This window comes from Schistosoma haematobium, chromosome 1, assembly GCF_000699445.3.
Source record: "Schistosoma haematobium chromosome 1, whole genome shotgun sequence".
Taxonomy (NCBI): Eukaryota; Metazoa; Platyhelminthes; class Trematoda; order Strigeidida; family Schistosomatidae; genus Schistosoma; species Schistosoma haematobium.
In genome coordinates this window covers 63,086,859-63,367,978 of record NC_067196.1, presented here as the reverse complement: position 1 = coordinate 63,367,978, position 281,120 = coordinate 63,086,859, and the positions used below count along the sequence as shown (strand labels likewise).

At 36.7% G+C, this 281,120-nt stretch overlaps 8 protein-coding genes across 17 annotated transcripts; 4 read left to right on the top strand and 4 right to left on the bottom strand.

Moving 5' to 3' along the window:
- Positions 1-18,604: 18,604 nt before the first annotated feature.
- MS3_00010187 (uncharacterized protein) lies at positions 18,605-38,762 on the top strand. 4 transcript variants are annotated; one of them, XM_051218550.1, is made up of 9 exons: positions 18,605-18,673; positions 21,173-21,270; positions 22,114-22,290; positions 26,353-26,715; positions 27,240-27,719; positions 34,626-34,816; positions 34,918-35,216; positions 35,898-36,041; positions 38,618-38,762. In XM_051218550.1, exons 3-9 carry the CDS (start codon positions 22,117-22,119, stop codon positions 38,671-38,673), a joined length of 1,707 nt encoding a protein of 568 aa, XP_051074778.1. In that variant the 5' UTR covers positions 18,605-18,673; positions 21,173-21,270; positions 22,114-22,116; the 3' UTR covers positions 38,674-38,762. The 4 variants fall into 4 exon arrangements, with proteins under 4 accessions (XP_051074778.1, XP_051074777.1, XP_051074779.1 ...); XM_051218551.1 differs by having other exon boundaries at positions 18,605-18,710; XM_051218553.1 differs by lacking the exon at positions 21,173-21,270.
- On the bottom strand, positions 38,677-55,212 carry MS3_00001827 (uncharacterized protein). 3 transcript variants are annotated; one of them, XM_035733629.2, is made up of 6 exons: positions 55,166-55,212; positions 54,972-55,131; positions 46,043-46,276; positions 45,150-45,573; positions 43,296-43,539; positions 38,677-39,068 (listed from the first exon to the last, which is right to left on the bottom strand). In XM_035733629.2, the coding sequence occupies exons 2-6, from the start codon at positions 54,984-54,986 to the stop codon at positions 38,831-38,833; spliced, it is 1,155 nt and encodes a 384-aa protein (XP_035587751.1). In that variant the 5' UTR covers positions 54,987-55,131; positions 55,166-55,212; the 3' UTR covers positions 38,677-38,830. The 3 variants fall into 3 exon arrangements, with proteins under 3 accessions (XP_035587751.1, XP_051074776.1, XP_051074775.1); XM_051209330.1 differs by lacking the exons at positions 43,296-43,539; positions 45,150-45,573; positions 46,043-46,276; positions 54,972-55,131; positions 55,166-55,212 and adding an exon at positions 40,980-42,442; XM_051209329.1 differs by lacking the exons at positions 38,677-39,068; positions 54,972-55,131; positions 55,166-55,212 and having other exon boundaries at positions 42,646-45,573; positions 46,043-51,366.
- A 19,138-nt stretch (positions 55,213-74,350) lies between these two features.
- On the top strand, positions 74,351-105,843 carry PPP2R5D_2 (Serine/threonine-protein phosphatase 2A 56 kDa regulatory subunit delta isoform; the record flags this gene model as incomplete). The annotated part of the gene is made up of 12 exons (XM_051218549.1): positions 74,351-74,401; positions 80,111-80,351; positions 81,615-81,931; positions 84,173-84,396; positions 85,422-85,481; positions 87,115-87,277; positions 90,693-90,866; positions 91,768-91,892; positions 93,105-93,206; positions 96,836-97,498; positions 103,709-103,757; positions 105,685-105,843. 12 exons carry the CDS (start codon positions 74,351-74,353, stop codon positions 105,841-105,843), a joined length of 2,328 nt encoding a protein of 775 aa, XP_051074774.1.
- A 5,467-nt stretch (positions 105,844-111,310) lies between these two features.
- MS3_00010185 (uncharacterized protein) lies at positions 111,311-116,298 on the bottom strand. 2 transcript variants are annotated; one of them, XM_051218547.1, is made up of 4 exons: positions 116,251-116,298; positions 115,990-116,217; positions 114,182-114,514; positions 111,311-112,831 (listed from the first exon to the last, which is right to left on the bottom strand). In XM_051218547.1, exons 1-4 carry the CDS (start codon positions 116,264-116,266, stop codon positions 111,939-111,941), a joined length of 1,470 nt encoding a protein of 489 aa, XP_051074773.1. In that variant the 5' UTR covers positions 116,267-116,298; the 3' UTR covers positions 111,311-111,938. The 2 variants fall into 2 exon arrangements, with proteins under 2 accessions (XP_051074773.1, XP_051074772.1); XM_051218548.1 differs by having other exon boundaries at positions 115,994-116,217.
- Positions 116,299-123,960: 7,662 nt separating this feature from the next.
- On the top strand, positions 123,961-131,873 carry UNC97_1 (LIM domain-containing protein unc-97). Of its 2 annotated transcripts, none has more exons than XM_051209328.1 (8): positions 123,961-124,102; positions 124,139-124,246; positions 124,281-124,326; positions 124,362-124,423; positions 124,465-124,585; positions 128,572-128,820; positions 130,031-130,303; positions 131,572-131,873. In XM_051209328.1, exons 1-5 carry the CDS (start codon positions 124,011-124,013, stop codon positions 124,505-124,507), a joined length of 351 nt encoding a protein of 116 aa, XP_051074770.1. In that variant the 5' UTR covers positions 123,961-124,010; the 3' UTR covers positions 124,508-124,585; positions 128,572-128,820; positions 130,031-130,303; positions 131,572-131,873. The 2 variants fall into 2 exon arrangements, with proteins under 2 accessions (XP_051074770.1, XP_051074771.1); XM_051209327.1 differs by having other exon boundaries at positions 124,362-124,428; positions 131,572-131,855.
- On the bottom strand, positions 131,843-155,177 carry CHD3_1 (choline dehydrogenase 3; the record flags this gene model as incomplete). Of its 3 annotated transcripts, XM_051209324.1 has the most annotated exons (18): positions 131,843-132,209; positions 132,298-132,604; positions 132,779-133,045; positions 134,025-134,390; positions 136,450-136,666; positions 137,658-137,845; positions 138,485-138,691; positions 141,176-141,369; positions 142,212-142,410; positions 142,962-143,517; positions 146,521-147,759; positions 150,749-151,653; positions 151,761-152,066; positions 154,309-154,592; positions 154,629-154,863; positions 154,896-154,943; positions 154,981-155,075; positions 155,128-155,160. In XM_051209324.1, coding segments are annotated over 18 exons (5,892 nt in total), but the record flags the coding sequence as incomplete, so codon positions are not given. The 3 variants fall into 3 exon arrangements, with proteins under 3 accessions (XP_051074768.1, XP_051074767.1, XP_051074769.1); XM_051209326.1 differs by having other exon boundaries at positions 154,629-154,943; positions 155,128-155,177; XM_051209325.1 differs by lacking the exons at positions 131,843-132,209; positions 132,298-132,604; positions 132,779-133,045; ... (9 more) ...; positions 154,981-155,075; positions 155,128-155,160 and adding an exon at positions 139,972-141,142 and having other exon boundaries at positions 141,176-147,872.
- Positions 155,178-173,033: 17,856 nt separating this feature from the next.
- Positions 173,034-219,929, top strand: MS3_00001823 (uncharacterized protein). The gene is made up of 4 exons (XM_051209323.1): positions 173,034-173,120; positions 173,163-173,264; positions 179,702-183,436; positions 219,444-219,929. The coding sequence occupies exon 3, from the start codon at positions 181,626-181,628 to the stop codon at positions 183,231-183,233; it is 1,608 nt and encodes a 535-aa protein (XP_051074766.1). The 5' UTR covers positions 173,034-173,120; positions 173,163-173,264; positions 179,702-181,625; the 3' UTR covers positions 183,234-183,436; positions 219,444-219,929.
- On the bottom strand, positions 184,683-240,884 carry MS3_00001822 (uncharacterized protein). Its single transcript, XM_051209322.1, has 23 exons — positions 240,810-240,884; positions 239,248-239,419; positions 236,483-236,676; positions 235,515-235,634; positions 234,263-234,381; positions 233,226-233,382; positions 230,850-231,089; positions 227,440-227,488; positions 225,030-225,472; positions 223,981-224,349; positions 219,466-219,599; positions 217,579-217,930; positions 216,487-216,636; positions 212,693-213,096; positions 209,455-209,620; positions 208,436-208,674; positions 206,766-207,049; positions 200,730-200,818; positions 189,948-190,107; positions 188,926-189,128; positions 187,077-187,145; positions 186,174-186,239; positions 184,683-184,935 (listed from the first exon to the last, which is right to left on the bottom strand). Exons 3-23 carry the CDS (start codon positions 236,660-236,662, stop codon positions 184,846-184,848), a joined length of 4,083 nt encoding a protein of 1,360 aa, XP_051074765.1. The 5' UTR covers positions 236,663-236,676; positions 239,248-239,419; positions 240,810-240,884; the 3' UTR covers positions 184,683-184,845.
- Between the last annotated feature and the right edge of the window lie 40,236 nt (positions 240,885-281,120).

The window sequence follows — 281,120 nt, the reverse complement described above, 5'->3', positions numbered from 1 at the left end:
CAGCATTTGACAACTCTTAAGGAGTAGAAGTTGTGTCTACAGTCCGTTCTGCTATGTTATATCTCCAGTTTTTGGGTGTTACCTCTTAGGTTAGTGTTGGAACTAAGCTTAAGTAGGTGTTTAAGGGGATGTCCAGAAGTGTCAAGGATACTGTAAGCCATCAGAAGGCCACCTGTAAAGCGCCTATAGTCTAATGGTTAAAGGTTTAGTGATTGAAGGCGCTTTTCATAAGGCTTGAATTTGAGTCCCTGAACTGGCTTCATGGCTCACCTTTGGATACCCTCTAGAGTGTCCTTATCCTTTAGGAGTGAGGGAGAAAATACTGTTTCCGTACTCTAAATGCGGACGAATAGAACTGTTGGAAAGTATGTGGAAAGTTCTTCCATCGGACTGACCGAAAATGCGCTCTAACACAACCAGTGCAAGGTTTGCTCGAAAGGCATTTATGTAGCAGTTAGCGTAAGACTTTAAATCGTACGGCACCAGTACTCCCACATCTTTTTCGACTCGGGATACTACTAGAGAGGAGTTTCTTATGTTGTAGATTTTGGGAACCATTTGAGGAACAGACTACTTTGTAGTACATAAGGGCGTGTGCAGTAAGAAATCCCAATCAACATTCACATCATGTTGAGGGTGAACATCCCAATCCACCTTTTGTAAATAATCCTGTAAAGCTGACACATTCAACCGTTTGAAATTCCAGCGCCTGTTGTTGGTGGGATGTCTTAGCTCAGTTTTGCTGATAAAACTGAAAGCTATGACGGCGTGATCGATTTTCCTCAGGGGAACCACGATTGAGAGGTTGTCAACTAGGAATTCTTCCTTTGTAAATATCCAGTCTAAGTGCGACGGCGTCTGACTGTTTCTTCAACGAGTTGCCAAATTCACAATTTCGAATAATCCCAAATTTTCAATGAAGTTGATGAACAAAGCTTCAGTTGAGTTTTCATCTCTAATATACGTATGTTCCGCGAAATTTACTGTAGGAAGATTGAAGTCCTCTAGAATCAGGATATGGGCGAATCCGAGACACGTGGAGCGGGGTAATCCTTCCAGTATAAGATTGTCGTACTCGATGTTAGCGGTAGGCTTCCTGTAGATGACTCCAACTAGACACCTAGAGGTGGTAGACAATCCTACTGAGCACCATACGGATTCATCAGGATTCATAAACTTTTCGTGCCTCTATGTAACCCTCGTGCTATTGATAGAAGAAACCAGACACGTAGTGAATAGGTCTTTATTTAGATATTCGCGCAGTCACAGTGGAGCGTGAGATTATTTGTTCAGACAACCAAGACCTCTCAACATTCAATATAAGATAATAGGAAATATAGCGCCTATACAAAATAAGGAAGTGAATGAATACTTGAACTATACTGTTTTGACATATGCTTAGTTGTTTGAGGTGAACTCTTAACCAATCAACCTAAGCTGTTACAAACTCTTGGCTGTGCACTTGATGTACATCCTGGCATGATCGTAAGTATAAGGCTACTCCATCCCGGATTCGGTTTTTCTGTCATTGCGAAACAAAGACATCCTGGGTATTGCTAGTTCCTGGTCCGTAAATTGAGAAGATATCCAATTTTCAGATATTCCTATCAGATGAGTCCACGTACCTCATCCATTTTATTTGGTAAACTCGCGGCGTTCATGTACAGGCAGTTTATGTTTTCAATTTGGAACGCGTAAGATTCCCCTTCCTGTTTGTTTGTATGAGCCTAACGTGAATGGACAGGTACCCTACCTACACAAGGTTTTCCGAGTTGACAGCCCGCGTCATTTACACGTTTTATTATGATCAATACAGTCCGCAAGTGGAATGGTCAGCTCCAACTTGATTTTGTGCTTGATCCTAGCGTCATATGGCCTATACGGATGCATATGGATTCCAGTCGGCAACCGACGTCTGTCGGTACGAAATACTTCCAGAGTTGCAGCCGTCATGTGGGAGGATAGGAAAGTTATCCTCATTAGCCGGAGTCTGGGATATGCTTTAAGTATTTGAAGTTTGACAACGGTTTAACCAATAACATCTTCTGATATGAATCCTGCCCATCTAGTGAAATCAAAGGTCAGAAGCGAGGAGGTTCGAAGATATATTGGATAGGCTATCAAGATATCAAGAATCAACTGATCTAAACTGGCTAGTGATTGCAGGGGGGGTTGAGAACGGCGTTCTCACTCGCGATCTGGTGCCGATGCATGACCGAGCGTCTTCAGCTAATTGATTCAATTAAAACTAATGTGGTCAGAATCCAGTGTCAAAGATTACAGAAGTGTTGATTTCGGGCATTTATTTACAGCTACATCACCCTTTCTTATGTTTAAGTGGTCCGAATGGTTGCGAACGGAATAGAAGAAGCTTTTGCTTAATGTGATTCGATACTAATAGATTGCCAACTCATAGCCATCAGTTGGTGAAAATGCAATATGGGCTTGAGGCTTATGCATTTGGTCCCTATCTAGTACGCTAAGCTGCAATTTTGGACAGGTCAAATTGTGCCATCAAGCTCTAGTGTCTGTATCCAGTTTGTAATTACTAGCTAAGAGGAGAGTAGGAACATCGAAGCCACATAGTAGTAATATAGCATTATTTCGATTTCAAAATATAAACTTCATAAACAAGTGAACCAAGTAGACGAAACAATATCAAAAGTTCTAAATATTTTCTGTCATGTAATCATAAAAAAACCGGCTTGGGAAGCCAGATCCCTTTACTCTGTCCCAGCAGCATGGTTTCAGGAAGGGTTACTCTTGCTGACTGCGTGGATAGATGGACAAAGCATCCTCGATCACAAGGTGAAGGTTGCTATCATTTACCTTGATTTCTCAAAAGCTTTTGACAGGGTCAACAATATGTGTCTTATCAATAAGCTCAAACGATTGGGTATCAAATCACCTTTAATTAATCGGCTCGCTTCATATCTAAAAATTGACATTTTAAGGCCAGGACTAACTTCACTTTCTCTCAGTTTATGAAATGTCCTAAAGGGGTCCTCCAGGATTCGCCACCAGAACCTCATCTTCTCTTGATTTATATAAACGATCTTCCACAACAGGTATCATCAGAAGTATTGCTTTCTGCTGATGGTATGAAAATTTGGAGAGAGAACAAACTGGCACTTCAGGAGGATCTGACTCGACTTCAGAGTTGGGCAGACGACAACGGACTTACCATTAACACTTAAAAGTGTAGAGAAGTTCATCTGAGACATGTTGCAGACTACAGTTGCAACTTACTAAACTCCTCTCTAGTAGTACTCTGAGTCGAAAAAGATTTAGAAGTGCTGGTGCCCTATGATTTAAAGTCTTACGCTAACTGCGACAATAATGCCTTCCGAGCAAACCTTGCACTGGTAATGTTGAAGCGCATTTTCGGCCAGTCCGATGGAATGACTTGTAGAATTATGGTCTACTGTGATATTAGTACTGCTCTAATAATAGACCTAATAATAAAATTATAGGCTTATCATGATATAACTGCCTAATCTATAAGAAGCTACATCATCGTCTACACCAACGCACTGTATCTTAACAATTACCAATATATGATGGAGAACAAGGTTAGGCTAGAGAAGGAACAATATGTTTAATATGCATAGAAGATATGAGGTAACATCCAGTACGGACCACGCCTGCATGGCCGAGCCATGCCATTCGATCAACCCCAAATTCATTCCATACATTCTTTCCGCCTTCTCCATTGTTAGGTATTTCTCCGCGTTAAATATTGAATATCCATTTTTTGAGTTGTATCGTGTTCAGTTTTATGGATTTTGTGGTTACGGTCCAATGACACTACAAGCTTTCTACTCTTCCCAACCTTCTACTACCGAACATTCCACTTTTCATCGGTGTTATATACTACTTATTTCGATATAAATAGCATGAACTACAGTATTTATGTAGACATGCATGATTTAATTTCTGAGACAAGCATATCCGATATACTAAAGGTGGAAAGAATAAAACGAGACTTCAACCGCAAAGTACTTAAGACTGACTCAGTCATTGACCGCAGTTCCCGATGCCAAATCTTAAGAATAACACCCCTTTGGAAGGGAAGGCTTAAGTCTAATTTGATTCTCTACTTCAAAGTACTCAAAAGCCTTACTTATTCAACATGCAAGATAGTTCTTGCTAGAGATTCACATGAATAAGAACTTCGAAACAAAGTATATACCGTCAAAGTTGAGAAATACAGATCAAAAACTCGGGAAAACTTCTTCCTCATCAAGTATGCAATAATATGGAACAGTCTTCCCTCCGAAATACGCATGGCAGGTGAATTACATACATTTGTAAAACTGCTTGATCAAGCCCCCACTTGCACTGATCTAGCACTTACGAACACATCTGCGCCTCACTCAGACATCGTAGGCTCTCTACGCGTCTAGACCAAAATGGACTTCAGTTTGCCTCATATTTCCTACTTTGCAGTTGTATTACTTACATTTTCTACCCTATTTCTTCACTTGAAGTAGACAGGTAACTCACTGGACCTATCGATACTGTTCAACTAAACTCGGCCGCTAAGGAACACTCACTACCCCCCTAAAAATTCAAGAGAACCGCACAAACCATTGTCTACTAGCATTGGTCTTGCAACTATGGAGCCTGTTCCCAATCAACTGGGTAGGACAACACAAAATAACATCAGCACCAAGTTAGTGTGGGTTTCTTCCTGTTTGTTCTTTATTAGCTTTTTACTCTTCTGCATACTATGTTGACTAGCAATTAATATTATTTCTCCACTCGTTACCTTATCTACAACTCGTATACTTGTGTACTTTACGCCTGCTTTAATAAACAACTATCCTACATTATACCCTTCTCAGTGCTCATACTCTAATTGGCAAACTATACCTTATACTATAGTCAACAAAAACACTGCATCGATGCCTTACCGACAGTCCATAGCTTGTAACTGCCTGATAAGCTTGTAAAATGGTACTTATAAAAATAGTGTTTTCCAACAGGATGTGAAACACAGATGATAGTGTGAGGTATGACATATATCCAAAAATAAGCTTCAATGAGCCTAACATCACAAAAGGAGGGAGGGTAAAGTTACTGATCAGCAAGCATTGATGGTGGGGGCAATGACTTCAATCCACCCATATTTGTGGGGCAGAACATTTCTTATGTATCAGGCTCTTTATGATTGAGAATAAGACAGTCAATATGAGATATAGATTGTCTTCCTAGGCTCACCATTCAGACTCATGTTCCCAGTTTTATGCTGGACTAGCTATTCTATTGGGGCAACCTATAACATTTTAACTCGGGCTTTTGCACTAGGATTGTGTGGCTGACATCGGATGGACAAAAAATAAAAGATGTTAGATGATAAAACATATAGTCATTAGTATTCTTAACACTTCACCCTCTATACACACACTCCCTTCTAATAAACCGCTTTCTTTGTACCAACCTTGACTTCCCATCCTTCATGTGAGCTTACTCCAACTTGTTAAACGACACAACTCATTGTTCTTTATTACCACATTCTCTAATATGGAGCCTCTGACTTCATTTCACTCTAACAAGAGACAATATGAATTTATTTTAATTTATTATACCTCTGTCCGTCCTACTACACTATGTTAAGCAACGTTTGGCGTTCATATCCAATTGCCTTGCTACTCCTCTATTTCTCTTTTTTTCTTCTTGAGAAATTTGCTCTGAGGGCACAGTTAGGAAACTTCTGACGTCTGGAACAAACTTGACGTATGCGTCTCCTCAAGGTCATGGTTTACAACAGGCGCTCTACGAGTCTACTTTATAACAACTACAAACTTAATAAGTTTGGAAGCATTTTGTGAACCAACAAATGTTGTAATTTGTAGATCATACTTGTAAAAACGGCGTGTACCTGCTCATGTAAAAATGTATTATTACTATTATGACTATTGAAATGATTGACCATATTTTTCACAATTGGATAATATACTCATTCGGACCAGGACAACTTTACATTGGTTTTTAGGTGAATTATACATCGTCTAGGCAACCCAAAGAGTACAGCTGAATTCTGTGGCACAACCACGCAGGTACTCATGACCCTGCAGAACTATTCTCACCACTTATAGACATACAGATGATACGATGGTATATTATTTCCTATCTTCGTCCGCGCCAATCAATTGTGCATGGCATGGACGGGCCGATTTTGACCTATCCGACTTACATGACAGTCAGACTTAGTGTTAGAAGTGTTTACATGTATTATGTCTCAATGATAATGATTTTTGAAAACGATGAAAAACAACCAGCAGCTGCCTCTTGAGTCATCTTAAAGGCAAACTAATGGAGAATCTGTTGTGACAAAATAACTGAAGTCAATCAACCCCGATAATTTGCTTCACTGTTTGCATAGTATAATCAAATGCAAAAGGGGAATGTGTATTCACGAGTGATGAATGTTCAGTTCCACGTAAATGTTTGGTTTTCAGAACCTACTGATAGTCCATATTTCTTTCGGAATCAGCCGTCATTGCGATGGTTCACTGTTTGGGTTTGTGGCAAGTAATTAGGACGATTTTGTCTGATGCTTTCATCCAACGTTACGACTGTCATAATCTCACATCCAGAAAAATGATTATTTCCGCAAGCATAACCTGCTCACACTGCTCACCTTGATCTAAGATTCTTCATTCCTTTGTGACTAGCCACTTCAGATGTGGTGTTTTTGATCAATATTTCTCATTGAGTTATTCAGGGAGAGATCGTCTACTAGCATAGTATAAAAAACGAACATAACACTGATACATCAAAATTGAAAGACCTGAGAGGAGCGGGTAACTTATTACTTAAGACTACTACTATTTTTGTACTTATTTAAAAGAAAAGGTGGAGCGGTACGGAAGAAAACTTTCCTTTATTTACTTGGATACATTCACACAAAATATTTAATAAACCGAAATTCTAGTAGGTGTGTGATTAAATTTCAGACCCAAAAGACAACTGCGGACATTCCTGTCTGAATGATCGATTTAGTCCATCTTACCGTTTCAGTCACCTGTGGAGAATTATCGTCGTTACATGTTGATTCTGTAATTATATAGTCAGCTAAACGGTCTACTAGAGCGTATGGTGGTTCATTATCTGGATAATCCAGGTTTAGCCTGACAGTACTTACTGTATCGATGTTTCCCTGAAATCCTCACGTTTTCCTGAGGTAAATTTGTATGAACTTTCGAACTGAGGGCTAAACAGCACTTTTCTTTGTCACACCTTGTTCAGACATGCGTTAACTTCTGAGATCCCCTGGTGTATAAGTAGCTCGCGACTATTTACGAGTATTATTCCCTTTAATTTTGAACATCTAGTAACGTAGTTAATCCACCTTATTTGCTATGTCAAGCTCTTTACTTTCAGTACAAGGATTGATGAACTCGCCTGGCTGTTTTCGAGTTCTGCCAAACACTGGTTCTGCTTCTGAACATTTTGAATCAGGTTTAACAGCTGTCTTTATACCCAAAACAACCAGTGGCATGAATTCCGCCCACTAGATGTGGTTGGAGTGTGATATTATGGCGGCTTTTAAATGACGATGGTAATGTTTTACCAACCCATAAGCCTGAGGACTATATGCTGTGCAATGTATTCTGTTGGTGCCAAGAAGTTAAGTTGTTGAATAGCTGAGATCCATATTCGGTTCCTCTATCAGCCGTTATTGTAATAGGTGTGCTAAAAATGGTCACCCAGTTCTGAGTGAAAGCCTTTGCCACTGTTTCAGCTGTCGTGTTGGTTAACGATATGGCTATCGGAACTTTTCTGACGACTAACTGTTAATTGTGCACAGGCTCAACACTGTCTTACCTGCTTGTTTACACCTTTTTGTAAATGTAGCCATATGAGGGAGGGTGGTGTTACATGATGTTGGGGAGATAACTTTAATCCACCCATGTTTGTGGGGCAGAATATTACTTTAAATTACGGCTTATTATGGACTAGTGTAATTTCACTAACCAATGGTATTGGTGCTAACTTATTATGCAAGGTACCACTTTAAGTTGTGTTGTACCGCTGAACTAGCTTCACTTCCTACCTAGTTATCCTATAACAAGCCAAACTAGACAATTCTCTATAAACAAAGCCTGATCATGACCCTACAAAATCTTTAAAAATAAAAAAATGAGCTGAAATAGCTTCGGCAGAAATGGGGGACAGCTCGCGTAAACTTACCAGAAAACTTGATGTGAGTCTGAGACGAGCTGTCCTAACCATTCTATAATGAGCAAGTCAATAAGGATGGACTTAACGTAGACTTCTGTTTGACTACATGCGTTAGTTTAATCCTGAATCCGACAACTTGGACTAATCCACTAAACCCCATTGTTCCAAAAACACAATTCAGTGGGCCATTTAAAGGCTAGCTTGCTATTAAGCACCATCTCCTTTAATATGTCCTACGTCACATCCATTTCACTCAAAGATTGCTCTTATTTCATTCATTTTCTATACAGTAACTCAAAAGATATGAAATTAACAATTCTCGAGATAACTTGGGGTTGCCTTGGAAGTGATGATGTTAGATATACTGGTCTGTTAAGTCTCGGAACTCAGTTAGCCCGCACACTGGTGAAGCCGATTCATTTCGAAATGTATCACACCTGATCTGTATCATGACGCGGATTAGTATGCGTATATTCAGTTACTAGTTCAGGGAATTCGTGAATCATAACTAAATATTTTGAGTTGCCAGTATTTGCGTTATTATGCTTCCATAGTTACTGCCATACCTGCCATGATCTGTCGGAATATATTCTGACGATGAATTTTTCCGCAATTAATAAGCATGCAAATTATCGTGTCAACTTTATTTCTTTATACTGGTCGGAGTCATGAATCAGTCTAAGTTAAACCCCGAACCACTGAGTGGCTGTATTGTTCCAACATTAGCGACGTCTAACGAGGGAAATGAACTCACGGCCATCGGTCTTACGCGCAAACGCTTGACATCTAGGTCGTTGAGCCGGCATCCAATGGTGTCGATGTTTGATATTGTCTGGCGTTACGAGATGTGGTCCCGAGGACTTCTTTGTGGAGAGTTTATCGGGTGTCACATGCACAAGTAAATGGTGTCAGTGACCAGCATCTTTTGATTTTCAAACTTCACGACACCGGTACTTGATTTTCGCTTACTACTGACGCTCTCAAACCTTGTTCGTTGATGTTGCGCAATATAGGAGACCTCAAGTTTGTATTCGCACCCGAATCGGTTAGAGAGGTAGAGTGGGTACTGTGATCTGCATTGGTTGACGTGTGTTTTTCACCCATACTGGTACGTTCTAAGGCCTATGACTGGTTGTTACTTTCAAAGCTGAGCGAAAAAGTTGTGCAGGGGTCATGTTATGACGACTAACAGCTTTATGTTACATGATATTTAAAATTAGGGCAGAGGCATTGGCTGATTTCGCTTCTAAATATTTTTGAACCTAATACTGGGAATATTAGTCCAACGTGGAGAATTTGTTAAACCTATAGTCACTTTTACAGAACTGTCAGTCTTATCTAGTTGCCAGAGGTTTATATTTGGACATTCTAAGTCTCTTTGTATGCTCTTCATGTGAGAGGAAGACTCTAGGTTGAACAATATTACCCTGCAAGTGCGGCTACTATGCTGTTTTTTCTTTTGGTCTTGGTACTCAGAACACGAGAAAATAGAGGCGGTTTCTCCTTATAAAAAGAGTTGACGTCTATGCCGAGAGGTTGCTTAGACATTATTTAGTGTCCGCATTTGTTTCTAAGACATAAGCATAGGTACTAATCCCGTTGAAAGGTTGTGGGATGTCTTGTAGTATTTCGACAGTGGGTTGAGATCAGACAGGAAATGAGTTAACCAAGATACTCCTTTTAAAATTAAAGCATTGCATTACATCACCAAGTTTCCGATTTTTTCTGACTACATGCGGTAAGATTCAAATAAGCTAATCCAAACAATTTTGAACTGAGACTAAACTGACGAAAGTTGTTTTCACTCACAAAGAGCCACAATAATTTACTCGGATATTAAGAACAGCAATATTGTCTGACGCGGTATTGTGAAACCAACTGGCATAATCTTCTCAGTAGCTAAGGTCATAAATAGAGTGATTAGTGAGTCTGTAGAACTATGGTCTACTTCGTCATTGATACTGCTCTAATAATAGATCTAATACTAAAAGTGTGGATTTGTCATGATATGTCTGCCTAATCTATAAAATCTTACATGGAAGTTAGATAATATTTTACACTGACTCGTCGTATCATGGCAATTACCAACACATGATGGATCACACATTTAAGCTCGAAACAGAACAAAATCTTAGATGTGAATATAAGGAATAAGATACCGAAGTGAGACCGCGCCCAAAAAACGGAGCCATTCCATATTATCGAACTGAATTAACGATCCTGCATGCCAAAAGACCGTGTGCAGTATGTCATCTTGCTCAACTGACAAGTCAGACTACTATAGAAAAAAACTTGTCTTTTTTGTCACTTCTACTCGGTGTTCTGTTCGTTTTGTGGTTAGGACCCACAACCTCAATTCCCTGATTCCATAGTCTATTATGTTGTACCATTATATGAGTGTGATGGAAAGCAAGGTATAACGAATAAAACGTCATGTTCGTATTTCACATAATAATTGAGAATCTAACGATTTTCACTTTTTATGAGGTGATTGTTAAAGAAATACAGAAATTAGGAGATGGAAACCCCTGAAAAATAAGTGATTGTGTGGTTGGAACTAAAAGATCGATAGATCATCTTTAAGGTAATGCATTATATGATTCCAGTTCTTGGTCGTTGCAAATTGTATCGATAAATTACCGCCATTCACATTTCACATACACCTTATGTAATTCTGATGATAGCTCAGTCGTTATTGCGTTTAACGTTAATTATCCATGAACTACAATCACAATTACATTAGTTCCGTTACGCGATTTTTCGGAAACCAAATCGAAATCATTCTTATGTTTACAAAAACGATCATAAGGCAAGATTCTGCGATTACGAAAAGCCGATTACACTGTACTAATTACATAGTTAAGAATAATAAGTAGTAACAGCCGTATGGCCTGCAGTTCAGGCTGCACTAAATTGTACTGACTCGAAATAATGAAAATGTAATTCGATACTTGATGAGGTTATTACAGTCTTTCCGTGCACGTAACACGTAGCATTATGTGGACATGATTATTGGGACATATGCATCATATCCATTCCACTGAAGGTGTTAAATAAAAACACAGTCATCCTATGGTACGAATTTTTTTACATCTTATACAGGAACATGTGTAGCATGCACTAAGCTGTGTATCCTTCACGCATGAAATCATAAGGATACGTTTAACCGTATAATTACAAAACCTTATTACCTGAGCTAAGGCTAAGTCGTACTGGCATTCATCGATAAGCAATCTCTGTTATCATATTATATGCCACTTTGTTAACAGTGAATTCAATTAAATGATCATTGTACTCTTTTTCGGTGCCTGTAAACTCACTTCCTACGCAATATAACTCAGTCAATACTGAAAACAATGTTGCTTGACCTCGAAATGTTTTTTACCAAAACTTAATAAGACTAAGTTTCGGTTGTAATTAATGTGCATTATTTTGACGCAAGTTGAAATTTATGTACTGGTATCAGCTCATTGTTGCGGAAAAAGTATTTCTATTGATGAGATCAAATAGACTGACACAGATCTATTCTCATCAAGCCCTGAGGATTATGCAACATAATCATTTGAGAATAATAATCATAATGTGATTATTGCTCACATATTATTAATACATTTTTATTGTTCATAGGAGCCGATATCATCTAATGAACACTGACCTGCTTAATAATCGTACGTGCGAACTTTACAAGGTCTGAGTTAGTCGATACATGCATTATAGACTACCTGAATGATATAATTACAAGACATGACGATAGGCTCCTTGTACCAGTCCAATACTTAGACTTTAAGAAACCTTTTGATAATGTTCCACATAAGAGGCTTCTCGTCAAATAAAATTCTTTCAACATCAGTGATCCAATATATTCATTGTTTGCTTCGTTCCTAATAAAACGCAAACGAATAGTAAAGTACAACGACTATCGTCACCAAGATCAATAGCTAGTGGAGTTATTCAGTGGAGTGTGTTAGGTCCAACCTTGTTTCTTATGTATATAAACGAAACATGTAGCGTCATAAAATTTGGGAGATCATAATAAAACACTGATCATCTAAAACTAGTATACTACTTCAAGCCGGAAGCTCTTAGTGTTTTTATCACCTCTAAACTACATATAACCTGATCAGTAACTTACAACTTACGCCACTAGCTAGCTCTATTGTAGTGTAATATACTAAATGAATATCTTACCCTATTTTTGATGTCCCTTTTTTAATTTGATGCCAGGCACTAGGTTGCTTAATTAGAGCAGCAAGTTCAACGTAAGACTAGAACCGTGAGTTCGAGTAGAAAGCTTAGAAAATCAGTCCAGTATTATTGATTGACTGTCTTATCCTCACACATAAGCAATCTGAAACAAGTAAAACGTTCTGCCCCACAAACATGGACAGATTGAAGTCATTTCCTCATCATTAATGCTTACTGCTTAGTAACTCTACCCTCCCTCTTTTTGTGATGCAAAGCTCATTAAGGTTTATTTCTGGACGAAATATTACATCCTAGAAATTTTGTTGGTTGATACAGGAAGTCCCGATGTCGTTCAGGTCTTGATGACACAGACTGTACCAGATATTAGTGAAAGCAAAACACGGCGAGTGAGCTCTTTTACTGTTATACCTTACAGATTAGGCATTTGGAGTATAGATGAAATCTATTGACCTATGAGTTTCCAGTATGAGTTTTCAAAACGGTGGCATATGACTCATGTCATATAGGCAGATGTGGCGCCGGCTGAAATGTAAAGAACAAGAGACTGTACAAACTACATTACAACATGTATAGTAGACGATTTACTTCAAAATAAGATCAAGTCCTGATCAAGAAAGTTTTAAAATTTTGTTACATCCAGCTTGTTTTACCATCCGAAAGACACGCCGATCTGGAGATAGTGTTATCAGAAAAGTAGCCTGAGTATGGGTTGCTAGGACTTACTAACGCGTTAGATTTAGTGTAACTTATCATGAGGCAGCCAGATACAACTAGTGGGATTATTCTTGTTCTGTTGTTAATCTTTACTCGCGATGATGAACTTAGCCCACTTAAGTGACTTCCATACTAAAAAGTGATTATGTGATCATCATATAAGAGCACACATATCAGCCATAACTAGCATAATAAAGTAGGAAATATAAAAGACCACACCTAAAATCTCGATCAAAGACTAACAAACATGCTGTGGTGCAATAGGGAAATATTTATGGGTTAGACACTAGAGCTGTGCAGCTGGCTGATGGAGCCGTTTCTATCGTGGAAGGTTACGAGCAGAAAACACAGAGTCGTCATGAGATAGATAGTCAGATAAAACACACTTTGAAACAAAAAGAAAATGCTAGCATACCGCCGTCAATATTGCCACAGCATAAGCGGTGGAACTTCAAACGTTTATTCGGAATAAATATATCAATTCGAAACGTGTTGTTCGAAGAAAATACGGGAATTGGCCAGTGCAAACAGCAATAATTAAAATAACCCATAGTGTCATTGAATAAGAAGAAGAGAATTCAGTGAAGAAAATTTCCTTTTCGACGAAATCATTTAGTTAGGCTGTACATCCGTATATAATGATCGCTTTGTGCGGCCTATGTAACATGCCCCACATGGGCAAGTAAATTTATAAATACACATTGAAGTGGCCCAAAGCGAAAGTTTGTCCTTAACACACCCCAGAATGGTAGGTCGGCTAGAGAAGATGATTCGAAGCTTGGCTGCGTGGAATGTTTTATTTTTTCCGCACTTTTATTATCATCTATATTTCTAAATTATTATTTTGCACTTTAAACTCTAATTATTTATTATTATTACCTTTTACAAGTTTTCTTGATTATCATTCAGCTTATTATTATGACCTTTGTTGTTTTGTCGTTTTTCTTCATATCTGTCAATTGGACTATTATCTGACCCATAAATTTTGTTCTTCCTTACCCCTTGATTATTACGTTAACCTCATTTGTTATTTATTGTCGAATCCATTTTTGTGATGCAATCCTTTCTATCCTTCTATAGACATACATTTTCCATATAACTGTATATACGGATGTACAGCCTAACTAAATGATTTCGTCGAAAAGAAAATTTTCTTCACTGAATTCTCTTTTTCTTTCGCAGAAAGCAATGAAGCAGGCTTAACAAAAGTTTTAATGTACCTATCACATTGCGTATCTGTACCCATGGAATTCCGATATAATGACGGAGAAGTGTGTTACTTGAGTAATAGAGGACCAAAATAAAGCAGAAGCCACGACAGACGATTTTGAAACGCTCTACAATGACAAGAATCCTTTAGATTCAGTACTAGCTCAATAAGCACTATCAGCAGAACACCATATAAATCCACCGGCATATATGGTACCCAAACCAAAATCTTATGGAATTTACAAAATTATTTGGTTCATACATGCTGCACTCTTAAAGAGTCCTTTTGTCTAAAAAAGTGAAGTGGAAGCTTCTTATCTCAATCACTATCCGTGCTCCCACAGTAACAATGGTTACGAGTGAAATAATTTGTGAATATCACCGCGACTATCTACTCATAAACTCCACTCTATAGGAATCGTAGCATGTTTATCCCTGAGAAAAGTTATAATTTATAACTCATAAATAGCCTCAGAAAACAAAAATCTCGCAATTAGAGACAACTATCAGGCAAAGTAGGACTGCTAGATTACAGTGCCACACTCTCCACAGCAGGGAACAATCTGAGAACCACACAGTGGTAATCCGTGACTCTTCCCGTCCTCACTCTACAAACCACAAACTATGTTGTGTCCTGAGGATTCGTCCATGACTTAAAGTACCCAGAAAAAGGCCAACAACTTGCCTACTCGACGTGAATTCGACCTACAACTACAAACGAAAGAAACAAAGTTATCTGGGTATGAAAAAGTCAGCATAACTGGACGAAGTACAGTGCAAGACACTGAGAAAACCTTCAAATGTATTCTTTACCTACTCATCACGAGAATCATGATGTAGCTCTGCCGGAGTGAATCACACACAAATTGGTAAGATGAGACTACCACGTCATTAACACAAGACCAACACTACTCCCATCAAACTACAGACTGATTAGCCACATCAATGTTGTGGTCAAACTATCGGAAAGAATGATCAAAACGACCATGACGACTCTTGTGGAGTCAACAACTTCCTAACTAATGGACAATTTGTTTTCGGGACATTATAGTGGACAGTTGTAATCTTGATAGCAAAGTAGAGATAAATGGGATCTTCTGATGGTTGAAAGTCAGTGGATGTTCCCATCAAAAACCATCATTCATATGTTCTATAATAGTGAATATTAAATTATGGTTAACCTCTGAGATCTAATAATGGACAAAAATTATGCATATGTATATTCCTCTTACTATAAGGTTCATTTTAACCTATAGATTATTATTGTACGATTTACTGTTCTTAAGTTATACTCTGTTTATTAATTACTGTATCCCACGTTCACAGCCACTTCTGGCTTTACTGTATATAGATGTTATTTCCTATTTTATGGTGCGTTGCGGTCTGTTTGGTTGATATATAAACCCAGTATTTCTGAAATAAATGATTCTCATAGTAGAAGCTGTATTAGTGTTCTGGACTCAACTGGAACGGCTAGGCGAGCAAGGGACCAACAAGGACGCCAGACTGATCAGACTTCTCGAACGTCAGTGGTTAGTATAGTACAGGAGTCGTATTTCGGTTAGTGAATAAATCACATGATAACTAGCCGGGCTTAAATGCATGACACACTGGAGTACTGAAAGCGTCATTTGTAGGTCCATAGTGATGTAAGGAAGTTTCAGTCACATGAATCGAAATCTGCAAATACAACAGAAATTGAATCAATTAATGCAGTGACAGCGAATTCAGTGGATTCATAAGCGAAAGCAGATAACGCAAATGATGTGTAGTGGCATTGGACAATAACCACACAATCCCCAAAACTGAACACGATACAACTCAAAAAATGGATATTCAATATTTAACGCGGAGAAATACCTAACAATGGAGAAGGCGGAAAGAATGTATGGAATGAATTTGGGGTTGATCGAATGGCATGGCTCGGCCATGCAGGCGTGGTCCGTACTGGATGTTACCTCATATCTTCTATGCATATTAAACATATTGTTCCTTCTCTAGCCTAACCTTGTTCTCCATCATATATTGGTAATTGTTAAGATACAGTGCGTTGGTGTAGACGATGATGTAGCTTCTTATAGATTAGGCAGTTATATCATGATAAGCCTATAATTTTATTATTAGGTCTATTATTAGAGCAGTACTAATATCACAGTAGACCATAATTCTACAGATGTACAGTTTGGATTCACGTAGATGTTGGTAACATAAACATATTTGCACTTATGGAGATGTTTTGGATGGCATCTTAAGGTTGGACAGTCGATGACGTCATTTCAAATCTTGAAACACGCAGAAATAGATCGGCGCCAGTTCACGTTTACAAACATAGCTATACCGCCGCCACACCTCTTTCTATTGTCTGATCAGTCCCGAAAATAAATTTTGAAATCACGTGGTGATATTAAACAATCGTCCTGTAAATCATTTAAGCAAGATTCTTGAATTGTGATGATACTACAATTACGGTACATATTTTGACAGAGTATGAACTGAAGGTAGTTCACCTTGTTAACTAGTGATCGGCAGTTAGAATTTAAAAGCTCGTGGATCGACATAGGATTATCGTTCATTCATTTTAACGCATATTGACAACCACCGTAATGTTTTTATTGTACTTCTTCGTAACATGTGCAACGAAATGCTGTAGGCTTCTCATAAACGCGCCTGTATAGATTATCGATTAATATACAAACCGAAGTGTTAGAAAAAAATGTAAAAACAGATAATAAGATGACAGGAACAAGTGGCCTAGATACTCAAACAGGCCGCTGTGCTGATGCTCGTCCACTACAAGGTGACGTAGACCTTCTGGTTATCTAGTCCGGATTGTGACTGTTGTCTACTGACGTGTGTCTGCGTGGAAACTCGACAGAGGAACAGAAGTGATCGCAATGTCGGGAGGAACTTATAACTTTATTGTCGTGTAGCAATGATCTAGGAGCAATAATGAATCTCGGCATCAAGACCGTGGCTCATTGCTTCGTGAGCACAGCCAGAATGTTTGAAAACTTATGGGGATTGAGATAAATATTCACTAAGTTGGATACAAATATGCTCTTCATAGTATACACAACTTTTATGAGAGTCAAAACAGGGGACTGTATTCATGCCAATAGATCCAGTTTATAAGTTGACTCGGACATCCTTGAGACAGCATGGAGGACAACTACAATTCCGGAATTCTGAGGCTTACCATGCAGAGCGGTCCGGGAAGTTAAATCTTCTTACCTCGTCTTGCCGTAGACCGGTGTGTTCCGTTTTGGATTATAGGATTATAAGAAGTGAATTCGAACCTCTTCTTTCCCACTAGATATATCAGAGGACATGGTAGGTGTGTTCACAAATTCAAGAACAAGCAAAATGTCTGGGATGTGCAGTTTCTCACTAAGTAATCAACTTTGGATCTACTATCGAAAACAGTGGTATTGTAGCGGTAAATAAATCCCCAAAATAAATAGCACTAAGTTTTCGACATTGGATGCTGACCATATGTTTTAGTGGACTCACCTAGCTGAAGGCGCTCGGTCAGGCATCCGCACCAGATCACGTGTGGTAACGCCGTGCTCAACATCAACCGCAATCGCTAGCCAGATTAGATCAGAGAATTCCGATATATTGGTCATCGCCAAATATACTCTTCCGATCTCCTCGACTCTGTCTTTTGATTTCTCTGGGTGGGAACGAAATACATTAGGTGTTACTGGTAGAAGCGTTGTTCAAACACTGAATACCTGTGACATCATCAGTATATACACCTTCAACTGACTCAATCAGGAGAATACTAGTCGGTCATAGAAGTATTCTAAAAAATAGGCGACACAGGTCTTTGGACCTCTGCCTTTAATCCGACTCGCGGACTACTCACAACCGTTTTCTGTGTTTAGTCAAGATTGAGTTCGGAAAATCTCCCACAAAATATTTGCATAGATATGTCTCTCTCGAAACGTTTCCAAAGAAGGATGTCTGTGACGGTACTAGGAGTAGAAGATGGACGATTTCCCTCAGGTACTCTGAGATTATTGCCATGTGTTACTCTTCATTAGCTTATGCTACGATTAACCAGCAATTTTCTGCTTTACATTCCGAAGAAACACCTTATGAACTAATCTTCTTTGAAACAAGAACGTTCTATTACTATCCAGAAGAAGATCTCATGAAACAAGCAGTTCCATATCACGACAGAACGGCCTTCCGGTGATTCCAGCTTTCTAATGGTTATTTAGCTTAGATCGGTTCGATATTTCAACAGGATACGTTACTATCGCGGAAAAATTTGAGGCTTGAAGCTATACCGTATTTCAAGGTCAAACCAGCGAACGCTAATGAACTGATTGTGACAAGTTCTTTTGAGGCGGGTTCATATTTCTTAGTTTATGTCTCCAAATCAGGTATATAGATAATAATAAGTAATTACAGATCCAACTAAGATATATTACGGTTTATTTTATTTGCCCGAAAATTTATCTAAAACTCACTTCTTGTTTTTAGAAACTGGTTAACATTTGTAAGCGACCAGTTGTTAGCTTTCAAGAACTAAAATTGTGATTACATGGTGTAAGGTTTCTCTGTGTTAAAACTTCGCCTTGAATCTTTATCCTTCGGTCTTCAGTAGTATATACTACGTAATAATTATTACGTTTTTGAACCATTTTTCCAAAATTTTCCATAGCGGCTTCCTCGAAATATACAAAGTTTTCCCCAAAATAGTGAGACTAGTACATTTCGTAACAAGCTTTCATGCTTGACTAACTTGCTTATTGCGAGGGTGGATTGGACAGCAGCCCTAGATAACGGTCTGTCTGTCGACGTGATATTCATAGATTTTAGCAAAGCGTTTGACAAGGTTTCACACGTAGGTCTTATGCAGAAGCTCACGAGCTTCGGAATAATAGGTACTGTGCATGAGTGGATAGGAAATTTCTTATGTGACCTCAGACAGAGAGTGAGAGTCAACGGAACGCTATCCGATTGGAAGCCGGTCAAAAGTGGTGTACCCCAAGGCACCATCTTAGGCCCTCTGCTCTCCCTTCTTTACGTTAATGAGTTACTGCTGTTACTTAGTTCGTCGACATTATTGTTTGCGGATGATGTAAAAATCTGGAGAGCAATAAAAAGTGAGGCTGATCATCTGGATCTTCAAGCTGACTTAGACGATTTAGTTAGATGGGCTCGAGAGTGGAGCTTAGAAATCAATGCTAGGAAGAGTGTGCTAATGCACATTGGTCACGGTTAGCAGTACGACTTCGCCTTCGGACTTTGGGTTTGTTGCTTTTAGTCTTACCGCTCATCAACCAACCTGTCTGACATGGTAGGACCTTGAGGAACAGTTGTTCCAGCCAGTATAGCTTGATTGATTCATCATGATAGGCAAGCCCGACCACCATGTCGAGGTAGCAACAATGGTCGGGGCCCTTACACTTGGTGTAGCTCATATCTAAGTACTTGGTACATAAGTTAATTTACTCCTTAATTTAAATGTTTTGGAAAAGTTTACGCTGAAAGCGAAATGAATAGTATTCATATTTAGCAAAAATGAGAAAAGTTTTACTCTTAAAATAGTAATAAGTGCCAACAATACGTGTACATTGTTCAGAAAGTAAAATGACGAAAATTATTACTGGCTCTCACACAAAATTTCCCTTTAAATGTGAAGTGATAGAGATGACAAATCGCAACTTCTTGTCGGCTCATCCATAGGCTACTTCAAATTACTGTAATCCATCACGTGCATTTAATCTGAAAAACGACTAAATCGTGTATAAAGTATTTAAAACTTTTTATAAAGGGTATCAAACAGCTTATTAGATGTAGCTCTTGTGTAAATACAAATTCAGACACTTCTTATACTTTCCAATCCAAAGACAACTTCTGTATCGATTGATATCTAGGTGTTTCCACTGTGCTCCTATATTAAGAAAGGTTTTAAAGAGTACTTCATTTCGCCAAGAGATATACTCCAGCGTTCTAATTTTGTATGGGTTTTCACTAGAAATATATATCTTTTCTTAAGAATTACAATTAACTTGTACTTGATTGTCCCATAGACATATAGGTCTCAACCGAGATCATATGTTATTTTAGTATGCATAAACATAATTTCGTTAGTTGATGAGTAGAAATGTCCATTTCGGACTCTCATACAACTAGGTGTCTACATCTAGGATTATTTATTGTTTTCATTCATATTTTGTTTCCTGCAACCTTTACGAAGCGTGATAGATTTAACCAATGTATTCAGAGATAGAATGGAAATTTCCAGACTGTAGCCTGCTTTTTTCTTCAGGGTTGTGAATGTTGATATCTTCCAGTAGAATTCGGACATTAAAAATATGTTGATGGAATAACTCATTTATCATGGAGGAGGATTAATGATAAATGGGTTTCGGATTCTCAAAATAAATTAGCAGAATACTAATCAATGAACAAAATGGAATGATACGAAGTGTACAATTGATGTCGACTCTCGATAGTGAAACTCACGAATGAACTGATATCGGAAGACGCGACAGCTGTTCAGTAAAACAGTTTTTATATGTAATAAGATAACACAAAATCGACATAATTTATTGTAATTAATGACTAGACTATCGATTTCATTGGTTGTTCGCTCTCCAATAAACCAAGACGTTGTCTATCATATCGCCTTTACAAAATAGTGTAGGATTCTTTTGTGGTAGTAGTAAGACGGTAATGCTGTTTACTTGTTTCGTATGTTCTTCGATCTTCATTGTTTTTTCTGTTTTGTTTACCATCCACAGCTACGACATTAACATAAACATAGACGTCCCTTTATCATTGCTTGATTGATAATCCGACATAAATTTTGGATTTCACTTTCTACTCTCTTTAGGCTTGGAATTTGTCTCATAATTTGAATTGTCACGATGTGCGCACTAAAATTACCGTCCTGCTGTTACTGAGTGTCAGTGGTTTTGGTTCGTTCATTTGGTACGTGGCGGCTAATCGCCCGAATTTTCTGTAAACTGAGCGTTGAGAAATATTTAAAGATTGGACAGTTAAAGTTCAATAATTTTCTGAAAATTAAGGCTAATGGGCTTCAACTAGATCTGAATCACCGGGGACTTCAAACTTCATTGGCTCAATTGTAACGTTGCTTGTAATTACTGTATTATTGGATGAATTGAAATTTTCTGTGATAAGTTGTCTTTGAACTGGATTTTATTCTGGATAAAGGATTTGTTGGTGGAGTTAAGATCTCAATTTATTTAAAAATATTTTGATAGCACTGACTGAATGAATATTGATTTCCACTCATTCACTGTAATAGACATTTTAACAGTAGATTTTTATCCTCAACCTCACTGTTATAAAGGGGGATTCGATAATTTGATGAACAGTAAATAGAATGCAATAATATGAAATGACAAATTGATATCTGATCATGGTACCGAATTACTGACCGAAATCCCCAAATGGACGTATATCAGAAAACAAGACAGTAAAATAGGGTTTTCATGTATTTATAAATATGTAGCTCTAGGTTCTTTTCACTTCAGTATCGCCTCATCAATTTTTTCTCATGATAAATAGTACCGGCTATGCTCGTTTATACTTCTGTAATCATAAAAAGTTTCGTCTAGGATAAGCGTATGATCATATTTTAGAAATTTGATTGATTCTCTTAGAATCGAGTGTCGGTACAGTATGTAATTATAGACTTGGGATTCTGAAGTATACAAGTTTCTCCATTTTCAACTACTTTTAAAGAAATCTTGTGTGTGTATTGCATTTTTTGATCCGTATACATTGTGATATACTTAACTTTTGCAGATCATGAATCAATATATTATACCATTGGCACATAACGACCCAAGACTTTTTTCTCATGTCTCACAAGCCTTTTCCTTGGTTGATCTTGGCAAGCGTTTACTGGATGCCGCAAAAAACGGAGATGTCGAGGAAGTCAAGAATTTAATAAATAATGGAGCACCGTTTACTACTGACTGGGTAAGTTATTTGGCTTGTTCACAAAGTCATGATTGGTGTTCTTTTTGTGCTTATGAGGTATAGCAACTTGAACCGATGCATATATGCGCCTGATCCTACGTTGTAGCTGACTGACTGAAAGTTGTAATTGAACAGTAGAACTATGTATTTCTAGCATTTATGCATGTTCCGTGACATGGGCTTCTATAAATTAAAACGTCAGGCTTGGTTTATTCAGCACCTAACATCCTAATATACTTACTTCTGTTGCTTCTCGTGGATCATAAGCTGTTGATCAGGAGTCTCTAAACTATTCTATCTTGAGCTCCTTTCCAATTGTTGAAAGGTGCTATCAATTATTTTGATGTCTACCTCCAATTCCCAGCACCATATGTTCTTTGGTCTCTCTCTTTTCTTTTTTATTTGAGAATTCCAAGCCAGGGCTTGATTTCTGATGCAGTTCGATGATTCTCGCAATGTATATCCTATCCACCTCCAACATTTTTTCCTAATTTTCTCTTCAGCTGGAAGCTGGTTTGTTCTCTCCCACAGAAGGCTGTTGCTGATGGTATCTGGTCAATGGATGTTGAGTATCTTGCGCAGACAGTTGTTTATAAATACTTGTACCTTTTTGATGCTGGTTGAAGTAGTTCTCCGCGTTTCAGCTCCGTACAGTAGAACTGTCTTGACGTTTCTTATTGAAGATTCTGACTTGGATGTCGACTTACAGACAGCTGTTTTGATTTCCATATGTTCTTCAGTTGTAGGAATGCTGTCCTTACTTGGTTATCCTTGCTTTTACGTCTGCATCGGATTATCCTTGTTTATCGATGATGCTACCCAGATATGTAAAAGTTCTGACCTCTTCCAGAGCTTCTCCATCAAGTGAGATTAGGTTGGTGTTCTCTGTGTTGTATTTGAGAATCTTGTTTTTCCCTTTGTGTATGTTGAAGCCTACTGCTGCACAGGCTGCCACTAAACTGGCTGTATTCACCTGCATTTGTTGGTCTTTATGGAATAGAAGAGCTAGGTTATCTGCGAAAGGGGGAGAGGAAACAGCCTTATCTGACTCAGGTCCTCACTTGGAATGGATCTGTTAGTTGTCCTCTGTACACGAATCTTCAGTGTATTTCGTCGTATGAACCCCGTATGACGGTTACAATCTTCTTAGGTACACCGTAGTGTCGAACAAGATGCTTTAAGGTTCTGCCATCTGTACTGTCCAATACTTTCTCACAGTCAAGGAAGTTGATGTATAGTGACGAGGTTCATCCAACCGATTGTTCAACAATATTCCGTATTGTAGCGATTTAATTGACACACGATCTATCCCTACGGAATCCATCCTGTTTATCTCGAAGTTGGGCACCTGCTGAATTTTCCTTTCAGCTCAACAACACTGTGTTGAAAACTTTTCCTGGGACTGGTCAGTGGTTTAATGCCTCTATGGTTCTCACGTTTACTAAGATCTCCTTTCTTTAGTATTTTAATGAAGTATCCTTCTATCTAGTCTGTCGATACTTGTTTTTGTTGTGACTTTAAGTTCGGCTGGTTATCACGTGATTTACCCGCCGATCGAAATACAATCTTCACACTGTGCTAAACCAATGACGTTCGACCAGTGTGAGCAGCCTAGAGTCCTTATTGGTCCCTTGCTCGCCTAGCCGTTCCAGTTGAGTCCAGAACACTAATACAGCTTCTACTATGAGAATCATTTATTTCAGAAATACTGGGTTTATATATCAACCAAACAGACCGCAACGCACCATAAAATAGGAAATAACATCTATATACAATAAAGCCAGAAGTGGCTGTGAACGTGGGATACAGTAATTAATAAACAGAGTATAACTTAAGAACAGTAAATCGTACAATAATAATCTATAGGTTAAAATGAAGCTTATAATAAGATGAACATAAATATATACAATCTAATTACTGAATAGTTATACCATAAGGATGTATAGATAATATTAGTCCATTATGGGTCTCAGAAGTTACTCGTAATTTAATCTTCGCTAGGATATAACAGTTTTTCATCCTAAATCTTTCCAAAGAGAATATGGAGCATCTTCGTAGTTACTTCTAAGTCTAAATTAAGTGCCTCAGCTGGTATGCCATCTGGTCCTTCTGCTTTGCCATCCTTGATTTGTCTCATAACCAGGCCGATCTCCTTGATTGTTGGTGCGGTAACATCTGCAGGTAGGTCTGTAGATACTCCTTCGATGTCCAGTGTGCTCAGCTGACCCGGTCTGCCGGAGAACTCTTCAAAATCCCCTAGCAACCTTTTCCTTCGTTCTTTGATCTGTGGTTGGTTTGCCTCTTTTGTTCTTGGCTGGTCGCTTTAGTGTACCATATTTTCCTGATAGCTTTGTTGTTCCGTATAGTTGTTTTAAATTTCCATCTCTTGCAGCTTTTTCTGCTGTCATTGCTAGGTCTTCCATGTATTTCCGTTTATCGGCCCTAATCCTCCTCTTCAGTCATTTGTTTTCCTCTGTGTATTCGGCCTTTACTTTGGCTTTCTCTGCTTTTGTTCAGCTGTTGTTGATCGGTGTGTTGTTCTTCCATTCTCGAATCTTGCTCAGAGAATCAACAGAGATGCACTCTTTATGCTGATGCTTCTACCTCCTCAATCTATTTGCCATCCCTATCTAGTACCCTATTCCCAATTCCGCCATTGCTTAGTGGGTGCAATACACGAGCAATGCTTCGGAGACACCTATGGTTGAATACTGGTAACCCACGAATATTCTATATTGCTAATGGCAGTTTTTCACACCCATAAACTGTTTCACAGTAAACTTGTTCTTTGGTTGGTAGATGGATATCTCACGTACTCCACAAGTGGCTCATGTTGGCAAAAGCAAACTGAGCTTTCTGAATCTGTGCCAAGGTTTTTTCATAAACCAGCCCGCAAGGACTGATGAAATTTTTAAGATAAGTGGGGCAGTTGACACACCCAGCTACTTCACACTCAATCATAAATTTAGGCGATAACACAAACGAGTTTTAAAGCAGCATTTTGCATTTGGAGAGAGAGCCGAATCTCAAACAAACTTCCATTTTTACTTAAGTTGGTCGGAAGATTGCATTTTGTCAGCGTCTTCAGCAAACAGAACTATATCGTCAACAAGCGAATCGCCTGGTTAAAGATAAACCCCTGAAAAGTCAGGCGATTAAAGTGTTATCTCTAAAATGGGAAAAGTAAACAGCCCTGACGAACACCATTTAAAGTCACCAATTCGGACAACAGTTCGCCATAACCTCGTGTGTACAGACTTCTGAGGAGTCCCATACTGGAAAGAAATAGCTACCCATTACTCCGTTGTTTCGATGGTCCTCTGGCTATATAAATTACAAAGTGATCATTTCCCTCAAAACCTTATATTCTACTCATTTTGTTGATTTTCTCATCGTGCTAATATAAATTTGTTAGAACGCGCGGACGAATATCTACACTAGATTCCCCCCAAATGTTTATTCTACAGGAATTCAAAACAACTCAGACCAAGAGTACGTGATTAGCCTGACTAGAATTTAAATATATTTCCACACAAAAAACCTACAACAATCCAGTAATAATAAGGATAAGAGAATATATAGCGCATTTAACGCCTGTCAGAAAACCTACAAGTCTGACGAAGCAAACAGCCAATCATTATCGCCTTTCCACAGACATCAAAATTAATCGTCCTGATTTATCAAATTGTCAGATAAGGTTCTGGGGATAACCACAAGTGAATTCTCTATGGGTTCTCAAAAACACAAAATTTATACACGGTTCTCGATCCGTATGTTTTATATAAAAAGGCTTACTTTTTGATTCAGATGATAAAATCTATTTGTATTTATCATTGTTATTTCTCAAGACTGGGAATGGTATTTCATAGTATCAAGTTGTTAGCATATATAAAACTAAAATAACCCATTGTGTCATTGAATAAAAATAAAGAGGATTCAGCAAAGAAAACCCAACTATAAATACGAATGTACGGCGTAAACAAATGATTTCGCCGGAAAGAGAATTTTCTTCGTTTAATTCTCTTTTTTGTGCTTGCTATAATTTTCATTACTTCTTTATAGTTGGGAATATCTCCTCTCCATTTCGCTGCTATGAATGGACATCTTAGTTCATGTGAAGCGCTCCTACGTGCTGGTATTAGCAGGGACGCTCGGACTAAAGTTGATCGTACTCCTCTCCATTTAGCTGCTCAAGAGGGTCACGCAGATATTGTGGAGCTTCTGTTACGTAATGGAGCGGATCTTAGTGCTAAGGATATGTTACGTATGACAGCACTACACTGGGCAGCCGAAAGAGGTCATACACCTGTTGTTCAAATGTTGATGCGTTTTGGAGCTGACGCACATCTCCAGAACAAATTCGAAATGACTCCTTTAGATATAGCTGAATGTAAGCAACACGATGATGCTCGGGATGCTATGTTAGTAAGTCACATACGTATCTGTCTTTTCTGAAACTATGCAAAGTTTATATTCGGTTTTTACATTGTCAATTAGGAGACATTTTGGTAAATATTATAGTTCAAATATCGTGATTTCATTTACATGTCACTGATTATTATACTAACAGGAAGTACATGTTACTAAAAGATTGATCTGAATTGCAAAACACCCGTGCAAATCGTAATGTTCCACTGTGATAACTCTGGAATAAGCTCGTCACATTCTAGGCGGTAAGTTGGTGAATTTTGTAGACTAACACACCTAATGATTTTGTATCAGTTAATAAGCTGAATGCCACATTGACATTAGTAGATGAACTCAAGTGTAGGATTATTATCCTTTCTAGAAGATAACAGGATAGTTGTCTGTAACTAGAAAGAATCTAAAGCATACAATTTACTTTAAGTTACTTTATCTTCTATAAATGGATGATAACCTATACCGCACAAAAATGGTATATTGTTCATCTCAACATTTTTTTTCATCAACTTTCGAAATCTCTACAGAATACTCAGTATGATTTAGTATCGTCAGTCGGTCGTATGGCTGCCACGAATGGGGATATAGTAGGTGCTAACGCATACATCTTAACGGAAGAAGAGACGTTAGTTCCAGCTGCTCCTCCAGCTGATGAAGTGACTGTCACCGCGACAACGGTTGAGGAGTCTTCCAACATACAAGACTCTGATATCTCCGAAACATTCTCAAATGGTGGTGATGCTTCTAATGAAGATGAAAAAATTACAACTCTTACGAAAGTAAAAAGTGGTCACAGTGGTTCTAATAAACGAATATGGAAAACTGAATTAAGTGAAAATACAAATGTCAATCTTCATGGTGAAAATTCGGAAGCCCAAACCACTCCTTATTCATTATCACAGTCAACACAGGCAGATAATACAAATTCTATTCCGAATATTAAAAATAAACCAAATTTATCTGGTGATATTTTATTGCCTTTGGATGAAGATTGTCCAAGAGATGTTGTAAGCTGTGTGATCTTTATTTTCACCTTTAAATTTTCGCTGAAATGCTTGCTTTTTATATTGTACTACTACCACTACTATCTGCTTAGTAAACCATGAAGGTAATAGTCCCTCTCTAGTCTATCATGGTATTCGAATAGCCGTGAAAATAGTATTATTATCTATCAATCATTTAAACCAAAAGGTTGTGAAGGACCATTGGGTTTTGGTGGTCTGCTGAATTGACAGGAACTCGGAAACTCATCACATCAGGTTCAAAACGCGGTAACCAAAGACGACTTAAACGTTGACAGACATATAGTGTACGCAATAATCGTGAGTTGTGATAGGTGATGAAAGCAAGAGATGGAACAGTTCTGGCGACAGGAAACACAAGATAATTTTTCAAACCAGTCCGAGAAACATTTTAAAAAGTCAAGTATTGATGGAATTATCCCCGAAAGAGACGGGACCGTAATCTACTCTCCCCTCTAGAAGGTTGATAAAATGACCAGGATACTGCGATTAACAGTTTGCTTGCTATTTACACTGTATTTATATACTATTCCTAGATAAATGGGTGATCGACACGAGCCACCAACACCTACCGATATCGGGAAGACCCTCTAATCTGAATCGAGAGGGGTTGGGGGAACCTGGTGGACGAAGTCTGGATATCCTTTAAGATGGTGGCCAAATTTTGGCAAAAGTCTGAAGAGTGGACATAATCCCATCTAAGTTGTCTTGATGACTGGTCTTTCCAGTGTATAAAAGAGGACTGAGATTTTGTGGTAACCATTGGGGTATTTGTTTGACCAATATATTGTGTTGAGTTTTATTCTCAATAATCGTTTAGTGCTTGACTAGGGCTCGTGTATGACAAATTCGGGAAAACTGGGCTGGTTACACGTCTAGGCGTGTATGTGTGGATCACACACCTCTTCTTTAGTTTCTAGAACAGGCCTACTTACCGACACCTTGTCATAACAGTATGTTCTGACTTGAAGATGGTGTCCCACTCCGTAGACCTACATGTTTTGTAGTGATTTCTGTCATAGAAAGACTTGCTAAAGAAGTTTATCGTCTACTTAAAGGATTTCTACCAGAACACTATTAGTGAGATCAGAGATTGTATCGAACTATCATCAGAATTGGTAACTTCAAATGGTGTTCATCAAGGTTGCACAACCCCATTTTTATTTAACTTCATCATAGGAAATCTCTGAAAGAGATAACGCTTTATTTGTCTGACTTTTCTGGGATCGATCTCCTAACAAATGATTCACTAGTGGACTCCAACTACACAGATGATGTAGTTCTTTTTAGTGCAGATACTGACAACTTGCAGTTTCTCCGTCGTCCTGGATAACAATATAAGCGCGTTTAAGATGTATTTCTCCCTGTAAGTCCAAAGTGTTGCTTTGACACCTAGGCTGAGAATGTTGAACACTTCATTTATCTTGAAAGTCTTATCAGTCTAGGTGGTTTAAATGCAGGACACTAGGTAAAGATGGTAAATCTTTATCGACTTGGGTGGTTGTGGCTTTTGGTATGTATGTTGAACCACCGTCTGCCACGACAAACAATGTTCGTTGATGTAGGATTAGTTTGAAAGGAAGTTAGCGGCCCCCAAAGCAGGACAGAATCAATCTCTGCAGTCATTGTTTGTTGGACGGAACCGGTGTCATTAGGCGCAAATTACTCGATATGATCGGTGTAATAACCGTAATCAGTGGTTATGAGCATTGGCTGATATGGCTTAGTACTGATCACAATGGTGCAGACTCATTCCCTTTATTTTCCCCTCAGTCTTATTTTTCTACACTATTTCATACTTTTTATTCACCCAATCTATCCACTTTGGAATTATATTCTCTAATGTTTAATCTGTCTTACCTATTGATACTACTATTATTTCGCTATTCATCGTATTTTCATATCGTTTTGGTGATTTAGTTTGAGAACCTTGGGTAGTGCACATTCGTATCGGGCTCTATGTTAATGATAACTGGCCTGGTAGTAGGTTGTATGAAGTGTAGTGTGTAGTGGTCCAGACAGCTGTATCAATCCTTGCTCCACACTGGAATACGTTCACCATATTCTTCATCATTATAGGTGGCAGTAAATCTCGAGCTAAATTCACTTCGTCACCAACATCACTCCATTGTTAGTTTCTTAGTACAAAACCTTGTGATTTCGTTTAATGAGGCCTCACTTCTTCACAGAGTTGTGTTGGTGTTCAAATAAAAAGTTTGATATCTGTAAGGTTTGTGTTTTAATGGATGCAGAACGATAGCTTATTAGCTTAGCACTGTAATTCGAATCAGTGTCTCGCTAGTGTCACCTCGACTTCAATAGCTGCGTCATCCATAGCTCTCACAATAGTGGTGGTTATACCTTGGTTCAAAAATGTGTCATTAGGATCTGATTTGGGTACAGTAACGGTTTTCAACCCTAAAAACGGAAAATAAGAGTGACAGCTTGTAATTTGTTTCCAAACTTTCATTGATCTAGTAAACTGAACAAGTTTTCGACCCCTATACAAATTTTAATGTGGTTTTGATGTCTGACATTGCTTATACAAGTTGTCAATAGGATGCTCTTTCTACTGATTTTCTTGACAGATTTTTACTCCAGTTAGTCTTCATACTCAATATTTGAAAGTCACTATCACTACCCAGAGAAAACCCGACCATTGTTGCTACCTTGACGTGGTGGTCGGGCTTGCCTATCATGATGAAGCAACCGAGCTATACTGACTGGAACAACTGTTCCTCAAGGTCCTACCATGTCAGACAGGTTGGTTGATGAGCGGTAAGACTAAAAGCAACAAACCCAAAGTCCGAAGGCGAAGTCGTACTGCTAACTGTACAGAGGTGTGACAGCAGTAAGGTGTTTCCTTTAGACAACCAGCATGACAGCGATGCTGCCTTCCCACAAGGAGGGGTGGGGTTAGAAAAGGTCGACCCTAAAAATGCACACCTCGCCTTATCACACGAACATCCGTCTCCAGTAGTAATGTCTCAACAAGTATGGAGCTAATACGATGATTACCCATAATAAGATCGTGTGTGACCGACCTCAAGCAGTTGTCCCTTGGGCACTGCGGTCACGCTCTCGGGTCACTAAGACTACCTCTAACCCAATCTCATATTTCAGGTACCTACAGAAGAACTCTTCCACGGAGTGGGCAACCGGGAAGTGATAACCGCCCTCATACCTCTAACGGCACTCAAGACCACTGTATTCATAATCAACCTCCGTATTCACTTCCTATTATTCCTCCTACATCGGCTTTCACCTCTAAACTTCCTTTTTCGGCTTCCTCTTCAAGTGTCACCATAGCCAACGATTCTAATGCTCAAAACACTGTCCCAGGTCTACTGAAACCCCGCTCCAAACTACACATTGGAGCCTTCAACGTACGCACCCTGTGTCAAATCGGTCAACAGGCTTCCTTGGCTAGAACCCTAGAATCTCCTACCATTGATGTATGTTGTGTCTCCGAAACACATACAGAATCCTAGTTTGGTCATTCACTTCACCTCACCTCGCCAAAACGGAGAGCCGATGAGATACACCCTCCATGTATCTGGCGACCCGATGGCCAGCTCTCGTGGACTGGCAGGTGTAGGCATAGCACTAAGCATGAGGGCGGAATAAGCACTGTTAGAGTGGATCCCCGTTAACAGTCGTTTATGTGCTGTTCGGCTAAATGGCTCCGTAAGAACTCGGAAGGATAGGGACACACGTCGTTGCCTTTTTGTCGTTTCTCCCTACGCTCCCACCGACTGCAGCTCAGATGAAGTGAAAGATGAATCTTACAGAAAGCTATATGAACTTCTTCAGAAAGCTAAACGTTCAGACATAGTACTCGTAGCAGGTGACTTTAATGCCTAGATAGGTAGTTTAAACCAAACAGAAAGGCATTTAGGTGGGTATTTCAGTATTCCGGCTCAGCAAACAGATAATGGTGATCGTCTGCAGCAACTGTGCTCAGACAATCGTTTATTTTTAGCAAACACAAATTTTGAGCATAAGGAGAGACATCGTCTAACATGGCGACCTCCTGCACCAAACCAACGATGGACTCAAATAGACTATATTGACATCAGTGTTCGTTGGAGAGGCTGGATAGAAGATTGTTGCTCATTCTGGAATACCTGCTTGGACTCCGACCATCCTCTAATACGGGCACGCATCTGCTTGCACCTCACTGGACGCGGAAAATCCACAGTAAAAAGACCCATTAGAATTGAATTGAGTAATGAGAAAACAAAAAGTAGGTTCCAGGAACAACTGAGGTCACAATTAGGTAGTTCTGAAAACGAGACTGACCCATATGTTGCTTGGAAAGATATCAAAGCAGCTGTGGAAACAGCAGTGACATCTGTTAGTGATTTAAACCAAAGGGTTACAAAGAACCAATGGATTTCCTCTAGGTCTGTTGCACTGATGGATTCTCGTAAACTCGTTCCATCAGGCTCTGAACACGATGAAGAACGAAAACAAATCAGATCTAGGTTAAACAAAAGTCTAAGGAACGACTGTGGGCAGTGGTGGGCAACGAAAGCAAAAGAGACGGAAAAGGCAGCGATTGTAGGTAACGCAAGACAGCTTTTCGGACTAATAAAAGAAACTCAAATTAAGAAGTCAAGTGTAAGTGAGACTAATTCAGAAAAATACGACACTTATCTGCTCCCAGTCCAGAAGTTTAGGACGATGGGCAGAACATTTTAAGGAGCGATTCAGCTGGTCTTCAGCTACTCTACAACTACCCACCATTCCCAGACAGTCTGAATGGAACATTGAAGCAGGTCCCCCAACTCTAGCAGAAGTTCAAAAGGCTATAGTTGATCTGAAACGAGGAAGGGCAGCTGGTCCAGATGGATTGGCTCCAGATGTCTTTAAGGATGGCGGTCCAATTTTAGCGATTAAGTTGACTAATATTTTAGCTAAGATCTGGGAGTTAGACGTTATTCCATCTGACTGGTCACAATAACTTATCGTCCCAACATATAAGAAAGGGTCAAAATCACCCTGTGACAACCATAGAGGGATTAGTTTAACTAATATAGTATCTAAAATACTAGCCTCGATAATTATCAGACGCTTAACTAAGACTCGTGAACTGGAAACACGAGAGAATCAAGCTGGCTTCAGACCTGGTCGTCGCTGCATCGACCACATATTCACCATTCGTCAAGTTCTAGAACATAGGCATACTTATCGACGTCCGACAATGGTGGTCTTTCTTGACTTAAAAGCAACATTTGATTCGGTAGACCGCGAGATTCAGTGGCAGTGTCTGTCATTGAAAGGCGTACCCCAGAAGTACATAAACCTTGTAAAGGCTCTTTACTCGAACACTACCAGTCGAGTCAGAGCTTATGGAGAACTGTCATCTGCTTTTACAACCTCAAGTGATGTCCGTCAATGCTGTCCACTTTCTCCATTTTTGTTTAACTTCATCACAGACCTATTAATGGAAATAACATTCTCGGGTATTGATCTCCTTCCAGGAGGTCCACTTATCGACTTAGAATACGTGGATGACATAGTCCTGTTTGGTGAAGACGCTGATAAAATACAGAGTCTTTTGGTAGCACTGAGGAACAATGCCAGAATGTTTGGAATGCGCTTCTCTCCCTCTAAATGCAAGTTGTTGCTTCAGGACTGGTCTACATCAACACCTGAACTAAGGATAGGGAGTGAAGTAGTCGGACGCGTCGACAACTTCACTTATCTTGGAAGTCTGATCAGCCCTAATGGGTTGGTGTCTGACGAAATCTCAGCACGGATTCGAAAAGCTCGCTTGGCTTTTGCCAACTTACGTCACCTATGCTACATCACCTATACTGTGCGGCAGTCCGTTCTGTTTTAATTTACGGCAGCGAAACATGGCCATTAAGAGTAGAAGACACTGGTAAGCTACTAGTATTTGACCACAGATGCCTCAGAAATATTACTGGCGTCTGCTGGGATCACCGGGTAAGTAATAGTGAGGTTCGACACAGGGTATTAGGGAATAATGGTAAATCAGTTGATGAGGTTGTGAATCTTCATCGACTGAGATGGTTGGGCCACGTGTTACGTATGCCCGAACACCGATTACCACGACGTGCAATGCTAACCGGTGTTGGAGATGGTTGGAAGAAAGTTAGGGGCGGCCAAACCAAAACGTAGCATCAGTGCTTGAAGTCACTAACTTGTAGTCCGAGCCATGTTGGTAGATGCAGACTACTTGGTTGGGGTCCGCGTGACTATCGTAACCAATGGTTGGAGACTCTTGGTGACATGGCTCAGAATCGATCACAATGGCGTCGGTGTATACACTCTCTATCTTCCCTTAAACTAAGAGATTAAAATTGCTTCATATCTTTCTTTCTACGAACTAATTATTTCTTCCTGTACTATATCCTTATTGCAATCTTTCTTTTATATATTACCACCTCTGAATTAACTACTTTTATGAATCCGGTGTCCATCTTGTTGTGTTAATGAGGTATGGCAACTTGGACCGATGCATATATGTGCCTGGTCCTACGTTGTAGCTGACTGACCCAAAGAAAAAATTGACGTCAAGGTTTTCATTCCCTCATTGTTAGTTATAGACCGTAAATCGGTGAGCGTCTGTTAGTGCTTGAGCTCTTTGCATGGATTTTATATTGTTTTGTGTAGTCATATATAATTTATAATCGGTAATGGATAATTGTGTTAGTAGCCAGTAGTGGGGTGGGTATTTGTGTTCACTATTTCGAAAGTGTACGGTGTTCAAAATATACTTGACTCATATTTTCATTGGACAAAGTAAAATTAAGGAAGTGTCCTACTCTTTCATGTAGTGTGTAGTTTATTATTTGAGAATCATGACATCCAACTTTTTCGTACAATTTTCAAATAAATAAATATAATTTTCATTATCAGATGATAGTTGAAACTCCGGATGGTGAAACGCTTTATGTTCATCATCAGTCTAATGAAGACGGTTCCAGTGGTCTAGTCATTTTGAATGACACAGGTGAACAGGTGAATAATCCAACTTTGATGGCACAAGTAATGGACGCGTTAGTCGCTTTGCCAGAAAATGTAATCAATGAAACTTTAAATGCAGATAAGTAAGTGACACAGTTTTAAAGTATCAAGAAGCTTCAAATTTATTGGAGATTTACATTAATCTATTGAACTTAATTATGGTTTACAATTTTCCACTTGTTAGCTCTAACGTAAATATTGAATCGGAGTTAGATGCTTCATCACTTCAACGCTTGGAAAAGAGTCCAAATAACAGAAACCTGAGGTCAGAATTCAACAAGACAATCGTTAATAATGATAGGTTTTTTCAAACTAGCACTAATGGGTGTCAAACAGGAGGTCGACGACTAAGCCCTACGCATACTATAGATAATGAAGATGATGACGAAGATCTTGACAACGATGAGTCAGAATCATTAGTAGCTCACTTAGCTGCATTTGCCAACCAGCCTGAATCCCAACAAACAACTATCTGTGTAGAAGGTAAGCGGAACGCTTGTGAGAATTTGCGAGATTTTGGTTTTGTCAGGGTTTACGATAATCACTTTATTCCTGAATTTCTTACACTGTAAAAATGAGTTCTATTTTCATTCTCATATTAAGGTTGTTCTAGTGTAAAACCTCTACTTATCACATTCTTATTCTGTGCTGCAAGTGCCCCCAAAACTAGTTTTCTCAGTTGCAGTTCCTAACGGATTAATCTGTTTGAAGTACGATGAGAATATGATTCTTTCAAAAAAACTTAGCGTTGGATTGCCTCATATTTATCACCTTTTAAAGAGTGTTATGACCTTGGCTTTCTTGTTCATCCTTTAATTGGTCACTAAAGGAAATATACCAGACTCCAGATATAATTTTTTAGCCCGAGTACACTAAACTTATTAAACCTAAGTAGTGTGAATAGTTTGAGACGTCCTATGAAACAAAAAGTTGTTGCATTCGCTTCTCCCTTAACCTTTAGGAAGTTGGTTATAGATGTTTATTGCTTGAATTTTGTGAAAGTAAAATGAATAGCTGAAACATTTTATACTTTGGTAAGAAATACGGGGACTTAAACTATTTCCGATGAAAATGAAATCTAATTACATAGAGAGAATTTTTACAAACTTACACTTCAATTCTTATGAAACACATCTCACTGGATGCTTTGTTTTAATGTAAAAGGAATGGGATCTGGTGCTTCAACCCATGACTTAATAATGTGGTGCTTGTACAATGGAATATTTATTCGTGGCTATGCAGATGAACCAACCTTTATCATCGAATTCGTTTACCAGGGTGAGGCATACACCCTTTCGGCGTCATATGGTAAGTTTTTAAGCTGCTTAATGGTCATGCGACTACTTTTATAGTTTGACATTCGAAGAATTAATTTTGTAAGTTCTTGTAAACTCCTATCACACACACAGTACTCCCGGAAATCTAATTCTTTTTTGTGTGGAAACAAGCCTTACTGATGATAAAGTTCCACACTACCTAGTGGATTGCTATCTTAGTTTATTCATCTATAATGGTAAAAGTACGCTACTTCCATCTATTCGGTCGCCAGCACAAAATCCAGTTTACCTACTTTGGCTTTCTGCATAGTATAATTAGCTCTCATACAGCTAAAGCCTGGCTCAAAGCTGATTAAAATAGACGCATCCCCCGATAGTCGTTGCAAAAACAAATTGAACCCTTTTTAAAGATAGGAACAACTCATTGCAGTGTTGGAACACTAATTACCAGATTTTTGTAGACAACTCAGTTAGTTCCTCAACCACAAAGTCGCCAACATCTTTAAGATGGACCGGAGGTAAGTCGTCTGGTTCTGGTCATTTGTAGAGCTTCAAAGTTGGAGTTCCTTGCAGAGTTCTGCCTTATTAGATGGATTAGTCGTAACATACCATGAAGGGTAAAACAGTGTGATCGATGTCGCCGGAGCAGCAGACCAATTGTACTTCTCCTCGAAAAACTGCCCATCGTTCAAGACGCCGGTGGATGTTAATGATTGACATCTCGTCAGCTTTACAGATTGTTTCAGTCACACCAGACCTCTTGCTGCCAGTGACTAAGATGAGTTGAAAGAGCTTCCGGCAGTGACCGGAAGTAATTACTGTCTCCAACTCATTGATACGCTCCAACCACCAGGCTTCTATGACCTTACACAAGCTTTGCACGACTTCATTACGTAACAGTCTTCATTTATGGTCAAACTCACGGTCACCCGGAGTAGACCAACGTGCTTCAATGAGTTGTAAGAAGCCTGTAGAAACCCTGTGCTTGTAGGCAGGACGTTTTGCAAAGCCGCAAGTGAATTTACTAGCCTTCTTCATGGCGTCATGCAGTTTCAGCCAACACACATCTATACTTTTCGGTTGGTTGATAGCTAGCCTTGAACTCAGCTCGGTTTGATATTTTGTTGCAACAGGAGCTGCAATCAATTTATTGACATCGATCCGTTTAGGACGATGAATTTGTTGGCCACTGAAATGTAAGGTAAGATTAGTGCAAACAAGGACATGATCCGAGTCCAGATAGGTACTCCAAAAGGAGTGACAGTTTTGTACACAACCACGCCAGCGGTAGTTAAACGCGATGTGATGGGAAGACGCCAGGTAGAACATCAAGGACAACTGTGCTGAAAGTTAGTGTTAGTCAGAAACAGGTCGTAGTCTGCGCAAATTTGCAATAAACAGTAACCGTTATCTGACATGCAACTATCAAGTCCCTATCGACCACCTAAACAACTCTGTTCTGTGTCTAGACGCCCGACCTGAGCATTCAAGTCTCTTGGCTAGTACTACAATATCCGTCGAGAGCATCTTCTGTTGAAGAACAGTTAACTGGTAGTAAAACTCATCCTTGGTCTCATCCGGGCTGCAATCTGTCAGAGTGTAGGTGGAGATGATGAAAAGACATCGTTCCGCACACCTATTTTTTTCTTACTTTGATGGAGCTTTCTAATCTAACAGCATATAATCGACTGTTAATGGGGATCCAATCGATCAGTGCTGCCTCAGCTCTAGCGCTTAGTGCGACACCAACGCCAGCTAAACTGGATGGAGATGCCACAGCGCCCCCGGACAAACGCACGTGAAACAAGGTTTTCGAAGTAACAGATGGAGAGAGAATTTGTAGGACTTCATTAGTCTTGAGCACGGGTCTCGGACAGAAAACAGACATCGATAATGAGACATTCTAAAGACATAGCCACTCCTATCTGTTGTCCGACCTGCATTAGTGTGCAAACGTTGAAGGAAGCCAGTTCGAATGGTATACGTGGTTTCAGTATTTGCATTCGGTGGTAGCATTCAACTTTCGACCAGTCAGTAACTCGATATCGTTTAGATAGTAAAGAGTTTCTGTATACGTTAGGAAGTATTACGTATAAAGTAGGTATGCAAAATATATCCATAGGATTTATTATTAGTAGAACTTATGCGATTTGGGACGTTTATAACCTTTCGCCTCAATAAACTTAGGACATCAAAGAACATTCGAATCAAAGTATCACGTTGTTTTGTGAGAATTAGCTATTTAGTTTACGTACTGGGTTCAGCTGTGCATAGAAGTTATTTATCAGCAGGATATTGGCCAAAGTATTTTTGCGAACTACATACACTGGGTAAGTAGCCTCACAGATTAGTATCATGTATTGGTCTAGTCGTATTTAGCATTACACCAACCGATTCTTATTTTAGTGCAGCACGGTCAAATTAGCTAGCGACTCAGCATGCTTAATACATTTCAACCGCTTAAATCAATGTTTCGCAAGGATTGTTTGTGTACGAAGGTTAAGTGTACTTTTCATACTATTTACACAGTATTTAAAGTATACATGAATATACAAGTAAGCAGATTATATTCTAACACTTATGATCTGCAATTAACTTTATCTTTAGATTCACAATCTGGTACTATCAATTTCTATCATGTGGAGACTAACCAGAAGTTATAAGAACACCAGAACATAAATTTATTTCAGTTTTATTCTGTACATATGTCTATTGCATTTTTATCGAAAACATAAAAACCTTCTTTACTTAATAATAAGTTTTAAAAAATCGAAAATAAATGCACGAACCAAAGAAAAAAATAAGGGCAAAGTTGTTTGTTCAACTAGTTCTTAAGGTCATTGGATTTAAAAGAATATGTTGTTTGATGATATTTGGTAAAGGTAATTGATCAACCCATGTTACAAACGAAAGTGCATTTTCATTTATCAGCGAATTATACTTATCAGTCATCTGGCAAATTAATATAAAACGGTACTGTAAAATTCGACGGATTGCACGTATCCCTAGAAGTCTTAAGTTTAGTGGTGCATTCAGATGGCATCGTATATATTCTAAGCTATGAAATTCAAAGTAAAACAAACCAATAGTATTAGTTACTGCGTAAGATTGTATACACTAACGTATCATGAATCTGCTAACAATACTTCACTTTCTTTAATATCTAGTATAGGTTTTAAACTTAGTGTGTTAGAAAATCCATATAAGTTTTGACCACAGCACTTTTTTCAAATCAATAGTAAAAGATTAGCTAGCTGACCAGCAGATGAACTGCTCGAATTTATCGATGAATTAACTGAAAAAAAACTGGGTGAATATTAAGAAAAGGAGAAAGTAAAACTGAATGGCAAAAACTTAATAAGTGGTGTGGAATAAGTGAGTTTACAACAACAATTTTGTTTAAAACAATTAGTCCCTTTGATAAATTTCAATAATGTAATGAGAAGACGAAGATTATCAGAACTATGTGATATATTAGCGCAATACATTTCGAACAATCTGGTCACACATATACTTGTTAAGAGCATTTATATATAAAAATAAAAGGTCAACTAGACAGGAAACGGGGTAAGAGGAGATAAGGATAATGATAAGAGTAATAATAATAATAATGTGAACACAATTTGAAACCTAATCACTCTGGATAATAAGTCAATATTACCAGGGTAGGTTTAAGGTAAGAACAAACTGTTTTTGAACACATAAAGGGGGTTTGAATTTTCGTATGGCTAAGGCTTCAATGAACCTTAGTATACGCCCTTTTACACTTTTATACAGCACTACAAAAGCTGAATTTAGATCAATCTTGTGACCTGTTTCAATTATATGTTTAGCAATAGAGGATGATGGATGTTTATCCTCTGCTCTTATCGGTTCACTTGATTGTATTTGTTTCTGAAGCCATTTGGGTACATGTTCACTCACCCTAATGTTGAGATCACGATTACTCCTCCCTATGTATGTGTGACCACACACACATTTAAATTGGTAAACACAGTGGGATGTGACGCAATCGTTTCCATGTACTTTAGGTTTTGAATGAAGCATGCACCTTGTTCTTTCTTTGATGATGACCTTTGCTGCGCAATAGGTTTTATTGATGACTGATTTAAGTCGTTGTTTCAGTAAAAGGCTATTTGAATCACCTCTGAATGGTAAGGTGATGTAGACAGGCTTTTTCTCTACCGAGGCTACAGTAGGTCTCGCTGAACCATGGACTTTCCATCTATTTATGAATTTCAGAGGATAGCCATTTTCTATTAACGTTTTATTTAACAACTTTACATCATCATCAATGGCGTCATTGGTACAAATACGGTCGAGTCTGTTGAAAAGACACCTTATCAAACCACGTTTGTATTGCACAGGGCAATAACTATAATAACTAAGATATTGACCTGTCCACGTTGGTTTTCTAAAAATAGATCGCTTTACTGAACCATCTTCTCGTCTACTCAGGAGTATATCTAGGAAGGGAAGCTGATCGTTTTTCTCTTCTTCACATGAGAGACTAATATGGTTTTGGAGAGTGTTGAGTTTATTTAATAAACCGTACATATCCTCTTTTTCTCACAAACAACTAAGATATCGTCCACATATCTCTTATAAAGTGACATGTTCCCGATTAATTCATCAGTCTGATTTTCAACATGTGTCATGAACACATCTGCTAGTAATGGTCCTAGCGGACTACCCATAGCAACTCCATCAATCTGACGAAAGTATTCACCTTCAAAAGTGAACTGAACTTTGTCAGTACATAGTAATAGTAAATCTTTAAGAAGTTTTACAGGTACACGTGATTGAAAATTGTTTTCAGATATGTAATCACATAATATATCAATCGTTTTTCTTAAAGGTACATTTGTAAACAAGGAATTTACATCAAATGAACACATTGTCTTTTCCTTGATATTAATGTCATCTAAATGATCAACCAGTTCAAAAGAATCCTTTAGAGAATACTTACATAGATGTCTTCGAATAGGATCCAACAACTTTGCTAACCATTTAGCCAGATTATGTGTAGGTGATCTGCACATTGATAGAATTGGACGTAAAGGAACATCAGGTTTGTGAATTTTAGGCAGTCCATATAAATGAGGGTACTCGGAACCCATAGGTTTTAGAAAGTTAAATTCCTCTTTATTAATAATATTCATGAGTAGCAATTTTTCTAGGTTTGAATTTACTCTTCTTTCTAGTTTGCTGATACCTCCAAATTCAACATCAGGCATAAATTTACTGTCATCACTAAGGATAGATAACATCTTACTTTTATATTCACATTTATTCATGATAACTACGCCTGATCCTTTATCAGGTTTTAACAAGACAATATCAGAGTTTGATCGTAGTTCTTTTAATGATTTAAAGTGCTGAGAAGTTAATATGCTTCTCTGCTTCGGGCCAACACTATGAAATTGGTGTGCTATATCCACTAGTTTAGCTTTACACCAGCTTTGATTATTTGAAGACGTAGGGGTTAGAGTACTCAGTTGATCATATAGATTTTCAAACTGGGCATTTATTTCCAATTCAGACATTTGCGTTATAGGGACGGAGAAATTAAAACCAAGAGAAAGAGCTTCCTTTTCATTAGCAGATAATACAATGGAGGATAAATTAGTGACATACTTTTCAGGATTTACTGGGAATAAATTAACTTGATTAGTAATAATACAAGATTTTTCGAGCTTATTACTAATCCTTTCCTTTGTTTTCGAAATGACATTACTGCAAAAGTTGGTGAATTTAATATGGCAGACTATAGATATTTCATTTAATATAGGCAATGCTTGAGTGTGTAATTCAATTAAATTGATCAGTTTGTCTTGGCACTTATCTATATATGATTTCGACAATCGAATAAGATTTGAAATATTTGGTTGTAATTTACTTGAACGTAAATTCTTGTATAGTTGATTTGGGAATATGTGACTCGTCAAACAAGATTTGTAGAAGTTCAGTTTCACGCGTTCCGATACAATTTTACATTTAAGGTTGACAAGTTCATCTAACCTTTTGATAGTATGTGCAGGGAGTCTTCTTTTAAGAAATTTAAAACAATTAGTCCCTTTGATAAATTTCAATAATGCAATGAGAAGACGAAGATTATCAGAACTATGTGATATATTAGCGCAATACATTTCGAACAATCTGGTCACACATATACTTGTTAAGAGCATTTATATATAAAAATAAAAGGTCAACTAGACAGGAAACGGGGTAAGAGGAGATAAGGATAATGATAAGAGTAATAATAATAATAATGTGAACACAATTTGAAACCTAATCACTCTGGATAATAAGTCAATATTACCAGGGTAGGTTTAAGGTAAGAACAAACTGTTTTTGAACACATAAAGGGGGTTTGAATTTTCGTATGGCTAAGGCTTCAATGAACCTTAGTATACGCCCTTTTACACTTTTATACAGCACTACAAAAGCTGAATTTAGATCAATCTTGTGACCTGTTTCAATTATATGTTTAGCAATAGAGGATGATGGATGTTTATCCTCTGCTCTTATCGGTTCACTTGATTGTATTTGTTTCTGAAGCCATTTGGGTACATGTTCACTCACCCTAATGTTGAGATCACGATTACTCCTCCCTATGTATGTGTGACCACACACACATTTAAATTGGTAAACACAGTGGGATGTGACGCAATCGTTTCCATGTACTTTAGGTTTTGAATGAAGCATGCACCTTGTTCTTTCTTTGATGATGACCTTTGCTGCGCAATAGGTTTTATTGATGACTGATTTAAGTCGTTGTTTCAGTAAAAGGCTATTTGAATCACCTCTGAATGGTAAGGTGATGTAGACAGGCTTTTTCTCTACCGAGGCTACAGTAGGTCTCGCTGAACCATGGACTTTGTTACCTATAACACAAATATAATCTACATTTGCATCCCAGCGAATAAACAGTAAGATTTCCCCTCTCACTAGTATTAAATTCGAATCAGGTTGCTGAATTCAGTCAGTCGAGCATAAAGTTGGTCACTTTATTAATTGTTTAAAATAGATGGCATGTGGATCCAGGATGAGCTTTTCATCCTGTTGTTTCTTTATGTAGATTATTCCTAAAATGTTTTGAAGAATCTCCTGTAACTTGGTAGTCAGTGGTTGGATAGTTTTCTCTATTTTACCGTACACAGTTTCATCAAGCGTTTGTAATTAAACTTTACTTCCCATCTTAAGGCCATAGAGTGTTTAGATTAAAACATCAATTACACCCACTAAATTACCTTCAGAAAAAGTTAGCACCCAGTAAACTTACATGTTATTCAAGTATTGGTTTTTCGAGTCTTCTGGATTTGACTGAGTTATACTATCAATTAAAAGGCATCCATGTAACTGGCCTAAGATGAGCAATTGACAAATCAATATTTCAAGTTTATTCATTATGGATCCAATGTTGTTTGAATAAAAAACACATGACAGCAAAGGTCTAAGAAGCCTTTCTCCCAAAACATTTGTGTTGCATGTTAATTGTTCATTCTGCATAGAACTGTCTCCAGTTGCTTTTATGAATAAAGAATATCAAATTAATTTTCACTGCAATGGATAAGAGATTTTGAATAGGAATTTACAAATTTTAATTTACCTCCGTGTGCTACAAATATTTTTTTAGCAATCCAACTTTATTACTCCTTACGCCATAATATCCTACATTTTGCGATAGCCAGATTTACTAAGTTACTTTGTTTCTTAGCATAATTTCCAGTATATCCAACCAGTACTAACAATATGGTCTGCAAATTAATATTATAATCTCGTAAAACTGCTCTTCTATTTTTGAATTTTATATCAAGTAAAGTAGTGAAACTTACTAACCAAAACTCTAGTTCCCTAATCGTGACTTTGTTTCGCGAAATTCGCATAGAAGGCCTAAATGTGGTTATTTGAGCATCTGGCAGTTTGATGGGAATAGCTTGTGGCTTTGTATATGTACGTCATGCATTAAGTTCACAAGCAAAACATCCACTGCTAGATTAGAATTCACCTGACAGTTCTCTGGTTACAGCTAAATCTGATAGCACTGTACTTACTCCTCACTATTTGGAGTTCAGGCGAGTTGAAGGTCACCCAGTTATTTTAACAGGTGACTTAATTACATACATAGACGCTAACTTTAAGCATAAGGAGAAACACATGTCAACTCAACAGTGGGCAGAGAGATTATATGAATGTTGTTACTAATCTAGAGGATCAATAAACTATTGGTACTTCTTCCAGACTACGTGCTTGAACTTTGTTCATGGTCTTGTTTCATTAGATATCGAACTATTGAGACTGGAAAGTCTCTCTCAGCCTATATCAAAGATTGATATGTGGTAAATGGAGGTAAGATGTGATTGGTCACTGGGCATGAACTGACACACAGTTTTCTTACTATTAAAAATAAGTGGTATCTTTACCATCACTGATTTTCACTCTGGAATCACTAAGTATAGACTGCGTGTAATTGTGTTAAATAAACTATTGGCTTACACTCTGGTAATCTATTTCTTGCCGTGAATCGTATATTTGGTAAAACGTAGTCCCAGTCTGTATAGCTTTAAATCTCAATCCTGGTTATATTAATGTGTTATAGTAGTATAACGTACCGAAAGGAAATATTTTTGTTCACCCGTCATAATAAGACATACACAAGGATAAATTAAAGAGGTATATCATGGGTCATGGATTAAATTTCCAACCCTTTACAGTCCAGTACTATATTCAGTCAGCATTGAAACAACAGTAATGTTTAACAAAGGAAATACGAGGATTTCAAATGCTGACTTTAGATCAAGAGCACTAAGGTTGCGGTGGTAAATCAGATAGTATTGTAAACTTGACTGAAGCGACCTGAGTATATTTTACTCATACCCAGTTACTACATTCTCCAGAAACGTTTATATTTTAATACTCTATGCTTTCGTTCACCTACATTGGTCGCTACTTTTGGTGCTCCAATATTGTTGACATTATTTTTAGTATCTTACTCGTTGAGTATCTCACAGTGTGCTAAAAAGAGCGGGTACATAGAGATCACAAGTTTGTACATGCACCTACATTAATCTACCCGCTTGATTATAGGCCGAAAACTTGGAATCACCTTACTTGAGAAATGCTGTAATAAACTTACTGTACGTTAAACGCAGAAGATTTGCTTTTATCCACAGTTGTAATACAGAGATGATACGCTCACTATTATCTGACTTAATGCGTCCCAGTAGCTGATCAACAGTGAATAACACCTGACTTCCTTCATCATTTTCAAATAAGGGTTCTGAATGTAAAAGTCCCATACTACTCATGCTGCGTGTATGACTGTTCATACGCAAGTCAACTGGTAAAAGAGCACTGCAAAGGCACAGATGTGAAAGAAGACTTTCTAAGCAGTTGCAAGCCCCGTGAGCGCGACAGAGCAATTGTGTTATAGCTGTTAATCCAATGACGTTGGAATGAAATAGACTAGCCGGTTCTAATTTGTCAATTAGTTGTTTCGTTGCACCACATAAACCTTCGTTGCAAAGGAGGATCAATGGTGTGTCTCCAGTAATGTGATGCTGAATTAAATAAACAATGTAAACAAAATGCACAAATGAATACCAAATGTTCTTTTATTTAAAAAAATACTAGAACGAAACGTGGATTAGATTGTTAAGGACGTTTAATCTATTCTACATACAACTTGTGATACTTTGGTTACATTGGGGCGAACCCAACAAGATTCACATGTGTCAACAAAGACTGATCGAAATGTAGTCTTCAATATCGATAACGAGATAACTCAGACCTTACAAATGATAAAAAAGCTACATGCTTAGGACCTTTGCGGTGACATTTCGTATTTTGATAATATTTGATTTTACTAGAAACATTTATAGATTAAGCCGCAACTTGTATTTCGTTAGTGAAGGTCAGATGTACTCTTTGGATAAACAGCTAACAACATATAGTATTAAATTATTAATTGATTTGAATTTTTCGGTTTTAATAATAAGGTAACAATAAAAATACTAACTGCAAACTTACACTAGCAGACATATCCAAACCACAGTCAAGGAGTATCTTGAGGCCAAGCCCATATGTTTTAGACACGAGAAAGCAAACGAGTGAACCAATTTCCTCGCATTTGTTGAAGTCCTTTAGGACAACGCCATCATTTACATAGCTCTTCAGAAGAGACAATGGGCATTCTGAACTTTTTATATTTGCAAATAGAGCACTAAAGTTCATCCTGAGTTCATTGTTGAATAAGACTGTAAACTGAATAAATAACAGTTATGAATTAAAGATATTTAGTTTACCAATAAAAATAGGCAGTATCCTAAGTTTATGTATGTTAAGTGTGGGAGCTAGGTAACGGCAGTCATAACTATGGTAAAAAATAGTAATAATAGTGGCATTATTGAAGATGTCCGGAACAATACAGAATTCTCAGTGGGAAAAAAGAGGATATACTAGGTCCAGAATCATTTCTTAGTATTCTATACATAAAAATCAGATCACGTCTTAAACTGCGATAAGACAGAGTAGAGAGGCCTAGCTTTTCAAGCCGCTCTTTGTGTGGTAAACCACGGAGTTCTGAAATTGCACAGGTAGCTTCCCTTTGTACTTTTTCCAGGATATCCGAGTCACTTCTTAAAATGGGCTTGTAGCCTGAACGCAGCTCTCAAGCTTTGTTCTCACTAAGGTTGTGTATACTGTAGTGAACATGGTAGAATTTAACTTGGTGAATATCCGTCTTAAAGCCCATAGGGTTATCTTAGTAAACGTCGAACATCCCGGCCTATCCAGGGATGGCCGTGCTTTTTTTCTTTGGGACTGTCAAGGGTATATATGATTGAGTTAACCGATTGTATAACTGCCTGAAATGAGTCACCAGGACTTAAGTTGGCTTGGGAGGAAGTCGTCTACTACACATTCTGGGCTGCAATATACTACACCTAATCCAATATCTTGCCGTCTACACTTCAGCCTGCAACGCACCAGTTCACATGTCCCTGAATCATGTGTTACTGTCTCAAAAGCTCGTATGGTTAAGGTACTTTTCGTGTACAGGATAGCCCCACCTCCCCTACGGTTTAATCTATCAGTCGTACTGGATAAAAAACAGTCAAGTGAATTTGATTACCGAACACTTCTAACATTGACCATGTTTCTGAGACAACAACAATATCCGGTTTTCTATAACCACGATTGCCTTGAGCTCCGTCATTTTACTTAGTAGGCTGCGAGCATTTGTGTAGCACACCTTTAATTCTGTGGAGAACTTTTCATGACCACCCAGGGTGGTTTGGGGATCGTTTTGCTCCGAACTTTTACAATTTGAAAACCCCTAAGTTTCGGCGTCGCTCATTTATTTCTACTTCCGCAACTCGTCTCTTAATACGGTCAACCAGGCTGAGATCCTTACGGACGTATATTACGGATCCAATCAATTTGCGTGAGTTTCCCGGTATCAGGTTTCTTTCTTCAACCGTAGTAAAGGTAACCTTCAAGAGGCAGCTTTTCTGAGGACTTTCAGAATCCACCTTTTGTCCTATTCTATAAAGCTTACACATGCCGACTCCTGAAACTGTTCCTGGGGATAGCTTGTTTATTAAGGACTTAATATGACTGAGGTCGTGCTCAAATCTAGCCTTTGGTTCCTTTTCGGAAGATTCTCTTAACTTATGAAAAATGATTGACCTCTCAGAGAGGTCCGTCATAACATGCTGTGGAAGTTTAGTCCCTGAAACCGTTTCTTCCCTGCAATCTGATTCCAATTTAGCATCAAACGCAGAGGTCAAATTCTGTCTTCTTACTTTTCTTTTCCCGATTGTGACTGTGAGCCAATCATTTACCTTATTTTGCCTCTTGAACATATCCTCTACACCGCCCAGACCTGGCTCCCCGATAGTTTGCTCAGCGTCGATATGTGAATCCGGAACTGATATCGTAGATTCATATACCTTTCAGGGACTCCCTTATTACGTACTAATCTCCCCATTTTGTGGAAAACTTTGTCTGTTTTGGGGAAGCCACTATAGAAAATTATGGAAAAATGGCACAAAAACCCAATGTCCTAATTTTGCGGAAATGGCCTAAAAACCCCAAAATCTCCCCAGATGTGGAAAAATTCCCCGAAATTTTGAGTTTTTCCACAATATTTCCCAAAAATTTCGGATTTTTCTCCAATATTACCGCTAAGCTTTGAAGATTTTCCCAGAAGTTTACTACACTTTGGGTAAATCTGTCTATATTTATTTATGAAACAGCAAACTTTTCCGCAACTTCGGTGAAATTATCTGAAATGCCTCGCTTTAACGCGATGCATCTCAACAATTTTCCACAGACATCAAGGAAAAGCCTGTCGATAATAACGACATAAAAGTTTATTCTCATCACAATCTACCAATTCTGAGTAAATGAACAAACTTCGATGGCCTTCCCCAAAGTTTGGGGAAAAACCCCAAAATCTGCATTGCGCAGTTTTCCAGACAAACACTTCATCACCAATGCATTTTTAAACCTTTGAAGATGAAATTACAATTAATAAATATTATTATTATTAATATCATGAACTTTGGTCACGAATACAAAACCGATGTTGAGGTTTTGTTGTAGTACGTCAAACAAACACGAGACAATGAGTTGTCGGCTTTAAATCACTTTTTCAAAATTCTCACGCCATGCAGGTGGGTTATTTTTACTGTCTACAATTACGCTTAATGCTTTTGTTCAGTTTGACTAATTGTTTCTTTTAGACTAATAATTAAGAGCTTCATAAAAGTGCTAAAAGACGGGCTAAAGCCAATAGAGATTTAAAGTTGATGGGCTGTCCCAAATCAACCTTTTACAAGGGTTGAGGAAGTTAAAAGCTGAGTTTGATAAAAATTATCTGTTAACGACCACTGACTGAGAACCACAGTTCAGTTGTTGTCGGAGTTAGGACCGCCATAGATACACAACGATGTAGTAGTATCGTCCCGCAATCAGCCACTGTCTCATGTACTTACGTCCAATGTACAGCCATTACAGCCAACGGTATAGTCAATGTTTCTTCGGATCGCAAAATATAGGTAGTGTCTGGATTTGTATTTACACAAGAGCTAGCAAACACTAATTTTAAGCATAAGGAGAGACATCGTCTAACATGGCGACCTCCTGCACCAAACCAACGATGGACTCAAATAGACTATATTGACATCAGTGTTCGTTGGAGAGGCTGGATAGAAGATTGTTGCTCATTCTGGAATACCTGCTTGGACTCCGACCATCCTCTAATACGGGCACGCATCTGCTTGCACCTCACTGGACGCGGAAAATCCACAGTAAAAAGACCCATTAGAATTGAATTGAGTAATGAGAAAACAAAAAGTAGGTTCCAGGAACAACTGAGGTCACAATTAGGTAGTTCTGAAAACGAGACTGACCCATATGTTGCTTGGAAAGATATCAAAGCAGCTGTGGAAACAGCAGTGACATCTGTTAGTGATTTAAACCAAAGGGTTACAAAGAACCAATGGATTTCCTCTAGGTCTGTTGCACTGATGGATTCTCGTAAACTCGTTCCATCAGGCTCTGAACACGATGAAGAACGAAAACAAATCAGATCTAGGTTAAACAAAAGTCTAAGGAACGACTGTGGGCAGTGGTGGGCAACGAAAGCAAAAGAGACGGAAAAGGCAGCGATTGTAGGTAACGCAAGACAGCTTTTCGGACTAATAAAAGAAACTCAAATTAAGAAGTCAAGTGTAAGTGAGACTAATTCAGAAAAATACGACACTTATCTGCTCCCAGTCCAGAAGTTTAGGACGATGGGCAGAACATTTTAAGGAGCGATTCAGCTGGTCTTCAGCTACTCTACAACTACCCACCATTCCCAGACAGTCTGAATGGAACATTGAAGCAGGTCCCCCAACTCTAGCAGAAGTTCAAAAGGCTATAGTTGATCTGAAACGAGGAAGGGCAGCTGGTCCAGATGGATTGGCTCTAGACATCTTTAAGAATGGTGGTCCAATTTTAGCGATTAGGTTAACTAATATTTTACCTAAAATCTGGAAGTTCGATGTAAGCCCATCTGACTGGTCACAATCACTGATTATCCCAATGTATACTAATCAGTTGCACCAACTAAAATGGGTGGGCACGGTTCAGACCTGAAACTTAGTGACTGAAAGTTGAACGTCTTAATCACCACGCCGTCATTTTACACACTATAAAGTACATCGAGATGAGCACTACAATTTCGTTCCAATGTAAGTCTGGTTGGGATTGGTGTAAATAACCACCTTAAACGCTAGTCTCAAAACAAACACAGAAGCTGAGACACCCATATTTTAATTGTGATGTAAACGGAAACTGAACAAATAGTATAGAAGGGTTAAAATAATACTGACTCCTTGCAATAATAGCTCCCAGACCCATGGAACTATAGGCCCACACTTACAGGGTGATTTTGAAAAATATTAAGGCGAAACAAAGGACTTCCCTGAACTAAGATTTTTCTGAATAGATTAGATTGAGACAATCATTGGTGTATGGTTAGGATCCTAACGCAAAATATATTTGTTCATGGTTAATTTCTATGGACAATCGTGTTCCAACATGAGAACATTTATGATTTTAGGACACGTTTTACAGGTCCTGGTAGGATGCCCCCAAATGCCCTGGTACGACCGAGAGTGGAGAGAGTCCTCTCTCCCTCTCGAAATGCTCTCACATGGCCACGCGTATATAGCCTCTGCCAGGGAAGTCCTACTCACTGCCTTCTCGTGGCAACTCTGTTGTTTACGAAATTGAGAGGACGAAAAGCGAACGTCCGGCGCTTTAACCGGGTTGGTGGACATGGAGCGTACACCTATTTATTTATTTATTTGAACATATAAATATTGGTACAAGAGAGTGCCAATATATATGCGCCACACAAAACAATGGGAATTTAAAGAGAAGGAAAAAGAAAAATGGTAAGGAGCGTAAAAAAAGAGAACAATAACGAAGAGATTGGATTAAGGTAGTGTAATAATAATAATAGTAATAATGGGGGAACGGAAAGGTACAATCAGAAGAAATCTTTCAGTTAAGGAAGATACAACCACTTTTTACAAAGAAAGTAAAAGAAGGTTGCAGCAGGATCGCCACTGGCTTCTATTCTGAGCCATATCTGATAACGTCTCTAGCCACTGTGTAGCACCATCTCTCGGACCCCAGTCAGGGAGTCGTGAAGGACCAACACAATCCAGTCCTTTGCAGCTTTCTTTCATGCCACGACACCATGTCGTATACTGACCACCTCTCCGCTTTTTCCAACCAGTCCCAGCGTCGGCAAATAATGCACGACGTGGAATTCTCTGGGACGATATTCATAGAACATGTCCAAGCCATCGAAGTCGGTGTTTCAAGATGGTGACACCGATTGCCTTATCATCTCTGTGCTCGAACACACGATGCCGAACCTCTGCATTACTAACATGGTACACCTATGGGAGTTGGAAAATCCTGATTCCAAACCAATTGTGCACATGGGCTCCAGTATCCTAACGGAACAAATGGCGTATGAACCAATTATTGGCCACCGGCTACCATGGGACTGCATCTCCTTACGTTGCTCCACTGCCTCCTCGATCAGACCTTCAGGTCGAAGGCTCCTGGTGTAGCCCCCTAAGAAAACCACCCGGGTAGTATCACATAACATTCTCGTCTACTGAATTCTCGGGTATTGATCTCCTTCCAGGAGGTCCACTTATCGACTTAGAATACGTGGATGACATAGTCCTGTTTGGTGAAGACGCTGATAAAATACAGAGTCTTTTGGTAGCACTGAGGAACAATGCCAGAATGTTTGGAATGCGCTTCTCTCCCTCTAAATGCAAGTTGTTGCTTCAGGACTGGTCTGCATCAACACCTGAACTAAGGATAGGGAGTGAAGTAGTCGGACGCGTCGACAACTTCACTTATCTTGGAAGTCTGATCAGCCCTAATGGGTTGGTGTCTGACGAAATCTCAGCACGGATTCGAAAAGCTCGCTTGGCTTTTGCCAACTTACGTCACCTATGCTACATCACCTATACTGTGCGGCAGTCCGTTCTGTTTTAATTTACGGCAGCGAAACATGGCCATTAAGAGTAGAAGACACTGGTAAGCTACTAGTATTTGACCACAGATGCCTCAGAAATATTGCTGGCGTCTGCTGGGATCACCGGGTAAGTAATAGTGAGGTTCGACACAGGGTATTAGGGAATAATGGTAAATCAGTTGATGAGGTTGTGAATCTTCATCGACTGAGATGGTTGGGCCACGTGTTACGTATGCCCGAACACCGATTACCACGACGTGCAATGCTAACCGGTGTTGGAGATGGTTGGAAGAAAGTTAGGGGCGGCCAAACCAAAACGTAGCATCAGTGCTTGAAGTCACTAACTTGTAGTCCGAGCCATGTTGGTAGATGCAGACTACTTGGTTGGGGTCCGCGTGACTATCGTAACCAATGGTTGGAGACTCTTGGTGACATGGCTCAGAATCGATCACAATGGCGTCGGTGTATACACTCTCTATCTTCCCTTAAACTAAGAGATTAAAATTGCTTCATATCTTTCTTTCTACGAACTAATTATTTCTTCCTGTACTATATCCTTATTGCAATCTTTCTTTTATATATTACCACCTCTGAATTAACTACTTTTATGAATCCGGTGTCCATCTTGTTGTGTTAATGAGGTATGGCAACTTGGACCGATGCATATATGTGCCTGGTCCTACGTTGTAGCTGACTAACTGAGTATCACAGCTCTCACACATATCAAATGAAATGTGTGGCGCATATGTATTTGGTGCCTCGCTGTAGCAATATCTATGTGTTGAAATAAAAATGGTGCCTCGTGGTAGGATTCAACAAGAACACCGACATTTCATCCAATAATAAACTTCAGGACTTCATAATTGGTGTTACGCCTACAAGTGAGAGTTTGCAGAAACTGAATATATGTTTAAGACCTGTAGTGAGTATTTAGAAATCATGGCGATGCCAAGCAGTCAGACGAACAGGTATATGCTTGATTGTCTCGTAAATAAACCATAAGCCCAGAATCTAGAAATCCAATGTTGATGAATAAGAAGTTTCGTTTGACTAAATACCCCAATTTGAAGTAAAACGACTTGGAAGACTATATGCTATCCAGTCAGTTGAGTGAATTTCAATGTAGAGTATTGCACCCAGACGTTGACTCGCCAAGCAGCTAGCCAATCACTCATCACGATTGCCAGCATACCAGAATGCGTCTAACATGTGAGAACTGAGTTAGTGATGCGCTTCTCCGAACTCTCTCAAAATGAGTGCTTAAAACGCTTAACTATCTCCTTCTTATCTCAGAAAGAACTCAGGCTGAACATATATTGACGTTCTGCACCTTAAATAATGATTGCAGAGTTCTCCTTATTATTCAGTCTTCAGTAATAAGGATAGTAGGTTGATGAACCTGTATTAATCCTGACGCATTGCTTTTCAGTGAAGGTCCAGCTTCTCCTTGAAAGTATTCACTGATGGGGCTGATACCACTTGTTCGGGTAAGGCGTTCCAATGATTGACTACTCGATGAGAAAAACAGGATCCCACTTTAAGTTTATTAGATCGTGGTTTATGAACCTTCTTGCTATGACCTCGGAGATTATTAGTGCTGGAGGGAGCAAAAAGATAAGACATATTAACACCCAAATCATAATTAAAGATACGAAATGCCAGTATGAGGTCACCTCGTGTCCTACGATACGACAAGGGGAAAAGATTTAGGCGTTTTAAGCGCTCATCGTAAGGGAGTCTAGAAAGACCCTTCACTAATTTCGTTCCCACACGCTGGACATGTTCAAGGGAGTTAGTATCCTTTACCAGACATGGGCTAGCTGCTTGGATACAGTACTCTAAGTGTGGTCTTACATAGGTGGGACATAAAATTCGAAACGTTTCCTCGTCAAAAGATTTGAACGCTCGGCGAAGTGACCATAACGCACGAAAACCTTTGACAGCGGCTGCTTTGCAATGCGTAGTTGTTTTTAAATCATGACTTAATACTACTCCTAAGTCTTTATGCTCTTGAACGCATGGAAGAGGTTTACCCTCAATAGTGTACCGGTAACTAGTACCGTGGCCGATGTGCATTAGCACACTCTTCCTAGCATTGATTTCTAAGCCCCACTCTCGAGCCCATCTAACTAAATCGTCTAAGTCAGCTTGAAGATCCAGATGATCAGCCTCACTTTTTATTGCTCTCCAGATTTTTACATCATCCGCAAACAATAATGTCGACGAACTAAGTAACAGCAGTAACTCATTAACGTAAAGAAGGGAGAGCAGAGGGCCTAAGATGGTGCCTTGGGGTACACCACTTTTGACCGGCTTCCAATCGGATAGCGTTCCGTTGACTCTCACTCTCTGTCTGAGGTCACATAAGAAATTTCCTATCCACTCATGCACAGTACCTATTATTCCGAAGCTCGTGAGCTTCTGCATAAGACCTACGTGTGAAACCTTGTCAAACGCTTTGCTAAAATCTATGAATATCACGTCGACAGACAGACCGTTATCTAGGGCTGCTGTCCAATCCACCCTCGCAATAAGCAAGTTAGTCAAGCATGAAAGCTTGTTACGAAATGTACTAGTCTCACTATTTTGGGGGAAAACTTTGTATATTTCGAGGAAGCCGCTATGGAAAATTTTGGAAAAATGGTTCAAAAACGTAATAATTATTACGTAGTATATACTACTGAAGACCGAAGGATAAAGATTCAAGGCGAAGTTTTAACACAGAGAAACCTTACACCATGTAATCACAATTTTAGTTCTTGAAAGCTAACAACTGGTCGCTTACAAATGTTAACCAGTTTCTAAAAACAAGAAGTGAGTTTTAGATAAATTTTCGGGCAAATAAAATAAACCGTAATATATCTTAGTTGGATCTGTAATTACTTATTATTATCTATATACCTGATTTGGAGACATAAACTAAGAAATATGAACCCGCCTCAAAAGAACTTGTCACAATCAGTTCATTAGCGTTCGCTGGTTTGACCTTGAAATACGGTATAGCTTCAAGCCTCAAATTTTTCCGCGATAGTAACGTATCCTGTTGAAATATCGAACCGATCTAAGCTAAATAACCATTAGAAAGCTGGAATCACCGGAAGGCCGTTCTGTCGTGATATGGAACTGCTTGTTTCATGAGATCTTCTTCTGGATAGTAATAGAACGTTCTTGTTTCAAAGAAGATTAGTTCATAAGGTGTTTCTTCGGAATGTAAAGCAGGAAATTGCTGGTTAATCGTAGCATAAGCTAATGAAGAGTAACACATGGCAATAATCTCAGAGTACCTGAGGGAAATCGTCCATCTTCTACTCCTAGTACCGTCACAGACATCCTTCTTTGGAAACGTTTCGAGAGAGACATATCTATGCAAATATTTTGTGGGAGATTTTCCGAACTCAATCTTGACTAAACACAGAAAACGGTTGTGAGTAGTCCGCGAGTCGGATTTAAGGCAGAGGTCCAAAGACCTGTGTCGCCTATTTTTTAGAATACTTCTATGACCGACTAGTATTCTCCTGATTGAGTCAGTTGAAGGTGTATATACTGATGATGTCACAGGTATTCAGTGTTTGAACAACGCTTCTACCAGTAACACCTAATGTATTTCGTTCCCACCCAGAGAAATCAAAAGACAGAGTCGAGGAGATCGGAAGAGTATATTTGGCGATGACCAATATATCGGAATTCTCTGATCTAATCTGGCTAGCGATTGCGGTTGATGTTGAGCACGGCGTTACCACACGTGATCTGGTGCGGATGCCTGACCGAGCGCCTTCAGCTAGGTGAGTCCACTAAAACATATGGTCAGCATCCAATGTCGAAAACTTAGTGCTATTTATTTTGGGGATTTATTTACCGCTACAGATCACTCCCCCTAGTGGGGCAGTGACGACCCTAAGACGTGGCCAGCCAGAAGTTTAAACCCAACGAGTTTGTCGTTGGTAAACACTCTTCTGATAGCTTACTAAGTTTAGCAGCGTCTGGTCGTCTTTCCCTACTATATGGGACCGAGGTACAACATAGTAAAAAAGACAAAGTTACAACGAAATTTTCGACTCCTCGTAAACTGCATCGTTCTTTTCCAGCCGTCCTGGAAAAGAAAAAAGAAAGTGTAAGTGCATGTCGAAATACACTCGTATGTGTGTAAAAACACAATATCGGCGAAACAAAATGGAAAATAAACTCAAGCACACGTAATAGCGTTAAAAAATGTTTAAGTAAAAAAATATAAATATATAAGCATATTAAAATTTTGTAAAAAAAAATTATATATCGTAAAAAGAAAGATCGAGATAATATAAAATGTCGAGTAGTGCCTTACGTGCAGTAGTCGTTTAAATGTTCTGGAAATCTCACCCTTCTTCCAGAACGCGTCGTTTTACGTTTATTTTCAGATACATTCAGAGTATCATCGCTAGTGTTGGTTGTCGGTTGAGGAATTATGAGTGTAGGAGTCGTGTTGTGCGATTGTACCGAAGGAAAATCGACGTGAATAGGATTTCCTTATAAATACGCTGCTTTTAAGCGATCGACGCCGATGCTATCGTTTGTTCCGTTCTTGTCGACTATATAGTACTTAGATTCACGTTGAAGAACTTTGAAGGGTCCTTCGTATGCTGATTCGAATGGTCGTCGATGGGAGTCTCGACGAACGAAAACGTGTGTACTATATCGTAAGTCAGGTTGAACGAAAACATCGGTTGATTGTGGTCGAGCGGAAGCAGGTTTAACTGACCGCATTGCGTTTGTATGCCTGTTCGTGTAGGAGGTTAGATCCATGTTCATTGAAGAGGATGAAGGATCCACGAATTCTCCTGGAAGTCGAAGTGTCGTTCCATAAACGAGTTGAGCCTCAGTGTATCCAATGTCAGCTTTCACTGCATTGCGGATACCTAGTAAGACGAGTGGAAGAGCGTCGGTCCATTGTGAAACGTTTGCAGCTGATAGTGAAGCTTTTAGTTGTCGGTGAAAACGTTCTACCAACCCGTTTGCTTGTGGGTGGTAGGCGGTCGTTCGGAAGCGATTGATTCCTAAAAGTGTGGTCAGCCGACGGAAAAGATCAGATTCAAACTGACGTCCGCGGTCTGTAGTGATGGTTGAAGGGCAACCGAAGTTTGCTGCCCATCGTTCGACGAAGGTGCGGGCCACTGTTTCAGCAGTGATGTCCTTAATAGATACTGCTTCTGGCCATCGAGTGAAACGGTCTACACAGGTTAAGAGATAAGAGTATCCATTTGAATCTGGTAAAGGTCCTACCAAATCCAAATGAACATGGTCGAAACGAGCATCTGGAGTTTTAAACGAGCCTAGGGGACATTTATTGTGTCTGATAACCTTAGATTTTTGGCAGCTTACACAGGAGCGTGCCCACTCCCTCACGTCTTTATTCATTCCAGGCCAGCAAAACCTTTCTGCTATAAGCTTGATGGTTGCACGAACACCTGGATGCGAAAGTTTGTGCAATGTGTTGAAGACATTGCGTCGATAATGTTTCGGCACGATTGGTCGATCCCTACCTGTAGATGTGTCACAAAGTAAGGTTTCTTTACCTGTTCCCATCTGTTTGATGCGTAGTTTAAGTGTTGTGGACGATAACTCGTGCTGAAGATCAGTGTCTTCTTTTTGAAGCTCGACGAGTTTAAGAAGGTCGATTCCTTGGAAACTGTTCAAGGAAGTTATGCGACATAAGGCGTCTGCAACTACATTGTTTGCTCCAGAGATGTGTTGAATATCTGAAGTAGACTGCGAAATGTAGTCCAGTTGTCGAGACTCACGGGGAGAGTACTTGTCAGAAGGAGAGCTTAACGAGAAAGTGAGCGGTTTATGGTCCGTGAAAAGAGTGAATTCACGGCCTTCGATATAGTGTTGAAAATGCCGTACAGCACAATACATAGCTAGGAGTTCCCTACCGAATGTGCTGTACCTCGATTCGGTGTCTAGCAACCTTCTAGAGAAAAATGCCAAGGGCTGCCAGGAGTTGGCAATCCATTGTTGTAAGACGCCACCGATTGCTGAGTCGGATGCGTCTACTGCGATGCTAATGGGTGCTCGGGTGTCCTGATGTGCGAGCATTGTTGCTTTAGCAATCAGTTCCTTAACTGTGGAGAATGCTTTTCGTGCGGTGTCGTCCAAATTAATGGATTTCGCATTTCCACGAAGTTGGTCGGTCAGAGGTTTCATAAGTAATGCGCATTTCGGTATGAAACGTCTATAGAAACTTACGAGGCCGCTGAACGTGCGTAATTGCTTGACGGTGGTCGGTTCTGGGTAATCCAGAATGGCCGCCACTTTGGTCCTAAGAGGTCGAATGCCTTGAGCATCGATAGTGTGTCCCAGAAAGTCTAATGAGTCGGTTCCGAATTGGCATTTCTGAGCGTTTACAGTAATGCCATGTTTTTGTAGTCGTTCGAAAACAAGATCCAGATGCTTGAGATGTGTTTCTCTGTCCGGACTTGCGATTAGACAGTCATCAACATACGCGTGTACGAAGTTGAGACCTCGAAAAACGTCGTCTATGAATCTTTGGAATGTTTGAGCAGCATTCCTTAGACCGAAAGGCATTCGCAAAAATTCATAGAGTCCGAAAGGAGTTATGATAGCTGTTTTCGGTATGTCGTCAGTAGCCATAGGGATTTGGTTATACGCTTTAACCAAGTCGATTTTCGTAAAGACAGTTGTACCTTTCAAGGTAGCTGTCAAATCGTGAATGTGAGGCAACGGGTAACGATCGGGAATGGTTTTCGCGTTCAATCGCCGATAGTCACCAGTTGAACGCCAATCGTTGCTGTCCTTTTTAGGGACCATGTGCAACGGAGATGCATATGGGCTACTTGACGGTCGTATGATTCCTAAGTCTATCATATGGTCGAACTCGTTTTTCGCTAACCTTAGCTTTTCAGGAGCTAGTCGTCGTGCTTTAGAGAACACAGGTGGTCCTGTAGTCGTGATGTGATGTGTAACGTTGCTGGTTACACACGGTAGTTTCGGTTGAGTTTGTTGTATCCCAGGGTACTTATCGAGTAGTGGTTGATAGAGTGGGTCTATCATATGTTTAACTGTGACTGGGGATACTCTACAACCAGTAAAAGAAGTTACGCAAACGGACAAATTAGTGTTTCCGTCTACTAGCCTCCGTTTGCGCGTGTCGATGATCAGATTGTGGTGTTGTAGAAGGTCCATACCAATGATTGGCATAGAAATATCTGCAACAACGAAAATCCAGTGGATGGGTTTGCGTAAACCCACGTTAGGGTAAACGTACCGTTTGCCATACGTAGCGATCGGTTTTCCGTTTGCCGCCTGTAAGTTTAGGGTCGATTCGTGAAGCCGGTCGTTAGGATTTGCTGGGAGAACGCTAACTTCTGCGCCAGTGTCGACGAGGTAGCGAACTCTCGTTGTCACATCTGTGACGAATAACAGACGGCTTTGTTCGCCGGCTACGGTTGCCGTTAACGCGTGCCGGCTTGGAAGTTTCCCGAGTTGTTTATCGAGTCATTCGGTTTCGTGTTGTGAAAATTGCAGGGTTTTCTGCAATTTCTGGAAAACTTTCCATACTGATTATGATACCAGCACCAGTCGGGGTTATCTGTCTCTCGTGGTCTAGAGACAGATGGCTTACGTGAAATGCTTCTACGTGGAGTGCGCGATCTCTTACGGTCGGTACGAAGACTAAGATAAGGCGTGAGTGTGTGACATAAGTCGGTTATATCATTCTGAGTCGTGTGAGGCTTTTCTTTGACTGAAAATACCTTGGTAGTATGTTTCGTAATTTCTAGAATGCGGTCGGCAGATGCAGCTAGTTCGTCTAAGGCGTTGTTCTGGAACGAGACCAGAACTGCTTGCACCTGTTGGGGAAGTTTTGACAAGAAAAGTTGTTTGAATAGACCTTCGTCGAAAGTTCTTGGGCCTATAACCTCTCTCATCCGTTGCAACATGTCCGTCGCAGAACCGTGTTGCAGGTCGATGTTATTGAAGAGTTGATCTAACCTTTGTCGATCGGTTAGGTCTCCTCGTTTAAGAATCGAGCGTTTTAATATTTCGTAAGGATCGGAAACATCACTAGTAAACATACTAGGTGTTACGTACCTGTTGAATTCGCGCGGTAGTGCCTTGACTACTGCGAGGAATTGTGCACGTGTGTCGATCACGCCGTGCTCGGAGAAGTCGGCTTCTGCGTAGCAAAACCAGGCTTCGATGTTGTCGGGCCAGAAAGGCATCAGTTGAAACGAAGGTGGGGACAAAGTCTTAAGCCTGAGTACTTTAGGTGTCTGTTCAGTCATGATGAAGTATGAAGTACAATAATGAACGAGGGGAAAATATATATATATCCAAGAAAAAACACGAAAAAAATCACAATGTTTAAAAAAAATAAAAAATAAGGCAATGATATATAAAAATCCCAAAAAGGAACAGACTCACAGTTGCAATAAGGTGTACCAGATCACGTCGGTCTCACCAATGATGATGTCACAGGTATTCAGTGTTTGAACAACGCTTCTACCAGTAACACCTAATGTATTTCGTTCCCACCCAGAGAAATCAAAAGACAGAGTCGAGGAGATCGGAAGAGTATATTTGGCGATGACCAATATATCGGAATTCTCTGATCTAATCTGGCTAGCGATTGCGGTTGATGTTGAGCACGGCGTTACCACACGTGATCTGGTGCGGATGCCTGACCGAGCGCCTTCAGCTAGGTGAGTCCACTAAAACATATGGTCAGCATCCAATGTCGAAAACTTAGTGCTATTTATTTTGGGGATTTATTTACCGCTACAATACCACTGTTTTCGATAGTAGATCCAAAGTTGATTACTTAGTGAGAAACTGCACATCCCAGACATTTTGCTTGTTCTTGAATTTGTGAACACACCTACCATGTCCTCTGATATATCTAGTGGGAAAGAAGAGGTTCGAATTCACTTCTTATAATCCTATAATCCAAAACGGAACACACCGGTCTACGGCAAGACGAGGTAAGAAGATTTAACTTCCCGGACCGCTCTGCATGGTAAGCCTCAGAATTCCGGAATTGTAGTTGTCCTCCATGCTGTCTCAAGGATGTCCGAGTCAACTTATAAACTGGATCTATTGGCATGAATACAGTCCCCTGTTTTGACTCTCATAAAAGTTGTGTATACTATGAAGAGCATATTTGTATCCAACTTAGTGAATATTTATCTCAATCCCCATAAGTTTTCAAACATTCTGGCTGTGCTCACGAAGCAATGAGCCACGGTCTTGATGCCGAGATTCATTATTGCTCCTAGATCATTGCTACACGACAATAAAGTTATAAGTTCCTCCCGACATTGCGATCACTTCTGTTCCTCTGTCGAGTTTCCACGCAGACACACGTCAGTAGACAACAGTCACAATCCGGACTAGATAACCAGAAGGTCTACGTCACCTTGTAGTGGACGAGCATCAGCACAGCGGCCTGTTTGAGTATCCAGGCCACTTGTTCCTGTCATCTTATTATCTGTTTTTACATTTTTTTCTAACACTTCGGTTTGTCTATTAATCGATAATCTATACAGGCGCGTTTATGAGAAGCCTACAGCATTTCGTTGCACATGTTACGAAAAAGTACAATAAAAACATTACGGTGGTTGTCAATATGCGTTAAAATGAATGAACGATAATCCTATGTCGATCCACGAGCTTTTAAATTCTAACTGCCGATCACTAGTTAACAAGGTGAACTACCTTCAGTTCATACTCTGTCAAAATATGTACCGTAATTGTAGTATCATCACAATTCAAGAATCTTGCTTAAATGATTTACAGGACGATTGTTTAATATCACCACGTGATTTCAAAATTTATTTTCGGGACTGATCAAACAATAGAAAGAGGTGTGGCGGCGGTATAGCTATGTTTGTAAACGTGAACTGGCGCCGATCTATTTCTGCGTGTTTCAAGATTTGAAATGACGTCATCGACTGTCCAACCTTAAGATGCCATTCAAAACATCTTCATAAGTGCAAATATATTTAACAATATATATTTCTGCATGTGCAGGTACACACCATATTTACAGCCACGATGTATAAATTACAACATTTGTTGGTTGACAAAATGCTTCCAAACTTATCAAGTTTGTAGTTGTTATAAAGTAGACTCGTAGAGCCCCTGCTGTAAGCCATGACCTTGAGGAGACGCATACGTCAAGTTTGTTCCAGACGTCAGACGTTTCCTAGCTGTGCCCTCAGAGCAAATTTCTCAAGAAGAAAAAAAGAGAAATAGAGGAGTAGCAAGGCAATTGGATATGAACGCCAAACGTTGCTTAACATAGTGTAGTAGGACGGACAGAGGTATAATAAATTAAAATAAATTCATATTGTCTCTTGTTAGAGTGAAATGAAGTCAGAGGCTCCATATTAGAGAATGTGGTAATAAAGAACAATGAGTTGTGTCGTTTAACAAGTTGGAGTAAGCTCACATGAAGGATGGGAAGTCAAGGTTGGTACAAGGAAAGCGGTTTATTAGAAGGGAGTGTGTATATAGAGGGTGAAGTGTTAAGAAAGAGTACACTCTTACATCAATTCGAGAAGGTCAAATATAGGAATTACTCAGGAGAAAATATTAAAAATCTGAAAAACATATCTCGTACGGCTGACTGGGAATTATTTACAGATGACTCACTGGAAAACGCTACAGATGTTATCAGTTGTTACCTTAAATTCCTTTTCTGATATTTGTTGTCCCACTGTAACCATTTTTGTAAGTTTGATTGACTTACATCTTCACAACTAAACCGATTATTGAGGGTAAAACACACTATGTACATGGAGAAAAATTCTATTGAAGTTCATAATCTAAATGTTCTAATAAGTCCAGAGATAAGACGTCTCAACCCTATGTTTACTCAAAAAACTCCTGTCTTGTAAAAACTCTCTCAGTATATGAAAACAATTTAAATAACCTATAAGTGATGGGAACATTAGAAGCGATAACCAGCTGAAATTTTGTTACTCAAAGAAGTCTTTTGTACGTCAGTCATCTGATATATGCTCCCTATATCCACAGTTTTGAAGAATAGTTGTGTTCCTTGTTTCACTAAAACCGATGTCCAAAAATGTCTCTAGTCATGTATTTCATCTCGATGTTTAGGACCTGATGATATTGATGATGTCACAGGTATTCAGTGTTTGAACAACGCTTCTACCAGTAACACCTAATGTATTTCGTTCCCACCCAGAGAAATCAAAAGACAGAGTCGAGGAGATCGGAAGAGTATATTTGGCGATGACCAATATATCGGAATTCTCTGATCTAATCTGGCTAGCGATTGCGGTTGATGTTGAGCACGGCGTTACCACACGTGATCTGGTGCGGATGCCTGACCGAGCGCCTTCAGCTAGGTGAGTCCACTAAAACATATGGTCAGCATCCAATGTCGAAAACTTAGTGCTATTTATTTTGGGGATTTATTTACCGCTACAGATCACTCCCCCTAGTGGGGCAGTGACGACCCTAAGACGTGGCCAGCCAGAAGTTTAAACCCAACGAGTTTGTCGTTGGTAAACACTCTTCTGATAGCTTACTAAGTTTAGCAGCGTCTGGTCGTCTTTCCCTACTATATGGGACCGAGGTACAACATAGTAAAAAAAGACAAAGTTACAACGAAATTTTCGACTCCTCGTAAACTGCATCGTTCTTTTCCAGCCGTCCTGGAAAAGAAAAAAGAAAGTGTAAGTGCATGTCGAAATACACTCGTATGTGTGTAAAAACACAATATCGGCGAAACAAAATGGAAAATAAACTCAAGCACACGTAATAGCGTTAAAAAATGTTTAAGTAAAAAAATATAAATATATAAGCATATTAAAATTTTGTAAAAAAAAATTATATATCGTAAAAAGAAAGATCGAGATAATATAAAATGTCGAGTAGTGCCTTACGTGCAGTAGTCGTTTAAATGTTCTGGAAATCTCACCCTTCTTCCAGAACGCGTCGTTTTACGTTTATTTTCAGATACATTCAGAGTATCATCGCTAGTGTTGGTTGTCGGTTGAGGAATTATGAGTGTAGGAGTCGTGTTGTGCGATTGTACCGAAGGAAAATCGACGTGAATAGGATTTCCTTCTAAATACGCTGCTTTTAAGCGATCGACGCCGATGCTATCGTTTGTTCCGTTCTTGTCGACTATATAGTACTTAGATTCACGTTGAAGAACTTTGAAGGGTCCTTCGTATGCTGATTCGAATGGTCGTCGATGGGAGTCTCGACGAACGAAAACGTGTGTACTATATCGTAAGTCAGGTTGAACGAAAACATCGGTTGATTGTGGTCGAGCGGAAGCAGGTTTAACTGACCGCATTGCGTTTGTATGCCTGTTCGTGTAGGAGGTTAGATCCATGTTCATTGAAGAGGATGAAGGATCCACGAATTCTCCTGGAAGTCGAAGTGTCGTTCCATAAACGAGTTGAGCCTCAGTGTATCCAATGTCAGCTTTCACTGCATTGCGGATACCTAGTAAGACGAGTGGAAGAGCGTCGGTCCATTGTGAAACGTTTGCAGCTGATAGTGAAGCTTTTAGTTGTCGGTGAAAACGTTCTACCAACCCGTTTGCTTGTGGGTGGTAGGCGGTCGTTCGGAAGCGATTGATTCCTAAAAGTGTGGTCAGCCGACGGAAAAGATCAGATTCAAACTGACGTCCGCGGTCTGTAGTGATGGTTGAAGGGCAACCGAAGTTTGCTGCCCATCGTTCGACGAAGGTGCGGGCCACTGTTTCAGCAGTGATGTCCTTAATAGATACTGCTTCTGGCCATCGAGTGAAACGGTCTACACAGGTTAAGAGATAAGAGTATCCATTTGAATCTGGTAAAGGTCCTACCAAATCCAAATGAACATGGTCGAAACGAGCATCTGGAGTTTTAAACGAGCCTAGGGACATTTATTGTGTCTGATAACCTTAGATTTTTGGCAGCTTACACAGGAGCGTGCCCACTCCCTCACGTCTTTATTCATTCCAGGCCAGCAAAACCTTTCTGCTATAAGCTTGATGGTTGCACGAACACCTGGATGCGAAAGTTTGTGCAATGTGTTGAAGACATTGCGTCGATAATGTTTCGGCACGATTGGTCGATCCCTACCTGTAGATGTGTCACAAAGTAAGGTTTCTTTACCTGTTCCCATCTGTTTGATGCGTAGTTTAAGTGTTGTGGACGATAACTCGTGCTGAAGATCAGTGTCTTCTTTTTGAAGCTCGACGAGTTTAAGAAGGTCGATTCCTTGGAAACTGTTCAAGGAAGTTATGCGACATAAGGCGTCTGCAACTACATTGTTTGCTCCAGAGATGTGTTGAATATCTGAAGTAGACTGCGAAATGTAGTCCAGTTGTCGAGACTCACGGGGAGAGTACTTGTCAGAAGGAGAGCTTAACGAGAAAGTGAGCGGTTTATGGTCCGTGAAAAGAGTGAATTCACGGCCTTCGATATAGTGTTGAAAATGCCGTACAGCACAATACATAGCTAGGAGTTCCCTACCGAATGTGCTGTACCTCGATTCGGTGTCTAGCAACCTTCTAGAGAAAATGCCAAGGGCTGCCAGGAGTTGGCAATCCATTGTTGTAAGACGCCACCGATTGCTGAGTCGGATGCGTCTACTGCGATGCTAATGGGTGCTCGGGTGTCCTGATGTGCGAGCATTGTTGCTTTAGCAATCAGTTCCTTAACTGTGGAGAATGCTTTTCGTGCGGTGTCGTCCAAATTAATGGATTTCGCATTTCCACGAAGTTGGTCGGTCAGAGGTTTCATAAGTAATGCGCATTTCGGTATGAAACGTCTATAGAAACTTACGAGGCCGCTGAACGTGCGTAATTGCTTGACGGTGGTCGGTTCTGGGTAATCCAGAATGGCCGCCACTTTGGTCCTAAGAGGTCGAATGCCTTGAGCATCGATAGTGTGTCCCAGAAAGTCTAATGAGTCGGTTCCGAATTGGCATTTCTGAGCGTTTACAGTAATGCCATGTTTTTGTAGTCGTTCGAAAACAAGATCCAGATGCTTGAGATGTGTTTCTCTGTCCGGACTTGCGATTAGACAGTCATCAACATACGCGTGTACGAAGTTGAGACCTCGAAAACGTCGTCTATGAATCTTTGGAATGTTTGAGCAGCATTCCTTAGACCGAAAGGCATTCGCAAAAATTCATAGAGTCCGAAAGGAGTTATGATAGCTGTTTTCGGTATGTCGTCAGTAGCCATAGGGATTTGGTTATACGCTTTAACCAAGTCGATTTTCGTAAAGACAGTTGTACCTTTCAAGGTAGCTGTCAAATCGTGAATGTGAGGCAACGGGTAACGATCGGGAATGGTTTTCGCGTTCAATCGCCGATAGTCACCAGTTGAACGCCAATCGTTGCTGTCCTTTTTAGGGACCATGTGCAACGGAGATGCATATGGGCTACTTGACGGTCGTATGATTCCTAAGTCTATCATATGGTCGAACTCGTTTTTCGCTAACCTTAGCTTTTCAGGAGCTAGTCGTCGTGCTTTAGAGAACACAGGTGGTCCTGTAGTCGTGATGTGATGTGTAACGTTGCTGGTTACACACGGTAGTTTCGGTTGAGTTTGTTGTATCCCAGGGTACTTATCGAGTAGTGGTTGATAGAGTGGGTCTATCATATGTTTAACTGTGACTGGGGATACTCTACAACCAGTAAAGAAGTTACGCAAACGGACAAATTAGTGTTTCCGTCTACTAGCCTCCGTTTGCGCGTGTCGATGATCAGATTGTGGTGTTGTAGAAGGTCCATACCAATGATTGGCATAGAAATATCTGCAACAACGAAAATCCAGTGGATGGGTTTGCGTAAACCCACGTTAGGTAAACGTACCGTTTGCCATACGTAGCGATCGGTTTTCCGTTTGCCGCCTGTAAGTTTAGGGTCGATTCGTGAAGTCGGTCGTTAGGATTTGCTGGGAGAACGCTAACTTCTGCGCCAGTGTCGACGAGGTAGCGAACTCTCGTTGTCACATCTGTGACGAATAACAGACGGCTTTGTTCGCCGGCTACGGTTGCCGTTAACGCGTGCCGGCTTGGAAGTTTCCCGAGTTGTTTATCGAGTCATTCGGTTTCGTGTTGTGAAAATTGCAGGGTTTTCTGCAATTTCTGGAAAACTTTCCATACTGATTATGATACCAGCACCAGTCGGGGTTATCTGTCTCTCGTGGTCTAGAGACAGATGGCTTACGTGAAATGCTTCTACGTGGAGTGCGCGATCTCTTACGGTCGGTACGAAGACTAAGATAAGGCGTGAGTGTGTGACATAAGTCGGTTATATCATTCTGAGTCGTGTGAGGCTTTTCTTTGACTGAAAATACCTTGGTAGTATGTTTCGTAATTTCTAGAATGCGGTCGGCAGATGCAGCTAGTTCGTCTAAGGCGTTGTTCTGGAACGAGACCAGAACTGCTTGCACCTGTTGGGGAAGTTTTGACAAGAAAAGTTGTTTGAATAGACCTTCGTCGAAAGTTCTTGGGCCTATAACCTCTCTCATCCGTTGCAACATGTCCGTCGCAGAACCGTGTTGCAGGTCGATGTTATTGAAGAGTTGATCTAACCTTTGTCGATCGGTTAGGTCTCCTCGTTTAAGAATCGAGCGTTTTAATATTTCGTAAGGATCGGAAACATCACTAGTAAACATACTAGGTGTTACGTACCTGTTGAATTCGCGCGGTAGTGCCTTGACTACTGCGAGGAATTGTGCACGTGTGTCGATCACGCCGTGCTCGGAGAAGTCGGCTTCTGCGTAGCAAAACCAGGCTTCGATGTTGTCGGGCCAGAAAGGCATCAGTTGAAACGAAGGTGGGGACAAAGTCTTAAGCCTGAGTACTTTAGGTGTCTGTTCAGTCATGATGAAGTATGAAGTACAATAATGAACGAGGGGAAAATATATATATATCCAAGAAAAAACACGAAAAAAATCACAATGTTTAAAAAAAATAAAAAATAAGGCAATGATATATAAAAATCCCAAAAAGGAACAGACTCACAGTTGCAATAAGGTGTACCAGATCACGTCGGTCTCACCAATGATGATGTCACAGGTATTCAGTGTTTGAACAACGCTTCTACCAGTAACACCTAATGTATTTCGTTCCCACCCAGAGAAATCAAAAGACAGAGTCGAGGAGATCGGAAGAGTATATTTGGCGATGACCAATATATCGGAATTCTCTGATCTAATCTGGCTAGCGATTGCGGTTGATGTTGAGCACGGCGTTACCACACGTGATCTGGTGCGGATGCCTGACCGAGCGCCTTCAGCTAGGTGAGTCCACTAAAACATATGGTCAGCATCCAATGTCGAAAACTTAGTGCTATTTATTTTGGGGATTTATTTACCGCTACAATATCCTAAAACTTCTTTTTAAGAAGTTTACTGATGTTCTTTGTTGTCCATTTACGAGTATCTTTAACAGATCCTTCTCAACTAGTCTCATACCGAAAACGTGGAGAAAGATTGATATAATCTCTACACCTAAGAAAAAATCTGGTGATAAAAATGTAAAATTTAGACCCATAGCAATAACTTCACCTTTCCTCAAAACAATGGAAAAATTATTCTATTATTATTATTTGTGAAATATGCGGATGATCTCAGTGTATGCACGCAGATTTCTCGCTATATACATCTCATAGAAATGAATGATTTGTTGTCTCGTATTGAATGTTGGTCTGTTGTTAATGGTCTCAGACATTATCCATCTGAACGTCAAGCTGTTAGATTTAGCATGAGACATGAACGGCATCTAAACACCATTTTGAGATCCTATAAAGCTTGTGCCATTGGAGACTCTTTGATAAACACAGTTTCGAAGGTCAATTATCTTGGTGTTGATCATTCTTTCCGATAGTTTGACCACAACATTGATGTGGCTAATCAGTCTGTAGTTTGATGGGAGTAGTGTTGGTCTTGTGTTAATGACGTGGTAGTCTCATCTTACCAATTTGTGTGTGATTCACTCCGGCAGAGCTACATCATGATTCTCGTGATGAGTAGGTAAAGAATACATTTGAAGGTTTTCTCAGTGTCTTGCACTGTACTTCGTCCAGTTATGCTGACTTTTTCATACCCAGATAACTTTGTTTCTTTCGTTTGTAGTTGTAGGTCGAATTCACGTCGAGTAGGCAAGTTGTTGGCCTTTTTCTGGGTACTTTAAGTCATGGACGAATCCTCAGGACACAACATAGTTTGTGGTTTGTAGAGTGAGGACGGGAAGAGTCACGGATTACCACTGTGTGGTTCTCAGATTGTTCCCTGCTGTGGAGAGTGTGGCACTGTAATCTAGCAGTCCTACTTTGCCTGATAGTTGTCTCTAATTGCGAGATTTTTGTTTTCTGAGGCTATTTATGAGTTATAAATTATAACTTTTCTCAGGGATAAACATGCTACGATTCCTATAGAGTGGAGTTTATGAGTAGATAGTCGCGGTGATATTCACAAATTATTTCACTCGTAACCATTGTTACTGTGGGAGCACGGATAGTGATTGAGATAAGAAGCTTCCACTTCACTTTTTTAGACAAAAGGACTCTTTAAGAGTGCAGCATGTATGAACCAAATAATTTTGTAAATTCCATAAGATTTTGGTTTGGGTACCATATATGCCGGTGGATTTATATGGTGTTCTGCTGATAGTGCTTATTGAGCTAGTACTGAATCTAAAGGATTCTTGTCATTGTAGAGCGTTTCAAAATCGTCTGTCGTGGCTTCTGCTTTATTTTGGTCCTCTATTACTCAAGTAACACACTTCTCCGTCATTATATCGGAATTCCATGGGTACAGATACGCAATGTGATAGGTACATTAAAACTTTTGTTAAGCCTGCTTCATTGCTTTCTGCGAAAGAAAAAGAGAATTCAGTGAAGAAAATTTTCTTTTCGACGAAATCATTTAGTTAGGCTGTACATCCGTATATACAGTTATATGGAAAATGTATGTCTATAGAAGGATAGAAAGGATTGCATCACAAAAAATGGATTCGACAATAAATAACAAATGAGGTTAACGTAATAATCAAGGGGTAAGGAAGAACAAAATTTATGGGTCAGATAATAGTCCAATTGACAGATATGAAGAAAAACGACAAAACAACAAAGGTCATAATAATAAGCTGAATGATAATCAAGAAAACTTGTAAAAGGTAATAATAATAAATAATTAGAGTTTAAAGTGCAAAATAATAATTTAGAAATATAGATGATAATAAAAGTGCGGAAAAAAATAAAACATTCCACGCAGCCAAGCTTCGAATCATCTTCTCTAGCCGACCTACCATTCTGGGGTGTGTTAAGGACAAACTTTCGCTTTGGGCCACTTCAATGTGTATTTATAAATTTACTTGCCCATGTGGGGCATGTTACATAGGCCGCACAAAGCGATCATTATATACGGATGTACAGCCTAACTAAATGATTTCGTCGAAAAGGAAATTTTCTTCACTGAATTCTCTTCTTCTTATTCAATGACACTATGGGTTATTTTAATTATTGCTGTTTGCACTGGCCAATTCCCGTATTTTCTTCGAACAACACGTTTCGAATTGATATATTTATTCCGAATAAACGTTTGAAGTTCCACCGCTTATGCTGTGGCAATATTGACGGCGGTATGCTAGCATTTTCTTTTTTGTTTCAAAGTGTGTTTTATCTGACTATCTATCTCATGACGACTCTGTGTTTTCTGCTCGTAACCTTCCACGATAGAAACGGCTCCATCAGCCAGCTGCACAGCTCTAGTGTCTAACCCATAAATATTTCCCTATTGCACCACAGCATGTTTGTTAGTCTTTGATCGAGATTTTAGGTGTGGTCTTTTATATTTCCTACTTTATTATGCTAGTTATGGCTGATATGTGTGCTCTTATATGATGATCACATAATCACTTTTTAGTATGGAAGTCACTTAAGTGGGCTAAGTTCATCATCGCGAGTAAAGATTAACAACAGAACAAGAATAATCCCACTAGTTGTATCTGACTGCCTCATGATAAGTTACACTAAATCTAACGCGTTAGTAAGTCCTAGCAACCCATACTCAGGCTACTTTTCTGATAACACTATCTCCAGATCGGCGTGTCTTTCGGATGGTAAAACAAGCTGGATGTAACAAAATTTTAAAACTTTCTTGATCAGGACTTGATCTTATTTTGAAGTAAATCGTCTACTATACATGTTGTAATGTAGTTTGTACAGTCTCTTGTTCTTTACATTTCAGCCGGCGCCACATCTGCCTATATGACATGAGTCATATGCCACCGTTTTGAAAACTCATACTGGAAACTCATAGGTCAATAGATTTCATCTATACTCCAAATGCCTAATCTGTAAGGTATAACAGTAAAAGAGCTCACTCGCCGTGTTTTGCTTTCACTAATATCTGGTACAGTCTGTGTCATCAAGACCTGAACGACATCGGGACTTCCTGTATCAACCAACAAAATTTCTAGGATGTAATATTTCGTCCAGAAATAAACCTTAATGAGCTTTGCATCACAAAAAGAGGGAGGGTAGAGTTACTAAGCAGTAAGCATTAATGATGAGGAAATGACTTCAATCTGTCCATGTTTGTGGGGCAGAACGTTTTACTTGTTTCAGATTGCTTATGTGTGAGGATAAGACAGTCAATCAATAATACTGGACTGATTTTCTAAGCTTTCTACTCGAACTCACGGTTCTAGTCTTACGTTGAACTTGCTGCTCTAATTAAGCAACCTAGTGCCTGGCATCAAATTAAAAAGGGACATCAAAAATAGGGTAAGATATTCATTTAGTATATTACACTACAATAGAGCTAGCTAGTGGCGTAAGTTGTAAGTTACTGATCAGGTTATATGTAGTTTAGAGGTGATAAAAACACTAAGAGCTTCCGGCTTGAAGTAGTATACTAGTTTTAGATGATCAGTGTTTTATTATGATCTCCCAAATTTTATGACGCTACATGTTTCGTTTATATACATAAGAAACAAGGTTGGACCTAACACACTCCACTGAATAACTCCACTAGCTATTGATCTTGGTGACGATAGTCGTTGTACTTTACTATTCGTTTGCGTTTTATTAGGAACGAAGCAAACAATGAATATATTGGATCACTGATGTTGAAAGAATTTTATTTGACGAGAAGCCTCTTATGTGGAACATTATCAAAAGGTTTCTTAAAGTCTAAGTATTGGACTGGTACAAGGAGCCTATCGTCATGTCTTGTAATTATATCATTCAGGTAGTCTATAATGCATGTATCGACTAACTCAGACCTTGTAAAGTTCGCACGTACGATTATTAAGCAGGTCAGTGTTCATTAGATGATATCGGCTCCTATGAACAATAAAAATGTATTAATAATATGTGAGCAATAATCACATTATGATTATTATTCTCAAATGATTATGTTGCATAATCCTCAGGGCTTGATGAGAATAGATCTGTGTCAGTCTATTTGATCTCATCAATAGAAATACTTTTTCCGCAACAATGAGCTGATACCAGTACATAAATTTCAACTTGCGTCAAAATAATGCACATTAATTACAACCGAAACTTAGTCTTATTAAGTTTTGGTAAAAAACATTTCGAGGTCAAGCAACATTGTTTTCAGTATTGACTGAGTTATATTGCGTAGGAAGTGAGTTTACAGGCACCGAAAAAGAGTACAATGATCATTTAATTGAATTCACTGTTAACAAAGTGGCATATAATATGATAACAGAGATTGCTTATCGATGAATGCCAGTACGACTTAGCCTTAGCTCAGGTAATAAGGTTTTGTAATTATACGGTTAAACGTATCCTTATGATTTCATGCGTGAAGGATACACAGCTTAGTGCATGCTACACATGTTCCTGTATAAGATGTAAAAAATTCGTACCATAGGATGACTGTGTTTTTATTTAACACCTTCAGTGGAATGGATATGATGCATATGTCCCAATAATCATGTCCACATAATGCTACGTGTTACGTGCACGGAAAGACTGTAATAACCTCATCAAGTATCGAATTACATTTTCATTATTTCGAGTCAGTACAATTTAGTGCAGCCTGAACTGCAGGCCATACGGCTGTTACTACTTATTATTCTTAACTATGTAATTAGTACGGTGTAATCGGCTTTTCGTAATCGCAGAATCTTGCCTTATGATCGTTTTTGTAAACATAAGAATGATTTCGATTTGGTTTCCGAAAAATCGCGTAACGGAACTAATGTAATTGTGATTGTAGTTCATGGATAATTAACGTTAAACGCAATAACGACTGAGCTATCATCAGAATTACATAAGGTGTATGTGAAATGTGAATGGCGGTAATTTATCGATACAATTTGCAACGACCAAGAACTGGAATCATATAATGCATTACCTTAAAGATGATCTATCGATCTTTTAGTTCCAACCACACAATCACTTATTTTTCAGGGGTTTCCATCTCCTAATTTCTGTATTTCTTTAACAATCACCCTATAAAAAGTGAAAATCGTTAGATTCTCAATTATTATGTGAAATACGAACATGACGTTTTATTCGTTATACCTTGCTTTCCATCACACTCATATAATGGTACAACATAATAGACTATGGAATCAGGGAATTGAGGTTGTGGGTCCTAACCACAAAACGAACAGAACACCGAGTAGAAGTGACAAAAAAGACAAGTTTTTTTCTATAGTAGTCTGACTTGTCAGTTGAGCAAGATGACATACTGCACACGGTCCTTTGGCATGATAATCTGTCGATTATATTATCTCTTTCATTGAATTCTTGTGGGTTTATTGAAACAACATATGTCTCTTTATGACTTAGTGTTATATTGAAATCCACGTTTGTTCGGTAGTTAGTGATATTTACCAGTTGGATTTTTGTATTTCTTCTCCCATAGAAATATAGGCTTCGATATAAGGATCGCGTGCTGTGGATGACGTCAACAGTGGTTTAAATGTTTCTTTTTAGAAATCAGCCCTTTCAAAGATAAAGACACTGCTTACGGTAAAATGGTATGTATGTCATTGTTGAAATAACTTATCTACAACACTTTGCAGAATTCATACACTGTGCAGCTAAAATAAAATACTCTAAAATTTTCATGCAGAACAGTTTCAGACAGAGACGATGTTATTCAAGCTCTATAACATTTTTGTATATATGGTTTCACAGCCTCATTGTTTAAGCACAATTTATAACTACATCATTCAAAATATTGTTTGAATCGTTATGTTTTGGTCAATTGACCTTTGCTAGGGTGAACAAATAACGCGTTTTTTCAAAAATAAACTCAGATGAAAAGAAATGAGAAAAGTTATTTGAAACCTAAACAGGATGTAAAAAAGGTGAAATTAAGCCTTCTTGTAGTCACAATTGTGTCTTTCTTCTGTAATCAGGTCTTAAAAATTCAGATAAGTTTAAATTTGTTAACATTTTTGTACGTATGGCAAAATGGAATCATCAATGTCTTTGAGATTGTTATCAGGGAAGAACATAGGATTTAACGTGTCACCGACATAATCGTGTACAAGTTCGTTAATAGTTATGAGACGCAGGTCAACAGGGAAAGGGTCATCTCATTTGATTGTTTGGCGCGGTTAGTGAGATTTCCTGATCTAAATCATTGTTGTTAAAGAAACATCATTTCAGTCATATTGTAAACAAAGAGGCTTTCAGAAGTTTAAGTCAACTGAAATTCTGATTTTATTGTCATTGTTTTCACTTTGTTACTGCATTCCTCGCAACTGTTTTGTGCTTTTCTATTACCTATTAATTGGTTTATTCCTAATTCAAATGCCACTGAGGCAGTTAATTGCCGCTTTTTTACGCGTCGACATTCGCATAGAATATTGACAGTCCTTAGTGTTAGCTCATAAAAGGTAAAATTAGGACGGAGCAGTTAAGCGTAATTGCAAAATTAACATTTACTTGATTTATATATATATATATATGATTATACGCTATGAGGTCAGTCCTTCTGACCACTTCGTTTTTTATTTTTACACTTTATTATTGTTTATGCTTAGTCGTACTTACCTAGTTTTACAATCTGACCGAAGGTATTCCGTTTTTAAACTCTCAATCCTTTTCAGTACTCACATTTCATGTTGATCTAAATCAGTGTCTGTAACATCAGTGATTAGCAGTAAACTCATCTATTTATTAAACCTGGCAACTATAAACTTTTTGTTCTTCAAATAGGTCTTCACCATCGATATATCTTATCTAGTCCCGATACAGTATGCTACCCTTGATTATACTATTAATTTCCCTCTTATTTTTTAAACAATTTCATCTGACTGTTATAAGGTTGTGTGACTACTTGAAATTATAAATAGATATTTACAGTACAACGTTTGTTGTGACACTCTGAAAGATCTAAAAATGAGTAAATTGGTGTTTATTATTTTTCAAATTGTGATCAACTGTGAATTCATAAGGTCCTTACTTTTATTTGCAGTCTTTACCAGGTCATATTCTCAGACCTATATTAACTTGCTAAATATATTATAAACAAAAAAGCATCGTCAAGTCAACATTACCTTAAATGTAGTCGGTATTTTGGCTTGTCCTGTTATGGTCCATACCTTAATGTACAGCAGAAGACAAACACAAACGAGGGGCCCATAATTTGTTTTCCTTGAATCATCAAAGTGAACGACGTTAAATTATTGCATTATATATGCATCTCATTATCTTTCGTATAGTCTCATAAGAAAAGGGGAATAATTAGTTATGTTTATCCGTCCATTCAGGGAGTGATTTAATAATTAATAGAGAAAGACGAATTATGAAATATTGCAAGAAATCATGAGAGCAGTTGGAAAAGAGGGGTCAGGACAGAACAGGTTGTAGATTCATGGTTGGTGACCTATGCTTCACAAATAGTAACGGGTATAGTTTGGTAACTAACTAATCATAATCGTAGCTAGTAAATGTTCTGATAAATTTTATTAGAACAACTCAGATTAATTAGTATTGAAATAGTTCATTTCAAACAACATAGCTTTTACTTTTCCATATATAGAGGTTCTATAATCTAAACTACCACTTGACATAGTTTAAGTGAAGTCGTCTCTCCATGACTTGGTTTGTGAGTAAACAACAATAAAGTGTTTTGCTTTCGTCGTTTTAAGTTAGCAGCTGTTTCACTGTCCATTTTATTCATCCAGGCCTACTCATGTTATTCATTGAGTAATTGGGGTCCTGTTTATATATTAAGGTTATGGATTTTAAAACTACTGGGTTTACTTTATGTAAACGGATGAGTGTACATTATTTCTTATGGTTAAAATTAAGGTAATTGTTCCTAAGTATTACATTCTCGTTCTTATCTCTAAAAACTCTCTGTTATTCGGTGCGTAAAGACATAAACACTTTCACCTTTTAGAATTTAAACAACATTGTGTATTCACGGATTAATTACTCAGTGTGTCAGCTTTATGCGATAGGTTCTTAACCGTTTAAACGTTTTTCATTATGAATTTCAAAACAGTAGTTTGGTAAAGGCATTGAGTTTATTGAGAAAATGGACTTGAAACATTGGGAGATACTGAGCAAAAATAAACAAGCAGGTTGTTCCAGTCCATTACCGTACACAAAGTAAATACCCTGAAGTCTAGATAGTAAACCATACCATGTAAAATCGATCAAATCGGAACTAAGAGGAAATACAAATTAAAGAAACCGAATATCAGTATGATAACGTTAATGCTACTTAACATATACCATCAGGCTTGAATTTAACGGTCAAGTGACAAAATTCCTCGGAGGAATTCGACTGTGTTGATCTCTGCTTTATACGGACCCAGTAGTAATTATCAATGAGGAACCTCAAACTGCAGTACAATGTCTGCCAAAATGGCCCAATTTTAGTTATTTTCAGTATGATTATGAATTATTTGTCATTTAACCTGTTGGATGAAGAATCGTCTAATATATAACACTCAAACCATCTTCTTCTACTTACCGAAAGTCCCCATCTATTCAAAATGTGTGGTGAGCAAAATATGCGATCTAGGCTTGAATAAACAAACATAACTTAATAAATATATTTTTTGTTATATTCCAATGAGTAGAAAAGTTGTATTTCTGACTTTTCTTAGCCTAATGTAAGCCACTTCTTCAGAGTAAACAAATAACCGAATTAAATTAACACAATTTTAAGTAGTACAAAGAAAACAATGCAGAATATTTTTGGTACAATCAAAATCATAATAGATCTAAATATATCAGCGTCAAGTTATTCTTTGTCAAGGTGAATTTGTATGGCCCGTCACTGTATTAATTTTGGTGTCACAGTGTGGGTAGGAAAAAAATATGCATTTGTAAAATCAAGTAGTGGGGTTGAATTTAGGTGTGTGGGTGTATATTTCTGTAGATTATATGGAAAACAAATAAGATCAGATGTCGTTGTTTGGACAAGTATTCCAGGTAAGGTAAATATTCAGGCCTTCTTTCCTATTGAGAGTAGTGGGTTCAGCGTTATGTCAAACGATTCGTCTACTCACCTCTCTTTATAGTTAGAAAATACTCTTAATTATTTTGATATTTTTAGTGTCAGTTTTAATACTTGAGATCATGAACCAATTGAGGCTAGACCACCATGAAAACCCTGGACGCACTGGACGGCCATTTCGTCCTATTGTTAGATTCCTCTGCAGTGCACATCCATGATCTGGCCTCGCAAGATTCGAACCCAGGACCTATCAGTCTCGTGCGCGAACGCTTAACCTCTAGACCATTGAGCTGGCCGACATCCAACGGTGTTAATGTCTAACTTCAACTAGTCCACAAAATTGAGCGACACATTCACCATTGTCTTCAATGAGTTACCACCTCACAAAAGACCTGGTTGAACTCCACTGGTCACTGCTTCTCAATAAAACTCCAGGAAATACCTCTTAAAACCAGTCGCTAGTGAGCATATGCTGATTAATATGAGAAGGGATTTTTATGGGTGATATAGTAAATTTAATAGTTGAGATCATAAGTCAATTGAAGCTATGTGGTGCGTGCTACTTATATTGACATAAGTAGTATATGATGTTAGTTGTGAATAGAAGGTATGACAGCAGAGAGACAAGAGTATCGAACAGTAAAGAATGGAAACAAAATGCAATTTGTATGGAAATGCAAGAACAATGAAGTCTGGGTCATTTTGAGACTATTGGTGGACATTTTGCAAATTAAGCATTTACTTAATGATTGTTAGATTTTATTAACAAGTCCTGTAATTTTATGTTGAGTGCATACGATTGTCCTCACTGGTGTTCTTATTAACTACGGCTAGACCACCATTTTTAACATCAATTTGCTGATTATTGAGAACAGTGTGTATTATTATTGCTGATCTAACCTGTAAAGTTTCTAAGTCTACAGGATTATTGGGAGGTCCTTTTGTGTAACTTTTGTTATACTTAGCATAAGTTGTGATCTCATACGAAGACTCCCCAACGTAGAACGCATCATAATCGACACTACTTTGTTTGGAAGTGAACGGGATCGTATCTTTTATTCTGTCTAGAGCATTTCTTAGAGTGTTAGTTGTCCTACAGAAAGTTTTAATTTTATACGTTTTCAATATGCGTTGTAATGTTTCTCTCACATATGCTTGTCTAAATATCTAAGCAGCATACTGAAGCCACAACGTAATCAATACTGCTACCAAATACCATGAATTAAATAAATATGAAGAGAGTAAGATTTCGAACTTTAATAATAAGAAGGATATTGATTCGGATGTCGTAATGTGGAAAATTATCAAGGTCTGAAAAATTAAGAAGTCAGTATTAGTAAGGAAAATGGTAAATCTAATCAGAAATTATCTAAGTACGTAGGCTGAATGAACTTCAAGATGAAAATAGTAACGTTCATATGAATTCGACAGCAAAGAAAACCCGTCATGTATGTATTTTTTAACTATGCTTTGTGGCAGTTTTGCTTTCCATTATGCTATTTAACTGACTGTTTAGCAACTACCCCACGATTTGAAATGGGTCTTCAATATTATTTACGTACTGTTTGTCTGTAGAAATAATCTAACAAAATAAATTTACTTTATTCTTTCGAGAATCATTTCATGCCTTTTTATTTAAATATACTAATAAATTATGATTTATGTCTGTGTATCTAGAATTAGTTAGCATTTGTGAACAATTTTACTTTAGATCCCACTCTTGGGGTGCATTATTTTGACGAAAAAATTCAAAATATTTTTAATAATTATTCATTTTTGTCAGTGTGGAGCCTTCCCTTTATAAAACAACCCATGTAAAGTTGATGAACTAGATGTGAATGTGAAGACAGAATACTAGATTGTTCACATAATGGACAAGGTAAAGGTTAAATTCAACCAACATGTTAATGTTTAGTGTTGATAACGACTGATACCTTGTGCATTTTGGAACTGAATCGGTTAGAAGGTTAATAATGAAAAAAACTAACATAATTCACATTAGTTTCGTAACATGCTAAACTGCAGTCATATAATTCATCGATTCGAATAAACGTCAGTGTACTTGAATAAGTCAGATGTTGAACTGTGGTGAAAATAAGCTATAATACAAGCGTTTGAAAATAATTATCAGAACTGCACATAATGTTAACACATTTTAGTCCTTTTTATTCGTTACCACCCAAATTAAAAGTTAACCTTGACTTTATTCAAAACTGCTTGCTTCGGATTATGAACACTGATCGTTTCGACGCGGTTCTCATGCTAAATCAGTAATAAAAAATGATATCAAACGTGGTGAAACGTGTGACGTCATCTACTTCTATCAGTGTTATGTGCGAAGCTGGAAAATCTGACTTAAACAAGTAAAGCGATAAACTAGTATTCATATATCAAGTAAAACCAAATGCTGGTTAGTTTGGGTGTTACTAACTGAAGGTAATCATTTGGTACCTTTTGTTTTGAAATCATATAAGAGACCTAAAATTTGGAAAATTCATTGTAGATTTTTAAGGTTCAAGCATGTAATGAGTTCGTTAGTCTTAAATAATAAAAAAAGCAAATGACTTTGAAGCTAATGTTTTTACTTCTGTTTTAGGGTGAGAACTATCGTGATGACTCAATAACAGGTTTCCCACATGCACCAAGTCCTGTGCCTGAATTCTCTAGAGCGGCATCCAGTTTATCCCCAGTTTCACTTGGAAGAAAATTCCGGCAGAATGATGTTAAACGGCAAGATATCGATCGAATAGCTACAGCTCCACAGCCACCAAGGCAATTATCATCTCGATTCGTAAATGTGTCACATGATGAATTGAAAGCGCTACCTTTATTAGTTGGTGAGCTTTTTATAATTTGCACGCACAATCTATTGATATGTTGACTCCACACTTGTCTCTTGGTTATAGTGAACACGAATAAGAATCAGAATAATGTTATTTATGGGCTGACTACATCTAAAAAGATTCATATATGTATCTAGTGAAATATGTTGAAAGCCATCAAAACTTGTGGAGAAATAGTGACAAATCATAATTAATATGTTTTTGTCATATCTCAATGAGTAGAAAGTTTGTATTCCTAATGTTTTGTGACTTAATATGGGCCACCTCTTCAGAGTAAATAAACAATCGAAATAAATGTGTGTTGATTTATTTCGGTTATTTATTTGCCCTGAGTAAGTGGCTTACATAAAGTTACGAAACGCCAGAAATACAACTTTTCTACTCATTGGGATATGATAAAAAGTTGTTTGTTATTAACTTTCTACCCAATACGTAGTTTATTTGGAAATATCAATTCAACCTTGTCATTGATAGCTATAGTTACAACTCATATTCACAGAAATAATTCCGTTATGTAGGCAGTCATTTTGTTTATGTTTCGCACATGTTTTTAATTAGAATTTCTTCTTATACCTTCTGACTAATAATTGACCAACCTTCCTCGAAAATCTCTTAAGCAGTTATGAACAACTTTACAATGTAAGTGACCATAAAATATTTTTAAATTACTACTTCCAGAAGAATTAAGATTTTGTGCATGTGTTGGATTCATATATTCATTTCTTAATACACAATGTTAGTAATAATATATTCGGGGGCTAATTACGTTGAGATAAATGTGATATTTCGTTACTTTTGGGGAAATACCATATATGTCTATGCCAAACTAAAATTCAAAAGACATTTTTTACCAAACTGAATTTTATTCATTGACTCAATAGTCAGATTCAATCATAAAAGGAAGTAGGGAAATTCTAAAAGGTTAAACAGTGGCTATCCTTATTCCAATTTTTATTAAGATTTGACTTCAAGAAGTAAACACTCCAATGTTTACATAAAAGTCATTTTGGCTTTAATTTTATGAATCACTTATAAAAACCTATTGAAAACCAGGCCTCTTTACTCGTCATTGATTTGGTGGGGCTAATATTTGACTTAACACTCAAATATTTCTCGTTGGAAGGTAGGGTTTACAAAATAACTTTCATTTACGAAACTGTCACAGTAAAATATCACAAATAGAATTTTTATTTTTACTATTCATTCAACCAAATCTATATTTCATTTTCTTTTTAATGAATTTCTTATTAAATCTAGAGACACCATCTGGTGAACGAGAAACATTACTGTTGAGCAAATTAAGAATGTGTTCAACTCTATTCGATTTCACTGATAATACTGCACAATTAAAGTCGAAAGAAATAAAAAGACTAACATTGTTAGAACTCGCTGAGTTTATTTCAATAAATTCTAGTTCACTCACTGAACCGGTTTATGTCGGTATTATAAACCTAGTAAAACTAAATGCTTTCCGTGCAATCGCAACAATATATACAAATACGGAAATGTCAGACTATGCTGATAATGATGATGAACAGATTTCTAATTTGGAACCATCCTGGCCACATCTTCAGGTAAGTAATTTCATTAACTTATTGAATGCATCATAGTGGAGTAACTTATTTTAAACGATCCAAAAATGAATTATATCACACGAAAGTTTTATTGTTACATAAATCATGTAATTCCTTCACCACAATGATTATTCTGGAATAAGACTGAAATGAACTTAAACATTTGGATGAATTATCATTGGATCGACTAATTCTCTTTATCCGAATACGTATAATTAAAATAAAATAAAATTTTCTTTATATTTAATAGAGAGAATAAGTTAAAAACAATGTTCGTTGATAATACAAAATAATACTAAAATTCAAGTTGTATGTAAAATGGAATTAGTATAATGCTTCAATGCAAATTGAAATTCCTGTAGTGATTTCTCTTTAAAATTTGTAAAAAAAATACGAAAGTTATCACTGAGAGCCTTATTTGAATATACTATAAGGCAGAAAGTGATTTGAGGATCAAAGCTACTTTAATTTTCTTTTATATAATTAATATAACACTACCTGGATAAAATTCATTGAGAATGCTACATAAATGACCAAACAAGATATCTGCATTTAACCTGCATGTCATGTAAAAAAAAGACATCATCGAGACTGTTGGGGACGTTAGATCCCCAGAACTCACTTAGGAAAGGACCTAATTTTGTAATTTTATTCAGAAAATTGGAATTTTTTTGTTTTCGCGCCAAAGGCACTCTTGTCACCTTCATGTCGTATTTCCCACTGGAAAATATCTTAAATGCTATTGGTCCGTTGCGTCTTTTAGTATGCTATTTGGTAACGTTCCCCAAAGACGGTTTTGCACTGTATATATATGTCTTGAATTGTGTTTGTTGTTATCGCTCGTTTCTGGCTGTTTTCTAGAATATACTTCCCATTCCAAGCTTGTATTTCTCCCTCTAGTTAGCGGGGCTGGGATGCATCAATAGCTAGCATACTGGTCTTTGGTCACCGAGTCTTGTTCTCGTTTGCCGATTAAATGAACTAGTGATAGCTTCGAACCTAGCAGAGACCAAAAGATTGTTATGAATTTTGTCACTTCATACACATTGCATTTAAATTAATTCTCATGTTTTTCATGCGTAAAGCCTTCCCCTTTTGTTGTCATAAATTTTATTTATCATAAAGGAAGAATGTATTTGTAAAATCTCAGAGAAAGGTTGGACCAGATTACCAGGCGAAACGTTGGATTTACTTCAAATTCTTTCGCTGAGATTTTACAAATATATTCTCCCTCTCTAGTGTCTCACAACAGCTCGGCACCCAAATACTGTGAAACTGTTCGATCAAATTTTGATGAAAGTTTTTATTTATTATTCTGCTGTATTTATCATATTAAAATATTAGTGTTATTATTGTCAACCTTGCATTTAGTTACCACATAGTTCAATCTACCATATCTTACCTAATCTACAACATTCTAAACATTATGTAGTCTTCTACCAAGCATTTGATCTGATTTGTAGTTATAGTGTTTCTTCCTCTCTATATTTACTACATTTATTCTGGTTATTAATCCCGTAAACTCATTTGATCTATAAGCTTAATGAGGTATTTTATTTTACAGAAAATTGTAGTGTGAACATCAGGAATAGAATACAGGTTAACTTGGCTGATGAGTCCTAAACAGGCCGAAGATCGAATCTCGGATCCCATTATTAGCCACAATTCTAACTTCACTTATTCCTAAATTTATATACTGCAAATTCAAAAGAATTATTTGCTTTAAACATCCTTATGCTCTTTGTAACATTAATTAGGATTTTTCAGAATGTATATTCATTCAGTACAAATATTTTTGTATGATAAATATATTTATAAAGTTTCTCAGTTGTTCATCTGGCTGTTTCAGAGTATCATTTAACTCGTCTAAATGACTAACTTTTCGTGTATGATCTAACGAATAACTATACTATACATTTAAATGACTGAATGAACACTAATTTTCGTGTTTTACTTTAAGCAGTTCGAAATTGAATCAGAAACAATGTTCGGTCTACTTAAAAATGATATCAGCTTTACCATAGTATAAGTTAAATATACTGATATATAGCATATGACTACATGAAATATATTAGTTCTAAATGAACACAAACCAATAGAAGACAAGTTGGGTAAATATATTAAAATTTATAAATTAACTTTACTAAAATTTGTTTTGTTATAAACAGATTTCTAATATTTAGTTTGTTTAAAAAGTGTTTTGTACATTGTACATCTCTCTATTTATTTTATTATCTCTAGTTAGTCTACGACCTATTTCTACGCTTTATTAGTTCACCTGATTTTCAAGCTTCAATAGGGAAAAAGTATTTGGACCAACAATTTTTTAAAAATCTTTTGGAATTATTTAAATCTGAAGATCCACGTGAACGAGAACTAGTCAAAATGATACTTCATCGTGCATATGGTAAACTAGTTACTTTGAGACCATTTATTAGACGTTTGATGAATAATATATTTCTTCGGTAAGTTATTAGGAAATGTATCCAATAATAAGATAGTCCATTTCAAAACATTTTTATCGGATACTTTGTTATCATAAATAGATTAATTGTTTTTAATTTACATATTTATTTGAATACTCAATCAATTCATAGTCTCCCTCCAATTTACTTTAAGAACCATTAAAGTTTGATAAAATATTATGGAAGATTTTCAGAGTGAAATAACACTTAACCAGAAGGTAATAGATTATGGCCACATTCTTTTACTAGATAACACAATAAAAATTATTTAATCCCAAAACATAGAACAAGCTGCAAAGGCAGAAAAGTCACAACGTATATAGTGCTTAATTGTTGTCATAATATAAGGACTGATTAAAGTCTCCCGTCAAAAAAAGTAAAATTAAACACAGGTTAAGAACAAATCTAATTCTTATTGACTATGGTACAAAAATCATATCAACCCTTAATGAATTCAAGTTATTCATCATGAACTTACTTAGAAAGTCCACTCTAGATACTGATAGTCTATTAGCATGTTATATTGGGTTTACTTATTAACACTGGTTTGAATCTTGGTTTAAAACACGGAAGTAATTTTATTTCTGAAAGAGGGAGAAAGTTATTAAGATGCAAATCATTTGTTTGAAATTGGAAAACCGAGATAATGAACTAAAAAATGAACTTTCTGACAATATTCCCACCAACATAGGTGAAAATTCAGGATAACTGAGTTGTATATTGAACAGAAGGTACCAGGTTTTGACGGCCAAGAACATTATGGAGTCATTAAAATGAGGTGTTTTCAATCATCATAACCCGTTCAGTATATGATAAAAATACCATTTAAATTATAAAATGCATATCCTTTCGACATTGCAGCGTATTTATTTTGGATAGTTTAATATTTCTGAGAAAATAAACCTTTTGACTTAACGTAATCACTATGAATAGTGCATTATCCCGTAATAAACATACTTTCCATGTAATTAAATATTACAAATAAGGTCATTAATAATTAACAAGCTTAACTTAATGCCTTTCAGATTTGTTTACGAGGAAGAGGGTCATTGTGGAATAGCTGAACTCCTTGAAATACTTGGAAGGTAGGTAATTTGAAGTGAAAAAGTCAGAAGTATTATTTTTTAGACAGGAAACATTCCAGAAAAGAATAGTTCGCTGTATGCTTTAAAATTTTTAGACGTAACATTTCATTTGCTTCTATTCAAAATCGACTGTATTGTATTAAACTCTTACTCGTTTCCCGAGGTAGATTTTTATTTGTGAGCAGAAAAATTTCTTAAAAAAGATTATATTGGTACCTCTTAGTTGATTTCCTATGTCTAACCTCAGAACTGTTTACTTCGTAGACCAAACGTAGGTGAGGATTGCTTCGTGATTATATATAATCAAATATTAGAAACCTATGGGTAATCTTCGCTCTTAATACCCGTGTTTCATACGTATAAATTAAAATAGAGGCCACATTTCAGTGCTGTGAAGAAGAACAGAACGAATTGCTGTACAATATATTTGTCCTTTGCTTAGTAGATGGATATCTCTCCTAGTCACAAGTGACTTAATTTTTTAAGAGCCAAACGAGCTTTCAGGATCTATGTCAAATATCAATCCGCCAAGATTGATTAGGTTTCCAAGATTATTAAGGTGGCTAATCATCTCAAACATTTTGTTTTTTATGTCGAACTCTGGGTGACCAAAACAGTTAGTTATTAGATTTTTATTAGTTTACTTTCTGCTACGTAAAATTACGTTAATAAGAATCAACTTACTATTAAGTAGGTCCTACATATACTTTTAAATCTATGTTTTGATGACCAACATATCATAACAGTTTTAGCATTAATAGTAAGGTCTATGACTCAAATTAGATTTACTTGAATTTAAGTGGATTTTAATGTTGCTTTGGCAGTGGTATTAAATAAACGCCAAAAGTTCGTTATTTTATGGTAGAAGATCATAAATATCAAATAAACATTCGTTTTTGAATTCATTTATATGAGCCTTTCGAATGAAGAAATAATAATACCAGTTCCACAGGAGATAATAATTTTTTATACTGTTGGAAAGGTTCGACCTTATCGATTTATCAACAGCTATGAAACAAAAAAAATTAATATTGCCGTTTTTTAGAACACAAACTTTAGTGGGGTTAAATCGATACACAAAACATTGAAATCATCATCCTTTCTTTTTCTCTTCAATTTCGCCTAGCCATCGTCAATGATGATCACATCAAAGACATATGGTCGATTTTCTCCTCGCTTTAGAAAGGACTAGACAGATTGATTCTTCGCATATTAATCAGCTTCACTGAAGTAATCCAAGTGCATCAACTTTGAATAGTTCTCAATTTTTGAACAACTACAGCATCAAATCGATGCTGAATTCTAGTCTAAAGTTAAACGCTAGTTTTATTTATTGTAAAGCCTATTACATGACTAAGCCTATAAGTTTAAAGTTTTACGAAACTCATTCCAATTTTAATTTTCTGAAAGGGGAATCCCACTTGCAGTCATTTCACTGAACCCATGATATCGTATGAATTTTGTATGGAGACATTTAGTACGACATGATTTTTATAACTTTCAAATGTAATTTAGTTTATCATTTTTTAAAAGACTGCTTAACTCAGTAATGAAAATTATATTTCAATTATAGAACTGATCACCAATTGTTAACTGAAATATGTTTAACAATTATTTGTGTATTTTATTTTAGCATTATAAATGGGTTTCAAACACCATTGAAAGAAGAACATAAACAATTTTTACGTAGAGTTTTACTTCCTTTACACAAGTCACCAACAATGAGTCATTTTCATGCTCAACTAACTTATTGTACAACTGAATTTATTAAAAAAGATTCCAGTTTATTCACAATGGTAAGTATATATTTTAGTGGTAAAAGTCTATTTATTCAATAGTACATATACATTTTGCTATGTTATAACTATTACGTATTCGATAAATTGAAAGAAATAATAAATAACAATGAAATTAAATTAATTCTCACTTAAATTATGATCTAGCTCATGTAAGAAATAATTTTGTGCTTAACTAGTCATATAGCTAATACTGAAGGTCACTTCTGGTCTTTGGCCAAGTGAAAAACGTGAAACTTTTAAGAAAAGTCTCTTTGGAAAAATTATCTAACCTTCAAAAAACTAGATGCTCTGATTTAAAAATAGTGGCAGATGATTTTGATTTTGAAGTGGGTAAACTAAACCAAACCAAAAGGCACATATGCTGGATCTTACGGTATTTCTGCTCAGCACATGGATAACGACGAGTCTTTTGCAACCACCGTGCTCAGATAACCATCTCTTTCTGGCAAATACTAACTTTAAACGTAAGGAAAAACATTGTCTGACGCAATAACACCCACAACTGACTCAAACAGATCAAATTGTCATTAGCCATCGTTGAAGGGGATCGAATGAAAACAGTTACTCATTATGGAGCATATATTCAAGCTGGGATCATGCTTTAGTTCGTGTACATATTTTTTTTGCATCTTACTGGGCGTAGAAAGGCCACAGAAAGGAAACCCCTTAAAGTTCGACTTTATGTTGGAAAGTCAAGAATATTTTTCACGAACAAATAGAGAAGTTAGTGAATCGTGAAAGTGGTGTTCAACCAGAGGTATCTTGCAAAGATATCCGAAAACATGTAGAGACAGCAGTGATATCCACCAGTAGCTCAAAGCAAAAGGTTAGGAAAAGTCAGTGGCTTCCAGCGGTGCCTACAGAACTGACAGGTGCTTTGAAACTCATCTCGTCTGGCTCCGAACACGAAGAGGAGCGGAAGCAGTTTAAACGTGAGCCGACTAAGCGTACGTGATGATCGTGAGTCGCGAAAACAGAAGAGATGGGAGGCGGTGGCGATAGATAACTGTTCGGACTTTTCAAGGAAACGGATATTCAGAACCCTGCTGTTAGTGAAACTGTCTCGGGAAAAGATGAGACTACTACACATTCTCAATCCAGATTGCACTGATGTACAGAACATTTTAAAGTACACCTCAACCGGTCTTCAGACACATCTCAGTTACCCAATAACACCAAGCAACCGGGTGCGAGCCCTCTAAATCATAGTAAGGTTGAAAAGGCTATGGTTAATCTAAGGCAAAGGAGAACAACAGGACCTGATGGATCAACTCGAGATTTTTAAGGACGGTGGTCAAGTTCTTGCAGTTCTATTAACTGAGGTGTCAGCTAAAATTTGGGAACTGGACGTAATTCCATCCGACTGGTCTCGATCGCTGAGTTTATAAGAAAGAACGGAAATCCCCTTGCGACAATCACAGAGGAATCAGTTTAACTAACGTAGTGTCTAAAATATTAGTCTCAATAGTACTCAATCGCCAACATGAAGTTCGTGAAGAGCAGACCCGAGAAAACCAAGCTGATTTCAGAACTGGACATGAATCTCTAAACAAAATATTCAATCCTCGTTAGGTTCTGGAAAATAGACATACTTTCGGACGTCTGACTATAGTTGTTTTCTTTTACCTTAAGATGACATTCGACTTTGTTGGTTGTGAAGTTTTTTAGCAGTATGTTCTTGAAAAGCGTACCAAAGAAGAACATTACCATTATGCAGACTCTCCACGAAGACTGCTGGCTGAGTCAGAGCTTATGGAGAACTGTCATAGGTTACTTCAAGCGTTTTTTGTGAGGATTGTTCACATTCCCCATTCTTATATAACTCTGTCATAGACATTCTTTTAGAAATGTATTGCACAAATATATCACACAATTCTGATAAACTTCGTTTTCTCATTTCATTATCCAGAGTTAGATGAAACTGAAGAATTTCCAACTTGTATTTTATTGTGTAGATAGTACGATAATTATCACTTAATCATATTGTCTGTCATATGCTCTGTCAACAACAGTTATCAACTTTCATATAAACACAATTTATAAACAGAGGCAACTTCGATTTATATAACCCAACATTCCTTGTTATTTATTTATTTGTCTATTTGAACAAATAAATATTGGTACAATAGGGCACCGAATATATATGCGCCATACAAGTCACTTGATTTATGTGTGGGCTGTGATACTGCCCGGGTGCCCAGACCGAAGCAGGTTCTTTGTTATTAAATGTATAAACTTAATATGTAGAACAATTTAGAAAGATATTTTTTAGTAAAAGAAATAATCATAATTAATGGGCTACACTATAACCAATTATGAATTTTATACAAAAGTTTGAATTGAAATATTTCAGTGTTTACTGTGATTTCACTAAAAGTCGGTAGATATTTAATAATTCATCTGTGTATATTCTTTTCATATTATAATTACATTCTATACTAACATGCCCCCAAATGCCCTGGTACGGCCGAGAGTGGGAAAAGTCCGCTCTCCCTCTCGAAATGCTCTCACATGGCCACGCGTATATAGCCTCTGCCAGGGAAGTCCTACTCACTGCCTTCTCGTGGTGGGGGTGATGTTTACGAAATTGAGAGGACGAAAAGCGAACGTCCGGAGCTTTAACCGGGTTGGTAGACATCGAAATTCCACCTAGAAGAGTTGGAAAACCCTGATTCCAAACCAATGGTGCACAAGGGCTCTAGTATCCTGAGGGAAAAAATGGCGTATGAAGCAATCATTGATCACTGGCTACCATGGGACTACATCTTCTTACGTTGCTCCACTGCCTTATGGATCAAACCTTCAGGTCGAAGGCTCTGGGTGTGGCCCCCTAAGAAAACCACCTGTTTCGTTTTGGGCACCCGGTCAGTGCCACAGCCCTCACACATATCAAATGAGATCTGTGTAGCGCATATGTATTTGGTGCCTCCTTCTATCAATATCTATGTGTTAAAATAAAATAAAATCTATATTAACATAATATTTATTACCATATGTCATTACATAAAACTACATTCGTAGTACTATCTAATTTGTAAATCAAAACAAAGAACGTACGATTGTACTCAATAGTAATAAAAAAAAATGAGGGTTTTCTAATATACTAAACTTCATACATATAAAAACCTAGTTTTAAGGTGAATGATACTGTCAATCAAAACAAAATACTTAGGTTTTTAGTTATCAGGACAGTTCCTGTAGAATGGTCAGAGGAAACACTCAGAGATATTAGAACCGTTAAAAAGAAAACATGTCCTGAAAATTAACTATAACAATTGGAATACTTACAAATATGATTTTACTAGTTTTGTTCTTCACAATAACTGCCAATTTGCACACCGGATACAATTGCTAAAACACAGATACTGTTAAAACTTTTATACGTATATATACATAAACTCTTTTTCTTTAGATCGTTCATGATGGTTTACTTCGATTTTGGCCTAGAACAAATTCAATTAAAGAAATGTTATTTCTAAATGAACTAGAAGCTTGCCTTGAATGTACAGGACCAATTGAATTTCAAGCAATCATACCAGAAATATTTCCACGTTTAGCTAAATGTATAGAATCTTTGCATTTTCAAGTAGGTAACCTAATACAAAAAGTACTTTATGTAGAGATTTCTTTTTATAAGATATTGGTTTTTTTTGTACAGTGCATTTATAAATATCATTTTGCACTAATTTACTAATGTGAGAAGTTTTGTGCTTTTTTCACTTGCTTTAGGCTAACATTCAAGTAAACTGCATTTATAGGTAATAGTCTTCAAAACTGGTTAGCGTTTTTTAGCGAGTTAGTTTTCTACGGGGTGGATCTGATGCAGATGTGAAGGCGCGGATCGGGAAAGCAAGAGCAGCACATTTACAACTGAGGAACATCTGGAACTCAAAGCAACTGTCAACCACTACCAAGGTCAGGATTTTCAATACAAATGTCAAGACAGTTCTACTGTATGGGGCAGAAACCTGGAGAACTACGAAAGCCATCATCCAGAAAATACAGGTGTTTATTAACAATTGTCTACGCAAAATACTTCAGATCCATTGGCCGGACACTATTAGCAACAACGTACTGTGGGAGAGAACAAACCAGATCCCAGCGGAGGAAGAAATCAGGAAGAAGCGCTGGAAGTGGATAGGACACACATTGAGGAAAGCACCCAACTGCGTCACAATACAAGCCCTCACATGGAATCCTGAAGGCCAAAGGAAAAGTGGAAGACCAAAGAACACATTACGCCGAGAAATGGAAATAGACATGAGAAAAATGAACAAGAATTGGATGGAACTAGAAAAGAAGGCCCAGGACAGCGTGGGTTAGAGAATGCTGGTCAGCGGCCTATGCTCCATTGGGAGTAACAGGCGTAAGTAAGTAAGTCTCCAAAACTAACATCTTAGACCCAATTATCTATGCGTAAACCTCAATAGCAATACAGTTCGACAGAATAGAGTAATAAATTATCAGCCTTTTTGTTTATTTTATAGGTTTCTGAAAGAGTTCTCATGTTTTGGAATAATGAATATCTACTATCTTTAATGTCAGAGAACATAGACAAAGTATTGCCCATTATTTTTAACTCATTGGCACAATCACGTAATCATTGGAACAAGTAAGTATTGGTATATATAAATAGCCGATAAATTCCAGAAAAACTATAACTGTTATATGAGATATACTGTAATGTTAGTTTCATAGAATTATGTAGAATAAAGACATATGAAGATTCCAATTGTTTTTAAACAACGAAAGCTTTGGAGCACAGTTCCTATTTTCTGTGGTCGCTTACAAATTCTAGATAAAGAACCTGATAATAGATTAAAAGATCCATCGTTCAGTTTCACATTGAGAAAGTTCATTTTAGTTTGTAGAACTTCTTGAGATTGATTACTAAATAGATAATAAATTATACACCGGCCAGCTCTTACTCGTAAATAAAAAAGTCTACTTAACTAGTCTATTTAACACAGACTAGTCTACTGACTACCTCTTAATCTTTAAATAACGCTGAAACCTCAAATTATAGCAAAGCAAACTGTACTATTGGTCGCTAACAAGTGCCAGATTTTGGTTTAGGGCATGTTGATGGCTGACTACAATAATTGATTTTTGAAATTATCTTAATATACACTTAATATACACAAAGGGAATCATCAAGTTTAATGTCAGCAAAATTATTAAATAATTTCCCTTAAAAATATTTAGTACGAATGTTGTTCAGATACAAATGTATTAATTCCGATGAATCTCTCTATAATCAAGTCAACTTATTTTGTTGGCTAAGAGAGTTTATCATATGTTAACTAATCAGCCCTTGATTTTCAGTTAGGTTTATATCTCGGTGCCATGTTATATATCAATCGAAATTACCTGAGGGGTAGGTTTATTGGTTAAAGCACTCATTTTTTTTAACCAAAAAGTCACAGGTTCGAATCTCACCCTACCTACTTCAGTTTGGAAAAATGTACAGTATCAACGACCTTCGTGGAACAGTGTGGAACAAAGCAGATTATATAAACTTTTAATTGGTAAACACAATACAAAAGTGACTAGCCAGATCAAATATATATCTGTCCTATAGAAAAAATATCACAACATAATTCAATTGATAATCACCAATAATTCTTGGAATATTAAAGAGGAAGAATGTATTTGTAAAATTCCAGCGAAAGAATTTGAAGTAAATCCAACGCTTCACCTGGCAATCTGGTCCAAGCTTTTTAAAGGAAATATCTTGGAATACTTTAAATTCTAAATGTTTGTTTTTTAGTAACTTCGGTTCAAAATATTAAAAAACACGATTATATTTTTCTTATATTTCTAGAACTGTTCATGGATTAATTTGTAATGTATTAAACTGGGCAATTGAAACCGACCAAAAACTTGTTGAACAATGCTCTTCAAAGTTAATAGAAGAACAGAAAAAGTTAGTATTATAAATCTCTTCAAAATGGTTTGTTTATACATAAATTTTAATAATACAAATCTAATCTTATTGCACTGGTTTTATTTTAGGTAAAATAATCCATTTTAATTTGTCTCTAAACAATTTCATTCATCTAAATGATGTAGCTATTGTTTAAAGAAGTTTTTAGAAGCAAGCGACTATTTGGAAAGATAACATCATTTTATCCATTGAATTTTTATCTCTCAAAATGTCACTTTGATTATCAGATTAACTCAAAACAACTAGGTCTTTACACATCAAAATAGTTCATTTGTTCATTAAATCATATATCCATACGAAAAAGTATTCGAACACTTTAACTATATGATCGGTGAAGACTTTATGGAAATGATAATCGTTCATTCAAAACTAAAAAAATGGAGTTTGAGTTATCAGTTAGATGTTAGAGTATTTATGATGCCAACTCATTTAAAGAAAAAAGTAGCTTTGTGTGAATGAAACAGGTAAACATCTGCTATACTAGGCAATATTGTCAGCTAATTTTCATCTAAAATCAAGAATTCTTTTTTTCAGTTTCTTATTTTGTCATAGAAATGCATTAAACGTTTACTCTGTTATCTCTAATGATAAATATTTCCACTGTTAATATTCTGAAATCGCATTTACATGTTGTATTTGTAACATGATCTAACTAGAGTTAACAATAGAAAAACTGGGGAAATAATTATTTGCTTACTTACGCCTATTACTCCTCGTGGAGGAGTGTAGGCTGCTCACCAGAACTCTCCATCCAACCCTGTCCTGGGCAATCCTTTCCGGCTCTTTTCAGTTGTTATTTATCCATTTCATATCTGCTTCCATTTCCCGATGTAATGTGTTCTTTGACCTTCCTCGTTTTTGCTTCCCTTCAGGATTCCAAGTTACGGCTTGCCTCGTGATGCAGCTTGTTGATTCCCGTAATCTATGTCCTATCCATTTCCATCGTCTTTTCCTAATTTCCTCCTCAACTGGAAGCTGGTTTGTTCTCTTCCACAGAAGGCTGTTGCTGATGGTATCCGGCCAATGGATGTTGAGTATCTTGCGTAGACAGCTATTTATAAATACTTGCACCTTCTTGATGATGGTTGTTGTAGTTCTCCGCGTTTCAGCTCCATACAGTAGAACTGCCTTGACGTTCGTATTGGAGATTCTCACTTAGATATTGGTTGAAAGGTGTTTGAGTTCCATATGTTCTTCAATTGTAGGAATGCGACCCTTGCTTTGCCAATCCTTGCCTTTACGTCTGCATCTGAGCCTCCTTGTTCATCGATGATGCTTCCCAGGTATGTGAAGGATTCTACATCTTCCAGAGTTTCGCCATCAAGAGTGATTGAATTGCTGTTCTCCGCTTTGAATTTGAGGACTTTGGTTTTCCCCTTGTGTATGTTGAGGCCTACTGATGCAGAGACTGCTGCTACAATGGCTGTCTTTATCTGCATTTGTTCGTGTGTATGCGATAGGAGGACTAAGTTATCTGCGAAGTCCAAATCGTCTAATTGATTCTGAGCTGTCTATTGTATGCTGTGTTTTTCCTCAGATGTCGAGGTTTTCATAATCCAGTCGACCACCAGAAGAAATAGGAAGGGAGAGGGTAGACAGCCTTGTCTGACTCCGGTCCTTACTTGGAATGCATCTGTCAGCTGTCTTCCATGCACGACCTTGCACTGTAGTCCATCATATGAGTTCCGGATAATGTTGACAATCTTTGCAGATAGTCCATAGTGTCCAAGAAGTTTCCATAATGTTCTATCTACACTGTTAAATGCTTTTTATAATCAATGAAGTTGATGTATAGTGACGAGTTTTACTCAACTGATTCTTCGATGATGACCAATAATGTCGCAATTTGGTCTGTGCACGACCGATCCTTACGGAATCCAGCCTGTTGACCTCAAAGTTAGGCGTCTACTGCGTCTTTCACTCGGTTCAGCAACACTCTGTTAAATACTTTTCCTGGTACTGACAGTAGTGTGATGACTCTGTAGTTTTCACATTTGCTCAGATCTCCTTTCTTTGGAATCTTGATGAGATGTCCTTCTTTCCACTCCATCGGCACTTGTTCCTCCTCACAAATCTTCTTGGATAGAAGGTGGAGAATGTTTGTAGTTACTTCGATGTCTAACTTCAGTGCTTCAGCTGTTATATTGTCAGGTCATGATGCCTTCCCGCTATTGATTTGACTGATGACCATCCTGATTTCTTCGGTTGTTGGTGGAGTGACATCTATTGGAAGGTCTGTGTGTGCTGCTTCGATGTCCGGTGGATTCAATAGCGATGGTCTATTCAAGAGTTTCTCAAAGTACTCTACCCATCTGTTCCGCTGTTCTTGAATTTCAGTGATTGGCCTACCTTCTTTGTCTCTGATCAGTCTCTCTGGTTTACTATATCTCCCTGCTAGTTTCTTCGTTGTATCATAAGGCTATTTCATATTTCCTGCTCTTACAGCTTTTTCCACCGTCGTTGCTAGATCTTCCATGTATTTCTGCTTGTCGGCTTTAATGCTCTTCTTCACTTGCTTGTTTGCTTCTATTTACTCACCTTGGACCTTCTCTGCTCGTGCTCGGCTGTTGTTAATTGCTGTCTTCTTGTTCTTCCTTTCTTTGATTTTTTCCAGTGTTTCTATAGAGATCCATTCCTTATGATGATGCTTCTTTAGGCCCAGAACCTCTTGACACATTGAAGTCAATGCTTTTTTGATACCTTTCCAGTTGTCCTCCATAGCAGTTTCTTCTTCCTTCAGTAAATTCTGTAAAGCTTGGAACCTGTTGTTGAGAGCTATCTTGAATTCATTGAGTTTGTCAGTATCTCGAAAGAACGCTGTATTGAACCTTTGTAGTGCTAATTGTCCAGTGCTTACTTAGCTTCAGTTTTAAATTGGCCATAACTAAATGGCTTTCAATGTTGCTTTGATGATTCTGGATCCATGAGATTCCCATCCTACAAGTGCATTTCGTGCTTCTTTGGACAGAATTAGAGCAACTGCCTGAGTGTGTCGAGCATTTTCTTCTTCATGACCGGAGTATAGTAGCGTCTCTCCCGTATTTAGCCTTTGTTGTCCAGCTTGGGTCCAATAGATTCCACTGATTTCCAGTACTGCTAATTTATATCTCCTCATTTCCGTCTGACCGGTCTTCCCGGTCTAACCACATTGTCCGGATGTTCCATGTACCTATGGAAATTGTTGCTCTGTTTGTTTGAAGGGGGATAGGCCTCGTGAATTCCGAAGGAACTCGGCTTTCAATAAGAAGCGTCATTACTCTTCTAAATGAAGGCCTTCTAACTCCCAGGACAGAGTTTGAATGGCTTAAAATATTTTTTCTGGTGAGCGTTTTTTAGAGATTTATTTTTCGACATATCATAGTTCTAATAAATATACTCATTATATTCGAATGTTTGCAGTATACTTTTAGTGATCTTTTGATTTAAATGACTTAAATGTTTTCTTAAAATACTAATCATTTAAACTTAAGTTTTAGTTCTTGATGGAATATGAATTCTTCTTTGAATGTTATCGTTTGAAACGTAAGTATGGAAAGTATGTGACTTATTAAGAAGTACTGATCTGCTAGAATTTCATGTTTTTTTCTTTTTAAAAAAACTAAATATAGAAATACTGAACGTTTACAAAAACATCAAGCCTATTGGAATCGTGTAGAGTTAGCTGCTCAGAAAGCTAAACAACCATCTGTAAATTTTCCGGTTAGTGTACGTACACCGTCTATATCTATATCACTCACTGGGATAAGAAATAAATATCCGATTTCTAATGTAGCAAACAACAGAAATTTATCAACTTTGAATGAATTTCCCGCAAAATTATTTACATCATCAACTGATCCTTCGCCTAATATTGTGGATACCACTGGTAGTAGTACTAGTGGTAGCAGTATCAGCAGTAATAATCTTGTAAATAACATTAAATATTGTTCCATGAGTAACCAACCTAGCGAATTTACCAGCGTTACACATTCCAGCTCCTTTACTACTGATTATGCATCATTACCTGGTACTTCAAATACGCTTGGATCTTCATCAGTTGTAACTTCACTCTCAAATATCCCTCCTGAATCGTCAACAGCAATAATAACGAGTGTATCAAGTGTTTTATTAACATCAAATAAATCGAATTCACAAGTAATACAGCGTCAGCAACAAAGTTCTCAAATGCTTAATCCGACTGATAATAATACAAGATCAAACACGACAGTCAATTCTTCGACCAGTGTATATAATTTAAATAAGAAATTATCTTCACCAAAAGCTAGTACGAGGTAAGTTTTGTATTATGAATTTATTCTGAGGGTAAATCAATCATTTTTTTTACTAATATTCTTGAGACCGAGTTATAAAAACACTAGCGGTGAGACTATAATTTATGGATGATGTTTAAGCAGTGCTAAAGTAACCTTGAGAGAACTCACCTGCCTACTAGAGTCAAAAGATTATAAATTAGTGTGAGGAAATAGGATTAAGGTTTACAGTTAGAAGTTAGAGTTATTAATCAGAGCTAGGGTTTTCATCACGAACTGACATTAGCTATAATACCAAAATGATATTTAACCACATAGATGAATGAATTTCGCACCAAACTTCAAGGCCTTTTATCCTAGATCTCATTGGTTCATCCATAAATTATAGTCTCACCGTCACAGAATAGCATGAAGCATCTATCTAATAGTAACTTCTTCATGATGAATTTCTCAGTACGAATGATATTTTATGGCAGAAACCACGGCGGTGAAGAAAATGAAGTGAGTTAAAGTGATTTAAATTGTAGGTAATTCAAATATTTATAGTAATGTGACATCTAGCCAAAAAGCATTGGAAGGTCTCTCCAGAAAGCAACCTACTGTATTTAAAAGACGCTAAATACTATCGAGTGTTGTTAGCAAACTCAGTTAATGTAGTAATATTCGCGGAGTGTTGAACGAAATGTTCAGTTATTTCCAAGGTATACAAACAAAATAACATTGTTATTATTTAAGTATTCTTCAACATAGCTTAATAAAATAATAATAATAATACAATTATAAGAGCAATTACTGTATACAGATATCAATGTCAAGGATGGACTTGATAGTTTCAAATAAAAATGAGTATTGAGTAGAAATTTAATAATAAATATATTTTTTTGGTATATCCCCGTGAGTAGATTTATTTACTCCGAAGAAGTGGCTTACATTAAACCACGAAACGTCAGAAATACAACATTTCTACTTATTGGGATATAACAGGCAGCTACCCACCGAGGACAATGGAAAATGGTTGCAAAATATCGTAGACTGGTTGAGATTAGACATTAACACCGTTGGACACCGGCTCAATGATTTAGAGGTTAAGCGTTCGCACGTAGTATCAGAGGTCCTGGGCTCGAATCCCGCGCACGGGACCATAGATTCTCACTGCTGTGGAGCCCCAAACTAGGATGAAACGGCCGTATAGTGCTTCCTGGTTTTCTATGGTGGTTTAACACTGATCGATCCATGATCTCAGACAAATCTCAACAATCTCTACAACTCTATACTGAAAAATGTATTTATTACTGTATGGTATTAGTCAATCACTATTTTAGGAAATGAAAGACTGACTTCGAATGGAGTTTGTGCAAAATAAGACCTCCATTTTAATCTATGGCTTTGATTTTCCAAACCCAAGTATTTATCATGAGATCATGATCCCATTATGCCTTTGGTTGCCGTGGTATAAAAATTCATCCCAGTTATTGAAACTCTACATGTTAAAAATAAGTTTATTAAAGATTCCCATTGTGAAAATTAGAACAACACATATAAGCGAACAATTGTTTTCAATTAGATCGTCATCAGGCTTTACTCTAATATACATGAATATTTATACGAAAATTTTTAAACCAATCAAGGCAATATGAGTCAATAATCACAATGAAATAGAATAAGTCACTACACATAATAGGTAAAAGTACAAGTTGATAGTACGAAAACAGGTGAACAGATAGTGGTAAGAATAATAAACTACAATAACAAAGCTCTTATCAATAGTTAATCGTTGGAAATAGAAGGTCAAATAAACATGGGTAAATAGACTAGGAATAGTAATCACAAAACATTAAAAATCATTACGTAATAAGATGTGTGTAAATAATTAGATAGTGAAGAATACAAAGAGGCGGATAATGACAAACAAATAATGGATGTGGAAATAAGGTTAACAATAACACAGATAGAATAAAATAAATAAATAATGATAATAATAAAATTTAAAATAAAAAATAAAATAAAAATTGTTAGTTAAGTTATAACTGGTCATGGAAGGGATAGGGGAGTCACGTATTTCTTCTGTACACATAGATTGGGGTTATATGTACGAATTCCAATGGCTTCAGCTATATATAGGAGACGGGAACGGACTCCGTCGGGAAATGATGGAGGTATACGATAGATAACTCGAAATGACTTCAATTTATCTACTGCATGACCGCTATCAATAAGATGTGCTAGTATAGAACTGCGAATAGTTTTTCTCTGACCCTTTATGTACCAAGTTGGTAGATGTTCACTCATTCGTTGGTTAAGTTGCCTGGTAGTACGCCCTATATAGCTATCTCCACAGGAGCAGCTGAATTTGTAAATGCACATGGAAGAGGCCAACTCAGGTAACTTATCCTTCGTTTGAGTAGACATCGCTGGTCGACAAGAGAAGGTCAACGCAAGATTGGCTGCGTAGAATGTCTTGGTGATTACTTTGGTTAACCTATATTTCAGAGTGTCACTAGCCACATCCCCGTTGAATTGCACTTTCATGTATAAAGGTTTCTTACGAACAGTCGAAATCTCCGACTTCTTTATTATATCCTGCATGTATTTCTTAATGAACGCGCTGGGGTAGCCGATCTCGGTCAGTGAGTTGTTGAGAAATTCAAGCTCCTGACTTAGAGTGTCTACTGTACAGATCCTTTTTGCTCTGCTCGTGAGACATCTGACCAAATTTCTCTTGTAACGGATGGGTGTGAAACTGCAGAAGTGAGTATATTGACATGAAGGGGGGTTTCTTCTATACACGCTTCTACTTAATGTGCCGTCACTTCGTCTGCTTAGTGTGACGTCAAGGAAGCTCAGCTTCTTATCATGCTCGCTTTCACCAGTGAAGGTGATCGCTGGGTGAACACTGTTGAATTGGTCTAGGAGTTCCTCCTTACTAGTGTTTTGGTCTACGATAATGAATGTGTCGTCAATGTATCGACAATATAAATCCAGTTTCTTAATAGTCTCATTGAGAGGTCCGTTTTCTAGCTTTGCTAGGAAGAGGTCAGCTAAAATCGGGCCTAGAGGCGAGCCCATGGCTATCCCGTCTATTTGTCTATAGTAAGTATTGTTGAAGACAAAATATACATTCAGAGTGCATCTTAGGAGCAGTTCCCTTAGGCTATCGTTAGGCAGGCCAATGTTGATTTGTTTCTTTGATATTTGCTTGCATATAAAATCAATAGTCTCTATAAGTGGTACGTTGGTGAACAAAGATTCTACATCCAATGAGATCATATTTTTCATACTGACATTAATATTTTCTACTTTGGAGGTGAAGTTGAAGACATCTTTTACACTATTTCTAACAACTGATTTGTGTAAAGGTTCTAGGATTCGTACTAGCCACTTTGCGATTTTGTGGTAAGGAGAATTGTACATATCTAGAACTGGACGTAGAGGAAGACCCGATTTATGTACTTTAGGCAAACCATACAATCGTGGTGTAAATGATCCAGTCGGCTTAATTGAATCGTAAATCTCAGTCGTAATTATTCCCTTTTTCGTTAGATCTTTAAGGAAATTGGCCAATTGTCTTTCTACTTTATTATTAATGTCACAATTACTAGTAATTTTCTGAAATTTGCTAGAATCGCTAAGCATTGTTTCCATTTTTCCCATGTAATCATTTTTGTTCATGAGAACTATACCTCCTCCTTTATCTGGTTTGGTTATGGTCAGGGTTTCATCTTTTCTTAGTTTCATTAAAGAGTCACGGTGCTGCTTGGTTAGTAGGTGATTTGTGGTACCCTTACTATTCTTGTATTGTTGGCAGCTATCAACTAGTGTGGTTTTAAACCGAGCAAGGTCCTCCAATGAGGTAGGAATCAAGTCAGTTGTTTGTGAAAATAAATTCTCAAATTGTACATCAGTATCTAATTGGTTGATTCTATGTCTACTATCACAGAATTTAGGTCCCAGAGATAAAGCTTCTAGCTGTACTACATCTAGTTCAATATTGGAAAAATTATGTACGTACCGTTTCGTGTCGAAGGGAAACTGCTTTTCTGGCTTTTGGTTTTCCAAAGTTTTCGTTAATTTCGTCAACGTTTTCTCAGATCTGTTCTTGGAAATTTTTCCCACATAATCCATAAACATTGACTGAAGCTCTGAAGGAAGGTTTTTAACGGAATATTGTCTCTGAAGAAGATTCCTTTCGAAGTCGCAGATATTCATTTTCAAAGTATCAATTTGATTCGACGCATGTCTTTCAAGTGTTTTTGCATTAGGATAGATTCGGTTACGACGTAAAGACTTCCAATATATTTTAGGATATCTATTAGATTGTATACAATTAATAGCAAACCCCTCTTCATGTCAATATACTCACTTCTGCAGTTTCACACCCATCCGTTACAAGAGAAATTTGGTCAGATGTCTCACGAGCAGAGCAAAAAGGATCTGTACAGTAGACACTCTAAGTCAGGAGCTTGAATTTCTCAACAACTCACTGACCGAGATCGGCTACCCCAGCGCGTTCATTAAGAAATACATGCAGGATATAATAAAGAAGTCGGAGATTTCGACTGTTCGTAAGAAACCTTTATACATGAAAGTGCAATTCAACGGGGATGTGGCTAGTGACACTCTGAAATATAGGTTAACCAAAGTAATCACCAAGACATTCTACGCAGCCAATCTTGCGTTGACCTTCTCTTGTCGACCAGCGATGTCTACTCAAACGAAGGATAAGTTACCTGAGTTGGCCTCTTCCATGTGCATTTACAAATTCAGCTGCTCCTGTGGAGATAGCTATATAGGGCGTACTACCAGGCAACTTAACCAACGAATGAGTGAACATCTACCAACTTGGTACATAAAGGGTCAGAGAAAAACTATTCGCAGTTCTATACTAGCACATCTTATTGATAGCGGTCATGCAGTAGATAAATTGAAGTCATTTCGAGTTATCTATCGTATACCTCCATCATTTCCCGACGGAGTCCGTTCCCGTCTCCTATATATAGCTGAAGCCATTGGAATTCGTACATATAACCCCAATCTATGTGTACAGAAGAAATACGTGACTCCCCTATCCCTTCCATGACCAGTTATAACTTAACTAACAATTTTTATTTTATTTTTTATTTTAAATTTTATTATTATCATTATTTATTTATTTTATTCTATCTGTGTTATTGTTAACCTTATTTCCACATCCATTATTTGTTTGTCATTATCCGCCTCTTTGTATTCTTCACTATCTAATTATTTACACACATCTTATTACGTAATGATTTTTAATGTTTTGTGATTACTATTCCTAGTCTATTTACCCATGTTTATTTGACCTTCTATTTCCAACGATTAACTATTGATAAGAGCTTTGTTATTGTAGTTTATTATTCTTACCACTATCTGTTCACCTGTTTTCGTACTATCAACTTGTACTTTTACCTATTATGTGTAGTGACTTATTCTATTTCATTGTGATTATTGACTCATATTGCCTTGATTGGTTTAAAAATTTTCGTATAAATATTCATGTATATTAGAGTAAAGCCTGATGACGATCTAATTGAAAACAATTGTTCGCTTATATGTGTTGTTCCAAAAATAAGTTTCTTTTTGGTATTCAGTGCAATCGAATCTCTTTAAAAGCTTTGTTGTCCTTATTTTTATTTTTATTCTCATTAGATACTTTTGAGGTTCATCACTGACTGTTTACAATTTTTAACGTTAAAGGACAGATCGGATTAATACTAATACAACCATTTACCATAAGTATTATAAATTTTTTTTTGTTCATCGTAGTTTCCTCTCTATAAAATTAATGAATTTCTCTGGTCAAACGTGTTGTTTTTCACATGACCTGCAATAGAATGCAACATATAATTTACCTAACAATTTATTATTCATGGATCTTTGGGCAATGTATATCCACTGTTAAATGTAGTTATGGTGCTTACCTTGTGCTTAATGTTTGCTAATACGTCTTTACATATCTCTTTATTGGTCCGTTTACTATAAAGTGGAATATCTAGCATAGAATTCGAAATCGGTCAACGTATATAAGGCATTAGGATATGTAAGTTTACTAAGTTTTGGACTCTGATAAATTCATTGTGCGCTGATTACAACAAACAAGTATTCACAATTAATTATGTGACATTGGAAATATTCGTATAATAAATATTAAGGCCAACTGATAATCAAGCTGGATAGTAAAATTATATATCAATTTGTTCCCATGTTTTTCAGTATCACATATACAGCAAGAAAACCTATGAGTTCATTACAAAAACAACCTGTAAGTACTTATTGCCGTTCATTTTTATCTAAGGTTTAATATTTTCTACTGAGAAAATATGATTTGTACTTATACATCTCAAAAGGAACGTAATTTATTCACTAAAATAGTGGTGGGGATAAGGATTAATAGCTTATCAAATGTATAGCGCATTAATGGTAGTTGAGTGTTAAAATTTAATTTGCAGTCAAAAGTTTTCCCAAGACTACTAGTATATATGTATTCTGGAGATGATTACACAGTGTGTGCCAATTTACAAGCATGTTCAGTTTGATGTAAAGAGAAAGAGATGTCTTAAAAGCTAGACAACTCTTCGTTGCTCGCTTGTTATTGATGATTCTTCATTTAATCTCAACCCCTGGTATAAACTAACCTAGTATTACCTAATCGCTTAGCAGTAACTAACATCATGTTTGTATAATTTTTAGTGGTTATCGAATTTGATGTCAAGTCTTTGGTAAGCCTTCAGGATGAGGATTAACTGATAAAAATCTAGCTCCATGGTTTCGTACAAACTCCATCTAATTACCTAACACTAGATTAAATTTATGCTTGCCATCGTTTTTCATATGTATAGTAATTTAGCTACATCAACTGTACGCTGATGCAGTAACTTCTGAAAACTCCGCAACTAATGTTATGCAGTAAGAATAAACCGAATCATATTGACTCGTTATTTTATACCTTCATGAAGTTTTTAAGCTAATAAGAAATGAGTAACGTACACGTTTTTATGAATTAACTTTGTTAATATACACTTTCTTCAATGTGAAAAACTGTCACTTAGAGCATACTTTCTCTAAAATGGCTTAGTTCAACATTTATAAGAATCAAAATAACTTGTAAACTATAAGTATAGTGAAAAAGCGTTTTTGGCATTGTGTGAATTCACTTCCTGGAGATGATTCCTTTAAACAAAATCAACCCAAAAATTATAATTTCTCCGAAACAATGAGGCTGAAATGAAACATCCCTACTCCAGTATTCTTCCTAGCACCAAAACTGTCAAGTATAACGTATCACCCAGTCTAAGTAGTGATTCTTATTAACGATGTGGCGGAGTCTTGTGGAACTAAATGATTACGTCCGTGAAAGTCCAGAACTTCCCAACACCTAATTATTAACAGCAAAATACAGTTGAAAAAATCCTACTAATGATAAATTTTCTGCTTTAACTACTCTATGTCCACATTTCTTGCTGATTTTCAAGATGAGTGTAAATTGTCGGAGTATTATGATAAAGACCAGTTTATATTTATGTATGTTTGATTATTTGGCATATTTCTTTGTTGGAGTTTACAGATATGAACTCCAGTTTTAGATGAGGTTGTTTGGAATCATTTGAAAATATGGTCACTGCACATGAATCATTTCATCAACAGGCGAGGATAAAATTATGAAATTATCCGTCGTTGAAATACAGAAAAAACAGTCGACTCTCAGATAAAAAACTGATATATAATATTCAATTTATGATGACCTTAAATTGCTCTAAAGGTGTCTCTTTTATGATAAATATGTCATATATTGGGAATTTCCTATGTTAACGAGTTCATTAGCTTTGATATTCAATTCACTACTGACCGGCAGCCCAATTATATTTCAGCTGTTTTTAATGCAGCAATCAGAAAACTAGAACGCCTAACTAAGTGTCTTATATATTTTAAATTCACAACCCACGTAATGAATATACATTCCCAGATGGCGACACATCAAAAATAGTAAACCGTCATGCCCACGTAACTAGGGTAATAACTTTTACTCAATATTTAGTAATGACTCACTAGACAACTGACTGTTGTATCTTATCAATGACTTCAGCAGCACTTGTGCTCCTGTTTTTTCAGACATATGCATAAACCTATTCTGAATATATATTTTTTCCCAAATAAAGTCTAACAAATCAATTTAACTTTATTTATTCCAGCTGAGATCGAATACATCCTTAACAGCCAATAAGGATACACTATCTTCATCTGCTGTTTCCTCAAGTCAAATCACTTCTGGTACTAACAGTAGTACAATCAAAACGGAAAGGTCAACAAATTTAAGACGTACAACAACGCTAAGGTCATTAAATACATAACCAACTGCCACTCCAACACAGATAATTTTTAGAAAATGTTCTTCTAAAATAAAACAAATAGGTAAATTAAAGAGAAATATTCTCTTATGTAGACTAATCTTGCCAAACATTAACGATAATAATGTCTGTTTCTTCAAAATAAATGGAAGATAGTTTACTATGGAGATAAATTACACCTGTTAATTCTAAGATCACTTGGAATTTTTTAACTGAATGAAAAAGGAACAAAGTATATTGAATCCCATATTATGACAAAGTTACTTCTTCATATAGAAGATTCTGTGATTTTCTTCTTTTTTTACTCCACGTGTGTTCAAAATATATTTCCGTTGCTTTATCATATGCTTACTTGAGTCATTATTTAGAGAAGTAACACAACTATTAGAAATAAGCCAAAGTGACAGTCAGTCAGCTACAACGTAGGTCCATGTTGCCACACCTCATCAGCACAAGATGATCACCAAATTCATAGAAGTAGTCACTCCAGCGGTAGTAATATATTAAAAAAGATTGTGTACAAAAATATAGAACAGAAAGGAAGATATAAAGCAATTTTAACCTCACAGATTAAGGGAAGACAAAGAGTGTATACACCGACGCCATTGTGATCGATTCTCAGCCATGTCACCAAGAGTCTCCAACCATTGGTTACGATAGTCACGCGGACCCCAACCAAGTAGTCTGCATCTACCAACATGGCTCGGACTACAAGTTAGTGACTTCAAGCACTGATGCTACGTTTTGGTTTGGCCGCCCCTAACTTTCTTCCAACCATCTCCAACACCGGTTAGCATTGCACGTCGTGGTAATCGGTGTTCGGGCATACGTAACACGTGGCCCAACCATCTCAGTCGATGAAGATTCACAACCTCATCAAATGATTTACTATCACCCTCTGATACCCTGCGTTTAACCTCACTATTACTTACCTGGTGATCCCAGCAGATGCGAGCAATATTTCTAAGACACCTGTGATCAAATACTGGTAGCTTACGAGTATCCTCTACTCGTAATGGCTACGTCTCACAGACATAAAGAAGAACACAACGAACTGCCGCACAGTATACTGGTCTCTTAATTCATAGACGGATATCTTGCCTTCTCCATAGGTGACGTAAGCTGGCAGAAGCCAAAGGAGCTTTCTGAATCCGTGCTGAGATTTCGTCAGACACCAACCCATTAGGGCTGATTGGAATTCCAAGATAAGTAAAGTTGTCGACGCATTCGACTACTTCACTCCCTATCCTTAGTTCAGGTGTTGATGCAGACCAGTCCTGAAGCAACAACTTGCATTTAGAGGGAGAGAAGCGCATTCCAAACATTCTAGCATTGTTGCTCAGTGCTACCACAACACTGCATTTTATCAGCGTCTTCACCAAACAGGACTATGTCATCTACGTATTCTAAGTCGATAAGTACACCACCTGGTAGGAGATCGATTCCTGAAAATTCGGTCGACGAGGACGTTATTTCTAGCAGTCGGCTTGTGATGAAATTAAACAAAAATGGAGATAGTGGACAGCCTTGCCTGACACCACTTTAGTTTGTAATGTCAGATGACAGTTCGCTATAACCTCCGACTCGACTGTTTGGGAATGGTGGGTAGTTGTAGAGTAGCTGAAGACCAGCTGAATCGCTCCTTAAAATGTTCTGCCCATCGTCCTAAACTTCTGGACTGGGAGCAGATAAGTGTCGTATTTTTCTGAATTAGTCTCACTTACACTTGACTTCTTAATTTGAGTTTCTTTTATTAGTCCGAAAAGCTGTCTTGCGTTACCTACAATCGCTGCCTTTTCCGTCTCTTTTGCTTTCGTTGCCCACCACTGCCCACAGTCGTTCCTTAGACTTTTGTTTAACCTAGATCTGATTTGTTTTCGTTCTTCATCGTGTTCAGAGCCTGATGGAACGAGTTTACGAGAACCCATCAGTGCAACAGACCTAGAGGAAATCCATTGGTTCTTTGTAACCCTTTGGTTTAAATCACTAACAGATGTCACCGCTGTTTCCACAACTGCTTTGATATCTTTCCAAGCAACATATGGGTCAGTCTCGTTTTCAGAACTACCTAATTGTGACCTCAGTTGTTCCTGGAACCTACTTTTTGTTTTCTCATTACTCAATTCAATTCTAATGGGTCTTTTTACTGTGGATTTTCCGCGTCCAGTGAGGTGCAAGCAGATGCGTGCCCGTATTAGAGGATGGTCGGAGTCCAAGCAGGTATTCCAGAATGAGCAACAATCTTCTATCCAGCCTCTCCAACGAACACTGATGTCAATATAGTCTATTTGAGTCCATCGTTGGTTTCGTGCAAGGGGTCGTAATGTTAGACGATGTCTCATATTATGCTATCTGTTTGCTGAGCCGCAATACTAAGATACCCGCCTAAATGTCGTTCTGTTTGGTTTAAGCTACCTACTTGGACATTAAAGTCGACTGCTACGAGTACTATGTTTGAGAGTCTAGCTTTTTGAAAAGTTCAGAAAGCTTCCCGTAAAATTCATCTTTCACTTCCTCCGGGCTGCAATCAGTCGGAGAGTGGGCAGAACTGACGAAAAGGCAATGACGTGTGTCCCCATCCTTTTGAGTTCTCATGGAGCCGTCTACCCAGGCAGCATATATGCGACTGTTAACAAGGAAACATTCCAAAAGTACTTGCTTTACCATCATACTTAGTGCTATGCCTATACCCGCCAGTCCACGAGAACTAAACGTCGGGTCGCCAGATACACGGAGGTTGCCTCATCGGCTCTCCGTTTTGGCGAGGTGAGGCCAAGTGAATGACCACATTAGGATCCTATATATGTGTTTGGGAAACACGCTACTGCCATCACACCCCTGTACAGTCAGCAGTACAACTTAACCTTCGAACCTTGGGTTTGCTGCTTTTAATGTTAACGTTCCTCAACAGATCTGTCTGGCATGTTAGGACCTTGAGGGACGACTGTGCCAAATATAGCTCGGTAGGTAAGCCCGACCACCAGGTCAATATAGCGGCAAAAGCGTGGAACATCTTCATTTCAACTGCAGAATTCAATATATTCGAGGTTGATTACCGAGTTGTTTATTAATGGCACATAACTTATCCACCTTCATTTAATTTTATAGTGAATATCGAGCCTAACTAAAGCTCGTGAAGGGCAGACTAGAGAAAATCAGGCTGGTTTTCGATCTGGACGTGGTTGTATAGACCAGATATTCACACTACGTCAGGTTCTAGAACACAGACGCACGTTCAGACGCCCCACAATGGTAGTATTTCTCGACCTTAAAGCAGCATTCGACTCTGTTGATCGTAAGGTTCTATGGCAGTGTTTGTCACTGAAAGGAGTACCAAAGAAGTACATTAACCTTATAAAGGCTCTCTACTCGAACACAACTGGTAGAGTGAGAGCTTATGGCGAACTGTCATCAGAATTGATTACCTCAGGTGGTGTTCATCAGGGCTGCCCACTCTCTCCATTCTTGTTCAACTTTGTCGTCGACGTACTTTTAGAGATAACACTTTCCTCGTCTAAATTTCCAGGGGTTGAACTTCTACCAGGAGGTTCACTTGTTGACTTAGAATATGCTGGTGACATAGTTTTATTTGGTGAAGACGCCGACAAAATGCAGTCTTTTGACCACTCTAAGCAACAATGCAAGCATGTTCGGGATGCGATTCTCCCCCTCGAAATGTAAAATGTTGTTTCAGGATTGGGTTGGATTGGCACCCGAACTAATGATAGGGAGGGAAGTAATTGAGCGTATCGGTCGCTTCACTTATCTTGGAAGTCTCATCAGCCCTTGTGGTATGGTGTGTGACGAAATCTCAGCACGGATACAGAAGGCTCGACTAGCTTTTACCAACTTGCGTCATTTATGGCGTAGGCGAGATATCCATCTATCAACCAAAGGACGTGTTTACTGCGTAGCAGTTCGTCCCGTCCTACTTTATGGCAGTGAAACATGGCTGGTAAGAGTAGAGGATATTCGTAGGTTACTAGTATTCGATCATAGGTGTCTTCGAAACATTGCTCGACTATCCTGGAACTATCAAGTAATGCAGTTGTTAGGAAACGGGTACTAGGTAAGGATGGCAAATCAATTGATGAATTAGTGAAACTTCATCAGTTGAGATGGCTGGGACACGTGTTACGCATGCCTAACAACCGACTGCCTCGACGTGCGATGTTCAGTGGTATAGGAGTAGGTTGGAAGAAAGCTAGGGGCGGCCAGACCAAAACATGGCACAAGTCCATGAAGTCACTGACAAGTGGATTGAGTCATGTTGGTAGGTCTAGACTACCTGGTTGGGGACAGCGAGATGATAGCAACCGATGGTTAGAGACCCTGAATGACATGGCTCAAAATCGTTTGCAATGGCGCAGGTGCATCCACTCTTTGTGTTCTCCCAAAGTTTGATTTCCTTATTCCTCCTTGTCTCTTTTTTTTCTCTTCCCAAATTTATTTCACTGGATTATACTCTTTAAATAACATCTTCAAACCCTAATCTTTCCGATTACTGCTTACCACCTCTACCACTACGGGATTTGAATCGACCACTGCATCTGTGCTAATGTGGTGTGGCAACTCGAACTGATGAACGTACGTACGAAGTCCTACGTCGTTACTGACTGATGTTCACACCCGACGAAACAAGCATACTTGATTCCACTGCTAGCCACTATTTATCTTTGCTTATAAAGCCTGTGTATTTATTTATTTAAACACATAAACATTGGTACAATGAGGCACAAGACAAATATGCACCACATAAATCATTCGATTTATATGAGGGCTGGGATACTGCCCGGGTGCTTAAACCGAAGCAAGTGGTCTTCTTGGGGGCGGCACATCCCAAGCCTTTGACCTGACAGTCTAACCCACAAGACAGTGGAGCAACTTATGAAGATGCAGTTCCATGCTAGCAGGCGACCAACAATAGGTTCATATGCTATTTGTTTCCTTGGGATCCTAGAGCCCATGTGCACCATTGGTTTGGAATCAGGGTTTTCCAACTCTCCTAGGTAGACTTTTCGTGTCCACCAACCCGGTTAAAGCGCCAGACATACGCTTTTCGTCCTCTCAATTTCGTAAACAACAGCCCCTCCACGAGAAGGCAGTGAGTAGGACTTCCCTGGCAGTGGTTGTGTGCACGTGGCCATGTGAGAGCATTTCGAGAGGGAGAGCTGACTTTCCCCACTCTCGGACATACCAGGGCATTTGGGGGCTTGTGACATAAGGTAAAATCGAGGAAATCTGCACAGGATGCACATATACCAACAAGAGACTGAGTCCCGGGGTGAAAATCAACTCTGGGATACAGGCACATCCAGCTAACAAATCCCAAATAGGATGAAACACATGTCCTGGATTCCACTGCTGGCCAGTATCCATCTTTGCTCATTTGTTCATAAAGTTGAATTTATCCCATAGTTTTACAGTTTCTAAGATTACGTAAAAGTTTTTGTAGTTTGAAAAAGTAAAGTGACAAGTGAATTCTAGATTTTATTTACAATAATCGAAACGCTGGGCAACAGTAGGATTTATTTTGTAAAGAACCATAAACACTTACAAACAAAGTATAATCAGAAAAGTGAGGACAATATTACTGTTGATATCTACATAAATCTTATATTTGTTCCAAAATGTTTTTATTTAGGAACAACTGTCCTGATCAATTAAATGTAGATATAAATGATACTAAAATTATATTTTAAAGTGAAATAGAAGGTAGTTTTAACTGATTATTTAATAATTCTATTTACATTAACAAATGAATCATAGCCAAATTGCAGTAGATTTTGAACACTGCTAAGAATCAGTTTGAAGGAAGTTTTCTGAATAAACTGACATCTAAAGAACCACTAATATTCGACGAGAATCAAGTAGTTGTTTCACCCTATTTTAAAACTGTTCAGAAGTGCCCATTCGTGACCCCACATGAAATCGATGTCAATATATTCCGCTTTGAGGTAAGCACAATCTTTTTAGACTACTGAACTAGGGTCAAATGGTTTCCCAATTAATTTCAGTTCATAACGAAAGCTATACAGACAACCAATTAAATCGGAAGGCATGTTATTAAAAGAATACGTGTATCTGTGTGCAGGATCTTAATTAAAACAGTAAACGTAATCATCATCTAGAGCTAAAAGTGCAGGTCCTTTACATACTAACCCATATTGATTGTTCCAACTTGTCCGGTGGATTATAATTGGAGGTGCACAAGATACTGATTGAGATAAACGATGTGATAATTCATAGACATTAATTACATCACCTTTATGTAAATCCCATATACAAATATGATGATTTGGTAATAACGGACTAGCGATTGTTGTTTGTAAGACAGGATCAATAACTGGGCAAGGTGGGATGTGAGATGAGACCGACATCAAGGTAGAACCGTCTGAACCATAGTATTCAATCACTGGTTTATTAGGAAAACGATCATCCCACAATTCAATCAGACCACATCGACGACCTACAATCAGACCTAATCGGTCACCAGATGATGTGCCAAAACATTGTAAGCTAGTTACTTCTAAATTTGTATTTGTAGGAATACGTTGTGCGAGCGTAGTCCAATAACCTGCATGATAGTTGATTAACTGAATGTTTTTATGAGGAGTTAAAGATGGTTCAACTAAGGATAGAAAGCCTTTGGAATCAGACACACCCGCCACATACATAAGAGGTTGTCGACCATTTACAGATTTGATACATTTCTTGACAGGATTAAATGATTTCCATATTGAAGCTTCACAACAAGCCGTGAAAATCATCTTATTTCTCCGTCTGGACAACTGATTATAAGTATTTGACACATAAAGGGGAATGCAATAATTGTAGTTGCTTATACATATTTCATTTCTGGTCATAATATTTACAGAACGAGAATTGTGCAGATTACCAGTAGCTGTAGGTGTTAAATATGACGTACAGAAGCGAAAAAGGGAAGGATTAAACGGAACAGACAGTTGCGAAGTTAATGCGTGATTTTCCCCTGGAAATATAAGGATTGAAAAAAAACAGAATTATATCGTTTGTAGACATATAAACAAATTCATCGGAAAAATGTTTTTGGAAATAGTGCCCTTCCCAAGTTGAATTATACTTTCATAAACTGGGCGACACTAATAATAACAGGTGAATAATATAATATGGAAAATTATATGGTAATTTGTCCTATCAATTGAATTATCTATGAATAATTTTATGTTGGAGAAAATAAATTTATGACTGAATTAATACTGTATGGTCTAGGTATTAGATATATATAGTAGAATGTGGTGAAATCACAGCTTATCGGGTACTGGATCATTGCTAGTTGAGAGGTTGAAAAATGTAGATCCTAAGAGTCATGTGAGTTCACTCAACCATGAGTCTTGCAACTGGTACCTTAATTTCCTACAAATCAAGTACAGAACTGTCAGTGAGTCATCAATAATGTAAACTGGCACGAGTATGTGTTCGTCCGTACCATATTAGCACGATGACGTGAAAATAACATGAATATTAAATAAACCGAAATCACATTAGGAATATGGTTTGCAAGGATAGGCAGGAAAGGTATATATGGAAGAATACTAGAATTCAAGCTCGAGAGGAAAGTAAAAAGTGAATGCATCTGAGCCACTGTGAATGATTCTGAAAATAGGGAAATACACAGATTTTAATATATTAAATATTTAACTATCTTCTCTCCTTCAATAGTCTATCCCAACAGCCCAGTCATCTAAAAACCCATTTCTATGTTGTAAATTCACTACACATATCCTATGCTGAATCAGCAAGACTGATTTGATTAACTATAAACACTCTAATTAATGGTCATTAAGGTAGACATATTCATGTATAACTATTCGTTTAACGCCACTAGGTGACCTTAGAGCTTCAAAAGTCCCGGTGCCTGAATCTGGAATATGATTACTAAACTTTGGCGAAGGGTTATAACGAATCTTGCGCATCGACTGAAAACTGAATGGACAAATGGTCAACATCAACATGCTCTGAATATGAACTGCGGGAACTGTCATTTAGATGTTTAAAACATGTTATTAATCTAGCAAAAAAATAGCGTTTATTTGTGACAATTATGTGTCTACATATTCCTACAATGTTAATAGTCAGAACGAGACACAACACCAGTCTATGAAAACGGTGACCTGAGCATTTGAAGGATGCTTTACTAATAAGGTGTAGCAACTTCAGCCGATGCAAATCTATGCCAGGTTCTGTGCTGAGGTTCTGCTTGTCTCTCTAAGAAACAATAATATACACTTCGCTTTTTGATATTTGCATTAAATGCAAGAGATTAAAAAATCATTTGTGTATATTTATTGAGAATAATTACCTGCAATTTTAAGAGTTATCAAGCAACCTCCCGATGCACTCTCAGTTAACAATGCGAGCTCCTTGCCCGGAACATACCAGGAGATATCAATAAAACGAAAGCATCCCAGTTGGGTGGGAAGTATTTTACTTGTTTCAGATAACTCGAATCTCATACTATTTTTATCGACTGATTCGCAAACACCCCAGTTGAAAGTAAACATTGTCAGGGAATTGGAACTGATTGTGTAAAGTGAATTATTATTGGAATACACCAAAGCATTACGGATCTGTCCTTTTACTGGTATCGTTTGCTTACATTTTTTGTTTCTAATATAACAGTGTGGCCATGTATCTGCATAAAAGTAATATGAGTGAGTTATTAAAATACCAAGGCTACATTATTTTAAAAAATGCAATAAAGAAATTACTAATGAAATAGATGCCTTTAAAAGCAAGAGGATATCATCCATAACAGATAAACTCCCCTTTGCTCTTCCTTAACAGCATTATTGAGGTGAATACTTGAGATGTAGTTTGAAGGTTTATCCGCACACTAAATTAAGTACCATACTAGTCGAAGTGACGCATAATAATTCACTATAAATACTGGTCGTCAGTTGTACCACCTAAAACCACGAACAACTAATTAAAGGATTTTTTAGACCAGCAAATAAACCTACATTATCCCACAGTCTAATAAAAGTTAATGATCTCACCTCTCTTGAAAATAAAAATTACACGTAACTAATTTGCAAATAAAATTATGTTAATCCAATCGTAAACAGTAAATGGAGATTTTCAGGGGCAGAAATGTAAGTCAGGCAGACGATTCTGACTATCCTACTAGTGAACAAAGAGCCTCCTTTTGGCAGTTCATACAAGATGACAAGTTTTACTAGCCTTTAATCAAATGTTATTTGCTTGAAATTCAACGTAGTCAAGATATTGAAGCTGGTATGTTAGCAGACATGAACAACGAAATATGTACATCGCCACAGTTAGTATTAACACAATGAGTATATCATTAAGATGAAGAAAAGATAACATAAAATATTCAGTTCGAAACGAAAGGCAAGAAGTGCTGACAATTAAATATATTATCTTAGGCACGTATTATTACGGGCTGTTCCTGTATCAACATTTAGAATTTGCAAATAGAAGGAGCCGTCCCAAACGTCCTTGTATAATTTTCATACGAACATGAATTCTGAGCTAACTCTATTTTATTGATAGCTCATTGAATAGAAAGTTGGATAATGTTGATATCAAAGTTTAATTCCTCGACAACTTATAACTTTTTATTCATGTTCTGCTATTCGCATCAAATAATTCGATGTCATGGACAGTTTCTCAAGTCAGCTTCATATCATTTCAATAACACCTATTAAAAGTGATGGGTGATTGGCACAAACATTCTCAGTATGGCTAAATGTTCTGAGAAATAAATTTATATATTTAAAACCTGACTACTGTATTGTACTTTTTAATCAAGAGGAAAAAACCTAATACAAAAGTGTTACGATACATTAAATTGCATTTACTGACAGATAACTGTTTCTTTCTAGTCTACTTGGACTTCTAAATTCACTAGATTACACAGACTATTCTTATTTATGGTCAATAGTTATATCACGTGATATAATTATCACTAATGACATTAGTGATGAGACATTGAGTCTACAGTTAAATAACAACAAAAACACTCCGCTAAAGGCAGTTAAGCGGTTAAATTGCGGTTCTGCCCGCAGACAAATATTTTAAAATAAATTATGTACATCATAGCAAAATGGCATTGATCATTATAGGATGAATAATAAAATGACGTACATACAGCATCAACAGAGAGTGAATTTGATGTTTCGCGACGACTCAACAATTGAAGAATGTTCAGAAATTTTCTCCTGCGGATAGAAAGCATTTGATCAACTTTACGTTGAATTTCTGAATTGGCAAAGTAGGTATCCACCACCTTTTGCGTAACAAATCCAGGTGTTCCATGATTCTCAATTTTAAAGTAACGCTTTTTCGTATGATCATAATAATAACCAGGTATATCTAATTCTTAAGAAGATAGTTACACTATAGTACCTGAGGGTTTCCACATAATATGTATCGTGGTACCGTCCCAAATGCTTTGTGCGGCAAATGGTTCAAATGGTTCAAATGGTTGTGGACGGAATAGAAGAAGCTTTCGCTTAACAGGCTTCCGTATCTAGTAGCAGGGGATCAACAAATCCTCCAGGCAGGAACCTAGGTATGTTAACAATAAAAAAGGAAAAGAAATTGGTAAATCATAATGTGATTGTGTCCTTGGTCCTTAAGAATAGGTCAAGTTGCCTCTTGAAGGACTCCTGAGAAGTCGCTTGGACTAGCTCTGCCGGCAGCGAATTCCAGAATTCGACAACTCTTAAGGAGTAGAAGTTGTGTCTACATTCCGTCTTGCTATGTTGTGTTTCCAGTTTCTGGGTGTTATCCCTTAGGTTATTATTCGAACTAAGCTTAAGTAGGTGTTTAAGAGGATGTCCAGAAGTGTTAAGAATACTATAAGCCATTAGTAAATCACCTCTAAGACGCCTATATTCTAGTGGGTAAAGGTCTAGTGAACGGAGGCGTTCTTCGTAAGGCTTAGATTTGAGTCCTCGAACTGATTTCGTGGCTCCCCGTTGGATACGCTCCAGGGTGTCCTTATCCTTTTGGAGTGAGGGGGGAGTACTATGTTTCCGTACTCTAAATGGGGACAGATGAAACTATTGAAGATTGTATGGAAAGTTCGTCCGTCAAACTGTCCAAAAATGCGCTTCAATGTTACCAGTGCAAGGTTTGCTCGGAAGGCATTTTTGTCACAGTTAGCGTAAGACTTTAAATCGTAGGGCACCAGGACTCCTAAATCTTTTTCGACTTGGGATACTACTAGAGAGGAGTTTCCTAAGTTGTAACTGTAGTTTGCGACATGTCGCAGATGGACTACTTTACACTTTGAAGTGTTAAAGTTAAGTCCGTTATCGTCTGCCCAACTTTGAAGTCGCGTCAGATCCTCCTGAAGTGCCTGTGTATCGTCTTGGTTGCGTATCTCTCTCCAAAGTTTCACGTCGTCGGCAAAAAGTAATAAGTCTGACGTTACCTGTTGAGGAAGATCATTTATGTAGATCAAGAAGAGAAGAGGCCCTAGTACTGAGCCCTGGGGGACCCCACTAGGACATTCCATAGCCTGAGATAAAGTGAAATTAACCCTAACCTTAAAGTGTCGATTTTTTAGGTATGAAGTAAGCCAATCGATTAGAGGTGGTTTGATACCTAGTCGTTTGAGCTTGTTGATAAGACACAAGTGGTTAACCTTATCAAAAGCTTTTGAGAAATCAAGGTAAATGACGTCAACCTTTCCCTTGCAATCGAGGATGCTTGTCCATTTGTCCACCGCAGTCAGCAGGTTGGTTATACAAGAGTAACCCTTCCTGAAACCATGCTGTTGGGGTGAGAAGAAATTTAAGGACAGTAGATAGTCATTTAAACCGTCGCATATCAGGGACTCCATGAGTTTTGAAGGTAATGACAGAAGAGCCACCGGCCGATAACTTGAAGGTTCATTGCGTCGACCACCTTTGAAAATTGGTGTGATGTAAGCCAACTTCCAGTTTTCCGGTAATTTGCCTCGGCTAAGCGAGTGTGAAAACATCACGCTAAGCGGCGCTGCCAGGATTGAGGCTGCCTCCCTCAGTATGGCAGGATGAACCATATCCGGGCCAGGAGAAGTGTCTAGTCTTAAGTGCTGCAATTTCCGGAACACCAAGTCAGCGCTTAGGTCCACTTCAGAAAGTCCTGTGGAGTTGGAGATGAAACTGTCGTCAATAAAGTTGATGTCAGCCGGTTGAAATGTTTGAGAATAGTGGGCTGCCAGAAGGTTAGCGGCGTCGCCATCGTTGTTGGTCGGGCCGTTAAGACCTAGCAGTTGAGAAACTCCTGTTTTGGCTTGACGAAGAGAGGCTGCATAACGGAATAGGCTTCTAGGGTTAGAGGCGAATTTGTCCATAAGCTTTGTTTGGTACTGAAGCCTGTCTTCTCTTATAGCCTTCGTGCATATGTTCCTGATATGTTTGTATTGCCTATACGCTCCATCGTTATTAGTTCGTTTGTATTCCGCCCAACAGTGCCTTTTGCGGCTTAGCAGGCGAAGGGTACGGTTCTTGATTACTGTAGGTGGCTTGAAGCTTTTGGGAACCGTTTGAGGAACTGAATGGTCTGTAGCACATAAGAGCGTGTGCAGTAAGAAGTCCCAATGACCATCCACATCGATTTGAGGGTGAACATCCCAAACCACCTGTTGTAGATAGTCATGTAGAACTGGCACATTCAGCCGTTTAAAATTCCAACCCAAATTATTGTTGGGATACCTTAGCTTAGTTTCGATGACAAAACTGGAGGCTATGACGGCATGATCGCTTTTTCCCAGAGGAGCCAGGATTGAGAGGTTGTCGACTAGGAATTCTTCGTTAGTGAATACACAGTCTAAGCGCGATGGTGTCTGACTGTTTCTCCAACGAGTTGCCGACCTCACATTTTCATATAAGCCCAAGTTATCGATGAGGTTGAAGAACCGACCTTCAGTTGAGTTGTCGCCTCCTGTGTACGTGTGTTCCGCGAAGTTGACTCTAGGGAGATTAAAGTCCCCTAGAATCAGGATGTGTGTGAAACCGAGACGGATAGAGCGGGATAGTCCTTCCAGCATACGACTATCGTACTCGGTGTCGGCAGTTGGCTTCCTGTAAATGACTCCGACTAGACACCTCGAAGTACTAGACAATCTTACAGAGCACCATATGGATTCCTCAAGATTGTTAAACTCGAGGTTGTGAACCTGGTGCACCTCCAAGCAAGAGCTTATGTATATGGCTACTCCGCCCCCAATTCCTGTTTTTCTGTCGTTGCGGAACAAAGTCATCCCAGGCAATGCTAACTCTTGGTCCGAGAACTGAGAAGATATCCAGGTTTCAGATATTCCTATCAGATGGGCCTTATTAGCGTTGCTAAGTTCACGTAGTTCATCCAGTTTGTTTGGTAGACTCGCGGCGTTCATATATAAGCAGTTTATGCTTTCAATTTGGAACGCGTGAGCTTCGTCCTGTTTTTCTGTATGAACCATATGTGAATGGACAGGTAGCTCACCTATGTGAGGTTTGCCGAGGTGGTAGGCCCTGTCCTTTACACGTTTTTTTTATCGTTTAGACAGTCCACAAGTGGAATGGTCAGCTCCAACTTGCCTTTGTTCATAGTCCTAACTTCGTATGGCCTATCCGGGTGCATGTGGATTCCAGGTGGCAATCGACGTCTATTAGCACGAAATGCTTCCAGAACTGCAGCCGCCATGTGGGAAGATGGGAAGGTTATCTTCATTAGACGGGGTCTAAGATCACCGTCCTTCTTGGCTAGTCTCGTCACATGCTGAGTCAGTATGTGTTTGAGCCTCAAGGACTGTTTGATGAATTTCCATTCCCTGATGTCAGAATTTGATTGAGTAGGGTCTGCATTTTCCGGTATACCTTGGACAATTATGTTTCTTCCGCGGAAAAACTTCTCGCGAGATTCTTTAGGGACGTTTCGTATGATACTGCGCTCAGAGTGCGGTATGTCGGGCAGTATTCTTACGTTACCATCTGATTTCAGCAAGTGGCTTGCTAGCAAGACGTCCTCTACGTCGGTAGCATCCTTAAGTGTTACTCGGAGGAGCCTCGGGTGGTTTAGATGCTTAGAATCCTTTCCTCGAGTGAGCCGGGTGACCGTCAAAGGCTCTATTCTAGGAAGTTCGAGCTTCTTGTTCAATTCACCCCAGAGCATCCTGTCGTTTTTGTCCCGCAGACTGAGAGGAAGATCAAGGTCAGCTTACGGAAGTTAATTGGGTTCAAAATGGTTCAAATGGTTGTGGACGGAATAGAAGAAGCTTTCGCTTGACAGGCTTCCGTATCTAGTAGCAGGGGATCAACAAATCCTCCAGGCAGGAACCTAGGTATGTTAACAATAAAACAGGAAAAGAAATTAATAAATCATAGTGCAATACTATCCTTAGTCCTTGAGAATAGATCAAGTTGCCTCCTAAAGGACTCCTGGGAAGTCGCTTGGACTAGCTCTGCCGGCAGCGAATTCCAGAATTCGACAACTCGTAAGGAGTAGAAGTTGTGTTTACAGTCCGTTCTGCTATGTTGTGTCTCCAGTTTTGGGTGTTACCCCTTAGGTTATTATTCGAACTAAGCTTAAGTAGATGTTTAAGAGGATGTCCAGAAGTGTTAAGGATACTATAAGCCATCAGAAGGTCACATCTAAGACGTCTATACTCTAATGGGTAAAGGTTAAGTGAATGGAGGCGCTCTTCATAAGGTTTAAATTTGAGTCCTCGAACTGATTTCGTGGCTCCCCGTTGGATACGCTCCAGGGTGTCCTTATCCTTTTGGAGTGAGGGGGGAGTACTATGTTTCCGTACTCTAAATGGGGACAGATGAAACTATTGAAGATTGTATGGAAAGTTCGTCCGTCAAACTGTCCAAAAATGCGCTTCAATGTTACCAGTGCAAGGTTTGCTCGGAAGGCATTTTTGTCACAGTTAGCGTAAGACTTTAAATCGTAGGGCACCAGGACTCCTAAATCTTTTTCGACTTGGGATACTACTAGAGAGGAGTTACCTAATTTATAACTGTAGTGTGTGACATGTCGCAGATGGACCACTTTACAATTCATAATTCTGAAACTTTACAAACACGGTCGCGAAAATCCCGTAAATATTATTAAATAAACCAACAACGAATAACTGTGAAATATGTGTGAAATTATCACGGCACGAGTGACAAATGGTTTTCAAAACCTGTTTTTGTGTGATTTGGTTTATCATAATTACCCAATCATACAAGGTAAGCACAGCTATCGACTGGCAAAAACTATTGGAGTACACTTTTCATAGTCAAGGCTAGTGAAATACACTGACATTTGTTGTTCAGTATCTAACTATGTATTCGTGTAATAAGGTTCAAACGCTACTAATTGCATGAAAGATAGAACATTTTAGTGAGCCGTGTGGCAGCTAACTAACATTCATTCCACGCATTATGTAATAATTAGTTAGATTCAGCAACACTACATCGCAGCGAGAAACAAAGTGATATGACTGGAGTTTCAATCAGTAATTTAACACCTGAAAATTTATACGAGAATTCAGATTGTGTAGAAAAATAAGAAAAAGAAATGAAATCTATATAACAAAAGACAGTTAACAATGAAAGTGTACAAGCGAGATCAGCTAACTGGACTTATTCGTAGAACTTTACCCCAAATGCCCTGGTATGTCCGAGAGTGGGGAAAGTCAGCTCTCCCTCTCGAAATGCTCTCACATGGCCACGTGCACACAACCACTGCCAGGGAAGTCCTACTCATTGCCTTCTCGTGGAGGGGCTGTTGTTTACGAAATTGAGAGGACGAAAAGCGTATGTCTGGCGCTTTAACCGGGTTGGTGGACACGAAAAGTCTACCTAGGAGAGTTGGAAAACCCTGATTCCAAACCAATGGTGCACATGGGCTCTAGGATCCCAAGGAAACAAATAGCATATGAACCTATTGTTGGTCGCCTGCTAGCATGGAACTGCATCTTCATAAGTTGCTCCACTGTCTTGTGGGTTAGACTGTCAGGTCAAAGGCTTGGGATGTGCCGCCCCCAAGAAGACCACTTGCTTCGGTTTAAGCACCCGGGCAGTATCACAGCACTCTCACAGATCAATGATAAATAAGACTGGAAAAGTCGCTCTCTCTTCAACGCTCTCTGATACAAATTTCATCCATAATCATATGAAGACACTCGTTTTCGTTGGCGTTGGATTAGTTTTTCTACCACTTAATTGTTCTTCTACAAAAATTACTTTCGACGGATATTGTGGTACTAGACGGAGGCTTGAATGCTCAGGTCGGGCGTCTAGTCACAGAACAGAGTTGTTTAGGTGGTCAATGGACACTTGTTGGTTGGAAGTCAGATAATGGTTCCGGTCTCCTGCAAATTTGCGCAGACTACGATCTGTTTCTGATTAACACTAATTCCTGGCACAGTCAACGCCGATATGCGAATTGGTCGCAGCTTTTGTTGCAAAAAATATCAAACCGAGTTAAGTTTAAGGCCAGCTATCAACCAACCGAAAAGTATGGATGAGCCTTGGCTGAAATCACATGACGCCATGCAGAAAGTGAGTAACTTCACTTGCGGCTTTGCACAACGTCCCGTCTACAAGCACTGGGTCACTACGGGCTTCTTACAACTCAATGAAGCACGTCGGTCTACTTCGGGCGACCGTGAGTTTGACCATAAATAAGACTTTTACGTAATGAAGTTGTACAAAGGTTGTGTAAGTTCATAGAAGCCTGGAGGTTGGAAGCAGTAGTTAATTCCTGTGACTGACACCTCTACATCATTATAATTAAAGTATTCTGATCCAGTGAAATCAGAAGTTGCAAACGAAGTGCTTCGAATATATATTTCCGAAACTATCGTTATGTTTAGAAAAGTTTTGTCTAGACTGGAAAGAAGTTACAGGGGATGCGTAGCACGGTGTATCCACTTGTGATCTGATGCGGACGCGTGTCTGGACACCCTCAACAAGGATGTGTCCAGTATAACTAATGAGGTCAGCATCTAAACCAAAGACTTACAGAACAATTCATTTTGGGATTTATTTACCGCTACACGTCTGTCACACACGCTACACGCGAAATCATCTACACACCAAGCCCTATTTCATTTATACGCCGTTTCCCCGGGTGCTATTTGACCACAAGAATAGCGCAGCATTCCAAACAACGACTGTTAGTGTAGCTTTCAGCACGCTAATCCTTTCTTATCATAACGGTGAGAACGCGGGAATGTTGTGCCACATCTGGTCTCTGAAACAATAGATATTCAATTGTATGGGTAGACTGCAGTCTAATTTAGAACACATATAATAGCATTACCAAAGACTACTGGTGACTGTTCTTTGATTTCTCTCCCGACTCAACGCTTAGTTTGTTAGTTACACGTCCAGATGTGAACACTTTCTCCTGACAAGTTATTAATCAGAATCCACCAAAATTTTAAAAACGCGAGTGACTTTATATCAATACGATCTTGATGCAACGGGAAGATTCATGTATTAATATATTTCAAGGAACCAACGTCCGAATTGTTCACAATTTTTATATAATTGAGAGACTCTCAGACCACTGTTTTCCCATGTTTCCATAATTTCAAACTCTCGTTTGATCCACAAATTCTTCCTATATGCTTTTTTATTCCGGGTTCGCCATTATCACTGTGGAATTGTATAACCCATGACTAAGTTATGCACACATCGAAAACTCTTGATAGTACAGCTGTGTGACCGGACATTTGAAGTATTTTATTATTTAGGTTTTCTGTCACGAATGAATTAAGCATGATAGAGAATCGACCTGATTTGCATCTTCATCACTTTGGTTAAGTGGTCGACGATCAGTAAATATTAGAGCCTTGTTCATTGTTCATTGATCAGTACCCTGACTAAAATATAATTCTCAGGTTCAATTAGGAATATAAGTGGACTAGCGACTACAACGCTTTTTGTATCATTATAGCTCGACCACAAAACATCCATTAAAACCCAGCGAAGCAATGTTTTTATTGGGCTAATAAAACTTTGTTTTTCTTTTAAACTGTGGTTTTAGCCATTATATTTACATTAGCCGGCCTTGCACAATTTTCTAGTAATGCTGCTCTACCACATACATTGAATGGTTCAGTATTTAATCAACATTGAATGTAAAGGACGTTTCTAGGTCATTCTTAACCGCTGTATTCAGGGATTTGGTTGATGGCGATTGTGGAAGCGGGTCACAATGCTAACGCACACCTTGGTGAGAGTCTACCAAACTACCAGGTTGAACTAGACACCTCAGAAGAAAAGTTGAACTCCAATTTCTTTATTTCATGATTCAGCAGTTACGCAGATTCATACGGGTCTACTTGTGTTCGTTGTGGAGATCCCTTCCAATTAAATGAAAAAGTTGTGCAGACGAAAGATAGCAGTTACCACGTGAAGTGTTTTGTGTATGTTTAAATAACGCGTTTTGATTTTTCATAGCTGTGTTCAGTGTTTTCAACCATTCCCGGAAGGCGTTTATTATGAAGTAATTACGTGAGGTACTTCATGCTTTTACCTTAGTTTGATGGCCGGAAATACTGTGAACATGATTTTCACGTTTTATTTGCGCCATGTTGTGGAAAGTGTGGTAGAGTCTTTTTCGGATAATGTCATTTTTCATTAGGATGTTTCATAATTGGCAGGGTGATAAAGGCAATGAATTATAACTGGCATCCTGATTGTTTCCGTTGTCACATATGTGATAAGTGTCTTGCAGATGAGGGTTTTGTCAAATTACATGGGAGGTAATATTTTCTTCAATCTAATTTGCTTCATGGACTCATATATCATTCTCACAATGGTTTTTTAAATTATTTATAACATTGTTTCTAGAACCTGAAAACATGTTGTTATTCATTACAGAAGTTTTCAGCATTCTAAGTGCGTCAAAGTCCTAGTTTGGTGGTTAATACCTCAAAACTGGTTGATGGAAATGTGGTTTATTTAAGTCCATCATCAATTTGATTGTGCGGACCGCCATGTCAAATAATATTTTTCCTTATTCTTGAGGTTGGTGCTAGCTAGATTTGGATCCTTATCTAAGCATAGTTGCAGCAGAAGGTCTTCATAATCTGTTCGCTGAGCAGCAACACCTCAATGTCGTTAATCCCTCCTTTTTTGTTTAAACGACATAATTAGGTACTAAAATCTGCTGCTGTTACTACGTTCGAGCGTTTGGTTGTTTTTTAATAGAACGTAAATCTTTCTGCAGAACTCACCGTTCATTTCATTCAAATTGTGAACAATAGGAACGTAATCAAAGACAATAGACAGGAAACAGTGTGTCCCTATCCCACATGATTCCTACTGTCCCATTTTGTTCAACAGCGTACGAGTGATTTTCTTTTAGAATCCGGTGCGGGAGATTCTGTTCTGCATTTGAACTTAATCCTTCATCTACACCGGATGGGCTTCGGTAACTAGCAGTAGGTTCTTCAGATACACTAAGGGTAAATCTGGCTGGTCTTTATGTCCACAAGGTGAGGTCAAACGAATAATCATCCTTGAACGTTATATTCCTCAAAATGTTTTGTGTTTGTCTCACCAGTTCATTTTTTTCCGAATCTTATCTTAAATGCTTTTCCCTTACCCCTGATACTGTTACCGCATCTATTCTGGGATTCGGTATGACAATTTAATATCTGCTGTGTATGGCAAATTGAGCCGATGTACATACGTACCAGGTTGTGCGTTTCGGCTGACTGACTTAAATGCCGTACACACGTTTCAGAGATGTAAATTGCATCGACAACGCGAGATTCTAGAATCGTAGCTAAAGGAGTCTGTTGTCCTTTCTGATACAGGCTTCAAATATTAAGAGTTCCGACATGTAGTTTGGAGCGTGGTTTCAAATCAGGAGTAACGTTTTGTGATTATAAACCATGAGCATTTGTTGCACTTGTTGAAAAACCTTTGCGACAATCGTTAGTCATGGGGATAGGAGAATTATTAGGAGGTGAGGCAAGAATTCGATCGTGAGCAAAATAATATTGAGTGCTGTTAGAGGTTTGATGGCGTTTGTCACTTGCAGGTTCCCCACACCGTGTAATGATGCTTATTCTTGATGGCCAGTTTACGAACTCAAGTCTGTGTGTTTGAACCCTATTTCGCTCCGTGCTGTGATCCCTCTAATCACAGATCATACATGAGTGATATTAAGTTATGTACACCGCCATAGCTAACTGTTGAGTGATATTTTGGTATCTTTGTATTTAATTATACAGGTCACTGTCCCATTCTAACTACGCCTTACTTACGCCTGTTACCACTCGTGGAGGAGCATAGGCCGCACACCAGCATTCTCCATTCAACTCTATCCTGGGCAATTCTTTTCAATTGTTGTTCTTCCCTTTGATATCTGCTTCCGATTTCCAACTCAATGTGTGACTTGATCTTACTCTTTCCCATTTCCCTTCAACATTCCAAGTTAGCACTTGCTTCTTGATACGGCTTAGTGATTTCCTCAATGTATATCCTTTCCACCTTCAGCGTCTTTCCCTAACTTCGTTTTCAGATCGAAGCTGGTCTGTTCTCTCCCACAGTAGGATGATGCTAGTGGCATCCGGTCAATGGACATTGACTATTTTATTTAGACAATTGTTTAGAAATACTTGTACTATTTTGATGATGCTTGTGGTAGTTCTCCGCGTTTCAGCTCCGTACAGTAGAACTATCCCGACGTTTGTATTAAAGATTCTAACATTGACATTGATCGACAGTTGTTTTGAGTTCCATATGTTCCTCAACTGTAGGAATATGGCCCTTGCTTTGTCAATCTTTGCCTTTACGTTTGCACCAGGTCATTTTTGTTCATCAATGATTCTGCGCCCAGCGCAACGCATAAAAACTTTTGTATCTATCGTTAATGTCTCAATCATTAAGATTTCTTGATCATATCAAAATCAAATAACCTAAAATTACACGATAGTGCTCGCTAGATGGTCCGACCATTTTTCGGTTGTTGTGAGCATACAATAGTGTGCCGTGTACATCTACAACCTCATTTCAAAGATTTTTTGTAGCAAAAATGCCGATGAGGTAGAAAAACGCATATGTACGGTATTGGTAATGAAATTAATAAGAGTTGTCTCAAAACACTTTGTACGAGTGCTAATACCTTACAACAAACTGTTAAAGCTGAGATACATAGTCTTAAAACTACTTAATAATATGTGAAAATTATATTTGGAATAAGAGCTGTAAGTTTTAAACTTCGTCCTACCTTTTCTTTTGTTACATGTTTATTAAATAAAGTATAAGAAGCGCAATATCCTCATCCATCAGAAATCAGAAAAAAATGACTGAAGAGAAGCAAAAATACTTAAAAGGGCCATGATACATAACTTTATTGTAAACAAATAAAATGTCATAAACGTTACTGCACAATTTTCGGAAGATTACGTCAGTACAAAAACTAAATTTAGATGAAATACAGAAGTAGTCAAGTAAAAATAATTAAAGTTGATAACATCTGAGATAAATAGTCTTTTAGAGTGTTAGTAGTTAGTTTGCTGGATGAAACGTCGGTATTATTTAAATTTCAATCGCTGAGATTATTTCAAATATAATATTTACATATGATCTTATGAAGACTAAATAAAATTGGCGGAATTAAGTTCCTCACCTTACCGTAAAATATATCTTCAGGACTAGTCTACTTTGATTTTTAACTTGACAATTGAAAGTAAGATAGTTGAGGTCCACTTCTGTCAGTAAAAGTTAACTTCAAGTATATTTCTCGAGGATTTCTTGTATATTAAGTCTTTGAAATAGGAGCTAAAATTTAGGAAATATCGGTTTAAATATATTCGGTTATAAATGAATCTAAAACATAGTTTGTGTATATTGATATAGAGCACTAGCTGAATATTATGTAAAGTTGTCAATCTTCGATAACATCGGTTATTCGTGTTCAGCTACCGCCTATCACTTCTGGGAGCTGTAGAAATATTTGGAAGCTTGATTACAGAGATGTACAATATTGCATTAGTCCATGAAGTTAATTAGTGTTCTCAGTTGAATGTAAAGATTTTAGCCTTGATAAATCATATAACCATTAGTTACGACTTTGGTTGTTATTACTCAAAACGTATTGCACAGACTCATGTCCCTAAATCGTAAATACAGCATGATTGGATATCTTTAATTTGATGCATTCATTTTCTATTAGGTAGTTATGTTAAAATTTGCCGGTCACTTTTATGAAACGTATTTAACTTACTGAAGCTTAAGCTATTAATTAATATTTCTAACTTCATGAGAAGTGTGACCTGCACCTTAACGTGCGAACTTGTGTGCAATTTCTGTACAGTATTAGGGGACTTATGTACTCAGTTTTCCGTACGGACATACGCATCAATTTGTCTTTCAAGCAAAACAATAGGATATTTTCATAATATGAAAAGTAGGCAGAGTAACGTACTGTGCATAGTTTAAACCACAATTATTGGTCCAATGTAAGACTTCATCACTATTATGTTCGTGACCCTGGTTTGGTGGTTATAATGTTTTTAGATCACCGATAGATTATGATGATGGTTCAGATAATTTTTTCTGGTCAGTTTTTTAACAAGGTTCTTTTCTACGGGATGGGATTGTCAACCATACCTCATCTGGGCTTGAGACCGCCAGTAAACCTACAAGGGCTTAGGCGGAGTTACCGATAGATTGTCGTGTGTTCGTATTTGTTCCGAACTCTCAAACTGTTAAACATGTTCTTTTTTAACATTAGAGCTGTTTGCCATGCGTGTAATGAACATGAAAAAGCGTCTGGTTTGTCTTACATCACATGTCACAAATGTCGAGCTGTTGTGGAAGAAGGACAGCAGTTAAAGTATCGCTCTGAAGTATATCATGCATATCACTTTTCATGTGCATCCTGTGGTTCAGAACTTTCTTCCGATGCCCGAGAAAAGGATGGAGATTTGTACTGTCTTCGTTGTCATGATAAAATGGGAATACCCATATGTGGTGCTTGTAGGTAAGACATACTTTTAAACGAAAGGGTTAACTATAAAACTTATTGTAATAGCTGTTGACGTAAAATGTCTTAAGAAACAGCTAAAAAGAATTTCGATGGAGCCATACGTCGACACGTTGAATATTTAACCTCCATTCTTTTGATCATAGGCTGAAACTCAATTTCGATTCCCAAGATTTAAATGATTTTTTTCTGAAAAAATATGATTAAAAGTTCATATGTCTAGACTAAGTTGTTCAAAACTGGCGATCTATTAATTAAATCATTCGTCTTTCAACAATTGAGTTGCAGGCTCGAATCCTCCTTCACTTACTTCCATTCGGGCGGTTGGCTAGGACATCACTAGTTCTTACGAATTGTGTTTCTAAACCGAGAAATAGCCTATACTTATTGATTTCCACCAAGTTTTATTTAGAAGACTTTAATTGGGGCAGTAGTGAAATACCTGTTTCATTCATGTAGTCCGTAATGTTCATTGCCTAACGTCGGAACAACTGACGAAGAGTTAGATTTCATGTAATATTGTCACAGGACAACATTTTTTCGACAGAGTAATGTCATATATGTTCATGAGAGTTTAATCACTTTGATGATAGGAAACCTTTATCTAGTACTTGTTGCTTTCCTCTGCGTCTTCCACTAAAATCAGTTCGTGATGGTGACAATCTTCAAAGTAACTCAGGATGAGGATATCGGAATTGTTGTGTTTTCTGAGCTAGATGGTTTAGTTATGGAACTTTTACTGTCCTTTCGGACATCTCTTTGAATTAATATCCCCCATTATTTAGTTCAGGATTACTATGTCTTTTGAGAATGTTGAATAGTTAGGACTTCTTAAATTAAATCATAATTTTTTATGCGAAGAGAGCAGTAACTAATAGTTTGAAATTCTAACCACTGAGTTGCTAGTTCAAACCTTATCTTCAGCCCTTCGACGATAAGTGTAGCTTAAAGCCTAATATATGACTCTGTACTTGTTTTAGGATTATTTTAATTTATTCTACATGTCTTAACAACTCACCTGATTACTGATAAACTAAGGTACATAGTAGTAAGTTTATAAAATAATAGGAATCTTTAAAAAAACAGTCGAAAAATTATGAGAATTGAACATTTCGATCCTTAATTCGATGTGATCAAAAGAAATTTCAAACATGACATAACCGTCGTATGTATACGCCTATTTCTTTTTATAATTATGCCATTTCAGACGCCCTATTGAAGAAAGAGTTGTCCATGCTTTAGGAAAAACATGGCATGTGGAACACTTTGTTTGCGCCCGATGTGAAAAACCGTTCTTAGGTTCTCGCCATTATGAGAAGAAAGGGTTGGCATACTGTGAACTACACTATCAGTTGTTGTTTGGAATGCTGTGCTATTCTTGTAATCAAGTAATACCTGGGGAAACAGTGTATGCATTAAATAAGGCTTGGTGTGTAGATCATTTCGGGTGTAGCGTGTGTGACAGACGCCTGAGTCCAAAGTAAGCGAGTTGTTTTTGGCAATATTTGTTCCATTTACTCAGTGTTTGTTTATCTAGATGAAGATTAGATCCTTTGAAGTATATATAGTTCTTATATTGCACTAGTTTATATTGTTCGATGCTGTTCACGTGACACATTATCCAAAGGTAGCTCATGTTTTGAAGTTAGCCATCACTGCCATATACTTGGCGGTCTAAAATGTAGTAGTTATCACCTCTATCCGCTGCAGATGCATCAAAACAACAAGTTATCAATTTTGAGAACTAAGTGGCTTTAGGAGTCTACTTCTGCATGATTTATTTAAACAAATAGTGATTGCATCAAATACTAACCCATAGACTATCAAATGACAACAAATGGTGTATTAAAGTATCAGATCTGGCAATATAGTGGAAAGGAACGATGTGAGAGCTCTCTAAGTACTACTCATTTCAGCAAAACCATGCTTACTAGGTATTCGGTTACCAGAAAAGCGTTTGTTCTCCCTGTGTTACCTACCGAACTGTATTGTTAGTTTCTGTGTTTTGCTAACCTAGTCGATATTTGAGCGTGTTATCGTTATTTGTCAAAACCTGGTTAGTTAGAAAGTCATGATTTTTATAGCGTTTATTCGCACAATGATCAGGTATCCATTTAATGAAAAGAGAACGAACAGTAACCACTGTGGTGTCGATATTATTTATGTGCTAACAAGTACTACTACTCGCGTTACCAGAAAATTTACCACTTTAGTCACCTTCGTAATACAGGAAAAACACGATGACCTTGAATTACAGAAACGGACAATCTGTGAAGAGTATTGTATCACCTTTGAGTAATGTGCCTTCTGCAATAACTGGGATAGAAGTCCAAAAAATCTCATGACAGCTCTAAGTAAGAAAACTGTTCTTTCCTCTAATTGTATAGCACACACTATTTGCACATTTTAGTTGATATTGTCACTCAAGTAATCGACACTTCTACATTACGTGGGAGAACATACATCTAAACATTTCCCTATTATCCAGTAAACCGTTTCCCGAATGTTTCGATAAGAAGTTAAAGCACTTGGTGAATTCTAGTCCTGAGTAGATTAAAACACCAGACCACATAAGTTTTGCGGTGTTGATAGGAAATAACGTTGGCTCAATTCCTGGAGACATAGGCACTACAGTTCTTAAGTATCTGATTAGCGGACCCTTAATCAAATAATTATCATCATACTATTATGATTATATGAGTAACTGCTGCCTTTCATTACATTTGAACCTTCCTTTCTTGTCTACAGAACCAAGTTTTATGAATTTGACTACAAGCCAGTTTGCAAATCCTGTTATGAGTTGTTTCCCGTGGAGTTACGTAAACGTATTGCGAAAATGCACAAAATGGAGGACTAACGCAAAAAACCAAATCCGGTTTTATAATAAATTTGCACCTCCCAACTCACTTTTACTGCGCTTCTATTACTTTACTATCTTTGACTATGTTTTGCATCTTAACTTTTAGTTTGCCTGAAATTGTAAGTGGGTTCATTGCTACACTAATCAACAAAATTAAAATAAAACACAAAAGTACGCATTTATTTTTATGACAAATGTGAACATTGAGAATTAATCACTGAAATATTATGTGACTGAGAAGAGAAAACTATACAAGTTTTTCAAGGGAAAGACCATGTTTAGGGTTGCTGGTTTTCCGTAGTTGGTGTGGCAAGATTTATACACTCCTCTTTAACTTCGGTCTGTTTGGGAGCCTGTACCGATTGAGCGTTTTTGTTGGCAGTAAGCTGTTGTGTAAGTTTCCCAAGAAGGCCTGTATGGCTGAGTTGTAAGCGCTGAGTGACCGGAGGCAATCGAGGCAATAAATTGACCAGTCGGGCAACGTCTTGTTTCATGTCAACTAGGATATCTTCCATAAGTGTTAACACTGAAATAAACGGAATATGTGAAGGGAGAAAAGTGAGGTTGGTGTATCCAGAAAGTCAGACCATCAACAGTTTAATTACGTAACTCACCCTTATGTAGCAATGGTACTAAAGCTTTGTTTCCGGCAAGTGCATCATTGAATAAGTGAAGTTGTCCTGTAGCCAAACATTCAAGTTCTGTAAAACGTCTGTTCAAGCTTTGTATGTGCTCGGACTGGTCTGCTGCTATATTCAGAAGGGCTGCTCGACGAAGTTGCTCTTCGATTATTAGAGCTTGTTCTAAAAGTTTGAAGCGGCGAGCCAAAAAGCGGTTCTTAATTTCCAAAAAGTTGGCTTTCTGAGTCTCATTTTTAAACGGCTCATTTACAATTGCATAGTGAGGATCATTGTGTATATCCTGTATTTAATTTACAAAACGGATATTTTAATAGGCGAAAGACATGGCACGTGGATATATTAACGAATATGATGGGGAACTAACTTCTAGGTTTAATATAACTCAAAATCGGACTACAATTGTTCTTATCATGAATATCTAATACAGCGGTTTTCAAAAAGATTGTACATGTACCTGCCACCTTCCGTATCCATGTTGTACTACACCAGCTAGAAGCCAGTAATCATGACGGCGGTGCCATATTTCAGCCTCTCGATCTTTTATTAACGCACGTTGTTCATTTAACCATATTGTATGGAGTTCGGTAAAACCACCATCAGCAATGTTGAACATAAAACGATGACTAACTCTAGCATTTGTGTTTTGTAAGTGTTCCGCATCCCCATCCTCCTTTTCTACGCATTCTGTTGGAACGCCCGCAGGATCTACATGCGACTCAGGCTAAAAAACAGAAATAAGGAAACATCTTTTACGCGAAAATCATACAGTTGAATGAAACTGCGAAACATTGGGCTACATAGTATGGGTGATAAGTATATTTTAACATATAAAAAAATCTAAACTCTACGCATATAAACGGATACACCATACCAGAGAACTTAAGTTGCTCAGTATGGCTTTTTCACTGTTTCGATTGGACTGCGCATTAATGACTGATATTAGCTAGGAATCTGTACTTAGAGGAAATGTAATAACAAATAACGGGTTCTTCGATTTTTATTAAAATAAATAAACATAGGTACGACAAGACACCAAATAGATATGCGCCACACAAATCATTCGATTTCAGTGAGGGCTGGGATATTGCCCGGGTGCTCAAACCGAAGCAGGTGGTTTTCTCCTGGGGCCACCCAGAGCCTTCGACCTGAAGGTCTGATCCACAAGGCAGTGGAGCAACTTAGGGAGATGCAGTTCCATGATGGCCGGTGATCAACGATTGTTTAATACGCCATTTGCTCCTTCAGGATCCTGGAGCCCATGTGCACCATTGGTTTAAAATCAGGGATTTGCAACTCCACTAGGTGGACTCTCCGTGTCCACCAACCCGGTTAAAGGGCCGGACATTCGCTTTTCGTCCTCTCAATTCCTTAAACAACAGCCCCTCCGCGAGAGTTGACCCTCCCCACTCCCAGCCGTACCAGAGTATTTGGGGGCGGGTACTTCGATAGTCAGTCAATGTTGTGTGGCTTCTAGATGCTACTATGTTTTAACAGTAAGTCCTAACTCGATGGAACCGGAGAAGTAGTTGTATTTGCCTATAGCTTCGTTTTTAATGATCAAAATTTCATAGGCGCCATTAGGAATGCATAAGCAGTTGGACGAAGAACTCTAGAACAGTGAGATTCATATATATATATATATATATATATATATATATATATATATATATATATATATATATATATATATAAAAAGTTACCTTTATATTTGTTGGTGGATCGTCTACCAGCTTATTTTGTCCTGCAGAAATGCGTAATTCATCGATTTCCATGGGATCAGTCATATCACTGGCTTTGGAAGCATCATCTGCTATGCAGGATTCTTCGCCCGTCCCGTTTGCTTTACCGTTTACTGGTTTCTCTTTGGTGAAATTAGCGACATCGTTGATTATAGGCTGTTTGTTATTTGTTTCCTGGAATCCGGGACGATCAGCTGAGTCTCCACCACTCTTTGTACACCCTTCATCAGGATCTTCAGTTTTTGATAACTGGCCATCTATCATTTCAGGTTTTGGTTCTAAGTCGGGCATACTCCAGTGACCGTTAATCTTTTCAAATTCTTGAACCTTTAATACGAGAAATGAAGAAAACCTACATAAATATGAAGGTTGGAAAAACAGGAACATCTAGATTCCACAAACATAGATACCTACTAAAATCGGACGTCGAATGTCTATGAACATACCACTATTGTAATCTGTGATAGTATTAATCGGTAGAATCAGAAGACCTATACATTCAGAAGTTTCAAGTTTTTAATCACAAATGTCTTTTAACTATTGCTTACATGGCGCGCTAAAGCGGTAAGGAACAGTAAGGTTGGGGTAGGATATTAAGAAGATATGCCGAATTAATTTAGGTGGCCAGGTGATGTGAAGAGTGAAGTATGGAAGCAATGACGAGCAATAGAAGCTACTATTTGGAATAATGTTTCACTTAATCCAAGGTTTGTAAAATACTAACATGTAGTTTTGTCTGTTTCGTTCCATGAATAATAATTTCTTGTTTAATGTATAAACCAGTCACATAATTTTCTGCTTCTAAATTACTGTACTTTAAAACTAACATTTACTTTTTTTTTCTACTTGACATTAGTGTGCGCTGTCGCCTTGCAAGTCATATATTTATTCATATATGCTTCAGAATCGGTAGTTTATCTTTCTCTAAGCTTTAACAGCTTGAATATTTTCCCATACTTTCTATCCATCGAATTCATTCTTTCTATCTGAATTGTGTTCTTCAGTGTTTGATCTTCCCCACTATCATTGATACTACATTATTTCCACTATTTTGCTATTCACCTTGTTAATTCCATCTCATGATGTTGATGTATGGTAAGTTAGACTGAAGCAAATTTGTGGCAGGCCCTATGATGGTTGCGATTGAATGAATTATGGAGAATTACACAGTATCACATCCAGAAAAGCCAGATGATATAAGGTGCGTGCAGATTAGTAGCAATTTCAGTACTGTTTTTACGAAAGTCAAAGGATAATTATGTACTAATACTAAAAAGGCATTTGAAAGGTAATCTAACTGTCAATTTGACTATCAGATGAGTTCAAGAGAAAACTAGGAGTGTGATATTTGAAAGATCAATTATTACAATAGTTTACCGACCAAAAGAGTATCACATTAGATGAATAGTGAAGATGTAATAAACAATATGACACATCTGCAGCTGAAAGTAAGTATACACACTTTACCAAATGTGAGAAAAAAATATGCAAATCAGGTACTTGGCTAATGGTTTATCACAAAAGAAATGCAATGTGATCACTGAGTTGAACCTTTCAATAAGAGAATGGACCTTGTGTATGTCATTTTTATTACCACAGGGATGTTATGTAACATGACTTCGGAAATAAACTGTACCATATGAATGGTTAGTACTGAATACATCAGTACATCACTGATTACGATCAAACAACTGATATGCGGATATACCTACACTTAAATAAATGTAAGTAATAGATTATTTCTCTGTCATCGTACTTCCGTCAACTGACCAATCACCCCAGTTAAACATCCGTTTGGTTAGAAATCGGTTCTCAATCCCGTGAGAGTTCATCTAATTGGTCACACTATCTAATTATTCAGTGCATGTGACTCACATTATTATTTTAATAATTAATATGTCTTAGCAAATCAAAATCCAGTCGTATAGTGAGCGAAAAAGTGTTAGTGCTGTTTTGATGAGACGTCGAAAGTTAGAAACATAAATTCGATATACTGAAAAGTAAAAAATACGAGGACGAAATAAAAGTATTGAATAATTTAAAAACTCCGGATTTAGAGAATAACACACGTAACCACCCGAGCCACTGCAACTCACTTTCATACAAATCCCCTAAGTTCATACTTAATACTTTTAAATATCTGATTTGATAAAGTACAGAAACTCAAGTGTTTATTATACTGAGACGACAACATATTAACGAGTTAAAAGTCTACGCCACCACTTCAGAAAGTGACCTAAAGTTTACTGAACAAACTTAGTAGGATCACTTATGAAATGCAAAGCTGAAAGCGAAACCACACCAAGTTAATAACTCGAACTATCAACACAATCATTTCTTAAATTTACAACACTATTTTTAAGCACACAAATGTTGATAAACTTACCTTTTTTCGAACAAGAACCATAATTCCGATACGACTAAGAACATGTTGAGTAGATAATCCTTCTCGGGGAACCCCATCACTGAAACTATCAGAATTCTCTGTTTCAGGTTCACAAAGGTGACGCATAAATAAACAAATATAGGCTCGAAATACACGGTCAGGTTTACATCTTAAATCCCTGACCATCCAAGGTTGATCACTTGGAGGTAGTCCATACCTATATAGTGTTGTTAGAAAATACGTAATAGAAGGTTTAAAGTAGGAAATAAATGAAACATTCAAAATAAAGTAACACAGCTTGTGGAATACCAAACAACTTTCAAGTTCTAAAATAGTGTTGCTACGATGAATTACGATAAGGAAACGCAGTACAATGGATCATAGACAAATTATATATTCAAGCGGTTAACAACTAACATTCACGAAACCAAATACGAGGCATGAACTAAGGGTAATGAATGTCTGTTGAAGTCAGTATTTTTTCAAAAGCCCTCTAAATTTTAAGTCGTGTCAGTAGGTGATATTACACTAAAAATTACATTCGGGCCTGTCGACTGTTTACAACAAATTTTCTACAAACACTAAATATTTAATACCTTTGTCATGGATTTTAGGATAAAACAGTCACAAATAATGAAAGAGGTTTCTGCAATGTGTGAAACGTAGTATCGCCGTTAAGTTTTACGTTTTAATGCATTCCGATCATTTGAAGAGAGCATTTTTTAGTCTGATTGTTCGTACCTACTATTTCGTAAATAGGAAGTTTGTAATAATGAAAATATCCAGCAATAAAAAGCTGAGCTGCATTCTAACTAGCTCAACAAATACATGACTCTTAAAAAAACTGGCCAATAAGTATTCAGAGAGGCAAATGCGGCAGATTTCATAAAATTAGATCAAACACTGTGAAACTAGTTACCCTTTACGAAAATTTCATTAAAAAACTGCCGCTATTTTATTACGACCACTATTATGCGAAACTTAAGTACCTATTTGGTTCTGTAACTATAAATAGAGAGTAAAACAAAGATTCCTTATTAGGCTTTAAGTTATGATCACAGATACACAAAAAGCTAAGGACCTTCGCAAACACATAAAAGTAAGATGGTATTTGCATTTGAGTAACTAAATTAAAAACGAACGACATATATGTAGGGTTTATTCTATATTGGAAAAGCACGAAACATTTTGAAGAAATTTACACTCACCGCATTACTGCATTGAGAAATGAGCGACGCTGACGAGCATTAAAGCCTAGTACTTCAATCTGACCGTTAACACGAGACAGAAGTGGAGGCATTTTACCTTCACGTTCACGCCGAGTGCGACGACTCATAACGGGAACATCGCCGCCGGCTGCACCTGTACGCTCGTCATATTCATCGTCATCTTCATCCTGAATTTCACAGCACATAATTAGCAAGGAAAATATGAAATAATTTCTACATCAAAAACACTGAAGGACGTATTTAAAAACATATGAGTCTTTTCTAGCATCCAGTATCATCGAACGGTATGTCACACTCGCCAACTGGTTAAAATGAGGCACGTGTTCGCGAATACTTACAGAGATGACGATGTTTTCAGCAAAGCATTTTCTCTTGTGGTTAAAATTTTATTTAGTCGAAAACTAGACATTACGCTAATGCTTATCTAAAGCGGTGTTAGTTAGGTATTATACTACCATATAAAACTGTATCCAGCTACTATGACAGCTCATTATTATGGAAATACAGTTTAAGAAGGTAATTTGAACTAACTGATACTTTGCCTTTCCCGAACTGCTCCACCTTTGAGACAGGCAGGGTATTTGCTCATCTATTAAACGGCGATTACATAGAGCGTTTGATTATATTGATTGACGATAGTTTAAAAAGGCCGATGAAAGTGAAAGGAAATGTAGGTTGCTAGTATCTGGTCATATATTTCAGGTAAAGGTTGCGTTTTGATGAGTGTTGGGTTGGATGTTCGCTCAAGCAAGCAAAAGATAACTGAGACTAGCAAATACTTCATAATGAAGAGATAAAAAACTAACTTTGTTAGAAAAGTCACTATCATGATCAGTCATAGCCTGATTCCACTCTTCTTCTTCTTCTTGATTTGTTGAGTAATTAACCTGTTTTCGAACTCTTTTACCTTTTCCAAGAGCTCGAGCTTGATCTTCTTGAGCTTGTTCAAAGTGATGGCGCAACAACTTTTCCCAATACGTTGGATCTGCTGGATCAAGTTCCTGTTTGATAACCTGACAGAAACAATAGGAAGCAGTAATAATGAAATCAAAAATACAAATAACCAATACGAAAACGTGGTACTAAGTTACATCCATTAAGCTGATAATCGCCTACCCACGTGGATATAAATAAACACCAAAAGCATGTTTTGGATACAAACGAAGCTGAAATAAAGGTGACTAAATAGTGCGTACTCTTTAATATGTAAACCAGTGACCAAATAATTCCGTTAGTGATACATTCCGTGATTTAACCAATTTTTAAAATCCCGAACCACATTATATGAATGAAATAATTTGTTTTCTGTGAATGCATCAGTGAGAAAGGAAGTAATATGGCCATTAAAAGCCAATGGGTTGAATTTACTTTTTTGTTTCATAAGATTCGTAAGCTAACGTTTGTTAAAAGTTCCATTCTGCTGCAATTTTAAAGTGAACGGTCAGACAGAAAGGTAAAAACACCTTAAAGCAATAAGCGTTATGTCTTTTGGCCTCTCAATTCTCACGTGATAATATTGTCAATCAGGACACGACCTATACAATCTTAGCACTGTGCCAACCCAATGACGTGTTAACCGGTACAAGCAGCCTACGGTCCTTGTCGGTCCTCCTTACTTAACTGTCTTTTGAGTCTAGAACACAGCTTCTACAGTATGAATCATATATTCCAGGCATACTTGGTTTATATGCAAGCAATCCAGACCACATCACAACATAAAATAGAAAATAATAATTATACAAGATCAAGCCAAAGGTGGCTATAGTTGTGAGATACTATTAATAATAAATTGGGAACAGTTTGAGGATAGCGAATCATAAAACAGTCAATAAGTCAAATGAAAGCTTATAAAAAAAGGAATGAATATACATATAATATAGTTAGTTAACAGTTATCCAATAAAAATATACTTAATAATAGTCCATAAGTAATTCCTAACAGCTACTATTCACTTATTCTTCGTTAGGATATAACAGTTGGGAAGACATCAACTCCAAGTTAATCGTACAAATGAACACTACAATTGTGAAAAACAGGGTGTGTGAACATTCTAGTGAACTACGATAACTAAACTTTAAATTTCTTTTTGATGTATCTTTTGCTAAGACTAATATATCAACAGATCAGAAGTGTGAGAGTTATCTTTAATAATGAAAGCATAAAGAATTTAAGGCCTTTACAAAACCTATGAAAGATAAAAAAATTCACCGTATTTCTATATATATATATATATATATATATATATATATATATATATATATATATATATATATATATATATATATATATATCCATGGAAACGTACTATCGAAATATCGATTTTGCTAAACTCCCGTTAAAATGCTGAAACTATATTTCAGTTTGAATTAGCAGTTCAACAGCATCAGAAAATTTTCTTTTTGAAATAATGAGCACCTACTTAGTAAGCACTTTTCAGTTTGGAAGTTGAATAGTCTGTTTGTGATATTAAACTTCCCACATTCAACATTTGGATCCGGAGGCAGGTTGATTTAACCAAGATATAAACGCTTTGCTAATAATTTGATGCATTTCACAAGCTCAAATTTGATGTCACAGAGTAGTGATGTAAGGTACACTTATCATATGTTTAGTGTATCCAGATATTGACTTCAGTGTATCACGAAACACAGAGCCCAGAATGCAGCATCAGTTGGGATCTTTATTAACAGTTGTATAAATAATATTACATCAGTGGATTCTCACAAACGGAACAATCTACAGTTATTTTTGCTTATATTCCCATGGACAACTAAGTAATTACCTTTAGCAAAACAAAATAAAGTTGGATGAGAAGAATATCAATCAGCTACAACGTAGGACCAGGCACATATATGCATCGGTCCAAGTTGCCACACCTCATTAGCACAAGATGAACGCCAAATTCATAGAAATAATCACTTGAATAGTAGTAATGTATAAAAGAAAGTGTGAATAAGGATATAGTACAGGAAGAAAGAATTAGTACATAGAAAGAAAGATATAAAGCAATTTGAATCTTACGGCTTAAGGGAAAACAAAGAATGTATACACCGACGCCATTGTGGTCGATTCTGAGCCGCGTTACCCAGAGTCTCCAACCATATGTTCTTTTCTCATGAGAAGAATATATTAGGTTAAGGCTAGACGGAAAGGATTGTTCAGGCATTTATTGATAACCTGGTGATCACAGTGTAAATAATGCAAGGTTTGAACCTTTTTGCAGTCAGCAACCTACTTTATTTCGTGCTACATTTCGGGATAATAATTGATGTGACTTGATATCCTCCCAATGAAATACAAACATGAACCCACATATCAGTTACATCGACTGCAGTACTTAACAGATAAGCTATATAAGTGGACGTCGAGCTGTTGATTTCGGTCTACGTAGACCCGATTATAATATATTTTCCATATATGTGAAAATATAACCTGTTTTAAACGAAAAATATATATAATGTCATCTATTAATTATCAAAATGAATAAACTACATTACTTCACGATTTTCATCTTCATCTTCCGATTCATCATCTTCTTCTTCAATAACTCCTTTCTTTTCATAATGAGCAACTTTGAAGGAGGTTAGGTAGTCGTTCATTTCTAAAGCTTTTTCTTCTAACCCCTGCTGGCTACGATCCAATAAACGCTCAATAGCAGCATCATCATAAACGATAGTGTGTTCATCTTCCACTAACGCGGATAAATAACAAAAGTATTAACGAAGTGTAACTATGTGTGAATATAGTATTACGAAAGCTGGTGGTTTAGTTTGAAAAGATTGCTGATTTTAGTAAAATATATGAAAAGTTGCATACAGGATAAGCGTCAGGTTGAGTGGCGTGACCTAGAAACATTGCTAATGGGCGGATGCACTTATATTTTATCTATTAATTCCTGATTTTCTGAATTATTTTATACTTTTTTAATTTTGGAGTTCACTTTTTCTACTCTGTTCATACTCATCCTGTGTTAGCGAGATATAGATAGGGTTAAAGCATGTTCCGTATAGGATTGTGTTGCGGTCTTTCTCGGCCAATCAGCGCTAGCGGATACTAGGAGAAAGCTATAGAATCTTCTGGTGTAAACTATAAATATACCGAAGGTTTTCTTATTGTCATTCCTACTTCCATTCAACCTTGTTTATTTGGAATACAATTGGGTTCCTGTTCAACTGTTTTCTGATTTGGGGACTTGATGAGTGAAGTAGTGTCCAAGATTATTAGCTGGGTCGTAATAAGAGATCATAACATCTTGATAATTCTATCTCGCTGTCCCAATGTGGTGTGCAACATGGACCGATATACATCCATAGCAAGTTCTACGTTGGCTATAATTGATTGATTTCAATAGAGACCACCATCAAGTTGGAGGTGCCATCTTGATTTATTGGCTTCTGAGACATAGCCCCTAACAGCTGCGATATCGAGCGTTACTTATTGAGTCCAAGAGTGAGTGGGAGAGAATGAGAAACAGCTAGTTTACTTGACTTATTCGGATTACTTACTGGTTTATTAGAATAACAGAAAACTTACTGCTTTCCTCCCCTTCCTTGAACAGATCTTCAGTCCCAAATTTAAGAATATCATCCAGTTCTTTTTTGGACATTTGACACGAACCTTTACCGCCTAAACCAGGACGAACAACTAAATGAGTCAGCATCATTTTCTTTTTAGCAACTTGTGTAACACGTTCTTCAACTGTACCACGAGTGACGAACCGATAAATCATAACCTAGATAGACAAATAAAGTTATTTTCACGACTAATGGATCGAAAACAACAGTATACAGTGATCCGACAAGTGGTGAAATAATGTGCCCAAATATATAAACACAGTCTACTGAAAAAGTAAGCGAAAATGTTTCTAAATGTTGAATGATAACGTTGTAACCAACTAAACACGAAACATTGTGCATCAGCAGTTGAAAATGAACCATCATAATACAATTTTATACACATTAAAATCAATTGGTAAATATTTAAATCTACAAACCTTTAGTAAATTTTTAACTTAATACGATATGGGGAGTTTGTGACCCTGATGTTTTATTTCTTATTTAGTCCATCAAATACAAAACGCATATTTGCAGAATTATTTTACCAATTAGATAAAATGAAAAAGTACACTTAGCATACCAATTTCAGTACAAAATATACAAAAACTAGGCGTGGGCTGCAGGTTACTATTAATCCAAAAAATATAACAGAGCTGTAAAGAGAACAGATACAGATTACTAAGTGGAATCTGAGGAGTTTTAAATAGTTTTGAAATAGTAAGCTTACTTTATTGGACTGACCGATACGATGAGCACGAGAAAATGCTTGGATGTCATTATGTGGGTTCCAATCCGAATCATATATGATGACTGTATCTGCGGAAGCTAAATTTATGCCTAGACCTCCTGCCCTGGTGGATAATAAAAACGCGAAGGAAAGAGAATCAGGGGCATTAAAACGATCTATAGCATCTTGACGAAGCTGTCCTGTAACCGCACCATCGATCCTTTCAAATTTATAACCTTCAGAATCTAAGAAGTCCTCTAAGAGGTCTAGCATCTTAGTCATTTGAGAGAAAATCAGCACACGATGTTTTGTTTCATACAGTTTGCGTAGCATTTTGCTCATAAGTTCCAGTTTCCCAGAGCCTTTCCGTAATCCGACACCTTCATAAGCACCATTGGGCATACGCTGTGCCTCCTCAGCCGCAGAAGGAAAAAGGAAAGGGTGATTGCAACACTTCTTGAGGTCCATCATAATATTGATAAGAGAAACTTGAGAACCTCCACTGCGACAGCTCAGAGCCTCGAAGTTACGAGTAAGTATAAATTTATAGTAACGCCTTTTTATATGAAAAGAGAACAATGTGTAATCTATTAATCTCATATATTGTTTCATTATCATCATAAGATAGATTAAATTAACGCTTTTTGGACGTCTGTGTTTTAGTATTTATATCAATTGCCACTGTGCAATAAGATGAGAAAATTAGTAATTTTACCAACAATAGTGCTGCTTTTCGTTCTGGCATGAAGATCATAATATTAGTGACCTGAACTCATCGGCTGTCTAACTTCAATTACAATCAATCCCAGCTTTTCATAGACTAGGATATATAATATTAATACCTACCTAATAAAGTCAATATCGAATAGTCATGCGGTTCGGCTCTGAACACAAAGAGCGAAGACAACCTGGACACAGACTAATAAAATTTTACCTACAGATCGTGAGTAGTGGGGAGCTAAAGCAAAAGCAATGGAAAGGGCGGTGGAGATAGGCAGCAGTGAACAACTTTTTAGACATCAAAGAAAGTTACTAAAAATTCGGTAGTGAGATTATTCTCTAAAAAGATGAAACAGTGATTTATTCAAGACCCAGGAGACTGAGACGATAGGTAGAACAATTAGAGGAACAGTTTAACTACTTTCCAACTACCCTTCAACATAAGTCACCGAAACTTAACAAAGTACGAAAATTTATAACCTAAAGTGAGGGAGACCAGTAGGCCCTAATGGGATAACCAGTGATCTTTAAAGATGCTGGTCCAGTTTTAGGAGTTCCATTAACTGAGATATTAGCTGGAATCTGGGAAAGGCATGTAATCTCATCTGACTGGTCTCGATCACTTACCGTCCCAGTTTTTATGAGGACAGAAATTCCCTTGCGACAATCACAGCGGAATCAGTTTATCTAACGTCTGACTGTAGTTGTGTTTCTTTACCTTAAGATGGCATTTGACTCCGCTGATTGTAATGTTTTGTAGCAGTATGTTATTGAAATACGTACCAAAGTAGAACAATACCATTATGCAGACTCTCCAGGAAGATTGCTGGCTGAGTCAGAGCTTATGGAGAACTGTCATAGGTTACTTTAAGTGTTTCTTGTCAGGGTTGTTCACATTCCCCATTCTTATATAACTCTGTCATAGACATTCTTTTAGAAATAACGCTCACTGTTTAACTTATCAATAACTGATCTTCCAGGAGATTTTATTGTTGACTTATAATACGCAGATGACATAGTCCTGTTTGGTGAAGACGCTGAGAAGATGCAATGCTCTAACCAAACTAAGCAATAATACTAGCATGCTTGTAACGCGTTTTTATCCCTCTAAATGTAAAGTATTACTTTAGGATTGGTCTGCCTCAATACCTGAAGTAATAGTAGAGAGTGAAATAGTAGAGTGCGTTGACCGTTCCACTTATCTTCACAGTCTCATCAATCCCGATGACCTGGTTTTTGACGAAGTATCAGCATGAACCCAGAAAGCCCGATTAGCTTTTGCCAACCTGCGTCATTTGTGGTGTAGAGATATCCGTTTACCAACCAAAGAATGATTCCATTATACAGTAGTTCGCTCCGTTTAACTTTACGGGTGAAAAATGGGCTTTAAAAATACAGGATATTCGCAGGTTACTAGTATTAGATCATAGGTGTTTTCGGACCATTGCTCGTATATTTTAAAACCATCGACTTGGCGATTCTGAGGTTAAACCCAGAGTACAATGTGGGTATGGCAAATCGACTGATGAGGTAGTGAGTTTTTATCAACTGAGCTACTTAGGATATGCATCACGTAGGCCCAACCATCAACTAGACGCGTGATGACGGTTGGTGTACGACTTTGTTGAAAGAGACCAAGATAAGATATGTCATCAGTCCATGAAGACAGTGAGCATTGAACTGAGTCATATACGTGGGTGCAGATTACCTAGTTGGGGTCCGCGTGATTATTGTAACCAATGGTTGAAGACTGAATGATATGGTTTAAAATCGTCCGCAATGCTCCATAACTAACTAATCAAATCGTTGCTTAAGCGTCCACAACGTCAATCTGATCTGATGTGACTGTAGACTATCCCTGTTGCATGTAACCTGACAATTAAAGGACATTATTATCCTTTTATATTAGTGTGAATCTTCTTTTTCTCATTTCGATAAGACACGTAAAACTGATCGGTATGTTTGTGCGTTTCATCTGATGGCTATAATTCCTTTAAATATTGTACTAATCAGATTGTTATTTTTACGTTTAGAAACAGATAAAGCTTAAAGCCAAGTCGTCCTTGATTTGAATCGACCACTGCATCTCTGTGCTAATGTGGTGTGGCAACTCGAACTGACGTACGTACGTACGAAGTTCTACGTTGTTACTGACTGACTGACGTCCTTGTTCTGACTATAGCTTTCACATAAACTCTGGGGTCACCAGTATTGCGTTTACAGCTCTAGTAGAATATCTGTAGGACAAATTAAATCCTACATACCATTCGACTAGAAGTGATGAGACTTCCAATGTAAATGAACTGATCGATCCGGACTAAACACGAAACACCATATTAAGGTTAACTGGAGAGTAATGCTTGCACGGTTACTCAGGTCATTTAGAAGGCTTCGGATTACGTTGGGGTCTTCACGCAACGAAACTTTGTCATTAACGTACTCTAAGTCGAAAAGCAAATCTCTGAATAAATAAATCTATATAAATTTGGATGAATAGCGCATTATCTCGGAAACATTTAAGCATGATTTTAATTAATATAAATCATAACTAAATATATCCCATTTACTGTGGTGGCAGCCCAACAGGTGTAATTAAACCCTATTATAAGAACGTCCATTTGATTGTTCAGCTGTATCACGTTAATGTGAACAAAGGGCTATAAGAGAAATCCAATAGGAAATCTGCAATACAGCTGTAGCTTTCGTAATGAAGTAAGGTTATTCAGGTTGGTAACTACTAAACTCTTGATTTAAAGCCCACATATCACAGAATGCATAAAATGGTAACGAAAAAAAGGATGGGAATGATAAAAAAAACTAAACATACGATGTGACTCACTTTTGCATAGGACTAAGCTCTACTCTGACGATGAATTCACCTTTAGACGGCATATCCTGTAACACATCAGCCTTAAGACGCCTAAGTAAGTGTTGACCAAGCATATCATGAAGTTTCTTTACTTGTTCTTCTTTTGATATATCAGCGAACTCATCTAAGAATCCTTGCATATCGTTGAATTTTTCAGGGGTCATAAAATGTAGTAGGTGGAAAAGTTCTTCTAAATTATTTTGAAGAGGAGTTCCTGTTAACAATAACTTATATCCAATCTTATAGGTTGTCAAGATACGGAAAAACTTTGACTGATTATTTTTTAGTCGATGAGCCTCATCTACGACAAGAACTTCCCAGTCTATGGAGCCTAGTAAAGCTTGGTCAATACTAATTAACTCATAACTTGTTAAAAGTACGTGAAATCTGACTGAAGTGCCGGTTCTCATTTTCATAGCTTTAGCACCACCACGGACAGCACCCTCATCGAATGAGAATTCGTGCTCTCTTATAACTGTTCGTGAGTCTTTATCGCCGATGTAAGAGACTACATAAAGATCTGGAGCCCAAAACTCGAATTCACGCTCCCAGTTAATAATTGTTGAGAGTGGAGCGGCAACAAGGAATGGGCCGCGACAATGACCTTCCTTGTAAAGGGAATAAAGGAAAGCAATTGTTTGGATCGTTTTTCCCAAACCCATTTCATCAGCTAAGATTGTGTCGATTTTGTTACCGAAGGAAAACCTAAGCCAATTGACACCTTCCAATTGGTATTCATGTAACTGTCCATCGGTTTCATCAAGAAAACTTGGTTGAGAAGTGTATTGTTTCTTTAAATCTGTCAAACATTTATCAGGTGGCAGTTTACGAAGTAATTCAGGACTTAAATTTTCAGCAGCCAGCTCTTTTGAAGAACGACGACCAGGTTTGTGTCTTTTGCACAAACTGACAACCGACAATGAACCATCAGGACCTACGGTGCTGCACAAATGTCCCATGAAGACCTTACGCATTGTACGATATTCTTCAATGAATTTATCCATATCAACAACTTCACCGTCTCGTGCTTCCCATGTGCACTCATCATATGGTAAATCACGCCATTTAACTAGATACCAGGTTTGACCTCCTCTACCAGTTCTGTGGTCGATGATCCTTTGTGGTTGTAACCATTCCGGTCTAACACCCCATTTATAGAAGCGTTCTTCTAAATTATGTGGATCCGCAACCTTTTCACGAGCTCGGCCCCTGTAAAGAGAAAAATGAACGCTAAATATATGTAGGTAAATACTTAGATATCACAAATATAATTTGCGAACTATTCTACTGAGGGTTTATGAATATAAGGTTTTAACTTAAAGTTTCCACGGTGTGTAATTCTGACTGTTTCTTTACTCAAACAAATTTACTTAAAACACCGTAAATTTAGTTGAAACTTACAACTGACATAAATGAAAACCCCAACAAATAAATTTTAATTATTAGGATATGGACGAAAATGTATTTAGTGAAATCTAATTAGAATGGTGTGAAAATAAGTTTCGAAGTGTCATATTTAATCTCGAGATTTGAAGACGTACACTGACTTTCTAAAGTTCAAATAGCCTATGCATTAAAAACACCGTGAAAGTTAACGATTTCAAGGGAGGACTAATACATCTGGGGTACTGAGACTAACTGAAAGCCAAAACTTAATTCTACATGCATAGATTAAGGTTTAAGGAAGAACGTATTTGTAAAATCATAGAGAATGATTTTGCATTAAATTCAACGTTTTGCTCGACGATCTGGTCCAAGCTTTTTCGAGGAAATATAATCAAACACCAAAATTACCGAATATAACTAGGTACATGGTTCTTCGGTTAACTGTATACTAAATAGGTCATCCAATCATGTTAAAAATGTTAAAAGTAGGTATTTGCTTTATTGTGTATGAGAAATATGGTGTGTAACGAAAAGTGTGTTAAGATAATATATTATGTGTATTCGTAAGTGGATCTGAGGTGTGAGGAATTTCATTCACTATTTATCGCCTCTGATCGGTGAATTTTCAAAGACAATATACAATTTTAATATATGATATCGACCAAATATGTCACAGTATGCATAAAATGAAGATAAGTAAACAAAATAAATGAAGGAATGTTTATGATATTTCTGCTGTTCCAGTTAATTGCTTAACATATTCAGACAAGACAACTGATTAGAACAGTTGAATGTAATTGTTGTTTTTCAGATAAATGATATATTACGTGGAATAAAGAGTTCAGGTTTACTTATTAATTATTAGTTGCCATGGGACAGCTAATTGTATTCCGTCTCTTCTATTAATACTATTCGGATTTGCCCGTATCTCTAGGGCTTTGGCTGTTAGTCATTCTTTGTAAGAATTAAAACCTTTTTAAAGGATTCTTGTACCATTGAAATCAATTGTATGACTCGAATCTATTAAGCGTAGTGCTATCGCTGATTTGTTTTCGAGTTTTATATCATCTGAGGATTTAAGAATGTGCTTTAAACAAAGTTTGTGTTCCTTCACCCTCACATTCAGTTGTCATGAAGTTTCACTTACATATATAGCGTTACAATCACTACATTTGATTTCATCAACACAATTCCGTTAATCCTCCCTTTGTATTGTCTTTGATTCTTACCAGTTTTGACCTTAGAGTATTGTTTCTTAGAAAGAATACACATATAATTCGAAGATTTAGGATCCTTCTGGAATCCCTTTGCGATATGGGATCACCATCGTGTTAACTCATTGTTTTTGTTCATCTCTTATCTTTTTGGTCCTCTTTCTTAATCATTCTTTTTATCAAATCCCTACAATAATTATTCATCATCAGAGTGGACATAACTAGATTTCTTTCAGTTTCTTTGTGACTTGGTTCAGTGACGAGATTTTGGACTCTAGTTATCAAATTCTTGGCCACTGTCACTTTGGTGGAATGGGAATATACTGACTTGTAATCTTGATATTTCCCAGAATATGTCAGCTTTCGAAATATATTTATTTTTCAACAATCATTACATTTATTTTCAACCAAACAGTCCAGAATAGGTAATTTGTGGCCAGTGGATTTAATCTCCTTAATGAATTTGACTTTGTCAGACATACTGTTGAAGTTTTTAAGCAGTTCGTCTAATCCATCTCGTTTTATAATGGCGAAAATGTCATCTACGTACCCCAACTAGATTTTAGGTGAAAGGGGGCAGTTTGAGATTGCACTTGTTTTCAATGAATGCATGAGTAAGTTAGCAACAATTGGAGAAACCGGTGATCCCATAACCACATCTTCTGTTTGTCTATACAAATCTCCACGAAAATTGGAAAAAGTTGAATGTAAACATAAATCCAGAACTTAAGTATTATCTGAGGGACCTAATGGGCATCGTTGTCCATTACAAATACGTCCTTCCTCCTCATTGTCTTGCATCAATTTGGTGCCCAAATACCATGAAACTATTCATTCAGATCTAGACGAAAGTTCTTACACGGATTAAGGTTATTTTATGGAACGTAAAATGAAGCACTATATCTTACACAATTCAACTTAACAAGAATAAATTACGCAATGCGATACCGGTCTAACCACTCAGTCTTCTGCTTTATGCATATACTGGGCAGGTGTGATTGGGGATGTTTTATATGTACACGGTCAAATATTTGCAGCAATATGAGTGATCTGTTGACAGTTTTAATTGGGAATTCTCATATCACTAAAGATAAAAAGAATGTCTGTTTATAAAGTGAAGCGATGTCTTTAATAATTGAGGGGATTTGCAACAAGTTCAAAATATCGTGCACTTTGTTCGGTTCATTGCAGATAAAATTATTGAATGTCACCCCGTTGTTCGATACTACATGTCCTGTATACGCGTGCTTTATTAGGAAGAAAAATTTACATTCTTAGACTAAAGTACCAATTCCAATTTGCAGATGTAATTTCTTAAGCATGTAATGGACAAAACAAGTGCATGATAAAGAGATACAACCTAGAAATCCACACGGGGTGAAAGCAACGTTAATTTTGTGAGTCATGAGCTTACCATAGACAGATTTGATCCTTGGTTTACCAAAAAACGAAATGAAATCAAGACAAACCCTGGCGTTATTGTTCGAATAAAGCAACTAACAATACAGTTACATTATCATTACTATCAACTTAACTAAAAAGATTATGGTGTGTTACTGAGTAGACTGCATTTTAGTTATTTGGAAATATAAACCCACCTATAGGTGCTTCCATCTTCAGGAAGTGGAGGCTCTTCCATATCATTTTTCTTGAAATAATTTCGCAGCATGATTGGGTGGTGAACATCTATCTGTAGTTCAGTGAGCCATTCAGAGTGCCAGTATGACAAATCTGAGTATTTGACGAAAAATTCTCTCGTGGGACGTCTTACGTGAAGTGGTTTAATTGAAATATGCTGTGGTTGAGTAGATAAAGAGTTATGTTTTTCCACAACAAGCTTTGATTCATTATCCGCTAAAACTTTAACAGCGGTTTTATCCGAGTCTATTGGTACTGAGATGACTGGGTTGACGTTATCTGATTTGGAATCTCGATCAAGAACAGTACAAACATTCCCCGACACAATTTCGGCATTTAACGTATCCTCACTATTTACTTCAGAGACCTGTTCTTGTGAACGCTGATGATAGTGTGTATGGACAAGTTCATCGGTAATTTTAGGAGGTTCAAACCATCTCCATGTGAGTATTCTAGACACCTTGGCTTTCAGTGGTTTACAGCCACAACGTGGACACAGCCAAACTCCTTCAGGAATATTGGCTAGAGGTGGGATTAAACAAGCTATGTGGTAACTAGCTGGACAGTTATCACAACAAATAAGATCACCACCATCTCTACATTCCGTACAAAATTCCTGATGTTCATCTTTTTCAGGAGAGGTTGGATGAACAGCAGACACTATTTTTCCATTCTTGTCAGATGTAACAGCTGGTTCAGATCCACTATCTTCACACTCTTTATTTGCTTTAGAAACGGATGTGATACCTTCCTTCTCACAATGGGGACAAGACCAAGTTCCTTCTGGAGCTTCTTCTAACTCTGGATCTAAGCACACCAAATGATATGCACGTGGACATGTATCACACAACATTATTTCACCTCCCTAATAGAAAGAAAAGATATTCACTTAAAAGGGAATCTAAAAACAGACATTAATTGTGTAAATTAACTGAATTGGGAGCATATAAGATACAGTGTCATCGATCTTACCTGTTGACAAACTTCGCAATAATCCTGATGATCGGTCTCATAACCTTCTTCCTCTCCGATTTTCGTAAAAGTGCGAGCAACAACCAGGGGAAACCGAGCAGTTGTCTTCTGGTGAGTATGGATTACTTTACTAGACAAGAAACTCGAATCGACCAGTTTGGACCCAGGCCCATTCCCACCAGCAGTAGGACGCCTGACTGCCCGTTGCTTGCGACGATCACGTTCTTCATCTTGAGCCAATTCGGCCTCTTCTAATTGTCGTTCGAATTCTTCATCACTTGTGTTATGGCCTCCAACAGACCGCTCCTGTATAGTTTTGTAAATATAAAAATAAAAGGATAAAATATAATATATTGTTGATTTATAATCCCATAAGAGGAATTAATCCTGGCTCAGCGTTGTATGTTAAGCTACCCAGAAGACTACAGTGAAAAAATACAAACCACAGAGGCAATAAGTTAGTAAGAGGGCTGATAGTACTAATCGCAACTTTCATCTTTTACTTTAAACCTGACCAGAAAGTGTATTGATTGTTCGAATCTTCCCACTGATGTTTTAGAGTAAAACTGATCAGACACTTGGGTGGATATGCACCCTCTAAACGCTACCTAAGTATTCCCACTAAACCACGAGCATTTTAAGCATATAAATGTTGGCTAGCAGTGGAATCTCAGACACACGTTTCTTCCTATTTGGAACTCGTCAGCTGGACGTGCCTGCATCCAAGAGTTGGTGTTCACTTCGGATCTCGAACTCAGTACCTTTCTCTTCAAATGACAGAACGTTATCCACTTAGCTAGAGTCGCGAGTCAATAAATTGTGAAATCGAGCTAATTTTAATTCATTTGTATTGGTTGTCTGGACATTTTCCCTGATGTCTAGGGCTACAATTTTGTAAATAATGAGCATCGACCTACTCTTTACATTGTATGAGACAAAAGGAACTGAGTTCACGGAAGATTGTAGTTAAGAAAATTGCATTTAATAAACTCTTATGCATCTTTCTGCTACTAGTTTTGGTGATACTTTTAAGTGTTACAAGTGACACGCCTTGATCACCATAATTTCCACTTGGAAGCTTTTAGCATATATTTCTTAAAGATTGATGGAAAAATTTAACATCTATGTATGTGACATATGTGGTTATAATGGTGAGATATCTACACAACCTTCCGATACAACGCAAACTTTGAAGCTAAGTAAGTAGTTTACAATCCTCTGAGTTTGTTTTATGCATGTAGTCAGTTGCTGCTTTTACATATTATAGTAGGAATGGGACGAATGAAAACAGCTTCATGAAGAGAGTTCATCAAAACCTGAACCGTTTTATCAGATTTAACTGTGTAAACCAATGAAATTGGTTGTTTATTATTATTTAACCATTGGTAAAAAGAGGCACTAAATAGATATGCGCCACATAAATCATTCGATTTATATGAGGGCTGGGATACTGCCCTGGTGCCCAAACCGAAGCAATTGGTCTCTTTGGGGGGCCACAACCCAAGCCTTTGACCTGACAGTCTAACCCACAAGACAGTGAAGCAACTTATGGAGATGCAGTTCCATGGTAGCCGGCGACCAACAATAGGTTCATGTGCTATTTATTTCCTTAGGATCCTAGAGCCCATGTGCACCATTGGTTTGGAATCAGGGTTTTCCAACTCCCTTAGGTGGACTTTCTGTGTCCACCAACCCGGTTAAAGCGCCGGACATTCGGTTTTTGTCCTCTCAATTTCGTAAACAACAGCCCCTCCACGAGAAGGCAGTGAGTAGGACTTCCCTGGCAGTGGTTGTATGCACGTGGCCATGTGAGAGCATTTCGAGAGGGAGAGCTGACTTTCCCCACCCTCGACCGTACCTGGGCATTCGGGGGCTGGTTGTTAGTCTAGATTGGTTCTTATACTCCGTAATAATAAGATACAATGACTTATTCAGTAGGTAAGACTACAGAAATTGATGTGATAAAATAATGGACAAATATTATAAGTTCATGATATCCACTTCATTAATTATATAGGATAAAGTAACCCCAACATGATTGGTACTTTTTACATTTCTGGGTAATATCCAATAACGTTTCCGATCACTTGGTCACATGATTCCAAGAACATTGGATTTAGTGTGCAAACAGATACTAACTATACAGAACAATTTTCCATATGTTTCTCTTAGCTAAATTCGATTATACCAAGCAATGATCGGTATAGCAATAACTAGAGCAGCACACGAAATCGTAACCTGGTAATTCAACCTTGAAACCATTTATATAATGCGTTAAGCTCATAAGACCAACTTAAGGTGGAATAATACTCAGAAAACCAGTGAGTCTACAACACCAATATGAATCATTTTAAATAGTAGATTCCAGTTGCTTTTCATAAAACAAGAAATCCTTGTTGGCAAATTAGTGGAAGCATGACTTTTTTTATTTAAGTCGACACAGTTAAGAAAGACCTTGCTCGAATTATCTGCAAAATTCTTAAATGTGGAACAAAGAATGACTCGAAAGTGTGGGACCTATATGTTTATGAGTAAAGCCTGTACTTACCTCAATTTTTTTACGACCACGTTTTTTCTTTTTCTTGCTTATCCGAATCTTTAGAGGGGGTGTTGCAGCTGGCACCTGAGCAGGTGAAGGAGGAGGGGACTGACTGGCAGCCTCGCTACCCGCTCCAGCAGAAAGTGGAGTAGCGTACCCGGTCGAAGATATTTGAACCATGTGTTTCCCCACAACGCCTTTACGTTTTTTAAATGGTATATTGTGAATACGGATGTCAGAAACTTCGTCCTCCTGGGTTTCTGTGTCAACATCATCGAAATCATCGTCTAAGTCTGAATTTGTCGATAAGCGGGATTGTAATTAGGTACCTTCCTCTCCTTTTGGGATATAAGGATTCATTATGGCGAATTCTTTCCATTTAGCATCTAATACTTTTTGAACATCTTCTTTCGATGCATTTGGGTTTTTATTTGCTATCAGAGGACGAACGTACTGGTCAAATAGTTTTTGGATAGTCCAGTTTTCAAAATCTTCAGTTGAGTAAGTCATCTCTACGTCATCTATCCCTAACTCTTCACACAGTTGATCGACTGTTTTTTCCTTCTAGAACGGTAACGCAATGGCTAAAAACAAACCTTGGAAACACGATCTGAACGTCTTTTCGGTAAGACTAGAGAATCATCCTGCGGAATAAATGAACAATGTAATTCATACACCTACCCTGTGCTTTAACTTTGCACGCTTTTTAGAATCCCTTGCCTCAGTTTTAAGTCTACGTCGCTTACCTCTTTTACCGACAGAAGACTCATCGTAATCTGAAATGGAAATTGGGGCTGAATACACACAAAATAGAAACTAAAAACCCACCTTCCATAGGAAATTGAAATGGTGACCGAGACTAAGAAGCAATACAAAGTATACGATACAGTGTACAATATTCAGTGATCATTAATGACGAATGTATACTGTGGTAAATATTTACTTAATGTGAAAGTTGCAATGCCGAAATGTATCATTGTACATATTATTAAACCTGAAGGTGGAGTGAGAACTCAGTTTACATATGTTCTCAACCGTAAACTCCGGATACGGTAAATGAATTTAAAAAATGAATTGTTGTATGCCTTCGACATAGATACTAACCTCATTAGTTTTACCAGACACAGTTCTAGCTGAGAGTATTCGTGGGGAGATAGTTAAAATGGACTTATTTTGTGATTTGTTTTTGTCATTATTTGTATTTTTTCCATTAATTCTCATAATTTGTACAATTATGATTATTGCTTGTAAAATTGTCGTTCAGAAAACCTGAACTTTGATCTTCCGTGCTGCTTCTCAGTACCCCATGGTATGACATTGATTATCACTCCCAAATACACTGCAGTTTACATATGCTTCTTGTTCTCAATAATACACTGTTACGACAACCAAACTCTAATATATTGGATGTCTATGTCTACAGATCACCGTGTAGCGGTAAATAAATCCCCAAAATAAATAGCTCTAAGTTTTCGACATTGGATGCTGACCATATGTTTTAGTGGACTCATCTAGCTGAAGGCGCTCAGTCATGCTTCCGCACCAGATCACGTGTGGTAACGCCGTGCTCAACATCAACCGCAATCGCTAGCCAGATTAGATCAGAGAATTCCGATATATTGGTTATCGCCAAATACACTCTTCCGATCTCCTCGACTCTGTCTTTTGATTTCTCTGGGTGGGAACGAAATATATTAGGTGTTACTGGTAAAAGCGTTGTCAAACACTGAATACCTGTGACATCATCATTGGTGAGACCGACGTGATCTGGTACACCTAATTGCAACAGTGAGTCTGTTCCTTTTTGGGATTTTTATATATCATTGCCTTATTTTTTATTTTTTTAAACATTGTGATTTTTTTTCGTGTTTTTTCTTGGATATATATATGTATTTTCCCCTCGTTCATTATCGTACTTCATACTTCATCATGACTGAACAGACACCTAAAGTACTCAAGCTTAAGACTTTGTCCCCACCTTCGTTTCAACTGATGCCTTTCTGGCCCGACAACATCGAAGCCTGGTTTTGCTACGCAGAAGCCGACTTCTCCGAGCACGGCGTGATCGACACACGTGCACAATTCCTCGCAGTAGTCAAGGCACTACCGCGCGAATTCAACAGGTACGTAACACCTAGTATGTTTACTAGTGATGTTTCCGATCCTTACGAAATATTAAAACGCTCGATTCTTAAACGAGGAGACCTAACCGATCGACAAAGGTTAGATCAACTCTTCAATAACATCGACCTGCAACACGGTTCTGCGACGGACATGTTGCAACGGATGAGAGAGGTAATAGGCCCAAGAACTTTCGACGAAGGTCTATTCAAACAACTCTTCTTGTCAAAACTTCCCCAACAGGTGCAAGCAGTTCTGGTCTCATTTCAGAACAACACCTTAGACGAGCTAGCTGCATCTGCCGACCGCATTTTAGAAATTACGAAACCTTCTACTACCGAGGTATTTTCAGTCAAAGAAAAACCTCAAACGACTCGGAATGACATAACCGAGTTATGTCATACACTCACGCGTTGTCTTAATCTTCGTACCGACCGTAAGAGATCGCGCACTCCACGTAGAAGCATTTCACGTAAGCGATCTGTCTCTAGACCACGAGAGACAGATAACTCCGACTGGTGCTGGTATCATAACCAGTATGGAAAGTTTTCAGAAATTGCAGAAAACCCTGCAATTTTCACAACACGAAACCGAATGACTCGATAAACAACTCGGGAAACTTCCAAGCCGGCACGCGTTGACGGCAACCGTAGCCGGCGAACATAACCGTCTGTTATACGTCACAGATGTGATAATGAAAGTTCGCTACCCCGTCGATACTGGCGCAGAAGTTAGCGTTCTCCCAGCAAATCCTAACGACCGACTTCACGAATCGGCCCTAAACTTACAGGCGGCAAACGGAAAACCGATCGCTACGTATGGCAAAAGGTACGTTTACCTTAACGTGGGTTTACGCAAACCCATTCACTGGATCTTCGTTGTTGCAGATATTTCTATGCCAATCATTGGTATGGATCTCCTACAACACCATAATCTGGTCATCGATACGCGCAAACGGAGGCTAGTAGACGGAAACACTAATTTGTCCGTTTGCGTAACTTCTTTTACTGGTTGTAGAGTATCCCCAGTCACAGTTAAACATATGATAGACCCACTCTATCAACCACTACTCGATAAGTACCCTGGGATACAACAAACTCAACCGAAACTACCGTGTGTAACCAGCAACGTTACACATCACATCACGACTACAGGACCACCTGTGTTCTCTAAAGCACGACGACTAGCTCCTGAAAAGCTAAGGTTAGCGAAAAACGAGTTCGACCATATGATAGACTTAGGAATCATACGACCGTCAAGTAGCCCATATGCATCTCCGTTGCACATGGTCCCTAAAAAGGACAGCAACGATTGGCGTTCAACTGGTGACTATCGGCGATTGAACGCGAAAACCATTCCCGATCGTTACCCGTTGCCTCACATTCACGATTTGACAGCTACCTTGAAAGGTACAACTGTCTTTACGAAAATCGACTTGGTTAAAGCGTATAACCAAATCCCTATGGCTACTGACGACATACCGAAAACAGCTATCATAACTCCCTTCGGACTCTATGAATTTTTGCGAATACCTTTCGGTCTAAGGAACACTGCTCAAACATTCCAAAGATTCATGGACGACGTTTTTCGAGTTCTCAACTTCGTACATGCGTATGTTGATGACTGTCTAATCGCAAGTCCGGACAGAGAAACACATCTCAAGCATCTGGATCTTGTTTTCGAACGACTACAAAAACATGGCATTACTGTAAACGTTCAGAAATGCCAATTCGGAACCGACTCATTAGACTTTCTGGGACACACTATCGATGCTCAAGGTATCCGACCCCTTAGAACCAAAGTGGCGGCCATTCTGGATTACCCAGAACCGACCACCGTTAGGCAATTACGCACGTTTAACGGCCTCGTAAGTTTCTATAGACGTTTCATACCGAAATGCGCATTACTTATGAAACCTCTGACCGACCAACTTCGTGGAAATGCGAAATCCATTAATTTGGACGACACCGCACGAAAAGCATTCTCCACAGTTAAGGAACTGATTGCTAAAGCCACAATGCTCGCACATCAGGACACCGAAGCACTCATTAGTATCGCAGTAGACGCATCGGACTCGGCAATCGGTGGCGTCTTACAACAATGGATTGGCAACTCCTGGCAACCCTTGGCATTTTTCTCTAGAAGGTTGCTAGACACCGAATCGAGGTACAGCACATTCGGTAGGGAACTCCTAGCTATGTATTGTGCTGTACGGCATTTTCAACACTACATCGAAGGCCGTGAATTCACTCTTTTCACGGACCATAAACCGCTCACTTTCTCGTTAAGCTCTCCTTCTGACAACTACTCTCCCCGTGAGTCTCGACAACTGGACTACACTTCACAGTTTACTTCAGATATTCAACACATCTCTGGAGCAAACAATGTAGTTGCAGACGCCTTATCTCGCATAACTTCCTTGAACAGTTTCCAAGGAATCGACCTTCTTAAACTCGTCGAGCTTCAAAAGAAGACACTGATCTTCAGCACGAGTTATCGTCCACAACACTTAAACTACGCATCAAACAGATGGGAACAGGTAAGGAAACCTTACTTTGTGACACATCTACAGGTAGGGATCGATCAATCGTTCCGAAACATTATCGACGCAATGTCTTCAATACATTGCACAAACTTTCTCATCCAGGCGTTCGTGCAACCATCAAGCTTATAGCAGAACGGTTTTGCTGGCCTGGCATGAATAAAGACGTGAGGGAGTGGGCACGCTCCTGCGTAAGCTGCCAAAAATCTAAGGTTATCAGACACAATAAATGTCCCCTAGGCTCGTTTAAAACTCCCGATGCTCGTTTCGACCATGTTCATCTGGATTTGGTAGGACCTTTACCAGATTCAAATGGATACTCTTACCTCTTAACCTGCGTAGACCGTTTCACTCGATGGCCAGAAGCAGTACCTATCAAGGACATCACTGCTGAAACAGTGGCCCGCACATTCGTCGAACGATGGGTAGCAAACTTTGGCTGCCCTTAAACCATCACTACAGACCGCGGACGTCAGTTCGAATCTGATCTTTTAGGAACCACTCGCTTCCGAACGACTGCCTACCACTCACAAGCAAATGGGTTGGTAGAACGCTTTCACCGACAACTAAAAGCTTCACTATCAGCTGCAAACGTTTCACAGTGGACTGACGCTCTTCCACTCGTCTTACTGGGTATCCGCAATGCAGTGAAAGCTGACATTGGATACACCGCGGCTCAACTCGTTTATGGAACGACACTTCGACTTCCAGGAGAATTCGTGGATCCTTCATCCTTTTCAATGAACATGGATCTAACCTCCTACACGAACAGGCTTACAAACGCAATGCGGTCAGTTAAACCTGCTTCCGCTCGACCACAATCAACCGATGTTTTCGTTCAACCTGACTTACGATATAGTACACACGTTTTCGTTCGTCGAGACTCCCATCGACGACCATTCGAATCAGCATACGAAGGACCCTTCAAAGTTCTTCAACGTGAATCTAAGTACTATATAGTCGACAAGAACGGAACAAACGATAGCATCGGCATCGATCGCTTAAAAGCAGCGTATTTAGAAGGAAATCCTATTCACGTCGATTTTCCTTCGGTACAATCGCACAACACGACTCCTACACTCATAATTCCTCAACCGACAACCAACACTAGCGATGATACTCCGAATGTATCTGAAAATAAACGTAAAACGACGCGTTCTGGAAGAGGAGTAAGATCTCCAGAACATTTAAACGACTACTGCACGTAAGGCACTACTCGACATTTTATATTATCTCGATTTTTCTTTTTACGATATATAATATTTAAAAAAAGACAATTTTAATATGCCTATATATTTATACTTTTATTTAAAAAAAAAACAAAAAACAAAAAAATTATTTTTTTAACGCTATTACGTGTGCTTGAGTTTATTTTCCTTTTTTTTTCCGCCGACATTGTGTTTTTACACACATACGAGTGTATTTCGACATGCACTTACACTTTCTTTTTTCTTTTCCAGGACGGCTGGAAAAGAACGATGCAGTTTACGAGGAGTCGAAAATTTCGTTGTAACTTTGTCTTTTTTTACTATGTTGTACCTCGGTCCAATATAGTAAGGAAAGACGACCAGACGCTGCTACACTTAGTAAGCTATCAGAAGAGTGTTTACCAACGACAAACTCGTTGGGTTTAAACTTCTGGCTGGCCACGTCTTAGGGTCGTCACTGCCCCACTAGGGGGGGAGTGATCTGTAGCGGTAAATAAATCCCCAAAATAAATAGCTCTACGTTTTCGACATTGGATGCTGACCATATGTTTTAGTGGACTCATCTAGCTGAAGGCGCTCAGTCATGCTTCCGCACCAGATCACGTGTGGTAACGCCGTGCTCAACGTCAACCGCAATCGCTAGCCAGATTAGATCAGAGAATTCCGATATATTGGTTATCGCCAAATACACTCTTCCGATCTCCTCGACTCTGTCTTTTGATTTCTCTGGGTGGGAACGAAATATATTAGGTGTTACTGATAAAAGCGTTGTCAAACACTGAATACTTGTGACATCATCAACTGTGATATCCTTATTACATGCATTATCTGTATATACATCTCGGGATATGGCAATTATATTTTTCCCCGTATTTATAGATTTTGTTTTTATTATATCGAGACCCATCCAAATTCATGATAATCAAGTCATCCACACACCGCATCTTATAATTTATGCCATTCTTGCTCGACAGTATCGAGGCCTAGTTCTACTATGCAGAAAGTGATTTATACGAACACAGAAAGACAGATCCAGTTCTTCGCAGTAGAGGAGACACTGCAGTGAGATTTCAAAAAGTAAGTTATAAATAGTATTTCCACTAGTGATGTTTCAGTAAGTTATGGTATTCTGGGAAACGGGGTACTTGAATGTCGTGATTTAACCGATCAATGTGTGTTAGGCCGACTCTTTCACGACATTGAAGTGAGACGGGGCTCGGCAACAAAAGTATCGATATGTGTGTGAAACGTCTTTGCTCAGAAGACTTTCAGTGAATGCATTTTTAGACGGCTTTTTTCACCTGAGCTTCCCCAACAAGTATAATATGTTCTAGGTTCAGCCCCAAATAACACTGTGTGTTGATTAGATGAGGCTCTCAAATAGATTATTTAGGCCACCAGATTTCCTAGTATCGAGGTTGGTCTTGTCAAGCAAAATTCTCAGTCGATTCACAATGATATTGAAGATCAACGTAATAACAATACTCGTTTTCTCACATTTCGTTTCATCAGCTTTCAGTATAATTGCAAATAATCAAGAATTTTTCGGAGACCCTTCACGTAAGAGATCTGTTTCTGAACTGCGAGGGACAGTAAACTCATGTTGGTGCTATCAGCCCAACGCCTTTGGTTTGGTAATCCTTCTAAAAGTTGCAGGGAACCATGAATTTCCCCGGACTTCAAACTTCCCCCAAAATCAAGTCTTCCGAGAAACCCTCCAACTAGTACGCGTTAACCGGAACCGTCGAATATGACTTTTTGCTGTCCGCCACTGACATAATGAAAAGGGTTTGTTTCCTCGTCACCGTCGATGGAAAATTAAGTCTTCCTCTAGTCTTGAAATTATAGACCTTAAATTGAAAAATGACCCCTCACTGACGGTATGAGATATGTTAACTTCGATGTGAGTTTGTGGAGCTTCGTTGTTGATAATCATTGACACAGACCTGCCGCAACACCACCACCACTCGTTGACGCAAGCTAACATAATTTTTTGGCGGATATACTGAATTATCGACCTGTGCTGTTTATTTTCTGTCTGGAGCTTATATCCTGTCATATTTACGCACATGATTGACCTATACTTTCAACAGTCACTTGATAAATATCTTGTATTGTAGTAACCCCAATAGACGTTTCCGTCCGTAACCAGCAATATTAGGCCTCATATCACTTCCACAGGACCACCTCTATTCTCAAAAACACTCCAAATGGCTTTTGTGAAGGCAAGATCAGCTAAAATCGAGTCAAGCGACACAACTAATTTGGGAACTCTCCGATCATCGAATAACCCATAGGGGACTCCCGTGATTTATGGTCACTAGAAAGGATTGCAACGATGAAGTCTAAAGTTATTCTTCGTGGGACTAGCATTTTCACACTACCCTCCTGTTTCTCAATGATAGTCTGCAGTGTTTATTAAACAAAAATATTGAATTGAGTTATCTTATTTGGCAAGTGTACGCCCTGTTTCTGAATCCTTGCACCCACGATCATTGATTTCGGTACTGACTCAGTTAATACATAACAGTAGTTATGTACTCAAATATCTTTTGTATTCGGACGTTTACTCCTCTCACTTAGTTATCATTCATAGTTTAAAATTCCACTTATAAAGAAATACTACCAACGTCTTCTAAACCAACCAACAGACTTAAAGTTGTGACCCCTGGTTCTGACGAATCTATACTTGGTATTGATAAACTTACATCTGAATTCACTGCTTCTTATTCACAAATAAGTAGCTATGCAAAATATCCTCCATACTCTCATGTGTTATCCAGACTTTGTGACTGGTTGATAAAGTGGAGTGTCACCTACCTAGTCTGAAATTCAACACGGTTTAACCAACACTCTGAAGTAGTAAAATTAAAAAAACGGAGTGCAGGGCCGGTGAAATTCCACTGAGCCCTAGTCAAATCGTCCTGCAATTGGGTCATTGAATATCAAACAAATCATCGATCCTCGTCAGGGCCAGGGACAACCAACGTGCATCAGTTAATCGTACGCCATGGACTGGCCCATGCAGCTGTGGTCTTACTTTCGCTTGTATCTACTTAAACTGATATATTTGTGTAATAACGTCCTCTGTGTTGCACAGTCTTCAAAGCATCTATAGTACCTTGATACGTCAATGGGGCAGTCCACGTAAGGTACTGACTGCGAGGTGTGACTTCGACGTTAGCTGGTTCGTCACACCATTCCCGTCTAACTCGAGTAGGCCTCCGATCATTCGACATAGATCATCTACGTTGGTGATCAACAGGAGGCATCCGACACTTTTTGTAAAATTGTGATATTTAAGGGTATTCAAATTATTATACGAACTAGAAATCCCCGAAATAACCCAGTGTAAGTTAGGCAGAACTGCATGAGCACAAACGAACGTATTGTATTTGGAATTCAAAATCAGGCACGCATTAAGTACGAGAGGATTATTAAATCAGACAAAAACCACAGACAAGCACCAAATTATTGATCGTAACGTCAGCTACATAAGGCTATTACAAAATAAATTAGAACCCCTCAAGTATGTACGAACTTCGAATAATGATAGAAAAAACTCGAAAAACCAACTAAAGTTAAATGCATCCCAAAGTTTGTAGCTGAAAAGATGATAAAAAGTTTTGCATTCTTACACTATGGTTGCATATAATCTCTTTGACTGCACTCTTGCAACTTAGCTTATGGACATTTGTCTTCAAGCATGCGGCATGTTGGACATCGACTCTTAGTTTACTTATCTTATTGATATCACATCGATCAGCATGTCCCCTAATGTTTAGAGTTGATTGTTGTTAAGAGGCTAAGGGACTTACTGATTCAGGTAAAAGTATTTACTCCTTGATTTCATGTACAAACGTGAGAGCCGCCTCAGACCTAACACCGTACGAAGGTTTTGTAAGAAAGTGTGACGCAACAGGATGTTTAAGTTACAGGGTACAACCAGCTAACGACAAATAATGGAGTGAATAGTATCAAAACATCTATCATGAGCAAGACGTGAGTCAAAATACGACAAACGTTGACCAGGAGGGCAGAAATCTCTAGGTGAACTGATAAACGCAACTGAAATTTGCAGTTCTAATCCGACTTGTTTGGACAATGAAGCACCTGAATATGAACCACATAATGATACTCAGGCGGCTAAACCAACCTAGTAGATAATAATCCTCCTAGAAATATTATACAAGATGACCTGATTGGACTTGACTTAATTTCATAAATCCACCTTTAGTCACAGAGACACTCTCCACCTCCCATAAAAGCGTGTACAGACTGAATCACCGTCATCGGTCAAATGAATAGATAAAGCACAACTCAGTTTCCTCGTGGCTGTTCCAGCAATCATTAACAGATTCTCCTCCCTGATATCATTTAGGTAGCGAGACCTGAAAAGTACAGAGTATATCAACCTTCGAAGACGCTAAATAATAATTGATATCAAAGTACTAGGAACACTGTTCGCTCACCAAACTCAATCCTCAGAGTCGCAATCTTAATTATTCTGAGAATCAAAATGTACTTCTCTGTACATTACAAAACCGCCCAATAAAAACGAACTTCAAGTATTAAAACCGTCATAGCAACTATCACGTACATACGGCAGATCTTCTACAAGTTTACACTAATGCGGACAAATATAAACCAGGCTATAAGTTTTATTACTAGGGCTACATCATATATGGCGGTAGAATGCACCATCATCCTGTGCAAGATCTTTTTACAGTACAGACACTACTGAAACCTCTGGCAAGCCATCTAACCGAAGTCATTTCAAATCATATGCGGATCCTATTTCTCCCATACAAGTGCAATTAGACCATGCTCCCCTCCATATGCTTGGCTAACAACCTCTCCAAGTAAATTCACTAGAGCACTGAATATATGCCCTTCTAACCCCTGTTATCACAACAAAACCCTTAAAGAACAATCAGCCCCTTCTCTTTTAACTAATATCAAACCCTTGAAGGCTGTAAAGTTCTTTTTAAACAAGATACTTTGTCTTGTTTCAACTTGGTTAGCCATTTGCTCAATATGCGTCATATCAACATCTATGAGATGTGTAATAAACAGACAGATTTAGTCTTGTTTGCATCTCATTATCGACCATCGCTTATTATGAAGACCGAGCCATGAACAACTAACAATATTTCCCGTTTAAGCATATTCCTTGACGCCTATAATCTATGTCGAACAAATAAGCTGCACGAAGCCATCAGGTCAAGGTTGCCGTATGTTTGTCCACTCTTGCATGAACCTACTCTTACGTAATATATCTGGATTCTTCGTGTAGTGTTCTGAAATTTTCTAAATCATCTTAATAATAATAATAATTTATTCTCAAATAACAGTTTGTTACATGAGGCATGCCAGTTTACAGGCAAGATCAAATTGATACAAATGATACAATATCCACTGTAGTAAATTACACAGCTGGGTTGATAATTTATAAGATATGAATGTAGATGGTTTTAATCAATACCACAGTTGGCGGTGAGAGCTTCTAAATGTCGCAACCGTATGTCCCTTTGGAATGTCTAAGGCTTTGAGGATGGTGCAGGATGAAATCTTTCGTTCCATATCACAAAGGGGCTGAAAGAGGGAGCAAGTAAAAGAAAGGACGAGAGGCAGAGTAGTCAATATTCATGAAGGAATGTTTAAGGTATGATTACTCAGTCAAATTTTCTTTTATTAAGGTATTTGTTAAGAAAGAGCATTTTAATAGGTTAAAGAAAATAAGTGTTAACAAGGTGTGAGTGGACATACAACAGACAAATGGAAGCGATTCGGAAAGGAGCTGAGATTATGAGATTATGTGTGGTTATAAGATAAAATATAGTGCTAGAAACAGTATTGTGATATACAATTGGCTATCTTCCTTTTATTATCGAAGCTATTAGACCCCTTTTTTTGTATTATTATTTTTTTCAGGTATTATAAAGTCTTGAGTAGGCTTCGTATATTAGCGAATTGTCTAGTTTGCTTGTAATAGGATTTATGGGTAGGAAGTGAAACCAATTCAACGTTCGTAACACGATTCATTTTTGCCTTTACTTAACCACCAGTATAACCCATCGACAGGGTAAATGGCTATATTGACAGAAACCTCCACGTTAGCTTCATCCCTACCAGTCATAGGCATGGTTTTTAAGGGTACTTCAACATGCAAGAAATCCATTGGTTTTTATACGAGAAAACTGAGCATTCGTTGGGTGCTTCGAGCTTGGAAAATGGAAGGAGTATGTCAGTAGCTCTACCAGATACCGACTATTCCGAAATTGGTCTTTTACAGTAACCTTACTCCTTATACTGGGTACGTTTAAAAGTTCCTCAAATATTGACCATACTATCATCATATGTAGTCTTGTTATAAAAGCCATACCACTACCGCGCGCGCTCCTGAAGGTTGTAACTTTTTTCACGTGGTATTATTTTATTTTCCTATTAGTTTTTCCCTTTAATTAAAAAATTATTAGCGATAAATGATTCTTCACTGACAGGGTTCTATCAACTTGACACCTCATTTTTGGAAATCAACGTCTCACATTAATTTTGCTAGTTTTCACGCTGTCTACCTGTTTTCACCAATCAACATTAATATGTTTACTCTGATCCTAACATAAAACTTTACACGTCTATTAAGTTAAGATATAACTGTCGCTGTTAACCAATTAAACTTTATATTTACATTACTTTCAATAGTGTCCAGGCCATCTAAAAAAAATATAATCTCTCCTGATCCCTATAGCACCTGCAAAAGATCTAAATCAGTCACTAAAGCGAATAATGTGAAACCTTATAAACACACTGATCAATCTGCATCCTACTCTGATCTTTTCTCAGCTACACTAAACGTGCACCGTTTACTTGGACAAGACATATCACTACCTAGTATCTCGCTCGTGGATATAAATAAGAGCAGTCACATACCGTTAGAGTCGACATCATTTGTCAGTCCAAAAAAAGCATCACATATTGTGAGCAGTATTTAGACAGTGCGGCTGACCCCAAACACCCAACAATTTTACAATCGGCCATCCTGAGTAGTGGCCCACGGAGTACATGTAAGCCTGCCTACAATAGCCAGCCCGATGATGTAGATCTTGACTACTCACCCAGACACATACTCCATCCCCCAACTAATTATGCACAAGGTGACCACCCGGTAGACCCTTGCAACAGGTCTGTATGTAACCATATCGACCTTAAGAACTCTGATATCAATTCCAATAATCTCACCACTGATAGATCTAAAAGCAACCAAACCGAACTTAGCCTCGCCCAAACTATCCAGGGCTTATTACCGTACAAATATTTAACCAATGTTCCAGAAAATCCAGATCTTGAAATTATAAAAAACACTGAAAAAGTAATTGACTATATATCATCTGAAGTGTTGAAAGGACTTCAGTGCATGCAGAATGTCATTGTGTATAATATATCTGATAGTGCGAACGTAAAGATTGCTAGAAATACTCTACTACAAGAATGTGGATTGTCGCAATCTTGGTGTGTAACAAGAAGATTACGTAAAGTACACACTAAAGCCTCCTGCCTCATTCTTTTTTAGTTTGGTAGTACCACTGAAGCTAACCACCTCCTCAATAGTCAGTCATTACTGAGGTGTATTCCAACATTTAAAAAGATTAGAATCACCCCTGATAGGACTGCTGTCCAGCGTCGAATCTTCAATGGAACACAAACTAATCAACCCAGCCTACGCAGCTGCGGCAGTTGAAGCGTTTGTCACTGCACAAATCCTAAAACACCATACACTACCCCTCCCGAAAACGGAGGCACGTCGGATGCTGCTATAGTCCTAAGAACAAGGCTGCACATCAAGCAGCTGCAACCACGCATCCTCGGCCCAAACACTCAGCTACCCCAAAATGCCAATCCACTTATGCCTCAATAGTGCCCCAGTATTGTCCTAGCTGCCCCGATAGAAAGCCTGAAAATGATCCTCCCGGGAATTGCGCTAACAGCTACAGACGCTCAGACACTGCCGTACGAAATAATGCTAAACTCTCTGTAAAAAACCACCAGTACTCCAGCATCCCCAACCCAAAATATGCACCTTTTCATAGCAGTAGAATGCCCTACAACGAACATAGTGAACTGACAGTATCTACTCATCCCATCGTGAAACGACACTCGACAAGAACCACACCTACACGTGATACCCGTAAGTCATATAGTGTGAACCTTGCAAACTCCATGAGCCAGCATACAACTACACACATCAGAAACACCTCCCTTGGCAATGATATCAGGAAATCCTTCATTCCTTACCAGAAACATACAACCTCCCCAACTGCCCATAATAGGACTAAAATTGCCCACCGCACACAAGGAAGCCATAACGTTGGTCTACTGGGAAACTCACCTACTGATTCTAGATACCATCTAAGTCAAGCCACCCTATACAACTATTAAATCCCCCTAATTTGACATATACACCATCTCATCCTTCTTTATCTCTCTCCCCCTCAACAGTGCTGCCATGGCTCTCAAAATGTTGAGGGCGACAATCCCACTATTCTGAGACCATCTATATACTCTGACCTGATGAGGAGTGGCACATCTCTCACAACGTCGATAACTGCCCCTAGTCTCAAAAGCTTCTTGACTGAACTTCCTGACCACTCTCCGAACACACTATTTAGGCATTCAACTTCACCTTTCACTTTTGAACACACTTCTTTCACCAAACTAACCTCCAACTACCTTTCTCGCACTAACCCTATTGGTAATAAACTAAACGCTCATCAATATGGAGTCAACACTCCCAATTCTTCATTTTCTCGTGGCAAAACAGACAATCCACTGGGCTTACATCATACCCTTCTACTAGACATACACTCACCGTACCTGGCACTTATGTTAATCAACGCTCGATCTGTACGAAGTAAGGTGACTCACCTACGCGCCCCATTACTTTTAAACAACCCCTCACTTGTTCTGATAACGGGAAGTTGTCTGTCCTCCGATACCACAGAAACATATCTACAAAAAGACACCTATGAGCTCTTCCGCCGTGATCGAGTCAATAAGAAGGGTGGTGGTTGTCTTCTTTATGTATAAAAAATTTCGAGAGCGGAAATCTATAGCGACCACGTCCTCAGCAAACTTCCTGAATCGATATGGCTTACTGTGCACACTCATGAATGTAAAATACTAATCGGACGCATATATCGAGCTCCTAACACTCCTAGTTCAACTGACACTATTATAAGTGAGTCATTTGCTCAGGCTGCCTCGCTTGATCTCACTTACAAAATTGTATGTGTTGGTTTCAACCTTCCCACCATCAACTGGACGACACATTCTGGCCCACTGTGCTTTGAAAGCATACTTAGGTTCTTAGACATACATGGTTGGCAACAACATGTACACCTGTCTACATGAAATCATAACATTCTTGACTTGATATTCTGTCATGATGTCACACCAACATCAATCGTGGTCGACGAAAAGTTTCACAACACCGATCATAAAGTAGTCCTCTGCACCCTTCCGATTCTTGCCACATGCAGCAAATTAAAGACATTAAATACGCGTTTCCAATATAGAGACTATGCGAACGCTGACTGGGAAAACTTTCGATTTCTAATAAAGCACTCTGGCTGGAGCAGTTTCTTTACCAGTGATAACCTCTTAGAAGGATTAGAAATATTCAATACCACCACCAAATCTGCACTAGACGCTACTATACCCACTAAAATTGCTATTAAAACAATTACTCCTTATATAAACCAAAAGACTGGGTCTAAACTGCAAAAACTGAAAAGAATGTACTATATATTAAAAGACTTCAGCGCCCTGCATCAGGTATACTCTGTACTTGACGGAGTACAAAGTCAACGCAACAAGCATAAAACAGGTTAAGGGACGTACTGAGCTCACTGCTGCATCTGAAGTCTAAACCTTACGTCGTCTCCTCGCAAAACGCATAAGAAAGAACGCAGATCACAACATTCACTCCTTACTGCACGACGAAGTGACGTATAGTGACCAAACCGTCATATGTGAACTATTAAGTGAATGGTTTTCCCACAATAAGAATACATCTCATCATCCAGATATTAACATAAAGTGAATCAGCAAAATCTATCTTAGTACCATAAACTTGGACATTAAGAGTGTACATACCGCCATTAAAACCCTTAAGCCAAATGCGAGTTCTGGTGCCGATAACATCCCTTCAATCCTTTATAAAATGTCGGGACCGGGCATACAGACGCTATTGCTCAAAATATACACAGTATCTTTACAGACAGGTACATATCCGGAAACCTGGGAGGTAATGCATGTTCTCCTCAAACACAAATCCGGACCAAGAAACCTGGTCGAAAACTACAGACCCATAAATATCACTCAAGTTACATCACGCATAATGGAAAAAGTGATACAAAATCAACTATCTGATCATCTACTTAAGGAAGATCTGATAGACCCACTACAATACGGCTTCATTAGAACAAGGTCGTGCGCTGCATGTCTGATAGACTTCTTTAACGAGGTTGGTCGCATACGTGACCAGAAGAAACTAGTGGTTATACTATATTTCGATATTAAGAAAGCCTTTGATAAACTGCCCCATAATCTTCTAATGAACAGACTTAAGTCAGTCAGAATTATAAATCTCCTTTTGCAATGGACCAAGTCTTTTCTTACGAACAGATACCAAATAACCAAGATTAACCCCACAACATCTACATTTCGACCAATAACCAGTGGTGTTGTGCAGGGTAGTGTTTTGGGTCCATTGCTCCTTATAATCTACATCAACAATATATACATGTGCTTGAGCACAGGTAAGACCTACCTCTATGCCGATGGCTTAAAAGTCATCTATAAAACTGATATTTGCGATGTACGCAGTACTATGCAAACAATCCAACATGAATTCAATATGGTAGAAGACTGGTGCAAACGCTGGAGGTTAGAGCTTAACACAGAGAAATGCGGCTGATTATGCCTGACGTAGTGTGTTCAGTAAAATAAACGAGGTCAGCAGAACCATCAATTTTGTAAATTTTACAACCATAACAAGTAAACTCTGTTTTTTGGATAAACACCTCTATAGCTAAAGTGAGTTCTTTGCTACAATGTGTTGCAGTACTTGCAGTATTGCTTATGGAAAACGAAGGGTAAAGATACATGCTGGTTGCTTTCGTGTTTTAAAAAATGAGCCCGTCCTCTTGTGGGCCAGGGAATCAAGGAATGTATTAGCTCTAGAATTACTACAGCTATCCATGTACAGTTTGTGAATTAAGGAACTAATACTGATTTGATGAACCATCCATGGTTATACCATTTTAATGTACTGTTGTAAACGAGAATACAGGTAGGGACAACCTATGTATTTTAATACAATATTACAGACTTCTCTGGTTGAATTTTAAAACCATGCGTTCAATACTTCATTTGCGAATTCTCTACCAACTGTCTCAAACTTCATCGTTCCTTCATTGCCATAACAATTACTCTCTGTTTCCGTTCTTCGCAACCTTCTACTACAGAACATCCCACTTTTCATCGGTGTTATATGCTACTTATCCCGACATAAGTAGCATGAACTACAGTATTTATGTAGACATGCATGGTTTAATTTCTGAGACAAGCATATCCGATATACTAAAGGTGGAAAGAATAAAACGAGACTTCAACCGCAAAGTACTTAAGACTGACTCAGTCATTGACCGCAGTTCCCGATGCCAAGAATAACATCCCTTTGGAAGGGAAGGCTTAAGTCTAATTTGATTCTCTACTTCAGACTACTCAAGAACCTTACTCATTCAACATGTGAGATAGTTCTTGCTAGAGATTCACATGAATACGAACTTCGAAACAAAGTATCTACCGTCAAAGTTGAGAAATACAGATCAAAAACTCGGGAAAACTTCTTCCTCATCAAGTATGCAATAATATGGAACAGTCTTCCCTCCGAAATACGCATGGCAGGTGAATTACATACATTTGTAAAACTGCTTGATCAAGCCCCCACTTGCACTGATCTAGCACTCACGAACACATCTACGCCTCACTCAGACATCGTAGGCTCTCTACGCGTCTAGACCAAAATGGACTTCAGTTTGCCTTATTTTTCTTACTTTGAAGTTGTATTAGTTACATTTTCCACCCTATTTCTTCACTTGAAGTAGACAGGTAACTCACTGGACCTATCGATACTGTTCAACTAAACTCGGTCACTAGGGGACACTCCCTACCACCCTAAAAAGTCAAGAGAACCGCACAAACCATTGTCTACTAGCATTGGTCTTGCAACTATGGAGCCTGTTCCCAATCAACTGGGTAGGACAACACAAAATAACATCAGCACCAAGTTAGTGTGAGTTTCTTCCTGTTTGTTCTTTATTAGCTTTTTACTCTTCTGCATACTATGTTGACTAGCAATTAATATTATTTCTCCACTCGTTACCTTATCTACAACTCGTATACTTGTGTACTTTACGCCTGCTTTAATAAACAACCATCCTACGTTACACCCTTCTTAATGCTTATACTCTGATTGGCAAACTATACTTTATACTATAGTCAACAAAAGCACTGCATCGATGCCTTAACCACAGTCCATAGCTTGTAACTGCCCGATAAGCTTGTAAAATGGTACCTATAAAAATAGTGTTTTCCAACAGGATGTGAAACACAGATAATAATAATAATAATAATAATAATTTTATTCTCAAATAACAGTTTGTTACATGAGGCATGCCAGTTTACAGGCAAGATCAAATTGATACAAATGATACAATATCCACTGTAGTAAATTACACAGCTGGGTTGATAATATATAGGATATGAATGTAGATGGTTATAAACAGTACTACAGTTGGCGCGCTTCACGAAAGTTGCGTTGCGAATGTGCAACTGATGGTCAAGGATAGGTCCATTGAAGATGGGAGCTTCTAAATGTCGCAACCGTATGTCCCTTTGGAATGTCTAAGGCTTTGAGGATGGTGCAGGATGAAATCTTTCGTTCCATATCACAAAGGGGCTGAAAGAGGGAGCAAGTAAAAGAAAGGACGAGAGGCAGAGTAGTCAATATTCATGAAGGAATGTTTAAGGTATGATTACTCAGTCAAATTTTCTTTTATTAAGGTATTTGTTAAGAAAGAGCATTTTAATAGGTTAAAGAAAATAAGTGTTAACAAGGTGTGAGTGGACATACAACAGACAAATGGAAGCGATTCGGAAAGGAGCTGAGATTATGAGATTATGTGTGGTTATAAGATAAAATATAGTGCTAGAAACAGTATTGTGATATACAATTGGCTATCTTCCTTTTATTATCGAAGCTATTAGACCCCTTTTTTTGTATTATTATTTTTTCAGGTATTATAAAGTCTTGAGTAGGCTTCGTATATTAGCGAATTGTCTAGTTTGCTTGTAATAGGATTTATGGGTAGGAAGTGAAACCAATTCAACGTTCGTAACACGATTTAATGAGGTATTTTGCGTGATAAATCAGCATCAATACCATAAGTTCGTGACATCCCACTAAATCATAAGGAGCCGTAATTAAACAAAATGTTCTGCCCTACAGACATGGGTGGATTGAATTTACCTCCCCACAGATGATAGTGTGAGGTATGACATATATCCAAAAATAAGCTTACATGAGCCTGATAATGTCACAGGTATTCAGTGTTTGACAACGCTTTTACCAGTAACACCTAATATATTTCGTTCCCACCCAGAGAAATCAAAAGACAGAGTCGAGGAGATCGGAAGAGTGTATTTGGCGATAACCAATATATCGGAATTCTCTGATCTAATCTGGCTAGCGATTGCGGTTGATGTTGAGCACGGCGTTACCACACGTGATCTGGTGCGGAAGCATGACTGAGCGCCTTCAGCTAGATGAGTCCACTAAAACATATGGTCAGCATCCAATGTCGAAAACGTAGAGCTATTTATTTTGGGGATTTATTTACCGCTACAGATCACTCCCCCTAGTGGGGCAGTGACGACCCTAAGACGTGGCCAGCCAGAAGTTTAAACCCAACGAGTTTGTCGTTGGTAAACACTCTTCTGATAGCTTACTAAGTGTAGCAGCGTCTGGTCGTCTTTCCTTACTATATTGGACCGAGGTACAACATAGTAAAAAAAGACAAAGTTACAACGAAATTTTCGACTCCTCGTAAACTGCATCGTTCTTTTCCAGCCGTCCTGGAAAAGAAAAAGAAAGTGTAAGTGCATGTCGAAATACACTCGTATGTGTGTAAAAACACAATGTCGGCGGAAAAAAAGGAAAATAAACTCAAGCACACGTAATAGCGTTAAAAAAATAATTTTTTTGTTTTTTGTTTTTTTTTTAAATAAAAGTATAAATATATAGGCATATTAAAATTGTCTTTTTTTAAATATTATATATCGTAAAAAGAAAAATCGAGATAATATAAAATGTCGAGTAGTGCCTTACGTGCAGTAGTCGTTTAAATGTTCTGGAGATCTTACTCCTCTTCCAGAACGCGTCGTTTTACGTTTATTTTCAGATACATTCGGAGTATCATCGCTAGTGTTGGTTGTCGGTTGAGGAATTATGAGTGTAGGAGTCGTGTTGTGCGATTGTACCGAAGGAAAATCGACGTGAATAGGATTTCCTTCTAAATACGCTGCTTTTAAGCGATCGATGCCGATGCTATCGTTTGTTCCGTTCTTGTCGACTATATAGTACTTAGATTCACGTTGAAGAACTTTGAAGGGTCCTTCGTATGCTGATTCGAATGGTCGTCGATGGGAGTCTCGACGAACGAAAACGTGTGTACTATATCGTAAGTCAGGTTGAACGAAAACATCGGTTGATTGTGGTCGAGCGGAAGCAGGTTTAACTGACCGCATTGCGTTTGTAAGCCTGTTCGTGTAGGAGGTTAGATCCATGTTCATTGAAAAGGATGAAGGATCCACGAATTCTCCTGGAAGTCGAAGTGTCGTTCCATAAACGAGTTGAGCCGCGGTGTATCCAATGTCAGCTTTCACTGCATTGCGGATACCCAGTAAGACGAGTGGAAGAGCGTCAGTCCACTGTGAAACGTTTGCAGCTGATAGTGAAGCTTTTAGTTGTCGGTGAAAGCGTTCTACCAACCCATTTGCTTGTGAGTGGTAGGCAGTCGTTCGGAAGCGAGTGGTTCCTAAAAGATCAGATTCGAACTGACGTCCGCGGTCTGTAGTGATGGTTTAAGGGCAGCCAAAGTTTGCTACCCATCGTTCGACGAATGTGCGGGCCACTGTTTCAGCAGTGATGTCCTTGATAGGTACTGCTTCTGGCCATCGAGTGAAACGGTCTACGCAGGTTAAGAGGTAAGAGTATCCATTTGAATCTGGTAAAGGTCCTACCAAATCCAGATGAACATGGTCGAAACGAGCATCGGGAGTTTTAAACGAGCCTAGGGGACATTTATTGTGTCTGATAACCTTAGATTTTTGGCAGCTTACGCAGGAGCGTGCCCACTCCCTCACGTCTTTATTCATGCCAGGCCAGCAAAACCGTTCTGCTATAAGCTTGATGGTTGCACGAACGCCTGGATGAGAAAGTTTGTGCAATGTATTGAAGACATTGCGTCGATAATGTTTCGGAACGATTGATCGATCCCTACCTGTAGATGTGTCACAAAGTAAGGTTTCCTTACCTGTTCCCATCTGTTTGATGCGTAGTTTAAGTGTTGTGGACGATAACTCGTGCTGAAGATCAGTGTCTTCTTTTGAAGCTCGACGAGTTTAAGAAGGTCGATTCCTTGGAAACTGTTCAAGGAAGTTATGCGAGATAAGGCGTCTGCAACTACATTGTTTGCTCCAGAGATGTGTTGAATATCTGAAGTAAACTGTGAAGTGTAGTCCAGTTGTCGAGACTCACGGGGAGAGTAGTTGTCAGAAGGAGAGCTTAACGAGAAAGTGAGCGGTTTATGGTCCGTGAAAAGAGTGAATTCACGGCCTTCGATGTAGTGTTGGAAATGCCGTACAGCACAATACATAGCTAGGAGTTCCCTACCGAATGTGCTGTACCTCGATTCGGTGTCTAGCAACCTTCTAGAGAAAAATGCCAAGGGTTGCCAGGAGTTGCCAATCCATTGTTGTAAGACGCCACCGATTGCCGAGTCCGATGCGTCTACTGCGATACTAATGAGTGCTTCGGTGTCCTGATGTGCGAGCATTGTGGCTTTAGCAATCAGTTCCTTAACTGTGGAGAATGCTTTTCGTGCGGTGTCGTCCAAATTAATGGATTTCGCATTTCCACGAAGTTGGTCGGTCAGAGGTTTCATAAGTAATGCGCATTTCGGTATGAAACGTCTATAGAAACTTACGAGGCCGTTAAACGTGCGTAATTGCCTAACGGTGGTCGGTTCTGGGTAATCCAGAATGGCCGCCACTTTGGTTCTAAGGGGTCGGATACCTTGAGCATCGATAGTGTGTCCCAGAAAGTCTAATGAGTCGGTTCCGAATTGGCATTTCTGAACGTTTACAGTAATGCCATGTTTTTGTAGTCGTTCGAAAACAAGATCCAGATGCTTGAGATGTGTTTCTCTGTCCGGACTTGCGATTAGACAGTCATCAACATACGCATGTACGAAGTTGAGAACTCGAAAAACGTCGTCCATGAATCTTTGGAATGTTTGAGCAGTGTTCCTTAGACCGAAAGGTATTCGCAAAAATTCATAGAGTCCGAAGGGAGTTATGATAGCTGTTTTCGGTATGTCGTCAGTAGCCATAGGGATTTGGTTATACGCTTTAACCAAGTCGATTTTCGTAAAGACAGTTGTACCTTTCAAGGTAGCTGTCAAATCGTGAATGTGAGGCAACGGGTAACGATCGGGAATGGTTTTCGCGTTCAATCGCCGATAGTCACCAGTTGAACGCCAATCGTTGCTGTCCTTTTTAGGGACCATGTGCAACGGAGATGCATATGGGCTACTTGACGGTCGTATGATTCCTAAGTCTATCATATGGTCGAACTCGTTTTTCGCTAACCTTAGCTTTTCAGGAGCTAGTCGTCGTGCTTTAGAGAACACAGGTGGTCCTGTAGTCGTGATGTGATGTGTAACGTTGCTGGTTACACACGGTAGTTTCGGTTGAGTTTGTTGTATCCCAGGGTACTTATCGAGTAGTGGTTGATAGAGTGGGTCTATCATATGTTTAACTGTGACTGGGGATACTCTACAACCAGTAAAAGAAGTTACGCAAACGGACAAATTAGTGTTTCCGTCTACTAGCCTCCGTTTGCGCGTATCGATGACCAGATTATGGTGTTGTAGGAGATCCATACCAATGATTGGCATAGAAATATCTGCAACAACGAAGATCCAGTGAATGGGTTTGCGTAAACCCACGTTAAGGTAAACGTACCTTTTGCCATACGTAGCGATCGGTTTTCCGTTTGCCGCCTGTAAGTTTAGGGCCGATTCGTGAAGTCGGTCGTTAGGATTTGCTGGGAGAACGCTAACTTCTGCGCCAGTATCGACGGGGTAGCGAACTTTCATTATCACATCTGTGACGTATAACAGACGGTTATGTTCGCCGGCTACGGTTGCCGTCAACGCGTGCCGGCTTGGAAGTTTCCCGAGTTGTTTATCGAGTCATTCGGTTTCGTGTTGTGAAAATTGCAGGGTTTTCTGCAATTTCTGGAAAACTTTCCATACTGGTTATGATACCAGCACCAGTCGGAGTTATCTGTCTCTCGTGGTCTAGAGACAGATCGCTTACGTGAAATGCTTCTACGTGGAGCGCGCGATCTCTTACGGTCGGTACGAAGATTAAGACAACGCGTGAGTGTATGACATAACTCGGTTATGTCATCCCGAGTCGTTTGAGGTTTTTCTTTGACTGAAAATACCTCGGTAGTAGAAGGTTTCGTAATTTCTAAAATGCGGTCGGCAGATGCAGCTAGCTCGTCTAAGGTGTTGTTCTGAAATGAGACCAGAACTGCTTGCACCTGTTGGGGAAGTTTTGACAAGAAGAGTTGTTTGAATAGACCTTCGTCGAAAGTTCTTGGGCCTATTACCTCTCTCATCCGTTGCAACATGTCCGTCGCAGAACCGTGTTGCAGGTCGATGTTATTGAAGAGTTGATCTAACCTTTGTCGATCGGTTAGGTCTCCTCGTTTAAGAATCGAGCGTTTTAATATTTCGTAAGGATCGGAAACATCACTAGTAAACATACTAGGTGTTACGTACCTGTTGAATTCGCGCGGTAGTGCCTTGACCACTGCGAGGAATTGTGCACGTGTGTCGATCACGCCGTGCTCGGAGAAGTCGGCTTCTGCGTAGCAAAACCAGGCTTCGATGTTGTCGGGCCAGAAAGGCATCAGTTGAAACGAAGGTGGGGACAAAGTCTTAAGCTTGAGTACTTTAGGTGTCTGTTCAGTCATGATGAAGTATGAAGTACGATAATGAACGAGGGGAAAATACATATATATATCCAAGAAAAAACACGAAAAAAAATCACAATGTTTAAAAAAATAAAAAATAAGGCAATGATATATAAAAATCCCAAAAAGGAACAGACTCACTGTTGCAATTAGGTGTACCAGATCACGTCGGTCTCACCAATGATGATGTCACAGGTATTCAGTGTTTGACAACGCTTTTACCAGTAACACCTAATATATTTCGTTCCCACCCAGAGAAATCAAAAGACAGAGTCGAGGAGATCGGAAGAGTGTATTTGGCGATAACCAATATATCGGAATTCTCTGATCTAATCTGGCTAGCGATTGCGGTTGATGTTGAGCACGGCGTTACCACACGTGATCTGGTGCGGAAGCATGACTGAGCGCCTTCAGCTAGATGAGTCCACTAAAACATATGGTCAGCATCCAATGTCGAAAACGTAGAGCTATTTATTTTGGGGATTTATTTACCGCTACAAGCCTAACATCACAAAAGGAGGGAGGATGGAGTTTCTGACCGGCAAGCATTGATGGTGAGCGCGATTACTTCAATCCACCCATATTCGTGAGGCAGAACATTTCTTATGTATCAGGCTCTTTATGATTGAGAATAAGACAGTCAATATGTGATATTGATTGTCTTCCTGAGCTCACCATTCAGACTCATGTTCCCAATTTTATGCTGGACTAGCTATTCTATTAAGGCAACCTATAAAATTTTAACTCGGGCTTTTGCACTAGGATTGTGTGGCTGGCATCGGATGGACAAAGAATAAAAGAAAGATGTTAGATGATAAAACATATAGTCATTAGTATTCTTAACACTTCACCCTCTATATACACACTCCCTTCTAATAAACCGCTTTCCTTGTACCAACCTTGACTTCCCTTCCTTCATGTGAGCTTACTCCAACTTGTTAAACGACACAACTCATTGTTCTTTATTGCCACATTCTCTAATATGGAGCCTCTGACTTCATTTCACTCTAACAAGAGACAATATGAATTTATTTTAATTTATTATACCTCTGTCCGTCCTACTACACTATGTTAAGCAACGTTTGGCGTTCATATCCAATTGCCTTGCTACTCCTCTATTTCTCTTTTTTTCTTCTTCAGAAATTTGCTCTGAGGGCACAGTTAGGAAACGTCTGACGTCTGGAACAAACTTGACGTACGTAATATATATTTGATAGGCTATCAATATATCGAGAATCGTCTGATCTAATCTGGCTAGCGATTGCAAGGGTTGTTGAACACGGTGTTCCCACTTGTGATCTGGTGCGGATACATGACCGAGCGCCTTCAGCTAGGTGAGTCCATTAAAACCAATGTGATCAGCATTCAATGTCGAAAACTTACAGAGATATTTATTTTGGGGACTTATTTACCGCTACAAATGTTTTAATACGTATATTTCGTACAATCGTTGATTCAAACAAACGGCCGGAGAAACGGAGCAAAGAAAGCTAAGAGAAGGGAGCAAAGCTAAACGACGCGCAGTGCAGTCAAGTGAGCCAGCTCACTTTAGCCAAGCGTGAATCGATATTTATAGTCGACCAATGTAAGTCACAGACATATGGTGCGTAAGATACGAAATGCACTAAATACCACAACATAAAAACAGAATTAACAAGCGAATAATTGACAGGCTTGAGAACAATGAATAGATTTGTCTAGAGGCTGGAAAAAATTATATGGGCTTAACATAGTATCAGCTCGTACACTATAAATCAGTACACAAATCACATCTCTATTAAACTGCTTAAATGCGACTGTTTTGGATTACAGTAATGGGTCTATAGTAGTCTTACGAGCTTTTCCTATGCGCCGCTTAAAAATTTTGCAGTTTCTACGATACATTGCAGATAACTATAACTGTAGTTGATTTTCAATAGCCATCTTGATTTTACCTTTATAGTAATGGGAGAGATATGGTATTTATTGCTCATCATCATTCGTTGTCAAAACCACAAATATTAAAACTGAACACACGAATATCCAATAGGACCTCGGTTCTGCATCGAAATACCTAATTTCTGCTTTCCGGTAGTCACTCCCTATAACCGTCGGGGACAATGCTGGCTTAACTTTGCCCTTGCTATGAAGGATCTTAAATGATTTTAATTCAAGATGAACATTTAATCTTCAAGTGTTTTTATTCTAACTATACTTACCACTATTTCTAGTATGGTTTTTTGCACTATGTTAGTTATTTTGCCGAGACCTAGTACAACCAATACTGTTATATTTACTGACATTATTAACTTCAGAACCGTGAAATAAGGGTGTATTAGAAGTGATTTGCTGTGCAAGAGGAAGGAAATCTTTAAGTTCATTCTTTTTGTCAACCAACTTAACTCGGACTGACTTGTTTCTTCTTGATGAGAACATCCCAAAACAGGTTCTACAGTTAACCGAAGTATAATGTTCAGTAATTTCCAACGAAACAGAAATATCTAGTAATAACACAATATTATCAACATGAACAAAGTGGTTCAGTAAAAGTAGTCAACAGTTCCAACAGAGACGAATGTATTCAGTTATTCACAGCAACTTCTCGTGTTCTTCCAAAGCCAAATCACTTTTTAATCAGCGCAATAACAATACATTAATTTAATCTTAATCCATTAAGTATCTTGTGCTTCCTGCCATTATAATTTTGATTTTAAAAATTGAACTAGTCGAAATGTTTCGTATTGTAAATATATTAATCTGAGTATTTGTCTGTGTGATCAGTTGTATATATTTGATATCGGAGTTATGTAAACTATAGGAAAATTTTTGTTTTCTTCTATCCTAAACTTTATTTCTCAAGTATATAATGAGTGACTGAAATTCGCTAAAACATTTTAGTTGGAATCACTAGTAGGGTTAGACAGAATAATAACAAGATAGAGGGGTGGAATAAACAAGACAGACACGTACCACTATAATGACATACAGAGTTTATAAGGAAAAACATCAGGAGTATAAAACAAATATCAAAAGAGAAAGAAAGTAATACAACTAAAATACGTTGTGAAGATTTATAACATTTGCTATGACAAAAGAAGAAGCAACATCTCAATTAACTCGAAGCATATTTCACACAATTTATGCGAAGTTTTCACAAGCCCGTGTAAAACTATATGGATGGCGTCATTTAGGATGGTTGGTTTTGTTGGTTGCTGCACTGAATGTTGTTTGCATAGGAGGAAAAAGAAGGGCATTCGGAATATTTGTTGCTGCTCTACACAAAGCTTATAATGACACGAGCATGACGGAATTGAATTGGGTTGGTGACAGTTATGCTGCAGTTGGATTCTTTTTAATGCCTTTCGCTACAACAGCAATAATTCGATGGAATCGACCATATAGATGTACCATGCTTCTAGCCGGTTTATTGATTTTTATAAGTTGTATGACATCAGCAGTGGTGCCTAGTCCAGGGTATCTATTCCTGACTCATACACTAATACATGGCCTTGGATCTACACTTATTTTATGTGGGACAAGTCTTGTAACAGAAGAGTATTTTGACAGATCTCATCGATTTCATGTTTTAGCAACTGCATTTGTTTCCGGTGGACCTTATGGTGTACTAATATTTGGTCCATTGTATTCAAACTTAATACAAAGCTACGGTTGGCAAGTGGCATTTCAACTAAGTGGATTACTTTTCTTACTCGTGACATCTTTAGCCGGGATTGTTTTTATTTCGCGTGATATATTTGAATATAACCAAGCTATTCTGGAGCTTTCTGATTCTTTTGAAGAAAATACCATGAACAAAGCCTTACGAAAGGATCCTTTATTGCTACGTAATTCTCCGAAAGCCAGTGATGGACGTGGATGGGCTTTTTGCTCAGTTGAACATTTGAAAAATAATCCGCAGGTGTTCGTCTGGGGATTTGAACGCTTACTTCATAATCTCGTAATATATGGTTTACTAATGAACATGACAGCTTATGTAAGTCAGGCATTAAATGATCAACTGGTATTGGGTGCCCGAGTTAATTTATACTTTGGTATAGGAGAATCAGTCGTATTTACACTTGGAGCTTTAATTGGTGATCGTATACGAGGTTATTTAGCAGTCGCCTACTTTATTGGAGCACTATTTGCAGCTTTATTTTTGGTTATTATGCAAAATACATATGAAGATTTAAATGTTGTTTATGTACTGGCTGGATTTACTGGTGCTACTGTTGGTGTAGGCAATACATTTCTATATGCTACATCAGAAGAGATAATGATGGTTCATGGATCGATTGCATTTCCTATGACAAAAATGATTGCCGGTATTGGTATGTTGTTAGCACCATTATTCTCTGGTGCAATTATTGATGGATTTGGATATGGTGGATTTTTTATTAGTATGGCAATTTTAGTGTCAATAAGGGCTATTCTCTTAGGTCTCATATGTTATATATTAAATCTCAAGAAGAAATTGATTTTAGCTAGTGAAAAAGAACACATATCTACAAATGATAATCATTTTAATCATTGTTGTCAAAATACTACTAAACAATGCAATGAAAAATTAACAAAAATTAATAATGTAGAATCTGAAATTACAAATGGATTAAATTCAACAGAACATGATTTAGAGAAACGTATTCAAACTTCTTCTGAATGGTATCATGAAAATGATCGCAGAATACCATAAACTTATTTATATAATAAAATTGTATAATTTAAACATTACATTGAAACTTATTGTTGTTAACGAACCCCCCCCCCCAAAAAAAGAAACATAATAATTTTATTTACATTTGATTGAATGAATTTGAATTTCTACTGAAGAAATTGTTTAAAAGCATGCAAAAAATAAATACTTGAATAAATGAACATTAATTGAAACCTTTCAGAGTAAGTAACGTTTATTTATAATGATGATTCTATGATTAAAACAAAAATCATTTCAGGTGATATAATCTTATTACATGATTTTCTTCGAAATACAATAAAACGAATCCCACCAAATTTAAATTTAATGCTTATCGTATATTCAAAAACTAAAGAGTCTTTTTGTGAATAATTCACTCAATAACTTCGTTATCAGGCTATATAGTTCTAGATTCATAATTATATAATATATATTACAACTAGTGAACTTATGCTTCAATGATTGTTTGAATAAATATCTCATATATATATATATATATATATATATATATATATATATATATATATATATATACTTTGCATTATTCTTAACTCTCATTTCATTTGTTATAATCCATATGGATTTCTTATATTAATTATCATGACAATATTCTATAAAGATTTTTAAAGAAATTTTCTTAGATTGTTAGACTATTTTACATTTTTAAGTTAATTATTATAGATTCAAAAAATTGTTTAAAATTGGTACTCACGAAAGTACTAATTTTTTTGAACTTCAAGTTGATAAATTTAGCATTTATTATTGTGCACTAAAACAGATCCTGATTACTACTCAAGTGCAACGAGACCTAGGTGTTGCGAAATCAATTCTCTGTACATGGTGGATGTATGTTGTCAAGGTGTCTAAGACTAAGACGAAAAAGTTGTCCTATGTTCTTTACAACTATCATTTCGTAATATAGCTTGTATCAAATTGAAATAAATGATTTATATTTGATAAAATATGGAGAATTCTTTAGTATTCATAATATTAGAACTGACACTTCTTATATTCTGTTATTTAATTACTACAGTCGACAGATACATTTTCATTTTAAAGTTTTTTTATGTCATGTATCTCTAATGACTATGAATTTTCAATCACAGAAAGCTTCCCGTTACTTTTGATATTGAACTTTTCAAGATTTTCAAGGGTCCTCATAATTAAAGACACTATTTAGAATTTTCTACCATGGGATTAAGTACATCAACACCAACTTCTTATCACCTACACTATGTGGTGTCTTTGTTAAAATCAATGGGTGCTAAAAGTTACAGGGATCTAAAGCTTTGTTCCCATTAGAAAAAGATCTTAGATGGTTAGAAATGGTTATTTCAACTTTCTGAATTATAAGGTGTACGATTACCCACAAAACTACAGTTTTGTTAAGTTATGATTGGGAATTTTGATTTAGAGCAAATCTTATGGTGAGGATTTAATGAAATTACTTTATAAGAAAATAAAAAGAAATCAAAATTTAATCAATAACATATTCTTGCTCTATCTCAATATGTTGTAGTTGAAATAAAAAGATTTTTAAAAAGTTATAAGAGTATGAAAAGTATGCTTATTAGTTAATGTGTTTGACAATGCTGAGTAATTGTAGATGATTTCACAAAACACCTCTCAACAAGACTTGATGATTTATAGTCACATCAGATCGAAGCTGGATTATAGCAATTGACTTCACATTCGATCCAGTCTAAACAACCCGAAAACAGGAGAGAAATGTTTATGAGTAAAACAATGAGAACTTGAAAAAGGGGTGCTAAATATTTTTTAGAGGTACGACGCTTGTTAATATAAAGAAGTAGGTACTTTTTACTGAGTGGATGATATCTATACTATGTATTCAACTAAGTATTTATGTAATGATACATTCATTCTACATGTACAAGATGAGTATCTAATGGTAAATAGTGTATTTCATATGAACGATGTAATACCGTTTAGTGAAGTTCAGGGAAATAGCTTCCAGGCATAAGAACTAACTTGTATCTTAACACGAATGGATGTCCATGTAAGCACTTATACATATTGCTTGCCACTTTTAAACATTATGGAAATACCTGTTAACTTATTTGTCGAAAAAATATGATAGCATGTTGTGAGTACCTTTAGAATATCTCGGCCAAACAAATGATTTTCTTAAATGGGTTCCCATCGTATTACAAAGAATCTAGAATCAACAGAAGACTCCATTTTTCATTTATTATATCTGTACTGTTTTAAGCTTGTTTATTTTAATAAAACATACTATTGTGATGGCTATTCTACTTTGGAATAGTTATTATTATAAAAAGACAGTTTTCAAGAACTGAATCAAATGGAAAGTTAAAAGTTAAAGAGAATTGAATCATAATATTCAGTTATTTATCTACCGAGTATTTTCATTGTTTCAAAACATTAACAGGGATTAAAGTACCTTATGATTTCCATTTGCATACTATGATCAAAACTATCAAGTAGTGTATTTTAGATTTGTATTCCTAGCTTACAGATTAAAATCGGTGAAAGAGGGAAAATTATGGCTAAATGTAACAAATTAATCTCATTAAAAAGTACATTTCCATAATAATATAACTTAAAGATTCAATCTATTACTTGATCAAGAATAATCTATTCTCTAATGAGTAACTGGCTTTGACAGTTGATAATTTTTGACTTTACAGGCAAACAGAGCAACAAGCTTTAACTTCATAATGATAGCTATTCATTAGTTAAACTAAACTGTATCCAGCATGATATATATATACAGGATGAAGATTTGTAACCTCGCATTTAATCCAAGTATAATGCTATAAGTATTTCATCACGAAACGGATACTGTTTACTCCAAAAAAACGTATAATCTGGACAAAGAAATTATATGGAAGCATAAATCTAGTCAATGTTGAAACCAGTCATAATACGTAACAGTCATAGCTATTGTAAACGTACCCTCACGTCTGGATTAGGAGTCCAAGTGAATATAATTGGTTGTTCAGTTCCTGGTTCTAAAATCAGCTGTATGAGAAACAATTTAGAAAATGAAAAAATAAAGTCAAAGTGAATGAGTAATTAAAACCTTCTAAGAAATTCTTAGAATTTCAATAGTTGAGATTATGAGTCAATTGAAACTAGATCACCATGGGAAACCTGAAAGCACTGGACGACCGTTTCGTCCTAATGTACGACTCTTCAACAGTGCGCATCCACGATCCCGCCTCACGGGATTTGAATTCAGGACCCATCGGTCTCGCGTGCGAACGCTTAACCTCTAGACCACTGAGCTGGCATCTAACTTTAACTAATCCATCATTGTCTTCAATGAGTTACTATCTCACAATAGACCCAGTTGAACTCCACTGGTCACTAATTCTTACAAGAAGACATAGCAATACTCAACATGTAACAAAATAATTATTTACTATTCATTAAATTATGTATACGGAAAACTACAGTTATGGAATAGATGCTGAAATTTCTTAATTTCATTGATATAATATTTAGATCTTATAAAGAAAAAAAATACTGTAAATAATCATAGTAAATTAATAAATTGATTATTGAAACAGTATCAATCAAGTATAAATACTTGACTTAAAATAAATAAAAGTAATATATTTGTAATATCCCAATGAATAGAAAAATTAGATTTTCTGACGTTTCGTGACTTAGTGTAAGCCACTTCTTCAGAGAATAATAATAATTTATGATCAATACCAAATTGACCTTTATAACCCAAAATAATTTTCATGTAAAACTAGTTTTTATTCAGAATATATAAAAATTATTCAAGAGTGTTAATTAATGAATTAATTATTGTTAATGATTTTACTGTTAAAGTAATAAAATACTTACCTTTGTTGGACTAACAGTAAATCCAAGAGAGGATAATTCATTTAAATTTTCTATTGTACATTCACCACTCTGTTAGTTTAAACAAAATTTAGATTTAAAAAGTATTATGTTAGCATAGAATTAACAGAAGGTTAGTAATATTAAAAAGGAAAAGAAATTAATGAGAATCAGTTTCAGTCTAAAGATTAGTTTTTCTAACGTTGTATAATTAGGGATTGGTTCTTAGAACACCAGTGTAAAGGGAGTTAGATTATGTTGATACGCTATAGTGGTTATATAGTGAACAGAACGCCAGTGGGGATAATCGAATGTATTTGACTCAACATTACAGGACTTGTTAATAAAATCTAACAATCAAATAGTAAATACGTAATTTGCAAATTGTCCATCAATTGTCTCATAATGACTCAGACTTCATTTTTCCTGCATTTTCATACAAATTGCATTCTGTTCTCATTCTTTACTGTTCGATTCTCTTGTCTCTCTGCTGCCAGACCTTCTGTTCACGAGTAACGTCATATACTACTTACGTCAGTATATGTAGAACACACCACAGTTACAGTAAATTTTATATAAAAAGTTACTAGAAATATCACAGTTTAGTCCATTTCAATTTATAGAAACTCTTTAGTGCATTTCAATATCAAACGAATAGTACTTTTATGAGGTTTTGTAGATAATCATTAGTACCTATGATGAAGTATGTGATAATGTTGTCCTGAGTTACAATAAAAGCTTTGCTTTTATTAGCTCAAAAGGCACAACACTAACAGAACGTTTCTTGAGTAATTTCAAGTATCTAGGTAATAATAAAGTTGTGGGACAGATAATAGAAATCAAATAACAACATCTAGTTTGTATTTAAATAGATTACAACATATTTGTTGGTTCAGTGAGGTCTGGCATTAAAAGTAGTATGGAGAGCCAATCAGAAGTAGCAAAAGGGTCAGTCGATGGGAATCAAAAGTCACCTAAAGATCAAGTGCAGTTAATTGGGTCAATGGGTCGATTTTTTGAGGAAAGAGTGGTACATATATGAATGAGTATTTGTGCAATTCATCCGGTAACCCAATACACATTCTCGCTCACTATTGTGTACTCAATCAAGTAGTCAGTTGAGGGGGGTTAGCATATAGCACACTGTTCATCAGTATCGGATTTCGGACATCGCATATGATAACAAAAAGCACGTCTTATTACGTAAATTTGTTTTCTTGAAAAAGTGATGGTTGAGAATTACAAGAATTCTAGTGGGTTTATCGACACTGAATATTAAAGCTCAAACGTTATCTTAGATTTGCCTTTATTGATAAATAAAGTTATCGATTTATTATTTTAATGAATTAATATGCCAACATCATATTGCTCTGCTGTACACTTAGAGTCATACAAAGTTTCGTTATAAAGTGGGTCTTTTACATGAATGATCGTTTAACATTCTATTTATAATTAAGTTATTGATGTTTGACTAAACGTATTATCATTGCCAGTACAAATATATTCAATTATGTAAACGAGATTTTCATCATGTCAGTCAAATAGATGGATACATCTGAAAAATTTAGAAACAATGTCCATTAGCAGTCAAATAGTCTTTGAATAAAGCTTTTTGACATATTTTGCAGAGTCAAATTATTTATTTGGAACAGAAACTTTCCAGATACCTCAAACCATTTTACTTAAAAAAATAATTTTGTTACATTAAAATACTTTTGCAGTAAGTTCATGAATTTACACCCATTCTAATTGTAATCTGAAAATTCCTTTTTCATAACACAAAACAAACTGTTAACTAGACTAGTAAAATATAATTTGCAGTATACAACTAATAAACAACCAATATACGAACCTTTTTTGTACCACTACTTGAGGAGTGAACATAACCAGCGTATAAAATTCTTCTAGCAGGAGTTTCTTTATGTTTTACTTCTTTTTTAGTAGGTAGGTTATCTGTATCCTCCTTTTCAACTGGTTCTATCTCACTATTTGTATTCGAATCCTCTCTTACTAAAGAGGACTGTTGGCCAGTTATTATTAGATAAGAGGTTGTTTCTAAATTATAGATATAAAAACATCTGATGACTGTTCTGGTTATCAAAAGTTGAGCCGAACAGACAGTATAGGATAAAATCGAAACTATCTGATTTTTCGAAATGTTTCATAATTTTGATGAATGGTAAAATTTACTTTCACTGGTTGTCTTAGTCATTTATGCCCAAAACAAAAACGATATGATTTGCAGAATGCTATGATTTCATTGTATTTTATTATCATCTACTCAGCTAAATACAAAGTACCATTCTTGGTAGTAAAGACTAAATTATTTATTACAGAACAATGAATTATTTGAAGAGCTGCATTCTGCAAGCGATATTTTAAAACATTTACTAATCTTAAACAGATTGTTTATGGATTGCATGACACAATTTATTCCTGAAGTTTACAAAACGTAATGCTGCATTAGGGAACAGTGTATAAGTTTTTCTTAAAAAGACTTTGAATCTGTACAATTAACTTAAATGGTTTAGAGAATTTCTATTTTTATTTAACCATAACGTGTTTTTGAAATAAAATTCGTTAAGATGAATATGGATAGTTCACTCAGGTGAGTCAAAAAACTCTGATACCAAACTAATTGTACACATGGGCTTCAAGGTTCTCAGAAAACTAATTGGCCACATATTTATTTTGGCTATCTGTTGCCATAAAAGTGCATCATACGGAGCCGTTCCATTGTCTTGTGAGCTAAACCCGATGGTCGAAGGCTTATATATAGAGTCCGGGTGCTATCTTACGATGAACAGGTATTGAAAAGAAGTAATTAGATTTTATCGACAAGAAATTTAATAATTATTATTCACGACAACTTACTGGATTCTTTTGTTTCAGTTAAAAATTGTGCACCAAGAAAATCATTTTGTACATTTGTAAAAAGTATATCATTAGTATTGTTCAGTCGGTCACCACCACGGATATACAAGTTATGTTGTTTACATGCTCCAGTAAGAATTAATTTATGTGAGTTATATATCTAATAGTAGAGAATAAAAGTATTTTGAATTTTCAGTACTAATAAAATTAGTCTAATTCATTGTTCTTTTGTACAAACAAAATATAGACATGAACGAAGAATATACTTTTCAAGATGTTTCTATCAAGTTCTATAATTGAAAGTTTAAATTAATTGTTAAAAGAAATAGTTGATTATCAGGTTAATAAATCTTTGAAAAATGGAACACATACTAGTTATATTGTTTTAACAAATTTTAATCTCAGGTTCAGTTTGTCTACAAGTTGATTCCGTTAAATATTATTTGTAAGTCATTTAAACATAAACAGACTAACAAACTTCAAACTGTAAAAACAAGAATAAACGATAATAATCCAGGACGCGCGTTTCGTCCTATTTGGGACTCGTCAGCTGGATGTACCTGCATAGCACAGTTGATGTTCACTCTAGACTCGAACCCAGTACCGTTCGCTTCAAACGCCATCGTGTTATCCGAGTCCTGGAGTGAACATCAACTCTGCGATGCAGGTACATTCAGCTGACGAATCCCAAATGGGACGAAACGTGGGTCCTGCATTCCACTGCTAGCCACTATTCGTCTTTGCTTAAAAATCTTATGGCTTAAGGCTATATCGAGGCCATTAGCACAGGATACACATATGCCAACATGAGACTGATCAACTGCAGTCCTAAATAACAATGGGAAGATACATGTAAAACAACACCAAGTGAAAACATAATAGATGTAAAAATGTGAAGGTTTTAGAATTTCTACATAATTTATGAACTTTTTTATTTCTATTTGGAGTATAATATGAATGAATAATGTCATCTTTCCAAAGTAATGAAAGCCCCCAAATGCCCCGGTACGGCCGAGAGTGGGGAGAGTCCGCTCTCCTTCTCGAAATACTCTCACACGGCCACGCGTATTCAGCCTCTGCCAGGGAAGTCCTACACATTGCCTTCTCATGGCGGAGGTGTTGTTTACGAAAATGGGAGGACGAAAAGCGAATGTCCGGCGCTTTAACCGGATCCCAAACCAATGGTGCACATGGGCTCCAGTATCCTGCGGGAACAAATGGCGTATGAACCAATCGTTGGTCACCGGTTATCATAGGACTGCATCTCCTTACGATGCTCCACTGCCTTGTGGGTTAGACCTTTAGGTCAAAGGCTAGGTGTGTGGCCCCTAAGATAAGTACCTGCTTCGGTCTGGGCACCCAGGCAGTATCGCAGCCCACACACAAATGGCGAACTCTCAATATCTATGGAAACTACTTTTCTTGCTTCGAATAACAATCAAATGATTCATATGATTATTATTAATAATATTATTATTATTACTATTATTATTTACTACGTCACTTATTTACCCTCTTTTATACTTATACAGCGGCTCGTCTTTGGTGGAAATTCGACTGTATCTAAACGTTCTCGAGTCACTGTCCGGTTGAAAATTGTATGTCACCACTGAATATGAGTACTGAAGCAGTTTTTCTGAAATCACGTGCACTATTCGAACTGGCTGCCTTCAACGTTCGCACACTTATGCAGGTTGGACACCAGATAGGGCTGGCTATGTCTTTGGAAAGTCTTAATATCGATGTCTGCTGTCTATCCGAGACCCGTATTCAAGACTCTGGTGAAGTACTACAAATTCGATCTCCATCTGTCGCTTCAAAAAGCTTGTTTTACATGCGCTTATCCGGGGACCCTGTGGCATCTTCGTCTGGTCTCGCTGGCGTTGGTGTCGCACTAAGCGCTAGAGCTGAGGCAGCACTAATCGATTGGATCCCTATTAACAGTCGGTTGTGTGCTGTTAGATTAGAGAGTTCCATCAAAGTGAGAAGAAATCGGCGTGAGAAACGATGTCTTTTCGTCATCTCCGCCTATGCTCCGACAGATTGCAGCCCGGATGCAACCAAGAATGAATTCTACCACCAATTATCTGTTCTTCTCGAGAAAGTGCGTTCGACAGATATTGTAGTACTAGCCGGAGACTTGAATGCTCAGGTCGGGTGTCTAGGCACAGAAGAGAGTCGTTTAGGTGGCCGATGGGGACTTGTCGGTCGCAAGACAGATAACGGGGACCGTCTACTGCAACTGTGCACAGACCACAACCTGTTTCTGGCTAGCACTAACTTTCGGCACAGTCATCGCCGATGTGCCACCTGGCGTCCTCCCTCTGCATCCCAAGCCTGGACTCAGATTGATCACATCGCGATCAGCTACCGCTGGCGTGGTTGTGTACAAGACTGCCGCTCCTTTTGGAGTACCTATCTGGACTCTGACCATGCCTTGGTCTGCGCCAATGTTGCCTTACTTTTCAGTGGACAACGTAGTGACCGCCACCAACGGATTGATGTTAGCAAGCTGGTTGCAACTTCTGTTGCTAGTAAGTATCGAACCGAGCTAGTTTCTAGGCTAGCTACCATTCCACCGACAAGTATAGATGAGCATTGGTTGCAATTGCATGACGCCATGAAAATGACGAGTAAAGCCGCATAAGGCTTCACGAAACGCCCCGATTATAAGCACTGGGTTTCTTCAGGCTCCTTACAACTCATCGAAGCCCGTCGGTCTACTTCGGGTGACCGTGAGTTTGACCACAAACGAGGGATGTTACGTAAGGAAATTGGGCAAAGCTTGCGTAAGGACCGAGAAGCCTGGTGGTCGGAGCGTGCGAAAGAGTTGGAAGCAGCAGCTGCATCTGGTAATTACCGGAAGCTCTTCCAACTCATCCGAGCCACTGGCAGCAAGAAGTCTGGTGTGAGCGAAACAATCTGCGAGGTTGATGGGATGCCAATCACTAACATCCATCGACGTCTTAGACGATGGGCAGAATTTTTCGAAGGGCAGCTCAACCGGCCTGCTGCTCCGGCAAAATCGGTCAGACTGTCCTGCCCTCCATGGCCGGTGACGACTGATCCACCAAATGAGGCGGAAGTCCGCAAGGAACTCCAACTCTTGAAGTGTTACAAATCACCTGGCCCAGATGACTTACCTCCGGCTCTTTTTAAAGATGGTGGTGGCTTTCTGACTAAGGAACTGACGACGTTGTTTACAAAGGTTTGGGAACTAGAGAGTGTACCAACGTGATGGAATGAGTCGATAATTGTCCCTATCTTTAAAAAGGGTTCACGTCGTTCCTGTAACAACTATCGGGGGTTAAGTCTACTTCCGATTGCGTCCAAGCTATTGGCTTCCGTCATACTTCGTAGGTTGTTCAAAACCCGAGAAAGATTGACTCGCGAGGAGCAGGCTGGGTTTCGTTCCGGTCGAGGATGTATTGATCATATCTTCACCCTCCGCCAAATGTTAGAACACCGTCATACTTATCAAAGGCTAACAATCGTAGTATTTCTTGACATTAGGGCCGCCTTCGATTCGTTGGACAGGACTGTTCTCTGGGATTGTCTATTGAAGAAGGATGTGTCTGAGAAGTTTACTAACATCCTAAAAGCCCTATATACAAACACCTCAGGCAGAGTGAGGGCATACAACCACCTCTCTCCATTGTTCCATTCGAGCAGTCGGGTTAGACAGGGTTGCCCAATCTTACCATTTCTCTTCAACTTTGCCATCGATGACATTCTGGAAACAGCTCTGATGAATGTAAGTAATGGTGGTGTGGATCTGTTGCCTGGAGAAAGACTTCTCAACCTTCAGTATGTGGATGATATTGTCTTACTGTGCGATAATGCCCAGGCAATGCAATCTGCACTTAATCAGTTGGCAATCGTTGTCCGTAGGTACGGTATGTGCTTTGCACCTTCGAAGTGCAAAGTACTTCTACAAGACTGGCAGGATTCCAATCCTGTACTCACCCTGGATGGTGAGCAGATAGAAGTAGTCGAGAAGTTCGTGTATCTAGGTAGCTGCATAAGTGCTGGTGGGGGTGTGAGTGATGAGATCAATGCACGTATAGTGAAAGCCAGAGCGGCTTATGCCAATCTGGGCCACCTTTGGCGTCTGGCTGTAAAAAATCGGATATACAACGCGTCGGTGAGAGCAGTTTTGCTCTATGCTTGTGAAACCTAGCCTCTCCGAGTTGAGGACGTTAGACGACTCTCTGTGTTCGATCATCGCTGTCTACGAAGGATTGCTGACATCCAGTGGCAACACCATGTCAGTAATGCAGAGGTTCGGCATCGTGTGTTCGGGCACAGAGATGATAATGCAATTGGTGTCACCATCTTGAAACACCGACTTCGGTGACTTGGACATGTTCTACGAATGTCGTCCCAGAGAATTCCACGTCGTGCATTATTTGCCGAGTCTGGGACTGGTTGGAAGAAGCGGAGAGGTGGTCAGTGTATGACATGGTGTCGTGGCATGAAAGAAAGCTGCAAAGGACTGGATTGTGTTGGTCCTTCACGAATCCCTGGTTGGGGTCCGAGAGATGGTGCTACACAGTGGCTAGAAACGTTATCAGATATGGCTCAGAATAGAAGCCAGTGGCGATCCTGCTGTAACCTTTTACTTTCTTCGTAAAAGTGGTTGTATCTTCCTTAACTGAAAGATTTCTTCTGATTGTACCTTTCCGTTCCCCCATTATTACTATTATTATTATTACACTACCTTAATCCAATCTCTTCGTTATTGTTCTCCTTTTTTTACGCTCCTTACCATTTTTCTTTTTCCTTCTCTTTAAATTCTCATTGTTTTGTGTGATGCATATATATTGCCGCTCTCTTGTGCCAATATTTATGTGTTCAAATAAATAAATAAATAGAGAAATGAAAAGATATTGACTTTTCTTTATGATTGGTCACTTCATTGAGAGTGAAAACGAGGGTGTTTCGCAATTTATAACCCTTTCATATGTACTTCACACATAATTTCATAATTATACAAAACTAATTAGTAGATTATTTATAAGGGTGTAAATCACTTTTACAGAAGAATATTGAAAGTATAAAAACCGATGTTAAATACCAAGAATTTTAATAATAGCAGTATAGTGCTTCCAGGTTTTCCATGGTGGTCTATCAACAATTGACTCATGTCCAGAGATCTAATGAAAAATATTTGAAAATTCCCATTTTGCCATTTGGTAAATAAAGAAGGAACGAATTGAGCGAAGAAATTTCTTTTCAATTAGTTTTTCATCATGGCTCTACACTAATATATATACGTTTTACAATAATAATATAATACTCATCGAGTGGATACGTTACGTAATAATTACATAATGACATTTAAATTAACATTCAGTAATTGGAAGAGAGAGGATTATTAATATTCAAAGTAATCAAGAAGTTGCTATGTTGCGTAATATAAGAAACAAAGAAGGAATAGAATTTTACCGGATGGTCAATAGGATAGTAGTTACGTAAGAATCAAGAGATGAATGTTGAGAAGTTATAAGGCTCAAAAGCGATAGAAACAAAATTACAAATTTTTTTTTCTTTTATTTATTTAAAATTAAAATAAAAATGGAAGAAGCATGAAAAATAGTTCTTCTGACGGAAATGTTATACTGAAGGCCAGGGTAGAGAAAGTGGTTGTACGAATTTCTTTTGGATGCAAAGGTCAGGTTTGTGAACATGGATTGCGATGGCTTCCGCAATGTGCAAAAGGCGCACTCGTAAACCATGTGGTAGATTTGATGGAATATTGTAGATAACCTTAAAAGCTTTATTCACTTCGACTTGATGACCTGTGTCAACCAAGTGAGAGAGAATAGAACTTTTAATCACTTTCACCTGTCCTTTGCTTAGCCATGTTGGATGATGTTCTGTAATGCGGTGACGGACCTGTCGAATTGTACGCCCTATGTAACTGGCTCCACAGGAGCAGTTGAAACGATAGATACACATAGATTTGGCGAATTCTGGCAGTCTGTCTTTAATGGATGTTCTTATTTTCGGGTGGTTGTAGAAGATGACATTTAATTTGGCAGCATTAAATGTTTTTTGTACCGCTCTTCTTAGTTTCTGAGTCATGACTTCTTCAATGGTGTCATTTATGAATTGTAGTTTTATGAATAATACCTTCTTGGGGACAGTGGGTATTTTTGTCCTTGTTTTCTTCTCCGTCATATGTTTTTCGATGAATTTCATTGGGTACCCATTCAGACTGAGTAGGTTCCGAATATTGTTCAATTCATCTTCAATAGTGTCTTCAGAACAGATCATTCTAGCACGATGTGTCAAGATCTTTATTAAGTTCCTTTTGTATCTGATTGGAACTGCACTGTGGAAATGAGTGTATTGACCAGCTGCTGACTTTCTGTGTACTCTTCTTTTTATAGTTCCATCTGTTCTTCTAGTTAGTTGGACATCTAGAAAAGATATGCTATTATTTTGTTCATCTTCTGATGTGAAGTTAATTGATGGGTGAACGTTATTAAATATATTAAGTAGATTGTGCTTATCATTTTCTTTTTCTAATACTATGAAGGTATCATCTATATAGCGATAATAAGTTGGTAAATGGGTAATTGTACTTTTAAGTGGTCCATTTTCCAGTTTTGCAAGGAAAATATTAGCCAGTAGAGGGCCCAATGGAGATCCCATGGCGACTCCATCTAGTTGTCTATAGTATTCATTGTCAAATCTGAATTGGACGTTCATAGTGCATCTAAGAATTAACTGTTTTATCGCGCATGCGGGAATCGGGGTTTCTATGCGTCTCGCCGTTAGTTCATTGCAAATATATTCAACCGTTTCGAGTAGTGGAATATTAGTGAATAATGATGATACGTCAAGTGATATCATGAATTTATTTTTGACTGATAGATTTTTTATGTTCTCCACAAATTCAAAGGAGTCTTTGACACTGTCTGACAATTTCTTTGTGTAATGGTTGAAGAATTTGTACCAACCATTTTGCTAAATTATGATACGCTGAGTTATTCATATCTAATACTGGTCTAAGGGGCAAGCCACTTTTGTGTATTTTCGGTAGGCCATATAGTCTTGGTGTAATTGTTCCTGTAGGTTTCAACATTTCGAACATCTTTTCTGAAATAAAACCTCGTTGTTTAATTTCTTTCAGTGAATCAGTTAGTTGTTTTTCGATCTTGTCTGCTATGTCGTTTTTCACAGCCAGTTTCTGAAATTTGCTTTTATCATTTAGAAGGGCTTTCATTTTGTTTATGTAGTCATTTTTATCCATGAGTACTATCCCATGTCCTTTGTCCGGTTTCGAGATTAATAAATTGTCATTAGTTTTAAGTTTCCTTAGAGCTTCTGTATGTTTTTTCGTCAAAATCCCTTTCGTGTTATGTCTATGATTTACGTATTTAAAACAACAGTCGACTAGTGTTGATTTGAATCTTTCGACATTATCTTTTGATGAAGTTACTAGTTCTGACGTTTGAGCATAAAGATTTTCGAATTGAATTTCAACGTCCATTTTATTGACTGTTTTCTTAAAGTCACAAAACTTAGGGCCTAGTGATAACGCTTCTAACGCGGTTTTGTCCAGCATAACACTAGAGAAATTGTGTACGTACTGATCTGGATTAGATGGAAATTTCATTTCTGGAATTTGTTTATCTAGATTTTTCTTAAGTTTCATTCTTTTCTTTTCTTTTCTTGAGTTAACAACCATCTCGACATAGTTCAGATATTGTTCCCTTAAATTATCAGGGAGGTCTTCTACAGCGTAAATTCTCTCATTGATATTTTTTACCATCTCGGTAATGTATGAGTTTAGAGAATCGATTTGGTTAAGAGCGAAGCGTTTGAGAGTCCTTCCATTTGGTCGAACTCGAGCGCGACGTAAAGATTTCCAATATAATTTTGGATACAAGTTGGTTTCTATACATTCCTTTATAAAATCAACATTTGTCATCGCCTCACTGAGCCTTGCGCTATACTTTAGATACTCATTGAGAACCTTTAACGCAAATGTTTGCCCAGAACGTTTCAATATAGTGAAAATTCCCATTTTGCCATTTGGTAAATAAAGAAGGAACGAATTGAGCGAAGAAATTTCTTTTCAATTAGATTCAAATCAACACTAGTCGACTGTTGTTTTAAATACGTAAATCATAGACATAACACGAAAGGGATTTTGACGAAAAAACATACAGAAGCTCTAAGGAAACTTAAAACTAATGACAATTTATTAATCTCGAAACCGGACAAAGGACATGGGATAGTACTCATGGATAAAAATGACTACATAAACAAAATGAAAGCCCTTCTAAATGATAAAAGCAAATTTCAGAAACTGGCTGTGAAAAACGACATAGCAGACAAGATCGAAAAACAACTAACTGATTCACTGAAAGAAATTAAACAACGAGGTTTTATTTCAGAAAAGATGTTCGAAATGTTGAAACCTACAGGAACAATTACACCAAGACTATATGGCCTACCGAAAATACACAAAAGTGGCTTGCCCCTTAGACCAGTATTAGATATGAATAACTCAGCGTATCATAATTTAGCAAAATGGTTGGTACAAATTCTTCAACCATTACACAAAGAAATTGTCAGACATAGTGTCAAAGACTCCTTTGAATTTGTGGAGAACATAAAAAATCTATCAGTCAAAAATAAATTCATGATATCACTTGACGTATCATCATTATTCACTAATATTCCACTACTCGAAACGGTTGAATATATTTGCAATGAACTAACGGCGAGACGCATAGAAACCCCGATTCCCGCATGCGCGATAAAACAGTTAATTCTTAGATGCACTATGAACGTCCAATTCAGATTTGACAATGAATACTATAGACAACTAGATGGAGTCGCCATGGGATCTCCATTGGGCCCTCTACTGGCTAATATTTTCCTTGCAAAACTGGAAAATGGACCACTTAAAAGTACAATTACCCATTTACCAACTTATTATCGCTATATAGATGATACCTTCATAGTATTAGAAAAAGAAAATGATAAGCACAATCTACTTAATATATTTAATAACGTTCACCCATCAATTAACTTCACATCAGAAGATGAACAAAATAATAGCATATCTTTTCTAGATGTCCAACTAACTAGAAGAACAGATGGAACTATAAAAGAAGAGTACACAGAAAGTCAGCAGCTGGTCAATACACTCATTTCCACAGTGCAGTTCCAATCAGATACAAAAGGAACTTAATAAAGATCTTGACACATCGTGCTAGAATGATCTGTTCTGAAGACACTATTGAAGATGAATTGAACAATATTCGGAACCTACTCAGTCTGAATGGGTACCCAATGAAATTCATCGAAAAACATATGACGGAGAAGAAAACAAGGACAAAAATACCCACTGTCCCCAAGAAGGTATTATTCATAAAACTACAATTCATAAATGACACCATTGAAGAAGTCATGACTCAGAAACTAAGAAGAGCGGTACAAAAAACATTTAATGCTGCCAAATTAAATGTCATCTTCTACAACCACCCGAAAATAAGAACATCCATTAAAGACAGACTGCCAGAATTCGCCAAATCTATGTGTATCTATCGTTTCAACTGCTCCTGTGGAGCCAGTTACATAGGGCGTACAATTCGACAGGTCCGTCACCGCATTACAGAACATCATCCAACATGGCTAAGCAAAGGACAGGTGAAAGTGATTAAAAGTTCTATTCTCTCTCACTTGGTTGACACAGGTCATCAAGTCGAAGTGAATAAAGCTTTTAAGGTTATCTACAATATTCCATCAAATCTACCACATGGTTTACGAGTGCGCCTTTTGCACATTGCGGAAGCCATCGCAATCCATGTTCACAAACCTGACCTTTGCATCCAAAAGAAATTCGTACAACCACTTTCTCTACCCTGGCCTTCAGTATAACATTTCCGTCAGAAGAACTATTTTTCATGCTTCTTCCATTTTTATTTTAATTTTAAATAAATAAAAGAAAAAAAAATTTGTAATTTTGTTTCTATCGCTTTTGAGCCTTATAACTTCTCAACATTCATCTCTTGATTCTTACGTAACTACTATCCTATTGACCATCCGGTAAAATTCTATTCCTTCTTTGTTTCTTATATTACGCAACATAGCAACTTCTTGATTACTTTGAATATTAATAATCCTCTCTCTTCCAATTACTGAATGTTAATTTAAATGTCATTATGTAATTATTACGTAACGTATCCACTCGATGAGTATTATATTATTATTGTAAAACGTATATATATTAGTGTAGAGCCATGATGAAAAACTAATTGAAAAATATTTGGTCATTACCGCGGGACAAATAGCATGACACTGGTTTCTGTTTAATGATGAATTTTTTTATTTGACTTAATCTTGTAAAGGATCAGTTACTGCTAGGAAAATACAGTGGTATTGTGTCTGCTCTAGACAATCAAGCTATTGTAGTTGTCACTCTGAGATTACGGGTTGCTGGATGGATGTAGATAAACTTTCATGACGAGTTTCAACAGCAAGAATAAAAGTGAATCCTGGAGCTTTCTCGTTGATTAATGTTATTCATCTAACACTAAGAAATGTATCAGAAAATAAAACATATGTTAAGATACGTTAAGTAGTATTCCTAATAGCTATCATTGTACCAATGAAGATAATAGGAATGAAGTGTTATGATTAAACAGCGCTTCTTTATTATTTCTGTGAACTTAAAAAATGCACTGTGAGAAACGTATAATAATGTAAACATAGAGATTACCATTGTCAAGATATAAATTAATCAACAAAAAGGTTTACTTGTGAATGAAGTGTTATCAAATAAGTTTGCTGGTATGCTTCACTATCGTGGTCAGGTGAAAATGTGATAGAAACGACCTGTTTATCACCTATATTTTAAAATATAAAAAGGTAAACAGAATCGATTATTTGACATTGAGTAGTTTGAAAGAGCTATGTCTTCTGGTTAGTCATTTTAAGTACCTAACACAAAAATGTATTTAGTCATGATAAATAATCATTCTATTAATCTGCCGTTCTCCAGATCATAATCGATAGATGCAAATAGCTACTTAGAGCCAATAAGTAACATTCTTCACTAAATGATAAAGTGGTGGTGCAAAACAAGTTATTCAGTGATTTCCTCATCTATTCAGAAAAAGAATACCGTGGAATGATTATATTCACGAGCCGATCTAAGCTAGATCACCATTGAAAACCGGAAAGCACTGGACGGTCGTTTTGTCCTAGTATAAAACTCCTCGGCAGTGCGCATGCAAGACCGGGGATCTTGGGTCCGAGTCCCGCGTGCGGTGGATGCGCGCTTCAGAAAATACATTTTTGTCCTACAATAAATAAATAAATTATATCATACTTTTCGGAAAGCAAGTTTAGAAAAAATGTATTTTTTGATTATTGATACTTGGGTAAAATGAATATATTACATAAAAGATGTAAATCATTTAAAGTGTTTGCTAAAGTGTTGCGTTGTTCATGTTCATGAAAGTGGTACTGTTGATAGGGTTTATGTTTGGTGTTTCGGTGGAAATAAACAGATCTTGTTGTTGAATTTATTTGAGACCCATGAAATCGGACTGTAAAAAAGGAAATCAGTCTTATTGATCAGCTCGCCTCAATTGTCTATTTAATAACAATGATCTTTAACTAACCAATCACATGACAAATGTAAGATTACAGCTGAGAGTAACACTAAGTTATGATTAGTCCGGAATATAAGTTCTCATGCTTGCTTGTTTGATAGCCAGAGTATAGAATGATTCAGTAAGCAGGAAGCCTTTAATTATACAGTTCAAATTAAGGAATAAATCGCACACAAGTTAGTGAAATCCTGACCACATGTCAACAGAATTAAGAATTTACAATATGGGTACAGCCACACCAGAAGTGGAAGAGGATTGAGTGAAAATTCCGTAATAAGTTGGTAGCGATAAAACATACAATAATAATTTTCTCAAAAGCTCACAAGTAGGGGAAATGTGAAAGTATAATAGTTTGAGTATTTAATAATTATACGACCAACATGTCAGTCAGTCAGCTACAACGTAGGACCATCATTTCCTCATAGCCTACGTCTAACCTCACTATTACTTACCCGATGATCCCAGCAGATGCCAGCAATAAGTCTAAGGCATCTGTGGTCAAATACTGGTAGCTTACGAATATCTTCAACTCTTAATGGCCACTTTTTGCAGCCGTAAAGTAAAACAGCACGAACTGCCGTGCAGTATACTCGTCCTTTTATTGATAGACGAATATCTCGAGTTCACCATAGGTGATGTAAGTCGGCAAAAGCCAAACGAGCTCTTCGAATTCATGCTGAGATTTCGTCAGACACCAACCCATTAGGGCAGTTCCAAAAGCTCACTTTTGCTTCATATTTATCTTGACACAGCCATATTTTATAAACTTTTATTACTATCAACAACATCATCGTCTACATAATCAACAACATTAAGTGGCTATTAAAGCATAACCGGCTACCTTGATCAACTATTCTTTAATCTAAATAAATAGAACAAAAAAGGAAGGAGTATTTTTCTATCTTAACATGCATCTTTTCATGTTCTAGATAATACACTTTCCTGACAACACTTAAGTAAATCAAAACCAGCATTATAATTTTCATCTCATTTACTAAAATTGTTTAATGGCTAGCATGTCGAAAACATAAGCTGAAAAACAACCAGAGAAAGCTATTTATATTGATAGTCATTAAAGGCGATACTATCTAAATAAGCAAAAATAAACAATAAGAAAATGAAGTGAAATTCTCTTTTAAATATTAACGTAATACAAGCATTCGAACAACAACTTAATCAATGAAGTTATGGATATAAATTAGTTATTATTTGATAAAAAAATGGTTGAAAACCTGTCCATAATATAATACTTCAATCTAAAAGAAATGTAAATGATTTAACATAAAACATAAATGATATTAAACTTGATAAGTGTGTGTACTACTCAGTTGTTGTATAGAAGTGTTGGTTTAACATGTGACTAAGATAGTAAAATAAACTGAGCCATAAATGGAAATGTTTCAACAAATCTACATAGCGTTTCATTTTGTTTGAGACTCGTCATCTGGATGTACCACCATCACAGTGTTGAAGTCCACTCTGGGTCTCGAACTCAGTATCATTCGCTTCAAATGCCATCGCGTTATCCACTTAACTATTTACTGCTAGTCACTACCCATCTCTGCTTATTATGCTTATGAATTGAGGCAACATCGAGGCAATACGCACAGTATGCACATATGTAAATAAGAGACTGATCAATTGCATCGCTAAACATCAATGAGAAGATTCAAGTAAACAATGTCAAGTGAATTCAAACATTTTTCTAGTGTACAAGCATATTTCAAAATATTTATTCTGAACTCGATCAAAAGATATGGTGATAAAGGAGATCGATCATAAGTTTATTCAGTTTCATGTGGATAGATGAGGAATATTTTTTGGTAAAATCAAATGCTTAAGACATAAGAATAATTTGAATAAAAACGTCTTTATAGCTAAATAAATAGATAGATATAATTGAAGTTAAAAGAATCAACTCACACTAATGAGTCACATGTTTGTGAAACTGTTTCCTACAGTATATTGTTAATACACAGTTACTACGTGGCATTTCATTATGCTCAATATCTTAAGAGTAGAAAATATGCAAAAATTTATCCACACATTAGAAAGCGCACTTTCACTCGATATTCCTCAGAAATAATCAAAACATTTAAAACCAAACGGTATAGCTGATCTAGATATTTTTCATCGTCATGGATTAGAAAATATGGCAGTCGTTTCTGTTCTGTAGTAGATCAGAATTTATACTAATAATCTTTCTATTAGGTAATTAGACTGAAGTCATATAGACCTTATTTTGCAAAATGTAAGATACATCAGTTTCATGTTTAACAAAGTAATTTTTATTTATCAAAATATAATAATCTCATTTATTTATGAGTTATTTAATGTATCCCTGACTATCCTCAGAAGTCAAGTTTCTTGGCTACATCACAGTCCCCAGTGAAGATTCTTCTATGAAGGTTAAAAAGTTGAACATAAGTTTTCTAATTGTAGAAGCATTTTGTCCTTCCTAGATTCTGACTGAGTTTCATCTACTTTGATAGGAGTTCAACTCGATTTCTACAACTCAAAATGTTTAGCTGGGATCATGTGCATTGAAAACTGTGCCGAATTCAATTAATCAAAATTGAGCTGACACTGTAAACACATATAAGAGGCTTCACACCTTTTATATTTCCATCAGTGTTAAAGGTCAGTTACCATTTCATAATTAATAACTTTGGTAACTCGGCTGAAGTATTTATTAGACAGACCATGTACAGTAATTTTGTGTCCTTTACTTTCTTTACGCTTCACTGTTGCATAATGTGGTGAGTTGTACTAATGAACATTTGTCTCAGGTAGTACGTTGTTCTGGACTCCACGACAAGTCGCAATGCCGATAACTGTTTGTAGATTAAGGATTTCAGAAGAATGTAGCATATATTTAATCTCCATGCTAGTAAAATCTTTTAATTTCGATAGTGTAATAAGAAGACGAAAATTATGAGCACTACCTTCGTCTTCTTATTACATTATCAAAATTTTATCAAAGGGACTAATTGCTTTAAAATCTTTTAATTTACTTTAAGAAGAAACAGATTTTCCGACGATTTGTTATATCCATAATTTGCTTTTACATTTTCTAAAGTTATTACTCATCATGTTGTGTGGTACCTCTTAAAATCAAAACATTTTTCCATATTACTTGGTTTAAATACACAGATTTAAGTAATCTTATTATATTTCTACTTTAGCATTTTATTTTTAAATGAAGACTTTCACAAATGCATCCGACATACAAATATATATTGGGATAAATTAAGAAATGCATTCTCATTTGAATGATTCTTTCGGTTAGATCATTTCTGATATCACTACTATTGTTGTAACTGTCACTTCTAATCATGATTACTTTGTGGAATTCCAAATGATATGAAAAAGAATTTTTGAAAGTTTCATGAGAAGGATCATCAGGCAACATAATTTTTTTTATAGAAGCTGAATTTTGATTTCCATATTTGAAAATTATCCTCTTCAGTTATTCATTCATATATATATATATATATATATATATATATATATATATATATATATATATTTCTTTATGCAAGTATACATGTATAAAGTGATGTATTTGTGGGATATAACATGAAGAGACAAACAAAAATAGTGAGTGAAAAATGGAGGGAAAGAAAATTTACTATAAGACATCAATGTCATGTTATGACAAAATCATAACAAACAAACAAACAAGAATTTATAGATGTCATAAGCCATTTCGGTATTCAACTTATTGGAAGGGAAACATCTCATGTATATCGATTATTTTTTATTCAAAATAATCTCTATAACAATATGTTTTATGTTTATTTCTAAGATATAAAAATTATTTCCGAAAACTAAAGTTATATCTCTTTTTAAATCATTTTTGAATACGTAATAAGATGGTTTGAAACATGAAGTAAAATTTTTCATTTTAATACTGAAGAATAATATAAACATTTAGGCAGTTCGAACTTCTACCAAATAAATTTAGTTTTTCTAGAAATTATATAATAGGAACAATAACGAGGCGGATTTGTAGGTATATAGCATACAATTCTCGTTGAACCTAGAACATAACATTACCATTATGCACTGTCCAATCACACTTGGCAGATCAGACAACCCGAAAGTCACGAGAACACCATCAGGGTATACAAAAGCTTAGGTATTGCTTTGAATGGTGACCATTCGGACATGTCTTAGATCTCCAAATTTTCTAATGAGTTGATATGTTAGGACATGAGTAAGCCAGATAATCGAAGCCTAATCTTATAAGTCGATGAATGATCCGTAAAATTAAAGTTTCACAACTTATGCTTTGAACGAATTTTGATTTTTTTTTTGTTAAGGATATCACGTCTACAAGTGTGTTGTATTGCTCCATAAAATGACTCATTTTACCTAGTTTTCTAACATTCACTATGGTGTTGCGTTAATAAATTGGATGGCATAGTTAGACATCCAAAGACTACATCAATCTCACTAACTTAAGGGAATTTTCAGATGACGTTAGTGGAGTTATTAAGTAAAGTTCGTGATTAATTGATTAGCTAGAATTATATGCTTGTAAAGGATACTGAAAAAAATGAGTATTTGATTTAGTTGAAGCAGTTTTGTGGAAATCGGTCTAATATGTAGGTTGCATTCGTCACAGAATGATATCATTTAAGGAATCGATCGAAACTAGGGAGCGCTGAATAGCATTAGAAGGTACAATTTCAACTTCACTCAAGTAATAATATAGGGTGTTGATCCTTCAGTGTATCTGCTGAGGTCTGTTTCACTCCCGACTTGTATGAACTCCATCTACGACAAATAAAACCTATGGATTAAAACAATCTCTAATTAAACTTTTAAACCAAACTATAATGATCAGCTTACTGGGGATTTCAAGGTTTTCCTAAAGTTATGGTAAGAAGTCATTTCTGGTGGATTTTAAACGTCGAAAGTGAAACAGTTCTCACCAATATGATTGGACGATAGTTACGCTATAGTTACGAATCGATCGAATTTGAAACTACCGACGCAACAGTTCTGCTGATAAAGTGTCTAGTGTGGAACCATAGTTCTTGGGTTGGAGTCTTATTAATTTTTTGTCCGCCACAAACTTAGCACTCGCATTTTAAAGGAGTAGTGCACTTTCTTTTGTTTGTAAAAGAAGTAACGATAATTCTAAACACAACATACAATAAAAACGTACCTGGCTTGATTTTCCCTTGATTTGGTAAAACCATAAATACGGGTGAGCCATTTAGATTTCGTGACCCACCTGTTTGATTTTCATCAATCTGCATTTGAAAATTTAATGTTATATTTGTGGGGTTATAAAGAGTTATTTGTCGTTCAATGAATCCACCAAGTAAAATATAACCGAAGTTAAGATAATGAGTTGTCTGCTTTAGGTTACTTGTCAGGCTTTGTTGTTCTGTCTTTTGCAACGAATAAGGTATACTTGCTAGTTCGGGTGGATCAATAAGTTCTACTCTGAAAGGAAAGATGTCAATCAGTAATTTTATATATTGACGTTTATAAGATGACATCATAATCAGTAAGGTGACTATATAACTTAAACAGATTAATACATTTACCGGAAACTACTTCACACAACTGTAAATGTAAACGCTAGATAAGGTTATTTTTAACATTGTCAATTTGACATAAAACCCATACCATGGTTGTCTTGGTAGCTTCAAAAAAATATGTTAAACTATAAGGTATCATGAAACTTTAGAACTCTTTAAATTCATCTTGAATGTTATTGAGATAAAACTTTGTAGTCAGACGATTTAGTTTATTGGCCTTTTAAACATAAAGTCTTTTTATTTAATCCATAGAACACAGAATAAACATTAGTTTATTGAAGTGTCATACTCAGTACAACTTGGGTTTTCATATTTAGGTATTGGCTTATATCGAAATATTAGTAATGTAATGATTATTAGAAATCAGTTCTAGAACAGGTTTTCTATAGAGTAACATTTTTTATCCATAGTTTGGTTATATAGATCAATATAATTTAATACTCATTATTGTTTAGTTTATTGACTATCATTTAAAATTTGGTCGGATTTTTGGATGAAAATATACTTAACTTTTCTATTTTCACAATTAGTTCAGTCAGTCAGCTACAACGTAGGACCAGGCACATATATACATCGGTCCAAGTTGCCATACCTCATTAACACAACAAGATGGACACCGGATTCATAAAAGTAGTTAATTGAGAGGTGGTAATATATAAAAGAAAGATTGCAATAAGGATATAGTACAGGAAGAAATAATTAGTTCGTAGAAAGAAAAATATGAAGCGATTTTAATCTCTTAGTTTATGGCAAGACAGAGAGTGTATACACCGACGCCATTGTGATCGATTCTAAGCCATGTCACACAGAATCTCCAACCATTGGTTACGATAGTCACGTGGACCCCAACCAAGTAGTCTACATCTACCAGCATGGCTCAGACTACAAGTTGGTGACTTCAAGCACTGATGCCACGTTTTGGTTTGGCGGTCCCTAACATTCTTCCAACCATCTCCAACACTAGTCAGCATTGCACGTCGTGGTAATCGGTGTTCGGGCATACGTAGCACGTGGCTCAATCATCTCAGTCGATGAAGATTCACAACCTCATCAACCGATTTACCATCTTTCCCTAATACCCTGCGTCTAACCTCACTATTACTTACCCGGTGATCCCAGCAGATGCGAGCAATATTTCTAAGGCATCTGTGATCAAATACTAGTAGCTTACGAGTGTCTTCTACTCTTAATGTCCACGTTAGTATTTAAAAATTTGATTAAATCATACCAATGGGCTATAGAAAAATTGGGACAAAATTAATTGAAAATTGCCAAATATCAAACATACATTGGTGTCACGCAAATACCAGAGAATTTCACATGTATAGGACAAAATTCATTAACATTTATCCTCGTAACTTTATTGTCTATTGGGTAGGCGTCTAATGTAAATATTTCTGTACAATAAGTTTGTTTTGGATTCGGTGTGAAAGCAAAACTTAAACTGCATATTTCACGTGATTTGATAGACTCTTTAAATTGGATAATTTCGAAGGCTCCTACTGGATTTAACGGTTTTGGTTTGAGCTAATATTTAAAAAGTAGGAAAAAAACAGTTTCTTTAGATGATCAAAAGTTATTATTGACACAAATAATTGCATTACGTTGATATTTACAGTTATGTACCATAATTGGTTAAATATTATACTTAACGACATATGGTGGATGTTATTTAAACTATTTGTTAAAAATATAATTAATTATTCCCTGTACTTAATTTCATTTGTTAAGCCTTATGAACCCTGTTTGACCAACTTCTAGTGTATGTTTGAATATTTTAGATATAACCCATCGGTTTTGTATGTACTAATCTCCATTACCTAGTCATATATACAATTAAAGATGATTATATCTAGAAAAGTCTGTAGACTTCATGCGATTTACCATTGAACGATCTTTCTATAACTAACTATTTATTATACCTATTCAACCGGCTAGACGAATGAGGAAACATATTTCAGGAATATCAACATAATTAGATGACTGAGAACATCTGAATGTGTAGTTTAATGGAGTTTTGTTCTCTGAGCTGAATGGTTTGGTCGTGGAGCCTCCCATTCCATAAATGTTAATCCAAAATTTTATCCTCAATCCAAGTAATGATTACAATTAATACTTCTAAAACAACAGTGATTCATAAACATGTTGAATTGAGATTATCTTTATGAGTTATTAAATAAAAGGTTGGACTGAAAAACTATAGGAAAATAGTCTCAGTTCCTCGTTTAGTAGGTGCTCTAATCATCAAATAAATTGAGCCTAGAAAAAATAAACAATACTAAGTGACATGAAAAACCTTCGTTTTACCTTTAGGGAATACGGACTGATATTTTTAACTGTCAAAATACGAATATTACGCTGACCAGCGCAGATCGCACCAAAATCAAGTTGATTATAATTTTTATTAGATTCAATAAGTAACGCTGGTCTTATTATCGGACATATCAGTTCAAAAAATAATGTATTTTCTTTCCTAGATAAGAAAAGACATTTTTAAAAACATAAATTAGCGCAAGGTAATTGAATACAAAAATACAAAATATTACTTTATTTAGTAAGTCCGTTAAACCACATAGAGAAGTTGAAGGGTTTTCATTCGGGAAATTTACAACGTCTTATGGCGAGAGGCAAGATTCACGAAGTCAGTGAACGTTCTGATAACCGGAGAAACAAGTATTGCAGGAAGGTGTAATGTTCGAAAAATGTGGCAGACCAGGGGGGCTGCGGAAATGAGGATATACAACTTTGTGGTTCTCGGAATAGGTGAAATCCAAGGTGGACAGAAAAGATAAGCTTCAGGAGAGGTGCTATTGTATTCTGGTCATGAAGAACGAAAATGAATCATACATACGGGGAGTTGCACTGATGCTGTCCAAAAAATCACGGAAAGCACTTACAGGATGGGAATTTAATTTACCCAGGGTCACCGAAACATCGTTCAAAACCAAGAAGGAAGTAATTACAATGAATATCGTTTAGTGCTATTTACGCGTCAGTCATAGAAGACTAAAGATCAGGTTTATGAGAGGCTGAAGTCAATCGTAGTGAAATATTTAAGAAAAGACCTGACAGTTCTGATGGGAAACCTGAACGTCACAGTCGGAATAGACAACACTGGGTATAAAGATATTATTGGACGACATGAAGATGAAGGAGCAAAGAAAATAGTGCGAGATTTTCAAATCTATGTACTTTGATCGTACTAAAAGCTATATAGAAATGTTTGATCATTTGAATTTAAGAACATACTTATGAACATTAATAACTGACATAAAGTTTCCAAGGGTACTGTTTACTCAACTATCATGATATGGGTTGATTGCGTAGACACTCCTTTTCTAACTAATTGCTATCTAGCCCAAATAAAACAGGAACTACCTTGTTTATCGAGGTAGTGATATGCATAAATCCTCCAAAATGAGTGTGGTTTATAGTTTGGTTTATATATGCATGCTTGATTAGAAGACTGAATTTCCGTGATAAAATGCTTAACTTTGCAGTTGCTAAATATGGGTAAATAATCTATATACATTGGTTATTTGCATCTTTCCGCTGATGCTTAGGACTGTAAGTGATCGGTTACGTTTGACATATCTGCATCCCTTGAGGACTGCCTAGATATTCCCACTAAGTCACGTGTATTTTAAGGAGAGATAAATGGTGGCTAGCAGTGTAATTCAGGATTTGTGTCTCGTTCTATTTGGGACTCATCCTTTGGATATATCTGCATGCAAAAGTTGACATTCAAACCGGTACTCAACTGTGGGACCCAGGTAAATCCAGCTGACGGGTCCCGAATAGGATGTGATTGGATTCCACCTCTGATTAAAATAGGTAAGTAATATTGTCTTTTAATGGAAACACAATTAAAACAGTTGTATCACTTCTTAAAATGGACTTTTCAGGATAATGAAATACTTCAATACTTGTGTGATGAAGCTATCTACAGTATAGATAGTGATACTGATGAATAACTATAAATGATGCAGAAATAAGTTATGAAATCAGCTTATGTTATAATCACTACTACTATGATAAAACGTTTTTATATAGTTTATCAGTATACGAGAGTAGGACAACACTGGATGTAATTGTAAGCTCAGGATATTCTTTAATACTTTGATTTCAATAAATTTTAATGACAATTATTTATTGTAATTGCAGAAACTATCTCTCAGTCATTGCATAGCCGGAAATGAGTGATTATAACTTTAACTTAAATGTAAAATCACTTAAAAGTAGTATTCTATTGGCAATAATTATTTTAATAGTTGTTTTTAACTAAGAACTGTGCGTAGACTAACGATTCTCCAGTGTGACATTATGGTAACATCATGATTCAGTATAAATATTATTTGGAATAAATTATTGCGCCTGATTTCATTGATATATAAAGTTGAAAAGAGTCATTCACTCTCATTTCTATGATACTTTTGAGTTTGTATACTTTGTTTATTTTTTTCAGTGTACGATACGGCATAAATTTTGTGCGAGTGAATGATCGATAGTAACTGATATTTGATGACAAATGACATCAGTAGCAACTATCTTTTGATTTTTCAGAGTGATTACGCAAAAAATAAAACGCTTTTCATTTAGATGAAGATGTCATTTGAGGTTCAAGTGATCCTCTTTATATCGGTATATTTTGTATGTGCTTGGAGATGAAATTCAGCAGACACACGTCTTCCTACTTCAAATGCTTCATTTTTTAGTGCCTTTGCACCCGGATGTCGTAGCTCCTACTAAAAGCCGAATGGAATATATTTTCCTTAAAAGTCCCAACATGTTGTGACTTGATCTTCTGCGTCCAGATAGCCCCTATCTTGTTCAGCATATATGATGTTTGCATTCTTACTTTTCAGACTGTATCATTGTTGATATTCCTGACTGAAGTCGATTAGTGTTCATTTCGATTTGTGAATCCCGAGTAGAATGTGTGAATATAGCTTCAATAGCCATAAAATCTTGCTCACACCTTCGTACCTGTTGAAAACGCTAGTGGTTATCTGAACTCAATAGCTCTGCAGATAACGCTTTAGATGTTTGAAGCGAAAGGCGTTACGTGAATAACAGCACTGGGACTTAGGGACATCTAACTAACGAGTTATAAATGAAAAAAGTGCGAATTCTGGATTGTACTGGTAATCACATCAGATATGATAAAATGAAGTGAAATAACGCAGTATCGAGGTGATTCACTTGAAGTGCATATAAGGTAACATAAATTGATCAATTAGAGTTTGAATATCACTAATGAATAATTAAAAGCTCCTGTTAATGCCCTTAGTATGTTTAAAATCCACACTTTTTGAAGTATAATGTTCAGTTAACAACTGAATATTATCGCTTAACTCAACTCTCGTAAAGATTATTAAAACAATTATTAAGGTGAAAATCATATAATTATTTTATTGTTGTTTTAAATTATGGGAGTTCATAGACGAACCTTCTAGTTGATTGTTGGACAGTGCTGTTACTTTTACAGATGAATCTGTGTAACTGATTGATACAACTCACTAATAATAAAAATAATATATCTTACTTGTAAGTGGGGGAGGGTTTAGCTGCAGTATCTGAGCCAGGTCCATCACCAACAAAACATGCTACACGATAAACCACATGAACTCCAGGCCATGTATACTCGCCTAATTTAATCACAGACAATTCATTCGCTTCTGTTAATGGTTGAGAAAATTCCACTTCTTCTGATTCATTTCGATTACTGAAGAAAGTAGGTGGATAATATGGGTAATAGGTCAGTAAAGAGTTAAATCCTTTAGTATATTCAACACTTCCTTCGTTTATTGAGTCTGGATCGGTTGGGAGGATGAATGTATCAGTTTCCGAGGTTGTCTTTTCATCGGGGATTTTCAACGTTTTTTTGTCTGCAATCTTGTCTTTTTTAGCAGGTGTAATCTGACCCGCTTTTGAGACAGGTTGATTTGCCTACAAAAATATTATTCTAAGAATTATTTCAGCGAATTGACAAAATCATTAATGAACAGTGTTCTAAGGCTATTCAAGGTGATATAAAAAAACTGAGGGATGGAAAAGGGATTTTTTGATGAATAGGAAGTCCGATAAATTCCGTAATTGTTGGTACTACACTGTAGAACTTGTGTTTTCATTTGTTTTAAACTATTCTTCTGAATTTAGATAAACATCGACCTTTATTAACACTAGGAAGATATACGTTTTAGAATTCTTCATATAGAGAAGGCTTCACCCATTGGATATTAGTTGGTGTTAAGTTTGTTTTACATTGTTCTTACTCATTTTTTTCCAGTCTTTTGTATATTGTCTTATACTACTTATTCACATTCAGTAAGCAGCTGTATTCCGAGCAATTTTTAAACTTATGTTGTAACGCAAGTTGTGTAATATTCTGAAATATTTACATATACTTATAACGTTTATTGTACTTATAATTATATTTATCATTATAATTACTTTACCTCAATCACTTTAGCGGTTACCTACAATTTTGTGCATTTGTTTAAACGCAACAGTTTTCATATTGTTTTGCTCTTAGTTCAGGTTTTGGTTGTTGATAAACTGTTGTCAAATTTAGACACAGTTATCAGCTGTCCCTTGTACTGTCATACGCTGTAATTATTCTTTATGTTACCGCTACAGGAAGCCTTTTTATTTCATACAGAAGGACGCGTTTAAACGCCTTAGACACCTCACAAGGTGAGGTTTGTAACGAATTTTTGTGTATTATTCAATAAACAACCACTATTGTAGACAAATCGTTGTTTTGAGAACTTCGGTTTTGCGCGTATCTCAATCGGGTGACCTGGACGCTTCGATAGATCTAACAGTTGGCTTATATCAAATACAAATGAACTCTCCTATCAATAAAAAACAAGTGACGAGAATACTATTAACAACATAAACATTCTTGTGCGTAAAGAATACTAAAGTCAGGGGAACTTCTAGCATCTAGTAAATCAAACTGGATTATAAACTATAAAATAATATCAGTCAGCAGTCTTGAGGTCTGTGAAAGTATGACATATTAGCAATGAATATATCAATAGATTATTTCAATACTAATATTTATTAGCACAATGATTCAAACACAAATGTCGGACTGCCAGTTGGTCTTTTGAGCTAATTAGCTAATTTGCAAGGTCTTACAAAACGTTCTAAGTTAATTTACAGCTCTTCAAATGAAGGTTATTAGACGAAAGACATTGAAATATGCTTGAATTTTGAGCTTCCCATAAGATTTAAATTATTATCATTTTTATATTCACACATTCTGTTAGATTTTATTTTTCATGTTATTAGGAATAATAGTGTTATCAATTAAATATTGTCAAAATGAGCTAAATTTAGTGAAATCGAAATATCACCTATATCCAAAGGTTGATTTCTTGAACATACGACTAGAAGCAATATATATCGTAGTGACGGGTTAATTATATGATATTATATTAACTGTAAGGCTGGATGTTCGTAGTTGGACTGATTGTACTCTACTGTATTTGTAAGTTTTTGTTGGTAAATCCTTAAAATGGAGAGGAAAATGTTTAAATTAAAAACATGTTTCAGAAGATTCAAAGTTCTAATCGTTCTTCTTCATTATTTAGGATCATATCTAGGATAGATTAGTGCTCACAGCAGGTGTCATAAGTTTGGTTTGTTGTAAGCCATCATCTTAATTACATGGAACATAGTAGCAAAACACTGTAAAGTTAGTAACATTTCACGATTAACAGCTTCTCACAGTAGTTGTATTTTAAGCGAGACCACCGGTAATTTCTGATCAGTAAATACAAGATTAGAAAAGTCATTCATAAAAAGTTTGAATAGTTTGAAAGTGTTTAAAATGTATATAGGTCAATAAAAATCTTGTGACATCAACCTAGTTCAAACAATTGAATTGGAGAGGGCATTCATAGGAATGAAAAATATGTATTTAGATAGAGATGCTGTACATACTTGCAAAAGGATTTTCTTATCTACTGTAATGTGACAGAAGATATTTTAACCTGTAAGTTTCACATGAAAATAAATCTGATATTTGCAACAGAACACTTTGCATATGTCGATCCTGATGCTTTTTTATTTCAATACAGAACGTAAGACCGATATATGTTTCATGTTTCAAAATTCAAAAACCAAACAAAAACATTTTAATTCTAAAAACGTCAGTCAGTCAGCAGCAACGTAGAACTTCGTACGTACGTACATCAGTTCGAGTTGCCGTACTACATTAGCACAGAGATACAATTATCGATTCAAATCCCGTAGTGGTAGAGGTAGTAAGAGTATAAGCAGTAATCAGAAACATTAGGGTTTAACGATGTTATTCAAGGAGTATAATACAATGAAATAAATTTGGAAAGAGAAAAAAAGGTACATGAAGAATTTAGAAGATTAGAATTTGGGAGAACACAAAGAGTGGATGCACCTGCGCCATCATTCAAGGTCTCTAACCATCGGTTGCTATCATTTCGCGGATCCCAACCAGGTAGTCTACACCTACCAGCATGGCTCAGTCCACTTGTCAACGATTTCATGAATTTGTGCCATAATTTGGTCTGGCCATCCCTAGCTTTCTTCCAACCTACACCTACACCATAAAGCATTACACGTCGAGGCAGTCGGTGGTTGGGCATACGTAACACGTGTTCCAGCCATCTCAACTGATGAAGTTTCACTACGTCATCAATTGATTTTCCATCCTAACCTAGTACCCGTTTCCTAACAACTGCACTACTTACTCGCTAGTCTCAGGATATACGAGCAATGCTTCGAAGACACCTATGATCGAATACTAATAACCTACGAATATCCTCTACTCTTACCGGCCATGTTTTTTTTAATTCTAAAAAAGTATATGATAAGTTTCTCATTTTGAAGACAATATTCACTGAAGACCGAGATCATCAGAAGATAAGTAATTTTGAAATGAATGTTAGTTTATTCTGAAAGTTCTTTCCAAAATATTTTAAACTGTGAGGAAAAAACTCCTGATTAAAATTCAAGAAAAGTTTCGACCATAATTAACAGTTATGTGTAATGAAATAACTGAAATTTCTCATATTAAAAAAACACCATTCTGAGATGGTGAAGAAGATTTGTAGCTCAGGTAGAAAACTATTCAAAACAAAAAATAACATCGTATTATATGAGGAGTCCCACAAGAGGACGAAACGGCCGTCCATTGCTTCTAGGTTTTCCATGGTGATCTAGTTTCAATTGACTCATAATTTCAGTTATTGAAATTACTCAAATCTCTACAAAACCCCTTCTGATATATGTGTTTATTACTTAAACTTTATATAAATGATGATAGTATATCTATAATAAATCAAATATTACCTTATTAAGTTTTACAGTTTTATCTTCTTCATTTACGAGGGATTGTTCTTTTTTTCGTTTTTGTTTATCTATATCACACAATCGACTTGCTTCTCTCTGTATACATTGTTTATTTAAGCATGGTGAAAAACGTATATTTATTTGTTGACTCTATATACAATACAAAAATGAGTAGTTTTTCGTGTTAAATAGTGATAACATAGAAATGAATTTGAATATACGTTTTAACATACATTTTATTAAGCAAACTTAATTGTAAATAGTATTATTATAATAAAATCTGTGTAATGTTAATATAGTTTAAATTTTATGCTTGGATTTACAATGCATCCAATTTGAAGTTGGGAGAAAACATTCTTTCACAATGTTCCTACCTGAGAGAGTAAAATGTAATTGTATGATACTATTCTGAACTTTAGACGGTATACATATTATATCTTAGGCTATAAGTTTATCTATTTGAATTGATTAATATTCTACAAAATCTATTTTATTGTAGTTTAGCACACTGACTCAATACAGAACTTGTGCTATATGAGCAGAAATATTTATACTGGTTATTTCCTGAAATTCGCCAAATTGCAATATAAATTAGTTTGAATTGGTCCCCTGACTGGATGAAGTTTATGTATAATGAATTAATAAATTTAAGTCAGTGACATGAAAATGAAATATGACAAACTGTTTGTTACGATAATACTTTCTGATTGAGATCTTGAACCGATTGATGTTAGACCACCATTGAAAACCTGGAAGCACTGGACGGACGTTCCGTCCTATAGTGGGACTCCTCAGCAGTGCACACCCACGATGCTGCTCATGGGATCCGAACCCATGGCCTTCAGTCTCGCGCGCGAACGCTTAACCTACTAACGGTGTCAGTATCCAACCTCAACCAATCCATGAAATTGCATGACTATCTTTCATTGTACTGAGGTAGATACCTGTCTTTACCCGACACGGAATAACTCCACTGGCCTCCAGGTTTTCAATGGTGATCTAACATGAATCGGTTGAAGATTTCAATCAATAACTTAATAATCTCCAGCCCTATAACCGATAAAAACTTTTTGAGAAAAAAAATTAATTTACTTCTCCAGGTTTTAGTGTTCCAGTAGCTGGATAAAAACTAATCAAGTTTGATAAAATTGATTCCAACAGATCATTTGATAGATTATCTTCTGCAATTAAACCATAAGAATTAGTGATTGTAGCTTTTATAACTTGTAGTTCAAATGCTCTAGGTCCTACTGGAACAGGTTTTGTATCTGTACCAATACATGGTTGTACATGAGTAAAAGGATTAGCTAAAGTATGGTGATTGTGAATTTTTAAATTGCTTGTATTTGATTCACTGATAGGTGTAGGATTAAAATAAAGTTGATTGGTAGATAAACTTAACGGTGAGTAAACCCCGACACCAGTACATTCTGTAGTAAAGATACTGATAAAAAAATCAAACAGTAAAACTGAAGTATATACACTATTTAAAACATGGTAGAATTAAAAATCGAAAGCAGTTTGGTGAAGATTATTAATTTTTTAAATAAAAGAATCTTGTTTAGTATATGGTAATTTGTGGAAAGAGAAATATAATATTCGTGAATCTTCATTTATAGTATAACAAGCGTTTACAATACAGGCGATCTAATGGTATTTATCAAAACAATTGCTTAGTAATCTTTATGATAATAATTATAGTTAGGATAGCAACAGTAGTCCAGGCCGGTAACAAGTTTGAGTGCTTATTTGGAAGATAGTTACTCGACTCAGAATCTAGGACACGATTTAAAATTTAATTTATTACGTCCATCTGATGGATTATGCAATTATTATGAGTGAATTCTAACCTAATTTTTAAATCTTTGCTTAATGTCATGAGCAGAGAAGGAATGCTTTGGATCCATTTTTCTCTCTATGAGATTTTTAGCACTGATTTGAACTTGCTCTAGATGGATACCTAGTTTAATCATAGGTGTTAGAGTAGTCAACAAATTTACCTGTCATGAAATTCTTGCCAAATCCAATGTTATGAGATCTAGTTATTGATATTAAACGCCCTGTCATTTACCACAACCTGTGACATCCATCTTTCTGTCTATAAAAAAGCAATCTGTTTTATTATTCGGTTGTCAAATATTTAATCCAAAGGTATGTTTTTCCATAGAGCAATTAGAAGACGGATTTGTTCTGAAAAATGTGATGTATTTGCGCCATACATTTCGAACAATCTGGTCACACATATACTTGTCAGGACATTTTATATGAAAACTAATAAAGGTCAATTAAATGAAAGTTCAAGTAAAAAAGGTAACAAAAGAGAGAGAAACATTTTCTTACGTCATATCGAAAGAATAAGAAATTATCGCGTTATCTTAGACCATAAGAGGTTACGATAAATTGTTTTTGTACACATTAGGGGGAGGGTTAAATTTACGAATAGCCAAGGCTTCAATGAACCTAAGAATTCGTCCTTGACAATTTTTATACATTTTAAAAGCTGTATTAATGTCAATTTTGTGCCCCGTTTCAATATGTTTCGCTATCGATGAACATGGTTTCCTACCTTTCACGCTGATCGGACCATTTGACACTGGTTTTGAAGCTATCTAGGAACATGTTTAATGACACTTGACATTGTTCGATTACTCTTCCCTATGTGTGTGTCCTTTGTGGACATAGGCCATCATGAAACAGTACTTTCGAATGATAGAACCACCGAATGAATAATGATTAGATTACACGTAAGTTTTTAGATGGAAGCTGTTAATAGCCTAATGAAACACTGAACGTTCGTCAACCATTGTTACAGATACTTGAGTTATTTTCATCATTACTGATTTCTATACCATACATTTTCTCATGCGTACAAAAATGGTAACAATCGTGTACATGTAAAAGAAACAATCTATACTCATTGAAAAATGTCTTATACATATATTTCTTTTGTTTTCCAGATATTATAAACTTACAACTTACCGTCCAATACCTGATTTACAAACTAAAACGAAATGATATTCTTTTGCTTTTTTTGGTTGAAACAATACTTCCAATTCAATTGTTTCTTTTCCAAGTATAACACCAAAACCATCATTTGGCTGAATATCAACAAACTAAATCCCAATAGAAAAAAAAACACAAAAACATTTCATCAATGGTTTAATTTATTCTAAATTATCTGTGACATTGAATATATAATGAATAATTTACACTATCAATAATTACTATTCTATCAATTATACTTTGAAACTGTTCAACGAAACAAGAAAACGTATTCATCACTCATTTGGCTTGAAAAGTTCTTTAATTATTATTTCATAATCCATATATATCTAACATACATTAAAGTTTCATTAGACATTAAAGATTAGAATGTGAACAATGAATATACGTAATAGAAGTTAAGTGAATATATTTAGTTTAAATAAAACAAATTTGAAAATGTTTTATTAAAAATTTCTTTGTTATTTACAAAATTGGCTATTCTAAATCCATGTTTTAATTGTTCTTATGTAAGTTGATATAACAATTTATGAATAACCTTTGATCAATGTTAAAATGACATTGAAAGTGTTCATCTACTTATTAAGGTTAAATATGGGTTATAAATTAATGTAAGAAAATAGGATTAGGATTTACAGTTGAACGTTAGAGTTAAAAATTATAGATAATTCCCACTTAAATATTAAAATTAAAACACGACGTTCAGCGAAGGGATCTCTTTCCAACGAATTTATTATCAAGCAAGGTACATTGGCCGTACCCAGCGCTCGCTTTCAACTCGGATACGGGAACATATCCCAACTTGGTTCTATAAGGGTGAAAGGAAAGCAATTAGGAGTTCTATACTTGAACACCTAATCGACTATAACCATTCTACAGATCCACAAATTGACTTTAAGGTTGTTTATATGATTCGTTCAAATCTACCTAGATTTCTTCGTATCCAACTCTTAAAAATAGCCGAAGCTCTTACCATCCAGGAGCTTAAACCAGAACTATGCGTACAAAAGAAGTACGTCTTATCGTTATCGTTACCTTGGCCTTAATTATTTTGATTATCCTATTATTATTGTTATTATTATTATCACTGCATTCTCCCCTCTATTTATATCTTATATTCTCATTATTTTATTCGTAAATGCTCATCATATCACCTTATTTATTTTTACACCTCTATGACCTGTAATTATTGTAACCAAAACATTTTAATCATTTAAATCATCTTATTATATTCACTAAATCTATAGTTATTATTCGTATTACGTAATCTAGTATTATAATCCTTTTATTACGTCATTTTGGTTATTCGTGTTCACATTTCCTCACGGAATTAGTACTTTTTCATATATATACGATTGTACAGCTTGGTAATGAATTCGTTGAAAAGAGATCCCTTCGCTGAACTTCGTGTTTTAATTTTAAAAATTATATTTAATGTTTTCATCACGAAATGATATCAGCTTAAATGCTGATATGGTGCTTCCAGGTTTTTCATAGTGGTCTAGCTTCAGTTGACTCATGATTTCAACTATTGAAATGGTATTTAGCTAAATGATTAGATGAATCTTTCACAAAGATCAAAGACCTGCCATCTTAAATCTGATTGGATTTAATGATATTAAAGAAGAAGAATAAATAGATTATATAAAACAGGTATACTCATACCCTTTAATATTACACTATTTGATAAAGCTTTTAATGGCCCGGGATCTGACTTCAATTAGATTGTATGAATGTTCGTTATTGAATGATTGCTGTTGAAATACATATGTCACCTATCCTCGTATATAATCATCGACTTAAATCGAGTTACTTAAATTAGTCAAATTCGAGAATTAATTTCAAATAGGTGTATTTCATGCAACTGGAGAAGGGAAGAGAAGAGAGCGAGGTGAAATGACGCGCGGTGGAGAAGGCATGTGAGCCAACTCCATTTAGTCAATCGTTAATCAATATTTATAGTTACACAAAATTAAGCTACAGACATGTGATGAATGGGATAAGATCGTTACACATAGTCAAGACTCAAGTGGAATGAATAGATTGACCTGTCCGAAAGCTAGAATAAGGTATGTGGGCTTAACATAATAATCGACACTACAACCTAATAGTTAATGGTAAAAACTTAACTGTACATCTTTAGCCGGAAACAAAATGAAACATTACTGGAATTGATCATTTTCGGAATAAAGCAATTTAAAATTGGTTGAAGTTAGACATTAACAGCGTTGGATGCCGGCTCATTGGTCTAATGGTTAAGTGCTCGCGCGCGAAGCCGGCAGGTCCTGGGTTCGAATCCCGCGGGTGGGCGGGTTCGTGGATGCGCACTGCTGAGGAGTCCCGTGCTGGGACGAAACGGCCGTCCAGTGCTTCCAGGTTTTCCATGGTGGTCTAGCTTCAATTGGCTCATGATTTCAACTTGTGAAATAAAATCTCCACCACATAGTAAAGATATATCATCCAACTACATTTACAGAGCGAATCCTTCTAGTTATAATTTTATCGTAGGGAATTATCCATCGGAACAACGTTAATATTTATCAAATATGAAGTAGAATTTGTCAGTGAGTCGTTTTTTTCAAAACGAATGGAAAAAGCCGGTAACTTAAAGATTATGATCAATTTCAATTAATAATAAATTCATAGTTGATTGTTTGAATTAAAACAAGCCTTCATGGAATCCTCAAGGCCAAAAGAAAAGAGGAAGACCAGAGAACACATTACGCCGAGAAATGGAGATAGACATGGGAAAAATGAACAAGAATTGGATGGAATTAGAAAAGAAGGCCCAGGACAGAGTGGGTTGGAGAATGCTGGTCGGCCGCCTATGCTTCATTAGGAGTAACAGACGTAAGTAAGTAATTTGAATTAAAATGTATATGGGCAAAGAGTACTTATTTAAAAATGTAAAGTGAAATATGAATTCGCCCCATGTATGATAATAGAAAATGTTGATTCTGACAATATAATTAACTAGTCGTTCATCAATTATTTCATAACTCAACGAGAAAAATAAGGTATTTTTTATTACATTGAAAGCTCTCTATAAAACATAAGTTACAAAGTGATGAATGGTCAAATAACGATAATTACTCTTTTATTAATAATGATATTTATTTAAACACATAGACATTGGTACAAGGAGGCATCAAATATATATGCGCCACACTTCACTCAATTTGTGGCTGAAATACTACTCGGGTGCCCAAACCGAAGGGTGCGGTTTCCTCTGAGAGCCACACCCCGAGCTTTTGACCTAAAGGTCTAATCCACAAGGAAATGGAGTAACGTTAGGAGATGCAGTCCTATCGTAGCCAATAACAAACAATAGTTTCATATACCATTTGTTCCATCAGGATCCTGGAGCTAATGTTCACTGTTAGTTTAGAATCAAGATTTTCCAACTCTCCTAGGTGGACCCTACGTATCCACCAACTCCGTTAAAGCGCCAGGCGTTCATTTTTCATCTTCTCAATTGTTGGGACGGTATATCCCCAAAATTCATATTTGTAATTTTATCATATCGATTAACTTATCGATTAAATATTTGAATGGAAGTCAAATGATGAACTTATCGATTAAATATTTGAATGCCTGTCGATTGATTAACTTAATGAGTCATGTTTAAAAAAAAACATTTTACTATGACAATATCGATTATATATATATATACGTCTTAAATTGTGTTTGAGTGCTTGCTTGCTTGCTCGTTTTCTGGCTGTTTGCAGAATATATTTTCCATACCAAGCTTGTACTTCTCCTTCTAGATAGCGGGGCTGGGACGCATCAATAGATAGATTACTGGTCTTTGGTCACTGAGTCTTGTTCTCGTTCGCACATTAAGTGAACTCGTGAAGCTTCAACCCTAACATCAATTTCGTGAACAACAGCCCCTCCGCGAGGAAGCGGTGCATAGGACTTTCCTGCCAGTGGTTGTATACGCGTGATCATATGACAGCGTTTCGAGAGAGAGATTGAACCCCCCCCACCCTCGACTGTACCGGGGGGTTTGTGGGCATTAGTGATACTGACAATAATAACAGTAATAAAGATGATAATATTCTCACCATAAATGATAAAATTGCTTGGTAGTGGTTTTGGGGAAAATAATTTATATATCTAATTTGTGGTGATTTCGGTTTATTGTAAGTAGATTCACTAAGGGTAAGTCACTGACAAAGATTCTAAAATTTTCAATTTATACTAGTATGTGCGACATTTTATTTTATAAACGTTTCAGTTATTAGCCAAAAAGCTGTTGTACATAAAGTTAGTTATCGAGAACTTCAGTTAAAAAACATACCATCAGGATATTGTGAATAGTTTTGTAGATTTTTATAATAATAACTAACTAATCTTTCTTAAAAAGCTGTATTTTATTGTGTCTTTAAAAATCTCTATTATTATTTAAAAGGAATTTTATTTTCACAGTTTGTACATTCTCTAAAAAAAGAAATATTATATGATCACATGAGTTAAACGAACACTCACCTCCGGAAGTTCGACAATTCCAAAATTCTGAGGCAACAAGCTATTATTTGTTATTAATAGTCGTGTTACTACAGTTTCATGAATTTCAGCAAAACCAAAATTGATTGGATTGGGAGAAAGGACTAAATCTGTTGTTGTAATTACAGCATCAACTATTAATTGTAGTTTGTTAGCTTGGCCTACAACATGAACAGTAACTGGTACTTGAAGTACACCTGTTAGGGAATCATATGATAACTTTGAGAGACAACTTCCATTCTCACTTTCTGCATGAGAATGACTGTTATCTGGATCACAGAAGTCTGCAAGGTCATCGGGTAAGCTGAGTTTTGGCAACAGTTTTACTTGGGCCAATAATCGACTTTCAGCCTGCAAAGCCAAATTATATAGATATATATAGATGATTTAAACTTAAGCAATAGTTAATCGCGATAAATATGGTTTATTAGTTTTCTAAGGTTCAAATGAAGCTCTTAATATTTAGAGCTAGACATATTTAGCACTGTGACTCATTCATACGAGTACATGTCTGTATACGTTTAGTTCCTTCATCAATTTTAAGCAGTTGTGTAAACTGGATTAGAAATCAAAGAAACAGTGTTACAGAAAAACGCTATAGGAACAACATTTCTGACTAGTCTAATTATTCAGCATACATATCCTTTATAAATATCTAATATTGATCTAAAGAATAATGAAATCATTTGCTCGATATTTTATTTTGAACGAATCCAAATGTAATCGGTTCTTATCGATTGACTCTGCCATCACAATATAGATGAGTACGAACAGGGAGTTACTAATTATTACGATTCTTAGGGTGTCACTTCAACCTCGAAAGAGACTTTTTAACATCAATTTATAACTTTTTAAACCTTCCTTGTAAAAACATTTTTGAGATAATGTTTACTAATTTTGATTCACGAATGTACCAGCTCATACTTAATGGATTACTGTACACTAAGAATTTGTTTTAATATTAAGAGAAAAACAATCTATATATCTTTTTATTTTCTGTATTCAATTCAATTTTAAGTTAAATAGCTTACTTGAACAAAACCAGTTTTTGGTAAAATTTTTAAATGATTTGAAATTTCTTTATCAACTTCAAATATAACTTTAAGAGCAGATTTTGTTCTATTATGTACAGCGAAACATTCTTGATATAGTCGATTAAACCAACATATTCCCATAGATAAATTCGATGTTGATAACCATACAGGAATATTTTTAGGATAACCAATAGCATGTATATAAATATCTGAACTATCAGGATCATCAAAATGAATAATAAATTTTTCTTCTTCCATAATAGATTCATTAATATTGATAGAAATATTATTAGGATTCCAAATAATTTTTAAATTCACTGAATTGAATGATTCTAAATATCCAGATTTTAATTCACCAGTTATAAAGTTAGATGAAAATTTGTTAAACGTAGAATGATGTTTTTCATTTTTATCTTGATTATTGTTTTGATGTTCTTCCACTGAAAAAAATGTTAAATATAATAAACCTTTCTAGTTGATTTAAACAATATTTCATTACAAATTTCTTCAGAAAAACAATAATAAAATATCAGGATATATATATATATATGTCCCGAATCTAAGTGAAGTTCAAAAGGCTATATTTAATCTGAAACAGGGAAGGGCAGCTGGTCTAGATGGATTAGCTCCAGAGGTCTTTAAGGATGGTGGTCCAACTTTAGCGATTAGGTTGACTAATATTTTAGCTAAGATCTGGGAGTTAGACGTTATTCCACCTGACTGGTCACAATCACTTATCGTCCCAATATATAAGAAGGGATTAAAATCATCCTGTGACAACCACAGAGGGATTAGTTTAACTAATATAGTATCTAGAATACAAGCGTCAATAATTATCGGTTACCTAATTAAGACTCGTGAACTACAAACACGAGAAACTCAGGTTGGCTTCAGACCTGGTCGTGGCTGCATCGACCATATATTCACCATTCGTCAGGTTGTAGAACACAGGTATACTTATTGGCGTCCGACAATAGTAGTCTTTCTTGACTTAAAGGCAGCATTTGACTCTGTAGACCACGAGATTCTGTGGCAGTGTCTGTCACTGAAAGGCAAACCTCAGGAGTACATAAACTTTGTGAAGGTTCTTTATTCGAACACTACTAATCGAGTCAGGGCTTATGGTGAACTGTCATCTGTTTTTGCAACCTCAAGTAGTGTTTGGAATGCACTTATCTCCCTCTAAATGAAAGTTGTTGCTCCAGGACTGGTTGCGTCAACACCTGAACTAAGGATAGGGAGTGAAGTAGTCGAACGTGTTGACAACTCCACTTATCTTGGAATTACGATCAGCCATGATGAAGGGGCGTCTGACGAAATCTCAGCACGCAGTCGAAAAGCTCGTTTGGCTTTTGCCAACTTACGTCACCTATGGCGAAGGCGAGATATCCGTCTATCAATAAAAGGACGAGTATACTGCTCGGCAGTCCGTTCTGTTTTAATTAACGGCAGTGAAACATGGCCATTAAGAGTAGAAGACACTCGTAAGCTACTAGTATTTGATCACAGATGTCTTAGAAATATTGCTCGCATCTTCTGGGATCACCGGGTAAGTAATAGTGAGGTTAGACGCAGGGTATTAGGGAAAGATGGTAAATCGGTTGATGAGGTTGTGAATCTTCATCGACTGAGATGATTGAGCCACGTGTTACGTATGCCTGAACAACGATTACCACGACGTGCAATGCTGACTAGTGTTGGAGATGGTTGGAAGAATGTTAGGGACCGCCAAACCAAAACGTGGCATCAATGCTTGAAGTCACCAACTTGTAGTCTGAGCCATGCTGGTAGATGCAGACTACTTGGTTGGGGTCCACGTGACTATCGTAACCAATGGTTGGAGATTCTGTGTGACATGGCTTAGAATCGATCACAATGGCGTCGGTGTATACACTCTCTGTCTTGCCATAAACTAAGAGATTAAAATCGCTTCATATTTTTCTTTCTACGAACTAATTATTTCTTCCTGTACTATATCCTTATTGCAATCTTTCTTTTATATATTACCACCTCTCAATTAACTACTTTTATGAATCCGGTGTCCATCTTGTTGTGTTAATGAGGTATGGCAACTTGGACCGATGTATATATGTGCCTGGTCCTACGTTGTAGCTGACTGACTGGTGTATATATATATGTCATACTTTAATGAGTAGAAAATTGTATTCCTATAATTTCACATACTAGGGATATTTGTAGACGATGCAAATTATCGTTTACTCAGAATTTTATTAGTGTAATATATATGAACTGATAATCTACCTGAAGTCATCAGAATAACAAATACAACATTATTATTTAAGATAGATTAATAGAATTAACAATAATCTGTATAGACCAATCTTATTTATGTATTAGTTAATGAGACTTATAAACGTATAACACAAATTTACATAAAATTACTCACTTTCACATAGAATGTTTTCAGATTCTCTTTCCTGAGTATTAGGTTCATTCTTTAAAAAGTATGAAAATTATATATATATATATAGTCTAATAGTTAAGTAAATTATAAACAATTTAATGACTAATAGATGTTTTTAGTTAGTGTGTAAATGAGAACTATGCGATTAGCTTCAAAGTAGCTACTCAGTCCACTCTTTTTATCTGAATGTATTACATAGATAAGATAACCTTTGTGGTTTACTTGCAAAAAATTATCTATTCAACACTTTAACAAATAATTTCAAGCTTCTACTGTAAATATTAATGACTCTCTTTTCGAATGGAATATTAACTTATTCTAATTGATTTCACTCTACGATCCTTATAGTTTTTTTTATCATGGAGCTAGCTGAATGGAAACTTTATATTGAATGAATATGAATCTCATTCGGTAAATCACTGATAGATATTTGAACGTATGCATCGATATCTTCTTTAAAAGTCATCAAAAAATTTGAGTCTTACAAGGTAGAAAAATCTTACAGAGAATGTCAGAATGAAGCACAATAAGGATTAACATGTTACAGTCTTGAGGTGTTTATAAAGTTTGTAAAGAATAGCACACCTTCCTTCAAAATATAGATATCAAACATATCTTTACAATAAACAATGGTATAAAAGATTATCAACTACAAATAAAAAGTGGAAAACATCCTACATACTCTGGGATTCGGCAGTCCTACTTTCTAATATCTCATCGCATAAATGTAATACTGAAGTCTGTTAAATGATTTTCTGAACATATTAAGGATATTTACTGATATTATCATTCACAAACACAAACTTTACTGACTAGATTACGATTCAATGATTAATTTGACGTCGTTTTCATTTTTTTAAGGAGTATCGAGTATCATCGGCGAAGATGAATGGTGGCTAGCAGTGGAATCCAAAACACATGTTTTGCCCCATTTATGACTTATCATCTAGATGTATCTGCATCACAGAATTATTGTTCACTCTAAGACTCGAACCCAGCACGTTTGCTTCAAACGCCATCGCGTTATCCACTTAACTACTGAGTTTTGATAGCCACCTGCTTATGCAATGGGGTGAAATTTACTTGTATATTCCCATTGGTGTTTAGGACTTTAATTGATCAGTCTATTATTTGCATATGTGCGTCCTGTGAACATCAACTCTTGGATGCAGGTAAAACTAGCTGACGAGTCCCGAACAGGAAAAAAACGCGCGTCCTGGATTCCACTGCTAGCCACCATCCACCTTTGCTGTAATACTTGTGACTTAAGGTAATATAGAGGCAGTCCACACAGGATGCGCATATGCCAAAAAGAGATTAATCAATTGAAGTTTTAAAAAACAATGGAAAGATACAAATAAAGAATACCAATTATTGGATATTGCTATCATAAATCAGTAGAACAAGTCAGAAATTAACTATAAGAGGTGTTGCATCCATGAATCATTAAATATTTAGAATAATATGAAACAACATAGTTTACAAAAATCAAGTCCTCATATCATTTTGTAGCCACTTTTATACGTAGATTCAATGCAGTTTTGTTAATAGGCACACAGGAAAGAATGTATATGTATACGTAAGACTTGAGAATCTCTTTTACGATTTCCGGTATAAAGATAGTCAAGAGTTTCAGTATCATGCTAGATAAACAAATATACGCATTTAGATAAGAAGTCAGTAAAAACTTTATGAATGGTAGTAATGAGATTGGACTTAACATTTTGAAGATTATCATTAAATCAGTTGAAGAGGGAACTGAAAGATGGGTTAACATCTGTTCATTGACATGTAATGAATGGAGCTTGGTATTCAATTTCAAGAATTCTTGGTTATGTTTCATCATTCAGTATTAAAAAACTGTGGTTAGACTACTTTATTTGCATTCCTTTTTATAATAGCATGAATAATCTAATACAAGTCATCGAAAATCCTTGACAGATTAATACAACAGAACAACTCTTAATAGAATTCCTTGATACACAAATAAAACTACTTTTGTAAGTAAAATATCAAAACTAATGTAAAAATTTATCCATCGGAAATCCCTAATGACAACTCCAACCTGGTCACCCAATAAAGGTGAGTTCTGTCAATAAACGATGGTATTCTCTGTTAATCTAAAACATTTTCAAAGTATGAACGTTTGGTAATTATTAGGAGAGTGAATTAGTGCTGTTACTTCACTTAGTCTACTTATGCCCGTGGATATCACATGGATAATTCTCGGTAATATTCACACAGAAAATACTTCGAAGCCTTTTGACACGTGAGACAACGCTAACCAAAATGTTATATTATGCGACTTCTTAAAATAATACACAACATTTAATTCAAATTCCATCACAGAATTTACCAGCATAGAACGTCCTACTGTTTTAAAAAATAAGTAGTATGAATACCTAACAAAATATCGTTTGAAATGGCTTGTATTATTATTATTAATGAAAGACATAATAATTGAAAAAGATTGAAGATTAAGTAGAGTGTTGACGACAAAATAACAGCATATTTGTGTTGTATTTAAATGTATATAAATTGCGTGTGTAGGAGTATTAATGATGTGAGGAATTAATAGAACTAAATACAGTCGTTTGGGTAGGCTATGCAAATCGAGTGAATAATCAGGCCTTTAATTCTATCCAGAGTACAGAGATTTAGGAATATATGAAACATCGCAACTACTCAACTTAATTCATAATTGCAAAAGCTGCTTTAATCATTTTGATACTATTAAAATCGATTCGATGGTTGCTAAAAATAGCGCATTCTGTTATTGTTGGTTTGGTTTACAGATTTTCCAGTTCTACGGTACTTTTAGGAGGCCTTTTTCGTAGCTTAAGCATTGATCAGCTCGAGCCAAGATTTCGCGAGACGACTCTCCAACACATAAAACATCATAGATGACAAAACCTACTCTATAGATGTATGGATCTATGTAGATGTATGGGTACAAAAGGGATCTTTTCCTTTTTCCGAGCTAAAGTTTTGACTGTTTCAAAGGAAGCTTTAATTTTGTTTAGTTTCAAAAAACTTTGCAGTTCTTTCACCATACAGTTATGGCGAGATATAACTATGATAGCGGGCCATATTATTTCTTTTTAATTTTAACCCATAGATGCAGCGTTTCATCTCAATATTTTCCTAGTAATATTCATAGCAATTTATCGAACTGCAAGATATTTATTATGTGAGGCGGATGTGTAGTCTGATGGCAATGGTACTTCTAGAATTATTTATTGCGATAACAGTTTTTTAATGATACGTTTTTATTTACAATGATATTACTGAAATACGACTGATGACGGTTAAGATAATCAAAAATAAATGGACAGTTTCCTAAAACTGTGACAATTGAAAGTAAGTAGTATGTTTCTACACTAAAAATGTACCTTTTCATCGATTTTCGGTTCATCGCTCTTAATTGATTCATCGATACACTTCCCTGCATTGATAGTCTCTTGTGAACTTTCTTTGATGTTATCACTATCTTTTTCCTTGTAACTTTCGGACAATGATTTGAAGGTAAATCTAGCACCCTTTGCACCAGAGTTACACAGTTTTACACTTCGAAAAACAGTTTCACCAATAACAACTTCACCAAAATTCACCACACTACAGTCTATGGAAAACTGATAAAAAATTAAAATGCAGCAAACAACTGGATGCAAAATACAGTGAAGAAAACAAATGAATTAAATAGTATAATGTTCGAATTCACTTAGATTATGTCAACTTTTATTTTTGGCTGATAAAAACGGCAACATTTAGACACGGTTAACGCAATCTAATTGCCAAAATATATGACAAGTTATTTTTTTACGAAAAACAGTTTAATTTACAATGATAAGTGGGCTATAAGATTATGGATCACAGTTATTGTATGTGAAACAGTAGTTTTTATACGGTATGCTATGAGTTGAACTATACTTCAAACATAGCTAAACTGAAGAATAACATAATTTTACACTAATATCAAATTGCTAAAAAACTTGAAATAACCACACGGTTTGTGATATCGCTCATATGTATTTACTGAAACTCCCGAATCGAATAAATGAATAACGTTTTTCAATTTATCTCATCTAAATTAATAGGAGCGTGGAGTGAACAAAATAAATATTTAATTAGAGAGAGGTTTTGTGGATAGTATAGTAATTTCATGAATCAATCAAAGCTAGACCACCATGGAAAACCTGTAGGCACCAGACGGCCATTTTGTCCTAGCATGGGACTCCTCAGCAGTGTGCGTCTAGGATCCCGCCTCGCAAGATTCGGACTCAGGAACTATCGGTTTCGAGCGCGAACGCTTAACCTCCAGACCACTGAGTCGGCCGACATCCAACGGTGTTAGTGTCTAGCTTCAACTAATCCATGAAGTTGCGCCACCGTCCACCAATGTCATCAGTGAGTTACTATCTCACAACAGACCCAGTTGAACTCCACTGGTCGCTGCTTTTCACTAAGACTCCGAGAAATAACTCTTGGAGACCGCATATGATGATTATAATCAGAAAGGGGTTTTGTGGATATTATAGTAATTTTAATAGTTGAATTCATCAACCAATTGATGCTAGACCACCATGGAAAACCTGGAAGCACTGGACGACCGTTTCGTTCTAGTATGGGACTCCTAAAAAGTGCGCATCCACGGCCGTTCAGTGCTTCCAGTTTTTCATGGTGATCTAGCTTTAAGTGACTCATCAATCCAACTATTAGAATATTTAATTATGGACTGGCTTTATGTTTAAAATAAGTGACATCTTTATATTAGAAATTGTTATTTTTAATGTTAATTCTATTGAATAAAGTTTATGTTTGTTTATGCGAAAGCGAAATAACAAAAGTTGTCAAGTAGAAACTATCTAAGGCGGGAATAATTTATACTTGTTCTTTGCCAAAAATATCTAATTTTGTAATAATTTGGAAAATAAACCTAAATTCAAGTGTTTATGTAAAAGTTGCGTACCTAGTAATCTTGATTGTATGTGCAGTAGAAGGATTTGAAATATCGATGAATAATATCCTGGTAAAGTTAAACCTGTCTACAACAATACCCAAGTTTAAAATAAAAATAAACGTGTTTATCATCCCTGTATCCCAATCTTAAATGTAGTGGGAAATGCCCCAAAAGCATAATTTTGACGGCTTTTGTTTCCTTGAATAAATGGCTTATTTAAAAAGTTTTCTTTTTAAAGTTTTCGTCATTCGTACTGTCTAGAAAGAATACGTGAACCAAGCAGATCACTAAACGAAAATCAACTCTGAGATAGTGTAAATACAGACTAGTTGAATGTTCTAGAATTCTAGAGAAATAATCGTTCTTTTTTATTTATAAACAAAGGTTTATGATATCCCAAAAACTGGTTAGTTTTTTACCCGTGAAATATTGTGTCTCTGTACCCTTGGATATCTTTTTAAAATATTTTACTAAACGTCAACATTTTGACTCATTTAGATATCAGTTTTGTATTACACTATAAACTATAAACATTACTTACAAACTGGTTCTTCATGTGTGGCAGATATCAATTATCCAGTATTATATTACAGAATGGAATATTGGATAAAATAACTGATTTTATGAACGCTGGTATGCAGTAAGTTCTCAGTATCTTCAAGTTAGAGATGGTCACCATCAAGCTATAATTGATCGTCAGGATAGTTAGTTATGGTTAGATAAGTTGTTGCTTATAAGAAACTGAAAAATTTTTGTATGTATAATTCTAGTTGTTTATTTTGAAAATGTAATGTAAAGTTAAATTTACCTCGCATTTTTTTACAGTTGCTTTAAACGGAATAAAGAATGGTCCAGTCGGAGATAAAAATTCTAGTTCACCAGTTAAATTTTTATTCAGTTTTGGAGTAAACTTAATCTGAAGCCAACAATTCATCCCAGGCGAAAGCATACCTGGTGGAATAAACCTAAAATACCATACATTGTGAAGTTAAAACAGATTTTGGTATATCTTTTTAAAAATAATTATCTGAATTTTCTTCAAAATGTTTTTGATTTTATAACTTTGAAAATAATTTACGAGATCTAACTCCAGTGAGATTGGACAAATGATCGTTATTGGGATATACATGTCGAAATATATATGTCGACTATCCTCCTATATAATTATTGACTTAATCCGCGTTAGTGAATAACGGAATTAAATAAGCCAATTACGAGAAAAGATTTCGAATATATATATTTTGTACACTCATTGATCTGGGCAGACAATCGGAGGTACGAAGCGAAATGATGTGCGGTGGTTTAGTCAAGCGTTAATCGATATTTATAGTCACACAAAAATAAGCTACGGATATGTTATGAATAGGATAAAATGTACATACATATGCTGATATAAAAACATTCAGGTTAATAAGTGAATAATTAACAAGATCAAAATGTGACTCGAGAAGAAAAAATGGATCGGCCTGTTCAGAAGCTAGAATAGCCTGTGTGGGCTTAACATAGTCACCGAAATTACAGGAACATCAAATGCCTGAAGTGAAAAACTGGTTTCTGATGCATTAATTTCATAAAATTCGATTACGAACAGCAAGTTCATCTATAGTTCGAAATTCCATAGGATGGGGCAATATGAATTGTTAATGTTCTTTTACCAACTGTAAATCTCTTCAAGAGTAAGAAAATTATCGGATCATTTTGTCTATGACCACTTTTTCATAAAAGTTAATTAGAATAATTAGCAAGTAATCAGATTTAACTAATAAGAAAAGTTATAGATATGAAAGTGCTGTATGAATAACTATATGGAATAGAAAACTAAGAAATCAAGTGAAAATAACTTACTTCACGTCTACAAAATCCATAAGAGTTGATGTTATTCCAACATATCTACATGTACTAATAGCATATGAAGCATTAGTTAGCGTAACTTTAATTTTTTGAGTTTTGTCTACTTCGATATTCTGAAATTAGCATAAAGTAAATGAATTCTGTATTTTGTGTAAAACGAGTTTGAAAATGAAGGATCATTACTGATAGGTGATTAATAGAAAAGTAAACAAATGGAAATTCATCGAATGTTTTCACTGAAAAATTAGAGTTTCATTATTAGGGTGAAAGTATATATTAGATCAGGAAGCGTGATCATATGACTAACAGTTTTTCAACTAAACTAGTAAATTTGATGAATACACTATAAACATTTTGCAAAGTATTTGGATATGTGTAGCTGGCTAACATCAGTCAATTCTAAATGTTTGGAACTGAAATACATATTAAGTTCTCTGAGATAAGAACTTTCATCTAGTGTAAGTCCAGATAATTTTAATCAAATATGATTGTTCACGAAGCTGTTAACATTTAGTATTTTCGCTTTGATGAAAATTAAGAAATTTATTCCAAAAATGTTAGAAGATTCCAAAAGAACCCAAACCACCAGACAGAAAAATTATTTCAACCGTCATAATTCAGTGCTAGAAAAATAAACTATGATATTCTTTCCCTGATTTCCACATGAATTCACAGTACATACAGTTCCAAAGTAGCATATTTTATATTGTCTTCTTTGTTATAATGATTAATTGTTAATTGGTAATGGAAACGATTCTAACATTTTCATCACTCATTATAAGCGATTTTCTGATGCCACAAAAGTTGTCATTTGGTGTTTCAAACAACCAAAAAGACAACTAGCTTTTATCACAATTTCTTAGGTTTTTCAATAAATGACATTCATAATAAACATTCATATGGATATAGTGATTTTTAAATATTGAATCTAAATTTGACTTTTTCTATTTCAGTGACTAGTTATCATTTTTATGCTACAACTAGTCATACAATGTGTATAAGCTGGAAGAGCTCTTGCCGACAACTGATAAAATCATTTTTGGTAGTAATAGATTTATTTCGACGTGATTTATTTGTACTTCTTGTCGGTATGTTTTTGAAAGTTTTCCTTTGAATCTCTTCATGAAGAACTGCTTTTAGGATTTCAGAACGACAAATATACTTGTTAATAAGTTGTTTAATGGCTAACAAAAATGAACTTTGCAATGAAGGTTCATACGTAAATAATCCTATAAAATATACTAACCTGAAACCATATTTCAGCTGGCTTGGCTATAAAACTTGGACCATCGAATTTTTTCCCCGCCACAATTTGGGGTTGTACAATGTTTTCACGAGTTTGTTGTAGAACACGTTGTAAAATTTCCTAGTGTTAGATTAGAAGCAAACAAATTCAAATCATGAGAATACACAGAATTGAATTTAGTTTAAAATGGGGTAACTTTATTTATAACTACATACAGAAATGGCTTTATTTAATCCATCATTAACCAGAATGAAGCACTAATTATGTAACAATATGTTTCCCATAAACTTAACATTATAAATTAAATGTATGGTTTAGTAAAAATATCACAAAATCTGTTTCCACACACCACCTATGTTTAAATAAGCCTCAGTATATAATAATTTAATATTTGATGAATGTAATACGAGGCAGTTGTGAGTATGATGAGTAGGTACACATTTATTTATATATAACTGGTAGAATATTGAAAAACTTTGCAATGGCCTAAAAAGTTGATACTGATCGATTCTAAGTAAATTAATCAAGAAGCAACGACTTTTAATATGATGAGTAAGTCTATTAATCAAATACTTGCAAAATCCAATTCTTGCCCAACTACATATGATAATGATTAAACGGCCATAAAATATAGCCCTCTTATGAACCAATTCAATGATTTTAAAGAACAACTTATAGAAAATTTCAATATGATTATGTGGTTATTTCGCGATTCAACTAAACTATAACTCAACTGATTGATATAAAATAAAATTTATTGCATTGAAAATCATCAACTACACTAATGTACATCTTGAACAGGTTAGTGACGTAAGTTAAACTCTATGCAATAGTATGACAAAATATACATAAACATTTATGTTATAGTTCCATTTAAAATCTGAATGATAAAACAATTGAATGATGATATAAGTTCAGCCAGAACCTTTTTTTTAATAAGCAATTATTTCAACTGTATTTTTATTTACCTTTTCAGCTTTAGAACATCTTTCTGTATGATATGTATTACAGTTAGTATGTTCTTTTTCCTTGTCGTATATTGCATTATCAGTTTCTGGTAGTTTTGTAGATGATCTGTTAGTTAACTTCTGTAAGACACGATCTGTTGAAATAGTCAGTATATTGGTTTTAGTAGATGACGACTTCATGGTATCACGAGAAACTAAAATTTATAAAATCATAAGTGATTAGTTTTTCGTTGGATATAACTTATAGTAATTTAATATTGAAATTATTTTGTTATTTCTATAATCTAATCACAAACCTAAAATACATAAATAAATTTGTTATTTAATAGTTGAATTCATGAATCAATTAAACCTAGACTATCATGGAAAATCTGGAAGAACTGGACGGCCTTTTTGTCCTAGTATGGGACTCCTCCCGCGGGTGGGATCGTGGATGTACATTACTGAGAAGTCCCATACTAAGGATGAAACGGCCGTCCAGTGCTTCTAGGTTTTCCATGTTGGTCTAGCTTTAACTGACTTACGAATTCAACTATTAAATTACTAAAATCTTCCCAAAATCCCCCTCTGCTAAAACGTTTTTATTGTTAAAATAGTTCACTATAACTGAGAGCGTTAGAAATTCGGTTTTGCGTCCACATCTTAGGCAGATCAAAGCTAATAAAAATAGAATAATCAATGTTTTATTTCAACATTTACTAAATAATGTTTCATGAGAAATGCTATTTGGATAGAATTTCTGCAAAATCAATGTGTTATATCATAGTAAAGATTAAATTACGGGTAGCTTCTGAGAACTGTTAATGGACTAATATTCTGTATATATTCTTATTGTATCACTATTCAGTAACTACATTATGTATATTTATATTCCACTTATTATGAGCTTTATTTTGACCTATAGACTATTTTGATACAATTTACTATTCTTAACTTATACTCAGTTTATTAATTACAGTCCCCCACAATCACAGCCACTTTTTGGCTTGATCTCGTACAAATGTTATGTTATATTTTATAGTGTGATGTGATCTGTTTGGTTTGTATATAAACCAAGTGTGTTTGAAATGAATTATTTGTATAGTGGAAGATGTTATTGGTGTCATGGACTTAACTGGCAGGGCTAGGAGAACGAAGGACCAATAAGGACGCTAGGCTGCTCATACCGGTCGAAAGACATTGATTTGGCTAAGTGCTAAGATTGTATGAGTCGTATTCCGATTGGCGAATAAGTCACGTGATGATTAGCCGGGCTTAAAGTCATAACACAATGGATGATATCGTATGAATAAGTATGAAATTTCTTGTATTTTTACTGTCCTCATGTTATTTGGAATTTTAAGCATATAATCATAACTACTAATCTAACAAGATATTGGAAGTTTGGGTTTATTTCGAGACAGCATTACAAACTGACTTTGATGAAACCAACGAGTTAAAATGGATGGCTTTCATTTTTTACATCATGGACACTACTTTTTGTTTAAAATGATGAAGTAAAATCAATGTCTTACTTAGAATGTCCGATGAAACAGGAAATATTTAAACATCAAACCCTAGCTACAATAGTTTCAAAGAGTAACTAGTGGAAAAATTATAGAGTTCTGGTGTACGAACCAATTTAATTATTATTTACATAAGCTAGTTCTACTGTTCAAAGATCAGAAAAAATTGCATTGCAGAAAGGTTGTCGATGATACCATTTAGTGTGTGAAGTATAATTTCTCTGTACTGCAGTATGATAGAAAGAGCATTTCAGTAATCTAGAGGTGGAGGCTTCTGTAATGATACCTAAAGCTTATTTGTTAACTTCAATTTCAAAGACAATGCAAACTAACTTATTTTCAGTAAACTTCTACGATATATGGCTATAATTAAATGTACTGTAAGTTTTACTTTAAAAAACTTTGAAAAATCAAAAATTGGATTCTTATCTCCTTCAAACATCGAGGATGGATTTATGTTCCAGTGAACACCACACTGGAAGGTGAACTACAGCACATGAAGAGGAAAACCACATTCAAAGAAGTAAGTTTACTGAGCTTAAGTTCTCAAAGACAGAGCTAACAACTTAGCTTTCTGCAGTCATATCTACAAAATATCAATGAATTTACTTAAAACGTCTTTGTCACGGCTAAATAACCCCAAAGAACTTCAACTGTTTAGCATATTGGGAACAACAAACTGATAACAATAACATCTGAATAATTTCTTGAAAAATCTTCAATATATCAGGTGGAATCATCTGTTGACCTCTGAGCTTTTTTAAAAGTTCCGTCAGTTCATTCTTTACCTTGTTATTGAAATCTTTTTGGTTATTCAGTATCTGAAAAGTTTGGTGATTATTCAAGATATTATTCATCTTGTCAAAGTAGTCTTTTTTGTTAAGTGGGACAGCTCCTGTTCCTTTATCAGGTTTTGACTAAAAAACACAAGAAGGCTGTCAATGAACTCATTAATGACGAGAATCTGATTATCACAAAACCTGATAAAGGAACAGGAACTGTCCTACTTAACAAAATGACTACACTGAAAAGATGAATAACATCTTGAACGACCACCAAAAATTTCAGAGACTGAATAACAAGATGCCCTTTTTAATCTGAAGAAACTTCAGGTATGTCTTGACAGATCTTTTAGTAAACTAACGACTAATGAAAGCTGTGTTCAGCCATTCCTATCAAACTGAACATTATCTGATTTTGGTAATGTTTCACAGAAATGACAGATTTTTTCAAGCCAATTGATGGAAATTCACAACATACCAAAACTGCAAATCGCTTGATTTACATTGTCCTCCGTAACTATGTTCTGCTGCTTCGAAAAGGAATCTAATAAGCCAGATACTGAGTCATAGGACTGTGATAAATATTTTTCATATTCAGCATCATTTTCATCATTTTGTTCTGTTTCTACAGAAAAATTATTCTCCAGTGACTGGGCGTAAAAAAAGTGTATGATAAAAAAGATTTTGAATAGGGCACTGACACGTATTGATTATAAAAAGTGAACGACACTTTTATAACTGGGTACGGTAATACATTATATGGTTAGGCATAAGTTTTAGAAGTGCTATGTCCACTGAGCTCATTCACGATAACATCCACAAAATCATTTTCCTGGGCTACAAATACTCTATTATACCTAAGTGCAGCTTGTAGTAAAAGGTGAAGTGAAAATGAGACCTTTTTATACTAACTTGATGAATAAAAAATCTTAAACAAATAATGGATTCCTTTGTCTTAGATCTTCAATATTTTCCGATAAAACCGATTGACAGTATCATAGTAAGTCTGATTTCGCAAAGCGGTAGTGTTTCCTCTTAAAAACAAAATGGACGAAACGTTTTAGAAAGTGAGTGACATGTTTTAAACCAATATCCATTACCAGTAGATCTTTATGTGATGATCAGAGTTCGAGCACTTTATTCTTTGTTCCTTCAGAATACAATTCTGTAATAACTTTAACAAACCTTACTTTTACAGAAATTAATGGGTTACTTGAATGTCTGAGTAATATCTTTGATTCTTCTTAGGAGACCTGCAATCATATCTCCGAGCAGGACATAAAAAACGTTGGAAGGATAATTTACTTCTATAGTATAAAAGTTCTATGATAGAATGTTTCATGGTTCAACAAGTCGTACTATCAAGGATTTACTAGAGTTATTCTGTTGTCAGATAATTTTCAGGTATAGCCAATTCAGTAATCAGTCATCGAATCCCGCTGAAGTATTAGTAAAAAAGATATCATTTTATAAAAACTCTCTCAAAATAAATATGAATTAGATCATTATTAATATACAATTGAGGTGAGTCACTGGGATAAAAAATGAAAAATCAGTGAATAAAAGAAAACTATACGATATTAACCTTGCTTACAACTAATGGTTATATACCGTGTACTCAGTATGAAATTTTCGAAGGAATTGATCACTTTCTTAATTTAGGCAAACGAAATGGAAATATCCTAAAATCACTAAGCACAATAAAATTAAAACTGTTAGTGCGGCTAAGATATTTAAGGCCAATAAGAACCAATCAACGTCGAGGTGTGTAGAACAAGCTGTGAAACGCATATGGAGAAATTCGAACACTTCACTTCTATCTGAAGTTTGTGTTGATGATGTCGTTCAGAAGAATAATGAAAGATCCACGACCAAACCATCCAGCTCAGAGAAAAAAACTCCATCAAAATCATCCACCTGAGCTACAAATCTTCTCCACGATTTCAGATATTAAGCGTATTTTAGAAAAATATATAAAAGTGCTGATTATCTGTATTGTTTAGTTAACCATATTGACAAAAGAACTACGCTGTAACTTACATTTATTACTGCTTCATCTTTTCTCTGATTTTTTACAAATTCATCAATCATATGTTGTTCAAGTTTCGATGGTTGTTCATTATTCTCTAAGTACTTATTGCTTTAAATACTGAAAAAAATACATTTTAACATACTTGAGGGCATTTATAATTTTCATTTTCTCTGGGGGTCAATGTGAGTCGTTTCACTTTCTCCTTTTGCAAAAATTCTTCACGTAAAAGTTTAGCTATTATTTCCCTATACTTCCTATTTTGTGACTCTTTGAAAGCTCTGAAGATAATAAATTAAAAAGGAAGTTTTAACTAGGATTGAATCCCGTGTAAATGTTTTATTTGAATAGATAAAAATCCTTTTTTTTTAATATCTGAAAACTATTGGAGCGAACAAAGAAATGTTTATCGATTAGCAATTTTTAGATGAGACTTCTCATGTTGTAATTTCTGATATTCTTTCTATATATGGTAGAATGATCCGTTTGTTGGTTTCTGTATCTGATTTTGTTTCTGCTGATCCGTTTGGTTGATATTTTTTGATGAATTTGATTGAGTAGCCTTTTTTTAGAAAGATAGTCTTGAGATATTTTTTATCCATTTTTCCTTGCTGCAAATGTGTTACAGTGTGTTCTCGCCCTTTTGAACAAAGTTTGTACTCAGTTGATTTTGTGAGTTCTTGAGTTGTTGCTCTGTAATTGGGAATTTGATCCATTTGGGTCAGCATACAATAAACGTGAGTCTCCAGTCTTCCTGTGTCGGTTCTGGCGATTAATACATCTAAGAATGATGGTTTGTTGTTTGACTCCTATTCCATTTTAAACTTGATGTCATCAGAAACTGTGCAGTTTCTAAGGTTTTGTAGAATTAGTTGGGGTGTAATTGAAAGATTTTGATTGCTTCCTATCATTTAAATTAAATTGTTCAAAAAAGCTGAATCAGTACCGTATAATCACGTATCTTGTGACCTTGGGACCAAACTTTCTCAAATTACTTGAGGTGAATATAATCTCATGTAACCAATCAAATGCTTACGTCTGGTGAGCTTCAATATTAGCTAATCTACGATGCAATGCCAGTTCGAGTTTTTCGTTCTTTAGATTTTGTTCTGCTTGGATACACAAACCTTTTTCTTCCATTAACAAGGAATTTTGGTGTGCTCTGTGTTTGGCTTGAACAATAGCCATGATGGTCTGAAATGGACAAAATAAAATACAAGATTTTACGATATCGTTTAGTGGTGTAACTTTTGGTTTCCTTTATCACTGATCCAGTAATCAGTGTAGGTAAGGAAACATACTTAATTTACGGTTTTAATGTTATATTTACACTACTCGAGGGACTAGATCAAGGGAATATTATTTGACTTTAAAAAATAATCTTATGTAGTCATTTAGTTGAAATAAACTGACGCGAAATTACGTGAGCATTTTGAAAATCTTTTTAATCCAATTTTACTTACTTTACGGTTTCTTTTAGTCACACATGACAAACAGTCATAATAAACCTAATTGTTTCATAATTACTACTTTGCACAGCACTAATCAAGAACAAATTCACCAGCAAAAGAACTTTTATGAACAAAACGGATTTTAGTTGCTAACCTGAAAACAACCTAGCAGTATCATGATTCTTCTGCATGTCATGACTTATAGAAGTATGAATACAGGAAAAAAAAGGAGAACATAGATTTCAAGCTCACTAAGCAATCAATAAGTGATACTTTGACAAAATGGAATTACTTCAGGTGACTATTGTTCCATAGTATACATCAGTGAGTATGTTAATAGTCTAGCAAAATCACACATACATCATCGTGCATAACCAATGCAATGTAACTAATCTGTCCTTGCTTTTTATGAGTAACGTTCTTCAGTCACAGTAAATGTAAAATAAGTTCTTGCCAAAGATTTTTTAAAGTCGTTTAGTTACCTGTAAATTTGAGAGTCACCGACCAAAAAATACAAAGATTTAAATTCTCATCACTTCAATGAACAGAACATAATAAACAACGTATGACACAATACGAAGTGACAACAACACAAGTTGTGTAGATATTTATCGGTACAAATAACGAGAATCAACAGAAGAAAAACAGAGATATTTTCGGAGTTTTGTAACCAAACGCTTGAAAAGAGTAGTTGGACCTTTATTTTGAAAAATTTTCAGGTTATATGTTCTCTAGATTAAATTTTAAACATTCAATTAAGGTACAAACTATAACCGAATACTTCTTGAATCTAAGTATCACTAAGAGCTAATAAGTTTAAGTTTTGAAAAATATATTGCTTTGCAAATCAGATTATGTGAGTAACATTGATTGTAATCACTTACAATGCGTGTCAAACATAACAAACTAATATTTTTTACATAGAAACTAATTTATATTTTCCACAAGACTTTGTTCCTGGTTTCATTAATGCAAGTATGAAGCCAGAAACCTTAGGTACTAATCATTACCTAAGTCCAACTGGATAATTTCAAGTAAACTGAACACTGGATTGATTATTATTGATAGAATTCTTGATGGACTTGTAATATCTCAATGAGTAGAAAATTGATTGCTAACATTCTCTAAATTAGTGTAAACTGCATCTCCGAACTAAAAATTATATCAGTGCATTGAATTAATACATGTTTAAGCAGAGATACTTAGTACAATCAAAAATAAATCTAATGAAACTAATGTAATGTTAATGTCAAGGCCATTTTGTGAGACAAACTTGTGCTTTTGCATTCCTGCTAGTGGATGAGAATGAATTCACAAATAAACAAATTTACTAGAAAAATACTATGGATTGACCAAAAACATAGATAGTTTAATAAAAATGATTTCTCTTGAATTTCATGCATCTTTATTCACTGCTCAATTTAAATAGATCGAAAACAACCAGATTTGCTAAACAACACGAATTAATAATGTTTATAGGCTTCTAATCAGCTACAAAAGACCTACATTAACACCAATGATAGTAGTATTATGGAGGATTTTACACGCTGTAACCGCTGAAGTTTCTTTCAATACGACATAAGAAACTGGAAGATGGAATAATGTATTTAACTTAGCATTTAAAATCGATTGTTTTTCTATATGTTGAAGATGAAATCATACATAGAATGGGTTTCAGTAGTAAGTAATAATAAATGAACAATAAGTAGAACAAGTTGTCAACAAACAAATGGTAGTTGAGGCACCCAGTTGACATAAAATTCAAGTTTTTGAATGAATATCAATGAAGTTTGTTTTGCCTCAAGTTATAAAAGTAAATGAAAAAACAGCTTAGCTAAACAACAATGCAAATTATGAGGTTGATCACATTTACTTTATGTATAGAAAGCTAAGGTAAAAACTTTTTTGATGGCAGTAACCTATGCAAAGCAGAGTTAAAGTGATATCCGTCACTTATTACTTGTTTTAAACCCGTTTATCTCGTTCGCTCTGTGTCCATTATCCACTAAACGTCTATTGATTGTACTTATATGTGCTTTACCTTCTTTAAGGCAAGACTTTCTATAAACATGTTCGAAAATCTTACAGATATCCTTCTATTGGCCTTTCCAATATAATTTCTCCCACATTTACGTGTAAATTCGTAAATACACTTTTATGTGGCCTCGAAAACATATTGGTGTTCTTTTGGCTGGTTTGATAAACATCTGTTGTTAAATACTAAATATTCTCAGGCTATAACGAAATTTCGTTTTGTGTGCTCATAGATCCCTATACAGGTTTCGCCTTAAATCTACCGTTGGAGTACGTGAAGGATAAGAACAGGTATTTCGTTAAGAGATGATTATTTGTGACTCTCCTTGACCACTTTTCTGGACCTCGTAATACATTTTTTGGGTTACGTTTTTCAAAAAACATTCTTCAATGTATGCTACTGATTTACAGATGCTTAGTTTTAACCTTTTCATCAAAAGAGGACAACAATACTGGAATTGTTTGAGGTCCCAAAAACCAAAAGCATGAGGAAAAGAGAAAGAAAGGAGATCTTAACAGTTGGATCCAGTTCCGATGATTTAATGGCTGTTCATAATCTCTCAGACAGAAATCTAAGTACCCATGAATTTAAACCAACGGAGAAAGAGCCATATTTTAATTTACATAGGAAAATATTTATAATTTTACAAATCTTTCCAACTCAAAAACCATTAATTGGACAACTGTCTGACAAAGAAATTCATGTATCACGTCAAAGAACTCATATTTTAGCAAACAAACACCTTATCTGTCTAACATTTCAAAAGAAGAATAGAAAGTTTTACAATCAGTACAAAATGACAGAGTGGCGGGAATTAACAGAGCTAAAAAAGCTAGTACAACATTATTCAAAAATAGAAAATATTATGGCGGAAAAGCTTTCAAACATTTATTCACTGGACCATTTCAAATGACTGACCCGAAAGATCTTCAAATTGCTACATTGGAACATAAATAAGCCACGATTTGGTAGAACGAGGATCTCTTTATGGTTTAGTTTATGTATCGAATCATAAGATGTCAGTTCTTTCACGGTATACCTAGAATATGTCCCACGAGAACCTGTAATGGACTTTACAGAGACGTTCACATGTCCGCAATCCAAATTCCTGTCCGTCCTATTGAAGACACCTAAACACGAATTACATAATGTGACTGGGGATCAGTTACCAAAGAGAATGGAATAGTGGTAAGTTGTGATTTCATATCTCTCTTCATGTGGTTGTATTTCGGTTAATAAATGCCTATAGTTTATTGTCGGTTTACTGCAGAATAATCATACTCTGAATAGCAAGTGTCATTCAAGCACTAATTTAATTATTTAGCTCCCAAAACTGTGCCCAAATTCAACCTTATTTACAGCCCGTGGAGTATTATTATAGTAAGCAGATAGTACGACAATAAAATTCTTCAGCAGTCGATCGCACTCAATCTATTCATCTTTTATACTGAATCACATACTTTTGTCAGTGATGTCAGACGATGAATTAAGCTCAGTTGTATGGCTGATAATTTTTGTGTCGTTGAAAAAGCCTTACTGCAAATTTCCAGACTGATTACCATGCTCTTACTCCACATAAAATTTGCCTTCGAAGGGAGTCTTTTAAAGTAACCGACCAAAGGTTATTCTCATGATATGTTATGTATAAAATGTCACATGACTATTTGAAAGCGTAATTTTATGACTTTATGACAGAATCAACTGACACAAACATAAGAGTTATTAAACTGACATATCACTGCCAAACTTTAACGGAGTAGGGATACACTTTTTTCATGTTTTGTCTTGGATACTGTACTCGTATTTTCTAATCAGTGCAGTGAACTGGTATGTAGACGAACGAAGAGCAAATAGATAAAAGTTACTTTGCAGTCAAAAAAAGTATACATCTGAAAATGTTTCCATTTATGCTGATTTTGAGACTTATTTTTGTGTGTTTTTCGCGGACTATTTTACTATCGTAAAAGTATATTTTAAACACTTACATGGTTTGAAGCTTAAACTGAAAATTTTTTGTTTTGAACTAGGTATCTTGAATTGTTGTGACATGTGAATTTCAAAAATTATACGGTTGTCAGAAAAAGTAACGGGGAAGTTTGTTCTCGGAAAGTAAAATGATTCCAGTTTGATTGTCATGACAAAGGGTTGTTTCAACTACGATCCAAGGAAATTATTATTTCTAGTCGGCAATTAAAAATAATCAAGAGGCGGCTAAGTTACGTGCCCATACATATAAAAAATCTATTGTATGTTCTAACACGCTCTTCACCTACTGTTAGTGCTCTATAAAACAAATGTTAGACAAACCATTTCCGCACATTTTCATAAATCCTGTAAAATTGATCGTTTTTATGGGGTATGCAGATGAAAAATGATCTCATTATTACATATATCTTATCTAGTTACTATTAGTCTTCAACGTTATGTTTCATTTTAAACCTCAACTCCAAAATCAGTTTAGGATTTTTTAAAACTTCATCTGGCCTTCATAACAAAGTCTCATTGAAGAGCATTAAAGCTAACTACAAACTTACTTAATGCTAAGCTTTTGCATATGAGTAGGTTAGCTTTATTTTTTATTGTTGCTAGTAATAAACATTTGTCTGGGTTTCATAACCTCCATTTAACTAGTGATTTTGTTTATTATCATGAAAGACTTTTAATCCACAGTTGGTTAGATATGCACTGTGAAAGACACGTTCAGCAATGCGAAATTCAAACTGCAAGAAAACGAACGGGGTTGAAATGCAAAGTAAGGGGGGAAGTTGATCTGATTTCATTAATTAAGTAATTAGGACGGTTAAAAATCTGTGAATGCTTCATTATGAAAACCACATAGATAACTTCTAAGTGTACTGACTTTAGAATCCTCAATTGATGCTTTCAGAGCTGCTGCTGACCTCATCCTCGTTTCACTGTCGTCACTTTGAAGTAAAGGGGACAATGAAGTGCTTCTAAAAGTATAAGAAAGTTTTAGAAACCTCACTTGTTAACTGTCAGATTATGCTTAAATCTTTCTTGATCTGAGTTTTTAAAAATGTCATTATTTTTGTCGTTTGTACGGTGGTACAAATGTGTGTGTACATCTGATTTGTTCACTTTTTGAGTTTGACGAACAGATTTTTTAGATTTTTGCTTCATATAAGGCTCGAAAGAAATTGGGGTCTCATAGAGGTCATTGTGATTTTTATTTATATCGGAAGACTCTTTAGTCTGTAAAAGTGACGTATTATATCTAGAAAACTGATTACAAATTTTTTCAAGTTACTCAAGATTATTGAGATCTTTCTCAATTTCACATTTTAATGAATGTACATGTTGAAGTTCCGAGTTCAAGCAACTAATTCGACTTTTGATAAGATTGTGATAAGCATTTGAGCTTTCATTTAGTTTTTCTGATAACTGTTTTTTCTCTTCAGTTAGTTTAGTGATCTGAAATTTCGAAATATTCAGTTCATTTCTTATTATACTGATTAAGAACATAATTATCACATACCGGAGTCTGCATCTAGTGGCGTTTGCTTTTTCAGTCGTGATACCTGCAGCTGTTTATTAATCAGGAAAAAGAGATTACTTTTTATATCTTCGTCATGGATCATGACTAATCTTTAAATACGTCCTATTATGTTGTTATAGCTTGATGTATTTAAACAACGTCACAAGGTCTAAGTACTCAGTCCAAAATACAATATTTGGTCTGTAATTTGTAAGTTAAATATGATGTTCAAAACTGCCCATGTTGCGGATAAATTTATGAGATGCCAATATATATTGGTTCATATTAAGCCTGAGGATAATATGTTTGTTGAGAGAGTATATGAGATCTAGGGTAGAAAGGGATAAGGGAAAAAGTCGACGACGCAATGAGCACATAGGACGAACTTAAATTTATTAATTGACTGGAGTGTTATACATTCGAAGTAAGTAAAGCCTCAGAGAAGCATTTGATAAGCTGCCGAAAAATGGAACATTCTTGAAGCTGGGGACACCGGGGATTGTCGGACCTCTCCTAAAATTGACTGAAATTTATTGGTATGTATATATATATAATCTCTGTTTAACTATTTTGTAACCTCTGGCAACCGTGCGTTTATTCGCTCCCCAATGTGATATGACGACCGGGTGGTCATAATGAAAATAAGATTCCGGCTGTACTATGTTGGTCGCTCCTAAGTCGTTCATAGAAAATGATTTGTTAGAAGAACAGCAAACACACATATGTTTCTTTGCTGAACCAAAGTTATCGGTTCGGGTGACAAATCATATTCTTTTGATCACACTTTTGTTGCCTAATAATCCCAAAATATTCAAGGCTGTCGAAGACCGTTTTATGCAAACTCTCTTTCTTCCTCTTATCATTTATTCTGGAATCGAACGAACTCTGGGCAAGTTACACATGATAGTTAACGTTACCTAATCGCCTTTTATCTCTGTTCAAAGCAAATCCATAAGTTGAGGCAGTTCCTCAATACTTTCCCTCACAGATCTTCTCGATTTGTGAACTGGTACGTTTGAACAATGCACATATATTTGTTCCCGTCCGACGAGTTGACAACAAAACATTTATTTGCTGAGGCTACAAACCTAATCATGCCCACCATTTTGTTTACCACCATAAAACCTTTGAATGATAATCACAACAGTCGTATATAATATGCCTTGACAACAGTCTGATCTGAAACATTGTCTAAAAAGGTTTATCCACAATCCCATTTTCTTCATCTGTAAAAAATACGGGAAGTAGATCTATGTACACGCTCTCTACTGAGGACTCTGTTTTCATCATTCACCCAAACGACTACGGAACTTCACGGATTTGTGCAGCAATGTGTAGCTCTGATCCTGTCTTATATTTGTTCTCAGACGCTTGAACCTTCTCGTGATTTGAATATAGTAAAACGCTTGAATAGTGGTAACATTAAGGTAACCGCTCCGACTGCATATATTTAAAAAGAAAATGATCGAAATGGTCAAGTTACTATTGAGTATATTTTTATTTATCATCCAAATTCTACTGACTGTTTACTTTACTTTTTTTTCCTTACGCCTGTTGCACCTAATGGAGCACGAGCCAACAACCATCATTATTCATTCCACTCTGTCTTTGGCCTTCCTTTCTAGCTCTATTGTTGTATAGTTCAATTGTCGTTAAGTATTCTCACGTCTTTCTCCATTTCTCGGCATAATGTATTCTCTAATCTTCTTCTTCTCATCTAACCCTGAGGATTCCAAGTGTGGGCTTGCCTTGTGACGCAGTTGGGCGTTTTCCTCAATGTGTGTCCTATCCACTTCTTCTTGACTTTATCCTCTACTGGAATTTCTTTTGCTTTGTCCCACAGTAGGTTGTTGCCGATTGTGTCTGGTCGATGGATCCGAAGTTTTTTCCCTATAAAACTGTTAATAAACACTATATATCCTCAGTGACGGCATTCGTGGTTCTCCAAGTTTCCGCCCCATGCAGTAGAACTAAATGGTAATGTATGTGATTTATTTAGGTCACGTCAAAAACAATTAAAAATATTGTGTTCACTTGCTTCTTCTCACAAATAGTGAGAAACTGTGTGACCACGAGTAAATGATTAGTTTGGAATGGCAAACAGTGTTTACGTTCTGAATGGTTTTTAGTGTGAATAAAAAGGAATTATGAATAAGCGTTAAGAAAAGAAATAAATTTTAGTGGTATTTCGGATTTAAATTTATGAAAGTGTCAATCGAACAGTAGTGGAGCTAGTGTTATACAAGTGTAAGTGTACTTATTCACTTGCCTCTGATTACAGCAAAATCTGTACGAAGCATATTCATGACTAAGAAGTAGTAAGGATTTAGATCGGTCAGCACACTCTAGAGAACGACAAGGAACATAGATGAAAATCTCAAGTAATTAAAATGCGTATCGATTATTTAAAACCGAATGTTAAGTGAACAAAAAAGTTATTCCAAAAATGCCAAAGCATGCTTACTTATTTACCCCTATCCCCCCACGTCGTGAAGGAGCATAGGTTTCCTGGAAAGATTCCTCATCGAACTCTATTCAGAGCAATCCTTTCCAGTTGTTATTCATCCTTTTGATGTCTACTTTCATTTCCCGGCGCACTGTGTTCTTTAGTCTTTATCTTTCTATGCTCCAGGTTGGGGCTTGCCCCACGATAAACTTTGTTGATTTAGATAACCATCGTCTTTTCCTAATTTTCTCATCAGTTGCAAACTGAGGTGTGATGTCACACAGTAGGCTGTTTCTTACGGCATCTAGCCAACGAATATGGTATAATACCTATTCATTTCTGATGACGACTGTAGCTGTTCTCTAAGTCTCGGCACCGTACAATAAGGTACCTCGACTTGGTGCTAAAAACTCTGGCTTTGGTGTTTTCTGAAAGTTGTTTTTGAGTTACAGTTGTCCTTCAATTGAAGGAATGCTGTCCTTGCTTTGCAATTCCGTGTCTTTTCATCTGACAGTTTAGGTTGATTGGTTAGGAGTTGACCTCAGACATTTAAGCATATGTCAAAACAATAGAGTTCAAGTATTCACTCACTTCCTTATTTTGTATAGGCTTTATATTTCCTGTTGTCTTATATTAAATGTCAAGAGGCTTTGTTTGTCTGAAAAGGTGATTCTACGCCCCACTGTGACTGCGCGAAGATCTAAATAAAGACCTATTCACTAATAGTCTGTTTTCTACTATCAATACAACGAGGGTTACCTACAGGCACGAAACACCTGCATCCGGTCCTCTATGTTATCAGTGATACTGCTCGGATAAGCAAAAGTGTCAATTTCTTCAGAGCTTCCAAATCAAGTGTGTTTCGGTTGCTGCTCACTGTACTGCACCTTGAGATGCTGCTTTTTTCCTTGTGTATGTTGTGTTATATTGCTGTCGAGGTTGCTTCTAGATTGGCTGTCTTTACCTGCATTTATTGCTGTGTATGAGGTAGAAGATTTAGGTTATCGGTGAAGTTAAAATCTTCCAGATTCAACGGAGCTTTATACAGTATTGTATGCTTCCCCTGAGATGTTAGGGTTTCAATAATACTGTTAACCACCAGAAGAAAGAGAAAAGGCAAAAGTATGCAACCTTGTCAGGCTCTGCTCTTCACCTGTAATGGATCTGCTAGTCGTCTTCCAAGCACGACTTTACAGTGTTGTCCATCGTATGAATTGTGGATGATGGCGACGATTGTGTTGAAGAAAGTTACATATGATTCTCCTATCCAAACTGTCAATCAGTTTCTCATAGTCAAGGATGTTTATCTTTACTGATAAATTTCATCCAACAGATGACTAAACAGTACAAATTCGTGCCTAAAAATCCGTCAACATTTCAATAAGTCTCCTTTGTATAACATGCTTTGAAATAATCTATTTTAAGTCAAATAATTCATGAAATGATTTATTCAAAATGGTCTCTTGACTTTTTTATTGAACCTGTACATTCCTATACCGACTTATAGCTGTTTCCATGATCTTTTTTATACCTGTAGTGTTTTCTAGCTGTTGATGCTTTGTGTGTATTCATTTAATAAAATCCGAATTATTTTCCTCAGGTTTTCTTGAAATAAATTTCACTATTTCAGCTAGACAATTTCCTGTAGAATGAAAAATCTTGATAGTCAGAAGTATCTGAAATAATGTACTAACTTGGAATTCTCGAGATAATGCATTTTACAACAAGTACGACTAGATGAGCACTAGATGACAATATTATATTTGGAATTCGTAACCGGCGGACGATCAAGTATAAAAAAATCATTAATTCTAACCAATACCACTAACTATTACAGATAAATTCAAAAGATTCAGAATTTAACTTGAAAAAGTTGTATAATTTAGTGGATAATCAAAAATACATATCAGTAGTGCTGGTGTACTTAATTAAATTTTAGGAATCGAATTATAATAATTTTGAAAGGTCTAAATCAAGTACATATACTAAAAACACTAGAAATATTGATATTATAACTTCCCCGTAGAAATATTTGCTTATAGTCAATCAGTAGGGTTCTATTACGTTTTTGTGTTCAGTGAACCATTGATATAAGTGTTCGTCAGTCATAATAAACTGAACTGGACCTCCAACTAAGACTCCTCAGTAAACACTACATTACTTTGTAAAATAGTAAAACTGACGAAATTATAATTTACACTTTGACTCCTATTTATTCTTGGGATTAAATATAATAACATGAAACAGATAATCAGAATTTAAGGATAATACTTCATGCTAATCACTGAAGATAATTACTTGTTGGTTGAGTACCAAGAATAAATGAATTTTATGAAAAAAGTGTTTTAACTATAAATGCCTAATATAATTATCTGCCATTATAATATCCGATCACCTTTCATTGTGAAAACAAATAACAGTATGATTACGTAACACCTGTCATATGATATATCAATTATGTCAATTATGATATTTAGATTTGTAGGAGAAATGCATATATTAACTGATCACACTTGAATGTGTAACTAAGGTCATATGAAACTACTATAAATTAGTACTGATCTTTTAATAAGTGAATGAAATATATATAATGCTAAACTATATGGTAATTGAAATAATTTCTAATATGTTTAATGATTAAATTATAATGAAGTTCGATTATTTTGTGTTTGGACTAATTTTATTATGTTCAGATTCTATTTACGGACAAATTGGTAAGTCTCTATGTATTACATCATGTAATTTATTATTTTGGGTCAGATTTTCCAATCTTTTTTAAAAAGAGATATGGTAATAGGTAAACTTTCAAATCGACCATGTTCATAATATTGTAAAAGCGTTTGTTATCAAAAGTACTGTGCAAACAAAATATAACAGTACTTGCCTCTCTTTGGACTAAAAATATAAGAAAAAAGTCTGTTTATTCTTGTGAGTTTGCGGGTTCTATTGATGTACTTATTTAAGATGTATCACTACTGAAGAAAATAAAGTTGATAAGTAGTATCCCTATCTGTTTTAATGAATATCAAGCATTTTTAGACATTAAAAGTCATGTCATTTGCTTTTGCATTAAAAAACTAAAATTCTTGAATGACTTGTCATATTATTTAAAATTGTTAGAAAATGCTCAAATTAACTTCATAAGGAACACGGTTATTGAATTTCTAATAACCATAAGGGTTTGATTAACTAAATCATACTTCGACTCAACTTTTTAATTTACCATGTTCGATTTTACAGAAACGACCAAAGAAGAGTCTGTAACTGATCAAGGATGGGTACGATTTAGTAAGTTCGTATGTTATTTTTATAATATTGCAGTAATTTCAGTAATATGATGTTTTCAAGCAGTGATAAAATCACTTCTGTCTTTTTATATTATATACATGAATCAACGCCAATTTTAACAACAGTAGATATCCCAGTTGAATACCTTTATTATATCAGCTGACAACACAATCTAATGTGAATAAACTGAAGTAATTTTCTGTTGACTGAATCCTAACTACTTTGAATTTTTGTTTATTTGTCTGAGTTTTGATGCATTGTTCACCACAGAGTTTCGTTCGTTTTTTTAAACTTATGAAGCTATGAATCATAATCCACTCATAGTGAGCCCACGAAGGTTGCCACAAAGTAAGTGATCTTTCTGAAAAAGTGATTTGTAATTTTATTAACTTACGATTTCTAAATGCAATCAACAAGCATTTGTTCGATTAGAGCTAAGTATGAGGACGAAAATGACATCTGACTCAGAATAATATGAATTAGTCTTTATTATGTGGGTTCTCTTCAGCTGCTTTCAAGTGTATCTGTATTAAAATGTTCTATTCGCATTATTCTCCTAGCATATACGTGAGTAAGATTATTTGAAGAGAGATACAATCAGATAATAGTTATCCAGAATTCGAAATTTGATAAGATCCATTATGTAACACTTAAAGAAGATCTGAAGAGCATTTAAGGATTAAATGGATGAAAACCACGGTGTGGGAAAATGATTTTAAAGTGGATGAAACAACGACTAGCTAAACATTGGATCACATAACAAAATTCATAAAGTAACAATCATAATCACATGCTGTTTTATTCAAAGCTACGACCTGGGTAAGTTAGTGATACATTGACGTCTATCTTTTACTGATCATGTAAATTCGTTTTGAGTTTTTCGTAAAGAGTAAAGAATTTAGGTTTATTTTGGCCGGTCGATAGTCTTGAAGTATTGATGACAGTCGAATATACGCTGGGTATTGATGAAATATCGAGTCATTGAACTATTAAGGTCTGCAGCATGTTCAGTTCCTAAATTCTTCTGAATGTGCTCGTGGATATGAACGTATGGTAATTCTTCTGTTACTGTAGTGTATGTGCTGTGATATGTACTTGTAAACTAACAACTTCAACCAGAAGTATTAAGAAGAGAGAATTTGTCAATGTTTATATTGTCTCATAAAGCAGTTTGTTTTATGTAAGCTAACATGGGTAAGTAATCTGCATCGTAGTGCTTATTACCTAATAAATAAATGTAATGAAAGTGAATCCATATTATTATTTATCGATTTTTGTTCATGCTTTTTTACAACTCAAATAGAATTTATTGCGTGATATTATGATTAATAGTTTAATAAATGGATAGTAACATAGTATGACTGAATTTCGAACAACAGACCATTTAACACAACATACTTTATATTTGAATGAATGAAGCTTATTGAAAACATTCTTTCACCGAAACATTTAAGATAATAGCCAGATGAATATACTATCGTCAATGATAATTATGAAATGGCGTAAACTTGATATGTCACATACTAAATTTCAGTTAAAATAGCTTGATTTTGGATATGGAAAAAATATACTAAATGGGCTTATACACTGATATAGGAGATTCATGATTTCATGTAAGATTTCTTCCATGTATGTCCACAATTTTCAATACTGATGACGAAAATAATCACGAATATCATTTGACCCAATGTAGATAAGTAGTAATTCATTTTACTTAATTGAAAAGTATGTTTCTAAAACTTTTATAAATTTTCTTGATCTGTTTGTTACGAATTAGATAACTAACGAAATGAAATTGTAATTTTAATAAATAGTCAAGCTTATTAAATAGAAAAAAATATTAGAAGGGGTTTTTGTGGGTATTATAGTAATTTTAATAGTTAAGATTATGAGTTGATTTAAGCTAGATCACCATGGAAAACCTGGAAACACTAGACAGCCGTTTCGTCTTATTGTAAGACTTCTTAACAATACGTATCCACGATCCCACCTCGCGTGATTCGAATCCAGGATCTATCGGTCTCGAGCAAGAACGTCTAACTTCTAGACCACTAGGCCGGCATCCAACAGTGTTAAAAAATAGTTTATAATATTATAACAGTTTCATTAGTGTTTTTTGTCTTCTCAATTAGTTATTTAAGGAATAGCATTTCTATAGAAAACGTTTTTCAAATTAGACATCTTTTGATAAATCATCAATAAGTTATATTCTTTTGAACTTAAAAAGTTATTTAAAAAAAATATTTTGTATCCATCAGAATATGTGAAGTATCCTAATTCGAAAGTGAGTTTACCGTATGGATGAAATCATAATGATAATAACTGTATTATTATAATGTATGTTTAAAAGATATGTATTCGTTTGAATTTTGCTACATTGAATTCGAATTTTGTATTTATTATAAAGATATAACTATGGGTTTGTTTGGAGAATTTATTACAGTATGATTATAATCTTATAGATTATATTCTATATAGGATTTCTTAATTACTGATCAATGTTAATACATAACTGATTACTATAGAAACGTTCTTATGACAAATCATTTTGTTCGTGGATGCGTACTGTTGAAGAGTTTTACACTAGGATGAAACGACCGTTCAGTACTTCTACGTTTTTCATGGTAGTCTAGCTATAATCGATTCATGAATCTAACTATTAAATTGTTCATATTAATTTATCGAATAATTTAGGTCACTTTACATTCTAAAAAGATACTCAGATATTTTATCAGATGTGAATTTTACAACTGATAGACACATAAATAAACATCTGAAGTATCTCTTTAAGTTATGAGAAATATTTGTTTAATGAAATAAATGTTCACATCCTATTCAAAGTGCTTATAAATAGAACAAAGATGTTTATGATAAATGTCCTGATTTTGCATAAAAGTAAGTAAGATCAGTTAACGGAGTGCGGATCATAGATATCACTAGTAACTGGCTTCAAGAGATATTTCCTGGAGTTCTAGTGAGAAGTAGTGACCAGTGGAGTTCAACCGCGTCAGTTGTGAGATAGTAACTCACTGATGATAATGGTGGATGTGTTACTCAATTTCGTGGATTAGTTGAAGTTAGACATTAACACCGTTGGATGCCGGCCAGTCTAGTGATCCAGAGATTAAGCGTTCGCGCGCCAGACTGATAGTCTCTGAGTTCGAATCTCTTGAGGCGTGATCGTGGATGCGCGCTGCTGAGGAGTCCCAAAATAGAATGAAACGGCCGTCCAGTGCTTTCAGGTTTTCTATGGTGGTCTAGCTTCAATCGACTTATGATCTTAACAATTAAAATGAGTATAATATCCACAAAACCCTTTCTGAATATAAAATATTTCTTTGATCAATGATCACGTTAACTGAAACAAAAGTAAGTTTGACTGTACTGTACTGCTTAAATTCTTTGTCGTAAGTGATAGCCGGTTTACGTGATTAAAAACCACTTCATCAAGATATAATTCTACTAAATAACTTATTAAACAAATTTCTTCTTAACTCTGTTAAAAAAAATGTAAAGAGTTAAATGGTGGTTGGAGGTAGTCGACAGAAAACCCTGGACCCGGGTTTCGTGCTGCATGGCACTCGTCAGCAAGTTGTACCTGTAATCTTGAGGGAACTGGTGCTCTTTGGTGGATTCGATCCCATGTCACCCAGCTTCATAGTCAGAGACGTTACCATTGAGCTTGAAATCACTGAGTTGAAACCAAAGACTATCTGATAAAAAATTAACTATTAATCAATTTTAAACAGTATCATAAATGAACTGTCATACTCCAAAGAAATTCTCATCTCATAACTAGTGTATTTATACACTAATAAATTATATAATCATATTTCCGATCAATAAAAATTCCAGCAAAATATACTATGCATATTTTGATCTCATAAATTTTATGGAAGTTAGTTCACTTCTTACATTGAGTTCGCTGATGTTACAATTAGTTCAGATTGAATATTTCATTTCTTCTTCTTCTTTACTTTTAGGTCGAATGAAGACTTCAGATGTGAAATCCTAAAAAAATAAACTTTGTTAAATAACATCAGTTCTAAAGAAATACATCAACTTTTGTGAATTATTTGCAATATTTAAAGAAAAATACATGAATTTTCTTTCCAGAACTTAAGAATATCGATTGTTTAAAACGTATTGTCTTTTATGAATGATTTACATGTGACTAATATTAGAAATCAGTACTACTTTACATAGTCTTGTTCATATTGATGGAAAATATGATATTTTAATGGAGCTAGTGAAAGAACGCGTTATTCACAGTTTTATGATAGATAAAAGATACAGAGCTATCATTTTTGTCTGAAAGTAAAAATTGAAGAATTGAGTGTTATTTATCAATACACGGTGGTAGTACACAGATTTATTCTCAACTTTTCGGTTACCTTTATCTTTGATTAAAATGAATGAATTTCTGAATCCTTTCTGAATAGACTGAGTTTTAAATATATCATGGGTCGGTGTTTAATAAAGGCAGATAATATATTTGAAAGTGCGTTTTTGATGCTAATAGTAGCACTTGATAAACGTAAACAAATAACAGATTATGGCTTTAAGTTTAGTTATTTTTTTTGTCTGTTTATAGATTTGTTTGGTTCTTGTATCTGAATACTAGGTCGTTGTTCTTTGATTAACTTAAGAGTTATTTTTAATGTTATTCTTTTAGTATCTGTTTAAGATCGTGGTCTTTTTCATCTGTTGTTCAGCTTATGGTTTATTAGTTGTTAAAATAATTTATACGAACCTAAGCTAATAAAAATAACAATAAAAGGCATAAAGGATTTCAAGTTGGTAATATTCAGTGTCAGTTACAGCAAACGTTTGTGGATGTTAAACGGTAATCGATGTAATTTGCTTACTTATGTCATCTAAATAATCGTTTCTATCCATTCGACTTACGCAGAATGATGTGACTGCTTAACTTGCATGATCTTAAGTCAAACCTACTCATTTTTCAAAAACTTTATTATCAGGCCTACCCTTAAGGTGGTTACCAGTGTATTCTGCTTTTCGAGTATATTTAGATAGCAAACAAATCTTAACAGACAAGAGTGTAGTTGTACACGAAGCGAATAAAACTGTAGTGTTTACAGAAGGCGACAAGATTGTCACGTCACCCAACGTTACAGGATTGATTAGCTAATCCATGTTAGTCATCCCTGACATTAAGGCCATTCGACTAACGACTTAACATCTAGTGATAAGTTTTCTGTGCGAAGAATAATTTGGTTAAAGTTCATCGTGATTTTGTTGACACTATACCTCAAGAGCTAGGTGATTAGTGGCCTATTCTTGCATCTTTAAAATATTATTTATCTTTGAATACTCCGATCTGGTACAAAACTACCAAGTCATTTGGCTGAACAATTATGTGGTTAGTGAAACCAAGGAGAGACGTGACAGACTATCAAATTAATGTGCCATAACATGTGGCTATGAAAAGCATTGATGTTAATGTTTGAGAATTTCAACTAAGATGTGGAAAATAGACGCCAAATGAGGGTTATCCCTTAGTTAAAAAAATAACATAAGTCAGTCCAGTATATATTCATGAATAATGTTTATGTAGCTGTTCCAGGGCTAACATAACACTTTTCATCCTAGTAATGTAACAAGAAGGTGTGAATCGAATAAATTTTATCACAGGATTATATATCCTCATTTTTCAATCAAGGATGCAGTAAATTTTATTTGAATTAGCAAATTATTTTTCAGAATGACAGCTGATGGTAAGACTGGCTGTAAAGATACACAACAAACCTCAACAAGGGAACAATCAGACAACAGTCAACCCTCCAAAGTGATCGACATGTTATATGTCATCAACATTTCTTTAAAGCTTCAGTGACATAAAAAAACGTAATGTTGTATTTCAAATCTCTCAGTATTTACGGATAAGACTGCTGATTGTGAAAGTAATCTATGAGAATTGATAAGAATATATTTTGAAAATGTGCTCTCTGTTACATAAGGTTACAAAATAATTCAGTATTATACTGTTTAATGTGTTTTGAGAAGTGGGTTAATTAAATCACATGAGAAATATGGTTGTTATCTTAAGAAACTCATCAATACAACCAAATTAACTGAAACTATCAGAGTAGGAAACAATTTCGTGTTGTGGACTTCTCTGTAGTGGTTCATCAACTTGATATTTGACCAACTTTTTAAGTAATTCTTTAAAGTTCGAAGTTATTTTTCCGTAGATGTAAGTGTCCAGCATTTCCAGCTAATCACTTTCTGTCAGTGAATATGTAAATATTGTTCATGCGTTTATTGGACTGAAATATAAATCTAAATTGTAACTCATTCAACTTTACTTTTAGTGTGAACTTTGATTAAAAGTATTTATTTAAAAAACATTAATGATATAAAAATGATTCATAGGTCATTGAGCAAATTTTTAGATTTTCGAAAGAAACCTCTTTAAGTACCAACCTAATTTGGTTTTCATCGGAAATAATAATACTTAATGACTTTAAAATGTTAGCTTCTTAGAAATTGAAACCGATGAATCACATTAAGATTGATAGAAATGTTACAATTAATTCATGATCTCAACCAAAAACTTAACAATCTCCACAACTCCCATACTGATAATTAACATGTGCTCACTAGTGACTAGCTTCGTGAGGGAATTCTCGGAGTTCTAGTGAGAAGTCGTGACCAGTGGAGCTAATCCGTGTCGGGTAGAGACAGGTATCTACCTCAGTACAATGGGAGGTAGTCGCGCAATTTCGTGGATTGGTCGAGGCTAGACATTACCACTATTGGATGCCGGCTCAGTGGTTCAGTAGGCTGAGCGTTAGCACGCGAGACTGACGGCCTTGGGTTCGAATCCCGCGAGTGGGATCGTGGATACGCACTGCTGAGGAGTCCCACATTAGAATGAAATGGTCGTCTAGTGCTTCCAGGTTTCCAACGGTGGTCTAACATCAATTAATTCATGATCTCAACCAAAAACTTAGCAATCTCCACAACCCCCATACTGACAAAAAATATAGTCAGTGAGTATTTTATGGAGGAATTTATAATGGTCTATAAGATTTAGGTGGGTACTGAAAATTGAACTGAATATAAGCTTAGTACTCAATATATATATGAAATAAACTACAATAAAACTTATATCTAAAAGTGATGCACATTAATCACACTTGCTAATGAAAACACTAAAAATACCATTTATAGTAGGATTTTGAAATTCTGTTCTGTTAATACTTTAAATTCAAGTAAAAAGTGAAGTAGAATATCCAATATAATGCAATTATCCGAAATATAGCTAAAAAACAATTGATTTTACGTTTAGAGAAGATGCTCATCTAAAACAAACTTCCACAATGAATACATAGATTAATTAAATGAAAGTTCAAGCAAGATAACAAAGGGGAGAGAAAGAATAAGAAACTGTTGCGTTATCCTAGGCCATAGAATGACTTAAGGATTACCAAGGTAAAATCAAGGTTACGACAAATTATTTTTGTACACATAAGGGGGTTTAAATTTACGAATAGATACTTATCGATTAGTGGTATCACGATGCTTCGCAGAACTATGAGCAGTCATACCAGATTCTATTTATTTGTACAGGAAGTTGATGAATGAAGGATATCATAAAAAAACTAACATACATTCTAAAGAATGATTCATGTTAACAAATCAATGTAATAGGCATTTGAATTATTTTAGAATAGTACACTACATTTTAACAGGAAAACCGTAAGAATCTATAGTAAAGTCGAGAACAGTAATGTTATTGTATAGAGATTGACAATATTTGTTAGAATTCGCATGCACATTACATGTTTTTGAACGACTAAAGAAGCCACAGGAAGTTCAGAAGTATATTATGCTTCAGAGCCACGAGAATGAGGTAATATAACAGAAACATAATGAAATATATGTTTTAATTGCTAATGAGTTTCAGTCGTGATATTATCTTTCTTTTTAATGTAATTTCAGTGCTTTAGAAGATTGTAGTACTCGTTGATATTGACATGTTTCCTAATGGTTGACTCAACGAAATCAACCGAGGGTCAAGTTTTGAAAAATCGAAGGTGGGACTATAAATTACGGACGACACTTGAGCGGCTCTAAAATAAACTTGAAGCAATTCGGTTACTTCACAATGTTAAAAGAGAGTTATAAGTTAATATGAGGAATTAGGAATTGGATTTAGTTAGAATTCAAGGTTACGAATTAATGTAAAGGTTTTAAAATAATGCTTGGTTTCATTGTTACACAAATAGAACATTAATTGACCTTAGACGACTGTCTACACTAGATACCATCTCAGTGTCTATTCTATATGATGTCAACAGCAACCAGATCAAGAACATGTAGCTGGCTTGACAGAACGTAAGTATTTTTCCACGCCAACAACCAATATTGATCACATCTATAATAAATGTAGGAAAATATATAACTTATCCTATACCTTTCAGAGTATCATCTACTAGTCTGACTAGGCAAGCAACCAATCATCATTTTCCTAGCCCATGTATCAATTTTTTATCACGAACTGAACTGTAATGACAACTATATGGATAAATGAATTTAGTGCCCATATCCAAGATTTGCTGTCCATAAGTTCGTTCGTTCATCCATAAATCATAGTCTTAGCAAACCAAAAATATAGGGTCGTATACTGTTACAACATATCTTCAGACTTTTCTTTTTCAACAGTGAGAACTTGTGTGTGTTTTCTAATGACTAATCCCTAGCGTTTTATGGGATTTAGTTTTATTTTGTGAGTGTTTCATTTACTGTTGAGTCAGTTCATAGATGTTAGACATTCACTCTAAACGATAATTTTCCACTACCAGATAAGGATCAACATCACTTTACAGGATCGAAAAACATTATCAGGACTGATAAGCAGTTATACGACTTTTAAAAAATAAATCATTAAACAGCTGAACACACTAATTTCATTTTTATATATCAAGAAAAGTAGCTACTATTCAAACATAGATTGTATAGGCTGAGTATGAGTGACTTTAACTAAGTGATGATGCGAATCGTCACAATGAACAATTGATCCATTTAAGATATGAGAATAATGTATACATCGATCCTAGTAATAAATATGCCTTCATCTCATCAAGTGCATGGACGTTATTAATCCTTGATATTAAACTATCAATGATAAAAGTGAATTACATTAGTAGTTACATGAAAATAAAACAAAAGGTATGAGAAGAATTATGATTGTTAAGAAAAATCAACTCTGATCATTTATTTGATCAATTAAGTATTGACATATTTATCGGCTTTTAACACTATTCATTTATGATCATTAAGGGTGTGACAATTATATGATATTGGTGGATTGACACATATTTTATTAACAATCTATAGGAGATTTCATGAATACAATGTCATAATTGAAAATAAAGACATTTGTTTTACATTAAATCGATGGTATTTTAAGCAAATAAATGTCAGTTCCGATAAAAAAAATATCAAAGAGAACAATGAATACACATTATGTAAGTTCAAATATTATAAACATCTAACTTAATGAAAATTATCATGTTTTATAGTGTACTATATTTATTGTGGTAATTATATATGCCTATTTCGATATGGTAAATGGTGTACCGGGTATGTTAAAAGAATTTCATATTATTACAAAACTTATTTTAATGAATAGAATTGTTCAATTATAACTAAAGTATTATTATTCAAGATTTATCTTTGTCACATAAAACTTACGATTTCGATTTATTTAATATAGAATCTATCAAATAAGACGAAAGTGAATAAAAGAATAAGTGTTGTACTTTGTTTAATTTCTCTCTTTTTAATTGGATCTGATGAACTGAGGACATTTTTGGATGAGATCATGAACCAATTGATGTTGGACCACCGTTGAAAACCTGGAAGCACAGGACGGCCTTTTCGTCCTATTGTAAGACCCCTCAGGAGAGCGCATTCCCGATCCCGCTCGCAGGATTCGAACCCAGGGCCTTCGGCCTCGCTCTCGAAAACTTAACCTACTGGCTTCAGTAAGCCGGCATCCAATGGTGTTAGTGTCTAACATGAATCGGTTTATGATCTCAATTAAAAACTTATTACTCTCCACAACTCTTATACTGGTAGAAAACATTTTTCTCAGAGTGCATTAGGGCATTACATAATATACAGCGAGATGAACAGCAAAAAGTAGTACTGTAATGAATAAGAACACGAGTAGAGAAAATTTGTATTTGAGCCTAAAGTTACAGAACATCTCACCAAAATATGAGAACCATATAGTAAATAGTTAATTTGCAAAATACCAATCCATTGTCTCAAACTTGACTGTTCCCTTTGCAAATATCAGTACATCGTCTCAGATTTCATTGTTCGTGCATTTCATACCGATTGCTTTCCGTTCCCATTCTTTCCTTCTAGATCTTCTACTAAAATACACTTTATTCCTGATTATCGTTATATATTACTTATTTGTATATAGATAGCGCACACCAGAATACTACTATTCATGCTTTCAAATGCTTCTGAACTAAATTATTCACTTATTTGCTATACATGAAACTTGAACAAAATCTCTTTATTTCTTTTACTTTGGTTATACTTCAGAGCCTAATAAATTTGTCGATGAAGGTGAGCATAACGTTTAGCTTAAATATGTTGGAAAAATGTTTTGACTGTTTAATTTAATGATAATCGCATAAGTCACAGAGTTACATCAATTCTAAGATGCAGGTACATCCAGTTGGTGAGTCCTAAATATGACAAAACGTGCGTCCTAGATTCCGCTGCTAACCATCACCCATCTCTGCTTATAATGCTTGTAATTTAAGGCAATATCGAGACAATCCGTATAGAATGTACATGTGCCACCAAGAGACTAATCAATTTCAGTCCTATGGTAAGATTCAAGTAAACAATACGAAGTGAATTTATAAGTTGTAATTGTTTTATAAACAAATAAAATGTCTAGCGGCATGTATCATTACTATTGTAGATTGAAATATACAAGGCATTTATTAAATTTAAGATAAATTCACCTTATTATATTCTATATCAGCTGTGTTTAAATGAAATATGTTAATATTTGAAGATGTTGATTTATTCTAAATGATGAAAACCATATGTTTCATATGATTTTAGCTAAGGTTATATGCTGGATTATTCTGTAAAACTTAATGGGGAATAATATGTTGTAAGAACAGTTTGAAATATTTAACAAACATTCTTAACTTATCGAATCTGTTTGATTCAAGTGTTTAGAAAACATGTTACTACTAATTAAGATAATTAGATAAAAGGTAATAATAATAGAATGTTACATTCGCTCAGTTTAAGTCTTTGTTCCTCTTTTTCATAGATGGAGCACCGGTGAGAGGAAAACCTGGTGAGTTAATAGTTTCATCAGGATATTTCATTAAATTTAGAGTACATAATGTTTGAATATTAGTTCATTTTGTTCTTATTAGTGTCACTAGCATATAAACTAAATTTATACAGTACATACACTAAGAGACAACTAAATTTCCGGTTTGATAGATAGAATTAATTGTTTGTTCGGTTACGCTTGAAACACTTATTCCCAAATTAATGCATATCAATAATTTGCAAGTGTATAGAGAAATTCAACAAAGCATCTATTAACTAGAAAATGTAATATAAGATAATCAAAGTCTGTTCCTGTTTCATGTAGATTTTAGACGAATCTAACAGAACACCACTTTATTATTTACTAACTTAAGCCTGTTACCCCTCATGGAGGAGCATAGGTGGCTCACCAGTATTCTCTATCCAAATTCTGTCTTGAGCAATCTTTTCTAGTTCTTTCCAGTTTCTATTCATCTGTTTTTGTCTCCTTCCAATCCTCGACGCAGTGTGTTCTTTAGCCTATCGCTTTTCCGTTTCCCTTCAGGACTCCAAGTTAGCGCTTGCCTCGTCTTGCAATTTGATGATTTCCTCAATGTACATCCTATCCACTTCCAACGTTTTTTCCTAATTTCCTCTTCGGCTGGAAAAAAATTTCTGATATTTCAAGAAAAGTACATTATTAATTTCTATACATAAACTAAATGGTTTTGAATAAAGTACCATGTAAAATAATTTAAGTTATAAATTACATTCATTTTCTTAACTGTAGATTTTATGGTAAACTGTCATCTTAATAGTAAAACATAATAACATCCTAACTTATTTATAAACAGAGGAAAGAAATTTATGACATTTAGTAAAATCCATTTGCTTTAAAATTATAATTAAAGTAAAATAAGTGATTTCAACAGTTGAGATCATGAGTCAGTTGAAGCTAGACCACCATGGAAAACCTGAAAGCACTGGATGGCCATTTCATTCTACTGTGGGACTCCTCAGCAGCGCGCATCCACGATCACGCCTCAAGAGATTCGAACTCAGAGACTATCAGTCTGGCGCGCGAACGCTTAATCTCTGGATCACTAGACTGGCCGGCATCCAACGGTGTTAATGTCTAACTTCAACTAATCCACGAAATTGAGTAACACATCCACCATTATCATCAGTGAGTTACTATCTCACAACTGACGCGGTTGAACTCCACTGGTCACTACTTCTCACTAGAACTCCGTGATCAACATTTTAAAGCTAGTACTTCCAGGTTTCCCATGGTGGTCTAGCTTCAATTAACTCAAGATCTCATCTATTGAAATGATTAAAATCTCAACAAAATCCCTTCTGATACTAAAATGAGTGAACTAAGTGATAAACAATTCATAAGAATTCATTATGATACCCTACGTATTAACAATGACCAAGACAGGGTTGAATGGAGAGTGCTAGTAGGCAGCTTATGCTCCTACACGAAAAGTAATAGGCGTAAGGAAGTAAATTCACTTGATAATATCATTTAATAAGATTTCCAATAGACATTTGAAGTACATAATTTAAAAAGTAATTGTATTGTGATTCTATCATATAATAATAAATGATATTGTTTTAATACTGTATTTTTCTTATAATGTTCATTACTACTTCTCTTTCTTTTAGCTACTCCAATCAAAGTATCTGCTATTAAGATACCAGTGAACAAAACAATGGAAGTAGAAAGTGAGAATTTTTATGATTGTGCTATAGTTTATAGATACTTATATATAATTCAAATGAAATGGATAATTTCTAGTAATTTATATAAAAGTTAAATATTACTAGCAATTCATAAGATACTTTCATTCATCGTAAAGAAGAAGATTTTATTAATTCAATGAAAGTAATATTATGATAGAAGAAAGTAATTTATGAGATAAATAAAGATTATGATATATGTAAACAGAGTTTCTGCAATAGCCAAATGTAATTCGATTGAATATTGTTTATTATTTAAACATAAAACAGGATAACTAAATGTTTGGTTTCAATGAGAAAATATCGTTCATTTACTGAACTCTCTGTACATTTGATCGAAAGTATTTGGGATGTTAATTTATCAGTTTAATAATTAAATACAAGTTATTACTTTAGTCACAGAACCTAATACAAATTTATTATTATAGACAGAAAATTAAGTCCTGTGGAATTGATGAAATGATTATTTGCCTTAACATACGTAGATGGATGTGAAAAATGAAACAACAAAATGAATTCACATGATCTAACTAGTTCTTTGAACAAAATTCAAAATCATTTCATAACTATCATTATTCTAAGTTATAGTTCTGTTCCGTGTTTTAACTAGTGAGAGTCAGTGTTATAAATTCAATGTTATTTTTCTTAATGTTAACCTTTTAAACAGCCACACCGTCCAAAGAAAAGAAGCAAAAAAGTAAGAAATTAAATCATTTCATTTAAAACGTTTTATGACATTCTGACCGGAACTCTAATTCTGTAATCCAACAGCTATTTAATATGTTCCGAGCTGAAGCAATATACAATATAGATCAATCTACGGTGACCAATATTTCTAATTAATGAGAATACCATCCCCCCCAAAAAAACTTGTATTTTAATTTCTAGCTAGAACCTGAAAATTACCAGTTTTGTATATGTTGACCAGTTAACAATTATTTAATACTTACATTTAAGATGTGGATCGTTTTTTGTAGGAAAAAGTTTCACTTCAACAGTATTTGGCATATACATAGAATTAAACAATCAGTAAAGACATATTTATAATCACTAGTTGTGCTAATAGATTATACTTTAGAGATCGGATTTTTAAAAAAAGACGTAAAATTCACGTTGTAATGTAGTTTATCATTCAGGATATCCGAATATATATTTTTTATGACTGATTTGTTTGCTGTGTAACAAAATAGAATAATTACCATTAGCACAACATTTCCATTTTATCTGAGTGATAGAAATAATTGCAGAAAATGCAATTTGTTTCCCAGTAGATAATTTTCAGCCTTGAATGTAAATTATATTCTTACAGTTTTATTTGTAGAATTTACAGTCTATTCCTTATCCTATATTCTAAGCACATATATCGAAACATTGCTCCAACAATATAATGGAATCACTGAGTGTTTGTACATAAATTTCGTCAGATGATGTCTTGAAGTCTGTATATGTGCACTTGATTAAATATACTGAAAACATAGTGATTTCATAATCTATCCTAATTTTTAAGAGGTATTTCTTATACTCATCATAAGTATACATTTAGAAAGTGGTCAACAAGAACCAATCAGCATCGAGGTGTACAGGACAAGCTGTGAACCAAAACGATTAATCTGAAAATTATTTAAGAAGTTATTAAAGAAAAATTCATTTATTGATGTAATTGACAGTAATCCGATTTCAAAGAAGTTAATCAATCATTTTGTAGTTTTCTTTTAAAAGAAGAGATGATATAACTTTCTGAGAACGCTTGTGAGATGACGAGAAGGTTAAATGGCAGACCGTGATATTTCGTCAAACACACTGTTGATTAAGAGATCTAAATTGCGGTTCAATCTCTAAAATGTATATTAAATGTTATTTATAGAAACAGTAAATAGTTATAGAAAATATTGGCTTGAATTATACTGAAACTTTAGATAATCATGCTTCTAATTAAACATTTGATATAGAGAACGTGAATTGTTTCAAAGATATCTGAAGTACTGTTCGATACAGTATCATTAAATTAAGAAGAAATGTAATATAAGTAGACCGTGAATAAAGAAATAAGGTCGCTTAAAATCACTAAATAATGTATGGATAATGCAATGCATACGGAAAACGATCACAGTGTTAGTTATGTCCATAAATAACCACAACGTCAATCTGGTCTGATGTATCGGTAGACTATCCCTGTTGCGTGCAACCTGCAAACTGAAGGATATTACTATCCTGTTGTATTAGCGTGACTCATAGTTTTTATTCATTCTAATAAGACACCCAATAGTGATTGAAACAGATACAGTTTGAAGCCAGGTTGTCCTTGTTCTGACTATAATTTTCATATAGATTCTGGGGCCATAAGTATCGCATTTATAGTTCCAGTAGAATATCTGTAGGATAAGCTAAATCCCATACATAAGGCAAAACGTTAATCCAAATAATTGACAGATAAATTATGTCATGGTAAGATCGCTTTTATATCTAATATTGCCTCAATTATCTTTAATAAACAAAAAGAAAATGGAAATGAAAACAAAATAAAAGATATGTCTAGAAGATGTTTGGAAGATATGGGGATGACTCACATTCCATAAACTCGTTCCTAGATAGTCTACTAAAAAAAAGAAATTATGGGATTCTATGCAGGTTTATCCATCAGAACAGATAGACTATATGATCCTATAGCTTTGACCTGATGAAGAGAAGATCAAATTTCTTCCATTCCCTCATTCAAGTCACATACAAAATAAACAAAGTAGGTAGCATAGAAAAACATTTCGTTTCATATAACAGGACTAAGTGTCAGTGATCATTGTAAAACGTCTGCTTTGTGCTATCTGATATCAAGAAGAAAAACAAGAATTAGATTATATCAACATGGTGCCGATAATGCATGTGTCGCAGTATATGAAATGGTACAAGTTAGCATTAAATTAGTAACAACGTAGTAAAAACACGTCGATTATTTGAAAAACATTCCAATTTAAGTCAACTAATATATAGATCGAGGTAAAACGAAAATAGAAAAGTAAAAGTATTAAAAAACACGAAACAAAATGCGTTCACAAAAAAAATCATGAATGAAGCAGAAAAAAATACACATCAAAAAAGAGGTAAATTGAAAACAAGTCCAAAGAATATTGACCGAAAAAATCATTTAGCTTTAATAAAATAAATCAATTCTAGATTTTGTGCAGCTCATAAACACACAGACACACAAAAACGAGAGCACTGAACGGTCTCGAAGTAGAAAACCATGAGACATTACATTCGGGTGACGAATATCCACTACAGAAGACTGGTACTATTTTGGAAATAATATACTGTAGGAAGAGCGCTCAATGACGCCAATGTCTGGTCTTATTTTGCAGAATTGTGCTGAGGCTTTCTCGACTTCCACTTTTTCTAACGTTTGTCTCGTATCCATACTGCTTCATTTTGACGATCATTTTGTTGCTTTCCTATCCAGGTCCTTCGTTCGCTAGTTCAACTCCCGGTAAGTTCATGATCAATAGTCATCTAATCTGCATATATTATTGACTTGGTACTGGTCACGAACAAACACGGCATTCCAGTATGACGGACACACACACACACACACACGCACACATACACACACAGAGAATGCTTGATTAGTGTTTCACAGTCTCACAATCCAACTCGCGTTCGTGACATCAAGTGGTAGTGTGAGTTGTACACAATCTAAATGACCACGCGTTCAATCACCGACTCTCAACACTTGTGAAAGATACTGTGGAGACGCGATGAGTTTGGGCAGAGGAGACAGACGGTTGGTTACGCAAGAGCGAAGTTGGCATGAAATATGCAGTGAAACTGCTCTGACTATCCTTCGATCAGTGGAAACAATTCCATGCAATCACGATCCACATCCAGTTGTGTAGAACTGGGACCGTAACTCTCATCTCCGTGTCAGTCTCATCGGTCAAATATGTTGTTAGTGTCAGTTTTCAGTGTTAATGATTAGTTGCAGTTGTTGTACATTGAGCAGCATGTTGGATGGCACAAGCTTACTGAGGGAGTCTAACACCATCGGTGTTATGACGCTGCAGAGTTTCAGCACAGCATCACTGATGTTTTGTCTCGACGTGGAAAACCATGAGACATTACATTCGGGTGACGAATATCCACTACAGAAGACTGGTACTATTTTGGAAATAATATACTGTAGGAAGAGCGCTCAATGACGCCAATGTCTGGTCTTATTTTGCAGAATTGTGCTGAGGCTTTCTCGACTTCCACTTTTTCTAACGTTTGTCTCGTATCCATACTGCTTCATTTTGACGATCATTTTGTTGCTTTCCTATCCAGGTCCTTCGTTCGCTAGTTCAACTCCCGGTAAGTTCATGATCAATAGTCATCTAATCTGCATATATTATTGACTTGGTACTGGTCACGAACAAACACGGCATTCCAGTATGACGGACACACACACACACACACACGCACACATACACACACAGAGAGAATGCTTGATTAGTGTTTCACAGTCTCACAATCCAACTCGCGTTCGTGACATCAAGTGGTAGTGTGAGTTGTACACAATCTAAATGACCACGCGTTCAATCACCGACTCTCAACACTTGTGAAAGATACTGTGGAGACGCGATGAGTTTGGGCAGAGGAGACAGACGGTTGGTTACGCAAGAGCGAAGTTGGCATGAAATATGCAGTGAAACTGCTCTGACTATCCTTCGATCAGTGGAAACAATTCCATGCAATCACGATCCACATCCAGTTGTGTAGAACTGGGACCGTAACTCTCATCTCCGTGTCAGTCTCATCGGTCAAATATGTTGTTAGTGTCAGTTTTCAGTGTTAATGATTAGTTGCAGTTGTTGTACATTGAGCAGCATGTTGGATGGCACAAGCTTACTGAGGGAGTCTAACACCATCGGTGTTATGACGCTGCAGAGTTTCAGCACAGCATCACTGATGTTTTGTCTCGACGTGGAAAACCATGAGACATTACATTCGGGTGACGAATATCCACTACAGAAGACTGGTACTATTTTGGAAATAATATACTGTAGGAAGAGCGCTCAATGACGCCAATGTCTGGTCTTATTTTGCAGAATTGTGCTGAGGCTTTCTCGACTTCCACTTTTTCTAACGTTTGTCTCGTATCCATACTGCTTCATTTTGACGATCATTTTGTTGCTTTCCTATCCAGGTCCTTCGTTCGCTAGTTCAACTCCCGGTAAGTTCATGATCAATAGTCATCTAATCTGCATATATTATTGACTTGGTACTGGTCACGAACAAACACGGCATTCCAGTATGACGGACACACACACACACACACACGCACACATACACACACAGAGAGAATGCTTGATTAGTGTTTCACAGTCTCACAATCCAACTCGCGTTCGTGACATCAAGTGGTAGTGTGAGTTGTACACAATCTAAATGACCACGCGTTCAATCACCGACTCTCAACACTTGTGAAAGATACTGTGGAGACGCGATGAGTTTGGGCAGAGGAGACAGACGGTTGGTTACGCAAGAGCGAAGTTGGCATGAAATATGCAGTGAAACTGCTCTGACTATCCTTCGATCAGTGGAAACAATTCCATGCAATCACGATCCACATCCAGTTGTGTAGAACTGGGACCGTAACTCTCATCTCCGTGTCAGTCTCATCGGTCAAATATGTTGTTAGTGTCAGTTTTCAGTGTTAATGATTAGTTGCAGTTGTTGTACATTGAGCAGCATGTTGGATGGCACAAGCTTACTGAGGGAGTCTAACACCATCGGTGTTATGACGCTGCAGAGTTTCAGCACAGCATCACTGATGTTTTGTCTCGACGTGGAAAACCATGAGACATTACATTCGGGTGACGAATATCCACTACAGAAGACTGGTACTATTTTGGAAATAATATACTGTAGGAAGAGCGCTCAATGACGCCAATGTCTGGTCTTATTTTGCAGAATTGTGCTGAGGCTTTCTCGACTTCCACTTTTTCTAACGTTTGTCTCGTATCCATACTGCTTCATTTTGACGATCATTTTGTTGCTTTCCTATCCAGGTCCTTCGTTCGCTAGTTCAACTCCCGGTAAGTTCATGATCAATAGTCATCTAATCTGCATATATTATTGACTTGGTACTGGTCACGAACAAACACGGCATTCCAGTATGACGGACACACACACACACACACGCACACATACACACACAGAGAGAATGCTTGATTAGTGTTTCACAGTCTCACAATCCAACTCGCGTTCGTGACATCAAGTGGTAGTGTGAGTTGTACACAATCTAAATGACCACGCGTTCAATCACCGACTCTCAACACTTGTGAAAGATACTGTGGAGACGCGATGAGTTTGGGCAGAGGAGACAGACGGTTGGTTACGCAAGAGCGAAGTTGGCATGAAATATGCAGTGAAACTGCTCTGACTATCCTTCGATCAGTGGAAACAATTCCATGCAATCACGATCCACATCCAGTTGTGTAGAACTGGGACCGTAACTCTCATCTCCGTGTCAGTCTCATCGGTCAAATATGTTGTTAGTGTCAGTTTTCAGTGTTAATGATTAGTTGCAGTTGTTGTACATTGAGCAGCATGTTGGATGGCACAAGCTTACTGAGGGAGTCTAACACCATCGGTGTTATGACGCTGCAGAGTTTCAGCACAGCATCACTGATGTTTTGTCTCGACGTGGAAAACCATGAGACATTACATTCGGGTGACGAATATCCACTACAGAAGACTGGTACTATTTTGGAAATAATATACTGTAGGAAGAGCGCTCAATGACGCCAATGTCTGGTCTTATTTTGCAGAATTGTGCTGAGGCTTTCTCGACTTCCACTTTTTCTAACGTTTGTCTCGTATCCATACTGCTTCATTTTGACGATCATTTTGTTGCTTTCCTATCCAGGTCCTTCGTTCGCTAGTTCAACTCCCGGTAAGTTCATGATCAATAGTCATCTAATCTGCATATATTATTGACTTGGTACTGGTCACGAACAAACACGGCATTCCAGTATGACGGACACACACACACACACACGCACACATACACACACAGAGAGAATGCTTGATTAGTGTTTCACAGTCTCACAATCCAACTCGCGTTCGTGACATCAAGTGGTAGTGTGAGTTGTACACAATCTAAATGACCACGCGTTCAATCACCGACTCTCAACACTTGTGAAAGATACTGTGGAGACGCGATGAGTTTGGGCAGAGGAGACAGACGGTTGGTTACGCAAGAGCGAAGTTGGCATGAAATATGCAGTGAAACTGCTCTGACTATCCTTCGATCAGTGGAAACAATTCCATGCAATCACGATCCACATCCAGTTGTGTAGAACTGGGACCGTAACTCTCATCTCCGTGTCAGTCTCATCGGTCAAATATGTTGTTAGTGTCAGTTTTCAGTGTTAATGATTAGTTGCAGTTGTTGTACATTGAGCAGCATGTTGGATGGCACAAGCTTACTGAGGGAGTCTAACACCATCGGTGTTATGACGCTGCAGAGTTTCAGCACAGCATCACTGATGTTTTGTCTCGACGTGGAAAACCATGAGACATTACATTCGGGTGACGAATATCCACTACAGAAGACTGGTACTATTTTGGAAATAATATACTGTAGGAAGAGCGCTCAATGACGCCAATGTCTGGTCTTATTTTGCAGAATTGTGCTGAGGCTTTCTCGACTTCCACTTTTTCTAACGTTTGTCTCGTATCCATACTGCTTCATTTTGACGATCATTTTGTTGCTTTCCTATCCAGGTCCTTCGTTCGCTAGTTCAACTCCCGGTAAGTTCATGATCAATAGTCATCTAATCTGCATATATTATTGACTTGGTACTGGTCACGAACAAACACGGCATTCCAGTATGACGGACACACACACACACACACGCACACATACACACACAGAGAGAATGCTTGATTAGTGTTTCACAGTCTCACAATCCAACTCGCGTTCGTGACATCAAGTGGTAGTGTGAGTTGTACACAATCTAAATGACCACGCGTTCAATCACCGACTCTCAACACTTGTGAAAGATACTGTGGAGACGCGATGAGTTTGGGCAGAGGAGACAGACGGTTGGTTACGCAAGAGCGAAGTTGGCATGAAATATGCAGTGAAACTGCTCTGACTATCCTTCGATCAGTGGAAACAATTCCATGCAATCACGATCCACATCCAGTTGTGTAGAACTGGGACCGTAACTCTCATCTCCGTGTCAGTCTCATCGGTCAAATATGTTGTTAGTGTCAGTTTTCAGTGTTAATGATTAGTTGCAGTTGTTGTACATTGAGCAGCATGTTGGATGGCACAAGCTTACTGAGGGAGTCTAACACCATCGGTGTTATGACGCTGCAGAGTTTCAGCACAGCATCACTGATGTTTTGTCTCGACGTGGAAAACCATGAGACATTACATTCGGGTGACGAATATCCACTACAGAAGACTGGTACTATTTTGGAAATAATATACTGTAGGAAGAGCGCTCAATGACGCCAATGTCTGGTCTTATTTTGCAGAATTGTGCTGAGGCTTTCTCGACTTCCACTTTTTCTAACGTTTGTCTCGTATCCATACTGCTTCATTTTGACGATCATTTTGTTGCTTTCCTATCCAGGTCCTTCGTTCGCTAGTTCAACTCCCGGTAAGTTCATGATCAATAGTCATCTAATCTGCATATATTATTGACTTGGTACTGGTCACGAACAAACACGGCATTCCAGTATGACGGACACACACACACACACACACACACATACACACACAGAGAGAATGCTTGATTAGTGTTTCACAGTCTCACAATCCAACTCGCGTTCGTGACATCAAGTGGTAGTGTGAGTTGTACACAATCTAAATGACCACGCGTTCAATCACCGACTCTCAACACTTGTGAAAGATACTGTGGAGACGCGATGAGTTTGGGCAGAGGAGACAGACGGTTGGTTACGCAAGAGCGAAGTTGGCATGAAATATGCAGTGAAACTGCTCTGACTATCCTTCGATCAGTGGAAACAATTCCATGCAATCACGATCCACATCCAGTTGTGTAGAACTGGGACCGTAACTCTCATCTCCGTGTCAGTCTCATCGGTCAAATATGTTGTTAGTGTCAGTTTTCAGTGTTAATGATTAGTTGCAGTTGTTGTACATTGAGCAGCATGTTGGATGGCACAAGCTTACTGAGGGAGTCTAACACCATCGGTGTTATGACGCTGCAGAGTTTCAGCACAGCATCACTGATGTTTTGTCTCGACGTGGAAAACCATGAGACATTACATTCGGGTGACGAATATCCACTACAGAAGACTGGTACTATTTTGGAAATAATATACTGTAGGAAGAGCGCTCAATGACGCCAATGTCTGGTCTTATTTTGCAGAATTGTGCTGAGGCTTTCTCGACTTCCACTTTTTCTAACGTTTGTCTCGTATCCATACTGCTTCATTTTGACGATCATTTTGTTGCTTTCCTATCCAGGTCCTTCGTTCGCTAGTTCAACTCCCGGTAAGTTCATGATCAATAGTCATCTAATCTGCATATATTATTGACTTGGTACTGGTCACGAACAAACACGGCATTCCAGTATGACGGACACACACACACACACACACGCACACATACACACACAGAGAGAATGCTTGATTAGTGTTTCACAGTCTCACAATCCAACTCGCGTTCGTGACATCAAGTGGTAGTGTGAGTTGTACACAATCTAAATGACCACGCGTTCAATCACCGACTCTCAACACTTGTGAAAGATACTGTGGAGACGCGATGAGTTTGGGCAGAGGAGACAGACGGTTGGTTACGCAAGAGCGAAGTTGGCATGAAATATGCAGTGAAACTGCTCTGACTATCCTTCGATCAGTGGAAACAATTCCATGCAATCACGATCCACATCCAGTTGTGTAGAACTGGGACCGTAACTCTCATCTCCGTGTCAGTCTCATCGGTCAAATATGTTGTTAGTGTCAGTTTTCAGTGTTAATGATTAGTTGCAGTTGTTGTACATTGAGCAGCATGTTGGATGGCACAAGCTTACTGAGGGAGTCTAACACCATCGGTGTTATGACGCTGCAGAGTTTCAGCACAGCATCACTGATGTTTTGTCTCGACGTGGAAAACCATGAGACATTACATTCGGGTGACGAATATCCACTACAGAAGACTGGTACTATTTTGGAAATAATATACTGTAGGAAGAGCGCTCAATGACGCCAATGTCTGGTCTTATTTTGCAGAATTGTGCTGAGGCTTTCTCGACTTCCACTTTTTCTAACGTTTGTCTCGTATCCATACTGCTTCATTTTGACGATCATTTTGTTGCTTTCCTATCCAGGTCCTTCGTTCGCTAGTTCAACTCCCGGTAAGTTCATGATCAATAGTCATCTAATCTGCATATATTATTGACTTGGTACTGGTCACGAACAAACACGGCATTCCAGTATGACGGACACACACACACACACACACGCACACATACACACACAGAGAGAATGCTTGATTAGTGTTTCACAGTCTCACAATCCAACTCGCGTTCGTGACATCAAGTGGTAGTGTGAGTTGTACACAATCTAAATGACCACGCGTTCAATCACCGACTCTCAACACTTGTGAAAGATACTGTGGAGACGCGATGAGTTTGGGCAGAGGAGACAGACGGTTGGTTACGCAAGAGCGAAGTTGGCATGAAATATGCAGTGAAACTGCTCTGACTATCCTTCGATCAGTGGAAACAATTCCATGCAATCACGATCCACATCCAGTTGTGTAGAACTGGGACCGTAACTCTCATCTCCGTGTCAGTCTCATCGGTCAAATATGTTGTTAGTGTCAGTTTTCAGTGTTAATGATTAGTTGCAGTTGTTGTACATTGAGCAGCATGTTGGATGGCACAAGCTTACTGAGGGAGTCTAACACCATCGGTGTTATGACGCTGCAGAGTTTCAGCACAGCATCACTGATGTTTTGTCTCGACGTGGAAAACCATGAGACATTACATTCGGGTGACGAATATCCACTACAGAAGACTGGTACTATTTTGGAAATAATATACTGTAGGAAGAGCGCTCAATGACGCCAATGTCTGGTCTTATTTTGCAGAATTGTGCTGAGGCTTTCTCGACTTCCACTTTTTCTAACGTTTGTCTCGTATCCATACTGCTTCATTTTGACGATCATTTTGTTGCTTTCCTATCCAGGTCCTTCGTTCGCTAGTTCAACTCCCGGTAAGTTCATGATCAATAGTCATCTAATCTGCATATATTATTGACTTGGTACTGGTCACGAACAAACACGGCATTCCAGTATGACGGACACACACACACACACACACGCACACATACACACACAGAGAGAATGCTTGATTAGTGTTTCACAGTCTCACAATCCAACTCGCGTTCGTGACATCAAGTGGTAGTGTGAGTTGTACACAATCTAAATGACCACGCGTTCAATCACCGACTCTCAACACTTGTGAAAGATACTGTGGAGACGCGATGAGTTTGGGCAGAGGAGACAGACGGTTGGTTACGCAAGAGCGAAGTTGGCATGAAATATGCAGTGAAACTGCTCTGACTATCCTTCGATCAGTGGAAACAATTCCATGCAATCACGATCCACATCCAGTTGTGTAGAACTGGGACCGTAACTCTCATCTCCGTGTCAGTCTCATCGGTCAAATATGTTGTTAGTGTCAGTTTTCAGTGTTAATGATTAGTTGCAGTTGTTGTACATTGAGCAGCATGTTGGATGGCACAAGCTTACTGAGGGAGTCTAACACCATCGGTGTTATGACGCTGCAGAGTTTCAGCACAGCATCACTGATGTTTTGTCTCGACGTGGAAAACCATGAGACATTACATTCGGGTGACGAATATCCACTACAGAAGACTGGTACTATTTTGGAAATAATATACTGTAGGAAGAGCGCTCAATGACGCCAATGTCTGGTCTTATTTTGCAGAATTGTGCTGAGGCTTTCTCGACTTCCACTTTTTCTAACGTTTGTCTCGTATCCATACTGCTTCATTTTGACGATCATTTTGTTGCTTTCCTATCCAGGTCCTTCGTTCGCTAGTTCAACTCCCGGTAAGTTCATGATCAATAGTCATCTAATCTGCATATATTATTGACTTGGTACTGGTCACGAACAAACACGGCATTCCAGTATGACGGACACACACACACACACACACGCACACATACACACACAGAGAGAATGCTTGATTAGTGTTTCACAGTCTCACAATCCAACTCGCGTTCGTGACATCAAGTGGTAGTGTGAGTTGTACACAATCTAAATGACCACGCGTTCAATCACCGACTCTCAACACTTGTGAAAGATACTGTGGAGACGCGATGAGTTTGGGCAGAGGAGACAGACGGTTGGTTACGCAAGAGCGAAGTTGGCATGAAATATGCAGTGAAACTGCTCTGACTATCCTTCGATCAGTGGAAACAATTCCATGCAATCACGATCCACATCCAGTTGTGTAGAACTGGGACCGTAACTCTCATCTCCGTGTCAGTCTCATCGGTCAAATATGTTGTTAGTGTCAGTTTTCAGTGTTAATGATTAGTTGCAGTTGTTGTACATTGAGCAGCATGTTGGATGGCACAAGCTTACTGAGGGAGTCTAACACCATCGGTGTTATGACGCTGCAGAGTTTCAGCACAGCATCACTGATGTTTTGTCTCGACGTGGAAAACCATGAGACATTACATTCGGGTGACGAATATCCACTACAGAAGACTGGTACTATTTTGGAAATAATATACTGTAGGAAGAGCGCTCAATGACGCCAATGTCTGGTCTTATTTTGCAGAATTGTGCTGAGGCTTTCTCGACTTCCACTTTTTCTAACGTTTGTCTCGTATCCATACTGCTTCATTTTGACGATCATTTTGTTGCTTTCCTATCCAGGTCCTTCGTTCGCTAGTTCAACTCCCGGTAAGTTCATGATCAATAGTCATCTAATCTGCATATATTATTGACTTGGTACTGGTCACGAACAAACACGGCATTCCAGTATGACGGACACACACACACACACACGCACACATACACACACAGAGAGAATGCTTGATTAGTGTTTCACAGTCTCACAATCCAACTCGCGTTCGTGACATCAAGTGGTAGTGTGAGTTGTACACAATCTAAATGACCACGCGTTCAATCACCGACTCTCAACACTTGTGAAAGATACTGTGGAGACGCGATGAGTTTGGGCAGAGGAGACAGACGGTTGGTTACGCAAGAGCGAAGTTGGCATGAAATATGCAGTGAAACTGCTCTGACTATCCTTCGATCAGTGGAAACAATTCCATGCAATCACGATCCACATCCAGTTGTGTAGAACTGGGACCGTAACTCTCATCTCCGTGTCAGTCTCATCGGTCAAATATGTTGTTAGTGTCAGTTTTCAGTGTTAATGATTAGTTGCAGTTGTTGTACATTGAGCAGCATGTTGGATGGCACAAGCTTACTGAGGGAGTCTAACACCATCGGTGTTATGACGCTGCAGAGTTTCAGCACAGCATCACTGATGTTTTGTCTCGACGTGGAAAACCATGAGACATTACATTCGGGTGACGAATATCCACTACAGAAGACTGGTACTATTTTGGAAATAATATACTGTAGGAAGAGCGCTCAATGACGCCAATGTCTGGTCTTATTTTGCAGAATTGTGCTGAGGCTTTCTCGACTTCCACTTTTTCTAACGTTTGTCTCGTATCCATACTGCTTCATTTTGACGATCATTTTGTTGCTTTCCTATCCAGGTCCTTCGTTCGCTAGTTCAACTCCCGGTAAGTTCATGATCAATAGTCATCTAATCTGCATATATTATTGACTTGGTACTGGTCACGAACAAACACGGCATTCCAGTATGACGGACACACACACACACACACACGCACACATACACACACAGAGAGAATGCTTGATTAGTGTTTCACAGTCTCACAATCCAACTCGCGTTCGTGACATCAAGTGGTAGTGTGAGTTGTACACAATCTAAATGACCACGCGTTCAATCACCGACTCTCAACACTTGTGAAAGATACTGTGGAGACGCGATGAGTTTGGGCAGAGGAGACAGACGGTTGGTTACGCAAGAGCGAAGTTGGCATGAAATATGCAGTGAAACTGCTCTGACTATCCTTCGATCAGTGGAAACAATTCCATGCAATCACGATCCACATCCAGTTGTGTAGAACTGGGACCGTAACTCTCATCTCCGTGTCAGTCTCATCGGTCAAATATGTTGTTAGTGTCAGTTTTCAGTGTTAATGATTAGTTGCAGTTGTTGTACATTGAGCAGCATGTTGGATGGCACAAGCTTACTGAGGGAGTCTAACACCATCGGTGTTATGACGCTGCAGAGTTTCAGCACAGCATCACTGATGTTTTGTCTCGACGTGGAAAACCATGAGACATTACATTCGGGTGACGAATATCCACTACAGAAGACTGGTACTATTTTGGAAATAATATACTGTAGGAAGAGCGCTCAATGACGCCAATGTCT

Excerpts from the sequence above, each read along its gene's own strand:
- MS3_00010187 (XM_051218552.1), top strand. Across the intron at positions 22,291-26,352 it reads CACCGTTTACTACTGACTGG|TTGGGAATATCTCCTCTCCA; the intron begins GTAAGTTATTTG and ends ACTTCTTTATAG. Across the intron at positions 36,042-38,617 it reads CACCCTTTCGGCGTCATATG|ATTCACAATCTGGTACTATC; the intron begins GTAAGTTTTTAA and ends CTTTATCTTTAG.
- MS3_00001827 (XM_051209330.1), bottom strand. The coding sequence starts at position 42,198 with ATGCTCTTAACAAGTATATGTGTGACCAGATTGTTCGAAATGTATTGC.
- MS3_00010185 (XM_051218547.1), bottom strand. Across the intron at positions 114,515-115,989 it reads ACTCTCTGTTGATGCTGTAT|ATACATGGCCACACTGTTAT; the intron begins GTACGTCATTTT and ends ACTTTTATGCAG. Across the intron at positions 112,832-114,181 it reads GATAACTCTTAAAATTGCAG|GGGAAAATCACGCATTAACT; the intron begins GTAATTATTCTC and ends TTATATTTCCAG.
- UNC97_1 (XM_051209327.1), top strand. The coding sequence starts at position 124,011 with ATGGCGATTGTGGAAGCGGGTCACAATGCTAACGCACACCTTGGTGAG. Across the intron at positions 124,103-124,138 it reads CTAGACACCTCAGAAGAAAA|TTACGCAGATTCATACGGGT; the intron begins GTTGAACTCCAA and ends ATGATTCAGCAG. Across the intron at positions 124,247-124,280 it reads TACCACGTGAAGTGTTTTGT|CTGTGTTCAGTGTTTTCAAC; the intron begins GTATGTTTAAAT and ends GATTTTTCATAG.
- MS3_00001823 (XM_051209323.1), top strand. The coding sequence starts at position 181,626 with ATGACAAAAGAAGAAGCAACATCTCAATTAACTCGAAGCATATTTCAC.
- MS3_00001822 (XM_051209322.1), bottom strand. The coding sequence starts at position 236,662 with ATGAAGTCGTCATCTACTAAAACCAATATACTGACTATTTCAACAGAT. Across the intron at positions 227,489-230,849 it reads AACCGAAAATCGATGAAAAG|AATGAACCTAATACTCAGGA; the intron begins GTACATTTTTAG and ends TACTTTTTAAAG. Across the intron at positions 209,621-212,692 it reads AAACCCTCCCCCACTTACAA|GAAAGAAAATACATTATTTT; the intron begins GTAAGATATATT and ends TTTCTTATCTAG.